Here is a 260,102-nt window from a genome sequence, read left to right on the forward strand (position 1 = left end):
ACAGCAGCCTGAGCAAACAAAGGTAAATATTACAAAGCATTTCATCCCAGGATGACATCTGCCGACCTGCTGGGCCCTCCCTGGAGGGAGCCCAGCCTTCGTTCTCTTCCCTTCCTTAGCCATGTGCTCCAGCCATAACCAGCAACCCAAGTTTCTGGAACTGGGGAAGCTGCCTCTGGCTCAGGGTCCACTCCTGCTGTTCCCTCTGCCTGGAACACCCTTCCCTTCCTTGGCCTCTGGGAACACCTCTTCATCTGTCAAGAATTAGCTTGGTTTGGGCTTCCCTGGTGGCACAGTGGTTGAGAGTCCGCCTGCCGATGCAGGGGACACGGGTTCGTGCCCCTGTCTGGGAGGATCCCGCATACCGTGGAGTGGCTGGGCCCGTGAGCCATGGCCGCTGGGCCTGCGCGTCCGGAGCCTGTGCTCCGCAACGGGAGAGGCCACAGCAGTGAGAGGCCCGCGTACCGCAAAAAAAAAAAAAGAATTAGCTTGGCAACACCTTCTCAGAAAGCCTGGCCCCCTGACCTCTGGGGTGTATATGGAGCCTCCTCTGGACCTTCTCCAAAGGGTCAGTCTTGTTGTCATTGCCTGTTTGCCAGTCTGTCTCCCCAGCCTGACTGGGGACAGGCATAAGCATCCCTCCCATCAGCACCTGGTGCCTAGCTGAGGGGCTCTAAAGCAAGCAGAGGGCCCCACCCTTAGGGGCTGCCACTGAGAGCACTGTCCCAGGGCATTCCTGATGCCAACCATGGGGCTGTCCCACCCGGCTCTGTGCACGCTTCCGGGGCGACCACTTTCGGCAGACGCTCTCCCCAAGGACTGTCAGCAGAAGGGGGTCCATGCCTAGAAATGACACGCCTTTATAAGAAGTGGCTTTTCACTTTCACAAGTTATAATACATCATCCTTTATTTTTCCAGGCTCCCCTAGTCCGACATGACGTTCACTAGTGAGAAACTGGGGGTTTCCAGTGGCCAGGGCTCAGATCGCAAAGTGGAGGGAAGCGTACTAGGTGCTGAGAACTCCCCTCCCTGGCCAAGCCGGGCTGGTGAGAAGCCGGGCGCGCAGAGGGACTGGCGTGTTACGGGGCCAAAAGGAAGCTGAGTGACATTGACTCACGGATGGGAACATCCAGGACACACAGAAAGATGCAGCTTCACAAAGACGGGGAGGGGGACAGACTCTGGGGACACCTCTGCAGTGTTTCACAGGCCTCTCAACGCACTGACAAACATTCCATGTCAGGCACCATGCTCTAGCCCACACCTAATCACAAGCAGGATGCCTTCCAGCAGGGGACCCGCCGGCCTCCTGCCATGGATGCCCTGCTGACTTTGTGATCTAGGCGGCACCTCCCATCCCGTCTCCCCGAGGGTCTGGCTGTCGGTCTCAGGACCAGGCACAAGCATCCCTCCCTGGGGGTGTCTGTGTTTTATGGGGGAGAAGCAGGGAAGGTGGAATGCCCCTGGCCATGTCACCAAGAGGGCATGGAAATCCTTCATTCTGGGGCACCGGCCGTCAGGGGAGGATGTCTTCTCTCCAAGACTTGGAAAATGACAGCGAGAAAAACAGTGGTGGCTGTACTTTACGTGTACCTACAAACAGCATTATGGGGGGTGCGGGGAGTGGGTCTGCCTTTCAGGGTACCTGTATGACAGGTCAAAAAGCAAAAAAGCACAAATAAAACAGACAAGGAGTCCTGTGTATTAAACCCGAAACCACACAGATGCGAACAGTGGAGAATCAGGCTGGAGGTGCTCCCCTTCAGTGGGACCATAGAATTAAACTCTTTATATATGTCGTCATTAAGTAGGCTCTACTTTTTAATAAAATAAAAACTTTTGTGTTACTCTAAAGATATCATTCATTTAGGCATCTAAGGGATGATGTGGAAGAAAAATGCAGAGCACGGGGGGCCCTGGCAGAAGGTGCCTGTTTAGACTGAAGTTCCTCCCTAAACACTGATTCATCACAAAGGCCGCAAAAACCGAGCCCCCGTGCTTCTTGCAGCCCTGGGTGGCACATCCCCTGCCTCGGGGGTGGGGGGCCCCTGTGCCAGGCCGTGCCTCCTGAGGCTGAGCGGGTGAGGGGGCCACACCGTGCGCCCACCCACCCATGACCCTGTCAGCGCCTGTCATTGACAGGCCTCCTCAAATCTCCAGTCCCATCGCCTCTGTCCCACCAGCGTGGGGTGGGCACTGCCCGGAGGCCTGGGGGGTGGGCTGCACTTGTCTGTTCCCCCATCTCCGGGGCAGTGACCTCGCAGCATCTCCCTGATGGCAAGCAACAGCGGGGAAGGAGCAGTGCAAAGCCAGGCATCTGGGCCCTAAACTACGGGCGGGAGTGGCGCTGGCAGAAACGGGGGGGGGGCTGCACCTGCTCTGGGACCTCCTCCCGCCCCCAGGCCCCAGCCCGGCCCTTCCAGGCGCCCACCGCCCACCGTGGAAACAGAGAAGCCAAAGCCAAGTGCAAGAGGAGGGGTCTGGTGGTTCCCGCAGGCGTGCCCGTGGTCAGGGGCCTCGGCAGCGTCAAAACAGCAGGGCTTTCTTCTTGAGGTCGTTCCTCTTCCAGAGGGCCAGGCGGTCAAACTCTTCCATGCTCATCCCAAACACTTCCTGGAACTCCTCGGGCGACAAGTGTCTCTTCAGATAAAAAGGAAAACCCAGAGGGGAACAGTCAGCAACTTCGGCCCCTGAGGCGGGATCTGCAGCAAGGATGGGGTGGTCCCCTCAGCGCACCCGGGGCCCTCGGGCTCCCCACCTTCCCTCTGTATCCCCATCACTCTGCTTTGCAGTGGACAGAACCAAGCCCAGAGGAAAGAGATCTGGTTAGGGCCCCAGGGTGACCAGCTGCAGAACCGGGGCCAGGGCCCTGACTCCTGACACCTACAGACATGTGTCCCACTGCAGACAAAGTTTGAAAGCACTGCCTGGAAATGGCTGAGATTTCAGGAGATATGCATATATGGGCACATTCATAATTTCATTTAATTTTCATGGCCGCCATTTGAGAGCCGGAAGTGAGTGGTTTATTTCGCCCCCATTTCACAGATGAGGACGCTGAGGTGTGGAAGGTGAGCAAAAGAGCCTCAGTTCAAATCCTCCCTCTTCCCCACCTCTGCTGTGTGACCATGAGTGAGTTTTTTGTCTCTCTGAGCCCGATCCCAGGGGGCACAATGGAGAGGCTGAACAGCTCGGTGTCAAGGGTACCTGAGCCAGCTAGCCTCTGGAGCCTCAGTCTACTCACCTGTAAATGGGGTCACCCTGGCAACGCCCGCCCCCCCAGAGCTGTGTGGGTGAGTGGGTCAGTGCAGGTCAGCTCTCAGGGCTGAGCCCGGCCACGGGCAGGGCCAGTGTGTGTTGGGCACGTTTGTTATGATCCGAGATAGAGCAACCTCTGTGGAGCTTCCCCTGACTGCCACCCGAATTCTAGACTGTTCCTTGCAGGTTTCTGCTCCCATCAACCCGACACCTGTCTTCCTCAGCAAGCTCTGAGTAACTCCTTCTTGTCCTTTGAGACCCGGCTCGGGTGGGCACGGCACCATCTCCCGGGCGGGCTTCCCAGGGGGAGTGAGGCTGTCCCCCTCCTGCCTGGGAGGGCTGAGGGGAAGACGGAAAGGAGGTGGGGGACAGTCTGCAACAGGAGGGTGGGTCAGATTCTGGCCCCAGAGGACCCGGTTCAAATCCCCCTCTGGCCCCCATTTGAGAAGTGTGGCTTCCGTATGGCTGTGTGGAAAGCAGTCTGGCTATTCTTCCAAGTACTTAGCAGGATCACCGTGCGACCCAGCAGATCCACTCCCAAGTAGATCCCAGACGCCCCAAACCAGGGACTCACGTGGACACCTGCACACCCACGTTCACAGCGGCATCATCCACAAGTGCTAAGAGCGGAAACAACCCAACTGCTCATCGAAGGACAAACGGATAAACAAAATGAGCTCGATTCAGACTCGGGAACATGGTTCATCCATGGAAAGTCATGAAGCTCTGACGTTCGCTAAAACACGGACACGACTGTTAGGCTGATCCCATTTATACGAAATATCCAGGATGGGCAGATCCACAGGGACCAAAACCAGAGTAGTCATTGCTGGGGTCTTGGGGAGGGAAAGGACCGGAGAACAGCTGGTCAATGGTACAGGGTTTCCTGCTGGGCTGATAAAAGTGTTCTGGAATTGGATAGAGGTAGTGGAGGTCGTACAACCTTGAGAATGTATTAAACGCCACTCAGTCATACACTTTAAAATGGTTAAAACTGTGACTTTTATAATTTAAAAAACCCAATTCTTGCCCCCCAAAGAGTGGTTTCCTTAAATTTAAAGCAAAACACCTCATACTAAAGGTTACTGTGATGATCAAGAGAGAAAACGGTGTGAAGACACATGGTGAACTATGGAAAGCAGAAACATCAGTCACTGCCACTTGTGTCCTTCATAAAAATCACCAAATATGTGTGGCATGCACTGGGTTTCAGAGCCCAGTTGCTGGCAGGATATGGGGGAGGGAACCCAAGGGACCCATTTTTGCTGAGTCACAAAAGGCCCTCCTAACTGAATCTGGGCCTGGGGTCCTCAGAGGGCACACACACTCTCACACACACACACAGACACAGACACAGACACAAACATATACAGACACAGACACGCATGGAGACACACACACAGACATACACAAACACATAGATACACACAGACATACTAGACACACACACAGAGACAGACATACACAGACACACATGCACACACAAGACATACACAGACACACACGCAGAGACATATACAGACATGCAGACACACACATACAAAGACACATAGATACACACAGACATACTAGACACACACTCACACAGAGACACACAGACATACACAGACACACATGCACGCACACACACCATCAAGCTAGTCTCTGCCAGGAAAGGGCCGTGAGCTGCCTGCTACCATCTCGGACCTGCAACCAGGAAGAGGGCTCTGGCATATGCCAGAAATGAGCCACCTGCATGGTGCTGACACTGGGGTTTCCTGCCGATCTGGGGAATCCACAACCCGGCCCACGGGGACTCAGAACCGTCATTTCAGACAGCAGCACCCAGGGACCATGTCACAACCTTCCCAAGTACTGTGGGTCAACCAAGAAGCCCAAAGGGAAGGAGAAAAGGAAAATCGCACCTCCTGTTATTGGCTGAGTGTTGAGCGGGAAGCCTGACACAGGCCAGGGTCCTGAGGCCCTGGGGGGTGTGGCTGTGGGCGGTTAAGGGGAGTGCGGCGGGGCAGAGAAAGATCAGAGGCCTGAGCGAGATGCTGGACTTCAGGGCCAGGCCCTGGGGAGGTGGAAGCAAGGGGAAGGGGCCCAGAGGTGACGGCCAACAGGGATCCCAGAGAGGCATGGGCTGGGCTCGCGGGGTGATGCCCAGCACCCCTGCAGCCTGTGATCTCCTGCTTTAGGGCCCCCGGGTGTCTCCGGGGTTGGGTCTCCCAGGCGGTGACATACAGAGGGGAGGAGATGGGAGAGTGGTGACACAGGTCACCACGCTCTAAGCTGGGAAGGGGAGAGCGGCGCGGTGAGGGTGACCCTGTGCTCACCGGCCAGGAGCCTCCCGCTAGCAGCAGGGGGACCACGGCAGGGCCTGCGGGGGGTGAGAAGGGGGCCCAAGGAGTCACTTAACCCTGGCACCCACCGCAGGTCCCATGCAGCCCGTCCTCCAGCCTCCAGACCAAGATGCCCTGAGAACTGAGTCCGAAAAGCTGCACAGAAACCCGGGTTCTACGGGCAAGGGGACACCCAACCTTGGGGACCTTTGAACTGGGGACATGTGGTGGGTTAGCGGGCAGGAGGAGACGCAAAGGAGAGGACCCTCTGGGGCTGGCGCTCCCAACCCTGCTCCCCCCGCCTGGCTCCCACCTGGCCACAGGAGCCCACCCCGTTGCCAGGAGGGCAGCCGGAGGCAGGAGGGAAGGAGGGGTGCTGCATGGTGTCCCAGCTGGGTTCCCAAGCCCGCAGGCCTGTCACAATGACCCGGGGTGCTTGTCACATCTGAGAGTGCCTGCCCCCTCCCCTATGCCCCCCCAAAACCTCCCAAGGCAGCCTTAGGGGCCCAGGAGCCCACGTGTGTCATATGCCTCCCAGAGCAGCTGATGGCAGCTGGGTTTGGGGACTCAGGCTAAGGGCAAGTCCTAGGGGCTGGCAGGGACCCCTGGACTCTGGTCCTGTTTCCTCATCTGTAGGCTGAGAACAAAACCTGGCTGCCTGAGGGCTCTGGAGGGCAGGAGAGGGTCACATGGGGAAGGCCTGGCAGAGGGATCTGTTCAGCCATCCCAGCTCCAGCTGTGTGGTCTATAGTATCTCACCACACCTGGCTGATCCTGCGGCCTCCCAGGGAAGAAGGGGCTAAGGGCCCCTGCTCCTGGCAGCTGGGAAATTGGTAATGTCCCTCAAGGCAGAGTCAGGGCCCCCCATCCAGGGCTCTTCTTGCCTGCCTGAGGGCCTGCCGTAGCAGGAGGAACGTGGCAGAGCACGGCAGACCCCAGAGGCCAGAGCCGGCCTTCTGACCCTGGCCCAACTCCCCCAGCCGCTGGCTCCTGAAGGCTTCCCTGGCCCGCCAGGCACGGCCGAATCCCCTCCTGAGCCGGCAGGAAGGCAGCCCAGGGCGTGGTGCCTGGGCCGAGGAACATTCCGGGATGGCCTCATTTCTGGGGTGCACTGGGGAGAGCCCCTGGGGAGGAGGCCATTTTTGCAGCATGGTAGGGGTCTCACAAGCTTTGCCAGGGGTCTGCCTATGTGTCACCCTCCAGGGCAGCATCGTGCAAAGACCTCGGGCTCAGGAGCCAGACACACAAGAATCCGGTCCTGGCTCCAGGCCCGTCCAGCTGCACTGAGTGACACGACCTCAGCTGTGATGTCTGTAAAGTCGGAATAATCCTGTCTGGCCTTCACCCATTCTCCCTCTGCCTGGAATGCTGGGCCCTCCTCCTCTGCCCACGTAACCCTTACTCACTCCCCTGGGAGTGACCTGGGCTTGGGTGTCAGCTCCTCCAGGAAGTCTCTCCTGACTGCACCCATCACCCCAGGCTCCCAGACCTGCAAGCCTCCTTTCCGTGGTGTAAATACGCCACGGCCAGTTTCAAGCTTCCAACGTGACGCCACTGAAGGCAGAGCTGGAAAGAGATGCCCGGGAGCACACTGTCACAGATGATTCCTCCCGCACACAGATGCAATAGCGGTTAAGTAACCTCGAGAGCACAGATGGTAGTAAAATGTAGCCGAGAGATTAGGGAGGAGGGAGTGTTGAGTATTTATCACCTTTGCTTTAAATGTAATTTTCATAATCATAAGTTTACATCATTTGATTTTCAGTAATGGCTGGTTTCACAACCAGCGTGGGAAATTCCTGAAAATATAACAACAGGAGCAGCTCTAGCAGCACCCGATCTCTGAGAGAGCCGCATGCACTAGGGGTCCCTCTGTAACGAGCACCCCGGGGCAGGGAGGGGGCCTGTGTGCCCGGGACCCTGCATGGGGCGCTCCTGGGTGGTAGCGTGAGCGGAGAGAAGGGAGGGGAAGGGCTGGTCCTATGCAGGCGCTCTGCTCTCTCCTCATTCAGGGGCCGGGACGCAGAAATAAACCAGACCAGGTGCGCCCACCCCACAGAGATCTCATACCTGCCGGGCAGGTGGGTCAGAGCACAATTAAGTCCATGCAAGGGCCTGGGACCTGGAGGCCTTGATGCCTTGTGAAGCACTGATGACATGTCACCAGCATCTTACAGCCAGAGGTAGTTTTCTGAGGGACATGATCTGACTTAACCCTGTAACCTGGCTCCATCGCCAAGGGCTCCCTGAATACAGGAATCAGTAACGACCACTAACCTCTGCTCGCAGCAAGGGCTCATCAAGGGACCGCAGCCGGGAACCCAGGGCACACACGGCTCTGTGCCAGATGCACACATGCACTCACACCCAGGGAGGCAACGAGTGTGGGAGCTGGTGGTGCCCAGAGGACGTGGACCGGGCCACAGACGGGGACGTCTCCCGCGTCACCCAGCCTGCAAGTGGCACATTAGAACTCGGACCTTCTGGACGGGGATCCAGGGCTCTTTCTGAGAAGCTGCCACCTGCTGTTCCTTGAGACCACCGTGCCGTTCAGACCAGCAGGTCCACGCAGTTGGGAGGCTACACCTCCCCTTGGCAGACGGGCCCACCGAGGCCTGTCTACCTGGAAGCCGGGCCATCCATGCTGTCCCTCTGTGGCAGAAAGCCCCACTTTTTCTGGGTCACGGACCCTCTGAAACGATGACGCAGTGGCCCATTTTGGTAGAATCACGCACACTCATACACACAGCGTCCGGGTCCAGGAGGCCTACTCAGGGATCCCAGTTCGGACCCCGAACCCCGCCATCCTCCTGAACTGATGGAGGACCACTGGCCAGGCTCGGGAAGGGACTTCATGACAGTTGCTGCCATCCTCACCTGCCCTGAGATTCTAGTTTTCATGCTACGACCTCAGGAAACCCAGGCTCAGAGAGGTCCCATGCCTTGCCTGAGGGCATGCAGCCTGGGCGCCAGGCCAGGTGGCTCAAGAGCCCGGGACCTTCCCTCAGTCCTGACTTCCTGCCCCTTGATGCAGCTTCTGGAAGCGTCCGGGGCTTTGTGGTGGAGGCCCTCGGCCTGTGCTCCCCCTGCTCTGCAGGGTACCCCAGGCTAGCTGCCACTCTGCTGGGATTGGCCTGCCTCGATTTCCCTGCAGGGCATTCCCAGTACCCCCTGCCCACCTCACCAAGTTCGGATGTCCCACCGGCCACTGCCAGGCCCCCTGCTCCAATGGGGGCTGATCGGGTGGGCTCAGGCCCCAGGCCCGCTCAGCCTGCGAATCCTGGACCGGCAAGGGCCCACGTTTCTTCGGAGGCCTGGGTCCCACGGTGCCTCCCTGCCCCATCACACTGTACAAGGAGGCCCTGTCTGCAGAGGGGAGTCCTGCTGAGCTGGGTCCATGCTCTGAAGCTTCTGCCATCTTAGCCAGAGGTCCCTGACATCATCACCATAACGACAGCATCACCATAATGACAACGATCCCTGCCATCTGCGGAGTGCTCCTCTGTGCCAGGTGAGGGCCGGGAGCCCTCCATCACAGGCTCGTGACCTCTTCATAGTGCATGGGGAAGGACGGAGATGGAGGCTCCGAGATGTGGAGTGACGTGGCTGCCAGGTGGCCCCGAGGCCCTGCCTCACCATGTCCTTGCCCACCTCTTCCACCATCGTTCTGCTCCACGGTGGGCACCTACGGGTTCGGGAACATGCCAGGCTCTTTACTACCCAGAGCCTGCAATGCTCTTCCTCCACTGCACACAGCAGCTCCTCCTCCTTCTACAGGTACTGGTTCAAATGTCCCCCTCCTCCAGAGGGCCCTCCCAGATTGCACTAGCCAAGCGAGCAGAGGCTCCAGGCCATGTGTGTCCCTCAGTACGGAGCCACTGCTGATCTCATCTGGTTCTCAGCTCCAGTAGGGCAGGATGGACCTGTCTCCCATCCTCATCCAGGGACAATCTGTGCTCTTTGCATCCCTGAATCTAAATCTGTGCTCTCACCTTGCTGGCCACGCTGCCTCCCAGCTTCCTCTCTCCTCCTTCAGAGCCCATTCCACTTGCCTGCCCTACTCTGCACTGTCTCCCTCCTCCCTCCCCACCCTCCACCCCTAAGTCCCTGCCACTTGGCCTGGCCTTGGAGGACTGTTCCTGTTTGTTCTCCAAGCCTCTCCTGGGAGGCCCCAGGGTCCCAGAGGCTGCAGCAGACCCATCTCCCAGACACACCCAGTGGCTGGGAACCCACACTCACCATCAGTCTCTCAGGTTCTTATCAGACCGGTCGGATGAGTCTAAACAAAGGACGTATTCTTTAACTGCGGGACCTTATTTTTCAGGCACATTCCTACAAATTGGGCTTTTCCTGCTTGAGCAAACTCAGGTGTGCATTTAGCCTCAGGGTCTGGCAGAGGTGGCCCCAGAGGAGCTGCTCAGCCTTGCCTCTGCTGAGCACTCAGAAAGGAGGACCCTGGGGACTCGTCTGGACACACCCTCCTTCCAAACCTGTTCAGCCGGCAGCCTTTGCTCTCTGCATGAGTCAGCCTGGCCAGGCCCTGGTGCCCGGCTGTTTGGACAAACACTAGTCTAGGGGTGGCTGGGAAGGTAGTCTGTCAATGTGGTCATGCCTACAATCAGCCTTTAAGTGAAGATGACCCTCCATAATGTGGTGGCCTCATCCACTCTGTTTGGGCAATCACTGAGGGCTTCCTGGAGAAGGAGAAATTCTGCTTCTACGTGTCAGCTCCTGCCCGAGTGTCCATCCAGCCTGCTGCTGGCCTGCCCTGCAGATACCACACTTTCCAGCCCCACGGGAAGCCAATTCCTTAAATTAAATTTCTTAATACATGTCTATGTCCATATCTGTCTGTCCGTCTGTCTACCTGTCTCCTGTTGGTTCTGATTCTCCGGAGGGCCCTGGCTGATACACTTTCCTACCTAAGGAGCCGAATGTGTGCTCTGGGAGGTTGGGGCAAGGAAGTGTGGTTAGAAATTCACTTTTAATACTGTAATTAATCCAGGAAGATGCACAGCGCAGTGGCCCTGTGTGACTACTTAGCTGGAACCCCAGGTCTGTCCCCCAGAAGCCGAGGGCCTGGGGCTGTCCTCCAGCTCCCCTACCCCCACCCCTTCCCACCAAGGCCTCCTCTGTAGCTGCTGCACCAACTTGTGAAAACCAAGTACAGGAACGTGTCAAGTGCTTGGAACAGCCTAGTGATCAAGTGCTTGTAGATAAGCCAAATCTGATAAATTCGCAAACATCCTGTTTTTTCCCCATATCGGGCATCAAGGAGGGACCTTTGTTCTCCTGGTGGCCAACGCTGTGGCTGATCCTACCTCCATTCACAGCCAGCCACCTTGCTCTTCCACTAAGTTCTTAGCAATCATTGTTTGGCCAGCCCATAGCACCCCATCCCTGTGGAAACCTTTTTCTAATCCATACTGGCCTACTCGGTTCCCAGGTTGGTAAACTGGGGGCAATATGGACAAAATAATTGAAACCATGGGCACATCACACCTGCCTGGGGCTCGCTCACGGCAGGTGCTCATGGCTACTTCTGAACAACTGAATCGATGCTCAAACCACCCAGCAGGACAGGCAACAGCGATGTCATCTGACAGGTAAGGGTCAGGCTCAGAGTGGTTAAGTAACTGGTCCGCAGTCACACAGCTAGGCATTATGGAGACTGGATTCACACCCAGGTCATCCCGACCCTAAGTGCTCTCTCCCTCCACCAGGATGCCACCTTTGGATGGCAAGAAGCTGATGCACGAGCAAAATGGCCAGTCTTTCGGCAAATGCTGGGCAGCCGGGCAGAGGTTTGCAGGAGGGGCCTCAGGTAAGAGGACACTTGAGTCTGCCCGGGGCAGGCAAGGCTCTTCCCCCTCAGAGTGGAAGCTCCTGGCACAGCCAAACGCAGGAAGGATCTGAGACCCTCCAAGGCATGAGTTCCTTGGGTGCCAGGGGTAGGCGTTGAGACCCAGACCCCCTAGGACAGAAAGTGCTGGATCTCAGGGATGGTGTAAAACTGGCCCCGGACGGGTCTCCCTGGGGAGCCTGATCCTTGCTCTGCACATTGGGACCACACAATTCATCTGACTGCCTTCCATGTGACAGCGCATCCAGAGCAGCAGAGGACAGCCACACTCCTTCCAAACACCTCTATGAGTCACCAGCCTTTACTGAGCACCTACTATGGGCTACCAGGGGCCTATATGGCACCTTTCTCTTTGTCAGGCTGAGCATCCTGAATTCCCTTGTCTGTGCCTCACAGGCCAGAGCGACAAACATCATCAGAACCGGGGTTCGTCCTGCTGCACCGAGTGACCACCACTTACCCAGCACCCCATCCCGACAGCCCGGAGTCACGCCAGGCGTGTCCCTGCCCCTCCCACTTTGATCTCCCAAATAGGGCCTGAATCTACCCGCTTCTCACCTCCGCCACCACCCTGTCCAAGATGCCATCATTCTTGCCCGGACAAGCCAACCGCCTCCAAAATGGTTTCCCTGCATCCACACAGCCAATTCAGGCTTCACAGTACAGCCTCGGGCACTGTTTTACTTACGTAATCAGGTCGTCCTGCAACTTAAAAGCCTTGCCTTTCCTAGAAACCAAACTGCTTATCGTGGCTCACAGCCCTACGAGGCCTGGCCCCTCCTGCCCATCACCCACTCAAGCACAGCTAGTTCCTTCTCAAACAGCCTATGCTGCCTCCTGCCCCAGGGCCTTTGCACCTGCTGCGTGCTCTTCCTGGAATTCTCTTCCTACCTGCCATGACTCACCTTACGTGCAAGTGCACACACACACACAGACACACACAGAGGCATACTTACTGCACCCAATTAACTTTTACCCCCTTTTAAATGCTCACAGGCCCACCCTCCTCTCCTTTAGAGCCCTTACCTTGGTGTATAACTCCACACACTCATTTGGGTCATCAGTTGATTGACGTCTACCTCCCATCAGGCTGAGTCTACGGGCAGAGCTCATGCTGGTTTCTGCTCATTATGTGTCCCCTAGGGCCCAGCTCAGTGCCTGGCATGTGTTCACCAAACCAGTGAGACTCAGCCAAGCACTCTGGCGGTAAAGGATGGATAACAAGCCTTGACCATTCGACAGACAGAGTGGTCCTCCTTCCAGGGACCGACCCTACAGAGGTGTGTGGGCACCACCAGCTGTCTGCCCACGTCCATCTTCTCCTCTTGCTGAGCACACAGCAGGCCTGCAGCTTTGCCATGTGACCGAGCCCCAGCCAACAGCCTGTCACTCCACAGCCTGGCCCCTGGGACCCTCCCCTGTGTGGAACTGAAGCCGAGCAGGACACTTGCAGTTCCTGGGCATGGAAGCCTTTCTGTGTCCCCCGTTTCTTGTTTGTAGGGAACAGACTCCAGCCTCCATGAACTTCCCTGAGTTCCAAAGGGCAGATTCGAACAGTTGCTAATCAGGGAAGGGACGGGATGCAGAAACAAGGGAAGAACAGCCAAGAAACAATAGTGTAGCCTTGGGGCAGGGTCCTGGTTCCACCTCAAGGAATACACATAACAATATATTTTGAGCTTTTTATAGAACTAGAACCCCAATAAATGGAAGATGTCAGTATTCTTCATTCCAGAAAAGACCACCTGAGGCCAGATTAAAGGAGTGCAGGCCCTGCACACACCCTAATCTTATCAGCAATCCCCGCCCTTGAACCATTGCTAGAAAACTCCTCATCAAATCCACCCAGGTTGGGACATACAGTTTTTCGGGGCAGGAGCCTGCTGTGGCTCCCTTTGCCTGGCAAAGCAATAAAGCTAATTTTTTCTACTTCACCCAAAACTCTGTTTCCGAGATTCAATTCAGCACCAGTGCACAGAGGCCAAGTTTTCGGCATCAGAACGGGATGCGGGACCACCACGCAGCCATCTAAAAGGACGGGCAGATCCCCATGAAATGGCATGGAAAAATGTTCACATAAAATTTAAGAGAGAAAAAGCAGATGTCAAACTGCATAAACAGTATGAGGCTACTTATCCAAAAGAGAATTCAGTTATCTCTGGGTATTTGTGCAAAAAAAGAGATTTCCGGAAGCATGTCCGCCCCGGAGCTAACAGGAGTTTTGAGTCGGTAGGGGAATTCCATGTAATGTTTACGTTCTTCTTTGTGTTTTTCTGGACTTTTACAAGAGTTATGAATTGTTTTTATATTAAAAATAAAGCTCTCTCCCCTGAAATAAAAACATCGGTGTCCCTTTTTCTCCTGCTGGGATGTAGCCCCTCGGGAGCACCCCCACACACACCCCAGCTCCAAACCCTCAAACCCTGAAGGCTGTGGGATGTGCCCGCTTGTGATAACGCTTCCAATTTGCCTCCTGGCTTGCCTGAGATCAGGAAGAGAATGATTACAGAAAGGCGCACCCTTGGGTGTGTTCTTGGAGATTTGGGTGATTAAACCCATTACCCCCGTCCTCCAAGGTTTTTTTTTTTTAAAGGGAAACATTTACATGTATTAACCACTTGATAGTTTGCACCTTCACTCTGTACTGTAGCAAAATAAGGGTTGGGGTATGGGAGTTGGTTAAAGTGAACCCCAGACCCAAGAGGGAGGCAGCAAGTCCCAAGGGGCGGGTGGCCCCAAGGCTGTTGTTGTGTCAGGAGCTGAGCGGCAGGCACCCCCCCCCCGCCCCCACGGTGGGAGCCAGGAGCCCTCAGGGCACCCACGCTTAAGGAACAAACATGCAGAACAGTGGGAGCCCTTCAGGCGGGTCCTGACTGAGTCACCCAGCAGCCACAGCCTCCTGTTTTACAGCAGTGGGACAAGACCACACCCTCAACAAGGGCTCAACTTCAGCAGGAGCCGAAGAGTGTGTCCCCTGCAGGGGCAGCGGGGATTGTCACGGGTGAGGCCCAGGAAGAGGCTGCCCAGGAAGGGGCTGCCTAGGACCTCGTCCTCCAGATCACAGGGCAGGCATCCCTTAAGCTTGATTCGGGGCCTGCTCTGTGCATTCCTGCTCTCTGAGCACCTCCACGTGCTCTCCCTGCCCCCCACTCACACCCCAGCTTCCTAGCCGGTCCGGCTGCCCCGCCCCCATCCCCGGGAATGACCCACACTCGTCCTAACAGGTCAGAACATTCCAGTCGTCCTTCCTCTTCTACGGGGTAAGGTCCAAATGTCCTGCTAAGTGGCCAGCCTCCTGAGCAAAGGCCCTGGGGTCATTCGGCTCTGTGGTCCTTTGCTGGCAAGATGCCACCCACACCCTGGGGACTCCAAGACTCAGCGGGTGGACTGCACTGCCTGGCCACGGCATCCATGGGCTTGCTGGCTCTGCTGCTTCTCCTCCCTGGCCTCAGCTCCCCACCTCCCTGCAGCTAAGCCCTTGCTGCTGCTGTGAGCCCAGCATCACCCTCCCTGTCTCTAGGTCCCAGGTCTCAGAGCCCCTCTAGGAGCACCCCCACCCCGAGTCTCTTCCTTGCAGACGTTGAGCCCGGGGGAGGGGAGGTGAACGTCTGTCTATCAGTCAGGCCAACACACAAACATTCAAGAGACGGAAGGAGGGAATCTGGGTCTGGAGACATGATTAAGCCCCACCTGAAGGGACCCGTCAGTCAGTTGTCAGTCGTAGGAGCTGGCAAATCCCTTTTAGCTTAAACCACTTCAGGTCAAGTTCCTACTATTGCAACAGAGAAGTCAAAATGAACACGCCTCCCCCAACTGCTGCAGCCACACCAGCGTCCCTGTCCCCTCCTTGCCACCACTACCCCGTACCCTGGGCGAGGGGCTTTATGTGACCTCTCGTGGGTACAGCCACCCACCCAGTGCATATCAACATCCTCATCTTAAACGGCAGAGATCAGGGCTCCAGAGCATCTGTCTGGACCACCTGAGACGGCATTTCTTTACAGATCTGCCTGCCTGGTCTCCACTCATCTTAAAGGGTGGAGATCAGGGCTCCAAAGCAACTGTCTGGACCACCTGAGACAGCGTTTCTTTACAGATCTGCCTGGTCTCCACTCAGATTGGCTCCCACCTGGCAGCCCTCCTGAGCCCCGGGGCACTTCTGGTGCCCCTCAGCCACATCCATGCCCCTACGGCTCCCTCCCAGCAGCCACCTGAGCCCCCGCCCACAGAGGCATCAGGGCAGGGGCTGGCGCTGGCCGGACACACACTCTGCCTAAGTGTTCCCAGCCCTGGGGCACAGGTGGGGCAGGTGGCCCTGGGCCTTCAGGAGCCTCCAGACCCCTCACCCCAGTGAAACCTTCCTGACATGGCTCGGGAGGTGAAGTCCATTGCTGGCCATTGATTTCCTTGTGGGAGGACAGTGAGGATGGATGAAGTATGCACTCCGGCCACTTGGGACCGTGGCTCATGGTGGGGCCCGGTCAACAGATGTCTGTGCCCTTGACCTGCGGGTCCTATAAACATACACTTGCTCCCAGAGCTCAGTATTATTCAAGATCGGGGTGAGTGTGGTCAAAAGAGAAGCCATGGGGGCTTCCCTGGTGGCGCAGTGGTTGAGAGTCCGCCTGCCGATGCAGGGGACACGGGTTCGTGCCCCAGTCTGGGGGGATCCCACATGCCGCGGAGCGGCTGGGCCCGTGAGCCATGGCCGTTGGGCCTGCGTGTCCGGGGCCTGTGCTCCGCAACGGGAGAGGCCGCAATAGTGAGAGGCCCACATAATGCAAAAAAAAAAAAAAAAAAAAAGAGAAGCCATGAATTGGGCCGATTTTCTGAATATTGGTGCTCAGGGAAGAGGCGAACGTTACCCAGTTAAGCACAGTGACGAAGGCTTTCCTGCCCCAAACCGCAAGCAGCTGTGCCCCGCTTTGCACAGCCATCCTTGTTGGGTACATGACCACGTTCTCTGGACTTTAAAACAACGAGGGACCTTGACTCTAAGCCCGTCGCCGGGCACTGCGCGGTTGCCACGGGGACCTTGGGGGCAATGAACGTCGACTTTGTGGACGCCAAGGCAGCTGCAGAGACTCGCTCGGCAGACATGACCCTCCACCCCTGGGGCCCCTCTCACCTCCAGTCTCGTCCGGTCCACATCTTTGGGTAGCTTCACACGGATTCGGTTTGTAACGATGAGGGCGTCATAAGGATAGATCTGCGGGGAGAAGAAAGTCCGGGTTCACCCAGGAAGCAAGCATGTGCGGGGACAAAAGAGCCGAGCCCAAGGCCAGCGGAGAGGTACATACTTGCGTCTGCATCTGACACACACATTTCACAGGGAAAGCACAACAAAAGGAACTTTTAACCTGGGCAGGTGCAGCTCGGCAGCTGGAGGTCAGCGCTGGAGCGGGCGGCCCCTCTTACCTTGTATTCTGTAAGAGAAAGCAGAGACCACAGGGGCTGGGTTAGGACACGCACGAGCTCGGCCCAAAGGTGGAAGCAAGCCCGTCCAGGACCCCCACCCTGCGGTGGGCCGGGCCTTGCGGTCTCCATCCCCGCCCACAGCATCCTCCGAGCTGCAGGGGGACGGGCTCTGGGATCTCCGGCGGGAAGCCAGAGCAGCAGGCGTGGTCGGGAGTCTGCAGGCCAGACTGGGAGCCAGACGCGGCCCCGTGCTCCCCCTCAGCTCTGCTGCTGTCTCCCGGGTGGTCCGGGCCTGCCTCGGTTTACCCCCGTGGAGACAGGCAGCCTTGCTGGGCTCGAACCCCCCTGCCTCTTACTGTTTTACCTTCTTTACCCTTTAGCTCTTCCTTTTCAGTACAGAGCTCCGCGTGCTAGCTTTTTAAAAGGTTTTTCTTCCAGACTAAAAGCGGCTTGTTAAAAGATAAAATCCTATGGATGGGAGGCCTCCGTGAGCACGCGGAACCCACAGGGCAGCATCTCTGGATCTCAGCCACAAGCAAGCCTGTCTCGGGAGGGAGACCCTGGCGAGGGGTTGGGCACCGGGGAGCTGGTCCTTGAATTTCCCCATGTGCCATGGGGTCTCGGCTGCCCCGGCTCTGAGCCCGGGGGCCTGGAGGCCACTTAGAGCTCCTTCCACTCCCACATCCAGCGTGAAGCAGCCCAAGAGAGCAGGCTCCGGGCACCCTCGGGTGACAATCATGAGTGAGCATCGCGGGCCTGGCGGCTCAGAGCTGGCAGAGCCCTTGGGCAGGCGCCTGCCACGTGACCAGGTCTCTCTAGTAACACCAACCTCCCTGCAGGCCACCCTGCTGGTGTGAAGCCCTGGGAGGCCACGTGGAGAGCAGGGCTGGGGCAGCATCTGACCCAACTTCAGACCCGCGGGCTTTTCACTGTGTCTCTGCCTCCTTTATTGCTATAGAATTGAACAGTACGTGTTAGGTTGGCCTCAGCCCTGGCGTGGGACGGTCATTCAAACACAGATCTCTCCCCAGGTGACCCGGAGTGCCAAGTAAGTCAGGGTGGGGTTGGCAGTGCTCAAGACCTGGGTCTTGAAATAGAGAAGCCTCTGAGTTAGGAGGTGGGGAGCGCCGGAGGGAGGGGGAAGGAGAGGAAGCATCGCAGGCAACATCAGGATGGAGGTAAACCAGTCCTTGACCGGAAGAGGCAGGGACATGACTGCCCCAGGCTCCCCGACTCCACGATGCTCAGAGCCTTCTGCCAGCAGCCCTGGTCGGGGGTGGTTTCAGAACGAAACTCGTGGAAACCTGTTAGCGACCCCTGCCCCAGCCAGAGACCCACGGGGTCCCCGCTTCCTGTACCTCGCATGCCCCAGCTGGCATCCAGGTCTGCTCCACAAGGGGCCAGATTGGCATTCTGGAAGAGAAAGAGAGAGGGCGGCAGGGGGCAGGTTGCAGGGCGCAGGCTGTCGCCGGGCTCCCGGCGGCCTGGCCAGCCCACGGTGCTCACTGAGGCTGGGCTCTGGAAGGGCCGTGTGGCCGCCCACACTCGTCAGGGCTGCCGGCTTCCCACGCGGTGGGTTTGCTCACATACCTCCCGCCGCCTTCAGGCCTGAGCTGCCCCTGCCTGTCCAGCCAGCTCCTTCCTGCTGTGATGACAGCTCCAGGGCGCCCGGCCCCTCGGCCCGCAGCTGGCCTGGACCCGGAGGGCGGCTCACTAGGGCTACGGCTCTGCTCCCTCCAGAAGCACTGTCCCCAGGGGCTCAGGGGGCCGGTGTCTGTAAAGTCCCCAGCACAGACCCCAAGTGTCGTGAGCACCCCGTACAGACTGCACCCCATACAATCACAGTGGCTGTGATTGCTGATGATGCCCAGGGATGGTACTCAAAGGGGGCACGGACCTGGCCACCTGTCTCAGGTGCCTCCCTCACCTGTCCATGGCACCAGCAGCCAACTCTGATGTCTGGAATTCTCTTTCCCTCTGCCCACCTGAAAAAGTCATCCTGCAAACCTCGACAGAGGGTTCCTGCCCCACAATGCAGGTGCTGAGGCCCCGCAGGGTCAGTCAGTCCCTCTCCTGTCCAACTCTGTCTTGGCCCTGCATCCGCTGCCCACAGTGGAGAAAAATGTTTTATTTGTGCCCGTATCCCTGGCACCTGGTACAGAGTCTGACACGGGGTCGGGGCTCTTGGCCCGCGCTTCTGGAACTGGGTACAGGGGTTAAATTTCCATGGAGAGAGCTCTGCAGTTAAAGAAGGGATTATATTCTTCACCCTTGGGTTGTATTACAGGGAAAGGGCTTTCAGCACTAATTTACTGCAAGAGGTGCTAAGCCAGGAGCTGGTCAGAGCCCTAGCGAGCACGGGGGCAGGACGAGGCCTCCGAAAGCACCGAGCCCAAAGTCCTTCATCCTGAACAGGGGAAACTGAGGCCCAGAGACGCCGGGACGAGGGCGGTGAGGCAGGTAAGCACCTAAGTGGAGGGTTGGAGCTGGTCTTTACATTTCTTTTTTTTTTTTTTTTTTTTTTTTTTTTTATTTATTTTTGGCTGTGTTGGGTCTTCGTTTCTGTTCAAGGGCTTTCTCTAGTTGTGGCAAGCGGGGGCCACTCTTCATCGCAGTGCGCGGGCCTCTCACTGTCGCGGCCTCTCTTGTTGCGGAGCACAGGCTCCAGACGCGCAGGCTCAGTAGTTGTGGCTCACGGGCCTAGTTGCTCCGTGGCATGTGGGATCTTCCCAGACCAGGGCTCGAACCCGTGTCCCCTGCATTAACAGGCAGATTCTCAACCACTGCGCCACCAGGGAAGCCCTTTACATTTCTTATACTTTGTCCATCATGGATTTTTTTCATTAATTTGGATTTTTCAGAACATTGTATTACCTTGTTTACCTTGATTACTGAGTCCTTTGGTAAGTGCCCTGAATGCCTCACCTTAATCCCAGCACTGGGACCCAGAGCCCAGCAGCCCCTCACCCGCTGGTGACTCTCCGTGACCCTGCACCTCCTCCACTTGACTGAATGATTCTCCTTGGGAGTTTTCAAGAGCAATATTTGCAGACATTTTCTCAGGCCACTGACAAGGACTCCCCGTGCACCTGCCTGGTTAGGGAAGCTCCTGCATAAAGCAAGGCAAACCTGCCTCCCACCTGGTCCGGCCGCGATACGAAAGAGAAATGCTGCCCCCTAGTGCCCGCTGCCCTGCATCACAGGCTGTACACTCCCCGGCCACCGCCACCACCTTGGGCAGTTGGAAACCCCCTTCCTGGCAGCAGAACCGGCTTCCTCTGGTCCGCCAGGCTCTGAGACTAGACAGAGGCTCTCAGGAGGGAGGGTGGGGCGTCCCCTGGGTGGAGGGGAGGTGTCACCGTGTCAGTCCAGAGCAGGGAAAGAGCTCTCTACTCCTGGCCTTCTAAATGCTAAGTGGTGATTATTATCACCATTTAATAGCTGAGGCTCAGAAACGTGAAGCAACTTGCCCAAGGTCACACAGCTAATATATGGAACTGTAAAAACTTTAACCCGTGCATTTTACTTTTCAAAAATTATACTGGGATTGATAACGGTGAGAAGGAAATCGTGGCCATTTCACCATTGTTCTTTTCTTGCTAAAGCTCACACTGGAGTGTGCCTTTTTACTCACTAGCCACTGAGGTGGAAGTAAGAAGGAGTAGAGACTTGCTTTTATAATAACTATTCGTTTGGGAACTACGCTATAGAACTTAGAAGATTTCACAACTATAATGTTATGTGTCCTGGCAATAACCTTTTTTTTTTTTTTTTTTCTTTTTGCGGTATGCGGGCCTCTCACTGTTGTGGCCTCTCCCGTTGCGGAGCACAGGCTCCGGACGCGCAGGCCCAGCGGCCATGGCTCACGGGCCCAGCCGCTCCGCAGCATATGGGATCCTCCCAGACCGGGGCACGAACCCGTATCCCCTGCATCGGCAGGCGGACTCTCAACCACTGCGCCACCAGGGAGGCCCTGGCAATAACCTTAAGAGGTAAGGATAATTTTTTTTTAAAGACTAGGAAATAGAGACTCATAGAATTTAAGTAACTTTTGCCCAAACACACACCCAGGCAGTGGCAGAGCTGGGATTTGAACTCGGGGCTGCCTGATGATAATGCATGTGTTCTTTCCAGCATATCCGACTTTTAAAATTTGTTAAGGTTTTCTTTGTAGTGACATACATGAACCTTTTTATTAATGTTTTATGGATATGTGAAAACCCGATTCAAAATATACGAATTTTTTTCATATGCCTATTAGATTAAGTTCTCTGTTTGCACTATTAAATTGATCTCCATACTTTTTTTCTCCTTCACTAGATCCATGTCTGATTTCAAAAGAGTCATGTTCAAATGGCCTACCATACTTGCGTTTTATCAAGGTCTCTGGCATTGCCATGTTGCTTGGCAAGCTTAAATTTATGAATGCTGTTAACTGCTTTATAACTTGTGTCATCATGAACTAGTGTTCTTTCTTTTTACCACAAATTCTACTAATTCATCTTAACCTTAACTTCTACCTTATCTGATATTAATACTGCCACTCATGCTTTCCTTCTACTTGTGATTTTGGTATCTCTTTCCCATCCTTTGACTTCTAATCCATTAAAAAATAAATAGTGTTTATCTCATGATGACACATTTTTCTTCTTTTATTTTTAAAAAAATCTAACCTGACAGTCTTTGTCATTTAGTAGGAGAATTCAGTCTGTTCTTAGTTAGCATCAGGGTTTTTCAAAATGGGACTCCTTCCAAGGGGCTACCGTGTGGATCTGTCGGTGACCAGCGGTCAGTCTCTTAATTGCTATTAAGCAATTAACCGGGTGGCACATGTTGGAACCAATGCTGTCTCATCCACAGGAAAGCCTTTAGTAGGTGGCTGTTTCCCTATTTATTCTACAGAGAGGTGTGAATATCTACCATGTGTCAGGCTCTGTGGCGGGCTAGTTATCAGGACATTTTAACAAGCTTTGGGACATATGGTGCTGGCCCCTCATGACAAATCCCTTCCAGAACAAGAACCAGGCACATCTCTGCCTCCCCTGATTTACTGACTTCCTTCCTTCCATTTGACAATAACAACTACACAACCGGTCATGCTCAGGAAGCTCACAGCTAAGCGTCGATGGTTTTTCCCATACAGTGTTCTTCTGTGTGTCTCTGATCTAATTTTCTCCTACTTCTTTCTTTTCCTCTCCTTTGGGATTTGGTGTTACTGGGTTTTTGGTCACTCTGCATCTGGGCTTTTACTTTAGGTCACCTGGAATCCTTTCAGAAAGTAAAAACAAACCAAGAAACAACTTAATCTGACATGGCTGAGCTGTAAAAGACTGGCCATCAAATTATCTGGCTTTTCAGCTGAGAAACAGGCATACGATTACATTAGAGTCTTAGAAAGAGTGAAGAAAAAAAAATAGGAGAGAACATTAGTAGGGAAAAAAGAATCCCCCCAAAAAGTCAACAATAATTTTTATCTATCTCCTGGATATTCTAATGTGAAAAGCTAAAAATCCTCATGTGGTGATGAATTCCATCTTTATCGACTCCCCAAGATGGACAGAAGGCCTCACTCACAGGCTTTCTAACACTCTGCTCCCCACCCTGAGGCCAGCAGGGGAAACATTCCCGGAGGGTTCAGCTCTCGACTCTGTAAAGCTTAAGAGTCTGCTCTCTGCTCTAGGAGAGGCCTGAAGATGGTGTCCCTGCCAGAGTGTCTGGATCAGCTGTTCCCAGACTCCTTGGGGGTGGAGCCTCCGGAGGCCACACCTTCCCCACAGGTGGTGGGAGCCATCGACCCACGTCCTTCCAGCCTGGCAACCAAGAAGGGACTCTCCCTAGAGGATGCATAACCCGGCCGCCAATGACGCAAGCTTGGAAGTGCTGACGTTCATGCTCTTTGTCTCCCATATTTTGAGAAACCCCAGGACTTGGATTTGGGAGTGGAACACCTCGGCGTGGATGTGGCCCAGTCCGTGACCTCGGCACTCACGGCCCCTGAGTCAGAGAACAGCTGTGCCAGGTGAACAGAGAACATTCTGACTGGTGCTCACTGCCCTCAGGACCCTCACGCTAAGCCTAAGGATCTACGTTCCCTGGCTCTGTGGGAGTTCTGTGGACTCCTGCTTTCTCATGTCCCCTGCATCCTTCCTTAGAAGGGAATTCAGAGATGCATGCTACGTGCCATTCCAGCTCGGCCCATTCTGAATAAACGGGGTGGGGGGGGAGTGGTTAGTGGGATGGGCGGGGTTCCCTCGAGCAAACCGTGCAGAGACACCTGGGCCCCGGACACACACAGCAGCAGGGCCCACAGAGCTCGAGAATGACTGAGAAAGGCCCGAGGACACCCGCAGCTTCCGTGGTGGCGTCCCTGTTCTTGGATGTGCCCCATGGCCTGGACCCTGGACTTGAGGTCTGCCTGAGGGATTGTCGTCCCCTGCGTTACACACTTGTTGCTGGGACCGCCCCAGGGCAACACACGGGGACTGAAGTCTGAGTGGCTTCTCTTGGGGGGTGAATGGCTTTGGTTTGTGGGCAAACTTCCTCTGACCAGGAAGAGGCTGCCTCAGTGGTAGCAAGTCTCCTGGGGCTGTGTGTGTGTGTGTGTGTGTGTGTGTGTCGGAGGGTTGGCGGGGGGTCTGGTGTCATCACGCCCGCTCCACCTGAGGGGTCCTTACTGGAGACCTAGCAAAGCTGTGGGGAGAGGGACAGACAAGAGGGCCCAGCTGTGGGGGACAAGTCAGGCACCACGCTGTCTGGGCTCACGTTCTCACGTCCCCGGATTCAGAGAGCTGGGAAGGGGGCAGTCAAAGCAGCCTTCGGCTGGGAGTGGGCACAGAAAGCCGGCCCCTCGGTGTGGCCCCAGTAACGGTCACAGCGCTAAGGGCATCATCAGTGGTAACCATGGTCATGGTACTAACACTGGGGCCCGGGGAGGAAGGGCGCTGCAGGGAAGGAATGGATTCTGGGCCCACATGGCTCACGGAACCCCTCCATCCTTTAAGATCCTTCTTAGGCTCTAGGTCACAGGAGAAGGACGGTCAGGAGGGCCTTAAAGAGGGTCTGATTCCTCTGGGTGGCCCCGCTGCCCCTGCCCCCCGACACTGAGGTCTCCCTGGGGGCTGGGGGCTGGGAGCAGAGGGGAGGAGGGGTGTTGCCGGGTGGTGGTCTGGCCTTGGGTAGAGCAGCAGGCAGATGTGGGTGGGTAAGCAGGGTCCCCAGGGCCCATCCTCCTGGCCGTGTGGTCACCAAGCTGTGGGAGCCGCCCTAGCTCATGGCAGCCGTTAGTACGCATGTGCTGGGGAGGGCGTGCGGGGCCGAGTACCTACCCGGTGGTCCAAGCCATTCTTGCCATGTCCTGGGACAGGGTCAGACTTGGAATAGGGGAACCCTGAAACAGACACAGCACAGCTGTCATGCACGCAGCCAGGTCGGCGGGCTGCGCAGGTGACATGGGATGGCCCTGAAGATCCCACCTGCCTCATTCAAGACCTCTATCCCCAGGGCACTGACTGAGGATGAAGCCAGGAAGTGGTGACGTCCCCGAGCCCACCCATGACACCAGAAACATCACGGAGCCTGACCCGGCCTGGCAGCCACCTGCATCCTCTGAAAGAGCCTCTATCACCAGGCCAAGCTCCTCACCTAGCTGACCAGGAGAGCAGGGGGCAGAGGGAGGAAGGGGCCCCCATGCAGGGTAGGGCTGTGCCATCCTGTGCCAGAGGCGGCCAGCGGAGGCCCAGCACCACCAGAGGTGGCCTGCAGACTATTTTTTCAAAACCCTTGAGCTGTTCGCAATTGGAGGATTTCACATTAAAATCCTAATTTCTAGCTTCTCAAAGGGCCAGTCTGGGACACTGGGCCCTGGATTCCCTGTGGGAATCCCACACCTGGTCTCCCTCACTGATCACATCCCTGGCTGCTCTGGGGGGCCCAGGACTTTGAGACCCCCCAATTAACCACTTCAATGCCACATCTGGAGAAAGCAGAGCGGAAACTCCTGGCTCAGAAGTCAGTGTGGGATGTGCCCCAGAAGGGAGGCCAAGGGGCACAGCCTGGGCCCCCTGGAGGGGCAGGGGACCTCCACCACCCTTAGAAGCACCCTTAGGAGGCCTTTCCCGGCTGCCTGAACTGTCTTTCCAGTAAAAGCAGGGGCCATGTCTGCTGCATCTGGGGGTCCCTGTCCCCCCCAGCTCAGGCAATAGCACTGGCTCTTGGGAGCCACCGGGCTGCCCGTGAGGGCTCAGCGGGGACGGCGGGTCCCACCCCTCTGTGTTCACGAGGCTGTAAACCGGAGGACTGAGTCTCCAAAGGTGAGACGGGCGCTGTGCACAGAACTGCCTGTCCGTCCACCCACCCACCCACTCCAGGAAGGCCTGCTTCTGAGCACAGGATGCTGGTCGATCCAGGCGCCTGTCTTGTGGGGTGGAGGGCTAGAGAAGACATTCTGTACAGGTCACACCCGTAGGAAAGGCCTCAGCTGGGGACCTGCCTCGGGGACTTGTTTGTCCCAGGGTAGTCTGTGGGAAGGTTCCAGATGTGGGTCAGGAAGGGCCTTTCACAACATGAAGGGCAGGGTTCTCAAACTGGTTTTAGCCAAGGAGCCCTCTTGTCACAGGAAATCTATGTGAAAACTCCGATACGTGAAACAGAGGAGAGCGGAGCTGGAGGGAGAGAAGCGGGGCCAGATGCTTGGGCCAGGCCTGCCGGGTATCCCTTGCCCTTCCTGGTTGCCCTGGGCTCTGCCAGGTAAGTGACCTAGCCAGCTCCTCCCATTTCACAGCAGGGGAACTGAGGCCCAGGGACACAGAGGGACCTGCCCAAGGTCACCCAGCCCTGGGACACAAGACAAGGGCCTCCTGACTTACACTCCTGAGGTCCCTCCAGGACACACCTGCTTCCCAATTTATACCCAGAGCCAGGCACACTTGGGCATGTGAGGCTGTCGGGTTGAGGATCTAAGGGACCCTCAGCTGAGACCCAGGAGCTCCTGATCAGTCAGGGATGCCAGAGTAGTCTTCTCAAAGTGGCGTCTCCAATAATTAGCACCAGCCATGCCTGGGAGCTTGCTACAGAGGCAAATTTTCAGGACCCACCCCAGACCTACAGACTCAGAATTCTGGGGCTGGGGTCCAGCGGTCTGTGTTTTACAAGCCCTCCAGGGCATTCTGATACACACTAAGGCTTGGAAACCCTTAGGGCCCCGAGAACGACTATGCCCTCACCTCCAGCCTTACCTGCTCTAAATCAGCGGTTCTCTACCCGGATGCACTGCAATCACCTAGCCAGCTTCTAAAATCCCCTGTGCTCAGGCTGCCGGCCTCTGGTCTCACAGTAGGTGTAGAGACCTTACTTCCACTCAGGCCACTTCATCTTCCTCACTCATCAACTATGACTGTCTTCGCTCTTTCTCCTACCTGCCTTGAACTTCCATATCGGATGATGTAATAATTTTTGCTTCGATCATCAAAGATTTAAGAAACTCATCACAAGAAGGATAGTCTGTTATACTGACCCCTATTTTAACCTGTTTTGATGTTCTTCCTTTCTGAATTTCCGAGCTCTCTTATCACTTCCTTTCTGTTTGGAGAACTGCCTTTAGCCAAGTACATCTGCGAGTGAAAACTTGTCTTAGTTTTCCTTTGTCTGAGAATGTCCCCATTTTCCATTCATTCCTGAAGGATTTTTCCATCCAAGATAGAATTCACATCCACAGCAAATGTCTTTCTGCACATTAAATACATGCCATCTTCCTCTGGCCTCCATGGTTTCTGGGGAGAAATTGGCTGTCGTTTGCATTGGTGTCCCCAGTAGGGAGTATATGTCTTTTCCCTCAGGCTGTTTTCCGTATTATTTTTTTCTGTCTTTAGTTTTTGTAAGTTTAATTATGGTGTGTTTTGGTGTGGATTACTTTGAGCTTATTCTACTTGGGGTTCACTCAGTTTCTTGAGCATGTTAAGTTTATGCCTTTTGCCAAATTTGTTAAGTTTTCAGGCATTATTTCTTTGAATATTTTTCAGACCCATTCTCTTCTTTCTGGGACTCCAGTGATACAAGTGCTGTCTGACAGGTCTCTGAGGCTCTGTTCATTCTTTTCTGCTATTTTCTCTCTGCTGTTCAAGTTGGATAATTTCTGTAGTCCTATCTTCAAGTTCACTGATTCTCTCCTCTGACAAATCCTGCTATTCTGTTATTAAACCCATCCAGTGAATTTTTGAATCTTGGTTATTTTATTTTTCTTTCCTGTAATTTCCATTGGATTCTTTTTTTATAACTTGTATTTCTTCTGTGAGATTTTTTTTCTTTTTCATTCATTTCAAGAGTATTTGCAATCATTTGTTGAAGCAGTTTTGTGATGACTGCCTTAAAAATCCTTCTCAGGATAATTCCAATATCTGATTCTTTTCAGTGTTAGGATGTGTTGATTGCCTCTTCACATTCAAATGGTTATCTTCATGGTTCTTGGTGTAATGAGTGATTTTCCACTGCATCCTGGACATTCAGATATTATGTTGGGAGACCTGGATCCTAGCTAAGTTTTCCATGTCAGCAGGCTGTCACTGTGCTTAGGTTTAACATGTGGGGCATATCTTATTATGGGCTGTGAGTCTGAAGTCAGTTTAGTTTTCAGAATGCTCGTTAAAGTGCTCTTCTGGCCTGCTGCATCCACCTGGTGTTTCTGGTAGCAACCTGGGGTGAAAGGTGCTTCCCTGGTTGCCCTGCACCCCGAGGTGGGGGTGGGAGACACCAGCCATGGATGGAGAGTGTTTCCCTGGGCCTATTCTCCAGGCTGCTGGGTGCCAGTGGGCCTTCTCCTGGGTACCAGGGAGGGCAGTCATCTACTTGGTCACCTTGTCCACTGCATGGGAGGTGAGAGACACTGGTCCTGCATGTTTCCTCAAGTCCTCAGGTCTCTGGCCAGTCCACCTTCCTCTCTCTACCCTCCAGAGTTCTGTGATTGTCTGCCCTATTGTTCTTGGGCTTTTCAGTTGTACTGAGTGGGAAACAGCAGGGAGAGAGGAGTCTCCAGTATCACATCCCTGGGATGCTATCAAGACCCATTAGAATTGGCCTCTCTTGGGATGGGACCAGCCATCAGTAGATTTCAGAGGTCCCAGGATCCCATGTGCAGCCAAGATTGAGAACCACCCGTTTAAAAGGTCCCTTCACATATTCAGAGATTTTCTTGACTGTCACAAGCCAAGGCATTACACATGAGCCCATTTTACATTTCAGGAAGCTGAGGCCTAGTGAAATTAAGTGACCTGTATAATATCAAATTGTTATTCATGAAGAGGATGAGACAATCTCCCAGGACCCTAGCATCGGGAACCAGTAACCCTATCTGCTCCAGCAGCCCTGCCCTGGTGAGGGTTTGCAGGTGTGGGAGTCTTCTAGGGACCTGCCTGGCATATGGCATTGGCTGGCCTTAAGAGTGTGTGCTGTGTGTATATTAGAGAGAGAGAGAAGGCACACAGGGGGAAGGCAGGTGTGCTGGACCTGGACAGGTGGTAGCTGGGTACTCATGACCCCGAGTTGTATCAGGCCCTGTAACCACTGGACACCTGCCCGCGCCCCATGTCCAAGCTCAGCCTAACTAGGCTCCCTGTCACCTCCTCCCAGAAGCCCACCTGTGGCAACCTTGCCCTCAGCATTCTGCTGGGATTGATCTTGGGTCTCCTTGGGTCTGTCGTCTTCTGGGCTGGCTTGTCAGAGGTTAGAGGAGCCACTGGACGGATGGGCAAGGAGAGGCCCCTTGCAGGTGGATGACTATTCCAGGTGCAGCTACAGGCACATGGCTCTTCATAGCATCCAGGATGCTTTGTGGACAACGGTCAGGAAGCCATTTCCCTGGGCAGATCTTCATCAGTTTCACCAGGATGGTGAACGGTTTTCAGTTCACTGATGTGTGAATATGTAAGTTTGCAGCTGCGTGGCCCTGTGCAGGTTCGGGTCCCCTCTCTGAGCCTTGGCATCCCCGTCTGAGGAAGGAGGGGCTGGGACCCCCTTCAGCCCCTAGGAACATGAACAGGAGGCCCCTTGGGCCGTCTGAGCTTCAGGCTTCAGAAGCAAGCGAGGGGCCCACTGAAGGCTCACCATGGCTGGCTCGTAGACCTGACCAGCTCTGTGTGACACCCTGGGGCTCAGCCCATAGGATGCCCAAGTTTGAGCCCCAAAGCCCAGGTGCCGCCTGCCAGGAGGACTGGATCATCCCCACTTTTACAGACGAGGCAATTCCAAACTCAGAGAAGTTTGCTCTCGTACCCAAGGTCACATAGCAAGTGAGAGGCTAGGATTCAACCCAGCGGGATCGCACCCGCATCTAGCCATCTCTGCTGACCCCTCACGTGATCTCATGCACTCTGTCGCTCCCCCCCTACCCCCCACCGTGCTGGGGCCCATGTAGGAGGGAAGGCTCTGCTCAGGGAAGACCTGGGCACCCACCGCCCCATGGGCACTCACTGGGGGGCTGCTGTGGGCACAGGGGGAGGCACGGGGGGCCCATCTGGACCCTGCTCCCCAGGAGCTAACAGTCCTCCGGGGAGAAAGGACACACAGGGTCATAGATAAGGTGCTCCCGGCGGGGGTCGGAGGAGGGGAGACAGAGCTCCCAGGTGGGTGAGAGCACCTCAAGACCCGGGCAGAGGAGGCCCTGAGAGCTGTGACCTGGGATGGGGGCTCCTTCCCCCGGACACCTGAGGGTCTCAGGCACTGCCTGTGCCCCTGCCCACAAATCTGAGGCCACACCCTGTCCAGTTCCCCAGCTGAGGGCAAGCCTGCCCATCAGTGGGGCACAGGGACCTTTGCTAAAAGCGAAGAGTCCCAGCCAGCCCCCCAGGGAACGGCAGAGGGCTCTGTCCTGGTGCCCCCCTCTCGCACATGGAGGTGGCTTCTCCTGGGCCGAGGTCCCCTCCCTGACGTCTGGAACACTCACTGCTCTTGCTGGGGCCGAATGTGAGCAGGGGGCAGAGGGCACTCTGTCCCTCCAGCTGGAGGCCGGGCGGGCCATGCCCTCCCCAGCAGTCTCAGCCCCAGGGGAGTCCCAGCCACCTGCTGGAAGCCGGGTGCCGGACGCAAGCCCTCCAGCTCCCTCAGGCCTCTCCCTCCCAGCCTTCCCCCACCCCCTCTGCTGGTCGGGCTCTCTCCATCCCTGGGCCTCCCCCTGCCCACACTTTCTTGATCCTCCCCGCCACGTCCGATGGAGATGGGAAACAGAGGCTGAGGACTGGGAGTGAGGTAGGCGCTGAGCAGGAGAGTCACAGTTTCTTTGGGCCTCAGAACCCTTTTGAGAAGTAACACAGCTCAGGAACACACCTTGGGGAGGGCCTGGGTCTCAGGTTACCCACCCCCATGCCCCCAGGCCCATCCGGGAGCCGAGGACCCCTGTGACTCTGCCTACAGCCCAGAATCCTTTCCTGCGTGCCCAGACCATCCGTCCACAGCCCGGCAGCTCTGTCTGGGCGTCTCAGCCTCCCAACTCAATATGAAGAACCCACCTTATTCCTGCCCAGCTGTGAACAGAGGTGCCTGCACCCACCTGAGCCAGGACGCCCCAGGTCATTCCTGATTCCGCCCTCCCCCCCGCCCCACCCCTCCTCGACTGCTTGCACCAGTCCTGCTGTTTAGACTGCTCAGGGGGGCCTCCCCATGGCTTATCTGGACACCCCAGTCCCTTGAGCCCCGGCCCAGCAGCCTCCTGTCTATCCTCTGCAAAGCTGCCCGTCCGTGTTTAAACACATAAAACACATCACCTCATCTGCTCACGGCCCTGCCGCACCGACCCTGGGCCCCAGCAGACAGAGAAGAAAATTCCCAGCATCACGCACAGACCAGCTGTTTCTGGCTGCCCTCTCCCGCCTCCCCACTGGCTTCCTGTTTCCCAAACTGCCACCTTGCTTCTTGCCTCGAAGCTCTGTGCATGCTGTTCGTGCTTCTCAGAACACCCCAGGACATCCCCAAAAGACTACCTCCCCCAGAACCCTCCCCTAGCCTGGATGATGGCAATTCCCATCCTGCCCCGACAGTCCAGCTGAAACCTCAGTCAGAGGCGACCAGGGCTCTGCTGAGAACCCCTAGGTCCGTCCTCCACTTGGAGGCCAGGCAGAGCCCTCCCAAGGCCCATAAAGCCCTTTGTGACCCTGTGCATCCCAGGTTCCAGCCCTCCCCCAGAGCCCAGCAGTCAGGCTTCACCTTTGTGAGGAGGGCTCACTCCCACACTTACCCCTTCAAGCCTGCAGCCCTCAAGCCTGCTCACTTAGCATCTCCCTTCCCCGAGCCATCGGCAGCGTCTGGCCCCCCGACCTGCCATAGGACTTAGTTTCTAACGTGGTTTTAGTCTATGTCCCTGCCTCCTCTGGACCGTCAGCTCCTGGGCTGGGGTGCTGTCCCTTTGGCCTCTGCTCTGGCCCCAGGACCTGTTCGGCGGTCACACCCTGTCTCTGGGCCTTCTCTTGCTTGTCCAAAAATGAGGGCCAGGACTGAGGTCCCATCAGTGTGATGCTTGTGGATTCTGCCCCTGGGGTCCTCAGGTCCCAATGCCCAGACTGAGGATTGCCAACCCCCCAAAATTCTCATGGGGTTGGCAGACAGCGAATCAGGTCTCTCTCTCTTTCAGCCGTGGACTAAGAAATGTGAGAATGACTTTTCTTGCCTGGAAACTCCAGAGGACTTAACAGGGGGTGAGGAAAGCCACTTCTGGCCAGGCCTCAAACCCGCTTTCCTCCTGCCAGCAGGGAAGGAAGAGTGGAACAGAGGTGCTGTCTCCCGAGCGTCACACTGGTGGGCACTGGGGGTGGGTGACCCAGGAAGCAATCTCGGATCCCAGCTCCAGACCAGGCCCGGACTGGGTGGGCAACAGGCGAAGACAAGGGGATGGGACTCCATGGGGACAGACACACAGAGGGTGATGTAAAACGGCAAAACCACAGGCAGGGTGAGTGTGCAGTGGTCCCCACGGGACCAACCATCTGCACTGCCTTGGTTTCTAATGTGGAGCTTTCCTCACCCCGACCTCCAAGCCCACCCTAATTCCCCTCACGTGCTGGGATTTGAGGAAGGGCCTTATTCCCTTTGGAAGGGTAGGGTCCTTTCCAGGAGTCACTGAGTCCTCAGGGAAGGGTCTCCAGCTGGCCTGGGGCTTTGTCTTACTTCAGCACACCTGTGACCACCTGGAGGTGGATGTGGGAAACCTCAAAAGGGAGGACAGGATGTGAAGTGTTAGGAAGGTGGGACCCAGAGCAGCAGCAGGCCGGTCCACAGGGTCTAGACCAGGGGAGGGGGGCCCACACCACCTCATGTTCTGCTGGGGCAGTGAATCTCATCCTGTAAGGCTCAAGACCCTCTTCTTGTAACAGAAAATCAATACCATCCCTTTCCTGTGCAGAAATCAGATTCATCAATAATATAACCTACTACATGCATAGTCCAGATAATGCCCTAAGTGTAGCATAAAGGAAAATGAGTAGTCTATCATACAACGTGTATTTCAATGACTCCTCCTTCGGAGGGGCTGACAGTGCTGGCTGAGAACCACTGCCATAGCGGAGAGGGATGTCACACTGGTTTGTCAGTTATCTGCTTCCCTGGGGAACAGGCACTGGGCCATATTCACCACCTCCTCTCCGCTGCCTAGCACTGTGTTCAGCACATAGTAGGTGCTCAGTTAATGTCTGGTGAAGGGGTGGATGAATGACTGAATGATGAATTCAGTCTCAGGTGAGATGTGCTGATGGTGTCATGAGTGGGATGAGGTTGTGCCTGGCCCCCGAGAGCTCACGGAGGACCCCAGGCAGGCGGCGGCAGGGTGCGTGTGCACTTACTCTCAATGGCGTCTTTGCCTGTCCCAGCTCCCTGCACTCGTCTCTGGGGCAGGGGCTGCTCTTGTCTTCTCGGTCTCCCCCTCGGTGCCCTACACAGCGTCTGGCACAGAGTGGGTGCTCAATAAATACCCGTTGAATTTAGTGCATCTCAATTCAACAAACATTTATTGAGCGCCCACTGTGTTGAGTGTCACAATCCTACCCTCCTTGGGTGCGCTACAGATGGATGTCCCAGGGATGCAGGCAGGCGTGCCTTGCCACATGCAAACACCTTGTTCAGTAACGTTTGTTTGCAAATGAAACTGGTGTCGATGGACTCATAATAGGGGGCTACTTGGTGAGATTGGAAGGAACCCGAGAAAAGAAGGCAGATACCCCTCTCTTCTCAGTTTAAGAGTGGGCTCATCCCGTCCAAATGTCTCAAGAGGCCGGCAGATAGCAAGGCACGCCTGACCTAGGCACGACCAGCAGCCTGGGTCCTCGCTGCTATTTCCATGCACATTGGGAAACAAGGCGATGTCACCAGGACAGAAATAAAGGCACAATTACAATTGTTAGACACAGCGGGTTTCCCATTCGGAGGAACTGACATCAGAACATGTGTAGAAAGCGAAGGGATGAGAGAACCATTGTCATGGTCATCGTGAGCCTGCATCCCTGAAGGAGGAGGACACACACACACACACACACACACACACACGCAGGTTGTTTGTACTTTGGAGGGTTTGCCCCAGTTAGAGCACGAATTCTAGCATAGGCTCTCCAATTCCTGCTGGCTGGGTGCACCTGGATGGGAGGCGGTCCATTCACATCCACGGCTACACCTGCAGCTTGTGATCAGGACACAGCAGCAAGGAACAGGGTTGACAAACAGACCTTGAAGGTGTATGACTGGCCAAAACACTCGCACAGCCTCCAGGTCTCACAGGGTCTACTGCCTGGGGGATGCCTGGGACGACCCCAGGGCGCCTCGTCCAGCACGTGCAGATGAGGAAGCAGCACACAGAGGTGAGGAAACACGAACGGGTCAGCACGGCACAGAGAAGTCCCCACGGGGCGGCCCGTCTCCTGCCCAGGCTTCTCCCCAGATGGTGTCCCCACCTCCCTAAGCCCCAAGCCACAGGCAGGCCAGAAGGTAAGTGGGACTCCCTGGGGACAGCAGCTGCCCCCCTGAGGAGAGACAGGGCGGGGAGCTGCAGATGCAGGCTCACCCACCTCCCAGCAAGGGAAGGACTGAAGCTAGAAAAGACCACCCTGAGGACCCCAGATAGTCCTTTCCTGGGTGCTCTCAAGTCCCGGGGCTAACGCTTTGGTGCCCTCAAGGCATGGGGGCTACTGGGGGCTGCTGGGGGGCTGGCAAAGCAGGAGCACTCCACCTTCCAAACTCAGTTGCATTAGGAAAAACAAAACGCAAAACAGAAAAGGCCATGGTCAAGGCCAGTGGCCGGGGGCCACATGCAAGTCCTGCATCACCAGGCAGAGCAGGGCTGGAGGACTGGCTGCTGCTGCCTGGTCCAGAGCCTGCCCACTGGTTCTCCCGTAACCAGCCCCGCACCCCTCACCCCTCACTCTGCTGCTGGTGGGACGGGCAGCCTGCCTCGGCCCTTCCAGACCCTCCCCAGGAGGAGCACGCCTCCATTTGGACGAGACCCTCTGGGGGACTCTCCGGTGTGACCTTCCAACGGGGATGTCAACCCTGTGCTCTGGCTCTGGATCCTATTTAGAGAGCAGAGGCCCAGGCGGACGGGGCCCGGGGCACACAGACATCTGCTTACAGAGATCACACACAAAACAACACACGCTTTCTCTGTTTAGACGTCTTCTTTAACAAGTGATTGTCTCCACACTTCTCACTATCTTCCCACGTCGGAACACATGCACTTTCATTTGTGAGATAGTTTACAGTCACGAGAATGGTGATGATGATGACGATGAGCATCTACTATGGGCCCGGCCGAGTGCTGGCTGCACACGTGGCACCTCCTTCGGGTCTCTAACGACCCCGCCAGGCACACAGGTGAAACTGAGGCCCAGCGAGTGGTGAGCCGACATTTGAACTCAGGTCTGTCTTAACGGCAAAGCCACTGTCCTTCCTCGGCTTTCTCACGTCCACAACCATCCCCTCCTGGCCTCTGCTTCCAAGCTAAGCCTCCAGCTTGTCCACAGAAACCCACCCACAGCTGCTGAGACCCAAAGACTCTGCCCACCGTCTACTGCGGGCATTAGACGGCAGCTTGCTGTTGTTTTTGCCTATAATTTACAGCCTCTGGACGTGAAGAACGTTATGGGGAGTTTCGCCCGACATCTGAAGGTCACGCCTACTGCAGCTTCACGACCCCCCGGATCAGGCAGATGTGGTCTTTGTCGCCTGCACTCCCTGAGGATCTGGAGTCCCAGCTCCCGGCCCCTTGCCCAAGATGAGCACAGGAGACACGATAATGCCGTTCTCGGCTCCGAGTCTGGACTCGCCCCCCTGGACCATGCTCCTGTCCGCTCCGGAGGGAGACGGGCCCTCAGCTTCCAGCCTGGCAGCCTGCAAGCCCTTTTCCCAAAGGAGCCCAGGAGCCTGAGTTGGCCTTCTGCCCTCTTGCCAGCTCTGGAGAGTTCCGGGAGACGCCAGCGTGGCCCTTGGGCAGCAGGCTGGCTGAATCAGGGTGTCACCAAGGGAAGCCAGCACACGGCTACTGGTCTGCTTCCTACCGGGCTTGCCATTCTGTCTGTGGGTTTGCTCTCATAGTTTTTAATGAGCAAGGCTTAGATCTGGGGGGAATTGGCTCAAGGTTGTGGGCCCCTTTTCTGTAAGGACTTTCATGCCACACTGACAGCTCCTTGCTCAAAAGAACCACTCACGTGAGTAAATGTTGTCCCCTGGCATCGTTTGGAGAGGGCCTCTATCAGTCCCGCTACTGTGGGACAAAGACTGGCTGTCTAGGTCTGGAGAGTTGGTCCTAGTGTCTCCGTCCCCCTTGAGAATCAGCCAGTTGGTCTTCTGCTGAGAAAAAAACAGAAGTGAATTTTGAGGTCACCTGCAGTGGCACTGCCCCACTTTACAGAGGAGGAAACTGAGGCTCAGGGAGGTCAGGGCCCACATGGCTTCACAAGGGGACAGCAGGGTAAGCCAGCCTTGGGCTCTTTCCACACACACCTACCTTCCTTAAAGACAAGCAAAGGGGGTCTTACCTCTTGAGCCAGGGTGGGCGGGCAAACTCAGCCCATGGGCCAAACCCTAAAATATGCATTTTGATTTGTTTTCCTTTCTTTTCAGGCATCTCCTTGGTTAGAGAACCATGACCAAGTTACACAGCATAGAATGAGGACTTCAGGAGTAGATGTGCAAGTCCTAACTGTAAGGGGGCTGGTGGCACCACCTCTTAAATTTGGTCCCCGTTCCATGTGGCCCTGCCTAATCCCTAAGGAGCACAACTTAAGGGGAGGAGCCTGAGGCTTCAAGCTGGAGAAGTCCCCACAAAGCCAGGTCTGCCCCTGCATTACCTTCCTGTTATCCGGGTCGAAACTTCCGTCCTCCCCATCTGATCGCCTCCCGGCTGGAAGGGAAAAATCCATCTGTCAAGTCAGCGCACCATAGATTCTGGGTTTCCATGTGTCAGTTCCCACTTCACAGTCATGCTCAAAAATGGAAAATAATCAAAGGAAAGTCGCCAGCACTCGTACTTTTAAGGGCTGAGGAACCAGACCAGCTGGCGAAGGTCCCCGCAGGAATGTGGCCTGGGGCCTTGCACAGGATGTGCTAAATCAAGAGCAGATGTGTGAAGTGATGCCTCATTTACATTCCAGCCAACCACCCTGCGGCCACTTGGCATTTCGAAGAACATACTTTCTATCTTCCGAGTTCAAAGGAACAGAAGGGCCCGGTGATCCAGCCCCTACTGGGTCAGACTCAGCTGGGTGTGCCAGGGACATTACTGCTCATCCCCACATGACCCATTTCACAGATCAGAGGACTGAGGCTCAGAGACATGACGTGCCTTTCTCAAGATCATGGATCAGCGGGTGGCAGAGGCTGGCATTTGAACCCAGGCAGTCTGACTCTAAGTCCTTCCTCTGTCTGCCCCGCCTCACTGCTCACAAAACACAAAAAGGTGAGTGAGCTATGCCACTGGGAGAATTCCACGAAGAGCAGTAAAGAGGGTACAACATACAACCAGAGGTGTGCTCTATGGAACAGAGCAAGCAAACGTCTGTTATTCAGCAGACTATCTAGTGCTGAGTCAAGAGGTGTCTGTATTCTCCATTTGCCTGTTTTGGGATGGGGGGTTGTCACCCAGTCAGGCTGACATTATCTCCAACCAAGCATGATGAGATAAATCACACGAGGGCAGGTTGACAGTTCTCAGCATCCAGTTCGGTAAAGACCCATCCTGTGCCTCCCAAGCTAAATCACTGACCCCATGCAAGGAACGATGAAAGGAAAGACCCCAGTGTCCTTCGCCACCTGCCACAGAGACCGAGGCCATAGTAAGGACATGCCAAGGGTGGGCTCCTTACCTGCAGCCTGCGGAGGGCTCGGACCTTCTAGCCTTTTGGAGCACCCTGCCTTGTGCACCACCAAGGACAAGACTGACATCAGGCCCGAGAGCTTGGAAATTGGGGATTGGGCTACAGGACCTTGACAAGATAAGGCCACAATTGAAGACCGTTCTGGATACACTGACATTTCATTACTCCCGACGGCTACCTGTTTCTCCGTCTCCCAGGAGAGACAGTGGTTTTCAAAGTGAAGATAAAAACCCTGCTGTGTCTACTTGCAGAGGCAAATTGATGACAAGCCTGCGTGCGGGGCACCGTGCAGGAGAGGCGGGGAGCAGGGGGCTCAGAGGGACGCATGCCCGTCAGTGTAGGCTCTCCTGTTTCCTGGACAATGGCTGTCGCCAGGCAGCGGAGCCTTGAGCGTCTGACCATACATCAGCCGGGACTCTTGGCAGCTGCGCGGTCGCCCCAGGGACATCGGGCTGGCGGCTACTTGGAGCTCTAAGAGCACTGCCCTTGTCCAGCCCAGAGAAGGCCTCCAGGGCCAGGTCTGCTGGTAAAAGTAAGTTAGCTGGATCCTTGAACAGCCCACAGAGGCCCCCGAATGGACCAAATGGACAGCCACACTTGGGGTAATTTGCAAATGCTAAAACAATTAAGTGGCTCCAACCAAAGGGCTTTTGGGAATGTGAGATCCCAGGAGTTCAGATCACAGCGGCCCTCCTGGGTCCGAGGACTTTCCATAGCCTCGGGGAGCACGTTGGGCCAGACAAACTCTGCCTGTAGAGCTACCTCAGGGCTTAAAGAAGGGCCCCACCTCCAAAAAGGGGGCTATCCCACCAAGATTTAGCCAGTTTTCTCTGCAAACGCCACCAGCTCCACGAGGTGTGCACAAACTAACCAGGATCAAACCAAGGGCTTTCCAGAGCCCCAGTCTGCCAGTCCACAAAACACCCAACAGATTCTCTCGAGAAATGGAGCATGGCTAGGAAAATAGAGGAAGCCGGAGCTTTGTGTTATTTTCGGGCTGCTTCCTTAACAGCTCTGAGCCTGTTTCCTGATCCGTAAAATGGGCAAATGACGCCCACCCCCTCCAATTTACGAGGATCGCATGAGATAACACGCAGGTGCTGTCACATGATGGGGAGCTCAGCTTACACGTTTGGAATAGTAGGAATAAAACGAGAGGCTAACCGGGCAGCTATTTGTAACATGCCGTTTCAGAGTCTCAGGAAAAGACAGATCAATTCAGGACAAGCAGAGAAATCGAGTTGCATGTATCTTTCCTATCACACAAGGCAGCTCCTTCCGAGCCCTGGAAAGTATTTGCCAGTGAGCACCCTTTTGGGAAAGGCTGACATCCAACTCCCTGCATCCCTTGGGACCTTTATAGGGAGCGTCCCAATGAGAGTGGGAGGTCTCTAATTTTCTTTCTGGATACAGGGCCATTCCCTTTCCTTCCATCCCCAAACCAAAATGAGACTCGACCCCACTACAAAGGAATCCCAGAGACACACGAGATGTGATTCATTCCCGTCTTAAACCAGGTGCAAAAGAAAGAGCTAAAAGTACAGGCTACATGGGTTGCCTCTACCATCTGGCGTGGGTGGGCAGCTCTGGGAGGTGGGAGCGAGCCCCCAACTGTCTGCAGGTGTGGGAGGTGGTGAGACGCCAGCCCTGCTCCTTGGGCCAGCGTCTCCACACACACTGCCATCTGACAGCTCACATGCGCTTACCAAGGAAACAAAACGTCTGTCCCTGCAGCTGGACAGTCAGCTTCCTGGGAAATTTGGGGGAAGCGTTACTTTTTCCTCTTGAATTCATTTAAAACAGTCTAAAAACTGCGCCAGCTTCACTCCATTGAGAGGAAAGTCCCTGCTCTGTGCCAGCATCACGGGGCCTCACGCAGAGCACCTCGAAGCCAGAACCCCGTTCTTCAGAGCGAGAGACAGAGCTGGCAGGGGAGCGGCTGCGGCTGGAGTCCTGTCTGCCTCACAAAGAATCCTGGGTTCAACACTGCAACTGATTCAGGACCGTTCGAAAGACACCAAAAAGGTCCCCACAGCAGCTGGACCTTTAGCGGGTGGTGGGAGGTCCCCCGCACCCCACCTCCCAGCCCGTCCAACGCCCTCTGCTGGTCCTGCAGCATCTCTGCCCGACGGGATGTTGTTCTTCCTTCCCTTCCTTCTTCTCCTTCCTTCTTATTTCCCATTCAGTGCTTTTGCTTCCTTTCTTCTCTTTCTCATTCTTTTTTTTTTTTTTTTCTTTTTGCGGTATGCGGGCCTCTCACTCTTGTGGCCTCTCCCGTTGCGGAGCACAGGCTCCGGACGCGCAGGCCCAGCGGCCATGGCTCACGGGCCCAGCCGCTCCGCGGCATATGGGATCCTCCCAGACCGGGGCACGAACCCGTATCCCCTGCATCGGCAGGCGGACTCTCAACCACTGCGCCACCAGGGAGGCCCTCTCATTCTTTTTTGAAGCCATTAAATTGGAACCGAGTAGAATTGGAACTAAGGTAGTCTAAGAAAATACTATTGGTCTCTAATGATGCAAAATGATATAAAATAAGAGTGGTGGGTTCAGGGGTCAGGCAGTCCTGGTGTGACTTGGCCATCGATGGGTCACTTTACGTCCCTGGCCTTAGTTTCCTTGTCTATAATAATACCTGCCTCAGGGCTGTGTTGAGATGAAACCCCAGCACACGCCATGCATTCAGTGGCAGCTATTTGACTGCTAATTCTAACCCTAACCCTCGTCCTCAATGCTGGGGTCCCACCCCCGCTGAGTCCCCAGGCCTGACCATCCTCACGCTGGAGGCTCATTTCCCAAAAACAGCAATGGGACTAGAGCACCAGAGAAGAGTGTTACTAATTTAAAAAAACAAAGCAAAAAACGACAACTTTTGATGAGTTGGAAATAAAACGTTGAAAAGTAAATACATTAATTAAAAAGCATAACATTTTAAAACTCACTGAAAATATTATCTTAAGCTAATTAAATGGTCCAGGAACTCAACATCATCACCCGGAGTTTGTTTCTGGAAAGTCCGGCTATTAAAAGGATGGGTTCTTGGGCTTCCCTGGTGGCGCAGTGGTTGAGAGTCCGCCTGCCGACGCAGGGGACACGGGTTCGTGCCCCGGTCCGAGAGGATCCCACATGCTGCAGAGTGGCTGGGCCCGTGAGCCATGGCCTCTGAGCCTGCGTGTCGGAGCCTGTGCTCCGCAACGGGAGAGGCCACAACAGTGAGAGGCCCGCGTACCGCAAAAAAAAAAAAAAAGGATGGGTTCTCCTGAGGTGATTCTGAGGTGTGTGCCTCACTCCCTTGACAGATGAGGGGACGGTCAGTTTGCTGAGATGGGGGGTTGGTGGCTGCACGTGGGCTTTAAACACACACATGCACACTCACAGTCACTCATGCTCTCACACACACATGCTCATACACATGTATGATGCACACATGCATGCCCCCCACCCCAATGCCCTTCTGCCCGGATATGGTCCAGCTCGATGGGGCAAATCTTGTAAAATTAAGACATCTCAAATCTATTGGAAATCAAATGCATCCCATCACATCCATTGTGTCCTTCGTTTATTTTTATTTTTTGGCCATGCCACGCGGCATGTGGGATCTTAGTTCTCCAACCAGGGATGGAACCCAAGACCCCTCCCGTGGAAGCACGGAGTTTTAACCACTGAACCGCCAGGGAATTCCCACATCAGTTATGTCCTGACAGTTGTCTAAGGAAAGCTGGTGGAGAGGACTACACAGCACCCATGAGCCCTCACTTCATTCATGGCCCATTTATAGTCAAGCAGGGACAGACTGTATTCATCTTCATCCCCACGACGTGGCTGAATGCGTGGCAGAGAGCAGGCGCTCTATAAAGTTTATTTCATAAAAGAATCAGTAAACCCACATTCTAGAATGTTAAGAGGGTTTGGGTCATTGTTCAGGGTTCAGTCAAAGAGGAATTCACTTGCCTTTGGATAGAAGAGGTGTTTCTATCCAGATTAAAAAAGAAACACAAAGATTGCCCCTGGTAACAGTAAACCAGGACTTCCCTGGCAGTCTAGTGGTTAAGATTCCACACTTCCCCTGAAGGGGGCGCGGGTGCGATTCCTGGTCGGGGAACTAATATCCCGCGTGCCGCGCGGCATGGCCAAAAAAGGGAAACCGAATCTCCACTGCACGATTTGGTTAAGGGCCTGACTGTCAGAAGTTCTTTGTCTTAGATTGGGCTCTGTCAGATGCTAGTGAGAAATTTCCTAATCTGATTTACTGCCTATTCCCCTCCCAGGGGCCGGCCCTCCGACCCTGTGTGTGTACGTGATGTGTTAGCTAGCAGCTGATAAAAGGCCAAGTCAGTCAGTCCTTCCCGTGGACACGGACAGCACGCACAGCCTCCTGGCTGCAGTATGGGCGCCATGATTGAAAGACACCGCTCTGTGCCTGCTCCTTCCTTCCTGTGCCTCAATTTCCCCACTGGTAACACAGGGAGCTAGTCTGGACCACCTCTGAGGGCCCTGGAGTCTACGCGTCCCTCCCTCTCTGATCCCTCGGGAAGATCTGTGCTCCCTGCTTCTCTGACTGAGAGGCAACGGTGAAAGGCATCGCCTTCTGGAAACCCAGGAGTTCCCATTAATCTTTTTCTTTCTTGGGAAGAGGAAGAAATACACAAAGCATAGGGCCTATTGCAGTCAAGGAGAAAATTATAAAGCACACAAAGCCTGCACAACTAGAGCACGGATTTGTCAGTAAGTCACAGAAAACACACTTTTATAGATTCCACCCAACAGCGTCCATCCAGTTGTCAACGGGGGACGTGGTTGTTTTTTGGGTGCATCTGGACAAGGACTTTAAGTATGGGGATTCCTCTTCCCATCTCTCTAGTGTCTTAATAACAATCCCCATCACGTGTACCGCATTCGACAGTTTAGAACCTGATTCCACGTTCATTATCCCATCCGGCCTTCACAACCAGCCTGTGAAAAGGGCCGAGTGGAGAGTCGGTCCTGTTTTGCAGATGAGGAAACAGAGGCTCAGGATGGTGAAGCAACAAGCCGCAAATCACCAGAAATTCTGGGACGAAACAGAGGTGAGACCTGGAGCCTTCTTCTCCCTGTGCACCTGTCCCCTGCAGGCTCAGGTGGAGCGGAGGTGGCTGGTCACCTCTGAGAGGGAAACTGGGGGGCGAGAGATGCCCTTGGAACCAAGCATCTCCAGCCCCTATTTGCTGATGCAAGAAATTCCTTTAACCAAAGGCTAAGTCATTTATTCTATCATCAGAAATTCTCAAAACACAGGACTTGGGCTTCCCTGGTGGCACAGTGGTTGAGAGTCCGCCTGCCAATGCAGGGGACACAGGTTCGTGCCCCGGTCCGGGAAGATCCCACATGCCGCGGAGGGGCTGGGCCCGTGAGCCATGGCCGCTGAGCCTGTGCGTCCGGAGCCTGTGCTCCGCAACGGGAGAGGCCACAACAGTGAGAGGCCCGCGTACCGCAAAAACAAAAACAAAAAAAACACAGGACTTAAATTCTCATGGAGGAATAAATGACTGATTCTGGTTTGTTCTGTTTTACAAAGACCGGGCTGCCTCAGACTGTGGTCCAAGAACCTCCATCCCTCATCATCTTGGCTAAAGTCAGTCTGGCTGCCTCTCTCAAAGTAGCATCCTGAAGCCACACTCTTCAAGCCACACTCTTTTAACCAAGAGACCAGCTCTTGGTTACAAATCCCTATCCCCAGCCCGGCCCACATGTGTTAGCCCCGGGTTTAGACACACAGAGGTGTCCTTAGTAGGACACACCCTTTGTTGTAATTTATGAATGGGCCTCTCGGGAGCCTACCGGCAAATTTGCACCTAATGTTTAGACTGCGGGGCCTCCGAGGTACCCTCCCCATCATGTATCAGAACACAACAACAGGAAGCATTCAGAAGCAAAGGCACTGACAGGCATGCAGGGCAAACACAGCAGCAGAGGAATCCGACTGTATGTACCATGCTGCTTGTAGATGGGGGGTTTCCTATAGATGTTATCTTTGACGCCAGTGTCTGGGAAAGAAGAAAGAAAAAAAAAACGGAGAGAACAGCAGGGTGAGCAAGCAAATTGTGAAGGTTTCCATTCTACCGCTTTTTTGTCAGCAGCAATCCGTCACCCAGATTTAGAGTCCCCAGCAAGGATCTGGCACCCGCCCTGGCGACTGGCACCCAGGCCTCACACTGCACGTCAGCCTTGCTCAGCCCCGAGGCCACCCGCCGTGTGAAGGGGGCAGAGGGACAGAGGCGGCTGGAGCGGGTGTCCAGAGACGACTGTGACCCGTTCAGTCCCTCTCTCCAGCCCATTCTCAGGAGGGCAGCCACGCCTCCCTGGTGTTTGTGGAGATTCGGGAGAAACTCAAACACGCGCCAGATTGGGGATGCGCACACCCATTTGTGGACTTTTAAAGCATCTCGGAATTTAGGGGTGAGGGAGATGGGGAGGCTCGGGGACCACGCCACCCCCGAGAGGCACGGCAGCCCGCTCCCACCCCCCTGCCCTGACAGCTCAGGGGCGGACAGACGGGCTGCCTGGCGAGCGGCCGTGTGTCCTGGGCGCCTACCTGGGACGTGGAAGTGGCGAGGAGCCTGCTGGTAGGTGGAGGGGGGAGGCTTGCTGTCTGAGAGCACGGAGAGGCTGGAGGTGCTCCGGCCACTTTCACTGCCTCCAGACGGGAAAGCAAAGCCGGCAGAGAGAAGGCGGGAAGGGAAAAGCAGAGGAGAGCATTTCAAGCATGAAAGTGAGCCCCTCTCTCCACTGCCTGGCAGGGCCACCCGAACCTGCTGCCCAGGGAGAGAGACCCTCACCGACACCTCCAGGTGGGCCCCACGGCTTGTTAATCCAACCTCGAGGGACCCCCTTCACTGGCCCCGTGGTGAGGGCACAGGTACGCCCAGGGCAGAGCCCGTGCTGGTTCCCAGTTCCTGCCAAGTCTGGCCTGGCCGTCAGCAGAGCTCCCTCTCCTTGGGGCGGGCACAGCCCACTGCTGCTCTGCCATGGCTGCCATTGGAATCCAGAAAATCACAAATTCACCAAAAGTAAGCATCCCCCCACGCCCACGTCCTAAGTATCCTTGGGTAAAAAGACGCTGATTTCTTGGAGAATTCACAAATTAGCCATTCAGAATCGGGATTCAAGGGCTAGAATTCATCTACATCTGTCCTGAAAAGCCACTGAGTAAAATTCGATCAGCCACAGGAGAATAAGAAACCACTGGTATTCATCAGCTGCCATGTTCCCAAATAAAGCAATTTTTTTGCCCAGGTAAATGGAAAGAGTCCTCTGATTCTGGCCCCGATTTTTATCCCGTCTGGATTGTCATTTCTGCTTTGCGAACAAGGTTGGATTATCAAGTCACAAATTTAGACAGCCGTGGTCACCCGCTGATCCTCCCTGCCCCCCACCACACCTACTGAGGAATGGGATGGTGCACAGGGGGTGACGGGCGTCGAACACGGCACGAAAGGCATACGGCTCCTTTTAGCGAGACACGCAAAGGCACAATGCATTTCCTCCCCTTTAGCCCCAGGAAACCCTCGCCGCGTATGTGACAGCTTGGCAAAAGGAAACGGACACCCCTGACTTGAAAATACCCCCGGTTGGGAGCCGCAGGACCCCGAGGTGAAGTGGTGATGAGGCAGAGTGAGCGCTGGGCCCAACCTGGCGGTGGGCTAATGGGGGGAGACGCAGTAGACGGGCTCGTGCGGGACGCTCTTGCCTGGCGGAGGGGTGCGCTGAGGGCAAAGGGGGGCCCGCGGGTCGGGGTGGGCTCAGCAGACCACAGCCAGTGGCCTGAACCAGGCTGAGGCCACATGGGGGCTGCTGACTACAGCTTGAGCATCTTCCTGGGCATCTTCCACCAATTTCACCTCTCAGCATGGATGGAGCTTCAGGTAGATGACTGCTCCCCTCGTCGGGGTGTGAACCCTGCTTTTCTCTTAGCTGCCACCTTCCAGCACAGCACAGAGCCTTCTGGAGCCTCACGCCAGGCCAGACTCCTGCACCCGGGGAGACCACACCCACGGGCATGTAAAGAAAACCTCAGATCTGTTCTGCCGACTGTGGCTCATCCATCTCCAGGGGCAGCGGAGCATGGTGGAAGCAGGGGCTTTACATTCATCTGCTCGGACTCCAGAGCAGCCGAGGACGCTCACTTAAGGCGGCACCGGGCACGTCTTGACACAGCTTCCAGTGGCCTGTTTCTCTCCACCCCTGCCCAGGTGGCTGGAGTCTCTAAGATGTCACGGGACTCCTGCCCGCCCCCCTGCCCCAGTCCCCAGACCCACCGTGCAGTGTCTGACCTCACAGGCAAGACTCTGTGTGTGTGTGTGTGTGCGCACGCACATACTCACACACGTATCTGAGGAGGACCACGGCTTTCATCAGGGTCAGGAGGCACCATATGGTGGCCACACTGGGCTTTCAGGTCCACCTTACACCTGCCATCCAGGGGCCTCTACACCAGTCAACGAACTCTTAAGACCTTGGACCTGACCCAGGATGCCTCTGCTTGCCTCCCCTTCTCCCCCATCCCCTTCTGGACTTCCTTTCCAATCCTTCCCACCTGTGCAGACTCTTCCTGGGTCGAGGCTCAAGTGCAAAGCCTTCCCAGAGAACATAGCCCAGCTGACTATTCCCTTCTCTGGACACACACCTGCCTGCCCATTCAATATGTTGCTAAATCAACATCAAATGCACCCTCACATAGACCCTACATGGGGCCTCTCGCAGCACTTTGCTCACGACAGCCCGGCGGCCACGCCACCACGACTGCCTTTTGCAGGGGCCCGTGTCCTGGTGAGGCCCGGCCCCAGGTGCTGCTCTGAGGGCCAGCTTCTCCCGTGGGCCTTGGGGGCAAAACCCCCAACCACTGATGTCACCGGGGATGGGGGAAAGCCAGAGGTCACCCAGCTGAGCGGCAACTTTGAAAAGGCACGGAGCCCCTCGGGCCGAGGTGCCTGGCTTCTCCTGGAGATGGGTCAGGACCGAGGTCGCTTCTGACCTCTGCCAGAGAGGGGCCCTCGGCATCCTCAGGGAGATGCGAGGATGCCGGGAAGGGGACCTCTCAGAGCCGGGGAACCCCTGGCCGGTGAGCGGCCACCTCGCTTGTTTGTCCAAATTGATGCCTTGTTGCAAAGCGGTTCCGGGCAGCACGGAGCCTTCCTGCAGACCCCAAGTCATTCCTTCCATTACTTTATGTGCCACCGGCGCATTGCCATGCAGGTGTTGTCTAAACGCCTTACTTTATTTGGGTTTCACCCGTTTTCCTCTTTTGTATCTGAGGATCCGTCCAGGACACCAGATGACACTGGTCCTCATGCGTCCTCAGGCTCCCCTGAGCTGTGACCGTTTCTCCGACTCTCCTTGCGTTTCACGGCCTTGGCAGTTTTGAGAAGTGCTGGTCGGTGTTTCGCAGACTGTCCCTCGGCTGGGGTTCATCGGATGCTTTTCTCATGATTGGACGGGGGTTACGGTTTGGGAGGAAGAGCACAGAGGGGACGCGCCCCCCTCCCATCACGTCAGGGGCACTGCCATCCACGTGGCCGACCACTGCAATTGACCTTGACCCCACGGCCGAGGTCGTGCTGGACAGGATTCTCCCCGTCCAGCTCCTGCCACACCCCAACTCTGTGCTCTTTGGGAGGGGGCCGCCATGCACAGCTCACACCTGACACGGGGCGGGGGGCCCCTCCTGGAGGGTGGAGGGTCCGCGTGAATTACTGGGGATTCTTCTGCCGGGAGTTTGTCTCTTCTCCCCCAGTTATTTATTTATCCAATCGTTCCTTTATATCGGTGTGGACGCGCAGACATTTGTACTTTGCTTTACGATCCAACACCACGTCCTTCATTCTGCTGCTCAGCTGTCCCAGCTCTGCCCTCGGGAGCTCCCTCACTTGCTCCTGTGGATCTTCTCAAGGTGACCAGAGGCGAGGCCAGACCCCAGCCCCTTGCAGGGACCCAATGTGTCACCAAGACTTGGGTGGGTTTCCACCTGCCCCCGCTCACTGCCACGTGCCACCTGAGCCAGCCACGGCCACCAGGTGGAGGGCCCCAGAATGGGGGCGAGATGAAGAGGTGGCTACAGGCACAGCTGGTGGGTGGGGGAGTGGCCTTGACCTGAGGTTCCACATCTGTAGCCCCTCCTCTCCCTCTCACACCCTGTGGGGGGGCAGGCTCAGCAGTCACTTCCCGTCACTGCCCAGCAAGACAGTTTTGGCAGCATCACTTGCACAACTTGTGCTCACCTGCGGTCTGCGGCCTCTGCTCCTTAACAGCTGAGAAGTCAGTCTTAAACCCGACATTGTCCTGGGAGATACACTGGGGACTGAAATTCACACTAAAGTGTAAATGGCTGTCACTGGCACCTACGTTGCACGCAGGTCCTGGCAGGAGGGTGGCCCCGGGCACCAGGACATGGTGGGAAGGTGTGTCTGGGATGGGGGTGGGTGGGAAGGAGGGGCATCTGGCCAGATCAGGGCAAGCACTGGCCTCTCCTTGGTGAGCCCTCCCACCACAGCGTCGTCCAGAGGGAAAATCTCCACCTAAGGAGCGAAAGAAGCTGAAGATGCTGCGAGGAGAGACCAGGGAAGGCTTTTCCGGAGAGCGTGGGTGGATGCAGGGTCCCGTGACCAGCTGAGAAGAAGGCAGGCAGCCCTTGGCACAGCTGGCTGCAGAGTGCCCAGAGGCTGGATGTGTCAGAGCCCATGGGCCTCAGTGAGAGGTGTTGGGGAGAAGTGGTGGCCCCACGGCTGGCAGGTGGACGCACCTGGTGAACGAGGGCCTGCCTCTGGGCTCTTCCCAGCGACCTGTCCCTGAGCCTTGGTCTCCCCAGGGGTGAGTCCTGGCAAAAGGCTGGGGCTCCTGAGGTCACAGACGGCCCTTGAAGTCAGCAGGGGGCAGAGCCGTGGGTGCCAGACTCCCCTGCATTCTGCACCAGAGAGGAGGGCAGGGGGCTTTGTCCAATTTCTGAACAAAGAGAACTGGGACCCCGAATAGCCAGAGCAACCTTGAGAAAGAAAAACAGAGCTGGAGGAATCAGGTTCCCCGACTTCAGACTATACTACAAAGCTACAGTAATCAAGACAGTATGGTACTGGCACAAAAACAGAAATACAGGTCAATGGAATAGGATAGAAAGCCCAGAGATAAACCCATGCACATATGGTCACCTTATTTTTGATAAAGGAGGCAAGAATATACAATGGAGAAAAGATAGCCTCTTCAATAAGTGGTGCTGGGAAAACTGGACAACTACATGTAAAAGAATGAAATTAGGGCTTCCCTGGTGGCGCAGTGGTTGAGAGTCCGCCTGCCGATGCAGGGGACACGGGTTCGTGCCCCGGTCTGGGAAGATCCCACATGCCGCGGAGCGGCTAGGCCCGTGAGCCATGGCCGCTGAGCCTGTGCGTCCGGAGCCTGTGCTCCGCAAGGGGAGAGGCCACAACAGTGAGAGGCCCGCCTACCGCAAAAAAAAAAAAAAAAAAAAAAAAAAAAAAGAATGAAATTAGAACATTCCCTAACACCATACATAAAAATAAACTCAAAATGGATTAAAGACCTAAATGTAAGGCCAGACACTATAAAACTCTTAGAGGAAAACACAGACAGAAGACTCTATGACATAAATCACAGCAAGATCCTTTTTGACCCACCTCCTAGAGAAATGGAAATAAAAACAAAAATAAACAAATGGGACCTAATGAAACTTAAAAGCTTTTGCACATTAAAGGAAACCATAAACAAGACCAAAAGACAACCCTCACGATGGGAGAAAATATTTGCAAATGAAGCAACTGACAAAGGATTAATCTCCAATATTTACAAGCAGCTCAATATCAAAAAAACAAACAACCGGGCCTCCCTGGTGGCGCAGTGGTTGAGAGTCCGCCTGCCGATGCAGGGGATACGGGTTCGTGCCCCGGTCTGGGAGGATCCCACATGCCGCGGAGCGGCTGGGCCCGTGAGCCATGGCCGCTGGGCCTGCGCGTCCGGAGCCTGTGCTCCGCAACGGGAGAGGCCACAGCAGTGAGAGGCCCACATACCGCAAAAAGAAAAAAAAAAAAAAAAACAAACAACCCAATCCAAAAATGGGCAGAAGACCTAAATAGACATTTCTCCAAAGAAGATATACAAATTGCCAACAAACACATGGAAGAATGCTCAACATCATTAATCATTAGAGAAATGCAAATCAAAACTACAATGAGATATCACCTCACACCAGTCAGAATGGCTATCATCAAAAAATCTACAAACAATAAATGTTGGAGAGGGTGTGGAGAAAAGGGAACCCTCTTGTACTGTTGGTGGGAATGTAAATTGATACAGCCACTATGGAGAACAGTATGGAGGTTCCTTAAAAAACTAAAAATAGAACTACCATATGACCCAGCAATCCCACTACTGGGCATATACCCTGAGAAAACCATAATTCAAAAAGAGTCATGTACCACAATGTTCACTGCCGCTCTATTTACAAGAGCCAGGACGTGGAAGCAACCTAAGTGTCCATCGACGATGAATGGATAAAGAAGATGTGGCACATGTATACAATGGAATATTACTCAGCCATAAAAAGAAACAAAATGAGTTATTTGTAGTGAGGTGGATGGACCTAGAGTCTGTCATACAGAGTGAAGTAAGTCAGAAAGAGAAAAACAAATACCATATGCTAACACATATATGGAATCTAAAAAAAAAATGGTTCTGAAGAACCTAGGGGCAGGACAGGAATAAAGACGCAGACATAGAGAATGGACTTGAGGATACGGGGAGGGGGAAGGGTAAGCTGGGACAAAGTGAGAGAGTGGCATGGACATATATACACTACCAAATGTAAAATAGATAGCTAGTGGGAAGCAGCTGCATAGCACAAGGAGATCAGCTCCGTGCTTTGTGTCCACCTAGAGGGGTGGGATAGGGAGGGTGGGAGGGAGGGAGATACAAGAGGGAAGAGATATGGGGATATATGTATACATATAGCTGATTCATTTTGTTATACAGCAGAAACTAACACACCATTGTAAAGCAATTATACTCCAATAAAGATGTTAAAAAAACCCAAAAAACTGGGGGCCGAAGCAGCCAGGAGGGAACCAGGACAGAGCCCTGCCCACCGCGGGGCCAGGGCCCACCCGGAGCAGACCGCAGGGCACTGTGCCCCCTGACCTCAGGGATACCATTAGAAGGGCTATGACATTTAGAAATGTGGTTTCTAAACCACATTTTGGTGGGCAGTGGGGTGGGGGCCTGCCTGCCCCGCCTGCCCCCAGCATAGGATGGAAGGAAGGGCCTCGTTGCTCCTACCTGAGGTGAGTGGGCTGCCCTTCCCTCGGCCTCCCTCCCTGGTCCTCTCTCATGTGGCTGAGGATGTGGTGTTGCAGGCTGGGGGCAGCGGCCCAGGGGGCCCGTCCTTGGCTGAGGTCCCATCCTGGCTTTTCCTCAGCCTGACGCAGTAAGAACTTGAGGTGGAGGCTCCGAAGGGACAGAGGAGGGGCCATCACCGGGTCTGCTCTGGCTCCTGCCCCAGCCTGGACGGATGTAGGCAAAGCCGCCCCCAGGCAGCCAGCCCAGCTCACAAGGGGCTGCCCGGGGCGCGAGGCCAGAGCAGCCAAGAGGGCAAGGGTCCTGCTGTCTGGCCTCGCCTCTGGGCTGCACCTCCCCCAGGGACCCCAAAGCAGGGCCACATCAGGCGGGAGGAAAGCCGTGTGCTCTTCTGACCTTCGAGCGAAGGAAGAAGAGGCATCTCTCCTTGGGTGACCTGCTGTGACTTGTCTAAATGTCAAATTCACTCCAGTTTGCAGTGAGTCTTCTGTCCACCTCTGGGTGAGGGCACACCCTGGCCACACGACACCCTTGTGCCACGTGGATGTGCAAGAGGCCCTGTGGGCTGCTCTCCCGCTCACAGGATTTTGGGCTTTGCTGCTTCTCAGAAGAGTCAGTACGTCCAGAAGAAGCCATGAGCTGTGGGGATAGGTCCACGAAGAGGAGAGGAAGGCACCCCGATGACCAGGGGTTCTCTTCTCAGTTAGGCTGATGGAGTCATGCAAACAGGTGATGATGACGCACATGAGAACCGGCCAAGTTCCAAGGAGCCCTGCCAGGTGACCATCCAATGATGGAATAATCCAGCTGAGCTGTCCTCCCTTGGTCCCTTGGGGACATTAGATTCTCTTGCAACTTTCACCACTCAGCAACTGTAAGGAACGGGGACCTTAACACACATCTGGGGGAATCAGCAAGAGATCATTGCTGCTCCTCTCGTGCCCTGGGAGTCTTTTCATGGTGTATTAATCAGCTGGGGCTGCGTAACAAAGGACCACAGCTGGTGGCTTACACAGCAGACATTCATTTCTCACAGCTGCGGAGGCTGGAAGTCCCAGATCAAGGTCTGGCAAGGCTTGGTTTTGGGTGAGGCCTCTCTTCTTGGCTGAAGACAACTGCTCTGTCCTCACGTGGCCTTTCCTCTGAGCACATGCAGAGAGATTGTCTGTTCCTCTTCGTAAATGCCACCCACGCTATCAGATTAGGGCCCCACCTGTATGACCTCATGTAACCCTAATAATCTCCTAAAGACCCCTTCTCCAAATGCAGTCACACTGGTGGTTGGGACTTCAACATATGAATTTGGGGGGACATAATTCAGTCCGTAATATATGGACTGAAAAGAAATTGGTCCTTTTCCTGGTGTGATTCACATACGCGTGCCCAGGCATGGGTGGGGAAGGCGGGTAGGTCTGCGCCCTGGGAGGAGTTGCAGCCGTGCGGGGTGTGCCTCCCGCCCAGCCACCAGGAGCTGAGGTCGTGGACATCTCCACCCTCTGTGCCTTAGCATTTGCTCCCGATAAGCACAGCTAGCGGTCCCCGCACCTGCCGAGCTGACGTGGGAAAGAAAAGGAGATGACTTAGGGAAAGGCTCTGGGCACCAGCCCAAGGGTGGGCACTGGGTAGGTCCTAGACCCCTCTTCGTGCCTCGCCGCTTGCTCCCTGACACAAGTTACTTCCTGGGAATGTGTACACACTGACAGAGCTGGACACACAAGACACAAAGCGGGGAGCACGGGCGTGAGACATGGGCTTGGGGAAGCCATGCGGCGGACACAGGACAGAGAGACACAGATGCATGGCCGGCTCTGCACCACAGCCCGCAGCCCTGCGCGCCTTACCTCGGAAGTAGGGGATGTAATGATGTCTGAACACGGATGTAGGGCTTGGGTGTTGGGACAGGGACAGGCAGCTACTGGTACCAACACTCACAGTACCAGCTGCGGGCAACAGAGAGCAAGTCAGAGTCGGCCCTGTGCTCATGGCCACAAAGCCACAAAATATTCCTAGGCCCCGCTCTCCTAGGAACATTTTTGCTTCCTCTCTCGAAGAATGCACATCTTTCTGAGGCACCTGAAGGGGGGCCTCTAAGTACACTTTGGGCCAGTCTGCTCTGGGTTCCGAGTGAGGAAGCCCTGCCCTCTGGGGTCAGGGTGGCAGCGCCCCCAGGCCTGCTGGGTGGGAGCTGCTGGCCCCTGAGCCCTGCCCACTGCCCCACTTAGGGGGCTCCTGGGGATCCAGGGCCCAGATGGAGGGCAGCTGGCCAGACCAGGGAGTGATCTGTCACCTGACAGGTACCCCGGCCTCGCCCAGGAGAGATTCGGGTCGTAGCTCTGGGGTGACAACCTGACCAGGCGCAATCAACAAAGCCAGAAGACCCAAATATGGTGGGCAGGGGTCAGCAGAGGCTGACAGCCCTTCTCCTGGACTCGCCTGCTCGCCTGGTCACTCACTCACTCATTCATTCATTCATTCACTCACTCACCCACTTTCCAAACATCTACTGAGCAGGATGTACCAGGCACATTGCAGGGAGTCCATGAAAATAACTTTGCAAATGAATGAGTTTTGATTTTTCCACAAGGGCTGCAAAAATCAGAGTTGAGTCCATGGAGGTGAGGATAGAGCCATGCAACAGTGGCCGAGGAGGAGATGCTTGGAAAAAATCCCTCAGGAAGCAGCCTCTGCGTGGAGTCCTTGTGGCTTGGACACACTTGAGGGCAACGCGGATTTTTAAAAGGGAAAGGAATGGAATACATAGCTGGGCGCCAGGCAGGGGATGAGGTGGGATGGGGTAGAGGACCCTCCTCGGGCTTCTCCCCATTGGGAGGGGGCTGTCAGTGGCCCCTTGCAAATTTTCCCATGGGGACAGCTGTCTTTGGGGCCACTAACCCAGCTACCGGTGAAGTGTCAATGCATATGCTGACTAGTTTTTGTTCGTTGATTTTGTCTTCATAGTGCAAACCTTCCCAGAACCACGCGAGCTTGGAGCTAAGTGACTTCTGGTCTCCTGCACTTTGTGCTGTTTTACCTTCCTGACATCTCTTGCTACTGACACGTTAGCTGGATTCTACGTGCTCAGTGCTGCCTTGTGTGTTTCACAGGCTGGCTCCTCTAACCAACGGGGTAACCAGCTGCCTCTGCACTTAACCTCCCTGCCCCAGCAGGAGAGGACCTTTTCATTCATTAAAAGGACGGGCTCTCCATCACCCACTGGCAATCCCACGCCCTGTCGGTCGTTTTTCCAGGTGCTAAAGTAAGAGACAGACTCATAAGAGGAAAAACCACAAGCATAGCTTCACAGGGGTAAAAGAGGCCGCGGGGAGCATGTACCTGGACGGCTGTAGTGCTGGGGCGACCGCAAGGTCGGGGTGTAACGGCCGAGGCTGACCGACCCGGTGGAGCTCGGGCTGGAGGTCCGGCAGTGCTTGTAGAAGCGGTCATCCTGATCCCCCTGGGAGAAGACAGCCTGGTGAGCCCTGGAGCCGAGAGCACTGCCCACCCCTATCCACCCACCCCTCCGCCCTCCATTCGGCGTTTGCTCTCCTGACCCAAGAGGCTGACTCAACACGGCCCCAGGACGCAGTCCCCCCACCTGCCAGGGCACATCTGAAGAGCCAGATGGGGGGCTGGCCTTGGTGCTGACACTCCCCTCGGCCTGAGCATCGTCCTCGTGCCTGCCAGGTACTGGAGGGCAGGGTCCTGCCCATGCCTTCAGCAGCCCCTCCTTGTAGCTGGGGCTCCCACAGAGGAGATAGAGGCACCTGCATCCACCTATGTCTTTCAGCTCCCCTCTTGCCCTGTCCTTCCCAGCACCCAAGGCCCCTTGGAACACAGTTTGAGAACCACTGAGATTCTGTATTCCCCCCGGCCTTGATGGGGGCTCCCCAGGTACGGGCAGTAAGAAGAAGGCCCCCGGCCCAGAAGCCCAGCTGAGTCAGACCCACAAGCACTGACAACGCAGACTCCATTCAAGCAGGATGGCCACTGTCTGGGGTGGTCAGGGCAAGTGACAGGTGGTGTGAGATGGCATGGCACTATGGCACGGGGGCAGAGCAGACCGCCTGCCTGCCACAGCTCGGCACGTTGGCCTAAGTCACGACACGGGCCAGTGTCCTGCTGTGGGGTGGATGCTGCCACTTTGCCCCTCCAGGCTGGCATGGGATGAGTAATGGAAGAGTCTGGGTCTGGCGCTCACGGCTCCCACGCCCTTCCAAGCTGACCTCCCGCCTCCTAGGGCTTGCTTCTTAGCAGAACCCACAGAGCCACTGTCCTTAAAGCTTGCCTGTGTGCCCACCTGCACACTCCGCTCAGGCAGCCCTCATGCTGGAAGCACACCTGCCAGGCCCCACCCATGCTTCACCCTGAGCCCCTTTGGCCTGGCCCATCCCAGCCATGGGCACACTCTCTCCCCTGGGATGGCTACAGCCCTGCAGTCTAGTCTCCATCCCCAGGCATCCTCTGCACAGCCCCGTTGGCCAGTTTACACCATACAGATGTCCTGTCTTCTCGCCTGCACTGTGCCCAGGGCTCATGGTCACACATGGGCGTGGCAGCTCGGCGCTAGTTGCCCACGTGCAGGCTTTGGCTGTCGCATTCCTGGACCTAAGGTCTGAGGCCCATGCAGACTGGAGTCTGATTGGTGGCTGTCTAGGTCGCGGATCAGTTTTGAGAAACAAGAAAAAAGAGCGGGCTGCTAATTCATGCTATTTGATAGAGAAATGCTTTCAACACATTTATCCTCGAGGACCCAAGATATTCCCATAAGTCCCACTTGGAGGCGCATGACATGGCCCAGGCTAACCCAGCCCCTGGACTTTTTCTCTAAAGAAAGCCGTGACCCAGACCTCAGGTCAGACACAGGTGTCCCAGGTGTCCGTATCGCAGGGCCGGCAGACACAAGGGAAGCATGCGGATGAGATATGATTATAAAAATAACCAACGCCGAGGAGGATGCCCCAGCCTCAGAGGGTCAAGGCCTGATGCCACACTCAGAGGCCACAGTCAAGGGCCTGGGACACCCTCCAGGGGAGCCTCGGTTGGTTATCTTTACCATCCGGGCGGCAGCGCCATGAGCAAACGGGGTGGGCCGGGGGCAGTTACCTCAGGCGGCGTCGGCGAGAGCAGCCGAGGGGACTGTGGACACAACACAGAGTTACCCGTTAGGCCCGGCGCCTGGTGGTCACTCGGGGAGGAGAGCACCCCGGCCCAGGCTCACCTGCACCACGGACCCTCCTCCACACGGGAGGGAACCCAGCACGAGACCCAACACACGTTCCAAAACCTCCTTTTTGGAGTCATACAGTCAACGGCACGCGAGGAAAGGGCCCCCAGGACACTGCTCTCTGCGGATGAGCCTGGACCTTGTCTCATCCTGGCCCGCCCCCGCCCTGCCTCTCCCCCACGAGGACCCATTTCCGAAGGGAAGACTGTTGGCTCCGGGCGTTGGGTGGCCACACCTTGCGAGCCCATCACCCTCGGCTTTCTTCAGAAGAGAGAAAAGGGGCCCAGAGAAAGGAAGTGCGATTCGGAGCCTCGGGGCTTGGGGTGAGGACCAGTGTGTGGGGTAGGGGGTCATCGGGGCCCTGGGGAGCAGTGACCGGCCTCCCCAGCCAGGCACCTCCCGCTGGAGCAGGTGAGCACCGCCTGCCACCTACAGATGTGTTACCAGGACTTAGGGAGGGACCGCCTGGCAGAAGGGGCTCTGGAAACGGGGCTTCCAGGCAGGGAAGCTCACCTGTCTCCCCCTCTCCTGGACAGGTAGGAAGATGCTGTGGAGAGTTTCCGAGGAGGAGCCCTGGCGACTGGGGACGTTTTCTCGTACCATTAGAACGGCAAGGGGAAAGTGTCTCCCAATCTTCCCATTTCATCGAAGGGGAGACTGAGGCTCAGAAAGGCTGGCAGATATCTGTGCTTCCAGCCCACTGCCCTTCCCTCTGCTAGCTTCCCACACTCGCATGAACTGCTGGAAGGCTGCAGTTCCAGAGAAGCAGGGGAAGCGGTCCGGTCCCGAAGCCAGTGTTCGTTCAGCTCAGCGCACTGACCCACGTTCTGTGGCCCACTCCACTATTTACCCACAGAAGGGCTCCCACAGAGAACACCTCTGAGCAGCCTCCCAGCCGGGGCATGGCAGGGCCTGTGGAGGGCAGAGGCCTCGAGGTCCTATGAGATGGAGGAGGGACAGAACCCTAATACCTCGCTCTGGGCAATGGCTACAGCCGGCACGGAGGCAGTAGTGACCAAGGTCAGCCACGAGGGCCCAAGCCCCAGCTCTGCCCCCGTAAGCAGCACGGTCCTGGGCCCAACCCGTTCTCCCTCACCCTTGTCTTCTCATCTACATCCTGGGATGGTCATTCCCAAAGTGCTGGGCCACAGGAAGTGGAGCGACGCCAAAGTCCAGTGTCAGCACAGAGTGAGAGCGGGCCTGAGGAACGGGTGATGGCTGTGATATCAGCGACAAGGACTAGTCACTGCAGCATGACCGGTGAGTGTGCTGTGAACCTCTGGACCCCTGGGCTGTCCCCGTCCTGCCCTCACGCCCTGCAGCTGCGCCAGCTGCTGGACCACAGCAGGTGTCTGCCAGGCTGGGCTTGCCTGCACGAGCCTGGCGCCCCGGAGCCTCAGCTACACCTTGGGAGACTCAGAGTGGGGCCCCCATGCCGGGCCACCACACGTGACCGGCACAGAGACACGGCCGACAGCTGGCAAAACACGCCTCCTCTCCATCCCAGGCACCCCCATGGCCCGGTCACACTGAAGTCTCAAAAAGGAAAAGCGACTTCATCAGCAAATTCCAGGTTAAATGGAGAGGAGCAGCCGTGATTAGGAAGGCCCAGCAAAGGACACTGCCCACGGGACAGGGCGGAAGAAGTCGTCTGGGGTTCAAACAGGGGTCAAGCCAGCTCGGGGAGCTCATGGGACGGAAGAGCGGGCCAGGGCTGGGAGAGCCGGAGCGTGGCCTGGAGTGCTCTGGACAAAGGAACAGGATACATTTCCCGATGAAGAACATCAGCCCAACTTAAGAAAATAAAGAGACTCTCGCTTTGCTCCTGTCACTTTCCTGATTGCCAGCGAGATTCCTGCTTTCTGCGCCCGCCGAGGGGGCCTGTCCAGACCCTCTCCGTCAGTGTGTCTGCGAGGGGCAGTTCGGGGCCAGAGCACATTGGGAATTCTTTAAAGAGGAGGCGCAGGTTATCTGAGGGGGTAAAGTAGGCTGAAGCTGCCGGGCGGCCGTGGGGACGGATGCCAAGGGGACTGGCTATGGGTGCCACGCCCCGCAGGCTGGCCCCGGGCCAGGCAGAGCCGTACCTCGCTGTAGCTCTGCCTGTCCCCCACCGAGTGGCTGATGAAGGGTGAGTAGGAGATCATGTCGGGGCGGTCGATGTTGTAGATGGCCTTGTTCTTAGGGAGAGCGGCCAGGTCTCTGTAGTCAAGGATCTCATCACCCAGCTTGGCCTGCGAGAGGAAGGAAAGAGCCGAGGGGGTGGTCAGACCCACAGCTGGAGGCGTGGTCGCTTGGCAGCCATGGGTACAGGTGGGTCTGGGTGAAACGAGGCCGAGGGGCAAAGGCATGAGGAGCCTCATGGCACACGGACCTGCGTCCCCGCAGATGGTGAGAACTCAGCCCGTGGTCTAAATACACACACAACCACACACACACACATCCATGCTTGCATACATACATACACACGTACGTGTAAACAAATATACGTGTGCGGGCACTGAAAACACACATATACACACATATATGCATGCATGCATACAAATACACACTTGGATGCATGCATACAAACACAAAGACCTGCACACACACAAATAACGTGCATGCGGGCACAGAAAACACACACATGTAGACATGCATACAAACGCACACATGGATGCATGCATACATACACATGCACGTAGTATACTTGTATGCATGTAATGCACACACACGTGTGCATGCATAAAATACATACATACGTAAAAGATGTACATACATGCATTTAAACACATGCATGATGTGTGCATGCATGTATACACACATGCAAACACCCAACACGTACATGCAGACCCGCACGCACAATATACGTATGCATGCGGATGTGTACATATGCACGCACACAGGGAACATGCCCGCCTACAACTGTGGAGGGGAGATACTGACACACCCACACCTCCACACACTCACTCGCACCCACACAACCTCACCCACCAAACTAGTACACACGTATACACCTCTCTACCCAGCCAATCACACACATACACTCAGGGCTTTGGAGCACTTTCAATACGCAGGCAACTGCCTGCGGTTTGCCGGCCAGCTGTGTGACCTCAGCAAGGTCACTGAAGAGGTGCTCACTTGTGGTGACGCACCTGGAGCCACCACATCTGCTTATGTGAGGTCCACCTGGGAGCTTGCTCCCGTGATTGGGCCTGGCCTCCCCTGCACCGCCCGCTGGCCCCTCCTCCTGGCTCCGGGGGCTGCCTGGGGGCATGTGACTGACTGGACAGGCCTTGGAGCTGGGTGGCCACCTCAGCTTGGCTCTCACAGCAGGGCCGAGGTTCCCCCCCGAAACACCGGTCTCAGTCCCCGTGTCCCTGCAGCACCCCTCCAGCGCCGGCGGAATGTTTACAGCCCACGAGCCCAGTGGAAGAGAGGATGTGAGTCCCCAGCCTGCTCCCAGCATGAGCCAGCTCCTGGTGCGGCGGATGCCCAGGCTCCCATCCCTCCTGGAGCTGACACACCAGTCACCTCCTTCCCCCGGTTCCCCTCTGAGGATTAATCTCAGCCTGGCATTGCCAGCCACAGGCAAAGCTGGCCACTCGGGCTGTCCCCGCTGGCTCGGCTCAACCCCCAAACCCAGCAGGAACGCTCATCTCAACCCCGGCTTCCCTCGGTGCCCCCGGCCAGGTCAGTACTGCCCCTGCCCTCCTCTCTGCCCCTTCCCAGACCCAGGCGGCTCTGGTCAAGGCCCTCACTGCCCGCGTCCCTATCCAGTCACAGCCTCTGGGGGGCTGTCCTGCCAGCATTTCTTCTAACAAACACCACCAACAGCAGCGTGACACTACACCTTCCACCCTGGAGAGCACTGGGCTGAGCCCATGAAGGGGGCACTCATAGGACCTCCTCTTCACAGAGGAAGAACCGGAGCCCAGAAAGGCTGGGTAACTTGCCCAGAGTCACACAGCCAGAGAGGAGACGCAGGCTGTCTGAGTCCAGAGTCATGCTCCCCGCCATGGCTCTCCTCTCCACCAGGGCCACATCGCTCAAACTCCAGCTGCACCCCGTCGTCCTCCAGCTCACATCCTCCGGCAGCCACTTCCGGGATGGGTGACACAGCCCTCACTGCAGTTTCCAAACTTGGCCCTGATGTTTCCAGCCCATTTATCATAAGGTATCTCCTCCTTGTTCCCCCAGTGTGCCAGACTCAGCCTCCACCCTCCAGCTTTCCTTTATCCTCTGAAGTCCAGCAGCCCACCTCCTCCAGGAAGACTTCCCTGACCACCAACTCCAAGGCTCCCGTGAGTCGTTTTGTATGCTAGGGGCAATCCCTGCCATCTGGGACGTAGGCTGAACACCTGATGTCTCAGATCTCTGGCGATTCCCTTGGGAACCCTGGGCAACGTTCAGAAGACCTGAGTTCAAACCCTGAGTCTGTCGTTTGTAACTGTGGTGCCGCCAGATCAGCATTTTTGAGCTGCTCCTCTCTGCCTTCCGGGGAAATCTGAACTCAGGCCCCTGGGGATCTGGCCCTTGTGTATCTGCTCATCCAAGCCTCTCACTCCCCCACCCATGCCCTTTGTCACGCTCAGCCCCTTACAGTTTCCAGAACATCCAGAGCCTGAGTGAAACGGAGCAGGACCCTATGGTGCTTCCACCCATGTCCTCTGTCTGCCTTTTGTCTGTAGAAAAACTTCAGCCAAAGAATAAGTTTAATCAGAGAAGGGAGAAGATGCAGAAACAAAGGAAAACACTCAAAGGAGACCAAATAATAATAGTTTAATCATTAAGCAAAGTCAAAGACCTTTAGTTCCTCCTTAAGGGCTACAGGTAATATTCTGAGCCGTATCCTGGGAGCTGCCTTATAGATACTGAAACCCCTACCAGGTGGAAGAAGTTAACTACATGATGACCAGACTGTAGCCATGACATAAATGGCCACAACTCCAAGAATTGGCCTCAAGGAAGTGGGAACAAACTGACCCTGGAACTGAAGACTAACTGTACTTAAAACAATCAAGATGATGCTGGTCAGACCACCGATGACCAATTTCAAGATGACTGTCAGAGCTGACTGAAGTTTCTGCATGTAGCCCCTTCCCTCCATCTATAAAAGCTCTTGCCCAGTGATTGTCAGCGGGGCCAGTCAGCCTTTAGACAGGAGTCCGCCCTCCTCTAACTCGCCCTGGTTGCCGGCATCCAAAATAAAGCAAAGTTTCCTTTCCACCAGCCTTGCCTCTTTATTGGCTTTTGAGCGGCGAGCAGCCGGACCGCACTTTCGGTTACATGAGGGCTTGGTACATGCTGTTCCCTCCCTCCGAAATGCCCTTCCAAGGCCTCTTTGCCTGGCTCATCCTCTGGTCCTTCCAGATTCAGCATGCTTCCCCTCCACCACCTGAGGTGGATGTTTTTCTCCTGTGAGTAAAGGTGCTGATTTTGTTGGCGCATCTGTCTCCTTTTCTCCTAAGGCTGGTGGCTCCTGGGGGTTCAGGACCCTGATTCACCATGGAGTCCCTCTCCCTAACTCCATGCTTGACATGGCACAGGGCCTCAGGGCAGGCATGCTGAATTGAGCTAAAATCGATTGCACATTTGCCAAAGCCAGCTGGGTTCTCTGGGTCTTTGTCTCCCCCTGAAAATGGGAATACCACCTGGGCCTTGTCCATCTGCTGGGTTTCGTGACCATCAACAGAGCTCAATATAAAGGGCGATGCTGCCGTGGGGCTGGGAGAGGCCGGCGTGCACAGGTCACTGTGGAGGCTGTGTCCGCCCACCCACCCCTGTCCTGCTATGATCACAGCACTCAGTGCCCGCTGGCTTTCTCAGCCCCAGGTGCACAGTCAGCAGCACCTGCCTTGCCCTGACAGCGGGGATCAGGGAGGCAGCCCGACGATGCCAACTGCCACCAAGGCGACCCTGCTCAGAAGGAAGCCTGCCCGCCCCCTGCTGGCCAGCGAGGTGGCTGTGCTCTTGGCTCCTCAGCATTTGTCCTGCCCAGCGGGGCCTCACAGATGCACTTCCTTGCATCCAAGTCCTGGGGCGGTTGCCATGACAATGGGCTATGTTGTCTAATTGGCGGAAGGCCACTGGAGCGTGTGTATGTACAAGTGTTTTCCCTTAGCTTTCTTCTCTCCTACACTGTATCCAGCATAACAAATAATAATAAGATATGACCATATATGTTATGGCTATAATATAATCCTACCGATGATATAATCTAAAGATGCTGCTTTTATGCTATGCCAACTCACTGCTTTATTGCCATGGTGAAGAAAGGTTACAAAACAATACAGCCAATGTGACCATGTGACCTCGTTTTGTTAAAAAAAAAATACATGCACACAGAGAAAAAGAGACCTAAAGGGCATACTTCAAAATATTAACAGTGGCTACTCTGGCTGGGAGGATCATAAATGGTATTCATTTTCACCTCTGCACCAATCACTATTTTGTTGCTAATAAATGTAGGTTACATTTGTAATAAAGAAAAAGGCAGTGAAAAGGTTACTTTAAAAAACTCACAATTTATTGAGCGCCTACTGTGTGCATGTTTTATCCTACATACTAAGGTGAGTGAGGCACGGCCCCTGCCCACCAGCAGCTCACAGCCCGTGTGGGAGACGGTAGCCACATCACATGATAAATTCCCTGCCATTCCTGCACACAGGGACATCGCGGGGAATTGATCTCTTCCTGATGGGCAGGAAGGGAGAGGGAGGGAGAGGAGGCTGCATTTGAGAACAACCATCCCACAGCAGGCGGGTCCCAGGCGGCTGGCATCCTTTTAAGCACGCTGAGCTAGTGCATGGATTGGGACCGCCGTCCTGAGGTCCTGAGTGTGCCCAGCGCTGAGCAGAGTTGGGTGCACAGTAGGGTGACAGGAGATACCAACAGGGAGACAGAAGGAAGAGCAGAGGGACTGAGCCTGAGATAAGAAGGGCATATGCTTGACCAGACTCTCGTCTCCTCAGTGAAGGAACTGCATGGATGTGCACTGCCAACTGGTGCTGAGACCAACCCTGACTTGGGAGGGATGGCCAGGGTGGGACGTTTCCTGGCTGGGCGCTGGCCATGGTGCTGGGAGTCCATGTGTTAGAAATGGATGCAGGTCCTTGGATGGTGGCTCCATGACTTAGAGGCTGTGACACAGACTAGCTTCTGCTCCTCTCTGAGCTGCATCTAACTGGGATGCTGAGAGGCAAAAGAGACAGCAGAGTACGCTTCTTGGTACCCAGGACTCAAGGCACCTCTGGAGCGTCAAACTAACAACTGGTGCTTCAGATTCAGGAGACAGGATTAAATTAATTCACCCGAGGTCTTCTATTTACTTATTTTTTTTAACTTTTAATTTTTAAAAAATATAGCAGTGTGAGGGCTTCCCTGGTGGTGCAGTGGTTGAGAGTCCGCCTGCTGATGCAGGGGACGCGGGTTCATGCCCCAGTCCGGGAAGATCCCACATGCCACGGAGCGGCTGGGCTCGTGAGCCATGGCTGCTGAGCCTGCGCATCCGGAGCCTGTGCTCCGCAATGGGAGAGGCCGCAACAGTGAGAGGCCTGCGTACCGCAAAAAATATATATATATAACAGTGTGTACACTTCAAGGCCTTCTGTTTAAAACTGGAATCCAGCACGCTTGTATTAGCTGAGCGAGAAGTCTATCTCTGCTGGGACGGTGCGACCAGCTGGAATCTACCTCGGCTGAAGGCACACCCAGCTGGTGGGTAACTTCTTTGCGCACTGTCATCCTTGGCAAGTTCGTGTTCCCCAAGGGCGGGGAGGCCATGTGACCTGATCAAGAGGCGTGGACTCGGCTGTGCTGAGAACTGCCAGGTGGAAGAAGGGACCCAGCAGGGCTGGTTTTCAGCACTGAGCAGCAGGGTTCCCTGGGAAGAACCCAAGCTCTGTGGTGGCAGAGACCTGGGTTCAAAGACAGCTCCACTGCTTACCGCTGCATGAACTTTAAAGTGACAGTGATCACAGAGCCCAGCGTCCCTGCTCACTGCACCGTTACATGGTCACTACCATACCTAAGCCTCTTACAAACACCAGTTTGTTCAAAAAATAATAGTTCATGTTTAATGAGCAGTTTACCAGCAGTAGCTGCAGTCTGGGGACACGACCATGCCTAGTCGCATGCCGAGTGCTTCACAAATACTATCTCATTTAAATAATAATAGTCATTATTATTATTATTCATGATGATGATGGTATTAGGGGCTAAATCGTGTCCCCCCAAATTTCTATGTTGAACCACTAGCCCCCAGCACCACAGAAGTGACTACATTTGGTGATATGGGCCTTTAAAGTGGTGATTAAGGTAAAAAGGGGTCATTAGGGTGGGATCTGATCCAGGACGCCCAGTGTCCTTCTGAGAAGAGGAGATTAGGACACAGATGTGCACAGAGGGATGACCACGTGAGGACACAGGGAGAAGACGGCCGTCTACACGTCCAGGAGAGAGGCCTCGGAGGGAACCAACCCTCCAGACACCTTGACTCAAGACTCCCAGCCTCCAGGACGGTGAGAAGATACATTTCTGTGGTTGAAGCCCCCTGGTCTACGGTACTTCACGGCGGCCCCGGCAAACGAGCACAGATGTCCTAACAGTAACCTCAGCGAGCGAGTGTTTCCTGTCCTCCCTCTGGGCTCAGGGCTGTGCCCGGGGCCTCCCACTCAGTACCTCAGTGGCCCTGGGCAGCAGGCACTGTGGGTCCCCAGGTACAGGTGAGCTCCCAGAGGCTCAGAGAGGCTAACATCTCGCCCAAGGGCACACAGCTGCCTGGTGACTTCATGCTGCCTTTCTGAGCCTCCGGGTTTGCATCTGCAAAGGGTCATCCTGCGATTTACCCTCCGGACTAGAACCCTTGTTATTATCACCCATCGGAATTAGGGTCAGGAATGGCCCTAGCCCAACTAGAATGAGAGTTTGGGGAGTGAAAAGTAGTGTTGAGAAGAGCGAATCCCATCTCCATCGTGTGAGAGAAAAATGAGGCCCTGGCCGGGTGGTGGTGGGGGGAAGAGAGAGGCGACTTGTCCCAAGTCACCAGCTATCCTTCGGGTGTGCAGCTGGGCCAAGACACACAGTCCAGGGCTTGCCCCCTTCCCCTCTCCCACCCTGCACAGGCTCTTTCCCAGACAATGAAGTTTGCCACTTAGACAAGTAAGCTAGCAAATAATTACAACCATCACCTTCCACTTCTAATCCCACGACCCAGAGGTAACCGTTATTAACTATTCGTTAAAATGTTCCCAATCATTTTTAGACTTGTATGTGCATGCACACACACACACACACAAATATCCATACCCATAATACACACGCATGTACACACACGTGCACATATACACATATGCGCACACACACACACCTGTACATACATATGCACACAAATACATACACACACAAACGAAAATGGGATCACATAACATATATTACCCTTCACATGCTTCTTCTAAAAACACATTAGGAACTTTCCACAGCAACGGGCACAGATCTGCACCGTTATTTGGGACACGTGCCCGAGTGTTATTTACGCAGGTGAGTCCTGGCTGTGGGGATGTGGATGTGACTCACTGACACCTCTGTAACCACAGCTGTGAGCACACCTCTCTGCTCACCTGTCACCACATCACGGGGCGGCCGTGGTCACACAACACATCCACACTGGAGGCTCCGACCTGGCCTCACGGTCTGCACCAATCTCTCCCGTAGTCTCCGGGGGAGGGGTGCTGGCCCCAGCCCCCCGCTCCGAGGGCACACTCAGCAACGACCCCAGGCCCCGGGGCCCCTCCCCACTCTCCACAGAGAGAATCCAACTTACATATATCACGCGGCTTGGAGACCCTGAGGTGCTGGAAGCAGGGACGGAAATGATGCTCTCTGAAGAGGTTCTGGTTTCCTAGGAGAGGAGACAGGAGGAGGCTGAAGCACTGTCCACGCGGAGAACCTCTCAGAGGCAATTACACTCCAACAGAAATGCCGGCTCACGAGATACTCTTTATTTGCAGGTTGAAAGAATTCTTAAAATAAACATGCAGGCTTGAATGCACGACAGCACAGCTGTAATCAGAAGACACAGCAGGTGACCCTGGCTGCAAGCAAAGCAGCCACGCTTTCAGCGCCGGCCGGAATCGCTCCCGTGATCACCAAGCTTTCACGGCGTCAAAATTATCTGTTTTCCGGAGGATGAGAGCAAGCGATGCAGTTTCCGTGTTTCTGCGCGCTCCAACGGCAAAGGCAGAATTGTGCTGCCCAGAGACCTTATTCTCCGTGTCGATTACGGGGGATGAACTGCAGCTCGTTCCGCCAGCCCCACCTCTGTTGTCTGACTCGGCGGCCGTCACGTCTGTGACCTGCTCCTCGCGTGCCCACTGAGGCTTTGGAACCATCCCCCCGCCCCTCCTCTCTCAGTTCCGACCGTGACTCCTGCATCCCCGAGGTGACATCCCTGAGATGACTGTCCATCTCCTCCACTCCCCCACGTCAGGCCCCCCATCACTGCGAGGACCCTGCCTTTCTCCAGCTCCCACGCCGCTCGCTGCATCTGTGTCCATCCCCACCTGTCAGGCGTGACCGGGTAGCTCCTGGACCCTCTCCTGGTCCAGCCCTCAACCCTGCTGGGACCACCCACGTACCCAACTCTCCACACCTCCCACTTGCCCCGTCTAAACGGGACACATCTTCACAAAGGGCCCCCCTCTCCCTACCCATGCACGGCTCCTCTCTTGTTTTCTAAGCAGGCCCCTTCCTCCCACCCCCTGGAATTCTGTCCAGCCCCTCTCAGTGGTCCACACCCGCTGCAGTGGTGTCAGCAGCCTGGGAGGGGCCGCATTATGAACTGAATTGCAACCCTCCAAAACACATATGTTGAAGTCAACACCCCAGTACCCCAGAATGTGGTTGTATTTGGAGGTATAGGGCATTTAAGGATGCAATTAGGTTTAAACGGAGTCTTTAGGACAGGCCTGGATCCAATCTGACTGGTGTCCTTATAAGAACAGGAGACTAGGACACAGACGTGCACAGAGGGATGACATGTGAGGACACAGGGAGAAGACGGCCCTCTACACGCCCAGGAGAGAGGCCTCAGGAGAAACCAACTTGCCCACAACTTGATCTTGGACGTCCAGCCTCCAGGACTGTGAGAAAATACATTTCTGCTGTTTAAGATTCCCAAGTCTGTGGCGTTTTGTATGGCAGCCCCAGGACACTAACACCCATCATGGACCCCCGCCAAGTGGATGACCCCCAGCTCTGGCTACACTCAGCACAACACCAGCGAGAACGGGACAACACCAGGACCAGGTGTGAGGTCGACACGGTAGTGGGAGGGACAAACCTGAAAGGCATAGGGGGTGGTGCCTGGGCAAACCTGATTGGGAGCCTGGTTCTGCATCTAGAAGGAAAAGAGAAGAGGGAGAGGGCGTGACGCTCTGTGGTCATCTCTGCTCTCGGTCACTCGTCCAGCTGGTCCATCCCCTCTCCTTGCCCCAGTTATCACCCTGGCATTCTCTTGAGGCCTGCCCTGCTTCCCCGGGCCCCTCGGAGGCAGGGGCTGGGGTCCCTTAAGGAGCTCAGCCAGACCCCTGAGGCTCAGCCACCCCCAGTAAAACACAACGTCAAGTGCTATTGCAAAGGAGATGCACCATCGGAGGCCAGTAACACTGGGTCTGTTTTATCACTGTCCCTGTGGCCAGGTTGCCTATTGTACTAGGCAAAAATGATGTACATACACATTTAATACATTTGAAAGAAAACTTTGACTCTCAGCTTCCTTCTCTATGAAATGGAAAAACCTGCTTGAAAGGTGCTTTCTGTTTCTGAGGACTTAGGCACAGCCTGTTAGGGGCTTGGCACTGGTGAATCATCCTTACTTTTATTTCAGTTCAGTTTATTCCAGCTCACGGCAGGAAGCCCCTTCTTTGCAAAGCCGACAAACATTGGTTGTTTTAAAAGAAAAGTGCCCCTAAGCTGAGAGCTGCAGCAGTGGCACAAGAACTGTCCCCCAGACCAAGAGGGACACTTCCTGGCACAGGTGGGGCGGCACCGGCTTACTGTCACCATGACCCCGATGGAAGGGGGCTTGGGCTCTTTGAGCGGCAGCGGGTGCCTGGGTTTGCTCCGGCATGTTTCAGGGTCGCGAGCAGGCAGGTGGGTGGCTGCACGGTGCTCCCCTCCCTGTGCCCGGTTCCCAGCCCCGGAGAGGGCCAGGGTGTCCCCGCGTCCCACAGGTCAGGGAGCCCAGACACGAGGGGGCCGAGTCCAAGTGATTCTCCCAGAATCAGGAGACCTGGGCTTTCTCTCACTTTCTCCCTACCCTGACTCCAATTCGTTCCAAGAGCCTCACAATCAAACCCAATACCCAGTTGTGTTCTCCAGGGCCTTGTTCACACCAGCAAAGGGCCAGGCAGCTCACCCAGCCCTGTCCCCACCGCTCAGCCTGGTCCCGGGAAGCGTCATCCTACAACAGTGACGGGGGCGCCTGGTTCTCATTAAGGTCGCACACAAGCTGCATGGACACTGCGTGAGGGGTCAGCACCCACTCATCTCCAACTTAAAGCCTAGGGGCTGAGGCTCAGAGAGGGCTAGTGATTTGCCCAAGGTCACACAGCTGGGCAGAGGCAGAGTCCAACACCAAGGCTTGCTCTCCTACACCGGCGGCCACTGCGAATTCCACTAAAACATTCTCACTCATGCTCAGTCATCCCGTCCTTGCGTTTGGGCCTCCGGGACCATCTCAACAAGCCTGTCTTCTCCCTGCTCAGCAGCCTCACAGTCAGTGCAGGGGCTCTTGCTTCCTCCCAGGTCCCCCTGCGGTAAGCAGCCCGGACCTCTGTGCACCGGGTTGGGGGTGGGGGTGGGGAAGGACATGGGCTCTTGAAACGGTAACCGTGGAGACCCGCAGCCTGGGGGACCAGCCCGGTCAGTCCAGGCTTCCTCTGCTGCCACCAGAGCAGGAGCCCGCCCGGCTGTCCCCGGCCACCTTCTCCATGCAAGGAGCTCCTCTCAGCTACTCAGCTGACACGGGGCCGCCCCTGCCATGGCTCTGAAACCCTCATGCAATCCCCAGCAGATCGTGGCTCCTCTGGCTTGGGACCCAGAGCCAGAACAGGGCTGGGCCCTGTGACCCACTCTCCCGCACACCTGCCAAGTCTCAGCTCCGGGAAGCTGGCCCCATCCCTCCCCCTGTCAGAGGCAAGCATCCTGCATCCTGGAGCCTGCCCATCTGTCTCCCCTGCCAGATGACGTGGGCCCTCCTGTAGGGCAGGGACCCGCTGGTCTTATTCACCTCTGTGTTCCCGGTACCCAGCCCAGAAGGGACACAGCAGGTGCTCAGTGGCTGTGTGTTGAATGGCCATGTGATCCACTGCCCAACGATGCACTGGGGACGAGCAGTTAGGACCACAGCCTTCCGACGGGTTTTCCCTGGGCACGCTCAGCAGACGCACGTCCTTGTCCGGGGGGGCACCCATCTCCCGGGGGAGCACGCAGTCAGGGAGGCCTTCCAGGCGGTGAGGAAGGACTGCCCTCCCCCTCCTGGCTCGGCCTGGCATGGACTCCGGTGCTGGCCCCTGTTGCTGGACGCAGAGATGGAGCTGGCTCCCGGGGGTCCTGGAGCCCACTGGGCCTGGCGTGAGGGGCACTAGTTAGATGACTGCTGAGCAGCCCTCCAGATGAGCGAGTTAGCTCTCACATAACAGTGGAGCTGTCTCCACCCACAGGCCAGACTCAGGGGAGTTAGTGACGCCACCTCTGCTGCACTTCTCAGGGGCTGACGGCCCCTGAGCAGACCCCGCTGGGCTGACCCGGAGCTGACCGGGTCTGGCTGGTTCATGCGTATTAGCTACCTTGCAGGCAGCGAACAATACAGAAAAGTACAGCTTTCTATCTGCCGCCTGGGCAGGGAGCAGTCAGCTGGCTGGGAGAACTATCTCCAAGGGGACATGAGTGCCCAGGGAAAATCATCTGTGCCTGTCCCATCCACCCACTGCCCTGTCCACCCACTGCCCAGCCCGCCCACTGCCCGGCCCACCCGCTGCCCTGTCCACTCACTACCCTGTCCACTCACTGTCACAACTCTCACTGCCCCACCCACCACTGCCCTGTCCACTCACTGCCCCACCCACCCACTGCCCTGTCCATCCGCTGCCACACCCCCTCACTGCCCTGCCCACCCACTGCCCAGCCCACCACTGCCCTGTCCACACACTGCCCCATCCACCTACTGCCCCATCCACTCACTGCCACACCCCTCACTACCCCACCCATCACTGCCCTGCCCACCCACTGCCCTGTCCACACACTGCCCTGCCCACACACTGCCCTGTCCACCCACTGCCCTGTCCACCTACTGTCCTGCTCACTGCCCCGCCCACCACTGCTCACTGCTCTGCCCACCCACTGCCCTGTCCACTCACTGTCCTGCCCACTCACTGCCCCGCCCACCACTGCCCTGTCCACTCACTGCCACACCCCCTCACTGCCCCGCCCACGACTGCCCTGTCCACTCACTGCCACACCCCCTCACTGCCTTGTCCACCCACTGACGTGCCCACTCACTGCCCGGCCCACCAGGCCCAGAGTTTATTCTCATTTCCCGGGCGAGACAGAAGAAGCTCTGAGGGGCAGAGGTGGGGCTGGGACCCGGGGAGGGTGAAACAAGGGACAAGCAGGGCATGACTGGGGCCTGGATCCTGTCCCAGGACACGAACGGCAGCTGTTGTCAGGCTGCTGGCCTCTGCCCCAAACGTTCCCAAAGCATCTGTGGAAACAAGCCCAAGAAGCCAGCTCCAGGGCAATGACCAGCCCCTGGGGCAACAAGCCTTCCCTTCCTCCCTGCCAGAATGCAGCATTCAGAGGGCCTCGCTTCTGCTGGGCCAGTGGCCTCCAGGCTGGGAGCAGAGGTGGCTGCTGCCACCAGGCCTGGGCTCCCTGCAGGCCCCGAGGCCAGCTCAACAGCGGGTCTAGAATCCAGGGGCTGGTGCTGGGCGCACTGACCTGGTCAGGGGAGGCTCTGGGGACACAGAGGACCCAGGGCACGCAGCTCTTCCGCGAAGCCCTCCCACCCCGGCTCAGGGCCACCTTTCCCCAGGTCACCATGACACACCAGGGGTAGCAGGATGGTCCCCACGGCCCTCGGACGTAACGTGCCCCTAAGTCCACCTGTTCCTGCCTCTATCAGGAACAGGAGGGCTTGAGATTTAGTCACCTCGGTGCCGCAAGCCGAGAGCCATGAATGAATCACGAAGGGGCAGATGCCCAAGAAGCAGCGGCTTCCAAACCCACTGAAATCAACTGCTGAAGAAACTGTGAGGGTGTCCCTCTGTTCAGTTCTTTCAGAACGGGCTTGGCAAGAGTGTGCTGAATTGGGCTGGGTCCCACCCAGCCCGAGGGCCCGATACGAGGAGGGTCCCCTCCACCAGCCCATGCCCCCATCAGGTCTTCTGGGCCAAAGTTCATGAGGTGGGTCTCCATCCAGCCCCACCAGGAACTCCCAAGCCCTGAGCCTCCGCGGTGTCTGCTAGGTCTGGGGACAGGTTTCTGCTCTGGCTCTGCTCACCCCCCACAGCCAAGGGTGGGGGGACCCCTCGCTCCCACAGTGCAAGGTATTATTGAAGGACTCAACGAACAGAACCAGCGTCAACAGTAAGAGCAAAGTACGCCCAGCAGCAGAGCTCTGCCCCTTTCCTCCTGGAGCAGAATTCCTCTGGGCAACGTCCCTCCTGCCAAACACAGCTGCCGGAGAGTCGCAGGGAGCCACCGAGACCCCCGGATCGGCCGACCTCCCACGCTCTTCCGGGGGGACCTGCCTGACTCTCCAGCCTCTGCTCCTCTCAGCCCCTCCCCGCCTCCACCCAGGGACCCCAGTCACCTCGGCTTCTTGACCCAGATCTGCCACCAGCAGAGCGAGCCCCTCACCCCCGAAAGGAATTCTGAGTATCCCACGGGCCTGGGTCCGAGAAGGCTGGGTCTGAACTCTGCAGTGATCCCAGCGTCACTCTGCACACCACACCCAGGCATGGTAGCAACCCCGTGGGTCCCCCCGCCCCCTGCAGCAGTTTCCCTGTCCATCTCCCAGACATGGATGCAGACACGTTGCCATGCGGCTTTTGAGTAGCCAGGGTCTTCAAGGGCTCACCGCCGTCCGGCTCATCCGTAGGCTGCTTGGTGGCTTTAAAAGGGTTGGCATGCCTGGGACACCACGCATGGGGGACAGAGTGGAAAGCCAGGGGTTGCTGGCGTCCTGAGGCCGGGCCAGGAGTCCTGTGGGTCACACACCCCACGCCGCCTGCGGACCACCTGCACTACCCTGGGGCCCTGCAGGGCGTGGCTCCTAGTGGGGGTCCTGCAGGTGTGGGGGGCTCCCTGGCACAGGGCCTGGTAGTGCTGACAGAGCGAAGCTGGCTGACACGCCTCCCCTCGAGGGCCTATGGTCCCCTGGGCTGCATGCAGTTCACCTGGATTCACTTCCTTCCTTCAACACGCAAACGCTTGAGTGTGTCACCCGCCAGGACTCGTGTGGGAGCTGGGAATTCAGGACGGAGAGACTGGAGCCTTTCCTCCAGGCTTTTAGGGAAGAGGGAGCTGCCTGCAGGGTGTGAGTTGAGGACGTGGGGCAGGAGCAGGACTTGGCAAGGTCTTCAGGGGCTGACATTCTGGGTGACTCTTAAAACCCAAAGGAGGAGTTTGCCAGGATGAGTGATGCAAGGGCACGAGAGGGCATCTCCGGCGGAAGGAACGCATTTGCAAAGGTGCAGGGGAGAAAGGGAGCAGTGAGGACGGAGGTGCGGCAGCCTGGGGGCAGCGGGACCCCTCCGCTGCTCACCCCACTGCCACCCAAGCCAAAGGGAGCTTGCCCTGTTCCTGCCCTAGGACCTTTGCACGAACCCCCACCCTGCCTGGAACCGCACTCCCTCTCCCTCTCTTCAGGGCTGGCACCGTCTCATCTTCTGGCTCAGCTTCTGCTCATTTCCTCTGGAGGACCGCCTCCACCCCCCCTCCCCATCCCAACCGTCCCAGGTGAAGTCGGTCCTTCCCCCACTCTCCTGCCCTGCCAACCACTGCTGCATTATCTGCTTGTTGAGACGTTGATTTCTGCCTCTCTCTGGGACGCCAGCCCCGGAAGGGTCAGGGGCATGCAGGCCTCCTTTCTCACACTGCACCTGCAGCCTGGCACCCAGCACAGGGCCTCTGAGGGGCAAGGAATTTGGCCTGGTCTAGAGGGTGGTCTAGCCTGGCCCAGAGGGAGGTCTTGCCCTCGTTTCTGGAAGGTGATCGTACCCGATAGGATGTCTCTGTTTAGGGAGGGGGCTAACTGCACCCAAAATTCTTAGAGTGGGGCTGGCCATGCCAGAAAGACCAACCCTATGATTCTGGTGGTCTTGGGTCATGTCACCTGGAGAGTGAAATCAACCACATGGCAACCAATCAGTCAACCAACCAACCAATCAATCAGTTAATGGAGCACCGATAAGGTCTCTGGCCCCGGAGCTTCCCTGGTTGGCGATACTCCGTGTGCGCTGTCACCTGTCACTGGCAGGGGCCGAGTCTGGACTCCATGGGGAGAAGATGATGGTACCGTGTGTCTGGACCCCTCCTGGACCCTGCCCCATGCTGGGCTGATTTCACTCTGTATCTCCCCCAGCCCCCTGCAGGGATAAACCGTAACCGGGGCTGTAACAGTTCTGTGAGTCTTTCAGATACATTAATGAAACTGCGGGTAGCTGTGAGGACCCCTTGAACTAGCCGTTGGCGTCAGAAGTATGGATGGTCTTGGGACTGTTTGGAGACCCGCTAACCTTGCCGTTGTCCCAAAACTTTTGCAGCCATCAGCATCCACTGAACAAAGGAAGAGGTTGGCAGGTCCAGTGCGGGAAGGCCCCTGGTCCCACCCAGCAGCTGATCTACCTGTTTACACCTCAACACCGCCAGGCCTCGGGCCACCTGCCCCATAGCTTGGTAGGACTGGCCGGCAAGCCTGCAGACGCAGCCAGCGTCCTCTTAACCGTGTGATGATAGCGCAGAAGCGGGGGAAAAGGCGTCGGAAGAGATTGAATTCCACCAACCTTGCTTTTGTCTTCAGTTCTGGCTGCCTGTCGACATGCCGGGTGCCAGATGGAGGAGCCTGTGGACAGATTCCCAAGAGGGAAGTGTTAGTGTTATTTCCGGAGATGCAGGGGCCGTGCGGAGGGTCAGGAAGAAGGAGCTGGCGTCCACACTCGGACCCTCACTCCCCTTCGTCTGTGCCGGGGTCACAGGTCAGGGCTGGGCCTGGGGCCCATCACGGGGGCTCACAGCCCCACTGGGAGGGGGAGGACATGAAACAGACAGGAAACACTCCACCATGAGCTGATGCTCCCATGGGGTCCCCCGGAACCCCGGGCACCCAGACGAGGCTTCTCCGAGGAGGGGGTCTGCGGGTGGCTTCTACTCAGAGGCAGGGGAGAGAAGAGGGGCTGCCATGCGACCTGCATCGGCCCCTCTCTGTGCGAGTGGGCAGTGGCCAGGCCCAGCCATCGGCGCAGTGGGGGGCCGGAGCCCAGTGGGACCTGCCTGGGGAACGAGGGCTTTGGGGCACGGCTCTCCTCGGGGACCCTCAAGTGGGAACCTTAGATGTGGGGTGAAGATCAGGGCTGCAGGCTGGGGGCACGACCCCGCACTCACTCACGGGGTGTCTGAGATGTCTCGCTCATGCCGGCCCTGCCCAGCTTCCACAGCTACAGGCGCCACCCTCAAGGTAACAGGTCACCAAGCGCCCCAAGGACCCCAAGGGTCCTGCTCTTTTCTAATTCAAATTCGACCTCCCCAAGGCTCAGAGTTTTCCCACCTGCACACAGGGCCGACAATAATCCTACCTGGTCAGGCCTTTGGCAGAATTTAATATAACTAAATAGGGGTAATAACTTCAGGGCCCATAGCGCTTGCTTCCCCCTTCGGGCCTCCCTGAACCTCAGCCAGCCTCCTTTCTCCCCTGGTCCATCCGTACTCCACTCATGCACCCTCTGCGGGGGCCACAGCTGCTGTGTCCGCGTTTACATCCACTGCTGCCAGGACAGCCCATGCCCTGCGTGGAGGTGGGAGCCTTGTCCATCCCATTCTCACATCCCCCGAACAAGCCACACAGAGTGGATGTAGTAGGGGCCTGGCACACAGCAAGGGCTTAAAAGTGTGGTGGCAGGAAGGAGCTACACCCCATTTCTGCCTGCAAAGCCTCCAGGTCACATGAGTTAACGCCGGGGAAGGGAACTTATTTCTGCTCCTTCCTGGAAAAATATCTGCACCAACTCGGAGCTCCCAGAGAGACCGGGCCTTGGTTGGTTTGTGCGTAAGCTTTTCTTTTTTTAAAACATTGTTTATGGTTACAAAGGTAATGGCTGGTTTTTTTAATTAAAATTTAAACAAGCCTAAAAAAGAATATATAGGAAAATTAAAATCATCTGTAACCTCCTATCCACTTTGGGTCAGGCTGTCTTCCAGTGTACACATACATATTAAATACAACGTAGGTACACAGTTTTGTATCCTGAGGTTTTTGCTTAAAAGTGTCTTAGTATTTCTCCACGTAATTAAATATCAAAACTGTAACTTTAAGGGCTGCATAATATTACATTGTATGGATTGATGAGAATGTCTCTATCTGTTCGCCTGTTAGTTCCAAAGTCTTATTTCTAAATAAAGTTGCAGGGAGGGACTTCCCTGGCGGTGCAGTGGTTAAGAATCCACCTGCCAATGCAGGGGACCCGGGTTCGAGGCCTGGTCCGGGAAGATCCCACACGCCGCAGAGCAACTAAGCCCGTGCGCCACAACTACTGAGCCTGTGTTCTAGAGCCCGCGGGCCACAGCTTCTGAGCCCACGTGCCACAATTTCTGAGCCCACGTGCCACAACTACTGAAGCCCGTGTGCCTAGAGCCTGTGCTCCACAACAAGAGAAGCCACTGCAATGAGAAGCCAGTGCACTGCAACCGCAACAAAGAGTAGACCCCACTCGCCGCAACTAGAGAAAGCCCACGTGTAGCAACGAAGACCCAACGCAGCCAAATAAATAAGTAAATTTATATTAAAAAAAAAAAGTTGGGGCTTCCCTGGTGGCGCAGTGGTTGAGAGTCCGCCTGCTGATGTAGGGGACACGGGTTCGTGCCCCGGTCCGGGAAGATCCCACATGCCGCGGAGCGGCTGGGCCTGTGAGCCAAGGCCGCTGAGCCTGCGCTCCGCAACGGGAGAGGCCACAACAGTGAGAGGCCCGCGTACCGCAAAAAAAAAAAAAAGGTCGCGGGGAGTCCATTGTACACGAGTTCCACCCCATCTCTCTGATTTACTTGAGGGCTTCCTAAAAGTGGGGTCTTGGCTCAGAGGGTGTGGGCATTTTTAAGGCTCTTGAGGCATCTTGGCAATTTCCCAGTTTTCACCCATGAGCCAGGTAAGACACCCGTTTCCTCCAATCCAATCGCCGTAGCATGGGGATGTGTCTTTCCTTTTAACCCTTGTCAACCCAGTGGGAAAAATAACATCAACGTGTTATTTTAATCTGGGTCTCCCTGATAATTAGTGAGAGTCAGACTCCCCCGCCTATGTTCACTGAGTCTGCAGACAGGAAGGTGAGTCCAGGGCTGGGTGGCAGTGCTGGTATTTGGCAGGGGGCACCCCGTCTCCCTCGGAGGCCAAAGGGCTCACCAGGACCTCTGCTCCTTGGAGCTTTTACTGCATGGGATTCACCCGTCAAATACGCCCTCCTGGAGCCCCAGCATCCAGGTGGACCAGGCAGAGGGTCTCGGGGTGTCCGTGCAGGGCAGGGCCAGAGCCCCAAAGGGGCCCCTCACTGTGGGACTCTGGTGCTCTGTGGAGTGGGGCGTGAAAATCACCGACTGGGTCTGAACCCTTCCGGCACAGACTGGGAAAGAGGCTGGGAGGGGACGGGATGGGCTGCGACATCCCACAGAAAGTCAGGGCAGGTCCCTCATTAGAAACAGGGAGCTCAGAGCCATGAAGAGCATCTTTGTTCTGAGACTGGGTCCCCTTGATGGCCAGCTCATGTCCCCAAGCTGCCGGCTCGATGCCACTGTGCTAGGCGTCAGTACGCCCTGAAGGTGCCACTTACAGTGGGCGTGGGCGCCTCGGGCAGGGTGACCCCTCCCCACCCAGACATATGTAAAGGACCCCTTTCATAAGCTCTCAAGACTGAAGAACAAGAGGGGACACTGGGGACCAGGCAGTCCTGGCTGACGTCACCCCACGAGGTTCGATCTCAGAAAGGGAGGCCTGTGTGACACACGGCCCCAGAAGGATGCCGGGTGAGGTCATCCAATGGCCCGTCTGGCCCTACTCAGCTTGCCTCCGGGGTCACGGAGACACAGACGTCCTTGAAAAGACAATGTGACCACAGAGACAGGGGGTCTCAGCATCTAACCCATCCCGCCCAGGCCCCTCGGGGAAGGTCTTCAACCTGCGAGCCCAGTTTCAGCGAGGATCCTGCTGAGCCTCAGCCCCACCTTTGACTTTGCGTCTAGGCCACTGGCCTGTCTTCAGCAGGAATCCTTCTCGGCCTTTCCTCTTGGTAATTTTCCATCCACCCGTCCCCCCCTAATCCCCACCCGCTCCTTGGCTATAAATCCCCCATCCTTGTGGAATTCGGAGTTGGCCTGATCCCCCTCCCCTCCTGCCATGTCCTGAATACCGTCTTCCTACCGTTTTGACAAGTGTCCATATAATCTTTCTTTATCGAGGCTTGGGAATGAATAAGCCACAGGGATGGGGTGGGTCTTCAAGGTGATAAAACTAAGTGTAGCTCGAAGGAGAACTGCTATAGCACCCCGGTTAATAAACATGTAAAGCAATAGCTGGGAGCTGGGTGCTCCGGTCGGAGTGTTGGTGCAATTTTTTGAACAAAAGCAGCAACGAGCTGAACAGGGTGACTGCAGAAGGAGGGAGGGGGCAACTGCTTCTCCAGGTCTGGTGGTCACAGAACGCCTCGCCTTTATTCTATTGTTATTATTAGTATTTTAATGGTGAATGGGTTGGGGATTTCCCATGAAATGCCACGAAATGGGTTAGAAGGTTGGCTATGTTTTTCTCCAGAACTCTCTTTACCGACACTTTGGTGACTCCCTTGACCAGGAAAAAAGCCTCAGGAGTGGCCGGTAGTCTCCACACTCCCTCATCAATCAAGGGAGGGTAGTGCGGGGGAAAGCCCTGAGACAGGGACCCTGGGCTGAGGGGCTTTCAGGACAGGCTTGAAGCGACCACAGACACCACAGACCACACCCATTTACGTTTGTTTACTGGGACCCAAATTTCCAACACTCCTGGATCCTGCTCTTGAATTTGGCCTTTCTCTTATCTCATCCATCTCAGGTTCACAGACATCACGTGGATGGACAATGCAAAACCAGGCAGGCTGTCACTCTGCCGACGCTGGCGGGTGCTTGGTGGGGAGAGCCTGCTGGGCCCTGGACCCCCATCCCTGCTGGGGGGCGGGGTTCCCTAACTAGCGGGAAAGCTCGCTGACACGCCAGGGCACACCCAGCACAGGGCGTGGGTCCGGGAGCCACCTGTTTGGTGCCCTCGGGTCCCAAGCAGCACGCTCTTCTTCTTACCTTGCAGATACATCTCCTCGCCTTCCGTGAACATCCGGCCGCACCCGACACATAGCGCACACAGAGGGTGGAAGTGCTTCTCCCCCGCCTGGAAAAAGCACAAAGCACAGGCGTTTCTGCTCAGGGCATGGTGTATCCTCACGCAGGTGCTCAGGTGAGGCAGGAAGGCGGGCTGTGGGGTGGAGAGCCCACACCCAGGGGGATGGGACGGGACCGGTGGTGCCCTGGGCCGTCCAGGGTGTGTGAATGTGGCCCCTGCCCGCTGGGGCCACGCCTGGGAGCAGAGACCGGCCTCCAGGAGGGCAGCTGTGTCGTCCGCTCCTCCCGGCTCAGGGGTGGATGGGTCTGCCCCACCCACAAGGCAGAGGGGGGCCAGGTCCCATGCACCTCTGTATCTTGGTGGGGCGGGGAGGGAGGACCTAATGTTATTTACCCAGATGGAGGGACAGGACAGGTGGGGTGCAAGTGATAGATCATTTTCTTTTTGTCTCTCTGTATCGCTCAATTTTCTCAATGAGCGTTTTGCTGTTTTTATCATTCTTGAAACCCATTCAATTCGATTAAAATATTAATACCGAAATAACCAAAACAAAGGACATTGGCAAGTTTGGCTTATTTCTACATGGTACCAAAAAAATCACCCCAAAATGCTGTCTTCAGCATGACTGTATGGTGACTATTCCTTCACCTGGGTTGGGTGCAGCTGCAGCCTGCTGCTAAATGTGGATGTAACCCCCCTCACTCTTTCCTGAGATGTGAAGGTTAATCACCATTCTCTGAAACTGAATTAGTAATACTCTCCTGAATCAGTAAGTAATGGGGTGCAAATTCATTACAAGCACCTCACTTTCCTTCCCCTTCCCCACCGGTGCCTTTGGTGCAAACCAGGCCCGAGGGGACCCCTGAGTATCAGGGAGGAAGAATCCAGAACAGACTCCCTTCCTGCGTGGGACCGGAAGTGCCAGTCTGCATGGCCCACCCATGTCTCCAGGCAAAGGGATGCTTCGGGGAAGCGTGAGAATGCTGAGTGCTCAGTCCTGCCAGCTCTGCAGCCTCCGGGCCTTTGCACCTGCAGCCCCTTCCACCGGGACTGCCCTCCCCACTCTCACACCCGGGACCACCTGGAATGTTCCCGATCTCATCTCCAATGCTACCTCCTCTTGGAAGCTTCCCCTGATTGCTTCCCTGCTCTGGGCTCCCACAGCCCCATTTTCACAGGGTTTGACAATTATTTCGGGTGATTCTTCCCCACTAGACAGTGAACCTCCGAGGGCAGGGCCTGGCACGGGGCCATTGCAGGAACCCCTAGTCTCAGGAATCTACCTGGGAAGCAGGTCACACTGCAGCACCGGGCCCAGGCAGAGTGAGGGTGAAGCTGCCATTTCAGCCTTAAAATGCCGAGCGGTCAGAGCAGCTCCATCCTTGAGGTACAGACAGGGGATTGGAACAGCGCTGTCGCTTTAATAGAAACCACCTGTTATCAGGTCCCAGGTGTCAACTGAGGACTCATGCACTTTAAACACTGTGACCTCTGACCTGTCCTCACACCTTCCTCAGGCAGGCACCCCCTTCACTCTGGGTCGGGGGGACAACCCACCCTCATGACATCAAACAGCAGGAGTTCTGTGACAGCCACCTGGGGGAGAAAGCACACACTGTTGTCTACACAGCACATCTACACGGCATGTCTACACGTGAGTCAGGTGGAGAGAGAAAGCCATGGGGACAGTCTGTAAGAGGACAGGCTTGAAACCCCAGCCCGACCAATGAGAATTAAGGCTGAGCAGAGAAACAGCCCTGCGGCCACCGCCAGGGGTCGGCCCAGCGTCCACACTCTTCCCTCTGGAAAGCACCCCCCAACCCAGCAGCTGGCAAACGCCCCCGGTCTCCAAAAATAGCAGCAACGGGGATACCGCTTAATTCTACAGGGAGAGGCAAGAAGCCCTTTCACACACTAACTGGTCTTCAGTCTGTGACAGCCTGTGAGGTTCATGACTATCTTTGTTTCCATCAGGGCACAGAGAGGTGGAGGAAGCTGAGCAAGGTCACACAGCAGGAGGGGGTGGAGCCAGGCTTGGTGCCCAGGAGTCTGGCCTTTGTGGCCTCTGTCCCCAGCTGGGGGGCTCCCTGACTCTGTGGTGTGCACCCCATGCCCACGCACCCCCAAACCCCACACCCTGAGCAATAAACTTGGAGGCCTAGAACAGACTCAAGGCTGAGGAAGGAAACCAGACACACTGCAGCATGGATTCCATTTTTACAAAGTTCAAAATGAGGCAAATGAATCTATATGGTCAGAGTCAGAGTGGTGGCTGCCTTGGGGGCCCCAGTGGGCTGTTTGGGGTGCTGGGCATGTGTTTTTTTGGTCTGGGTGCTGGTGGCTTGGGTGTGTCCACTGTGTGAGATTCATGGAATCCTCTGTGTGTTACATGCCAGTAAAAGAGTTTTCCCACAGAAGTATAAAACCACAGAAGAAAACACAGGGGTATATTTTGCTGACCCCAGATTTGGCAGTGGATTTTCGGATATGACATGGAAAGCGTGAGCGGCAACAACACAATAGATAAGTTGGACTTCATAAAAATTAACAACTTTTGTGCATCAAAGGACGTTATCAAGAAAGTGAAAAGACAAACTATAGAATGGGAGAAAATATTTGCAAATCATAGATCTGATAAGGGTTTAGGATCAGAATATATAAAAAGCTCTTACAGCTCAACAACAAAAAGACAAACAGTCCAGTTAAAAAATAGGCAAACGGCTTGAACTGACTTTTTTTTCCCAAAGAAGATACAGGAACGGCCAAGAAGCAAATCAAAGATGCTCAACATCACTGTCATTAAGGAAAGGCAAATCCAAACGACAATGAGACACCACCTCACACCACGAGGGCGACTATAATTAAAACAAAACCAAACGGAAAATAACAAGTGCCAGTGAGGATATGGAGAAATTGGAACCCTTGCACATCGGTGGTGGGGATGTAAAATGGTGCAGCCACTGCGGAAAACACTTTGTCAGTGCCTCCAAAAGTTAAACGCAGAACTACCATACAACCCAGCAATTCCACTCCTAGGTATTTAAGAAAAAGGAAGAGAACAAAAGAAATAAAAACATGGGTCCACACAAAAATGCGTACATAAATCTTCACAGCAGCATTATTCCCAATAGCCAGAAGGTGGAACCAGCCCAAATGTCCAAATGTGAGTGTGAGAAACACAATGGAACATTATTCAGCCATGAAAAGCCACATGGGGCCCCCATGATGTCTTATAAGGACACTAGTGTCCTTACAAGATGAGACAGCAGAGCTCTCTGCCATGGGAGGACACAGGGAGAGGGGGACAATCTCCAAGCCAGGAACCCAGTGGACTGGCACCTTGATCTTGGACTTCCAGCCTCTAGAGCCGTGAGAAATACCTGTCTGTTGTTGAAGCCTCGCAGTTCATAGCATGGCAGCCCAAGCCGACCAAGACAGGCTCATGAAGTCAAAAATAAAAGTGTCCTCACCCCTTGCATCAACCCCCACTGCTGCTCTGCTCTGTCTCGCAGTGGCCACGGTGGCCGGGGCGTTCCACGTGATCGGCACCCAGCAGCAGCCCCTGCTCCATCAGAGCCCTTTCCTCCCCACAACTGTCCTAGAAGGGCCTTAGTCATCTGTGCCATCACCCCAGCCCCCAGTCCGGGAGGCAGCGCAGCCCCTGACCCAGGTGGGACTCAAGATGGCGCAGATTTTAAAAGTGTATCAAAAGCCCATGAGATTTTGCAGTGCGTGGTTTGAAAACGATGTCTTGTGCCTTCTGACAAGTGGCTGTCATCTTTAATCAGACAGAACCAGGCTCATTAGGAACGCAGCCTCCGGGGGCACAGAGCAAGCGCTGTTCCTCAGCGGTACCCAGGCAGAGTGGAGGGTACTGAGCGCGGCCCTACCGTGGACATTAGGGACCGGGCTGGCACTGTGGAGATGTGGTAGTGTCTCTGGGCTCCAGAAACTCCCTCCCCTCCCTGCAGAGAGGAGCAGCCAACCCCTCCCCCCTCCCCCAGCTGTGGGAAGCACGGAGGGATGGACCTCCCCTACCCCATCGGAAGCAGGCACTCCCTTTTCTTCCCTAAAGCCATCCATGGCCTCTTCCATTTCCTGGAGAACCGGCTGTGCCTCCGCCTGCTTTTGAGCCCTCCCCTGGGTCCCCGCTGCAGGACGCACAGCCCCCAGCCCAGACCAGCCAGCTCCCAGTGGCTGCTCCTGGCGCATCCCCCAATTTGAAGCTTTAGTCTCCTTTGTGAATGACCAGAACTGGAACCAGATCTTAAAAGGCCTAATCTTCAGAGTGCACCGATCAAATGAAATTTACCGAGAAGCTAATCAAAATCTTTAGCAGGAAGGATGCAGTAGGTGGGGGGCGGGGGGGAGCATCTGGCAGCCCTCATAGAGGGGTCTGCAACCCCAGACCCTCCCAGCTCTGTGCCATGTCAGCAAAGACCCTCTCCAGAACCCCTGACTCAGCCCTGCCCCCTCCCCATTGCTGACGCCACAGGCCTTGGGACAGGCTTGCTCTGAGCTCGGGGTCTCATTCTGGACTCAGGGTCTCGGGGGACCACATGGAGGCTGGCGTGGCTCCCTGACTCTGTATGGGCTCTGTTCCTCTCTCTTCCCCAGCTCCAGGACTGGGGTGACCGCTCCAGGATTAAGCCTTGCCCCCTCATTCTCTGCTGTCCCAGGTCCTAGAGCAGAGCTGTACGCAGAGGGGCTGTCCTATAAAGATGTTCTGAACGAGAAAACAGTACCCTCCAGGCATACATAACGGGGTCCTAGAGGACGGGGGGTTCTGACCAGTGAGTGTGGGAGCAGAGAGGTAACATACTCCACCTCCAGGCACGTCAGCTATCAAGGCTCTGAGAAGTCCTGCAGTAAGGACGTCGGCCTGGCGCCCTTGCCGGGCTTCCTCAACCCAGATGCCTGGGAATGCGCTGACGGACCGATGGTCAAGGACAAGGACAGAAGACACTGATCCTTGCTGGGTGCTGAGCAGGGACGTGGCGTCATGCTGAAGGCAAGTCAGCGTGTGTGTGTGTGTGTGTGTGTGTGTGTGTGTGTGAGTCTGTGTATGTGCGTGTGTATTTTTGTGTCTCTGTGTCTGTGTATATATGCATGTGTATTTTTGTGTCCCTGTGTGTGTCTCTATGTGTGTGTATCTGTGTATCTGTGTGTCTGTGTGTCCGTGTGTATCTCTGTGTCTCTGTGTGTGTCTGTGTCTATGTGTGTAAGTCTGTGAGTATTTCTGTGTCTGTGTGTATGTCTATGTATATCTGTGTGTCTTTGTGTGTGTGTGTGTCCGTGTGTCTGTGTGTGGGCACACTATCTAAAAGGATGAAGTCTAAATGCTAACGGTAGTTTTTCTGGGTGATGACATTCATTATGGATGATTTTTCTTTTATGATAAACAGGTATTCCCTCTGAGAGTGTTTTTAAAATAAACACATTCATTAAGTTTTAAAAAGGGAGAGAGAAGCTGGGGTCTTGGGAAGTTGACTTAACCTCTGTCCTTAGGAAAGGCCTTTATTTGTTCGGAACTCAGCGTTTGTTTTCTCCCAGTGATAAAAGTCCTGCTGGCTTAGGAGGGTGAAAAGGAAGTGCCAAGGAGAAAAGAGGAAGAAATAAACACACCAGCGTCTGGAGTCGCAGGACAGGGTCGATTTGAAATGGAGAAACTTTCAGCTGGCCGCCCCCTCCCTCCAGGGCTTCTCCAGGTCAGGCAGGGGGACCCCTGCCACAGTCCTCACCGGGAACTCCGCCCCCAGGCCAGGCTGGGACACAGTGAGCCTTCAGGAAGGTGAGTGGTGGATGGAGAAGCGGAGGAAGGGAAGAAGGAGGGAGGGAGGGATGGAAGCACAGAGGAAGGAATAAAGGGAGGAAGGGATTAATTAGTGGTCCCAGGGGGACCCTGGGCTTCTCGTTACCAGGGAGACAGCCAGGCTGCAGGAGGCAGGTGGGGCTCAGACAGCGGCCCCGCCAGGGTTTTAAGGAGGATGGGGCTGAGCAAGACGCACCCCATTCCCCACCCCCGCCCACCTGTTCTGCTAATACTGTGAGAACCAGTACAGAGCAAGGTGATGGCAGGGACTCGGCCAGGGACTCCCTTTCACTCAACTCCCCCTCCGCTCATCCAGCTCTGGTCTGGTTGATCTGCTTAGACCACTGTCCCCTGGTAATTCACAGCCACCTTCCAGCTCTCTCTGTGGAGAGACTCCATCCCCAGGAGCCAGCACTGCAGCAGGGCTGCTCCCAGCCCCCTACCTCTGCTCCTCGTCCTGCACCCCCCCTCCCAGCCAGCCAACCCCGCGATGGGAAGGGGGCTTGTGTCAGCCCCTCCCAGGTCCCCACCGGACCCAGGACGCTCCCACACCCAGACCTGGCATGGAGCAGGCTCATCAGGACAGACACCCCAGACACGCAGGATGCAGGAAAACATGCAGCAGAGGATGCTAAATATTTAGAGTGATAGAGGGAGTGGGGGGAACTGCACTACCACCAAATGCACAGTTCATGGGCGGGCGCCCAGCATAAGATGGCACCGGGCCCAGTGCACACAGACGCGGCACAGATTGAGGGCTTCTGCAGGGGGCGGGGAAGGGGCCCGGGCTGCTCTCTTACTCAGTCTCCAGAGAGGAAAGCACCTTAGGAGGCAAATCGGGGTGGGGTGGCAGGTGCCTTGGGGGTCTTGCACCTGGCTGATCTGCCCCGCTCCCTGCAATCCCACCCACCTGCAGCCAGTGTGGCCTCCCTATCAGCCCAGGGAGCTTCCTACCTGCACGGGGTCCTGGCACCAGAGCCCAGTCCGAGCAGTCGGCCCCTCGGCCCCTGTCCAGCCCCGCACCCGGGACAGGCTGGCAGGAACAGGCAGTGTGACCGTGAGGACAGGAGCACAGAGTGGGGGCACAGAGATGCCCTCACCCTCCAGCCAGTGGTCTGGATCCTTCTCTTTCTTTTTTAGGTCCTGTCCCCTGCCACCTGCCGCCCCTCAAGAGCCCGCTGCACGCCCAGCTGGGTGCCAGCACGCTCTGGGCCGAGCCCAGGTGGTGCCAGCACGGTGGCTGCTCCCTTCTGTGGAGCCAGCTTGTCCCCGCCCGCCTGCCCGCAGCTGCCGCCTCTTCGAGGAGGATGCTCAGAGCTGTGCAGGTCCCGCTGACTCAACTGCTACACACCGCGGAGCTCGCCCGCCCACAGGGGCGAAAACAAAAGCATTCATCTTCCCTGGGAGGCTCTTTATCCTCCACCCCAGCCAGACCTGTTTTTCTCCTGGTCCTCACAATTAAGGGGTCCCTTCCTGAGGATAAACCCGAGTGCGCCAGAGGGGCCCCATCCACAGGTCCCAAACGCCCCGAGTCTGTATTTGGCCCATTAAGTACCAGGGACGCTAACACTGCAGACGGGGTGACCCCTGCCCTCCCCACCCAATCCATCAGGGGGAGGCCCGCTGATGGCCCAATGACAGTAGTGCAGTCTCCACCCCCCATCAGCTACCTCGTGGCCGGCGCGGAGCTGGGGGACACTCCACAGACACAACCCCTCAGATCCCCAAGGAGGTTCTGGTGACGTCTCTGGACAGGCCTCGGCAGGCACAGTGCTGGCTCAGGGTCAGGACCAGGGGAGGCAGGGCAGGCCGCCCGGGCTGGCATGTCCCGCCCACCCTAAAGGGTGCCGGAAGCAGGCCAGGCTACAGTCACACACCTGTAGCGACAACTGCCCAGCCCACAGAGCCTAAGATGCTCCCCGCTTAGGCCATCAGGTATCACAGCGTGGCGTGAAATGGAGCACAAACCAACATCTACACAGGGAGAGGCCAGGCGGTCAGGCGAAGAAGAGGCACCGCGAGCTGGGCCTCCTGGGTTCGAGTGGGCTCGGCCCTGCGAGTGGACGAGAGCCCAGCACACGCTCTCCCAGACACACAGACATGAGCCCACAGAGTGAGGGCACCAAGCAGGGGGGGAGGGGGCTGGCGCTCTGGGGCGCTGCTTGAAGAGGCAGTGCAGTGGCTGGCGGACCTGGACAGGTGAGAGTGACAGGTTTCTATCTCTTTAAATGGAGGCGACTTGAGCTGTTTCAGCAAGCCAACAGGAGGGTGGCTTGTGGCCCCCAGGGAGGAAAGGAGATGGCAGGGTAAGGCTCCAGAGGAGGTGGGCGGGGTTCGGACCGGAGCACAGGGTCGGGGGCTGTGGCTGGGAGGAGAGACAGAGCCTCCGTCAGGAAGAGCAGGAGTGGGTGGGGTAGAAGCTTCGCAGCCCTGAGTGACGTCTGACCCTCTCTCTGTTAAATCTTAGACAAGGTCATTGTGGCTGGCTGGCTGGCTGGGGTGGGAGGGGAGCAGCCCAGGAGAGCGAAGAAGGTCTGGAATAGTCTTTTGGGGGAACAGAGAGAAACAGGCTTGAACTGCCAGGCACTGTGGCAGGTGGGGCCCTGGCCGGGGGAATCCTCCAGAAGCCTCAGTGCTGCTGCCGGAGGTGGCGGGTGCCCAGACTCCCCCAGAGCAGGGTCTGCAGCAGGGTCTGGGTGAGGAGAGAGCCCTGGAGAGACAGGAGGGCCAGGTGAGACGTCACCGTGGGGTACCGGGGGAGGACGCATCCTTCGTGTACGTTCAGAGGATGGGGGTACAAACATGAGGCGTGATCACCACCCAAGAAAAACATACAAGATGTTCAGCAGATGAGAGGTCAACAGTCTCATCACGTGACCACCCGCCCAACTCCGTCAGAAAAACATGGAGCCCCCAGTGTATAAACAGGCAATGCTGATGGAAGATAACTGAAATGCAAGAACTCTGATTGGCTAAAAATGACAAAGAAGACCCGGCACCACTAGGGGTGGGAGGGAAGCAAACAACAGCGAAGCCCCACGTTCTCCCCTATCAACTTGACATAGGATTTCATAAAGATTACACCCAGGGTGGGAGATGGGAAAGATCGTGCTCTGTTGATAAGCATGTAAATCAGAATAAACTTTCTGGAAAGCAATTTATAAGTGTCAAGAACCCTTACAAAGTTCATGGTTGTTGGCTCAGTTTCTACACTTCTGTGAATTAATCTTAAGGAAAACTATAAATGCAATAAAAAAGATGTTCATCTCAGTGTTATTTATCGTAGTAAAAAAGTGGAAAAACGGTGCCATGTCCAACAATGAATGATCAGCCTAAAACATTCTGGTCTACTCCTACAATGAAATACGATGCAACACTGAAACACTCTTATGTGTGATGCACCTGGAAATGTTATCTTGTGAGACAGATGTCAATCACAGAGGAACACATAGTGGATGATTCCATTTATAGGACGTGTCCAGAACAGGGAACTCTACAGAGACCAAAGTAGATTGGTGGCTGCCACGGGCTCAGGCTGTAGGGGAGGAATAGCTCAGGGGTACAGGCTTCTTCTTGAGGTGATGAGAACATCCTCAAATGGACTGTGGGGATGGGTGCACAGCTCTGTGAAGATACTAAAAACCACCGAATCACACACTTTACACGGGTGAATTGTGTGGTATGTGAACTATATTCCAATAAAGCTGTTTACAAAAAGACCCCTAAAACACAAAACAAAAACATAGGAATCTATTAAATAGGACACGGGAGTTGAAAAAAATCAGGATATAATGTATAAATGGTTTGATGCCAACTCTGACATGTTGAGAGAGAAAAAACTGGAAGGAATCCAGCCAAAAAGTTCAGCTAAATATGATCGCATGTCAGTGACTTGCCCCCTTATTTGTGCTTTGCAAACTCTCTACAGTCAATGAGGGTGTAATCACAGCCCCCCGCAGGGGCCTCTGGGCGTAGAAGGGCACAGCTCTGCACAGAGCCTGGGACCATTCCCACTGTGGCATCTGGGAAATGGGGAGATGGTGGGGAGGGCCTCACTGCCCTCTGGGTGGGTGTGGCCACCCCCTTCTCCTCCCCGCTACCTGGAGCTGAGGCCCTGGGGCAACTCTCTCCCTGCAGCTCTGATGTCAAGTGTAATATCAAGAAAAGCAGCTCAGTGCTCAACGTGCAATTCACCAAGGCATTCTGAGCCATGCTACGGCTGGGCTGGAGCTGTGGGGCGGGCAGGGCAGGAGTCCTTGGGGATGCGGGAATGCCCAGCGCTTCCTGGCTGGCCTCCCGGCCTCTGGCCTCAAGTCCAGCCTCAGCGGCAGCCTGAGGAAGCTCTCTAGTATGCAAATCCGACCCAGGCTTTCCAGGGTTCAGAAGCACTTGTCTGGGAGGGTGGCCTGGGCACTGCAGCCTCAGACCCCAACCTCTCTTCCCACCCCCAGAGGCTGCTTCTGTGATCCCCCTTGGAAAAGGCTCCCACGCCCCTTGGCTGGGTCGGGGCCCTCCTCTCCCAGTGCGCTGCCCCCTCCCCCTCCCCCAGGTCCTCTGGTTACCTCTGCCCTCCCCAACAGACCATATGCTCGTCGAGGGACGGCCCATCCACCCGCCCCAGCGCAGAGCCCGGGAGGGGCAGGCTGGGCCAGAGCATCAGGGGCGTGGATTTGGTCCTGTTCACCCCATGGGATTGATCTTACTGAACAAATGTAGTAAAGTGCATAACACGTGTTATTTTCACAAAGGGACACACCCGTGTAACTACCACCCAGACCAAGAAACGCACCTGTCAGCACCCCAGAAATGCCCCAACCTGAAGTCGCTGGGTGACCTGGCCGCCTCTGTGGACCCAGCCTTGCCTCCCAGGCTCCCTTTTCAACCTGCCAAGCCTCAGATTTCCCATCTAGATGCCAAAGGGCTGAACCAGGATTGCAAGTTCTTCCCACCTCTCTGTCAATGTGTAAAGGGCACAGGTGAGAGAGTATTGCAGGGAAATATTCCTGGAGGAGGTGGCACTCACTGGGCAGACCCTGGAAGGTGTCCTCTGGCAGAGCTGGGAGGCAAAGGTTCAGGGGTGCAGGTTCCTGCACAAATATACGCCGCAGACGCCACGAGAGGCACCCTCTTATCCTCTCTGTTAACTCCTAGGGGGCGGGCAGGCCCCAGTGCCCAGAGAAGGACTTAGAGCGGGCGAGTGTCACGCTCACAGCCTCCAGCCTGGCCTCCTTACCTCCAGCACGTGCCCCGTGATGTACTTCTCACAGCCATCACAGCGGATCCCGAACTTGTTGTGATAGTCGGCCTCACAGTAGGGCAGCCCGTCCCTGCAACAGAGCCGGGAGTCAGGATGGCGGGGGCACCCCCAGGACCCCCAAGCCCTCAGAGTCCTCGCCAACGAGAGCGGCCACGTCCAAGGGGCAAACGCCCACTTCCTCCTACTCTGGATAACAGCACAGCCCTTGAACAGCGTGTATGGGGCACTTATGGGCACCAGCACGGCCCCTCGGTCATCAGGGCAGCCCCACGAGGAATACCACAAAGATCACCCCATTTCACAGGTGGACAAACTGAGGTGCAAGAGGTGGGGCCGCCTGCCCAGGGGGCGAGCGAGGGCTGGTGGAGGGCTCCAAAGGCTGAGCCCAAGGAATCAAAGCTGCATCTGGGAAATAAACGACGTTTCCGCAGACGTGGCTCTTCCTTCCAGTTCATTCTGTCCGATGTTTAACTCCGGGGTGGGAAATAGTCTATTTACCCATCGGGTGGCTTCCTGTTCATTCTGAAAGGGGTCTGGGGCCTGGAGAAAAACGTGAGCCGACAAGGGGCTGTGACAAAGCCGCCCACGTTGGAGACCAGGTCTGAGGGTGACAAGATGCCAAGTGGCAGGTGTGCCTTGGGACCGACCCTCACCCTCCTGGGCGTGGCTGGGAGCTTCCTGCTCTCGAAACCCGAGGGGCGAGGGGCATCAGGCTGCGCAGGAAGGAGCGATGCATCCGTGCTCCCCGCGCACAGCAATGGCGGGCGTAACTACGCGCCACACGCGTGGCTTGTGGCTTTGGGAAATTGGGACAAGTGGGACACCCTCGTGGGTGCTGCTCCTGAATATCTGGGCAGCCGTGGGTGGGCTGCTTTAATGCTGAGCCCCCTTCACTGAACTGTACGGAGACAGCTGGTTTGCAGGTGGTGGATGGAAGACAACGCAGGCACAAGGCCTGGACAGTATCTGGCCTGCAGTCGGAGCTCCTTAATTATCATTACGGGGTCAACACCATGGGACGGGTGGCAGTGACGATGTCGTAGGTGGTGCCAGTGCTCCCTGCTGGGCAGTGGTGAGTGAATAGGCTTGCGCTCAAATGCCCAGTCCCAGCTGTCACTTAACCTGTCTGGGCCTCAGCTTCCTGGCTGTAAAGTGGGATTGATAAGAGCAAGGTCTAAGGAAGACAAGGTATGGCTGGCGCCTGGCACTCGGTGGCTGAGGCCATTGTCATTGTCATAGCCAACTGGGGCTGTCCCCCTGGCCCCAGGTCCAGCCCAATGGGACTTGGATGTGGAGGCGACTGGCATGGCGGGTGCAGGGTCGGGGGCGTTACTCTGGTGCATCATCCCCCGCCCCCAACCCCACGCTGCTGAAGTTGCCGTGTTAGCCCCAGTTTGGTTTTGATTTTTGCTCAGCTGCTAAGAGAAGGTGAGATTTCTCAAGCTGTTGGGAGACTGCAGCTAGTGGCGCCCTCTTTTCCTCAAAGCTCGGGACCTTGTCTGGGTCACACAGATGCCGGCAGGAGGGGTGAGGTCTCGGTGTTTCTCTGCAGCCTCAGAAATGAAGCAGCCCTTCCTTCCACAGGGGAGGGGACATGTATATCGGGCCCTTAGGGTCCACCTTCAAATGCCCTGACCTCAGGGCCCTGACCTCTCCCCAAAAAAGGCTGTACATGCAGCAAATCCAGGAGGTTCAAAGATAACGTCTCCATGGCAACACCACCACGCCCTCATCATGAATTCCGGGCTGTTCCGGAGGCTGCTAAGTAACACACACGCTGTGTGGGTGAGAGGGGCTGCAGCGCTCTGGGGGCTGGGCGTCATTTTGTTTTATTTTAAGTGCTCTGTCCCCAAGGCTGCCTTGGCGTGTCACTCACCCCTTCCCTTTACTATGACAGAGGCAACAGGTCCTGGCCCAAGCGGCCAGAAACTCCCCCAGCCTGACCCAGCCTGGACAGAGGCTCATCTTGGTGTGGGGCCTCTCACTGGCAATGTTTGATTTTGAGATAATTGTGGATCCAAACACAGTTGTGAGAAACGGGACAGAGAAACCAGGACGGCCTTCCCCAGGTTTCCCCAAGGCTCACATCTTACAGAATTAGAGTACAAGGTCCACCAGGAAATTGACACTGGCACATGCAGCGACCCGATTCGGATTCCCCCAGTGTACACCCACTCTCGCGTGCACATGTGTGTGCATGCATGTATGTGTGTGTGTTTTATTCTCGGAAGTTTTATTGCATCAGTTTTTTACCCCAGTCAATTCCTGTGATGGTTCTATTCCCTCAGAGCATCAAGAACTAGCATAGTCTTTGATAGAAGTTGCCAAAAAAGCCCCTAACTGGCAGGAGGGAGCCGCTCTGCACTCAGAGAAGCTGCTCCTTTGAGCTCAGCCTGTAACCCTTTCCTTCCCTGTGCTGTCTGGGGGCTCACCTGACTCAAGTTTCCTGATCTCCAGGGATTAGAATGCACCTCCACTCCTGGCCGAGCAGCTGCCCCTGCTCAGAGCCCGATCCCCAGAAGCTCCCTTCCCACTGCCTCTGGATAACAGTGCTCCCCCCGCACCCCAAACCAGCCATCGCTGCATCCTGAGCACACATCGGGGACCCTGCGTCGGCCAGCGGGAGCTGCCGATGGACCCGCGGCAGAAGACAGGGCTGTGCTGTCACCCCCGTGACACCTGAGCCCGGTCAGCCCTCTCGTCCTCGCTCTGCTGCCGGCCTCAGCTGACGTCCACTTTGCATTCTGCGAGATGCAGGCACCAGCAAGGGGGGCGAATTCCAGGGGCGAGGGTGACACCAGGGGCGGTGCGGGGAGGTGTTTTACAAGGTCAAAGGTGGGAGCGCTGACGTCTCTGTCCCAGTGAACAGAAACAGCATGGGAGTCTCTGCAAACCACACTGAGGAAGCAAGGCTGGTAGGCAGAGGGGCCCGGCCAGGGCTCTTCCCCTGGCACAGATGATAGGACCTGGCAGGAGGTCAGGAGAAAGGCCGAGCATGCAGGAGGGTGGGCACAGGAAGAGCTCTGCCCCACCCCCAGGTGAAGGGTCAGCGAGCCCCGCCCACTCACTTGCTGATATACTCCGCGTTCAGTTGTTTCCCGCAAGTCTTGCACTTGAAACAGCCCAGATGCCAGTGTTTGTCCAGGGCCACCAGGGACTGGCCGTTTTTGATCTCCACTCCGCAGCCCTTGCAACCTGGAAGAAAGAACGGAGCACAGCCGTCATCCTCGTGGGCGTGGGTGAGAGGAGCATGGTGGCGGCCCTGCACCGCTGGGACTTCAGACACCACAGGGGCAGTGAGAGCGGGCCGGGGGACGGGACACACGGAACCGTACAGCTGCGGGCGTTACACGATGGCCGGTGTGAGCGCGCATTGAGCGCCGACTGCGTGCAGCCTGGGCCGCGCGCCCGGGATACCAGGATGAACCAGACAGAGGCCCCACCTTCCAGAGATGGGCCTGCGGAAGCAGATGTGGACTTGCACAGGGGCACCCTGCAGTGGGCACTGCCCCAAGCATGGCCCGGGCAGGAGGGTGCCATGATGGCAGGAGCTCTGGGTGGCCTTGCCTGTCCTGCTCTGTTGGCAGGTGGACTTTGAACCTAATTGTGCCCCCACCCCAGGAAAGGTGCCTCTTTAGAGAGGTTGGAGCCCCGATGCCTGTCCTCCGAGCGCTCGCCTGCCGGGGTGCCCCTCCGAGGAAGCCCTCTGGACCTGGCTTCTGAGCTCCTCCTGTGGCCATCTGTGCCACATCCCGGACAGAGGATGCTGACCACCCGCGCTCGTACTCCTGGCCTCAGCCCAGGTTGGAGCTGGGCCCCAGGAAGCGCCTTCATCCCCGGGTGATGGGTGCTCTCCCTCCCATGGCCCCCAGCCTGGTCTGGGCCCCTGACCGGTCTCCCCCCTGCCCCTCCAGCCACGCCCGTCCCTGATCAAGCCCCCCTGGGGTCACGGGTGCTCAGTACACGGCCCTGCTGCCTCCCGACCCCTCCAGCCACGGGCAGCCACACCGGGGGCTCCCACAGTCAATGCCACGTGTGCTGAAGGACCAGGGGGTGGAGCAGGCCAGGCGACGTCAGGGGCAGAGACAGGCACACTGCCTGGGGTGTGCGTGTGTGTGAACATGTCTGTATCGAGTACGTATACGTGTGTCTTATGTGCATGTGTTGTGTCTGATTATGTGCACTTGTATCTTTGTGTGACTACATGTCTGTGTGCAAACAAGTATATCTGTATGTGACTGTGTGCAGGGGTGTGTGTGCATGAGTGTATCTATGTATGCGTGCGTTAGTGCCTGTGTGTGTGATGTGTCGTGTGTATGCATGAGTGTATGTGTCTCTGTGTGAATGTGTGCCCCTGCGTGAGTCTATTTGTGTGTGTCTGTGTAAGTGTGTCTGTGTCTGTGCATAAATGTGTGTATGTAGGTCTATCCGTCTCTGCGTGTGTCTGTGTGTGGCTGCATGTGTGTGTCTCTATGTGTCTTGTCTGTGTGTGTGTGTGTGCCAAGTATGTCCGTGTGTATCTGTGTGTGTCAGGGACATGACAAGGGTGGGGCCTTGGGGATCCCAAAGGGCCCTGCTGAGCAGAGGCGAGCAGGGGGTGCCCTGAGGGACTAAGCAGCTCCCGGGCTCAGCCAGGCAGGGACCCCCCTACCCTAGATGAAAGAATGAGGCCCAAGGTCCAGTAGCCTGGCTCCAATCCTGGCCCTACTTCTTGGGGTCACACTGGACAAGCCTCTTTCCTCTCCATGTGGAGCCCTGTTTCCAGCCGGGGGGTGGGGTGGGGCAGTCACATTCAGCGACAGATCTCATATGAAGACAGCAGAGCCTGCACATCTAGGTGCTGATGCTGCCGGGACACGCCTGACGCACCGTGGGCTCTCCAGACTCTGCTCTGACAGGGATTTGCTCTCCTTCTGGGCAGAGCCCACCATCACGTTATCTTTAAGAATAAAAAATATTTAATATCTACAGAACTGTTGGTCAAACTCTAGATTTCTTAATTTACCACACTGTCAAATCCACTGGCAACTTTGGAAAAGACCTGAAGAACAGGCTCAAACCCCAAGGTCCAGGGCTGGGAGGGAAGAGGGGACCTCCCAGCCATCTCAGGATCCTGGAGCCCAGCCAGGCTGGCGGCGGAGAAAAGCTCAGTGAACGAACGCCTGAATGCATCAGAGCCAAGAGGAAGCTCCCTCCTCAAGTTCAGGAGGCATCAAGACCCCTCCCCTCCCGCCCCCTCAGTCCATCCCCAGCAGAGCAGGGCCGACACCACCTTCCAGTGCTGGATCCATGCAGCTTTGACTCTGGGCCCTCACCTAGCGGGTGACCGCGGGCACACATGGTACGCTCTGTGCCAGCACCTCTCGACCAGGGCCATTTTGCTCCCGGGGGCTTTTGGCCGAGTCTGGAGACAATTCTGGTCCTCCCAACTGGGCGTGGAAGGTGGGGGTCATGCCCCAGGGGCCCGGAGGCCAGGAATGCTGCTCAACACCCTCCAGGGCACAGGTTGGCCCCCACCACAAAGAATCGTCAGGCCCCAAATGTCAACAGCGCTGAAGTCGAGAAAGCCTGCTCGGAGCCTCGGTCCAGGTCTTCGTAGACGGGCAAAGCAAAGGAGCATCCCGGACCACGCTGGGCCTGGGGAGAGGCAGGGCACGGCAGTGGCTGGAAACATGGACCTTGGAGCCAGGCTGCCCCCGCCAGCTGTGTGACCATGACCGAGTCACTTCACGTCTCTGTGCCCACTAAGACAGGGACACATTTTATGGGGGTAGTAACGGTACCAGCCTCACGCAGCTGTCATGAGCTAACAGAGACAGGCCTGTGGTAGGAAGGACGCGTTTGAGGAATGAATAAGCGCACATGAGCCAAAGGCTCGAACTATCACCGCTGTTGTCTCGAGGGGGATACCTTGTGAGGGGCCGATTCCCTGTGGGAAGCCCCCCGCTCTGCCCCTTCCTGTATCAGCAGTGTGCCCTCCCCCAGGGCAGGGTCCAAGGCTCCAGGCAAACGTGCCACCAGCAGCCGAGGGGGGACGTGGCCCGCACCTCCACACCGCCTCCTTGTCCCCATCGACTCGGGGTAGAGTCTCACTAATAGTGAGCCGTGAACGTAGAGGCCAGAGCCAGGTGCGAGGACTGTTGTCATGGAAACGGCAATCATCATTTTCTAAACACATCTGGAGCTCAGCATAGCTTCGCAGGGCTTTGCAAATGACAGGTGAATCTTCTGTGATGAATCCGCTCGACAACAGCTGTCAATGCGCAGCCGTCCTTGTGGGAGTGTGCCCCCACTGCCCGGGGGCAGAAGGGAGACACACTTTGGCCTGGAAGGGTCAAAGCCTGCCATCCACTCGCCCTCGCGCCCTGGGCCTGGCTCTGCCATCACAGCAACAGGATGGACCTGGGCCCCTTCCCCAGCATGACCCTTCTAGAACCTTCCAAAAAGTCTCCTTCTTTCCCCTCAAGTGCCCCCTCCTCTAGCAGACGTGGTCATGGGTTCAAAGGCCCAGATCTGCCACTAACTCGCATGGGACCCAGGACGTGTCAGGTGCCTCTCTGAGCCCCAGCTGTGGACTCGGGGTGGGAGTGGGGTGCAGGATCAGACTCCCTCGCCCACTGTCCTCCTCAGACCTGACTGGGAGTGGAGGGGGGTCTGGGTCGAATCTGAGATTGACCTTTGATGACAAGGAACCGACTGGGTTCTAACTTCAAAATGCCTGAGACGTTACGGGCTTGGCTTGCGATTTCTCTAAGGAGCCCGGGCCAAGCAGGAGGGGCTGCGAGCATCTGCTGGGAGAGATAAAAAAGGTTCAAGTGCATCCCACCCACTGGGCTCTGCACTGAACTGGCGACTCGACCCCCTGACTGCAATGCGGTGGCTGGGGGGCGGGGAGTGGCGGCCAGGAGGGACATTGGTTCCTGGGGGCTACAGCACCCTACAAGGCAGATGCACCCCACAAGGCAGCCACTGCACCCCACAAGGCAGCCCGTGTGCCTGCTCCCCCCATGGGGCCCAGCCCCTCCTCATCTTTCCACGTCATCCCCTCATTTAACCTCAGCCTTGCCACAAGAAAGGCTCACCCCATTTCCAGAAGGGGGACTGGGGCTCTGATCCCGTCACCCACCCCTGAGCACATGGACAGTGCAACCCCACGTGGGCGGAAGACACAGAGGCTCTAAGGGCCACAGCCCAGGTAGTGGGGATGCACGTCGGAAGGCCTGAGGACCCGCCCCATCCACAGGACGGCCCCTCATCAGCACACAGCCAGCAGAGGCCTTGGATGTCAGGGCCCTGCCCCTTCCCTCCCGACTCTGGTGGGCCTCCTGATCCTGGCTCCGAGTGTGATCCCAGGTTCCGGGTGTGACTCCATCCTGGCTGGGCTGGGCCCCAGCAGGTGGAGCCGAGCCCAAGAACGGGCCACGGGGGCTCCTCAGCTTGGACAGGGCTGCCCCGGTCCAAGGCCCCACATTCCCAGCTCCTGGCTGCTGCCACACCAGGCTGCCCCTCCGGGCCACCGCCCACACCCACTGCTGGCCCCATATCCACTCCCAAGGCCTGGAGAGGGGACACAACGTGCCCAGGGCACCCAGGTGGCGAGTGGTAGGGTCTATTCCTCACAGCCGGGCTCAGAGCTGCACCCTGATTGGAGTGGCGCTGGGCCTCTCTGAGGGCTACCCTGTGACCAGCTCCAACCAGCAACCGGTTCAGAGCTGGAGAGTCCGGGAGGAGCCTGGAAAAGGGGAGCCTGGATGGGCGCCCAGCGGGCTCTCCAGGAGGAGACCCTCCCCCCAGGGCAGTCGGGGAGGCAGTCCAGGGCAGAAGCAGCACGGAAAGCTCAGGTGCAGCAGAGGAGCTGGCCACGCAGAAGGAGTAGTGCACCACCCCAACCCGGGGAAGGCGTGGGCTTCCAGCAAGAAGCACTGATCCTGTTACTAAGCAACAGACTCAGGCCAATGAGGGAAGCTCAGGTCCCTGGGACCAAGCCTGACTTCCACGGGAGCAGCCGGCCACTCTCCGCTTCCCCCAGGGAAGGTGGCCCCCAAAGGTGGCCATCTGCAGCTTTCCACCCTATGCAAGAAGGGCTGCGTCCCTCCCCCAGCTGCCACCACCTGCAGGGCAGACCACGCTGCTCAGGCTCACATTCCTAGCAGGCTCCCAAGCCACCTCGGCACTACCTCCCTCAACAGCCATCTATGGCTCCTTGTTGCCTCCAGGATGCAGCTGGAGCTCCCTGGCATGGCTTTGCCACCTGGTTTCTTCACTTTCATTCTCTGCTCCCACACAGCACCCCCCTTGTCCACTCACATGGGGGTGGCAGTTGGGCCCAGCTCATGCAGTGCCCTTCCCTCAATGCCTATTTAACGAAAACCTGTGTTTTAGGTTTCAGAACAAAGGCCATCTCTTCAGAAAGCCTCTGGTCACATTAGTCAGGCTCCCCTGCTTTGGACTTTAAAGGACTTGGCTCAAACCTCAGCCCCACTCCTCCCTAGCTGGACACTGGGCACCCAGCACTTCCCCTGCTCTCCACCAGGCTCAGGGCACTTATGCTCCTGCAGAAAGAGGGAGGGACTCCTGCCTGGCCAGGCTGCTCTGGGGACAAAAGGAGGTGGGAGCTGGGAAGACAATGCAGACATCCACACAGAAGCCAAGAGCTGGTGATGAATGTTTAATGCCTTCTAGGCACAGAAATGGTTCTAAGCCGGGGATTATCACCATGGACTGGGAGAAGGGATAGGTTATAGAAGGGGTAGGTTATAGACCCATCTGGGGGTGAGGGCAGCATTTGTTCTTTGAAAACACAAATTTGATATTTTAAAATAAATTTCCATTTGGAGAGGGCAGCCTTTCTGCCCATGACACTTTAAAAAATCTCAGACAATGAGTCTGTGATTGGGCATATTTCCCTTTTTACTTTGGCTGCCAGGAAGCTCTGGACAAACTCTTCAAACTAATCCCCGCCTTTTCAAATTCTGCTGTAGTTTTTGATTACTATTTCAGCCTTAATGATAATAGGGCTGTTTGTTGAAGCAAATTCTCAAAAATTTAATCAATCCAGACCTCAGCTGGAGAGAAAGTTTTGAGTGGAGAACTCTCCTAGCAGACCCCAAAGCAACAGCCTCACCAACTGCGACTGCTGTGAGCTTGCCTCCCCAAGGGATGAAGGCTTCGCCTCATTTCCCAGATAAAATTATTACCAGTCCCTGAAGCCAACACTCGGCTCCTGGGAGGACGTGCAGTCTCCTCTGTACAGACTTTCAGTGTCGCGGACAAGGAGGCGGGAGAGGACAGGAGAGTGAGGAGAGCCAGGGGCTGGCTCTGGAAGTCAATACAAACCCCTCCTATGTCCCAGGACACGTGGCTCTGGCACTGGGGACACCACAGCCACCTTGCACACAGGGTGGGCTCTGAACACCCCGTTTCTGCAGTGGGAGCCTGGTGGGAGCAGTCTTGGGTCGCTGGGCTCCCTCCCCGTCCCTGTGTCCCATCTCTGGTCCCGGAAGAGCCACCCACAGGGAAAGACCAGTGCCTTTCTGCTCCCGCCTCGCTCTCCGCCCCACATCCACAAGCTCCTGACATGCCCCTGATACTGGTTCTTTTTCACTAACAACCTCCTTCTTCATTCAAGAAGCATGTATTGAGCACCCACTGCATATGCACCCTGGCCCAGCTCCCAGGGGTCGGAGCAGATAATCCAAGAGCCCCAGACCACAGGAGCCCAGAGGTCACTGTTCTCCTAATGGCTCTCCCAAAGGGCTCCCAGATGCTCTGGAAATAACTGTGGGGGGCTGAGTGTGGGTGCTGGAGGGAGAGGGCCAGAAGGAGGCCAGAAGGCTTCCTGGAGGAGGTGGGCTAGAGCCGGGCTGAAAGATGGAGGAGAGGGCACAGGTTGAGCAAAGGCTTAGAGGCAGGAGTACCCCAGAGACGCCTGGCCTTGGTTCCCTTCGTTGTGTTCATCCACAGTTATTCACTTCCACTACTTCTGGTCCCAGTGTTGTCAGGCTTGCCACCCAGCACTGCCAAGCCCCCTCCACCACGCCGCTCTGCGTCCACTTACTCCAGAGGCCCTGGGACAGGGGCACGCTGCTGCCTGCTGATGTGGGCAGGGAGCACTTCTGGCACATGCATTCCTTGCCGTTGAAGGTCACTCGGTCCCCAGGCGGGAAGGGCAACCTGAAATAAGACAGCGCATTACCAGCCAGGACCACCTCCTGGCTCTTCTCCTGGGTGGGGGGAGCCCCATCCTAGACACCATGCCGTCACCTCCCCAGGGACCATAGGCCCAGGACACTGGGTGTCTGCATGCAGGCGCTGCCGTGGCCCCGCTGGGTGACCTCAGGCTGGTCACTGACATTTTAGCCTTAGTTTCCCCGTCGGCACCGGCAGGCAGAATCACGGTGCAGTGGGCCGGAGCAGTGGGGGCCGGCCAGTGCTTGCACATGGCGATCAACTGGGCAGTCTCAGCCATTGGCCTCCTCCATCCAACCTTGCCTCCTCTGACCGCCCAGGATGCTTTGTCAGTTCAATCCTCATGGCAACAGCACCGTTTACTGAGCACCTACTAGGTGCCAGGCCAGGTTCTATGACAGATTCCTTAATGCCTGTCTCATCTATCACCTTTAAGATGCTTGCCCAGGTTGGTCTTTGCTTCATTTTTCTCTATGGGTGAGAAAATTGAAGTTCAGAGAGGATAGTTGACTTTTCCAAGGCCACAGGGCTGCTGCCTGTCAGAACCAGACTCAAACCAAGACCTGTCTGGCTCCAAAGCGCCGTGATTTGCCTACCTGTGTCTCTCAGAAAGCAGTGCTGCTATGCAAGACTGTATGCTGGATTCCGTCTTTAAAGTCTGGCATTTTGTTCATGGATTTTTTTTTTGCATTAATTTCAATTTTTAAAATATGACATTAAAGTATCATTTACCTTGATCATTTTTTTGGCCTCCCCTTAAACTCTGCATCCAAAGCGAGTAACCCACTGGCCGCACCCTAGTCCCAGCCCTGGGGCAAGGTGAAGTTATGGCCCTGGGCTGCCCAAGCGAGGCCGGTGGGGGCAGCAGAGCCAGCCCACCTGCTTCAGCCCCGGAACTTCCCCTCTGGTGACAGAGGTGGATCGGGTGCCTGCCTCTGGTGAGCTAGGGTCTGGCCACCTACTGCCACTGGGCCACTTCCTCCCCCAGTTCAGTCGGGCAAGAGAACCTGAGCCCTGCGGGCAGCAGTCTCTGAATTATCTGGACCAGGGCATGCCCCGTCCTCTGGCTTAAGCCTTTGTCGTGCCCCCTGCCTCCTTCGGGACTGGAAATGCCAGGCAAAGCCAGGTGCTCGACATGTCACTGTCAGTGAATGAATGAGCAAGTAAGTGAACACGTCAATAACTGAAGGTCCCCCTGGAGGCCTAGCTTAGCCGCCTTCCCCTGCAGGGCCTCCTCTCGGAGCCTGCCTGGGTCACGCCGGCTCCAGTCCAGCCCCGACTCTGCGACCAGAAGAGCTTTCTGACCCATGAGGCTGCCAAGCTTTGCCGTGAAAAAGCCCCGCCATGGCCTCCCACTTTGTGGGGCTGGCGTTCAGGGCCCTAGGTGGATTCAGCAGGTGTGTTCTTGGGCCCCAGCCAGCCAGTCTCGGCTCTTAGGGACCAAGGACATATATAAGCTGAGCTGGCCCCCATCCCAAGACTTGCAAGATGGTCCTGCCGCTCTCCATCCTTCAGCTGCCCTGGCAGCTATCTGACGCCGTGCACTGCATCATGCGTAGTTAGTGCTGGGGTCTACCTCTCTCCCGCTTGCTGTCTTGCAGCCGCCTTGGTAATGGCGGGTCTTGGGCCACAGCGGGTGTCCCTTGCCATCCCTGGATGCACTCAGAGAGAATCTCTGGCTGTGTAACCCAGAGCAAGCTGCTTAACCTCTCCGAGTTCCTGTTTCTCACTTGTAAAGTGGGACTAAGAACATCTGTGTCTCAGGGCTGTTGTTCATCCATCCATGCATCTGACCTATAGCATGGAAAGCTCTAGCATTATGCCTGGGGCCCAGGAGGGGCTGAATGAATGGTAGCTATTATTTTATTAATTCAACTTCATTGAAGTATATTTTGACAAATGTACACACTCATGTAACCAGGACCACAGTCATGGTATGGGACATTTTTGTCCACTGTAAAAAGCCTGCTGTGACCGTCCACACTCATCCCCCACCCCGGCCCCAGGCGGCTATGACCGGCATTCTGTCCCATGGATCAGACTTGATTTTCTGGAACTGCATATAAATGGAAATCACACAGTATGCAGTCTTTGATGTCTTGTTCTGCTGCATGTTTTTGAGATTCACTCACACGGCTGCACACACCATTGGTTTGTTCTTTTTGATTGTCAAATGCTGCTCCTTTGCACAGATGAGCTGTTCATGTCCAAGGACATTTGAATTCTTTCCAGTTTGGGACTGTTACAAATAAAGGTGCTAAGAACGTTTGCTGACAAGTCTGTGTGGACGTGTGCTTTTATTTCTCCTGGGTAAATACCTAGGAGTGGAATTGCTGGGCCATGTGCTAACTGTGTATCTAACTTTACAAGAAACTGCCAAACTGCTTTCTGTAGAGGTTGTACCACTTTGCCTTCCCACCAGAGACGTGTGACAGTTCCTTTCACTCTGTATCCTCACCAACACTTGACACTATCCATCTTCTTACTGTGAGTCATTCTAGAGGACATTGGATGGTATTTCAACAAGTTTTAATTGGAATTCCCTGATGACTAGTGATGTTAATTGTTTCATTTGTTTATTGGTCATTTACATACATTTTTGTGGAGTATCTGCTAAACTCCTTTGCACATTTTTTTTCTTTTTTTGCGGTACATGGACCTCTCACTGTTGTGGCCTCTCCCGTTGCAGAGCACAGGCTCCGGATGTGCAGGCTCAGTGGCCATGGCTCACGGGCCCAGCCGCTCCGCGGCATGTGGGATCCTCCCGCACCGGGGCACGAACCCATGTCCCCTGCATCAGCAGTTGGACTCTCAACCACTGCGCCACCAGGGAAGCCCCTTTGCTCATTTTTAATAGTTTTTTTGGTCTTCTTATTATTGAGTTGTAGAAGTTCTTTATATATTGTAGATACCTGTGTTTCACCAGATATATATCCTCTATTAAGCTGATGCCTTGCTTTTTCATTTTCTTGAGATCTTTTGATATTATTTTTCTTCACTTTTCTATAGTGCGGGTCTGCTGGCAACAAATCCTCTTAGCTTTTGTGTGTCTGCAAAAGTGTTTTGCTTTCATTTTGTGTATGTGACAGCTTTACTGACATTATTTTATTCACATGCTCTATAACATTCACATACCATTCAATGTGTGCAATTCAATGGTTTTTAGTGTATTCAGAGTTGTGAATACACAATCAAATCCCCGCAATCAATTTGAGGACATTTTTCATCACCCCAAAAAGAAATGCAATACCATTTGGCAGTCATGCCTTCATTTCTGAAAGTTTTTTTGTGGGGGAGGCTTGGTATAGAATTGTTTGATAGATTTTTTTCTTTCAGCTCTTTAAAGATGATGTTCTATCATCTTCTGGTGCACATTGTTTCAGATGAGAAGTCTGTAGTCATTCTTCTGTTCCATTTTACATACTGGGTTGCTTTGTTCCCCACTTACTGCTTTTAAGATTTTCTTCTTATTACTGTCACTCAGAAGTTTGATTATGATGAAGTTGGTAGGTTTTTGCTGTGTTTATTCTGCTTGGGATTCACTGAGATGAGTTTATAGTTTTCACCAAATTTGGACATTTTCCAGCCATTATTTCTTCAAAAATTTTCAGTCTTCCCTGCTCCCAATCTAGACAGAAAAATTTATATCCACAGATCGCTGAGTCTCTTTTCATATTTTTCAGTCCTTTTTCCTGTCATTGCTTTAGTTTGAATAGTTTCTATTGTTATGTTTTCAGGTTCACCCATCTTTTCCTCTATAATATATAATCTACTGCTAATTCCTTTCAGGGAATTTTTTATTTCAGAAATTTCAATTTTCATTTCTATAATTTCCATTTGGTTTCTTTTCATGTCTTCTATAATGCTCCTACTTATGTTCATGTTTTCCTCTGAATATTTAAATATATTTACATCAGCTGTTTTAAAGTCATCGTCTGCTAGTTTCACCATTGATCTCTTTTCTGGGTCTGTTGCTATTGACTGATTTTTCTTCCGGCCCTGGGTCACGTTTTCCAGCTTCTTCTTATGACCAGTCACATTTGATGGGTGTTGGACATTGTCAATTTTATGTTGTTGAGGGCTGGGTTTTCTTCTCTTTCTACAAAGAGTGTTATACTTTACTTTGGCAGGCAGTTAGCTCACTTGCAGACCAGCGTGATCTCTTTGAGGCTTGTTCTTGAACTTTGAGCAGGTTTATGCCTTCACTCTAGGGCAATTTCAGTTCCACTAATAAGGCATGATGCTTTTGGTGTCCCCACTGCATGCCTGGGTATTCCACAAGGATCTCCACCTGGCCAGAACTTGAATGTCTCCCAGCCCTGGGAATGTTTAGCTTACGGCAACCTGGTCATTTTTTGCCCAACCTTGTGAAATTTCCTGTCTACATGGCTCCGTATTTAGTCCAAGAGTCAAAGGCACCTCTATGCAGCTCTCCTGAGGTCTCGTTGTGCATAGCTCTCTCCCCTCTGCTATGCTGTTCTGCCTCTCACATCACTGTCTCTTAACTTGGGGAGGATGCCATGCCCTACTTGGTTCCCTTCTTGTCCTCTGGTTCAAGAAACAGCTTCCAGGCAGAAAGCTGGGTGGTCACAGGGGTCCCTTCATTCGTCTTCCTTCTGTTAGTCCTGAGCTGCCTGTGCCCCAGTATCCCAAAACAGTTGTTTTGTATATTTTTTCCAGTTTTCTAGTTTTTTATAGTGGGTGGATAAGTCCAGGCCCAGTGACTCCAGCACGACAGAGCTGTCAGCTATTATTTTTAAAATATAGGATTACAGAGGTGATCTTTCAAACCCACTGTGTTTATGTCACCCCTTGTCTCTAAGCTACGTGCACAGAAATCAAACATGCAGATTATCCTTGGGGGAACCTTGACCCACGCACAGTGCAATGACACACAGTGACTCTTCCGTTAGAAATGTCCCTTGTCATTGCTCCTTCCTGGCCCAGCACCTCCTCCCACCCCCACCCCCAACAAAAGCTTCCCTTTCCGCCTAGAGCACGTGCCACAACTACAGAAAACAGCGGTAACAACACTCAACAAGTCCCCTTTCAACTGGGTGTGGTGAGACAGAGAGAACAGACAGAGAATAAACTCTAGGGGTTTCATTCTTTGTTTTCTAGACAGAACATTCCCCCTGGGAGCAATGTGTCTGGGGCTGTGGTGGGTGGGAGGGAGGGAGGGAGTGGGGAGGCAGGATGTCCACGTGGGAGGGCTGCCTGCTGCTGCCCCCAAGCCCCAGAGGTGCAGGGCAGAGAGGGGAGCGGGTGTAGCCTTGCTGCCGGGGCTGAGGACCTCACTCTGTCTCTAGCGGCCATTCACTGGACACCTGCTCCATGCCAGGCGGCAGGAGAAGAGCCAGATCCAGTCCCTGCCCACGTGGTGCTCCCGTCAAGCAGCTCCGGGACACAGTGCTAGAGAAGGGTTGTAGGGCCCAGGATGCAGGGGGGCCGCGAGGAGGGAGAGGGAGGGGGCTGCTTTCCCAAGGGAGGCTAGGGGGAGGCAGCTCTTGCTGCACTGCTGTGTCCCCAAATGCTGCACCCGTAGGGTCTGGGCTAATGCAGCTCCAAGTCACCAGAGCCAGCCTGGGGCCTGGCCCACGTAGGTGCTTAGAAAAGCCTGGACAAACGAATGAATGAATGAACAAAGGAATGAAGGGACTGGAACAGACTGTGAAGCTCCTCTCAGCCAGGCTGGGAGGCTCAGACTTTCTCGTGGAGGCCAGGGGGGTGGCGCGGAGGAGTGACAGGCAGAAGGAAAACAGGGACCCCAGTGTGGAGGCCTTGGCAGGACTCCAGGCAGGTGAGTTCTGGGTCTGAGTAAGGCAGTGGCTGGGCAGATTTTGGAAGTTCATGGGGGGGACCTGGGAAGACGCCCATGCTTGGGGCTCGTGTGCCTGGTGGGTTGGGCGCCAGTGCCACCTATAGATCAGGGACTTGGGTAGAGAGAGGCGGGGTGCGCAGGTGGGATGTGCCAGGACAGTGGAGGAGAGGGGAGCGGCAGTGGGTGGGCACGGAGAGGCCAAAGTGTGGACACTGCAGGCACCAGTGTGAGAGGAGACAAGGTGGAGGCTGCGGATGGGAGAGGGCTGGTGGGGGAGGGCCGAGAAGGCACAGGCGGGGGGAAAGCACCTCCCCAGAAGCCGTCAGAGGCCTCGTGCTGGCAGCCTCAGAACCCACGGGCCTCTGCATCCCAGAAAGAGGGCTTGGTCCTGTGCTGCGGGCAAGGGGTGGGGGCCTGCAAGGTGTGCCTCGGAGCAGGGCCAGGGTCCACCTGCCATCCCTTGGCTGGGTCCCACCTCCCTCCCGGCCATATGAGACAATAGGAGGGAGGGAAGGAGGGAGGGAGGGAGGACGGAGGAGGGAGGAGAGAGGAGGGAGGGAGGAGGGAGGGAGGCAGGGAGGATGGATGGAGGAGTGAAGAGGGAGGGAGGGAGGAGGGAGGGAGGAGGGAGGAGAGAGGTGGGAGGAGGGGGAAGGAGGGAGGAGGGCTGGGGAGGAGTGGTTGCAGGTCCCGCACTCACCGGCAGACGGCACACACGAAGCAGCCGGGGTGGTAGGTCTTGCCCAGCGCCGACACCACCTCGCCCTCGATGAACTGGTCGCAGCTGAAGCAGCGGGTTCCGTACAGTCTCTGGTAGTCCTGGGTGCAGATGTACTCGCCCTGCCGCACGAAGAAGCCGCCCTCGGCCAAGTCACAGCCGCATTCTGGGGACACACGGGAGGGGCCGAGGTAGCAGGTGACCACCAGCTCCCCAGTCCCGACGGGCCCCAGGTGTATCCCTCACTACACACAGGCCTCGGTGCGAACTCAGGGTGGCTCGCTGAACCCTCGGGGGACCAGCCCCCAAGCACAGACTCCAGCTCCGGCCCCTCAGCCTGGAGATGAGTGGCTTTTCTTGTGGAGGCTTCTAGAAAGGGGCACGGACCCAGGATGAGAAGCAGGCTGTGCTGAGGGGCCAGCCCAGTGCCTCCTCGCCTCCTGAGCCCACCAGGGATGCAGTGCTGATGCCCCATGAGCCCCCCAAAACCCCGCTCCTCCAGGTGGGCTGTTCCCAGCAGGAAAATAACAGATGGGGGAGGCGGTTCACACCTGAGCACCTACTGCGTGCTAGGCCCTGTTCTGGGTGGGAGGATCCCCTGACCACAGTGAGGCTTCCTGACCCCCCTCCACCCATCTCCCCCAACATGGATGAGGTCAGACCCCCTGCAAAAGGGAGAGAGGCCGGGCACACTCGCACTGACCCTTAATATACCTCCTGCCCCAGGGAGGACCTGGGGGACCGTGCCAGGCGGAGGATGGAGTGCCTGCCCTCAGGACAGGCCCCAGGGCACATGGGAACCGGGCTTGGTTCCAGAGGGAGCAGCCTACGCGCCCAGTTGGCCCCAGCCCCGCCCTGCGGAGGCCCAGCCTGCCAGCCCGTCAGGGCGGAGTTTTGGGGGTTGCAGCCCCCCTAGCCAGAGCCTTGAAGTACCATGTAGCCCATCTTTGAATCAACGCCTAAAAATTTTCATCAAAACTTTAACTGATTGCAGAGGATGTACTTTCTGGTGAACTCTAAGTATTGGCATCTTTAAATTTAATTAGCAGATCGTAGATGCCGAAGCAAGACCACCGACCTCTGTTTAAAAAACCCAAAGACAGGCTCTGAGTAAAAGCAGGCATTTCACCTTGTTCCTCTTTTGCTAGGAAAGCCTATTTCCATCTCTTTCCCCACAGAACTGCATGCACATGTGACGTGTTTTAGAGATGGAAAGCGCCTATGGTTCTCTGCAACAAAAATCCCTCAGTCTACGTGGAAATTGATTTATTAGGAATTTCTTATGGTCACAAGGCTCTAAATATTTTTTTTTTTTTTTTTTTTTTTTTGCGGTACGCGGGCCTCTCACTGTTGTGGCCTCTCCCGTTGCGGAGCACAGGCTCCAGACGCGCAGGCTCAGCGGCCATGACTCACGGGCCCAGATGCTCCGCGGCATGTGGGATCTTCCCGGACCGGGGCATGAACCCATGTCCCCTGCATCGGCAGGCGGACTCTCAACCACTGCGCCACCAGGGAAGCCCGGCTCTAAATATTTAATAGCTTATTCTGGATAGGGTTGTTATGACAGCTACTAGTATAAAGCTATCAAAACAACACATACATTGTAAATTTTGGTAAATTATTATTACGTGGATAGAGGACAAGCTTTTCACAGTGCAGCTCTTGATGACACGGATGGTGGTGGTCGAGGGGAGTTCCTGGTGTCTGGTCAAGGGAGCCCCGACTTTTAAACTCCACCTTGGTTGGTGCCCTGGAGGATCGGAAGGCGAGGGCAGCCGAGCAGCCTTCCTCCACTGCAGGTGGCTTCTCAGGCTGGTCAGTTTGGGAACAGCATCTGTGGGAGTCTGAATCTCCAAGGGTCTTGGGGTCCCCGGGGGTCAGGTCTGCTTGGTCTGGTCAGCAGTGCCCTTTCAGCTCATGCACTGGTCAGTGCACATGACCAGGGACCTGGGGGATCCGGATGGCTCTGCCAGGTGGGACCCACTCAGCTCAGCTCCCACCCCTACACAGGGCGAGGCGGTGGGCCTCTCCCGGGTGTCCCTGTCCCCTCGCCTGGGCCACAGGGCTGCACGTGCTGTTCCCCGGTTACAGCCACCAGAGTGGTTGGAAATCCTTCCTTCCACATCGCCAAGGAGCTGTTGGCTCTTCGGACATAAAGCTGAGCAGCTGAAAGCCCAGACTCCAGGGCTGCCTGGGGGATGCAGGCTCCACTCGTGCACTATGCTATGTGCCCCTGGGCAAGTCCCTGATCTCTCTGGGCCCCCAAGTCCTCATCTAGGCCTACTCAGAGGTGAGAAGGGCAGCACAGAGGCACATCCTATGCTAGTGTGACATAAGTCCCAAGTCGTGCGGGGCCACCATCCAGGCCATCGTTTCACTGACGTCACTCACCCAAGGAGGCCCGAGGCCGGTGCCCAGCTCTAAATCCTTCTCTCACCCAGCCCGAGAGTGAAAACCCTTTGTTCAATCTTGTACCACAGGGCTTCCCTGGTGGTGCAGTGGTTAAGAATCCGCCTGCCAATGCAGGGGACACGGGTTCGAGCCCTGGTCCGGGAAGATCCCACATGCCGTGGACAACTAAGCCCGTGCACCACAACTACTGAGCCTGCACTCTAGAGCCCATGAGCCACAACTACTGAAGCCCGTGCGCCTAGAGCCCGTGCTCCACAACAAGAGAAGCCACTGCAATGAGAAGCCCGCGCCCCACAAGGAAGAGTAGGCCCCGCTCAACGCAACTGAAGAAAGCCTGCGTGCAGCAACAAAGACCCAACGCAGCCAAAATAAATACATTTATTTAAAAAAAGAAAATCTTGCACCACAGCGTAGGCCAAGCAGATGTACCCCGACTCGGGAAGAATAGGCTCCCTGAGGCCTCTGTAGGAGAATTAGTGTCTTTTTCAGTAAACGCAGCCTATAACAATTCAGCCCTTGAGTGATGGGCTGGTTCACGGACACCCCTAGATCTGGTACTTGGCTCATTTTCTTTCTTTTCTTTTTTTAAAGATTATTTATTTATTTATTTATTTAATTTATTTATTTTTGGCTGCGTCGGGTCTTAGTTGCGGCACACAGGATCTTCATTGAGCTGCGCAGGCTTCTCTCTAGTGGCGTGCGAGCTCCAGGGCTCATTTTCTAATCTTCTTAAAGATATGACGGTATTGACTGTTCCTCGAAGGAGAAAAATGTGAAGAGGGATATAGTGCCCCACTATAACCTGCATCTACATCACGGAGGCACCAGGAGACTGAATTAAAGCAGCTTTCCTGCCCCGAGAGACGGGCCCGGCCAATGCCACGTCCTCCCTGCCCCGCCCCAGTCATCTCTGCTACTGACCGGATTGTAGCTGCCTGGGTCCACTAAGGTCAGGGCCAGACAGTAAACCCAGACCTCTGCCTGCTAAAAATAAAGAGTCCAAATTCGTTAATAATTTTTAACGTCTTAATCAAGACAATATATTCTCCTTAAATTCCATCCGTCTATCCAAGCAGCCGAGACCCAATGAACGGCACCGAGCAGCTGTGGGTGACCCGGAGCAGCCCGCCCCCATCTTTGGCGGTCACTGTGGTCATTTCTGAGAAACGGTCGGGAGGGGGCGGGCCATGGTGGGAAGACAATCTGTACCACTTTCTGGAATACCCTTTGGCATCGACTCAAAGGAATGTGAAAACCGCTCCTACCCTTTGACCCAGTTGTCTCTCTCTGGGACTCTATCCCAAGGAACTGACCATGAACGTCCACAGAAGCTTTCTTGCATGGTGTTGGCTGCAGCATCACTACAGTATAATGTAGTAAATAAACGCTGGGCTTTAGAGACAGGCAGCCTGGGCATGAATGCTTCCTCCTGCTGCTTCCTGGCTGTGTGACCTGGGGCAAGTTACTTAACCTCTCTGAATCTCAGAGTCCTCATCTGTACCAAAGGGTTAACCATACTGATCGCTCATGGTTGTCACAATAAATCAGTGAGATGAGGCGTAGGAAACTGATTAGCCCAGTGCTGGGCTGGAATTGATGTAAACGTTTAACAGCTGAGGAATGGCTAAGTTTGCTGCAGGCCAGGCATCTGAAGCAATCTGGGTATATACTGAAATTGATGTTGAAGGATGTATGATAGGGAGAGGGCTTACACAGTCCCTTAAAGAGAACAGATCGGGACACAAAAGTAAATATACAACAGGACTTCAAATTGAAAAGACTCTTAAAAAGGAAAAGATTGGAAGGCTCTCTACCCAAATACGGACGGCAATTCCCCTGGGGTGGTCACCTGAGGGATGCTCTTGTACTGGTGGATGGGAACAGGAGAGAGTGATTGATGTTAAAACACAAAGCAGACCGAGAACCCCAGGGCCTTCCTGTGAGTTGGAGGGAGCTGGCTCAGGGCAGCGTGGTCACTGCCAGCTCAGGTCCTAACCTAACCTCTGCCTCAGATGCTCCATCTGGAAATAACAGGCCCACATCACCGGAGATGCCTTCCTGCCGTGACTTTCCACAATTCTGCCATGTGATCCTGTTTCCATACATGTCCCTGGAACGCAATTGTTTTGCCCCATTCCCTTGTCACCCCCAGTTGCTAAGACCAGCTCTGGGTGTGGCTCTTCATGGTCCCCATGGGGTTATGTCCTGCTGTTACCAAGTTACAGGCAGAGCTGGTGGCCTCTTCCCCCAACACACACACACACACACACACACACACACACACAGGCTTCCGTCCCTCCTGTTTCCTTCGCTCTTTCTGCAATCATGAGCGTGCTCAGTCCTGCTGCCACACAGATCAGAAAATGCCTGCTTTCCTGAGGTCACACATGGTTGTGGCCTCATCTTTTCATCATTTCAGAGTCGGGGCCCTTGTTTTCAAGGCACCACGACCAGGGCTACAAAAGATCCTGGTTGAAAACAAATGTTCTAGGGACTTCCCTGGCAGTCGAGTGGTTAAGACTCTGCGCTTCCGCTGCAGGGGCCGCCGGTTCAATCCCTGCTTGGGGGAAGTAAGATCCTGTATGCTGCGTGGTGCGACCCGCCGCCACAAAAGTTCTAAAAGCGCAGAACTCCACTACACATAAAAGGTTAAGAGAACCAGATTTGTTTTTCTGTGCAAATTTCAGTTGTAGCAATGGTAACAGATCTCATTTTTTCTTGAGGATGTACTATGTGCTGGATGTTTGCTATGTTTTTGTCTTACACAGATTCCCATTTTGTATCGTGAAACTAGAGCTGGCTGGATTTCAAGACAATCCAGAAGCAGATGCCCCCTCACACTCTCGTCCAAGCTGCCATGGTCTCAGGCTGGGGCCCAGGCCCTTCTCCCCACCCTGCCCTGGCCTCCCCTCATCAGCACAGCACCCAGTGGTCCATGAAACGAAAATGGACAGGATCCTCCTGTGTTCTTTCTCCCGCGGTGTCGGAGCCCAGGTCCTCACGAGGACCCCCTTCCCCCCAGCCTTCCCCCACTCCCCCTCCTCACTCTACTCCAGACACACAGGCCTTGTGCTGTCTCGGAACCTGCCAGGCACACTTCCCTGCTTCAGTGTCACTGCACTGGCTGCTCTCTCTGGCTGCAATGCTCTTCCCTCACCTCCTTCAAGTCTTCAAGCAAAGGTCACCTCCTCCACGAAGCCTGCCCTGATTACCCAATTTAAAATAGTAACTCCCCAGCAATCCCAGCCCTGTCTTTATCTTGCTCTTTGTCTTCCCCTTCCTAGCACTTCACTTTCAGCATATGATGAAATTTGCTTGTTTATTCTATCTAGTGCTTATTGTCTGTCTCCCTGCCCTAGAATGTGATCTCCACTAGGACAAGGATGTCTGTTTTGTTCATGGATGCATCCCAAGCACCCAGAACACTGCCCAGCACGGAGTATGTGCCTAATCGGGTTGTTGAATGGAAACTGAGGCTAAGAAACATGTCTAAGATCCACATGAGCTGGGGGTAGAAGAGGTGGGAATTGAACCCAGACCTTCTGGCATCAAAACCCAAGCTTGAGGCAGCCAAGATGGTCTGGAGAATTATGTGATTTCTTTCACAGATTTTCAGGTTTACGTAAACCAAGGCACATCAAGCCAGTCCCTGGGTGGCGGGAACCCAACACATCGGGATCTCTTGGATCAGAATTAGACACAATTGTCTTCTGGGCTAACAGATCCTGCTTCAGTTGGCCTGGCAACACACCCACCCAGGGATGAACATGGCTAGAGTCAGTCAGTCCCCATCCTCCCATTACTCTTTGCCGGTGGAGTGGATGTGTGACCTAGTTCTAGCCAGCGAGTCATACAGGAAGCCTGTGTGGGCTTCCAGGGAAAAGGTTCTCCTCCCTGATCGAAGGGAGATTACCCTGATTACCCAATCAGAGTAATCATGCAGGGGGAGGGCCCCTTTGCCTGTGCACACCCCTGCCCAACTTCTTCCCCAGGGCTGGGTGTCAACCTGTGAGGATGTGATGTTTGGAGCTACAGCAGCCATCTCAAGACCATGAGGAGAGGCACTGCTGACATGTACAAGATGGGGGCGGGGAGTTGTGGGGGGGAGTGGAAAAAGAACTTAGTCTTTGATGACTTTTTTGAGCTGTTAAATTAACCAGCTCTGGGGGTGAGGAGGCTACCTCCAGAATTTCTCTTAAGATGATAAATATCCATGTAACTTAAGACACTATAAGTTGGGTCTTCTTTTTTATTCATCCAAGAGCACCCTCAATGATTCACAGACTTTGCATTTTCATGACAGCCTGGATAAAAGATCAACCTAAGACTATGCAATCCTCAAGCTTCAAAAAACACAACTTCTTAAAAGCTTGCAGGAAATCTCAGATACTCCCCGTCACCCTTCAGCAGGTGAAGCAGACATGCCACCTACTGAGGGCAGGGGCCCCGCTATGCCTGCAGGCTGACACGGCACCTGGCACAGAATGAATCTGTGGGTGAGTGGATGTGTGTCCACCCCCTCCTCACTGGGACGCAGACCCTGCTGGGGGCCCTGCACCCCGTCCCTCCACGCTGGGTCTGGGGCAGAGCTGAGGCTCATGGGAAGGGCTCCCCTGACTCTCACCAGCTGCTCCCACAGGTGACAACCAGGCGAGTCACACGTCACCCTTGCTTCCTCATCTTTAAGTGGAGACAACGCCTCAGCCCCCCCAATACTGGAGGACTTTGGAAGAAAACACATGGAAAGCACTGAGCTCACAGGAAGCGCTCAGCAGAGGTGAGAGAAGGGCGAGAGAAGGTGAGAGAAGGAAGCCTCCTCGGCAGGACCAGCAGGCTCCCTGGCAGCCCCTGAGGTCCAGTCCCCCTCCTTCGGCCCCGCTGAACCTTCCACACTGCACCCCACACCGCGGGCACAGGCCTGGCCGCCTCTGACGGCCCAGCTCTCCTCTTCTTTTTTTGGCTGAACTTAGAGCCGAAACGCCACCTCCTCTGTGAAGCCTTCTCTGGAAGTTCCCAGATCCCTCCAGGTGGGCCACCTTCCCAGCACTCGACTTCTACCACTAACACCCAACTATTCCCGGCGAGCTGGTAGATTTATCTCCTCACCAGACCTCACCTGTCAAAGCTAAATCTCACGCCTTCCTACTTAGCGCTTTCCAAAGCAGGGCCTGGTGCACAGTAGGGCCTCCTGAGACCATGATGGGCTGAGGGCACTCAGGCAGTTAACGGGCCCCGTGGTGCTGAAAAAAGCCACAGCGCTGGATTATCTTACACGTGGTGTATTTCCCATCTTTGCCCATAAAGCCCAGGGGCTCACTGCCCCCGTGGCCCGTCAAGGCCCACATGCGAATGTCTGTGCATCTCTGGACGTCGTTTCAAACCCACAGGAAAGCAGGCTGTGATGACACCGCTTGCTGTCCAGAGGTAAGGAGGGGTTTGCAGGGCCATTAAAAGAATTCTTTCTTTAAAACTGCAAGTTCTTTGGGTTTGGACACTGTGTCAAATTGGTTTGATCTGCCCATCCCTTCCCCAAAATGCTACTTTTCATTTATTCTCATGAAACTAAATGCAAATACACGAAACCCCACTGTACACGACAGAATATGCACTAACTTGAGCGTAGGGAGCAAGGGCAGGCTGGAAGGATGCTCCGAGCAAAGCCCGGCTCAGATGGAGGGATTTCATGTGATTTGTTTTACTTTCTTCTTATCTTTTTGGTATTATCTGAATTTAGTGATATTCATGTTATTTTTTATAATCATAGAAAAAGCCATGTTCATTTGGAGTGAACAGTAACATTCTCAGTCCCGCTCTGGAAGGGTGCAGGGGTGCCCGAGGTTCGTGGCCCAGCTTAGGTCCTGTGCACCCTGCGGTGCTGAGTTCACGCCACCAGTGACGGCCATTTACTGTGTGGCTATGGGGCCCAAGTGGCCACTTTGCTCTGGCCAGTGGATCACGGACATGGCTACAGCCATCCGAGGACACTGCCCGGGACCTGGACCTCATCCTCTGACCCTCACCCTTGGGCAGATGCCCCCGTCATCCCCATAAGGGACATGGGCCACGCTGACAAGATCACGTTGTCGTATGAAGGTTTGGGATCAGTTTTTCCAGCATCCCAGATCTAATGAGTTTCTGAGGCCCAGCGTGGCAGCTGGGAGGCGGGCTTGGCCACACGGCAGGGCCGTGCCTGGCCCCATCGCGGAGATGGGTCGGCGCTCACCTTTGCAGACGAAGCACTGGATGTGGAAGTACTTGCCCTGCACCCGCAGCACCTCCCCTCTGCACACGTTCCCGCAGGTGTTACACAGGATCGCCGTGCTGGCCGGCTTCTCCGGGGCACTGTGGGCAGCCTGGGGCTCCGACACTGTGGGGAAAAGGCACTGTGTTAGAAAGTGGGACATGCAGGGCACTGGTGAGCAAACCAGCGACCGTGCAAGGACTCGGGGCCCAATGCATCTCCCAGCACAACCCAGGGGGCTTCGGGCGACCAGCGGAGGTCGGGTAACGTGAGACCCCGACAGCGGTCCTGTCCCCCACCTCTGTGTGCCCACCTCCCAAAGGGCAGCCGAACCCCTGCGGCCTTGACCTGGCACGACCGTGGCCCTCAGGGGCCTGGTGAGCTGGCCAGTCCTTCTGCGGCCAGGGACCCAGGTCCTCTCTTCTGAGAGTGCAATAACCACATCCTCCTGTGAGCTCGCTTTGAATGCCCTCTGTGCCCTGGGGACAGTGACCTGAATATTGCCACTGTCCCCTTTAGAGCCAGCCATGACCTAGGACGGCTGAGGACGCACTGGAGACCCCCAGAGGGACAGGTCAGGGTGGACGGTCAAAGGGCCCGACTGTGGGGCTCCTGAGGTCTGGGCAGGGCCATCACCCACATCCTCCAAAAGTGCTCGCGGAGGCCGGTGTGAGGGATGCTGGGGCCCACGGCGGGTCTGTGCTCGGGGAGCTCCGGCCCAGCAGTGGCGGCAGCCAGGTGAGCACCAGCTGCAAGCCAAGCAGCAGAGCTGTGGTCGGGGGATGCCTAGGGGCTGGGGACCAGCTCTGTCCTAGCCCAAGGAGGCGGTAGAGCCACAGGCAAAAAGCACAGCCCACGACGGGGCCCCATCAGCCCGATCCACCCCCCACTCAGGACCAGCCCAAGAAGGCGCAGCCTGCCTCTAGCCAGTCACCTGGGACACCCCCTGTAGCAGCCCCCCAGCCCCCATCAGAGGCCCCTGAGCTCCCTTTCCTCCACTGGGAAGCTCGCCCACCCCTCTGCCTGCCTCTGAGTCTCTGCCAGGCACAGTGACAAAGGTTGACCCCCCGCCCAGCCAGCTCTGAGCAAGCAGCCTTTGCCTTTTGCAAGTGCGGGTCTCCGCTTAGATCCACATCTAGTCCTACGCTCCCGTCTTGGTCTGGGGTCACCGACCTGAGGCTGAGGCAAGGGCAGGGGGCAGGTGGTGTACCTAGGGGACCCCGGATGGCAGGAAGGAGTGGGGGCAATGATGGCATGCTGGACACTCCCTCGGAGCCCCTCCAGGGCGTCACTCAGAAGGAAGGGGGCCGGGGCACTGCTCCTGCTCCCGTGCCCCCGGTGAGGGTTGCCCCAAAGCTACAACTCCTGTCTCCCTTTCCTGGGCTGAATGAGTTCTGAGGTTTCAGCAGAGGCTGAAAGAGCCAGGGACCCGCAGGCACCTGAGGCAGGGAGTCCGCAGGCCCAGGTGCACCGCCCACCTGTACACTGCTGGAGCCATAGGGGGGCCCAGGGGAGGTGGTGCGGGCCCAGAGACACCCGCCACCTGGGATGCCCCAGATACACCACGCTTCATTGGAGAGTTAAGCGTATTCATACACACACACACACGATACACATGCAGAGACACAGATATACACGTACATACACACAGAGACACATACATACACACAGAGACACACATACATACATACACATACACAAAGAGACAGGCACACAGATACACATAGGCATACATACACATACACACACAGATACACATACATACACACGAGACACACACATACATGTATACACACAGATACACTTTCACAGACACACAGATACACATACATACACAGACACACAGATATACACACACACAGACACAAATACACATACATACACACACAGACACACAAATACATATACATACACAGAGACACAACTATACATATGCACCCACATAGACAGACATACACACAGACACAGACCTACAGATACATACACAGACACACAAATACACATAGACACACACAGAGACAGACATGCACACATACACACACACACATTTACAAAATCGCTAAACACCAGCACTGATTGAGTATCAGCCCCAGAAGGTCTCCTCATTCTTGTAAAAATGGAGGAGGTGGATGTCAGACAGAGGAGGACATTTCTCCATCCAGTTTCCAGCCTGCCCCCAAGGCCCACCAGACCCCGTCCCGTCCCGTCCCGGGAGCCCCGGTTCTTCAGCACAGGGCTCCCTCCTCTGGGTCCCGCCCACGGTGGGGAGTTTGACCGTGGAGGAGGGCCTGGGCCACGCTGGGGACATCAGTCCTTCCAGGACGAGGCTCTGAAGACCCCAAGGTAGCAGTTGCCAGCTGCCTGGGGACAAAAGCCACACAGCCTGGAGAAGCAGGTGCCAGAAAGGAGACGACGGGCACAAAAAAATCATTTGGTGTCGTCCTTAGTACCCCAGGCCCAGTGTCAAGGCCTGCCTGCGTTTCCAAGGGTGTCAGGAACAAACGGCAAACTGGACAGTGCAGAGCCCAGCGAGGGCCCCAGAGTTCTGTCTGCCGTCCTGGGAGCTGTGCTGACATTTCCACTTGGTTTAAGTGTCAACATACGATAATCACAGAAACTGCCTCATCCAGTACTTAATAAAATTGGTGTAAGGGGGCAGAGAGCAAGGATGTCCTGGGCTAGAATTTAAGACTCCCTGTGTGGAACGAGCCATTGAACTTGAAGTTTGAAACCTCAGGCAGAGCTGGCTCATGGCTGTGCAAGGCCCTGGGGCTGCCCAGGGCTCACATGGGGCTGATGGGGTCCTGAGTCACCCTGTCCACACTGAGGCTAAATCAAGATTTGAGGGCATGGCCACAAAGATCTTCAACACTATTATCTTTTCATCCATTAGGCATACAAAGGACAATGTGCCTCATGTCTCCATGAATAGCCAGGCAAGGCCTACCCACCACCCACGTGGTGGTGGGGGAATCGGTGTCAGAGTCCTGGGGGCAGACGGCCGGGTGCAGCCCAGCTTCACCTCCTACATGCAGTAACCTGGAACTCCCAGCCGTCTGTCCATCTGCCATCCGCCCTCTGCTCACAGCATCTATCCCAGGGGATGCTAGGACCATGGGCAGAAATGTTTGTCTAGCAAGCAGCCCAGGGTCCGGCAGACCATAAATGCTCAATACACAATAGCCATTGTCATTTTCAAGGATACAAAGCCTGACATCACCAGTTTCCTGGTTACTGGAAATACTGTTTGATTTGGGGTGAAAGCTGTTTTAAGAGGATCGTTTTTATGGGAGCACCAACTCTGCCCGCCTGGAGCATCCTCCAAAACCTCCTGGGGCCTCTGGTGGCAGGGTGAGAGAGCAGGGTGCTGCCCCCTGGTGGTGGGAAGTAGACACTGCATAGAAGGGGCCTGTCTGTGCAGGTACCACCCGCGCAGGTGTTCCCTCCAGCCCGCATCTGCCCCCTTGGCCCTGGGATCACAGCCTGAGAATCCTGTGGATTTGAGGTGTGGGCCTTCTTACCGCTCAGGATGGACTTATTCCTCAAACCTCCTGCAGCTGCCCGATTGGGGGCTCTGCAAAGGGGGACTGGTGCTCACAGCAGCCGGCAGAGCAAGTACTGTGGTCACTGCTGCTGCCGCCCAGCGAGTGGACTGGGGCCAGGAGCGGCGGCCCAGCTGGTACGTGACTGCAACAAGGAGGGATCGGGACCCTCACGTGGCAGGACAGGACAGGAGTGGGCCCCTAGACAGGGATGGGGCAGTTCTGGCCAGACCTCATTACATCAAGAACTATCAAGACATGAGCTATGAAGCCATGTGAAAGCACCTCAGATGCATGCTACTAAGTGACAGAAGCCAGTCTGAAAAGGCTGCACACTGCGTGACTCCAAGCCTATGACGTCATCAAAAAGGCAAAACCACAGAGACAGTAAAAGATCAGTGGTTGTGAGGGGTGGGGAGGGAGGAATGAATAGGTGGAACACAGGGGTGAATACACGTCATTATACATTGGTCCAAACCCAGAGAACACTCAACACCAAGGGCGACCCCTGATGTAAACTGTGCACTCTAGTTAATAATAATATATCAAAACTGGTTCAACAGTTGTAACAAATGGAGCACACACAAACATTACAACAATGTAACAGGCAGATGTGAACAGGGGAAACTGGGGATTTGGGGTGGGGTGTATATGGGAACTCCTTACTTTCTGTTCAATTTTTCTATAAACTGAAAACTGCTCTAAGAAATAAAGTCTGTTTAAAAAAAAGAAGGGCTTCCCTGGTGGCGCAGTGGTTGAGAGTCCGCCTGCCGATGCAGGGGACACGGGTTTGTGCCCCGGTCCAGGAAGATCCCACATGCTGCGGAGCGGCTGGACCCGTGAGCCATGGCCGCTGGGCCTGCGCGTCCGGAGCCTGTGCTCCACGACGGGAGAGGCCACAACAGTGAGAGGCCCGCGTACCGCAAAAAAAAAAAAAAAAAAAAAAAAAAAAAATTAAAAGAGAGAGAGAAACGGAGAGAGACGCGAACTACCACACTCCAGACCTAACCCTGAAGGCAGCAGGCTCATTTCTCTACAATTTCTGGATCGGCTGTAACATTTCATTTAACAGGTCTCTGACTGCGATGATAATAATAATGTAAAGCATAAAGTCAAGTGGTAAGGATCAATCACATGGCTCCGTGACTACTTAATCCCCCCGTGATAATGAAATCCCAGCCTGGGGAGCCTTGCTGGGAATAAAAGAACAATTACCGGTAACATCAACACAGAACTCAGGTTCACAGTGGAGGGGCGTGGCTTCCTCGGGTCTGCCCCGGCAGTCGCTGTGATCCCGCCTCTATAATCCCTCTGGGTACAGTCCTGGTCCGCCCCCAGCTACACGGGGTCTGGAGGAACCAGGACGGCAGCCGGCAGGGCCGGGTTTGGAACCCACCCACCGTCCAGGGGCAGCTGTGTGACCTTGAGAGCTGACTGAGCTCTGAGAAGCCTCTGTGCTCATGACTGTAATTTGGAGCCTGGTCTCAGGAGGCATCATTTAGAACCCAGTGAAGTGGAGAAAGCTTCTGGTACAATGCCTGACAGGTGTGGGGACCAACAGCTGCTGGCTTAGTCCTTCCGGGTCTCAGAGGCCAACCCGTGACTTGGGGGTGGGGAGGGGCAGAGGCTGTCGGGAGGGGGCCACACCTTTGCTCCCTCGGCAGCCTCATCAGCAGCTTGTCCTAGGTTTGTCTTTGGCCTCGGTCAGTGGCTGGGTGGGTGAGCAGGAAGTGGGGGCAGCCTGCACTGACCCCAGCTGACCCCCTCCCTGGCTGTCACCCTGGGCAGGCCAACGTGACCATACAGAGCCTCAGTTTTCCCTTCTATAAAATGGGGGTAAGTATTCCTAAATGTGGGACCCTTGTCTGGGTCAGATAAGAACACACATGAAGCCAGCAACCACCTGGGCGCCTGCTGGGTAAGGCAGGCACAGGAGGCAAGGACTGTGACGGGGTGCAGGTGACACAGGTGCTCCCTCCAGAGAGGGTCTGATGGCGACCTCCGGATCAGTGGGGGCTTCTCGACACTGACCTCTGCTCCCCAGCGCTTGGCCCAGCTGGGCCCAGTCCTGATGCTCCAAATAGGATCCACCCAAATCCAGCACTGGGCCTCGCTGGTGCTTGCCTTGGGAAGCAGGCATGGTGGCTGAGCCCCACAGGCATCACTGCCAAGGTCAATGTCAAGCTCTCAGCTCCATGTCCATCCTGGTGGGCAGACCCCCAGGACACTGGGCAAGAGCGTCAGGGGGCTTGTAGGTTTTTTTACTTCGATGGATGGGGCCTCAACACACTCTGCCCAGCGAGCTGGGGGAGCTCGCCTCTGGCCGGGTTACCCACCAAACACTCCATTCTCCCCTCCACTCCATTCGCACAGACCTACCTGGGTGCGGTTTCCCACTTTGTTCATAGAAATTCACCAAGCTGGCATCAGTCAAGACGCACAAGCAAATGTGCCATGTGTTCCTGTCATGGGACCTGGAAGCCAGCTGTGATGCCACCTGAACACGTGTCCACCATCTCTCCTCCACGGGATCCTCGCTTGTGCAGGGAGCATGGCGGGCCTTGCCTTCTCCTGCCAAGGAGCGTCTACCCTGACCCTTCACGGTGCCCTAACCACGGAAACCGCTGCAGGTCACCTCGACTTCATCCAGACGGCAAAACCGCAGGGTGCTCGGCCAAAGTGCGTTCAACTCCAAACACCAAACTATAAAGCTCTTCTTCCTGTTTGCTGTTCATTCATTCACTCACCCAACAAATGTCTGAGACCTACTATGTGCCCGGATTCCACTGGAACAAAACAGACCCAGTCCTGGACATCATTTGGTCCATACCACACCCCACAGGAATGGCCTATCACCCCCATTTCACAGATGAGGACATGGTGGCTCAGAGATGCACGGGGATTTTCCCAAAGCCACAGGGCTGCATTAGGGACTCAGCTGGGGTCCCCCCTCAGACGTCTGATGCCACCATCCCCTTTGCCACCTGCTGGTCTGCAAGTCCCAAATCATGGGCTCACTCGTTCACCAAACAGCAACAGAGGAGCTGGTGGGCATCGGGGGAGGCGGGTATGCAAACTGGCCAGGCACGGGTGTAGGCAGGCGGCAGGAGAGGGGACACACTGGGCCCAGGGAGTGGGCGTGGAGGGGGCAGGTGTCCCTCTTCTTCCAGAGATTCATCTCATGTCTCACCTCCCAGACAGCACAGCACACGTCGTTCTGTGGTCCTTGGGGACTTTTTCAACTGTTTATCTCCGCTCTCCCTCAAAGGCTCTGCATTTGGTCCTGTCCCTTCTCGAAGGGTCCAGTTAATGCTGGACCCCTGAGCAGGCATTGCTGGGTTGGCCAAAGGCCAACAGCCCACGTTCAGCTTGTTTTCCAGGGTTTGCTCTTGAGGTAAATCCACCTTGATATCCGGAGGTGGAGCTCCCTGCATCCTTGGGGATCTAACTGGAACCCATGCTCCATCAGCCGGGGCGGTTTTGTAGAGCTCTCCACCCTGCTCCCTGTATTATGCAAGCAGCTGGCTTGGGGTTTCCACATTGTATGACTCTGTTCTACTGTTGAAAGCTCTGTAAGACCATGCATCACACCCTATCCTGAGAGTCTCATCTGCCTAGAGCGGCTCCCAGGCTCACAGTTCTCGCCTCCCCTCAGGCCTTTCTTTCTAACCGTGACAATGAGCAGAGAACTATGGCGGGAGGCACAGGGCTGTGGGGAGGTGAACCTGTGTGTAGTCAGGGAGGGCTTCCAGGAGGAGGTGACGCAAGATGCACAGGTGCCTTCTGGGACAGCAGCAAGCACACATCACTGTGCTCGTCTCCATCACAATACTGACCATGTTGAGTGGCCCTTGCCTACTGGCCATCTGCCTCCCTAGCCTGAAGTCCCCCAGGGCCAGGGGCCAGGTCTGAGAAGTGCGGCTCCCTAGGACTGGGTACCAGTGCAGACAGAGCAAGATGCACTCAGCCAGGCCTGGCTGGGAGATGGCTCTCACATACCACGTGGCCATAAGCATCCTTGCAGCTAGCACGCCCTCCAGCACAGGGGTTTCTTTAGACTGGTTTTCTAAACATGGAGTTAATGGCACAAAGGCCTTAGGGGGTCTGTCTCCCCTGCCCTCAGGACGTCCTCTATAGGTTTCCTCTGGTTCAGGAATAGGCAGGGGCCTCACTTCCCGCCCTCCTAAGCGTTATGTGTTGGAAAATCAAGCCAAATCACACATCATTACTTCCATCTTAACCTCCTTAAGGGCTGACTACTAATTATAACCAGGAGCCAGTAAGCGGCTCTCTGTTCCCACCTGTTCTCACCAAGGCCATCAGCAGCCCGGACCCAGCCAGCCGGCTGTGAGGGTCTCAGGCTGTCCCTGCACTGCCAGACCTGTCTGACTCTTCAGGCACGTCATTCATCTGTCCTCCACCCAGCGAAGACAGCTCTGAGCTCTCTTTGCACTGGGACAAACAAGTTTATTACCTTCTGGGTCTGGTTCCAGAAACTGGTCCTGCCTACTCCAAATTCAATCAGAGCTGTCCTAGCCAGTTCCCATGAGGCTATCTCACTTAAATCCCCCAGGCGCCTGGAGCCCAGCTGCTTAGCCCGGGGAGATGCCAGGTTAGACTGCAGGTCAGCTGTCCTGGCCCCCAGTGACCAAGGCAGAGTTCAGGTGGAGTCACTGGGGGGAAAACCCCAGATTCCTGCTTCATGCAGGGACCCCCATAGCCAGACATGATAACCCCACAGTGACCAGGAAGAGGAGCCACCGTGGATTTCCCAAGAGGCTTTTAAGGTCCAACCAGTGAGGGCAATGGGAGGCCAGCTGTGTGCCAAGGGCTCTGGGTGGCCACTCACCCCTGGGCCTTGCCTATCATCTGTACAGGGCAGCCACAGCTCTGTGATGGAGTGGGGGTCAGAGAGTGCAGGCAGGGAGTGGACACCAAGCCAGGCACACAGCAGGAGCCCATCCCGCAGTCCCTAGGACCCAGGGAGTCCCTGGACACTGACCTGGTGGCTGGTGAGTCTCGGGAGACAAGGGCACACAGCTGCAGAAAAACACCCTGATGCTTATGTCCAGAGGCCCCCTGAGACCCTGATCAGGAGCTGGCCACTGGGAGACATGCCCTACAGTCCTAGCGAGGCCCGTCTTACCTAACAAGCTGAAGCAGACCCCTTGCCCTCCCGTCCCCCCTCCGCCCAGCATCTAATCTGAGTTGACGTCTAAAGGCTCAAGTATCTGAGAAGTTCTCCATTTTGACCCAGTGGGACAGTGTCCCCTTGAGTCCCACGGAGCTCACGGCAAGGGGACAGCCAGGACGATAGAGCCACCAGACAAGCTCTCCAAGCTGGCCAGGTGGCAGGATCAGGGAGGGTGGCGTTGAACACAAGCACATGTAGGTCCCTCCCCCTGCTCAGGAACCTTCCATGGCTCCCCAGAGCCCTCAGAACACAGCTCAGCCCCAGAGCCACCACCAAGCCTCCAAGCCCAGTGCCCACCTGGTCCCTGACTTATCTTCCACCGCCCCATGAGCCCAGACTCTCTCCCAAAGATGTCCTCAGAGGTCCCAGCACCAGCCTTGGCTCCCACCGTCCCCTCCTGGGGGTGCTGTGCCTGCCCATCGCTGCCTGTGAAAACCCAGTTCAATCTTCAAGGCCCCCGTCCAGGGCCTCTTCCATACTGACCTACTGTGTGCTGAGCGTCTCCCATAGCACAGTGATCCTGTAAGAACATGTACCCATTTTACAGGTGTGAAAACCGAGGCATAGCAGGTGAGGGGACTTGCCCATCGTCCCCCTGGGTCACGGACTGTGCGACCTTGGACAAGTCAGGTCACCTCTCCACAATGGTGAGTAAGCGTCTGACTCGCAGAAGGTAGTCTGGGCTCCCCAGGTGGAGACACCCCTGGAGGCTCCTGTCTGCTTGCCGGGTCTCCCTAAAGACCTATGCCGGGCCAGGGAACAAATGACCCAGTTCACCTGGACCATCCTGGGTGCTGCTCGCTGTCCCAGCACAATTATTCTATCCAACGTGTCTCAGTTTGCGAAATGAATCCAGGGTCCCCATGCCCACAGTGGTGGTACTGATGCTTGGGTCCTTTTCTGGCAGGTCAGGGTCCCAAGACCCCCCATGACTGAGAGGTGGGGGGACATTCATGAGGTTAAACTCCACTGACCCTGGGAGGCTGAAGAGTCAGAAGAGTCAGAAAGGATTTCTAGCTGAGCGAGAAGAGCTTGGCTTCTAGATTCCAGCCAACTCAGCTCAGACCCCCGGGGAGCCCCGTGAGGTGGGGTGGAGTCCCTGAAGCCCCAGGACTCTTCCTGTCCTGAAGCAGGGGAGCCTTCAAACAAAGTCACTCTCAGCCATACAGTGATGGCCATGGGGTCACAAGCAGCCCCACTGAGCCTGAAATGAGCCTCTTACTCAGGGCTGGGGCCGGGGGTCGGGCGGTAGAGGAGGGGTGGCAGGAAAAGGAAAACCAGCGAGCCGCCCTGTCTCCCTCACTCTTAGAGTGTGTTAGCTGGAAAACGTTGTGGGGAGCTCCTATGAGGCCACAGAAAAGAACTCGTTTGTGATGGATTGAACTATGTCCCCCAAACTCACGTGCTGGAGTCCTAGCCCTCAGCATCTCGGAACGTGACCTGATTTGGAAAGAGGTGACTGAGTTAAAGTGAGGCCATTTGGGTGGGTCTGGATGCAATATGACTGTGGCCTTATGAACGGGAAACTAGGGCACAGAGACGCACAGAGGGAAGATGGTGTGAAGCACAGGGGGCGGACAGCCATCTGCAAGCCAAGGAGAGATCTGTCCTCATAGTCCTCGGAAGGAAGCCACACTGGGAACACCTTGATCTCGGACTTTTGGCCCCCAGAACTGTCCACGAATAACGCCTGCAGCATTTGTTATGGTGGCCCCAGGAAACCAGCCCTGTGGGGAGAAAGAGCTGGAGCAGGGCCTGGGACGTACCGGCTCCCTGCTCCCGGTCTGAGCCTGTCTTCCTCTGTAGAGTGGGACAGTGACGCTGCCCCACGCTGGGCTTCTGGAGGCTGGAGCATGGCAGGGGCTTGGCAGGGGTGGTGTGTGCTGGGTTGGGGGGTTCCTTCCAGAGGCAGAAGCTGGGAGAACATGGCAGTGAACAGTCCCCTGGAAGCTCAGGCTGCCCACAGGGGCGCCCAGTTACCTTCAGCTTGAGTTTCTAGCAACTCACAGACTCTTGAAGCTTCTAGCAGCTGGTCCAGGTGTCCTGGCCACCCATGTCCCTGGAGGGTGTTATTTCATCGCCGGAAGAGCAGCCCTTCCTGACCGGAGAGGTGTCTGAGGATCTCATGGGCAGCATTCCGGAAGGTCAGGGCTTAGTGGGCACCTGGGTCCATCCCCTCTCCCCACACACAGGGGGAGCCACAGATGGCAAGTCTGAGGCCAGGCCAGGACCAGGGCTTGGGTCTCTGGGCTCCCAGGCCAGTGCGTGTCCCTGGTGTCACCTTGCCGTGAGCCAGGGCGGCCACCGCTGGACCAACCAGTGACCTCATCTGGGTCTTCAATGTATGCCTCGGGCCCAGCACACAGAAGATGCCCCATAAAGGTTCCTTAAATCTAATGGGAAACAGGGAATGCATTTGGTGACTCAGGGCACAGTACAGCACCCTGCGGGGGTGAAAATTAATAGTCTGACAATATCGTCTTTCAGCTCTTGTGCCCAGACTAAGGGCCAGGCACTGCGCTGGGCGATTTCCACCAATGACCCGGGTCACAGAGCTGGAAATGGGCACACAGCACAGCTGGGACTGGAACCCAGGCCTGCAGGATCCCAAGCCCCAGCTGTCAACTCCCACTGAGAGGGTCTGTGAGGGCTGAGCTAATCCCGCCAGGGACCCTTACTCTCCAGGCTGTGTGCCGTGAGACACCGCAGTGTGGAAGCCCGTATCATACAGATATATATATACATATAATGCTTCCAAGGTCCACCACCGTTGCAGCAGGTGTCAGTGCTTCATTCCTCTTCATGTCCAAATAACTCTCCACTGTATGAACATACCACATGGACCTGTTCGTCGTTGATTTTGGGGTTGTGTCCACTTTGGGGCTGTTACAGATAAGCTGCTCTGACCATTCATGCACGATCGCTTTTGTGTGGACACGTTTCCCTTTCTTGCTGGGTCATACGGTAACTGTTTAACCATGTGAGGAAGTGCCAGACTATTTTCCTGAGTGGCTGAACCATTTCACCTTCCCACCAGCAGCTTCTCCACATCTTTGCCAATATCGGTTACTGTTGGTCTTTTTCATCACAGTCACCCTGGTGGGTGTGAAGTCTGGCTCACTGTGGTTTGGATCTGCACTTCCCGGTAACTAATGATGTTGAACATATTTTCATGTGCTTGTTCACTATTTGAATATCTTCTTTGGAAAAATGTCTATTCAGATCCTTTGTCTGTCCATTGAATTTGGTTCTTTTTCTGACTCAGTTATAAGGGTTGTTTACATATTCTAGATACAAGCCCTCTATCCGATATATGATTGGCAAATATTGTCTCCTATTCTGTGAGTTGTGTTTTCATTTTCTTCACAATGTTCTTTGCAGCACAAGCGTGCTTAATTTTGACGAAATCCAATTTATCTATGTTTTCTTTTGTTGTTTGTGTACGTAGTGTCATTTCTAAGAAACCACTGCCTGATCCAAGATCACAAAGACTTATCCTTATATTTTCTTCTAAAAGTTTTAGTTTTTTGGGTTTTTTTTACTTTTAGCTCTTATTATAATCTTACATAAATAGAATCACATTTCCCTTACTGCTATTTTTATCACAAGATGCCATTTCTTCATCTGTGAATCGGGAACAACAGTGCTTATTTCACCGGGTTTGTGCAATTTTTAATATTACTATTGTTTTGCCCTTTGCCCATCATCTGGTGAAAGCACAGCAGGGAGTGAAGGGCATTTCATTCTCAGCTGAGCGGGGAGACCCGCCCAACCACCGCATGGAAATTCCATTTGAGAAATGAACATCGTCACATGTCTCAGCTCCTGGAATCTGCCGCTATTTTCAGAACAATCCAGTACACTGAGCAGGTCAGGGGATGTTACCTGACCCCAAGCCAACTGGTGCTCTAAGGCCTAGAGTGAGACCTCCACGGGGGGCTGAGCCTGGCCAGGCCAGGGGCCACCCACAGCTACATGCTCTGGGGGAACAAAGATGGAGGGTCTGTGATGCTGGTCCACAGCACCCTGGGAGGGAGGAATGTCATCACCCCCATTTTACAGAGGGGGTCCTTGAGCCCCCCCGGAGCGGGGAAGCGCCCTGATCAGGGCCACAGTGAGGTGAGGCCAGAGGCAGGGCTGGAAGCTTCACTGGTCTGGCTTCAAAGCCATCACTGCTGCCCCACCCCAGAGCTGCTTCCTTCAATAAAAATCTCCTGAGTCTCTCAGCATGTGGGATGCTGACCGGGACATATGGACGAGGGGTCCCGGATCCTGCCTCTGGACAGACTCCTCAGCCAGAAAGGAGGACGCCAGTGAGGGCAAGGCTCTGCTGTGGCTGCCCAGAGAGGAGGGGTCCACTGGGCACCAAGCCTCGTGCCCGGACGGAGGCTTGAGGACCAGGGGTGGGAGCATTTCAGGCTAGAGGCTGGACCCCGGCTGGAGCCCCTGCACACCTTGGGCTCACGGAGGCTCCACCCACCTCTCTGCTTCTGGGGGTCCAAGCTCCTTTCCCTGTCCCTCCCCCTCCCCTCCGCCATCTCACTCTCCCATCCCCCATCTCCTCCTCCCACCCCGACCCTGCCCCAGAGCTTTCTCCCCGTCATCCTCTCCACCAGCCATGTGTCAACAGGTGGGGTCTGAGTGGATTACAAGTTACTTATTGTTTCTGTCTAACTAGTTTGATGGGCCCTGTTCTTTGTGTCAACACCGGAAGGACTGAAGTCTTTTACAATATTCCTTAAGGCTGGTTTCTCAGCCTCGGCCCAACTAACATTTTGGGCTGGACCCCTCTTCTGTGGGACCGTCCTATGCACTGCCGGGTGGTGAGCGGCATCCGTGGCCTCCATACCCCAGGTGCCTGTGGCACCCCTACCCCCGCCAAGTTGTGACCATCAGAAGTGTCTCCAGACATTGCCAAAGTCCCCCCGGGGAGCAAAGCCACCCTTGGTCGAGAACCAAGGACCGCCTTAAATGAAAGAAGAAAGGGAGGGCGGGAAGGCGCAGAGGCCGAGGGCCCAGGGACTCGGCCAGACTATAGGATCCAGCAGCAACACTCACCACGGTGCAACACTGGACCAGACCCTCCCCTTCCCCGAGTCTCAGCTTGCTCATCTGTAAAACGGGTCACTGCACGGGGCTGTCATCAGGAGTTCACAAGAGAGTCCCCGAGGCCGGGCATGCAGTCGGCCTGTGTGAGCGCTGGTCCTCTGTGCCTTTATAAACAGAGGCAGCGCTCACACTGCCCCCCTCGGGTTGGACCCCGAGCTTATGTGGGGGACTCGAGACTTCCAGTTAGAAAAGAAGCCGTCCTCTTGGGCTGGTGGTCCCAGTGGACAGGGCAGTGTGGGCCTTACCTGTCCCTCCTCCGGGCATCCCCATGGACTGTGGCTTCCACCCGAAGGGTCAGCACCCTGGAGGCTGCCGGCAGCAACTGGAAGAGGGCTCGAACCTCTGAGGCCAACATGGCTCCAGAGGGACATGCCAGAGGGTCACGTGGCGGCTGCCCACCCTCATGCCCGAGGAGGGACGGGCCAAGCCCTTCCCAGCACACCGAAATAGACTCCCACCCGGCTCCAGAACGCACCTGTTCCCAGGCGTCCGGGAAAGGGACTTTGCAAAGGCAGTGGGGGAGGGACTGGGGGAGGGCCGGGACCATCTACTGTCCCATGTGCCAGGCGCAGCCCACAAGCCCTCCCAGCACCTCCCAGCCAGTACCCGTGTCCTGGGGCTACCTGACAAAGCGACAAAGCCCCACAAGCTGGGGGCTTCATCAGCAGACATTTATTCTCTCCCAGTCTGGAAGCCAGAAGCCCAGAAGCCCGAAATCAGGGCGTAGGCAGGGCCACGCTCTCTCAAAGGCTCTGGGGGAGGATGCTGCCCTATATCGGCCAGTTTCTGGGGGCTTGTGTCCACATCACTGCCATCTCTGCCTCTGTCCTCACATGGCTGTCTTTCCTCTGTACGTCTCTGTGTGTCTTTTTCTGTCTCTTATAAAGACACCAGTCACTGGATTTAGGGCCCACCCTCTTCCAGAATGACCTCATCTCCATTCTTATGTTAATTACATCTGCAAAGACTCTATTCCAAATAAGGTCACAGGTGGACCCTATTCTAGGTGGACATGAATTTAACCCACTCCACAGCCCCAGCGTGCCAGAGGGGAAACTGAGGCTTGGGATGCTCGGGAGACCAACGGGCACGAAAGGCAGTACTGGGGTCCTGCCCGGGTCTCGCTGACAGCCTGGTCCCTTAGGTGACCCCCATTCTCCTTGGTGCCTCTCTGCTAGACTCAGCTTTAAGATCTGGGACACAAATGCGATGTGACCTGTCAGCTGCGTAAGCAGGAAGCACCACCTTGGCCCCAGCACGCCGCCGCATAGAACCCGCAGGCATTATCCTGGCTAATCATGCACGTGATGGGTGCAAACCGAGCCTCGTGAACCCGGGCCAGGACCCCACAGCTGAGAGACTCTGGGGCCACGCCCTCAAGCCTGAGTCACATTTCCCACCGCTCTGCCTGCCGAGGCTCTGGGTGGGCTGCGTTACCTCTCCACCAGCATCCAGCAGAAAATACCTCATCCCATCGGCTCTGAAGAGTCGGAGCAGGTGCTGGCAGCCAGCGGGGACTTTCCTGGCCTGATCTGACTTTCATTACTCACACTGGTCTGCAGCTCTCCACCCAGCGGACAGGGGATGGTAACTACTATCCCTGCAGCAAACCCCAGGGCTGCAGAGCATCACCGCCAGGCCCACGGGTCCCGCGAGTGGCTACAGGCAGAGAATGGCAACCCCTCATGCTTGTAAGTGAGAAGAGTTTCTCCACTCGTTTATTCTGCAGCTATCTATGCCCTGCGGCCCGTGCCCAGCTCAGGGCAGAAACGACAACAGTGTCGGTGACAATGACAGCAGCCCCCTGCTGAGCACGCAGCAAGCCCCACACACTGCACCACACCTGAGACAGGAACTGTCGTGTCCCTACTTTCCCAACCTGAGAGTCAGATGGGGAACGAGGGGCGGCACGGTGGGTGACCAGTGCCCGATCGAGGGTAACACAGAGCGAGCTTCCGGAGGGTCGAGGGGATCCCTTGGAGGAGAGAACCCCGGGAGATTCAGAGGCCAAGGGGCGGCTAGTTGCTCAACAGCGGGAAGGGCGAGCCAGACAGAGGGAACAGCCTGTGCGAGGGTGGAAAGGGGGCGAGGCCAGTCCACATTCCCGGGAGGACGGGTGCCCTCGGCTACACGGGGCTGGGGTGGGAGGTGGGCAGGGGCCAGGGCAACAGACACTCCATTGAAAAGCATGGGTCTCACCCTGAGAACGAGGGAGGCTGAGGGTTTGCTCAGGTGTCTGAAAGAGAATCGTAGCGGGAGGAGCTGTGGGTACCATCCATGCACTGGGCAGGCGCTGCTCCGGCTCTGGAAACAGCACAGCACTGGACAGTCACAAGGACCCTTGGAAGGACCTCCTCCCCCTCCCACGAGCCCCGCCCGAGGACAGCATGGGCGAGAACCCCGAGCCCGCTGGCTCCCTGGGAGAGCGCCCGGCAGGGGGCCGGCCCTCTGCCTTCGGGCCACACTTCCCCAGGGCTGGCATCCTCCCCACCAGGGTCCCCCACGGGCCTGGTGCCTCCTGTCCACCTTGGCCGGAGGCCAGGACACCTGTGCATGGGACCATCTGCCACAACACTGCAAGAAGAGCCTCCCAGGAGATGGGCATGTTAGCGTAGGGGCTTCTTGGCCCCTGGGACCCTTGGGCAGAAATCAGCGCAGGGCCTGGCTCGTGCCTCTCCAGGTGTCTGCTCGGCCCTCAGCTGCCTGCTCTCCTCCCCTCACACCAATGCCCCCATGGAGCTCAGCTCCCACTGCACCTTGCTCCCCTATCTGTAGTGGCAGCTGGGCCCCTGGCTCGTGGGGACCCCTCCCCTACCCACAGAGGTCCAGGGGTCCAGAGACCCATGGCCTCCTCTCCCACGGCCTCAGGTGGTTCCCAGGGCCGAGGGGTGGAGGGGGCGCGCCTGAGCCCTGCCCCTTGCCCGTCGGTTCTGGGTGGAGGGGACAGGAGAGGCAGCATGGCCAGCACCCATGTGGAGGAACGGCCGTGGTGCCCAGCCTCGTGGGAGCTTCCCGCCTCATGACCTCTCCAAGGTCCCCGGTGTGGTCTGAAGGCAGAGGACCAGGACCCTGAGGAACTTACACTAATTTTGGATCTGCACGCCCCATCCTGGGACCGTGACTGCCTGGGCCTGGGGAAGCAGCCCTCTTCCCTCCTGGACCCTGCAGGACGAGCCCCTCTTCTCCTCTGAGGATGTGGTGGTGAGGGGGTGAGGCGAGCTGTTGTTCCTGCCCCACCTGGAACCTTCCGGACTGATTCTCAGGAAGAGTTGCAGAGAGGCAGAGCCAGGCCCTGAAAACCTGTGAACGCCAGGGTCAAGGGCACGGGGGATATGCACTTGGAGCCAGGTTCTCTGCCACCGGCCAGTGGCTTCCAAACTGTTCCAACATCAGCGCCCAGAGAGAGGGATACACCAGGCAGTGGGCTCACATGCACAGGTGTGCACACCTGCGGGATGAACTGAGTCTGGGCTCTCCCTGCATCCTCACTCTCGCCAGGGTCTCCTCTGGGGGAGAGGGTTCTTCCAGTCCCATAACTTTGTGCTGGCTCACGTGGCTGGCTGGGCCATTGCACGCGGGTGGAAGTGACAATGTGCCAGTTCTGAGCCCAGGCCTAAGGCGGCTCCCTCTGCCCTACTGTGCTTCTGCCTCCCTACATGGAGTGCATCCCCAGGCCAGCCTGCTGGGCCCAGGAGGAGATTGTGAGATGGGGCAGAGCCACCCCCATGGAGCCTAGCCTGGTCAGCTGAGCCCCGGCCAGCCCGCAGGCCCCCAGCCAGGATAACTGATTGCTGATTTCTGTCTCTGCGCTTTGGGGTTGTTTGTTCCAAAGTGTGTTAGTTTCATGTAGCTGCAGTAACAAACCAACACAAACTGGTACAACAATAGTTTTGGAAGCCAGAAGTCCAAAATTGGTACCACTGGGCTGAAATCCAGGTGTCTGCAGGGCAAGGCTCCCTCTGGGCTCTGGGGGAGGATCCTTCCCGCCCCTTCCAGATGCTGGTGGCAGCCGGCATCCTTGGTTCAAGGACGCATCACCGCATATCTGCCCCTCCCCCCTATCCCATCCCCTTCTCCACCATGTGTCAGTCTGTAACCTCCCTCTGCCTCTCTAAGAATCACTGTGATGGCATTTAGGGCTCACCCAGATAATCCAGGATAACCTCCCCAGCTCAGCATCCTTACCTTAATCCCATCTGCAAAAACCCTGTTTTTCCAATAAAGCAACACTCACAGGCCCCAGGATGAGAACATGATATATTTTGGGGGGCCCGTTTTTCAGCCTACCACACGCAGCAATAATTTATACGATATGTGAATACATAACAGATTTTTTTCACCAAACAATACCTAGCCTTATTACTCGGGATGTACTCTGCTATTTTTCTTTCTTTTCTTTTCTTTTTTTTCCTGGGATGGGTCTGCTATTTTGCATTCAATTCAACCTCTTATGTAACAAAGTCTTCTGTGACCCACTAAACTGATTTCATGCCCCAAAATGGGTTGCCACCTGCAGTGTAGAAAGTTCCATCCTAACTTCTACACCTGTACCCTTGCCAGGGTGGGGGACCCAGCAAAAATGATGATGATTTAAAGAAAGGAGAGAAACACACTTTCTGCACACAGAGGGTGGGTGGGACTGACTGGTGCCTGGAAGGACCCCTGAACTCGAGGACATGGTCCAGGCCACCCTGCCCCATGGACTGTTTTCCACCTGCAGCCCCCGCAGTGGCTTGCATCCTCCGAGCAGGCCAGCTCATCAGGTGACTTGGGAAGGGGCCCGGACCAGAAAGGCAAGGGGGAGCGTGGTCGCAGGTGGCTTCGGGGGCTCCACTTGCTTCCCCAAGCCCCTGACTCCCCCTCGTCCTGGCAGACCCCCTGCTCCACATTCCAGAATAATTTTCACCCCTGACAGCCCCACACCACATCCACTCATCACTGGGCCATCACTAGTTATGCCCATTCACATCTTCATTTCTGAATGCCTCTTAAAAGATGAGAAACAAATGAAATCAAGGACGTGAAAACTTTACAACAGATGGTGCAGATTTCCCAGGTGAGTTTAAGGCAAGGAAGACACTGGCGCTTTCTCAGGGGCATAGAAAATTAGGTCTGAAGGGATCTGAGACATCGTCCAGCCCCTGGGCAAGGATTCCTAAGAGTCCAGCCGGGCCTCTCCTGAGCACTCAAGCCCCAGAGCCAGCGGCGTGCTGGACGCCTCCACCTGGAAGCCCCCCAGGAACCTCAGAGTCAGAAAAGAGAATGTCTGGCTTGTTGCCATCCTCCCTCCTCCACCTCTCCCCACCCTCCAACAGGGCCACACATCACACACCAATACCCTCACCCAGCTGGCTCCCCTTCTGCAACTCAGGCAGACTTGTGTTTGCAACCGGCTCCATCTCTCACTAGCTGTGTGACCTTGGCCCAGCAGCTCTACCTCTCTGGGCCTCAATTTCTGATGTATATAATGGGGGTGCCTGCCTGCTGGCTGCAGAGAGACCAAACAAGATGATACGTGTGAAGGGGCCGGGCACCTCGCCTGGTACCTGATGGGCACTTGGTAAGTGGCATCTTTCTTTCCCAATTCCCAACTGTATGAGATTCCCGTGGCTGCTGGGACAAAGGACCAAAAACCGAGTGGCTTAAATAACAGAAATCTATTCTCTCACGGTCTGGAGGCCGTAAGTCCTAACCCAAGGTGTCAACAGGGCCGTGCTCTCTCTGGAACCCCTAAGGGAGAATCCTTTCTCGCTTCGTCCAGCTCCTGACGGTAGCCAGCAATGCTTGGCTTGGAGCTGCAGCCCCTCAGCCTCTGCCTCTGTGGTCACGTGGCCTCTCCTCTGTGTCTCTGTGTCTGTGTCTCTCTTCTTCTTCTTATCAGGACGCCCTACTCCATATGACCTCATCTTAACTAGTTACATCTGCAACAGCCCTATTTCCAAATAAGGTCACATTCACAGGGACTGGAGTCAGGACTTCAACATCTCTCTTTGGGGACACAATTCAACCCAGAACACGGACTTTCCCATTGTCACCGAAATCATCTGTCGTCTCGGAGCAGCCAGCACGAAACGTCGGCACTACCGGTAGTGCTTTCTCCCTGTACCTCACGGGGCCTCCCCTTCTCTCTGGCCCCTCCCACCCACCCCTTCTCACCTGGTTGAGACTCTGTCCTCCCCTCCCTGCCAGACTGACCTCCGGGTCCCCAGCGCTGAGCACCACCTCCGGGGACTCACGAGGCCTCCCAGATTGAGACCAAACTCCTTGTCGCAGACACCCAGCCTGGCTGGACCACATCCTTTCAGTCCACTCTTTTTGCCCCTGTCCACATGGGGGAGCTGTGCTCACGAAGGGCCACACCGTGGGTCCCCACAGCATCTGCAGGACCATCTGTGACGTGTATGCCCCTGAGACAGTAAGTCCAGGGTCCCCTAAGGCAAAGGACAGCAAGGCCCCCCAAGATATCAGCCAGGAGGTGGCTTCAGCCAGACTGACCCAGATGCCCAAGGGCTGGGCTACTTGGAGGCTGTCCCATCCACATAACAGAGGAATGAGTTGGGCAGGGTATTCTGCCCGGTGGCGGGGGGAACCTGTCAGTCCTAAGCCCCCCGCCGGGAGCTGGCAGACTAGCAGGGCAACAAACACAGCCAGGGAAACAAATGAACGTGCAGGTCCGACCTGCGATCAGTGTAACGAAGGAGAAAAGCAGGGCCAGCCCCAGCGGCTGCTGCAGGGAAGCGGGGCTCAACAGTCGCTGGGCTCGGGCGGTCAGAGGGCCTCTTGGAGGAAATGAAGCTGAAATGAACTTTGAAGGCTGAGAAAAAGCTTAAGAGCAGGCAGTTGAGACCATCAGAGGAGTCCGCTGAGAAAAAGCTTAAGAGCAGGCGGTTGAGACCATCAGAGGAGTCCGCAGGTGTGAGGCCCCCGAGGCCAGGAGGAGGCTGCTCAGAGCCGCAAAAGGTGGCCTTGCGTGCCAAGACGCATTCTGATTTCATGGGAGAAGGTCTCAGCAGCCCCCCCCCGAGCCTGGTGAGCAGGGAAATCACCCGTGAGGCTGATTGGAGGTGACCAAGTTTCTGTCTCCCTGTTTGAAGACCCCCTCCTCAGCCAATGCTGCCTTCCCCGCCCGACAACACACCTGGACGTGGCCCCGTGGTGCCCGTGTCATGCCCACTACTCCCAACACACACCCCCTCTCAGGCCCCACTGCCCGCACTCAGATGGAGAGCCATTCCATGTCCCTGCTGGGCAGAGCGCAGGGTACACACCAATCCGCCTTCTGAGTCAATACAGACAGACAAGCATCCCCACAGAAAATAAGCTGTGGAGGGAACAGCAAATTCACAGAAACACAAATGGCCCGGAAGGTAGAAAAATACCCTCGGGTGCCTGAGAAGGCAGATGAAAGCAGGGAGTTGTCCTTTTCCCATCAGCTGGCAAATATGAAAAGACTGACAGTGCCCCGTGTTGGGCAGGGAGCAGACAGGGACAAGGAACTCTGGCGCCCTTTTGGTAAAGGTGTGAACTGGGTCCGCCTCCAGGGAGAGCAGGTCGGCAGACGATATTCCCATTTAACTTTCTGCTTCCGGGAATATCTGTAACTTCCACTCACAGGTCTATTTGCACATGGGTGCAAAGCCGTATGTGCAAGAATTCTCATCCCCGCTGGATGCGCTCAGGCTGTGCTAAAAATCTGAAAGCACACGGGACCAACGGGACCAACGGGCCCTGTGCACCCCCTGAGAGGGAAGCAGGTCACACAGCAGCCTCTCACCAAAAATCCTCAGCCCGAATCCCATCACTAAGAAACAGACCCAACCAGATGGGGGACGACCCACAAGGCAACAGGTCTGGACTCTTTAAGTGTCAATGGCATGAAAGAAAACCAAAAGAAAACAGGCGGGAAGAATATTCAAGAATAAAGGAGACTAAAGACAGAGAGACATGCTAACCAATTGTGGCGTGTGACCCTCGACTGACTCCTGAAGAAGGAAAGGTAGACACACGTCTGTAAAGGAGCCCTGGGGGCAGGGAAATGGGACCGGGGACTTTCTGTGGGTGATATTTGGGTACAGGCATGTGCTAAAGCCTAGGTGTGATGATGCAACTCACTTTCAAATGGTTCAGAAAAGACAGAGAGAGATGGAGAGAGAAAGAGAGAGAAAGCAAAATGTAGCAAAATGTTCAATAACTGATGCATCTAGATGAAAGTATTACAAGGTGTTCATGGTACTGGCTTTTCCCCCCCAACTTTTCTCTATGCTTAAAACTTTTCAGAAGAAAGAGTTGGGGGAGAAACTGATGAAGAAGACAAAGAAATCCCCCAGAAACAGCACAGACCACGACCGGCTAACTTTACCCTCACGGATCCTGGAAAAAACCTGCAGCAACAGAGACAGACCCGGGGCTCGGAACACCTGGCTCTGTGGCTGAGGAAACTGTCTTCTCTCCTGGCCCTCAGTTTCCCCACCTGTAGCCAGAGTTGGCAAATGCATGGCTTGCACACACACCCCCACTGCCCGTATCCATGGCGGACATAGATAGTCAATCAACTATTCTTTGTGTCCGTGTGATTCGGTCCCCATCCTGTGAGCTCCTAAGGGTGGGATGGAGCTGATGCATCTCGCCTGGTCCATCCCAGGGCAAGGAGGAGAGTGGATCCAGTGTCTGATGAACGAGCAAATAGCCGAGAGAATGGATAACTGCACATAGGTGACGGGACACTCCATGGGAAAGGTGATGGCGTGGGTTCTGAAGGTGGAAAACCCTCCACCCAGTGCCCCGACACCTTGCCTAGAGGCTGGCATGGCAGGAAGTCCTTTCACCTTGCTGACCTCACTTTACCCGTCTACACCAGGGACACAAGGAGTACCCACTTCACTGGATGGTAGGGAAGAACCAGTGAAGTCCCACATGTTAAGGGCTCTGGCCTGGTCTGCTTGTGGTGTGACCACAGGACCACCTGCCACAGAGCTGCTGCTGGGACCATGAAAACCCAAACTGTGTATCTGCATACCCATTATTATTTCCAACAGCCGAAGGTGGGAGCAGCCCGAGTGTCAGTCCGATGGATGGACAAACAAAATTTGGCCTGTTCATACAACGGAATATTATTCAGCTTAAAGATTAAGGAAATTCTGACGCAGGCTACAACACAGATGGACCTTGAGGATGTTATGCTCATTGACACAGACCAGTCACAAAAGGACAAATATTATATGTTTCCACTTATATGAGGTCCCTAGAGCCATCAAACTCAGAGAGACAGAAAGCAGAAGTGTGGTTGCCAGGGGCTGGGGGAGGGGGTGGGGGATTGGTGTTTAATGGGGACAGAGTTTCAGTTTTGCAAGATGAAAAGAGTTCAGGAAATGATGGTGCTGATGGTGGCACAGAATGAATGTATTTAATGCCACAGAACTGTATACTTAACAATGCTTATTTAAGATGGTAAACTTTATGTTGTATTTATTTTACCACAATTTAGTTGGCCCAGCACCCAGGTCAGCAAAACTCCAAAGCAGTAAGGTGTTGGCGGTCAGGGGGTGGGGAAGCTCTGGCTGAGCCAAGGGAGGAGGGGGCTTCACCCACTGACCCCGTCAGGTCTGCTTTATGGGTCAGGGGACCATCACCCACCAGCATCTCTGCATCACCAGACAACGGGGTAGGTTAAGGGGAGTTACAACCATACCCCTGAGTCACGTCCACAGGCTAAGGGAAGTAGAGGAAGGAAGGTGCAGGACATTTTCTCATCAACGTGGCTAAATTTATCCCTCGCTGCCTGGGGCAGCGTCTTGCACTATGGCCTTGGGTCCAGCTGCAACTTTCCCCAGCATGGCCGTGTTCCCGCTCAGGCCTCAGGGAACCAAGGCTGCCCTGCTGGACAGAGACGCTTCCCGGGTCCTGGGAGCTGTGGCCCTGGGACCCTCACCCTGACACAGCTCAGGCATTTAGGCCCCCATGGGTCCTGGGCCCCTGCTCTGCACAGGCGCTCACGGGCTCAGAGGATTCTGAGCCGGGGGACACAGTGCCCCCTCTGGAGTCCCTATAGAGGGAGGCAGATGGAAAGGGTCCAGACTCACCTGGACAAGTGGACAAGCACGTGTGTCAGCGGGGATGAGAGCAGGAGTGGGACAGGGTCAGGGAGCCAGCAGGACATCCACCCTCAGGGCAGATGCTGGAGGACTGCGGGGAGGGGCAGGGAAGGAAGGCGCCCCAGAAGGGGAGCAGCCTGGGCAAAGATGAGGGGATGGAGAGGGGGTGGCCCACTTGGGGAACCTCCAAGAGCCCAGCCTGCCCACTGGGCACAGTGAGCACGCGGAATTGAGGGGATGCTCTTCAGCCACTCCGAGTCTGGCCAGGGCAAGGTGGGCTCAGAGGCCCACCAGATGAGGCCCCGTCCTCAAAGCACCCCTCGCTGATGGTAAAGTCCACCAGGAAAACGGCATCATGGCATCTCAAGAAATGAAGCAGATACCTCTTGATCCAGCAATCCCACCCTGGGACGTGCCCCAAGGAAATGAAAGCAGGGACTCGAATAGATATTGCTCACCTGTGTTCACAGTGGTATCATTCCCAACAGTCAAGAGGTGGAAGCAACCCGTGTGTCCACGGAAGGATGGATGGATCAACAAAATGTGGTCCATCCACACAATGGAATATTATTCAGCCTTGAAAAGGATGGAAATTCTGACACCTGCTGCAACGTGGATGAACCTTGAGGACACCAGGCGCAGTGAAATGAGCCAGTCACAAAAGGACAAGCACTGAATGATTGATTGCACTTCTATGAGGACCCTAGACTTGCCATGTCCACAGAGGCAGAAAGCAGAACAGTGGGCACCAGGGGTCGGGGTCAGGAAGGGGGATGAAGAGTTACTTAATGGGGACAGAGCTGGTTGGGGAAGATGGAAACATTTCTTGAGATGGATGGTGGTGAAGGTTTCACAACAACGTGAATGTACTTAATACCACTAACTGCACACTTAAAAACAGTTAAAGTGGCACAGCTTATATTACGTATATTTTACCACAATAGAAAAAGTTTTTTTAATGCAAAGAACACTCCGCACTTAGTGATGGAAAGAGACTGTGGCCAAACCACAGAAAAGCCACTCAGCGGAATCACACGCAGCTGCTAATAAGCGTGCTGTAGGACCGTATGTTCTGCGTGAGGGAAGCTTGCCGGGTGGGTCCTGAGGTGGGGTCCACGCAGACGGGAGAGCCGGCCACGGGCCTCTCCAGAGTCACGCACTGTTTCCTCTTCAATCGTCCGTTCTTGCAAAAACAAACACCTGTCTTGCTTATTGTACAATTAATGATAATAAAGCAGACTCTGAAAAACTCAAGTGAGAGTGACACCCCTAGAAGAGGTCAGGTCCCCCCTTTAAGGTCCCTGGTGGCAGAGGGTGGCACCCAGATATGTGTGGAAAGAAGGCAAGAGCCAGCTGTTTCAAAAGAGAGATGCCCATGGTCCAGCTTGCCAGTTTGGAGGGTCAGGGCAGCGCAGTGGCAGCTGAGAACTTTGGAGGACCAGTAGACTCTGAATCAATGCCGAGGAGGCCTGGGTGTGTGTGAGCAGGGTCTTTTTAAGCCTCTTTTCTCATTAAAACCAGTGGCAATGCCTGCTTCCCTGCGGACACGCTTTCTGCAAGGTCATGACACCTGACCTCCAGCTCTCACTGTCTGCACACCCCGTTCTCCTGTGATCCATCGCCGGGTGGTGGGTGGTGGGGAGAGCCTGGGACCGACGGACAGCCCTGGGCTCGAATCACAGCTTTGCCCCGTTCTGGCTTGCGACCTCAGCTGCCCCTTCCCCCCAACCCCTAGAACCCTAAGTATTTCTGAGGATTCTGGGGAAACTCTAATGAGGTCACAAACATTTGAGCGCTCAGAGAAGTAATGGCCCAAGCGAATGTGAGCTATAATCTTATGGATTATAAGACCTAGAAAGGAACTTCCCTGGTGGCGCAGTGGTTAAGAATCCGCCTGCCAATGCAGGGGTCACTGGTTTGAGCCCTGGTCCGGGAAGATCCCACATGCCGCAGAGCAACTAAGCCCATGCGCCACAACTACTGAGCTCACGTGCCACAGTTACTGAAGCCTGCACGCCTAGAGCCCGTGCTCCGCAACAAGAGAAGCCACCGCAATGAGAAGCCCGCGCACCGCAACAAAGGGTAGCCCCCGCTCGCTGCAACTAGAGAAAGCCCGCGTGCAGCAACAAAGACCCAACGCAGCCAAAAAAAAAAAAAAAAAAAAGACCTAGAAAGACCCACAAGTCTGGGCCCCAGACGGGGCTGGCAGTTAATTACCAGCCCCTCCCTCTTCTGGGCAGGACCGTGGCCACGCATGGCCTCATTCAGAGCCTGCTGTGCAATTCATCTTCCTAGAGCTCGCGGGCACCCAGGGAAATGGCCTTTGCCAAATATTAACAGGATTCAGGTCTATTTGCTCCAGCAGAGCCGAGGAATCGATATCTGAATATTTCTGCTTCCACAGATGAGGGCAGGGTGGATGAGACAGTGTTTAGTGTTCCGAGCAGACCTGTACACAGGTGTGAGCACAGCTGATCCACAAGTGAAGGCGATTCAGAGCCCTAAGTAAAAGGAGGATTGTGACAAGGCACTGGCTTGCCAGGTGGGGTCCAGGGATCCATTGTGAAATTTCTTCTGTCCGCATGCTTGGGGCCAAGCCTCTCAAACTTCCCAAGGGATAGGCTCCGTGTCGAGTGGGTCCGTCACACTGGACAGAGAATGGATGACTGTCTGGGCACAAGCTTCTGTTCCCCGGCTCCAAGCAGGAGGCGATAAAACACCCCGAGTGCTGGTGCAGGGGAGGCGCTGCTGGACAAGGCTGTCCTCATGCTGCCCAGGGGGCTGGTGACTGTCCCCCCTGACCTCGAGCCACAGATCCCAGCCACTAGCGCCGTTCCTCTCCAAACTGCTGTGGCCCCGAGCGTCAGGAGGTGCCGTGGGAAATAAAAGGTTCTATTCCTGGTGTAACCCCTTTCCCAGAACTGGGACAGTGGGTCCTGAGCCCCCTCTCTGCGTCTCTGGGTCTCACCAGTCTACACGGCACTGAAGCCCACCACTGTGACCCACCACTCCCAGGCCCGCCTCCCTGGCCAGACTGTATTTCCAGGGGGTGCTGCCTGGCATCACCCAGCAGGGACGGGGCAGGGACCCCAGCCTCCAGGGTAAGCACGTATCACGTGGCTCCCACCTCAGATGCGGTGGGCACACGTGCCCATCACACAGGGTCACAGGTTGCCCTCCTCATCCCAGACCTGAAGAGCTACCGGGTTTAATAAGATGTGCTAAAGCCTCAGAGGAGGCCACTTGTGCCCCAAGCCATCTGCTACTCTTGAATGAAATGAGGCACAGGGTTGTGTCTGGGCTGCAAGGGCTCGTGGGGTCAGCTGTCAAGCACTGGGTCACGGGCATCCCTGCTGCTGGGCAGGGAGGGGGCCCAGGCTTCCTAAACAGGAGCCGCGCCTCCACCTGGACCCCCAGTGCTGTCCCTGCATGGCTGGAGAAAGATGCCGCTTCCCTCTGCCCTCCCCCTGCCCCCAGAGAACAGGGCCACCATTCCTGATCAGGCTGCCAGGCCCCTAACCCTCTGAGAGGAAGTGGGCTGGGCATGGCCCTTGATGAGTCCCATGTCTGGGGGAGGACAAGCGGCCAAGGGAGACAGCTGAGTGGGGCACCCGTGTCCCCTCTGCTGGTCCCATCCCCCCTCCCATCCACAGTGACAAACAGGTGAGGCCTCCCTGCACCCTGGCCACACCTGCACTTAGGGCCTTTACTCCCTCCCTTCACAGCTAGACGTGTTGAGAGGGCTTGACACCCCCATCCCCGCCCTGGCTCTGCCCAGAATCATGGGGGGCGGGCAGGGGGGACGCGGTGCAGCTCTAGAAGACACCCAGGAGCCCAAATTCAGCAGAGACATGGTCCCAAGCTCCCTCCCTCTCCTCTCTGGATGCGGTGACTCCTCAGCCCCGGCGGCCACATCATCACTGAGCGCTTCCTGCAAGCGAGGTGCCATGCAAAGTACCTTGAGAGGTGACATAGCGCCTGAGAGGCAGATGGGCTGTGGGCCCCTGCCATGGGCCCAGCACCTTACCCAGGGCCTAGCCTGGAGCAGAGGCGTGAATGAAGATCCTCAAACACTCCCTCTACTCTCACCTCTGCATGTCCTACAGGATGCCCCTCTCCTACTGCTTTGTCTAGCTAACTCCTATTTAGTGGGATGCCACCTCCTTCAGGAAGCCTGCCAGGATTTCTCTCTCACAGCAGGTTCCTTACCTGCCTCCTCTCTGTCCCCACGGCCTCCCCAGAGAAGTGCTTTCTCATGGTGTGTTCTCCTCACGTGCTGTCTGCCTTTCTCATTAGCCTGGGAGCTCCTGGAGGGAAGAACTCCATCAAGGCTACCTCCAGCGCCTGGCCAAGGGATCCATACACTCAAGGGAAACCACCCTCTCTGCCCGCCCCCCAGCCCGGGGATGCTGGGTTGACTCGTTGCCTGTCCATGAGACCCAGGGATGTAGGGAGGGTCTCCTGTGAAAGGGGTGCCCTTCCCAGTGTCCGTCACCCTGAGGAGGGGCAGGCCCTCACAGAGGAAATAGGAACTTTGTTGGGGAGGATTCAGGGAGCCACCCCCTCCCTGCAGACTGCTTTCAGGGGGTTCCCAGGAGGTGCCACGGCTAGGAAGCAGTCTGAGGCCCAGCTCTCCCACCGTCAGCCCCAAAGCCAGAGCAAAGCCCTGTTGAGGTCTCCTGCGGGGCTGCAGGGGTGCCCTGGGAGTGAGGGGAAGGGGGGCAGCAAAGCTCAGAGCAGGGCATCAATGGGGAAGCAGGCCCCGTGCCCGGGGGATGGGGGGCAGGAATGTCCTGAAGGCCCAATTTCCAGCAAGATGTCCTGCCCAAGGTGCCAATCTTGGAGGCTGTGGGTCATACTTTAAGTGAAAAGAGGGAAAGTTTCTCTGTAAGTCCCTTTCAGAGGTTGCCCCCCCACCGCCCCCTCCCAGGTGACGACATCCCTGTGCCATCACGCCCCAACCCAGCTGGAGGAGCAGGAACCCACCCTCTCTGCAACGTGAGGCGTGAAGGCACCTAAAGCCCGGCTCATGCTGAGCCGAGAGCAAACTGACCTACATTTAACGCAGGTTACAAGGGAGGGAAGACACAGCTCAGCAGAAGCCCAGGGTCTGGAGGGGCCGCCTGGGTTCACAGGCCGGCTCTCCCACTGCCAGCTGGGCACTCGGGGCAGGTTTCTCGAGGTCACCTGGCCTCCATGTCCCCACCTGTAAAATGGGCAGTCACGGAAACCACCCCTGCAGCGCTGGGAGGACTCAATGAGTGATACTGTCCGGGGTCGTTACTATTATTGTTACTGCCATTCTCTTCCACCTGCGAGGCCTGAGCCCTTGGAAAAGCGTAACGATGCTTCTGGTCTCTCAGAAGACCCAGTGGGGAGACGCATGCACGCAGAGGAGGCTGCACTGGGGGTGCTCCCAGAGCGGGGCACCTCCTCCCTTGCCAGCCGTTGACCTTGGGTTGACCTTGGGGGGGGTCCTTGCCTCCTGTCTTTGTCTGCCTGCCCTCATCTATAAATTGGGAGCAAGAATCCTCGCCCCACAGGGATTTGTGGCATTCAAGACAGAGCCTGGACGACCGCTCTACCAGGCCTGGCGTTACTAGATGCTCCATCAACAGCAGACATTGAACTTTATTAGACAAATCAATTACTCCCTTGAGCTCTGCTCCGAGGCCGGGTGGGTGTTGGGGTGCCCGAGGTTGCCAGCACACACCCAGGATATATTTAGCTCTCTGCTGGAGCCCTGCCGGGGCTGGGCATTCCCACAGAGGACGCCAAATTTCAGACCAGCTCCCAGCTCCTCATCAGCCACCGAGAAATTCGCCCCAGAGCACAACTCCCCTTGTTTATAACAGTAGACTAAATTATCCCAAGAGTACACACACACACACACACACACACACAAAATTCCTGTATCATGTCAGTGCCACTCAAAGGCCTAGCTCCGCAGTGAAAGTCCACCTCCCAAAATAGAGAACGCCATCCTGTCCCTGGAGCAGGACTCAGCTGGTGCCAGCAGGTCAGACAGCTGCTCTCCAATCAAGCCTCTTGAGACCCATACTGAGCACAATCCTGTCCCCCTCACATCCTTAAAATGAAGAAGCAAGGAAATAAAAGAGCCAAGCATCAGGAAAAAAGGCAGAGTTGCCCGTAACTCTTGCATTTCGATGTATTTTCTTCTGGTGCATTTTGTCTGCATATGTTGCAGATGACACTGTGTGTAATGTAATCTATATGCTTCATTTATCACCAGCATGGACACATGCATTGTACTCCTTCACAATCATTTTAATGGCTACATAATACTCCATCTTTTATCACCAGTTCCAAGTTTGGTCTAGGGTATTGGATCCCCAGTACCCTAGCAGGGCACCTGCGGGGTCAAAGCCATGTACATAATAACACTGAGATGGGGAATTCCCTGGAGGCCCAGTGGTTAGGACTTGGCACTTTCACTGCCAGGGCCCAGGTTCAATCCCTGGTCAGGGAACTAAGATCCCACACGCCTCACAGTGCAGGCAAAAATAAAAAAGATTGAGATGTTATTTTCTTCCGTCGCTCCCACTCCCTCCTGAGTGTACAATGGAGTTTTCTGGAAGCCCCGTGACATGTGACATCACAACTGATAGAAAACAGGCCGGACAGGAGCTCCGGCAGACGTCTATTAAGCCAGACGTTAATGAGACTTGCAAAACTGTAAAGCAATGCCACTCTGTTCCCTGAAAATACTCCTACATTAACATACAAAGGGCTATTATTCTTATTCAATGGATTAAGCTTATTTTAAAATTCTCCATTTAAGGTCTAATACAGCAAATATCAATAAATACAATGCATTCAACCAAAAGCTCTTTGGGGTCCCCAATAATTTTGAGTGAAGGGGTCCTACGCCCTCAAAGTTGGAGAACAGCTGCTATGGATGGACAGACGATGATTAACTGGCCCAGCATCATGGCTGGACATTCATCCTTCAGAGTACGTGACCCCTTCAGCGAACGACTTTTTATGCACAAATCATATCAGCTGCCTTCTTCTACCAAAGGGCATGAACATATGTAAGACCCAATGCATCTCGCCTAACTGCCCCTTAGAGACTACGCACACTGATGGTCAGCTGTCCCTGACGGCATCTAGCTCAGGGGATCGGCGGATGTGTACAATTAGCTGACTTAACAGTAACAATTTTTTTTTTCTTTTTGCGGTACGTGAGCCTCTGTGGCCTCTCCTGTCGCGGAGCACAGGTTCTGGATGCGCAGGCTCAGCGGCCATGGCTCACGGACCCAGCCGCTCCGCGGCATGTGGAATCTTCCTGGACCGGGGCACGAACCCATGTCGCCTGCATCAGCAGGCGGACTCTCAACCACTGTGCCACCAGGGAAGCCCCAACAGTAACAATTTTTAACTAACGACGGGTCTTTCCTCTAACCCTCAGCTATTCTAGAGACCCGCACAGGAAGGAAAAAGGGTTTCAGTCCCAGAAACAGAACGTTTGAGAAGCTGCCTGGGGTATGCTGAATAATGCCTCCCCTGGATATATCCACATCCTAATCCCTAGGACATGTGGATGTGACCTTAATGGTTAAAAATCGTGTGGTTGGTCTTCGCAGATGTGATAGTTAAGTACCCTGAGATGGAAGATTATCCTGAATTATCTGGGTGGGCCCTAAATGCAGTCACAAGCATCCTTAGAGAGGCAGAGGGAGATCTGACCACACACACAGATGGGAGGGGAGAGATCTGAAGATGCCTGAATTGAGGTCGGGGCGATGTGGCTGCAAGCCAAGGAGCGCTGGCAGCTGGGAGAGATGGGGAGCGGATTATTCCCAGAACCTCTGGAGGAAGCGCAGCCCTGCCGACACCCTGACTTCAGCCCAGTGACATGGATTTTGGACCTTGGGCCTCCAGAACTGTGAGAGAATAAGCTTCTGTTGTTTTAAGCCCCGAGGTTTATGGTGCTCCATTCCAGCAGCCCCCCTCCTACTGGACGCCCCAGTGACAGAGGCTGACCCCTCCTTCGCCAGTCCCATTCCCTCACCAACAGCATGAGCTGTCAGAAAACCTCGCCGTGCACTGCAGAGTGCCTCCCAAAGGGGCTCACTTAGGGGCTCGGCGTGTGTGCTGTTGCCAGCTATTTTAATTCCTTGTAGCTCCTTCAAAGGCTGCTGGCTGGCTGCTCCGTTGTGCCCCAGTGAGCTGCTCTCAGAGAAGGAATTTGGGGTGTTAGGTCAGGAGATGGGTGCCAATGGAGGAAAGGAAGGGTCAGCCGTGGCAGGGGCAGGATAAAGCTCTCATGTGGCAGCTCCGGGCCTCGCAGGGCTGCAGAGGCCAGCCTGGCCAGAGGGGAGAGAATGAGTTGGCGGGATGAGAGGGCTGGAAGGGATGAGCAGTCAAAGCAACACTGAGGTCTGGCGGGGTCGGGGGGGCGGGGAGACCTGCCCAAGGATTCCAGAGGTGGCCCTGGGGAGCACTGGCAGGGCCACCCTTCATCCTCAGCACACAGACCTGCTCTGCACCCCACGCTCAATGCTGTGCCCCATGCCTGTGCTGCACCCCACGCCCGTCCCACACCCGTCACAGGCAGCCAGGGAGGCACCTGGCTGGACGCTGGGCTTCTGCACACATATCACGTTTCCTGATTTCCGCGGCACGTCGGAGGTGTGTTCAAGGGTACTGATGCTTGAAACCCTGCACTCCACAACTACTCTCCAAGCGCCTGGCAGACGAGGCCGGTCTCAGAGCTGGAGGAGAGCAACAGCATCAGGAACGCCAGCGAGAAGTGTGTCACAGAGGGCCCCGGGGGGGCCCGGGTCAAAGCGGGCGCGATCAGAGCAGCAGCAGGAATGCTCGGGGCTGCAGGCGTCGGCCGTGTCGAGGCCCTGGGCCCGCCATTGGGCTCACACCCGCTCACCCATCCGGACGTCCTCCCCTCACTGCCCAGCCCGGCACCTCCCGTGCGGCTGGCTCACTCCAGCCACACTGGACGGTCTGCTGACCCTTTGCCACCTCCCTGCCTACCTGGGTCTCACTCCCGTGTGAGCGCACAGGTCTCACACAGCTTCACCCGCCCTGGGTCCCCGCACGCCGGGGGTATCAGACTGCGCCCTCTCCGGGGGGGAGACTGGGCCACCTGAGCTGGCAGAGAGTGTGGCTGCAGAACCGGAAGGTGTGGACGATTCAAAGCTCCACAGGTCAGGTGTTCACTCAGGGAATGGGAGCGGGAAGCCGCCCGGAGGCCGGGAGGATCGTTTCAGCAGGAGACCATGCGGGTTTTGGACCAGGCAACTGGCCAGGCTAGAATCCTGGCTGTCAGGTTACTGGACACACCCCTGCTGTCCAGCCTCAGTTTCCTTACCAGTAAACTGCAAACAACCAGGAGTAACATTCAGAATATTTACAAGGGGGCTTCCCTGGTGGTGCAGTGGTTGAGAGTCTGCCTGCCGATGCAGGGGACACGGGTTCGTGCCCCGGTCCGGGAAGATCCCACATGCCGCGGAGCGGCTGGGCCCGTGAGCCATGGCCGCTGAGCCTGCGCGTCCGGAGCCTGTGCTCCGCAACGGGAGAGGCCACAGCAGTGAGAGGCCCGCGTACCGCAAAAAAAAAAAAAAGAAAAAAAATCAAAGGATATTTACAAGGGCTCCCCACGCCGCACTCAGCAGGGGTGCAGCCACGCGGCGTGTGCCCGGCACGTCCTGAGCCCGGCGGGGGATCCCACGGCCCGGGCATAAGGCCGCAGCCTGGATCGGCCAGTTCTCCGTGCTACTGTCTCCTCCTGGGCGCCCCCAGGTGCTCATTAAAGTCCTTGGAGGCGGAGGCAGCCTGCGTAGGAAGAGGCCCGGCTGCATGTGACACCACAGCCCATCACGTAGCTCCGGAACAACCTGCAGTTGGCAAAACGGGGCCCCCCGCCTTCCTCGGCTCGGGGCGCCTTCCCGCGTCTTCAAAGCCAGCAGGGCCGCGTCTTCTCTCCTCTCTGACCTCCGCTTCCACCACCACAGCCCCTCTTCTCTGACCCTCCTGCCCCCTCCTCCTCAATGGCATGGACCCCACCGCATCACCTCAGCCCCACTGCAAGCTCTCTAACTTAATCACATCCTTGAGGTCCCTTCTGCCATGTAGGTGACACTCCCCCCGGGTCTGGTGATGACAGGGACAGCTTTGGGGGCCGTTATTCAGTCTGAGATGAGGCAACTCAGAGAGGGGCAGCGTCCAGCCCCAGGTCACACAGCAGGCAGGACCAGGCACAAGTCCTTGGCACCTGCTGCCCACGGTCCTGATGCAGGAGGATCCTAAAGGAGTGGAGGAAAGGGTCCTGGACGTTTTGGGTTCCGGGGGAAGCGTGGGAGACGGAGGAGGAATTCCAGGACTGGGGGTGGGGGGATGGGAGAAGGTGGCAGCAGTGTTTGGGGATCTGTCGCGAGGACAGTGCACCGCGCACAGCAGGTGCTCAGTAAACTGAGTGAACGAGCATTCCAGAACGCTGTGAGCCCTCAAGAGGCAGCTGATGGCTGGGAACAGAGGTGGCCCCGACCAAACTGAGGCTGGACCATACCAGGGCCCGTGGGGGCCTCTGGGGGAGCTGTGGCTGCACAGTGCTGCCCGCCTTCATCCCGCCTCTAGGCTCCCCTGGGTGGCAGTAGACAGTTGTACAGTGCAGTGGGGGGGACTCACGGTTCCAGGACCAGCCCTCTGCCCAGGAGGACAAAGGCCCCAGTGTCCCCCTGGCTCTGAGGCACGTTCCGCACAGTCCCCTAGCAGGACTGAGCCCCCCGGACCCACGGTGACCGCCCACCCATCCAGATACCCCCCTGGCTCTGCCTCCCTCCCCGTCTACCCCTCTCACTCGTGCTTCCTGGGACCACCTCCCAGGTAAACCACCTGCACTCACAGCCTCGTCACTTGGAACGTGAATGGAGACAGCTGCAGGGCAGGGTGTGGGCCATCTGGGAGTGTTTGAAACTCGGCTGCCAAACTGATATGGGGTCCGTGGGGTAGTCCCCACAATCCTTCCTTCTTGGAACTTCATGCCCAACCGCAGCACCAACTGGGCCCTTGGAGATGTCATTTTCCAGCAAGATCCTGGGGCCACGGATGTCCGAGCAGAAGCAGAAGGTCAGAGCAGAAGGTTGGAGAGAGGCCTGACTGTGGGCCCTCGACCCGGGATGAGGGCAAACAGACGAGGAGGCTGAGCGCGAAGCGGGACCCGAGCTCCATACGTCACCCCTCCTCCACTGGGTGGGTGTTCATGGAGCACCTGTCACGAGGCAGCCTGTGTGGATATGGGGTGGGGGGGATCCACACAGCTCAACCCAGCCCAGCCCCGAGGACAGACGCCCAGCGGGGACAGCTCCACGCGTGTGCCCTGCAGTGACGCTGGGCATTGGCTCCTTGGCGTGCTGGCTGGAATCGGGTTGCCAGCTCGCCTCTCCAACCCCTTGTTCTGCACGTGAGGAAACTCAAGCCCCAGTACAGCCAGCATGCCGACTACGTGCAGGGGGCCGGGTGGAGTCGTTGCGCGTGCGGTGAGGACCACCCCGCAGAACGCGGCTGCGGTGAGGTTCCAAGCTGGGACTGGCAACCGAAACACCGCTAAGAACCTGGGAGCGGGCAGCTCTCCGGGGACTGGGCTTCTCCTGGCCCTCGGGGACGGGTTAGGGGGTGTGAACAGGACCGGCGGGCTAGGCAGGGGAGGGAGGAGAAGCAGCAATGGAGGAAGAGCTGTGAGCCGGCTGACGATGTCAGCTGATGCCACGGTGGACCTTGCAGGCTTTGCCCCGAGCCCTGGACAGTGTGTCCAGCTATGATAAAAACCACCCCAGGCCCTTGACACCACAGCCCATGAACAGTCCTGTAAAACAGGCGCTATTATCTCCACCTTACAGGTGGGGAAACCAAGGCAAAGAGCAGTTAGTTATGCAACCTGGTGGCTGGGAACAGAGGTGGCCCCAACCAGACTGAGGCTGGACCATATTGGGGCCCGTGGGGGTCTCTGTGGGCACTACAGCTGCACAGTGCTGCCCGCCTTCATCCTGCCTCTAGGCTCCCCTAGAGGTGACAATTGGGACCGGAGCCCAGGTGTTCTGATCCCAAAGCCACCTAGGCAACAAGACCACCTGCCTTGTTGCTTAGGAATCTTCAGCCAAGGCAACATGGTGCATGAAACCCCCCAGTACAACATTTTGCAACAGGACCTGTTTAACATGGGCCTGGCTCCCCACCAGACCAGCAGCCTCCCTGAGGGCAGGAGGCACCCGCAGGGCTTGCTGTTGGCTGAGTCAAAGGCAAAGCGAGCATCACAGAACTCAAAGCACACCTTCCACCCACCCCAGGCCTTCCTGCGGACATTGACTCAGATGTTCTCCTGGCTTGGGTATCAGTCAGACATCCACAGATGTCGTTTCCCTGACAGGCTGTGGATAAACCCCCGTAAACTGGGACCCTCGCATAAAGGGCAAAGTGCTTCCTGCCGTGAAACTGTCAGATGAGGCCTACGTGGCACAGAAGGGTGATCGGAGACCTCCTGGCTCACATGGCGTGTTTGCCTGAAACGATGGCTGAGCCTCAAACCCAGACGATCTCTCTGGGGCAGTGGCGGAACAGGGTTGTCAGAAGAAAGCCAGTCACACCCCGGAGGATGGCAGTGGTCCCTGTTTTTACAGACAGGTACACTGAGGCCCAGAGAGGGAAGCCGGCTCACCCAAGGTCACACAGAGGTCCGGCAGGTGGGGCTGAGAGTCCAAGGAACTCAGGCACTGATGGGGCTGGTTGATGCTGGAGGGCTGAGCTGGGGCTGGAGAGGCCTGGGACGGCCATGAATGCTGCCTTCCAGCTCCGGAAGGCCACAAGGACCCAGCAGAGGGAAGAACTGGGGCCAGGGGTCAAGGTTACAGGGGGGCATGTGGACTTGACCTGGTGAAACTCTCTCACGGTCCGAGCTGTCCATCCCCAGGTGGATCCCTGGGGCCACGCCATGGCCCCAGACAGGAGCCCCCGCTGGAGGCAAAGAGCACACACTTGGGGGCAGACAGAGCAGGGCTGGGTCTGGCTCTGCCTTCCTGGCTATGCAGGCAGGCGCCACACCTGGAAATGGGAATACACTTCTCGGCTCAGGGGAGGAGATGGGTTGTAACCACCACTCACACTAGAAAGCATCATTGTGATGCCCCCAGTGGGTCAAGCCTTACCCATCCTAACACTCGGCCACACGTTACAAAGTTACCATTGTAACCAGCTAATAATGCAGAGGGACAGACAGACAGACAGCGCCCACCCAGTCAGGCAGAAAAGGGTTCCAATGCAGCTCTGTCATTTGCAAATGTCATGAAGTGATGTTAGGCACCTGACAGGCGCGCCCAGGCATCTGTTTGCCCATCTGTAGGTGGGGACACTCCAGCGGCCCTGAGAAGGATCCCAGGAGCATCTGGTCCCGGCATGGGCCCCAGGGGAGCACCCCACAAGCCGAGGCTGTGTGACACTGAAGTAGGGTGCTGCCCGACACCCTAGAGACCTTGGCAATGGAAACATCCCTGAGTAAACAAAGACGCAGCACTCAGGTTGCTCTGCCTCGCGTCCTAGCGGCCCGAGGCCCGCTGCTCGGGCAGCCGGCGAGTTGGGCACACATCTGACCGGTCCCCACAGCAGCTCGCGAGACCACACGATCATCATCAAGAAATACAAGCTGCCATCTGAACACCACCCAAGTTTTCCTGTTGCGACTATTTTAACTGATTTCCAGGCTTCTCCGCGTGCCAGGCACTCGGCACCCTCGGTCCCCACGGAGACCCCAGAAGAGGCGGCCACAGAAGCTCAGAGAGGTTTGACGATCCTGTGCTGGCAGGTGGCAGAGCTGGGATCTGAGCCCAAGGAAGCGCCCGTGTCTGTGCAGAGCCGGGGCTCTGGGTTCAGGCATCCGGCGAGCAGCTCAGTGTCCCTGCAGCTGGCCTGGCCTTGAGGTCCAGCGGCAGGAGAGGCCCGTCCAGAGGCTGGACACCTCCCCGCCCGCTCCCTTCACCACCAGACTTGCTGATTCCCTCTCACCAGCTCACAGCTCTCCCACAATGCAGACGATGCTCTGGACGGTCCGGGTGTCTGACAGGCGACTTCTCCAGAGTGAGGGTCACATTCCCTTTTCTGGGACAGTCCAAAGACTGGACTGTCCAAGAGTTCACCACCAAAGTCAGGGCTTGGGTCTAGAGAATATGCCACCTACCCCCAAACTACCTCATGGACGGAAACCATAAAGAATCGAAGGGTCTCGGGTGGCGGGTTAGGAAGTGACCCTGGACGTGAGGGACCAACAGTTCGGAGATCAGAACGCCCAGGCTGAGTTAAAGAGCGTCCTGTTGGTTCTTGGGCAACGGCCATCCTTTTCAGATGCCATTTCGGATGAATTTCTGGGTCAAGGTGATTTGTCTTTGGCCACACCTAATTCAGATGGAGTCACACACAGAAAGCGGGCACCAGTGTCGTTACCTGTGCTAAGATCCATGTGCTGCCATCTGGGAGACCTCCACCCGAGCAAAGGACAGCGGTCCCTGCGGATGGAATCGTCCGACCTCTCACCAAGTCACAGACTCCGGAAGCAGCACGCGCCCGCCTTAGACCTGGAAGCAACGTCCTCTTGTCTCAGTTGATTTCTCATTGCAAAAGAAAGGCGCACACGACGAAGAAAACTGGGGAAAGTGATGGGCAGTATAAAGATGCAGAGGGGGGAGCACTGGCTCTTTTGCCACCTCCTACAGAGGAGGATGCCGTGGACGTCTTGACCTACTTCCTTCTAGTCTGCTCTCCTCCACTGTCTTGTAAAGTTGAAGTCATATAAGATATACAATCTTGTCCTCAGCTGTTTTCTAAATTAAGCTTTTCTTAAGCACGTTCTCCTAACATGAAAAACCCCTGTCATACAGTTAACTAGAATGTTGCCGCCACCCCCAGAGGACAGGTTTTAGGAGGATATAGATGCTGTTTGTTCTCATCCACGGCTGAGCCCCGGGCCCGGAGCAGTGCTGGGCACATAGCAGGCGTTTAGTAAACCTCTGTTGACTGGATGAACAATTGCATGGCTAGTATCCCATCGCTCCCCTCCACATGTAGCTGGTTTCTAACTTTCTGCTGCTGTTAGGAATGCCGTGGTGAATGTCTGTGGTGCCAGCAGAGCCCACCCTTGGATTAGAAGTGTATCTCTCTGCTCCAAATGCCGGGGCTGAGCCAACCAGAGCAGGGGACCGGGTCTCAGGCTGTCTGCCACACACCCTCCTGGCCCCCGGATGGCTGCCTTTCCTTCCCCAGCCCTCGGTTTCCCCTCTGTGTGGGTAGGTGGGTTTGGACTGGAGCATCCCCCAGGCCCCTTCCAGCTCTGTGATCCTAACACAGCAGCCACAGGAACAGAAGAGGGCTGAGCCGGCCACCCAGCTCTCCACCTGGCCCTGCACTCCTGTTTTGGGCCTGCAGCCCGCCCCCCCCAAATCCATAATCCAAGATGACTGATGTCCTTATTAAAAAAAAATAAGGACACAGATACACACCGAGGGAAGATCATGTGAGGACACAGCGAAGGAACGGCCATTTGCAAGACAAGGAAAGAGACCTCAGAAGAAACCAATCCTGCCCACACCTTGATGTCAGACTTCCAGCCTCCAGAAGTGTGAGAAGATAAATTTCTGCTGTTTAAGCTGCACGGTCTGTGGTTACTTTGTTATGGCGGTCCTGGAAGACTAACACAATCCCCCACCAACCTCTGACCACCTGGGGAAATCCTACCCGCCAGGCCTGCAGCTGCCCGGGGAGGACATGCAGGCTCCAAGAGAGCATGGACCCGACGGTGGCAGAGCTGGCACCGGAGCCCCTCCTTGCCCTGCCGTGACCACCTGGGCTGTGATGTTAGGAAGCCACCATGAGACTCACCATCTCATGGTGAGTCACCATCATCTCCTGGGTCCCACCAAGTGTGGGCCAGCATTGCACACAGAGCCAAAGGTGTTTCCTGCACACAGTGGGGAAACCGAGGCGGGTAACAGTAAATGAAGCACGGCTAGTGTACTCCACTTGGATGCAGGCTTATCTGATGCAGAATGCCAGCTCCTTCTACCTCACCATGGTGCTACTTAAACAATTTCCCTGACCACTCGAAATGATTGGGCAACAAAACATGTAGGCAACTGCATGCACCCTTGATGCCAACACCAGAGCCATCTCAAAGGTGCCCTGGGTTATCGGACTAAAGGAAGATATACCTGCAGCCCCGATGGCATAAAGGAAAGGGGAGCCTCCCACCCCGGGTGCTTGTACAGGTCGCCTCAGAGTCTGACCATCAGCTTGCCTGGGCAGCTGGAGACTGGACCACGTGATCCCAGCCACACCTACTGGTGCCAAGCTCTGGGGGTGATGCCAGCCTTCCCTGGGGAGGGCCGTCAGGGGACCTGACCTTGTTGATGATGGAAGCCCCTGACCTGCCAGATGTGCACAGTGGCCAGACGTTAGAGCCCAAGAGCCCTGCACAAGGGACCACCATCTGCTCTCCCCCACCACGGCTGTGGGTGAAAACTACTGCCGTGCAAATCATCAGCGGGGCCGTGAGCAACAGGTCGAGGGGAGAGCATGCCCACTGCCAGTTCCGGAGGGCTCGATTAACTCAGCAAGGCTGAGGTTTACTGACCCTTACAAGCTACCGAGGGAGGACCTACTGCATGGGGGGTCTCCCACTCGTACCTTATCCCCTCCAGGGAAGCAGCAATACTGCTTTTACACATCAGGAAGCCAAGCTCCAGAAGGGGCCACGATCTGTCCAAGACTAGCAGGTGGGCGCTATGATTCAAACCCCAGTCTCCTTGTTCTTTCTGCCCATGATCCCCCAGGGCCCTGGTGCCCACATACCCCTTCTCCCGGGACAACCACACATGAGGAGGGGGAAAGGCCAGTGCTCCTTCCGGGGCTCCCCCTGATTACAGGAGAGACCGGAGGTATCAATTATGGTCATGGAAAGCCTAAAATTCCCCTGTGTGCACCCTGCCATTACCCCCACCTGCCATTAGATAAATGCGTCTGGAGGTTCTGAGAAGTCTTGGGGTGCCCTGCTCCCCAGCCACCTCCAGAGAACAGGTTGGCCATTTCAGAAATCCTCTTCTAGAGAATTCTGCCTCCTAGGGCCTGCCACTTGCTCCCCGCCACTTTCCCAATTCCCACCGCCCATGTGGTCCCTCCTTCCTCACCTAGGAGGGGGAGGGAACTGTTTCCCCCTGGGAGGGGGTGGTCCCTGGAAGCACACCCCCCAAGCAGAGAGCACACAGTAAGTGCTCACTAAAGGCACACTCCCTCCCCAGTCCTCCCCAGCCCCCCTGGGAAAACAGCTGTCCCCACTGTTTTCTGCACCATGGCCAGAGGCCATACTGCAGTCTGTGGCCAGACAGGCTCAGGGGAGAGCACAGGAGTCCAGGAGCACCAGGTTCGAAACCTGGCCCAGCTGCATGCGCTGAGCAAGTGACTCAAGTCTGGTGAGTCTTGGTCGCACCCTGAAAAATGGGGTGATGGCCCCTCCCTGCCAGGGAATGTAGGGAGAAGCCCTCAGCCCAGTGGCGAGCCCCAGAAGGCTCTCGAAAAGGGGCTCTGGTCACTCCAGACTCTCTCCAGGAGCCAAGGCCCCCGGCTCTAGGCCTCAGTTTCCCCAAGCGCACTAGGCGCGGCTGGCTTGTGGCGACGTGGGATTTTTCAGCGCCACACAGAGGCTGTCAGACCCAGTGAGTGCGGCGTCAGCGCCAGCTGTGGGGATACGCAGGGGTGAGAGGCCGGAGAGAGGACGCGCGCACGTCCGGGCGGGTCGCACACACCTGCGGGCTCCGCGCCCCCAAGTTTGCCCCGGGCCAGCCCAGGGCGTCGGGCGTCGGCCTGACACCCCCACACCCAGGCGCTGCTGGAGCCGCACAAGGGCGGCGGCCCCTGCCGCAAAGGCCCCATGTCACCACACCTCTCTGTGGCAGGGTCTACATTGGCCCCGCGCCCCTCGCCGGACCGTGGCCGCCTCCTGCAGCCTGTGACGACCCCGGACGCCAGGAAGAAGCAAAGGAGTGGCGCCTTCCAGACAGCCCAGCGCAGTCACCCCGGCGCCGCGCGGGGAAAGGGTCCCCAGTCCGCGCTGCCAAGCTCACCGCCTGGGGCGCAGGGACAGGGGGCTGCGCGCTGGACCCTCGGGACTGCAAGACCCTGGAGCAGAAGTTGGCTGGAGCAGACCCCCAGTCTGCAGGTGCAGCCACCCCAGCCCCCGCGGCGCCGCGACCCAGCTCGGGGACGCGCGGGTCCCTCGGTCCCCACACTCACCTGCGCTCATCTCAGCGGCAGCTCGGAGTCGGGTCGTCTGGGCTCTGCACAGCCGATGCTTCTGCCCGCAGGTGCCGCGCCTACCGGCGCGAAGGGCCGCCCGCCCGCCTGTCCGCGCCCGCCTGCCCGCAGCGCCGCCGCAGCCCCTCGGCGCGTCCGCCCCTCCCCGCCCCGCCCCGCAGGCCACGCCCCTTTCTGCGGCCCCGCCCTTCCCCCGCCCCCCGCCTCTATGAGTGTGGGACGCACCCTGGGAAGTGTAGGCGCCGCGCCCCCGCCGCTCCACCTTCGCGCCCCGACCGCCGCAGGGGCGGACTACAGTCCCGGCAGGCTGCGCGGCCCGCGCATGCGCAGGCGGGCGACGCCGCTGAGGCCTCCCGCAGTCACTCGTGGGTCTCTGCGGAGTTGTCACCCGGGCCAGGCGGCCGGCGACGGCTCTCAGGATCCCGCGAGTGGCGAGGCGGGCGGCCGAGTGAGAAGCAAGCTTGGTGCAGCTCTTGTTGAGTCGTGCAGCTGCAAAGGGTCAACTTCCTCCTTCCCCAGGCCGCAGAGGGAGACTGAGGCGGGGGGCGCGGGCGGCAGGACTCGCCCACCCGCCCCGGCGAGGCTTGCGCTCCCGACTCTAGGTCTAGGGCTCGGCGGCGGCCCGGTGGCCTGCCCCAGGCTCCCGGAGCTCCGCACCGCCTGGCGCCTTGGTCTGGCTCGGGTGGCGCAGTCTGCAGTCCCGACCCCCCACCTCCAGCCCCCGAGTGGTCGACTGCCCTCTGTGATGCCAGGTGCCCAGCCCTGGGCGTGGGTCTGGGTACAGAAGAGGGAAGGCTCCGTGGTGGGAGCAGGTGGACCCCACTGAGTGTCTGGTACTGATGGAAGGGGTCTGCGGGGGTGCGGAGGGCCTGGACCCGAGGAGCGTTCAGGAGGCTGACTCCCCGGACCTGGCACCGAGGGGGGAGGGGCTGGCCACAGAAGAGGTGGTCTCTGAACGCAACTCTAAGGTAGAAGCAGATACACTTCCCTGGCCCCCAGCAGAATCCATATACCCCGAAGAGGGGCCAGGAGCAGAGAGGCCAGAGGACAGTGGCTCCAGGGAAGACCCGAAGTCCTGCAGAACCAGCCATGGGCAAGGCCGGTCGCACAAATCCCCACGTACCCTAGAAACCCAGAAGGCCTGGCTGGGTGGCTGTCCTGCAGCTTTCCAGCTCCAATGCCTGTTCCCTGGAGCCTTTTGCCCAGAACACAAGTGGATGTGATGATGGAAGGAGACTTGGAGGGGCAGGTGCCCTGTTCTCTACCCAGCTCTGCTCTCAGCAGTGCAGCCCTGAGCGAGTCCCTTCCCCTCTGTGGGCATCAGGGCCCCATCCATGAAGTGGCTGAGTGAAGGATCCACCACGGCTGAGAGCATTAAATTCAGGTGCTTAGTGCTGGCTAGAGCAGAGGCAGGCCACTAGGGGTGGGGGGCCCGGACATCTGACCGCCTGGTGGGGAGGCTGGCTTCTCCTCCGTGTGCATCGCTAAACTCTTAGCAGTCCCTGCCTCTCAGGATACTTCTGAGGATCCCACGAGCTAATGCATGCTGTGCCCCAGCAGGAGTTGAGATCAGTAAGTGTCTTTGATGTTACCAGGCTGTTGTTTTTCTTCTTCTCAGTGCCTTTCATAGGGCCTGGCACGGAGTGGGCACTCCACGGGTACCTGTTGTCTAAAGGAAGAGAAGGATGGAGGGAAGGAGAGAGGGTGCTGACCCCCAGCACCTGGCACCTCTGGGCCATCACCCTGGGCAGCAGCCCATCCAACATGGGAGCACCCCTGCCTCCACTCGCCCTCTTCAGGAAGCTCTCCATCAAGTTCCCCACAGAAAGGTGTGGTCGGGCACTTGCTCCCAAGTCCCCGTCAGTCAGAGGGTGGGTCTGGGTGGCCTGGCTCTCAGCTGGTCCCAGAGCTCAGCCTGCCAGGCGGCCACCCAGACCTCCCCATGGAGCCGGCCCCACCTCTCTGCGCAGGTACCTCCAAATGGGGCAGGGACTGGGGAGTCACAGCAGTTCTCAACTCCTTGAGGAAGGACCTCGGGGTCACATGGTTCCATTCTACACAAGGGCAGAAACTGAAGCCCAAGGAAGTCCTGCCAGAGTCGCCCAGCAAATTGGCAAGCAGGGACTTGACCTAGGTCTCCTGTAGCCAAGCCTCTGCCCTGGCCCAGCTGGTTCTCCCACAAGGGAACTCCCAGTGGGCCAGGCCTGCTGCACGGGGCCCGCAGAGACTGGTTGGTTTGTGGAGACGGAACCAGGTTTCGGTTGTCATCCGTGGTGCTGTGAAGCAGCTGTGACCTCGGGCAACTTACTTGCCCTCTCTGTGCCTCAGCTTCCTTAGCCTTCAAACCGCAGTGCCTGCCTGATAGGGTTGTTGGGAGGATCACATGAGTAATGTGACTAAAACACTTCAAAGCTCAAGAAGTCAGGGCTCAATGAATGATAGTTATTATTATATTTATTGTCATTGAAGCAGACCAGGGAGCAGTATGTGCCATCACCAGCCCTTAAAGACTGCTGTCTTTTCTCACCAGTCTTCCATGCATCCATCCACCCACCATGTATTCAACATCTTTAGTGAACTGGGCACCGTTCTAATGAAGAAAACAGACAAGAATTTATATCACGACTCACATGATTCATTGGAGAAAGTGCCACTACCTGATTATTATTTTTTTGTGTGTGACTGCATTGGGTCTTTGTCGCTGCACGCGGGTTTCCTCTCTAGTTGTGGCGAGCGGGGGCTACTCTTCATTGCAGTGCACGGGCTTCTCATTGCGGTGGCTTCTCTTGTTGCGGAGCACGGGCTCTAGGGCCCGAGGGCTTCAGTAGTTGTGGCACACGGGCTTAGTTGGTCTGCGGCATGTGGGATCTTCCCAGACCAGGGATCGAACCCGTGTCCCCTGCATTGGCAGGTGGATTCTTAACTACTGCACCACCAGGGAAGTCCCACCACCTGCTTTTCAAGCAGGTCCTGAGGGAAGGGGTGTCAGAGGGGCTCCTTGACACAGGGAGGTCCTAGACAGGCTATCGGTCAAACCAAGACCCTTTCAACGTTTGTCTAGTGCGTTCAGATATTAGAGGAACAGCTGGGCCTTGCTGAGGACAGATGCGGAGGGAGGAGCCATGGGGCAGCGGGAGCTTCCCTGGACTGCCCGCCCCCCCGCCGCCCCTGCTGGGCTCACACCTCCTGCAGACAGAAGGGACACAGAGTAGGGGCTATGCCTGCTTCTTGGGGCCATTCCCCCTTCAAGCGCTTATCAAACGTTCCCTCTGGGGGAGTTCCCAGCTCATGTCACGGGGCCCCTTCCAGCCCCTCGAAGGTGGGGGCCCCAGGCGGTGGCCCCCTGGCCCTCTACCTGCTCCTGCCGCCTTTTCCCCATCATTCCTGTCTAAGGACTCACAGGTTTCATTTGCTTTCATCCTCCCCACGACCTTTGAAGGAGGGCCATGGTCTTCTACCCTACAGGCTTGGAGAGCGGATGCGACCAGGCCAGGCTTCACTCAGGGGAAGCACAGAAGGAGCTGAGCTTTCCAAGACATCTGTGGACTAGGTCCCCTGGCCAGAGCCTCCAGCGGTAGCACTGGCTCACGTTCCTCCTGGGATGGATCTCAGGGCACTCGGCCTGCCGCCTCTGGGGCTCTCATGGTCACCTTTGGAATGAGGATGCCCTTAGAAGCGGGCACTTCCACTTCTCCCCTGCTCTGTGGCCTGGTGCCCTCCTTGTCTGAACCTGGGGGACAGTGATATAATTGGAGCTGGGATGTGGGAGCCCTGGGTCATAAGGGGGGGGGGTGCATGCCCAGTGCCAGCAGGCAGGTGCCAGGCAGCACAGGGGGCCAGGAGCAGATGGGAAGAGCCCAGGTAGGACCCTGGAGAAAACACGGGGAGCTCTACCCAACCACCACCTCCTCTAAGTTTCCTACCACTTCTTATGGGATGTGGACTGTTCTGGTGATGGAGGCTGTGGAATATGGTGGGGGCAGCCTCAGACCCCTGGCCCCAGCTGGTTCCAGGGTCAAGCCTCCTACACAAAACGCTGCTCTCTTGTGGGCACCAGGCTATAATTTGGAGGTTCCATTCCTGGTAACCCAGAGGTGATCATAAAACACAAAAATAATAAATGCAAATGTGTTCCTTTCCAAGCATCTGTTAACTACATAAAACACCCTGCTCAGCTAAAAAAAAAACACAGCCATTCCTGGTGTACCTTTGGGGAATATTTTTCCTGCATGGGCTGTGCCGGGTGATGGTTTTCAAGAAATGAGTCCAGTGACCTGTGGGTAAAGACCTTTTCTTTCTGTGACAAATGCCCACCCCCTACCCTACCACTGCTTTGAGGGCCTGCAAATCATTTCAGAATTAGGGTATTTGCCTGCAAATGTTTATTGCTCTTTTGTGGAGCCTGGAGGTCTTGGGAAGTGAAGGATGCTGAATGGTGGGATGGGACCAGGGCAGGCTGGGGCAGACCCCATTGCTGACCAGCACAGTCTGGGGGGAGTGAGGATTTATGTTGGGTTTCTTGAGGCCGGCCCAGGAGGGGCTGGGAGGGAGAGGGGCCAGAGGGCTGCTTAAATGGGGCAGAAGAGCCTGGGTGGAGGGGTTTTGTCTAACTCCAGTGGAGTCAGCCTCATGCTCAGGTAGAGGGAACCAAGGAAAAGTATAAAACTGCAGCTGAGGGAGTTCCCTGGAGGTCCAGTGGTTAGGATTCCAGGCCTTCACTGCTGAGGGCCCGGGTTTGATCTCTGGTTAGGGAACTAAGATCCTACAAGCTGTGCAGTGCGGCCCAAAGAGAAAGAAAGAAGGAAAAAAAAAAAACTGCCGCTGAGGAGGATGCCCAGGGCCAAGCCAGGTGAGGCAAGAAGTCAGGACTAGGGCTGCGATGCCCTGGGACCACTCTGTGTCAGAGAACCCTCCATTCTCATCCTTGTCCTCACACCCATTTAACAGATGGAGAAATCGAGGCTTTAGCTCGCCCAAATGCAAACTATTCCCCAGTGGAAGAGCTGGGACGCACGCCCAGGCCCTTCTGAAGAGCGAGCCTGTGGGCTTCGGCACACGCCCCACCTGGATCTGTCGAGCCTCCAAGGGGTGTTGTGGAGGCCAACTGACAAGGCTGAGGGGCCTGAGCTGAGGATGAGATGCTTAGCCCATAGGGACCTGCCCCACTGGATCTAAACCATGACAGGCCCTCTGCCCCCTGCGCTGGGGGATGCCCCACCCTCACCTGAGAGCTCAGCCTCACCCACTGGACTCTACTGGAGATTCCCTCCTTGGAGAGACCCCCTAGACCCCCAGCTAAACCAGGGCCCACCTCTGCTCCCCGAGGCCTTGACTGTCCCTGCCAGGTCACTCTATGCTCTTGCCATTTATTTCCTGACTCCCTCACCAGACATCAGACCACCCAAGCAGGGCCATTTCGGGCTTATCAAGGGGTCTTCAGAGCATCTCAGGGTCTCCAGTGCATCCCAGGGTCTCCAGCATGCAGGAGAGTAGCCACTGAATTCCAGGGTCAGTGTGCACCCTGCTGACATTCCCTTTTCTGCCTCTCACTCAGCACAGCAAAAGGAAAGATGTAAGACTCCCTGAGCCCCTTGCCAACATTCCTGACCTGGCCCTGGGTCTGCTGAGGCTTCCCACAAATTGCTTCTCCACAGAGAGAGTACAGTGTGGCTGGGTTCACCTGGGGCCTGGTCTAGAAAGGTGTCACCCTGGAAACCCAGCTGTGCAGACATCCTGCAAGTGGGAGGCCCTCGGCCCATGGAAGAGCCACAGTTAGAGGCTCTGAATAACCCAGGGCACCTCCAGGCCTTTTCTCGCCCAAGCTGTGGGTTACTCTGTACTTTCTTCACCTCCAAATACAGCCCAGAAATTGATTCACTTAACAGCCAAGTGGAGAAACAAATGAAATATGATTTCATTGTGGGATCTTTCCAGCCACTCAATAATTTAAAACCAGGCCATATGAAACCAGGAGTAAAAATAACATGTGACTCACATCTTGGAGCCTCACTCCCTCAAACACAGGTCCACACACCTGGATTATTCAGCAAATTCAGGTCCAAGCTCAGCATCACACACCTACAGTTCACCTGAATTCTCCAGGGGGTATGGAAGGAGAAAGGTGCGTTGATTCTCCATAACGGCTGAGTCTATTGAAGTGAGGGCTGAGGTCTGGCTCCCAATCCTGCCGTGGGTGGGAACACTGCCCCAGAAGAGAGGGGACCCGGTCAGCCCCATGTGCTCTGTGTCCACAGCACTAAAAACAATTGCTGAGAACTGTGCTGTTCTTAACCCCGACACTCTAGGAGCCTGCTGCCTGTCCCTGGGGTGAGGTGAGCCTGGCTTCACCCATGAACCAGAGCTCATGCAGCGTCCATCCTGAGGGCCACTTCCCTGAACCACCCCTTTGTGTCTGTCCCTTGTGTGGCTGGACACAGAGGCCTGGGCACTGACTGTGGGTCCAGGGCACAGAAAGCCTGGCACTTTGCAGGTGAGGAGCAAAAGTTTCCTAAAAGGGACTCAGTCGTATTCATGAAGAGGCATATTTTTAACAGAAAGGTAACACGACTTCATGGAGAAAGACATGCTATCATCCACACTTCTCAGGATACTGTTGTCACAGGAAGATGTATTGTTTCAACAAAGCCAATCAATCTCTTTGCTTCACTGCCCCCAAGTGGTGGAGCACTCTAATTGCAGGCATGCTACCGCAGAGTGCTAATTCTCCTGCATTGCCAGCCTTTAGATCCAGCCTAGGATAGGTGTGCAGACATTGCTCTTGGTAAAGAGCACCCACGCACCTGCCTTCAGCCAACACAAGGGGAGAGAAAGGAAGGTGCAATTTCATGCAAGGTCTTCAGCCATCCTCTCACCCTTTCCTGATATTTGAGGTGTTGGCTGCAGAGGCTGTATGTAGTTTGTAATCATGACCTAATGAAGCATATGAGTGTGGAGAGGTGGGGCAGCTCTCGGGAATTCCTTACTCTGTCTCCTGACTGGTGTTTACCTGATACCCATTTCTCTTGCTCCTTGCTTTCTCACAGCACACAAATTTCCATTCTTTCTCACCATGCAACCACAGTAAGAAGTCCCCATGGGCTTCCCAGTAAGCTGGCCCAGTTCAGAAGGTTCTGACAGGTCTAAGGGCAACTACATTCCTCTGGAGACAAGGATCAGCTACACCAATTAGCACCCAGCATTCCCTGGACACAGGACTTTCTCCAGGAATGGCATCTGACCCAGTTCAGGCCAATGGGATGCGAGTGGGGAGAAATGCTGGAAAAGATATTTGTCTTCCTTAGGAGAGAGCTCCAGAACACCCTCCTCTCTCCTGGTCTGGATGTTGTGATGGGGGATGTATTGCAATTTTGTCCCCATATGGACAGCCTGAGAATGAAGCCGACATCAGGAGGTAATCATGGAGAAGTGGGGCCAGAGCCCCTGGATCACGCCAGTACTGAGACCCACCTATCTCTGGACTTCCAAGTCCATGAGCCCAGAAAGACATTTGAGCCACATGGACTTGAGTCTTTTGTTATTTATTACAACACCCTCAAGTCCTCTAAGGCATCACTGTTTGTGAAGTCATTGAAACGACATCACATTGAAGTGTCCTGGGCAGGATCTCCCTCCAGATGGAATGATGCTTGGATCGCACTTGATTTAAGTGGCAGGACAGTCCAGGAAGCCCTCCCCTTCACCTGCTGCCTGGTCTGGTAGGAGTGATGGGGGAATTCCTGAGAGCTTCTGGCTTGCCTGACCCTCATCAGAGATGGAAAGAAAGGTGACACCTCCCAACTCTGTTCCAGGCAAGACTCAACAAGAAAAGAATATCTGCTGTGTGTCAGGGAAATTCTTAGAGGTCAACCTGCCAAGAGCTGGAAGGAGAAGTACACTCACCATGGAATACTCCATGGGTTTCCAATTCTTCACCCAGTGGGGGCTGATAGGAAATCAGTGTTCAACTTGTGAATAATAATCAGCAATATTGTCTATGTAGGCTCCTTAGGAAGAGGCCTCAGACCAAGAGTACCAGTTTGCAGCAAAGATGACATGACATTGAGTCCCAGACCAAGGGATCTTCTACTTGTCCTGCCCCGAAAGACATCTCTGGAAGCTGCCAGATGATAGAATGCCCCCTCCAAGGCTCAGCACAGGGACCATCCCCTGCAGATGGAGCCCTGTCTTCCAGGATGCAGTACGTGCCCGGAACCAGCAGGCGGTGCACAGGACCGAACCAAGAGCAGAAGCGCGCCTGGCCCCGTCAGCATCATCCGCAGTGACCCACTAGTAGGATGTGTGCTACTCATCTCTGCGATCTTGGGCTCTCCTGGATTAGTGGTCCTGGTTCAGCGTGGGCGGAGGGGATGGGGATGCTTCCACCAGGGAACGGAGTAAAGATTCCATTGAACTTGAAACTGCCTGCGAGTGGGGACCTCAGACCAACGGACCAGAAGGCAGAGTTACTCTCCCAGGGGTGGGAGTGGAGGGGGATGGTGACTGCTCCCGATCATCATGAGGAACTAGGGGTGCCCCTACAGTGAGGGCGGGGGCGGGTAAGCCTGGAACCCAGAGGACCACGGCGGCATCCCTGGGCTCTTCCACCCAAGGTGGCAGTAAACAGGCAGGGCAAGGACCGCTGTGTGAAAGGGGCCGGCAGTAAGGGCTGCTGAGGGTCTGGGCCTCCCGCCCCTCAAGCGACCCTGATGGAGGTGCCGGTCAAGAGCAGGGAGGAGAGAGAGGACAAGCGTCCATGGGAGCCTCTCCTGAAGCCGCAGGGCCAAACCTTGTTTTGCTAAACCTCCTGAGTGAGTCTCTGTAGAGGCTGCATGGTGGCCGGGCCTTGATGGGGATGTGAACAGAGCTGAGCCACGGGAGGGCGGGACTTCAGCGGGTACGTCGGGCGCTGCCCTGCAAGGCTCTTCGATTCTGCCCTGGGCTTCGCTAACGCGTGGTGTGGATGCCTGCATGACTGGCCAGTCTGCCAGCCCAGTGGTACAAGGCCACCGTCAGCCAAGGCCACCCTTGACCAAGGGGGGTGGAGTGTGAGCACCCACAGCCCCTCTTCAAGGCTCGAGTGGACAATTCCCAGGCACATTCCTCTCGGCTCTTTAGAAGATATCAGAGGGATCAAGGCCCAGGGTGACTAGCTTGACAACGTCCATTCATCACTGGCCCCCACCCCGCCTTGTGGCCCTCTCCTTGGGCCTCACTCCTGTCCCTGGGGATCACTTTCACAGTCAACTTCCTCTTCAAAGCCCTGTCTCCCTTTCTGGAGTGGGGTTAGGGAAGGAAGACCAGGCTTAGACGGCGAGGGGTCGGAGCCAGCAGGAGAGGAGGCTGCCAAGGCTGGGGGGTGGGAGGGAGTGATGACCGAAGGAGCCTTGGATACCAGGCGCAGATCCCAGGCGGCAGGGCTCCTGGGAGACTTAGAATCAAAGCGGCCGAGTCTCATGTCTGAGCTATCTGAGTGGCTGTGAGATGGTAGAGACTAGAGTCATCAAGCACGTGGGGAGGAGGGGTGGGCAGAGAGGGAGAGAGACACAGAGACAGAGAAAAAACGGAGGAGGAGTTGAGGGTAGGGGAAGGGAAACGGGAGCTGGGAGTGATGGGAAAGGGAAACCGAGTCGCCTTTCTCCGGCCAAGTTCTGAACCCAGGACTCAGTGATTCGCGGGCCTGTTTTCTCTCAGGGATGCTTAGCTGAGGATGTTCTAGCTGCATGGGGGTGGCAGGGGGTTAATTCGTTAGAACGATGGATGCCTGAGGGTATTAGAGCTCCATTTTCTCAAGGAATCCTTGATGAGAACGGTTGAAAGGAAGAAAAAGGCAAGAGATGTTTCACTGGCGTTAGAATCCTGCACCCTGGATGCTGTTCTCGTTTCTCTAAGCACGTTCCAGGCCGCTGGGAGGGAGAAGGGGGAGGAGTTAGGAGGATTCTTGCTGATAACAGGTAATCTGACCTATTCTCTGAACAGCAAACTGTCTTCTTACACTCAGCTAGAGGGAGAGAGAGAGAGACCGAGGCCGAGAGAAGACAGTAGCGGCCCTGCAGCCGCCAACTTCTAACGAAGGAAAAGCCCGCATGTGGGCTTTCTGAGCAACTATGCCCACAACCCAAACCGCCAGCCACAGAGGAAGGACTTGCGGTTGTCATGCTGTCATCCCTCTCCGGACCTCACTCTTCTCATCTTTGAAATGGGAACAATCCTAGGGCCCTTGCAGGCTGGCAGGGACGGAATAATGAGGTGATGTGAGCCGGTGCTCAGCGACCCATCCCCCCTGCCACAGGCGAACAGGGGGCGTGAGAGACCCTCAGTGCCCCTGGATCTAGCAGCTTCAGTCCTTCTGGCTTCCGTTGGCCTCCCTCCACCCGCCACAGAAGTCCCGACTGTGAGCCGAACACCCACCACCGCTCGGTGAAGCGCCCTCCCTGGGCCTGGGGGGGTGGGGGGGTCAAGGAGGCAGCCCACCCCCAAGCTGCATGAACTTTAGGTTCGGACCATAAAAAGAATCCTGGGGGGTGCATGTCGGAGAAAACCCACAGCTGGATGGCAGTTACAACAGTGAAAAAGGATTTTATTCTGGACTATCGCAATAGGTAGAACGGGGCTCAGTCCTGAATACAGAGTGGACAGGTGGGGTTTATGGCCCAGGAGCAGGTGGGGTCGCTGGATGGAAGATTACTAAGAGGGAACATCGGGGTGAAAGAGGTTCTGGCTAAACCCCCAGACAGCATGCTTGCTGAAGGCTGGGAATCGGACATCCACTAGGGGGAGCTGGGGTTGAGGCGTTGGACCGGCTTAGCTGGGTTCTGGCTCTTTAGGACAAAGCTAGAATGAACACTGGGCACATTATATGCGGAATCTAAAAAAAGGTACAAATGAACTTATCTACAAAACAGAAATAGAGTCACAGATGTAGAAAACAAACTTATGTTACCAGGGCATGGGGCGGGGCGATAAATTGGGAGATTGGGATTGACATATCCACACTACTATATATAAAATAGGTCACTAATAAGGACCTGCTGTCTAGCACAGGGAACTCTACTCAGTACTCTGTAATGGCCTATATGGGAAAAGAATCTAAACAAGAGGAATATATGTATATGTATAACAGATTCACTTTGCTATACAACAAAAACTAACACAACATTGTGAATCAACTATACTCCAATAAAAATTTTTTTAAAAAGAAAAAAGCAAAAGGGCTCAGGGGGGGCCCAACTAAGTTTGGGTCAGGGTCTTAGTCATGCACACGAGAGTCAGATCCACATAGCCTTGCAAAGGTTTCAAAAGCTGAACTGACCTTGGAACTGCCGTCCACACAGACAGGACAGGGACGCGGGGCCCAGCCCACCAGCTTGACTGCCTCCAGGTAAGAGCATTGCATTCGTAGTTCAGAGCGTGTTTGGAGAGGGGACAGAATCATTTTGTATTGTCATGGGGTGATTATATGTGTTAAAACTCAACACTGGACACCAGAGCAAAATTAATTTTACTGTATGTATAATTTGTAAAAATAATGAAAACAGCAAGAAATAAGTGCCCTCCGTGTGCTGGGCACACAGCATTCCTATACTTTACCTACAGTCCTTCACCAACTCTGTGTCATGACCACCTCACACAGGTGAGGAAACAGGCTGACGAAGGGAGGGGTCTCCCCAGGTCATGTCACTGGGGGCCAGGGCACCGGGACCGGAGACCCAGGTCCACCCTGTGTTCTGTAGGGTCTGGTGCACAGTAGACGTACAGGGCTGGGCTGAGGTCTGGAATGGCAGCTGAAGCCCGTCCAGCCATCCAGCCCGTCCACTGTGTGAGCAGGACACGCCTGCTGGCTTGGGCTCATTCCTTCCCTTTGGCTGGCTAACCAGGATCCCCTACAGCAGCGCTTACCTGACCGTAACTGGAGCTGCCCACGGCTGCCCAGTGCCAAGGTGACCATGCCTGCCCCCTCGGAGCTGGAGGGTGAGAGCAGAGGCACCAGCCAGCCTGGCAAAGGTGGCCCCAAGGAGGCCAGGCCAGAACGAGGGAGACCAGCCACCACCGCGGGAGGGTCCTCTCTCCCCACCTCTCTCGGGTCTCCTGGCCCCAACCTCACCTGTGGCCTTGCTCCTGCTGGGTTTCCCGGGTCCCTAGAAGAGGTGGCTCCCGGGAGAGCCAGAGACCCAGGCTCCAGCCCCTCTGGGCCGCTGCTGAGCCGTGTGACCCGGGCAAGTTTCCTGATCTCGCAGAGCCTCAGTTTCCTCATCCATAAATGTGGATGATAAAGTTGGCCTCGCAGGGAGATCGAGGGGTGGATACGGTTGAAGAAGGACAATCTGCAGGCGGTTGTACAATAAGACAGGGTCTGCCCGTAAGAGCAGGACCTGGAGATTTTAGATTGATTGATTCAATAAAATCTGGACTCAGATGAGAAGGCAGACTAGGGGACCCAGGGACTCCCAGACAGACGCCTGGGGCAGGTGGGGTTGGGGGAGAACAGGCAGAGCCACAATATGTCCGTGTGTCATCTGGTCCACGCGTGACCCACCTCACAGCTGGGTGCACCGAGGCTCAGAGAGGGTGAGCACCCTGCCTGCAGTCACACAGCCAGCCATCAGCAGAACCAGGAACACCCTCAAGATCAAGTGCTTTCTAATCCCAGGTGCTTTTTTGTGAACTGTGGTGACCAAGGGGGTCTGCCAGAGCATTTTGTCAAATCACTCTCATCCTCGTCCTTCCAGAAAATCAGGTCCTGTTTGTCATTTGCTCTCCCAAGATGCAGTCAAAACAGACCTGCGGCCTTCCTGTGTTTCCTTCTCCAAACAAGGAGACGACATTCCAGGGCGATGGGGGAAGGGAGTAGACACTAATGAAGCAATGACCACCTGCCAAAGACTCGGCCCCAAAGCAATGGGCACTCCTGTTAGCGAAGGCATTGCTTTTGCTTTACCTGAGTTACCCTATCTGTCCTCCTGGCAGTCCCTGATATTGCTGGCTCCATTTCACAGATGAGGAAACTGAGGTCTTCCCGAAGCCAGCAAATGGCAGAGCGGAGAAGTGCACAGACCCCAAGTATGATTGATGCCACTGTCCACGTTCCTGTCCTGTGGGTGAGCCCTGTGATTTTTAGTGGCTCACAGCCATTGACGTTTCTTATCACACAGTTTCTGTGGCTCAAGGGCTCTTGGGAGGCTGCAGCCAGGCCATCGGCCGGGCTGTGGTCTCATCCGAAGCTTTGCTGGGTGGGGAGGATCGCTTCTGAGCTCATTTTGAAGATGAATAACCTGAAGCTTGGAGACGTTAAGTGTCTGACTCAAGGAAATACGGCCGGAAGTGTCAGAACCAGGTGAGTTTCTCTCTTTCCACCCCACCCTGCCTCCTCTGAAAGGTGGGTGCCACGAGGGGCAGCCAGGAGGGAACGGCGCTTGCAGTTTCCAAGGGAAGGGCACCTGCTCTGTCCTTGTTGGCAGTTCCCACCACTGGGGGCTCACACATGCTCTATGGATATTGCTGCACTGAGGGTCATGCCTGTCCCTACCGGGCATGCAGGTCTCAGCCTTGTCTTTGCCCCTGTTTGTATGCCACTCTGGCTGCAGGGAGCTCTGCTTATCCCAGAAAGGATCAGACCAAGTACCGTCCATTTAATTCACAGCTTTTGCTTCCCGGCTGTGGGCATCTCGCCCTGTCAACACACGTCCTAGGGTCTTCTAGCTTCTCGTGGAGTGGTCACGCCTGCCCCTCAGGCCACCTTCTGCCCTTCACTGCATGGCTCACCCCGGCCCCTCCACGCTGGGGAGACTCACCTGGAAGGCAGCCCCAGTCCACCATGCTCCCTCTTGGGGCTAAGATCGCGGCTGGTGCACTTGGCTTTCATTATTTTAAAGCAAGATTTCCAAAATGGTCTTTAAAAGGTTAAGACAAGAAATTTAGGACGTAGGTGATTTGTTTGTTTATAAGTGAATTCTGGGCTCCACAGTGCCCATCCCCGAGGCAAGATGGTTTGTACATCTCATGCACATCAGGGAAGCCCCCGTGTTCCCTGTACTAATCCTGAGCCCATCAAAATTGGGTTCAAGGAGGCGGACGTGAGGCTGCTGTGTGGTTGAGGAGAGGCATCAGGGCATCCCACGCAGGCTCACAATGGCCTCGGGCCCCTCAGCCAGCACTGCTGAGAGGAGCAGTGATGCCTGCGGTCTGGTAATTGGGAAGGTGTCTGCTCCAGAGCCGTGGTCCCCAGAAGGTCCCCTTGCAAATGGGGAAACTGAGGCCCAGAGAGAGCTGTGTATTGTCCGAAGTGGCCCCGGGATTGAAAATACAGGGCTCCCTGGGAATTCCCTGGTGGTCCATTGGTTAGGACTCCGTGCTTCCACTGCAGGGGGCACAGGTTTGATCCCTGATTGGGGAGATAAGATCCCAGAAGCCATGCAGCGCAGTGCAAAAAAAAATTTAAAGGAAAAGAAAATACAGGGCTCCTGACACAGCTCAGCCCTGTGAGAGGACCCACAGGGCTAGAGAAGGGCAGAGGATGGGTCTCTAGCACAAAAGGGCTTCCAGACTCGACACCTGAGCAGCGGGAAATCCCGCAGTGAGACCCTGGCTAGGGGACTTCCAGGGGGAGAGTCTGTCCAAGCTGCCGGGCCCCTCGGGGCCTTGGTCTCCATCCCTGGAAATGGGCAGTGGCTGGGGGATGGGAGCCCTTGGGATCTAAGCCTGAGCCAAGTGCCTGGCACCCTGCCAACCCTCGACCTGGGGGAGGGCTCCCTGAGGAGGGTGGCCAGGACCTAACTACCTCTAAGCCCCCGGCCTGGCCTCCCCTGGGCTAGGGACCAGCACCCTCCCCTGGCCCCTGGGTGGGGTCCTGCAGGTCAGCCTAGGTCTGAAGCATTAGAGAGCTTGGTGGGGATGACTAGGAATTTCAGGGCACCGGGCAGGTTCTTGGGAACCAAGCTGACAGGGTTTGGCCCAGGGAAGTGGGGTCATAGCTCAGTGCCCACAGGGCGCCAACTCAGGAGCCAGGGGAGCCCCTGCTGGCCGTGGCCACGGGAGAGCTCACCCTCCATGCAGGGGCAGCAGGCCCTTGGTGAGCAGCGGGGGAAGGCTGCCCCGTGTGTCCAGGCTTCCCGACTTTCCAGAACAGCCAGATATCTGTCTTAGTGTGAAATCTCTACTTTCCATGGTTGAAAACGAATCAGCGGTCTTTACGCCCTTCGCCTGTGGCTTGATGGTTGGTGACACCCGCAGGAATGTGAGCCCTGAGGCCAGAGCCTCGGTCCTGGGACAGGCCAGACAGGGTGAGCCTAGGTGAGCCCGAGGGGTCACAGGAAGCGAGCCCAGGTTTCTGGACTGAAGGGAGAGTGTCAGGGACCACGGTGACCAGTATTATCAGATGTCAGCCAGCGGGGCGCTGTGGGAACCAACTCCGTGCTCTTGTAAGTAAAAGCAAAGAATATGTCAGGCACTTTGTACCTCATTCATTCACTCATTCATTCATCCATCCACATGGGTGACGGGCACTGAGCGGCCAGCTCTTGTCCAGCCCCAAGGCCAGCGCAGGCCCAGCACCTCCTGCCTCCTGCCCAAGCCAGCTCTTCCCCCAAGACAGCACAAATCATCTCGTGTGGCTGAGTCAGAGCCAGCAGGATGCCTGATAAAAATGCACCTCTGGGGTGTGCGTGTGTGTATGTGTGTGTGTGTGCACGTGTATGTAGGGCATTGTTTTGAGCCCTTAACACTTACTAACTCTTTTATTTCTCACGAACACTGATGGGCGGAGGGGGGTGCCGAGTATCTAGCATTCTTCCATTTCAAAGACAGGGAGAGGGAGACACAGGACGTCCCTGGCGGCCCAGTGGTTAGGGCTCCACATTTCCACTGCAGGGGGCCCGGGTTCGATCCCCAGATCCCTGCTTGGGGAACTAAGATCCTGCATGCCTCATGGCTTGGCCAAAAGAAAAAAAAAAGGGAGGCACAGAGAGGTTAAGAAACTTGCTTCAAGTCACATGGCCAGTCCTGGAAGCAGGGATCCCGCCCCTCAGGGGTCTTGTGGAGGGGCACAGGAGGCATGCCTGTCACAGGTGACTCTGCCCACCTATTTGAATGTCTGAGGATAGACGTGTCATTGGGACGGGGTGCTCAGACTTGACTGATGACAGGGGCCCTTTGGGAACTTGTTAAAAATCTAGATTTCTGGGCCCTGCCCTGGAAGGTGCTGATGCACTGGGTCTGGAGTCGAGGATCTGTAACTTTAAGGACACCGCCGGTGACTCATGAGGAGCTACTTTGGGAAATGGTCTCTCTGGACACCCTGAGATCTGCTGTTGCCTCGCACAGGGCCCAGCACACAGCAGTTGCTCAATGGATGTTTGCTGAGCTCCCAGCTACCGAAACCAGCCCCAGCAAGAGGGGCGAACTCTTCTTGGACAGCCTAGCAGTGTCCAAGGGCCCATCCTCCTGCCTCTCTGAGGTACAGGGACCAGGGAGGTGGCACCTGTCACCTGGCATCCCCGCATCCCCTGGCACACAGGCCGGTCTGGGAGTTAGGCTGCTGCTCTCCTGCAGCCAGCGGGCCTCACCTGCCCGCCCAGCTCAGGAATGCTGACCAGGATTACTGACTTCCATGGGCCGTAAGGAGGAGGAAGGTCGTGGAGGAGACTCAGCCCCTTCCCGGCGGGGCGGGCTGACCGCGGGCACAGCCAATGACCCAGGCTGACAGCTCAGGCCGCCTGATCGGAGCCTGGAGGGCGGGCTTGCTGCAAATGTGCGCCTTCCTGCCCGGGACAGGCATCGCAAGGCCGGGGACCATCCTGAGGGGCCCCGGGAGCCTCCCTCCCTCCCTTCTTGGCAGGGTGAGTTCCAGGCCACCGGGCAGGACTGCTCTAGGAGGAGCCGCCCCTACACTGCAGCTCCCAGCCCCACGTTGAGGGTCACCTGCCGGGGCAGGTGAGGCCAGGGGAGGGTGTGCGTGTGTCCCCCAAACAGTCCTGGCCGGGGAGCGGCAGGGCAGGGCTCAGCTGGCCCTGCGCCTGAGAAAGGGGCCAAGGGCTGGTGGTGAAGCTGGACGTTGTCAGGGTGGCAGTTGTGAGGCAGGGAGGTGCCTCCCCAGGGGTGGGGCTCGTAGGGGGGAGTTGGGAGGGCTCTTGAGGGCCCAGGAGGCAGCAGCCCCGGGGATTCTGATCTTGGCTGAGCCCCTGGCCTGCGAGTAAGTGACTCCCCCTCTGAGCCTCAGTTTGCCATCTGCGAGATGCGAGCATCCGTGCTGGGGCTCAGGACGGTGTGCCCAGGGGACACGGCGCCCACGGCCCTGGAGAGGAACAGGAGCCCTGGGCTGGGGGCCAGGTCCTGGCTTCCCCTTGCCTCTAAGGCTGCCCCGCCCGCCCTGGGCATCAGCACTGGGGGTCTCTGCTCTTCCTCTTTCCCCCAGCCTCCACACCACCCCCCAGGGGCCAAAGTCCCTGCGACACTGGGCAGTGGGCCCGAGAGTGGGGATGGGGCGGAGGTGGAAGGGGTGGGGAACGGCCTTGCCCCGCGGCCCTGGGGTGCACTGCAGACCTCAAATAGACTGATGGAGGGGACAGGGTGGGGTGAGGGGCAGCCCTGTGGCCCAGGCGAGAATGTGCCTGGTGACCCTCCCTCTCCCTCCCCCACTCAGGGCTGCGTGTCAGGCCCCAGGCTGAGTTTTGTTTACACAAAACAGAGCCTACAATTCTCAGGTGACCTGTGGAGGGGCCTGGCCTCACGCTGGATTTACAGAGGGGGCCCGAGGCTCAAGGGGGCATAACTTGTCCGAGATCACCAGCAGGTCATGGCTGGAGCCGGGGCCTCCGCTGAAGGCCTGCCTCGGCTCTCCCAGTGCCTTGGGACCACAAGGAGAGCGCAAGGAGAGCCAGGCTCGGCCCCTCTCGCCCTCCTTGTGCAGCCTGGGCTGCTCCAAGGCTGGTCCAAGGCCACATGGCAAGTAGGCCTGGGACATGCCCTCCGGTGTCTTTGGGCTTTCATCGTTCTCTCTCCACACTTGCAGATTGTTCCACCTTACTGGGCCTCTTTAAAAAAAGATTTTTTTTTTTTTTTAAATACATGGACTCCCGTATTTTTTTATTTTTTATTTATTTATTTTTGGCTGTGTTGGGTCTTCGTTTCTGTGCGAGGGCTTTCTCTAGTTGTGGCAAGCGTGGGCCACTCTTCATTGCGGTGCGCAGGCCTCTCACTATCGCGGCCTCTCTTGTTGTGGAGCACAGGCTCCAGACGTGCCGGCTCAGTAGTTGTGGCTCACGGGCCTAGTTGCTCTGCGGCATGTGGGATCTTCCCAGACCAGGGCTCGAACCCGTGTCCCCTGCATTGGCAGGTGGATTCTCAACCACTGCACCACCAGGGAAGCCCCAAAAGATGTGATTTTTTTTTTTTTTTTTTTTTTTTGCGGTACGCGGGCCTCTCACTGCTGTGGCCTCTCCCGTTGCGGAGCACAGGCTCCGGACGCGCAGGCTCAGCGGCCATGGCTCACGGGCCCAGCCGCTCTGCGGCTTTCTCCTTCTGACTTACTTCACTTAGAATGATAATCTCTAGCTGCATCCATGTTGCTGCAAATGGCATTATTTCATTCTTTTTTATGGCTGAGTAATATTCCATTGTATATATGTACCACATCTTCTTTACCCATTCATCTGTCGATGGACATTTAGGTTGTTTCCATGTCCTGGCTATTGTGAATAGTGCTTCTATGAACATAGGGGTGCATGTATCTTTTCGAATTATAGTTTTGCCTGGATATATGCCCAGTAGTGGGATTGCTGGATCATATGGCAACTCTATTTTTAGTTTTTTGAGGAACCTCCATACTGTTTTCCATAGTGGCTGCACCAGTTTACATTCCCAACCGACAGTGTAGAGGGTTCCCTTGTCTCCATACCCTCTCCAGCATTTACTGTTTGTAGACATTTTGATGATGTCTGACTGGTGTGAGGTGATACCTCATTGTGGTTTTGATTTGCATTTCTCTAATAATTAGTGATGTTGAGCATCTTTTCATTTGCCTGTTGGCCATCTGTATAGCCTTTCTTATTTTAATTCTTTTGTTTTTGAGGAGTTTTGGTTTGGTGCTTTGTAAAATGCCCCTCAATTAGGAATTTTCTGATTAGACAGGGATTATGGGTTATAATCTAATGCTAATTAGTTTTTTTTACTCAAGTTTTTCCAGCTTTGGCCACTGGGGGCTCGGGGCTCTTTCAGCTGGCCCTGCGTCCCTCTGACACATCTCATCATGGTGGGATTTCATTCATTTGTTGCTTCATTCATGTCCTTCCTTACTTTTCTGCCACTACAAGCCAGGCTCATCGTGTCTCTATCCTGGCCCAGTCCTAGAATCAGCCATTTCTCCAAGAGTCCTGATTCCTTTTGTGGGAGAAAAGTCTTAGGAACCAAGATTTACCTGCACTCTGCGTGTGCTTGTTGCTACCTGGGTGTCTTTTAGGACCTCTCAGCAGATGTGTATGTGTATACGAACCCATGTATAAACACATATGTATATGTACACTTATGTGTACACATATCCATGTAAATATACATATCTATAAGTTAGCCTGTATATATGCGTACACTAGCCCGTGCATACTCACGTATCTATAAGTTAGTGTGTATGTATGTGTATACTAACCCATCTATATACACAGATCTGTAAGTTAGCATGTATATATACATGTATACTAACTCACATATACACACATACCTAATAAGTGTATCTATATGTAACCTGTGTATATCTATCAAGGGACACGAATTCACAGCGATGTCTCCACCTCTAAGCCGTCACTCATGGATCACTCCAGCCTCCTCTCGTTGGTTTTCTGTAGCTCCCACTCCAACAGTGAGAAACCCGGCTGTCACCACCCACCACCCATTTACTTAATTATTCACATTCTGACTACTGGACACATATAGAAGCATAAGATTTTGTAACCCAGGCCCCCATGGGGAACAACGCGACCAGCTAGATTCCAGGGCACATGTGTGAGGTCTTTTGCCTTCAATCTTCAGCCGCCACTTGTTGCCAAACTGACGTGCAGGCACCTCTCCCCTCTCTTCAGTGACGCTGTTTCGTACATTTGTAATACTGTTCACTGCTTTGTCGTACTCTGCATCCAACCTGGGATTCCCCTGTCCTCCTCAATTTGTTTTATTTGCATGCATTAAGGTTCACCTTGTGCTCTAAAGTTTAAAGTCTTTTGACAAATGCACAGTGTCAGGTATCCACTGTCACAGGATCACACAGAGTTTCGCAACCTGAAAAAGTCTCCCAGGCTTCCCTACTCAGCCCTCTGAGGCCGCTGATTTATTGATACTTCCAGTTTCTTTTCACAAATGCAAAGTAATATGAAGATATTTTAAACTCCCATTTAGAACACAAAATAGCATACAAATCACTCTGCATCTTGCTTTTTTCCCACTTAATGTGGCTCAGAGATCCTCCCTTGCTGGCACATTGAGACCGGCCTCATGTTACTCTTCGGTGCGAGTCTGCAAAATGATTTATTTGACACCTGGGTCATTTCCGAGAAGTCACTGTTATAAAGAGTCCCCGCCTCCTCGGAGCCCTGCCATCTCAGAAGCAGGCAGTCATCTGCAGAGTGATGCCAGAGGCTGCCAGGCAAAGGGTGAACACTGCGGTTTTATAGGAGTTGGCTGGTAACCCAGCCTCAGATTGGCCTAGCCCTGGGCTCGCCGCAGCCCTGCTGAGGGTGTCCTGACAGATGCCGGTGGCTGTGGAGCTGGGAGGTGACAAAGGGTCTCTTGGGACCATTTTGCACTTCCAAGCATCATTTCATGCATTTCATGCATTTCAAGGACACGGACAGTTAGGAACTGTCGGTGTTCAGTCCCCATGGTTTTCTGTAGAGTCATTGATCTCTTCCTCCAGCATTGAATATGGGGGTCAGCATCTCGGGTGCGGTTTAATTAAAAACACCTGCTGGGAGAGGGCCGGGTCCAGCCTGACTCGGAACCAAAACCCGCAGCAGATTTTTTTTTTTTTTTTAAAGAAGATGTTGGGCGTAGGAGTTTTTATTAATTAATTAATTTATTTTTGCTGTGTTGCGTCTTCATTTCTGTGTGAGGGCTTTCTCTAGTTGTGGCAAGCGGGGGCCACTCTTCATCGCGGTGCGCGGGCCTCTCACTATCGCGGCCTCTTGTTGCGGAGCACAGGCTCCAGACGCGCAGGCTCAGTAGTCGTGGCTCACGGGCCTAGTTGCTCCGCGGCATGTGGGATCCTCCCAGACCAGGGCTCGAACCCGTGTCCCCTGCATTAGCAGGCAGATTCTCAACCACTGCGCCACCAGGGAAGCCCCACAGCAGATTTTTTTTGTTAAAAATGAACAGTAAAGGGACTGAGAAAAACAGCAGACAAATCCCAGCTGAAGTCCAATCTGCAAAAGTATCTGGCCAGTCCTCAAAACTGTCAAAAGTCATGAAAAACATGGAAAATCTGAGAAACCATCACAGCTCAGAGGAGCCTAAAGAGACATGATACTTAAGTGTGAGGTGGTGTCCCCAGTGGGCTCTGGGGACAGAAAAGGACACTAGGGAAAAGCCAAGGAAACCGAATGAAGTATGAACTTCAGTTAATAGTGATGTATCAATCAATATTGGTTCATCAGTTGTGACAAACATACCATAACAACATGAGATGATGTTGCGGAAACGGGGCGTGAGCACGTGGGGATCTCTGCACTGTCATTGCAACTTTTCTGTAAATCTAAAACTATTTTAAATTAAAAAGTTTAGTTAAAAAAAGAAGAGCCACTGAAACAAAACAAAATGAGACCAAAAAAGAGCCACTTAAACAAGTGAAGGGACTAGAGGCTGTACTCTACAGCTGCCTGGGCTCAGACCCCGACCCACCGAGTCTGAGGGTCTGCTTGCTTGGTCCATGTGCCGCCCCAGAAACTCTCTTTAACGAGTCATGTCCACCCTCAACCGCATCTGGAACCTTGGCACCATCCCATAGGACAGGACTGTGGTCCCATTTCATGGATAGAGTGATGGAGGCTGAGAGAGGTAAAATACCTTACCCAAGCCACCCTGTTAGCAAGAGGCCAATCTGGATTTAGGGTAAGTGAATGAGAGCCAGGTTAGAGCCTGCAAGTGGCTGGCTCTGATGAAGGGACCAGAAAGAAGGGGAGACTTGTAGCAGGCGCAGAGGGAGGGGTGTGCAGTGAGATGGTCAGTGCCCCCGTGAGGCAGGGGCAAAGGAAGAGCAGTTTGTTCCCCTCTTCTGCTAACTCCTCCCAGAGCTGGGAGCAATCTGGGAGGCCTCCCAGAGGAGGTGATGATTGAGCAGGGTTTGGTAGGATGTGTAAGGGTTTGCCAGGCAGCCAAGGGAGAAAAGAAGGTGTTCTGGGCACTGGAGCAGCCTGAGCCGAGTCCTCCCCACGAGAAATGGCCAAGTGTGGGGATGTGTGGACTTCTCCCTTCTTCCTGCTGCCTGACAGGGTGTTTGGGGTGGGTGATGATGAGAGACCCAGAGGCAGAGAGCTCTCGGGCCTCTCCTGGCCACCCTGTGCCCCTGTCTTTCCCAGAGGAATGTGTGTTTCTTGTGTCTAGAAAATCCTGGCCTTGTCTGCCTGTCCCTTGGGTTCATGACTAGAGTCAAAAACCCAGACAGGAACTGGGGTGGGGGGTCCACTTTGACAGGAACCCAATCAGTCTCCTGTGAGCCTACCACCCATGGTCCTGGTCCCTGAGCTTCAGTCACCAAGGCCCCCAGCCTGGACAGCCTTTGTCCTCTTTCGGTCACTGTTGCCTAGATGCAGATGCCGTGATGAGGTCTGTCATCTCATCCTGTCGCTTGGCCCCCATGTGGGCCACTTTCCTTCCCGTTCCTGGTAAGGGGCTGCAGGGGCTGGCTGTGCGGGCCCCTCTCACTGTGGCTGCCACCCACCCTCCCTGCTCACTACCCATCCAGCCCTGCCCTCTGGCCGTGCTGGGACTTCTACCTGAACCTCCCTTGCCTGCTCTGACCTATCTTCCAAGGCCCTGCCCAAATGTCACCACCTCCAGGAAGACTTCCCTGACTACTAATCTGAGTTAATCTCATCACTCCTCACTCCTGCCACCCTACCCCACCCCTGTACATGCTAAATTTGGGTTTGTCTGATGTTTTTCTCATGGTGACACTGGGGTTATGGGTTTGGGAGAGGAAGGTCACAGAGGTAAAGTGCCCTTCTCATCCCATCCCAGCAAGGGTACCTGCTGTTGACATGACCTATAACTGCCGAGGTCGGCATGTGTGCCCAGGCCAAGGTGGTGATTGTCAGGTTTCCTCCCATGAAATTACCCTTCCCCTCTATTTCCATGAAGTGCTCCTGAGAAGGAAGTCACCTGCCCAGCCACGCCTGAGGGCTGGGGAGGGTGGAGCAGCTACATAAGTCACTTGGAATTCTGCAGCATGGGAGATTTGCTTCTTTCTCCTCCATTTACTACTTAGTTATGCAATCTTTTGTTTATATCAGTATGGATTTAGGAATATTCATTTTATACCTGGGGTTATAATCCAATACAACTTTATTTTGTTCCTTAAATTGTCCCAGCTTCCGCCATCGAGACCTCTTCTGTCATCCCCTGCGTCTCTTGGACATAGTCCCATCATTGTGGGGATCCATGGATCTATCAGCTATCCATTGATCTGTTGTCTGTCTATCTGTCTGTCTGTCTGTCTATCCTCTCTATCCCATTTCCTACTCCCTACAACATGTCCCAGGCTCGCTGTGTACATTTCCTGCCAGGGAATGTGTTTCATGTGCCAAGGTCAGGCTCGGAGCCCCCTCCTCCAGGCAGCCCCCCCCCGGCTATCTCCAGTTGACATGGGGGCTGTTTGGTGGCCCCGGCATCTCTGCTCGCCCTCTGTCACAGTCACTCCGACTGTTTCCTTGGCTGTCTTTACCACTAGGCCGAGAGCCCTGGAGGGCAGGGTCGCCTAATTCATCCATTCACTCAGGTCTCCAGTGTCCACACTGAGCTAGGCACAGGGTGGGGCTGGGCAATGCTGTCAGCAGCCGGACCCTGCCCCCGCTGGCCTTAATGATAATAATCGCTCTCCTTTGTGGGCTCCCCTTCCCCACGCCGGTGGGGGCTGGGCCTGGGCAGATGACGCAGGGCAAGAGTGAAGTACTCACCAGGGTTCACACCTGGGCAGAATCGGTGCTCTTCGCCACCTTAGCGTGTACTGTGCGGGGTCAGCATGGCATTAATAGGACTGGCATGTGAGGTGCTGGGACGGAAAATCTGACCTTTGTGAAGCCAGGAGGGCTCTGTGGGGGAAGAGAGGTGGAGGCCGTGCCCTCCTGCATGGTGAGGGGAGAACCCGGGCTCACACCTGGATTGGCACCAGATCGGTGGGTGCTCCAGCCAGGCCCCCCACGCCGTGGCCTGTGAAACCTGCCGCTGGGTGGCTGGGCGTGTGAAGGGTGCAGGTGTGGATGTCCACCTGCAGCGAGGCTGCTGCTCGGAGCCTGTGGTGGCCTGTGGATGAGACCTGAGTCCCTCCCACCCAGCTGCCATCCTGGAGAGCCAGGAAGAAAGGGGGGAACTGGAAATCAGGCAAGAAGAGACAAGTGAGCGTCCTGTATGGCTTTGCCCTATCCGAGGCAGTAACTCGGGGGCTACCCTTTCTGAGAGTCTGGGGCAGGCAGGTCCTGCGCACAGAGGCTGCTGTTCAGGTGCCTGTTTGTTAGTCATTCAACAAACGCTCGCAGACTTCCTTGGCAGTGCCCTGGAGGGTCCTCGAGTGTTAGCCTAGCGGCAGCCTAGAGAAAAACCCCAGTTACAGCACAGATGTGCCCAGGGCCCTCAGGGCTGGGGAAGGGGTGTCTTGTCCACATCAGCGAGGCCTCAGAAGGAGGAGATGCAGGAAGGAGACAGACAGGAGTTGAGGTCACAGCCTGGAGGAGAAGGTGACCAGGAAGAGGATGTACAAATGCAGGGGAAGTGGGGAGGCACAGGGGATCACGGAGCCCAAGGACCCCAACCATCGAGGGAACGGGGTAGCCTGAGTGTGACAGGTTAGTGGAAAGTGAGGGACCAGGTGCTGAGTGGCCGGTGGTGCTGTTTTCTGAGATTCGGGGGAGGGAGGGGTGGGTGGTGGGCAATGGGGGCAGTGGTCCAGTCCCACCGAGAGGAAGGCCTGGCATCGCCCCCAGGTGTGAGGTGGCACCTGGACTGTCAGTGTGGGCAGAGGGCTCTGAAGTGTCCGACCTTCACGCTCACACCTAAGAGCGGGTGTAGACAGAGCAGTGTGGCAGGTAGGCAGAGGGTGACCACCGAGGGGCCAGTGAGATGAGGACAGGGGCGAATTGGATTTAGCAACACGGAAGGTGCTGGTGGCCTGGGCAAGGGCAGTTTCGGGGAGTGGGTGAGGTGAGACTCAGGAGAGGTACAGAGCTGTCTGGGGTAGAAGGCTCTGGAGGTGTCGCCGGAAGGGAGCAGAGATGAGAAGTAGCCAAATGGATGAAATGGATGAAACAGGGGCTGAAACGGAGGCTACCCCCCCAGCCAGCATCACCCACGTGTAGTTCTGGCACAGCAGGGAGCGACATCGGTGGGGGGGGCCTTCAGAAATTCCCCCCAGCCCTCCTGCCCTGTCCCACCTGCTGTGGTGGGTCTTGGCTGGGAGGCCTCTGGGAAGTGTGTGCTGGGGCCTGGGTTAATGTTTGCACAGCCAAGTTCAAGATCCATCCCCTGGTGCCTGGTCTTGGATAATATCCAGAATTCCAGTGGTTGCCACACCCCGCTTCAGGAATGCTGGTGCTCTGGGGAGTGAGGGCCCATGGGATCGGGGTGTCCCTGGGGTCTCAGTTATGAGCTGGTGACTTCCTCAGGCTCCCAGGGAAAACAGCAGCCGTGAAGGCCACGCCGTGCATCCCAGTCCAGAGCCCCCTACTCCCATCTCCTCCAGGCAGCCGCCTCCTGGTCACCCACGACTCAGGGGATGGATGGTCCAGGGCAGTGGGACGAGCCTGTCCTATGATGGGAGGAACCTCTAAGACATGGCCACTGCCAGCTGTGTGGCCGCTTAAAACCCCGTCCCTTAATTTTATATATATATATTTATTTATTTGGTTGTGTCAGGTCTTAGTTGCAGCTCGAGGGCTCCTTAGTTGTGGCTCACTGGCTCCTTAGTTGTGGCATGCAAACTCTTAGTTGTAGCATGTGGGATCTAGTTCCCCGACCAGGGATTGAACCTGGGCCCTCTGCATCGGGAGCGTGGAGTCTTAACCACTGTACCACCAGGGGAGTTCCCACCCCATCCCTTATTTTTTTAAGGAGGGGGCTGCTTTGAACTGGTGGGTACCCCAGGGCCCCCCTAAGGATGTGACAAGGAGGACATGCCAGTCCGGGCCTTGCTCCCTTATAGGCTGTGAAAACAGCCTTTGTCCTTTCTTACCAACTTCCTCCGAGTGCCCTGTCACATTATTTGGGGTGTTGACGGGGGAGCACCCCTCTTCTGAATGCGGAGGAGTCCCAGGCACAAATACACCCAGGCACCTGGCCAGCTCGTGGGCCGAGGAGGGGAGACAGGGGAGCAGAGTCAGCGATTCCTGGGCCGAGGGCGACGCCTGCCCGGACACAGCCGGATGGGCGGGGGCCACGGCCACTGCGGGTGGCGTCTCTGGTCCACAGGAACAGCTGACCGCTTCCTGCAGGCCTTCGACCCGGCCCGGGTGGCCATCAGTCATCTGGAAAGGCTGTTTGGTCCCGATATCCTTGTTTTGCAAAGAGCAGTTCCTGAAATCACGGGGCCTAGAGCTCTGTTCATCTTTGATTGGGCCTGGTTTCAGCTGCTAAGGCCAGAAACAACAAACACAGACCGAGCTCTGCTGAGCACACACATGGTTCTAGCCCTTTCAGCAGGTCCAGCGGCAGCCAGGTGCCAGGCTCCAGACTAGCAGCTTCTCTCTCTGTCCCGGGCTCTGACAGACTTGGATGTGCAAAGGAAGGACATCTCAGGCAGATTGCTCCTTAGACCCGGGTGGGACTCAGGAATGCACTGGCCTTGGAAGGAGTGTCTTTCTGGGAGATGGCTTTAGTCGGGTCACATCTGCATCTGACAGATGTGGAGCCAGAGACCAGGAAAGGTGACGGGGCGTTGCTTGGCGTGGACCAGTGGGAGCACTGGGTCCACCCCCTCCTGTGACCTTGGGTGAGGGGCTTCCTCTTCCCAAGTCTCAGTCCCCCCGAAACCTGAAGGACGAACTTTGCTACCTCGCAGCCCAATCACCTGTCTTTATTGGGAACATTCTTAAGTGCTGGTTCTCGGTAACCCTCGATAATTTAGCAGTTACAGTCCTAACCAGCGGGAGGAGGGAGGAAGGGTGCAGCTTCCTGTATCGTGTCCTGAGCCAGTGTCAAGCACAGGACGGTCTTCAGCTCTCTGGTCATTACTGGTCTTCCAGGCTGCCTGGTGCTGGTGCCGGCTCCACCATTCTCTACTGAGTTGCTCTCCTAATGTTACCGAATCCAAGCTCGGTCTGCTCGCTGCACTACAGGCCAATAAATCGGGACGAGGTGTTGAGGCAAGGAATAGTGTCTTTATTTGGAAAGCCGGGCGTCTGAGAAGATGGCGGACTAATGTTCTAGAGTACCATCTTTTTAAAAAAATAAATTTATTTATTTGTTTATTTAATTTTTGGCTGCGTTGGGTCTTCGTTGCTGTGCACAGACTTTCTCTAGTTGCAGCGAGCGGGGGCTGCTCTTTGTTGCAGTGTGTGGGCTTCTCATTGCGGTGGCTTCTCTTGTTGCGGAGCACGGGCTCTAGGTGTGCAGGCTTCAGTAGTTGTGGCACACAGGCTCAGTAGTTGTGACTCGCAGGGTCTAGAGCGCAGCCTCAGTAATTGGGGCGCACAGGATTAGTTGCTCCGCGGCATGTGGGAACTTCCTGGAGGGCTTGAACCCACGTCCCCTGCATTGGCAGGTGGATTCTTAACCACTGCACCACCAGGGAAGTCCCCTAGAGTACCAGGGAAGTCCCCTAGAGTACCATCTTATCCGAGTCTGGATGCCAGTTTCTTTTATAGAACAGAGACAGGGAGGAAGTAAAGCAAAAAGGCTTTTTTTTTTTTTTTTGCCTGTCTTGCAAAATACCTCCTGGCTTGGCCAGCCTCCGGGAGGGGATGCATTAATTTCTTTTCTGCAGCCATTCACAGGTGGGCAGGGTCAGAATGTCTTCCTGTGAGGTGAACAAAGGCACTTTAGTTTAACATTCAGGCAGAGAGGCAGGGTTCCCCAAGGCAGGCCATTAAGTATGCTTGCAGTTATAGGCAGCATCCTTTTAGTTACTATAGTAACAAAAGCAACAAAAAGCAAAGATTAAAGTAAAAGAAACAGATCCAACATGGAGTCAGATTCTGTTCTTCCCTGTTTCACTAATGGTGAACCTTTCCACATCCCAATTCCAGGGTGGCAGGGGATGTTTTGTGGTGACTCCTTCCTGCATCCGTGGCAGGGTGATCCTGAGGGGCTTTTCCATGAATTCCCCATCCCGCCCCATTCTCTAGAGCAGGGCCCATACCCAGGGCCAAATCCCACCCCTGTTTTGCAAATAGTTTTTCTTGGCACCAGGCCAGGCCCACTCATTTCCTGTCACCTAAGCCTGCTTTCAGGCTGTAACTGCAGGGTTGTGGTGGAGCCCACATTATGACCTGAAAAGCCAAACCTATTTATTCTCTGTTGCTTTATGGAAAGCATCTGCTGCCCCTGTTCTAGAATCACCTGTACGTCTTGGTTCCACTGTCTGGGCTGTTGCAGAGACCCAGCAGGGAGTAGTCCTGTCCCCCAACCCTACACCCACCCCCTCTCCAGGGCCTCTGCATTCCTGGGATTCACCATTTATGTTTATGGCCTGTGGTAGCTTAACCCTCAGGGCGAGAGAGTGACCTGCCCCCAGAATCTGCAGCCACCAGAAGTGGCTGTGGGATGCTTCAGCAAGCTGCATACCTGGAGCAGGCCAGGCTCACGTGCTCTTCTGGCTGGCCCTGTCCCCAGGCAGACCTTTACACCTTCTCTCTGCCTAGTCCCTCTTCCTCCAAGAGTCAGCTGAGGAGCCTCCACCTCCAGGAAACCGTCCTAGATTTCACCTCCCTCTTCTTCCCCTTCCTTTGGCACTGCACAGATCGTGCTACATCATCCCAGTCTGTTTCCAAGTCTGTAACCCCAACTTGTCTGAGCCCTCTTGTGGGGGGGGACTTGAATTCAGAACTGGGGTGATGGAGCCAAGATAGGTGGTGGCAGGGGTAGCTCTGAACCCCAAAGTGCAGAGCAGTCACAAGGTGGAGTGGGGGACCCACCAAGAGGCTGGACCACGTGCCAGGGAGGCTGTCCAGAGGATCCCAGCTGGGCCTGGGGGTTGGACTAGGTCACCTTTCCTGGCCCAAGACTGTGCTGATACAGCCCCTCACAGCCCCAGAGGACTGAAAATGCTCTAAGATGACATGACAAAATTACAAATTGCTTTTTGTCTTTGTAGGATCACAGTTGTTGCTATTTGCTCCATGAGTTAAAAAATAAGCAGAGGATGGAAGGCAGGGCACCCCACAGCTCCTGTCCCCCGGCTCTGGATGGCAGCCCAGGGCCAGCGTCTATGGTCTAGGAATCAGACGGGAGCTGTCCTGGGAGCTCATTGGGAACCTCCATCCACAATGGCAGAGCAGAGTCTAGGCGGGCTGAAGGTGGGAGGGGGCCACCTCAGACCCACAGGGATGGTTAAAGAGAAGCTGCAGCTGGGTTGCTGGTGGGTGGCCACAGGTTTTCCCACAGGAAGTTCCTGAGAGCTCTTCCTCTGGCTGTGTGTCTCATGCCTTAGACTGTCGGGGGTCTGCTTTGGGCCTGGGCAGCCCTGGTGTCTGCCTGGGGGCTGTGTGACCCAACCCGGGGCAGGTCCTGCCTCTCCTAAGCCCGTTTGCTACTCAGTCCAGTGGGATGGTGGTAATACACTGGAATGGCTACAATCCATGGATCTAGCATCTTTTTGGCAAGTGATAATTGGAATTTATTACAACCCTGCAGGGATCAGAGCTGCTGACCTGGGAGGGCACTTAGAGATCTCTAAGCCCAAGTTGATTATTTAAAAGGGAGGAAGCGAGGCCCAGGGGGTGACAGGCTCTCTCAGGGGCACCCGAAGCCTGGGCTGGGCTGGGGTTGAAACCAGCCTCTTGCATGCAGGGCTATATAGGGCTGCCCTGTGGTGCAAGTTCCAGGAGGGACCCCTTATTTGGAAAGCCCCTCCCCACCTGAAAGGCTTGCATTCTTCCTCTGGAAGGCTACTAGGGTGCACTTGTAGGGTTGGGGTGTACTCTGTGAAGTTGGGGTACAATATGCAGAGTTGGGGTGCTCTGTGCAGAGCTGAAGGATGCTGGGCCCAGTGGGGGAGGCTCTTGGAAACCCCCCGGCCTTGGGCCAAGAACGCAGCTACAGAGACAAACAGGATACGGGGTCTCGGGCCGCAGCGGGGCACAATGGCCAGGAGAGGAAACGCGTCCAGACCCTTTTATGGATGTGGAGCCGGTCTGGGGCCTCTTTCAACACAGTTTCCAGAAAAACAAAGGGAGCAGAAGCGAGCAGCTCATGTTCTGCCCAATGTGGGGTTCTGGAGAGCCGGCTGGAGAACTGGGGGTGCCCAGTCCACAGACAGAGGCCAGGCTTGGGGAGGCCACACCTCCCTGGTGGGCAGGGAGAGCTGCTGGTGGGAGCGGCTGCCTGGCCCCCTGGGACCCAGGGGGTGGCGTGCAATCCTCCCCCGTTACTTGGCCTGTGGTCTTGGGGGACTGTGAAAATGGCCACCTGGAACCTCTGGCTCCTGCCTTGTGGTCCCCGGGCATGTTGGTGGCGTGTGGGGTGCGGCCCGGGTGTGGGCAGCCCGAATTCTGGGCCTGGCCTTTCTGGGGCCCCCAGAGGGAGTGGCTTGCCTGCCCTGGACCTCAGTGGCCAGAGCTGCTCTGTGCGGGGCTTGAGCCTCATGCTGGCCCTCAGTGGGGACCTTGCCGGTGTGAGCTGGCCACGTGCCCACCACGTCTCCAGCTGCCCCCTCACGCCTGGGCTCTGGCCCACTGGGGAGGGGAGGGAGTTTGTGACATTGGGGTGACTGCATTAATGCTGGGAGTTGATCTGAGAAAGGACGGACAGGGTGGGAGGGGGTCATCCAGAAATATCTCGGCCCTGAGTGGTTCTCACTCTGGGTGACATTGCCCCCGGGAGACAAGTGTCTAGAGATGTGAATGGTTGTCACAGCTGGGGTCGGCTTCAGTTGGTAGAGGCCAGGGATGCTGCTAAAATCCCACAGTGTACATGGCAACCCCCTCCCTGGGACAAAGAGCAATCGCCCCAGATGTCAGCAGTGCCGCAGTTAGAAACCGAGCCCAGGGGCTTCAGTGTCTGTCAGACCTGGTTCTGGGCTCACCTTCTAGTTGTCACCGGCCTTGGGCATGCCCCATCATGTCCAAGGCCTCAGTTTCCCTGTCTGTAAAATGGGCACATTACCACTGAACTCAGAGATGTTCCTGGTCATGAAGCCAGGCCATGAGTGAAAGTCCAGCCTTTCTTAAGCACAGGACGAAGAAGGTGGCCCTCTGTTCTTGATTCCTGGGTCTGGGCTGGGGCCAGCAACCAGAGCCACACCCCTGCCTCCGTGAGGGCCTGAGAGCAGATGGGAGGCTAGGGCCAGTGGCCGACCTGTGTTCAGTTCCTGCTTCTTGTCTGAGACCCAGGAGACCCAGTTCTGGCTTCCCAGGCAGGGCTGAGATACCCTGTTGTCAAACCCAGGTCGGGCCTGGAGCCCAGCGGAAAGGCAAAGAGGGGAGGGGAGCAGACGCCCAGCTGTCCCCTGTGCGCGTTCCCATTGACTGGGCCAACGGGCCGGGGCAGTACCGGGGCAGAGGGAAGGAGCTGCACGTATGTGCATGCACGTGTGTGCGCGCATGTGTGTATGTTTGCACACACGTGCGCGCATGCATGTCTTGTATGTGCACACGTGTGTGCATGCATGTGTGTGCGGTAAGTGGAAGAGGAAGAGAGCAGAGCTGAGGTTGGGGGGGCAGCTGTCAGACTTCCCCAATCCTGGCAGCTGAGGCGGGGTGGCCTCCATGTCTGAGCCTGGGTGCCAGGCCGTGGGCAGGCGGGGCAGGGCCTGGAGCTGGTCCAGGACAGAGCTAATGATCAACCAGCCCTCGGGGGCGGTGCAGCAGCGTGGGGCCTGCCTCTCTCTGGAGGCACCGGTGCAGGGAGGAAGTGGGGCAGGAAGAAGGGGCGGTGGCGGCCACTGTGCAGTCAGCTGGGCTGCGGGCGGCGGAGACGACCTGCGGGGTGAGCCAGCGAGGAGCTGGGAGCGGCCGCCTGGTGCTGCAGTCCTGCAGAGCAGGGTGCAGGTACGGGGCGCTGGACGGGCGGGCGAGGACGGCTGAGCAGGCGTCGTCCACAGAGCTGGGTCTTGCCACGGTCGGATCTGAGCCGTCTTGCCTTTCACTTTCTTGGAGACTTTTCTGACCTTTTGGGATTGGGAGGGAGCAGGACTGGAGTCTGGGGAGGCCGGAGGGCTGTGGGCACTGGTTAGCGGACTCCCGGGCAGAGCTCTGGGAGCACCCCGTGCCAGCCGGCAGCCATGGCCCCAGTGATGATGTCAGGTTTGACAAAGCACCGTCACTCCCGTGATCTCGCTTGACCCCCACTTCACGCAGGCAACCAGCCAGCGCGTCCCGAAGGTCTGGCCAGGACGCAGTAACATCACCAGCAAGCAGGGTTCCGGGTCTAGGGGGCCTCAAGTGGGCCTCCACCCTGGGTTGACGCCACCTCTGGCAGACACCACATGTGTCCCGGCTTGGGTGGCGCTGTAGCTGTGACCCGGCCACTCTGAGGTCACCACCCTTGGGCCTCCTCTCCATCAACAAACGGGACGAGTGACTTGACCAGGGGCTCCAACCGGAAGGTTCTAGGGGAGACCCAGACCCAAGGCTTCAGAGCACCAGGTCCTGCCCTGGGCGTGTGGTCCCAGCACATCACTGAGACCCTCCCCCGGCCTGCAGTGGCGCCCCCCCCAACCCGGCCGGGAGCCCCAAGCCCTGTCTGTGGGAGTTTCTTAGAGATGACAGATGGCAAAGCCACACTGGCGGGAATTAGTGTTGCGGGTCCCTTGGGGTGTAGCCTCCCACGGGGCGGGGGGCTGGGTACGGGGGGCGGTGCTGTGGCTGAACTTGTGGATAGAGGCATAACCATAGAGGGTATGCTCAGGTTCAGGGTGGGTGTCGAGGGCTGGACTCAGACCCACCTGGGTTTAAATCCCACCAGAGTCCCCCCGGCCGGGCTGAGTCGGCACAGCTGCTCTCGGAGCCTTCAGGGCTCCTCTGTGAAATGGGCGCAGTGGTGCTCCTCCAGGCCGTCATGAGAACTAAGCGAGGACACTTAGCGCTGCAGGGTGGTAGCTCCTGAGAATAACAAGGCTTCCTGTATCCGGTGCTGAGCTAGCGTCTGATGCCTGAGGTCACTTAATCCTCCTCCCAAAACGCCAACTTTACAGCAGAGAAATTCAAGGCACGGGGGACCCAGGGCGACTACTCTCCTGGGGCTGCCGTAACAAAGGGCCACAAACTGGGGGCTTCTAACAAAAGAGGTTAATTCTCCACCAGTTCTGGAGGCTGGAAGTCTGAAGCCCAGGTGTGGGAAGGGTGCCCCCCTCCCGGGGGGGGGCTCTAAGGGAGGGTCCTTCAGCTCTTGGCTGCTGCAGGCGTCCCTGGGCTTGTGGGGCACATTGCCCTGGCCTCCGGCTCCATCTTCACACAGCATCCCAGGTGTGTCTGTGTCCCTCCTCTTCTTATAAGGACCCCAGGCATGCAGGGACACCTCGGTCCTGTGTGACCTCATCCTAACCTCACCTGCAAAGACCCTGTTTCCAAATAAGGTCACCTGGGCTTGCCTGGTGGCGCAGTGGTTGAGAGTCCGCCTGCCAATGCAGGCGACACGGTTCGTTCCCCGGTCCGGGAAGATCCCACATGCCACGGAGCGGCTGGGCCTGTGAGCCATGGCTGCTGGGCCTGTGCGTCCGGAGTCTGTGCTCCGCAACAGGAGAGGCCACGGCAGTGAGAGGCCTGCATACCGTAAATAAGGTCACCTTCTGAGGTTAGTGGTGGACATGACTTTGGGGGTGCACTGGTCACCCCAGTACAATGGGTGACCAGACAACCCTCAAGAGGTGCTTCTTGGTGAGGTGGACGAGGTCTGCATGGCCCTCGAGGCATTTGTTCAGTACGGGTCCAGAGAAAGCTCTGGCCAGACCTCCCCAAACCATCTCCTCCCTTTGTCCAGCCCACATTTATTAAACGCAGCTGTAACCCAGGAGCACCGTCCTTTAATCCATTGACCTCCTTGTAGGAGGTGTTTTCATTCTCATTCTCTGGTGGGTAAACTGAGGCATGGGGCGGCCTCCCAGCCCACTGACCCCAGGTCTAGGTGTTCTGGTGCCAAACTCCTGTCCCCTGGGTTTGGGTGCTGGCTGGGACCTGGGGCCTGTTGTTGACGCATCAGGTGGCCCAACAGTGAGCAGAGCAAAGAGGTCAGACGCCACAGGGAAGGAGAGTCCCTGAGTCTCCGCAGGGCCCCCCGTGGGAGCTCTGGACACCCGCCAGGCTGCGGGCTGGGCAGCCCCTCCTGCAGTCGGGAGCCGGCAGCCTATGGGGCTGAGCAAGGCTATTTTAGGACCCAGCAGGGAGGGACCCTCCCAGGGAGACAGAGCCCACTTCCTCATGCGGGCCGTGACTAGGAAGCCCACACTTACGACTGTCACTGGCAGCCCTGCCTGATGGGCAGGCCCCTCACCAAGCAAGTGGGAAGTCCCCTGAGCCCCGAAGCCTTCTGTTTTCTCAGAAAACCGGCCCTGAGCTGCTGGGGGCAGGCCCGTGGGGCAGGGACGCAGGCGCTGTTGGGCTGGTCCTGACTCCTGGGCGGAGGCGGGGAAAAGAGTCAGATGCCCTGGGTGTGTGTTGTGCAAGATGCCTGGCTGTAGAGAGGGGGGACGAGGGCCCTGGCTGGGGGTTATAGAGACCCCACAAACAGGACCTGGGCAAGACAACGGGTCCAAGTACCCTACTGAGATGCTTCAGAAGAGCAGAACAGCGGGCACAGCAGCCTGGCCTCCAAGCCGCATGCCTCCCGGTCCCGGCACCCACCTGTGACCAGGCCACGGTGCCCTCGATGACAGGTGTGGGGCTCGCTGTTTTCAGAGTAAAGAGAGGAAGGAAACAGATGATGGCTTGGCTTGGGGCTGAGGAGGGTCAGACAGATGGAGCGGCACCCTGAAAGATGCCAGGAGGTCTTCGTGCGTGACAAGGGTGGGGACGGCCCCCGGGGACCAGGGCATGGGGAGTGCAAGGCACCAGGGCTTGAAATGACACTGGCCATTTAAAAAAGGTTGCTGGAGAATTCTGCAGCAATGCTGCGTTCCTGGAACCTGCTGGTCCATGCTGCTTCTTCCTCTGGCAAGGGAGCACCCTCTGGCCTACTCCCTCCTCCCTGGGGGGGAGGGGTTGCCTAGAAGGTTACCACGGTGGGCATGGACAGGGGTGTGTGTGGGGGGACGTGAGTGTGTGAGAGAGTGTTAATGTGAGAGTATATATATATATGTGTGTGTGTGCAAGTGTGTGTGTGTAGGGGGTTGAGTTGCCCACCCCTCGGAGCCCAGCCCAGTTTCTCCATCTGTAGAACGGGGTGATGTGCTTTCCCCACTGGCTGCAGTGAACCTGGCTGAGGCACTTGGTGCATGCAGGTGTTGACAAATACTTGTGTCTGAGGCCCTCTGGGAGCCTGTGGAGACTCGCCACCACCCTGGGACAGCCTCGGGGCCGTAGTTCTGAAAATACTCCTTGCTGGGTCTGAGGGAGGTCCAGCTCCCCCGATCCTGGTGAAAATTCGAGGCAGGGAAGTGAACCCCAGGCCCCCCCGCAGGTCCCACCTCCGCTCTCTCCTCCTCTGTCCTTTCTGCACAAATACAGGAACGAAACTTACACGGGATCGAACGCAGCCCTTCTCAGGGTTTAAGATGCTCTGGTGGCTCCTCTGTGCGTTCACGGGGCGCTCAGTGCTGTGCCCCCCACAACCCTGAGCCTCATCTGAAACAGCCCGTGTCCCGTGTCCTGTGCCTCAGCCCCCAGCCCCCAGCCCCGAGGTGACGTCACAGCTGCTGCCATCCGCCTCCGCATCTCCTGCCTTCCTGCCTGGGAATTCTCTGCTGTAGGAAGCGGGTGGAGCTAGGAGACCGGCCAGGGGGTCACGGGGTTGTCCAGGCCCAGTGGGTTCTGAGCCCCATGTTCCTCACCAGCGTCCTCTGGTCTCTGCTGGGCCCCCTGTTCCCCAGCACCCACCGCAAGAGGGGGTGTGGGTCTGGAGGAGGCCAGACCTGCTTTCCAGTTTGCAGTTTTGTCCCCAGGAAAGGGGCTCAGAGGTGTGCTCTCCTGTCTCCCTGTGCGTTCTGCTCTGTGCAAAGGGAATTCTTGCCAGCCTGGCCGGGGTTTGGGGTTGAACTCTCCCAGCTCTTCATCAGAGAACAGAGAGACCTGACAAGAGGGGCTTCCCTTGCACTTGCTTCCCGGCCTTGCTCTTGCTCACCCTCCATGTGAGTGAGCAGGGCCATTCCTGTCCCCTCTGTCCCTGAGGTGGACACTGAGGGCGGCGTGGTTGACTCCCGTCCCTGTGGATGGGGGCAGGGGGTCTGCCCCTGTGCCTCAGCCCTGGCCCAGGCTGCACACCCGCCCTCCCTGTCGCCTGTGCCTGGAAGGGGCTCCGTGTCCTGCTGTCTCCTCTAATTGGTGACCAAACCCCAGACCCTGGGAGCACCGTCTGTCGGGGTCGTAAAGGCCCTCACTCCTCTCTGGCCCCAGGAAAGAGTGGTGCGTAATGACCGGCTCTCAGTGGGGAGGCCCAAGGGCACCCCGGGAGCGGGGAGTGGTCTCTGGTTCCTCCCCGGCCACTTCCTCCTTTCCCGCCCTCTACCACCTGCTTCCTCCCCTCACGGGGCAGCCTGGGACCTGGCCCATTTCCTGCAAAACTGGACGGGGTTCTTCCCGGGGACTCTGCTGGGGTGCAGGCCTCTTCCAGTTAGAGAGACGGGGCCCACTGAGCCCCCCAGGACGCGGGCTTAGTTACAAGGAGCAGCAAGACCCCCTGGGAATCCGAGGCTGGAGTCACAGCCCAGCTGAGCCCCGTATGAAATGGAGCTGCATATTCTTCTCTCTGGAGATGCGCTGTCTTTGGGGGAGTCTGTCCCTCCCAGCCCTCACTGGGTGGGAGGTGCAGTGGGCTTATCTCTAAACCACGGTCCCGGGGTGTCCCAAGAGGACACCAGCTCTGTTCCCTGTTCCCACACGGCCTTTATTGCTTCCATGTCGCGCTCGTTGTGGTGCACGGGCTTCTCGTTGCTGTGGCTTCTCTTGCTGCGGAGCACGGGCTCTAGGCGTGCAGGATTCAGTAGTTGTGGCACACGGGCTTCAGCAGTTGTGGCACGTGGGCTCAGTAGCTGTGGCTCACAGGCTCTAGAGTGCGGGCTCAGTAGTTGTGGCGCATGGGCTTAGTTGCTCCGTGGCACGTGGGATCTTCCCGGACCAGGGCTCGAACCCGTGTCCCCTGCATTAACAGGCGGCTTCTTAACCACTGTGCCACTAGGGGAGCCCCGGTGGGAACATTTTGAGCAGCCTCCAGGTGCCAGGATCTGAGCTACTTCCTCAGGGTCTGTTGATGAGCAAGAATGGGCCCCTACCTGCCCACAAGGACTTCCAACTGGGAGCAAACGTAGGCACGTGTCTCCAACAGAGTCTGTTCCAGGCGGACTTGTGCTGTTTGGAGGGGAAATGGCCGGTGAGCAGAGCTCTGGAAGGATGCTCAAGGATCCACCAGGCAAAGAGGAGGCATTCTCTCCTCTTGACCCCAACTCTGGCGGCAGCATCCGTGCTGGTGCCGGCCGCCTGTCTTCCTAGAGAGGTTGCCACTGCTGACCCCTGCACTCTCTTCTCTCCACAGAGGCCAGCCCGGCATGCCGGGCCCTTGGCTCGGAGGCCACTGCGTCATGGAGGGCCCGGTGGAGAGGGGGCCCGTGGGGCCCTCGGGAGGCAGCGGTGGCCGCAAGGTCCAGAGAGCGGGAGCGAGTGCGTCCGCCGTCTGGGGGCGAGCAGGGCCTGAGGAGGCTGCCGTGGGAAGCGGTGAGTGCGGCGTGTGCATCCACCCTGCTGTCCACCGCACCCAGGATGCAGCTGGATGCCTGCACTGTCAGTGCTTGTACTGAAGGAGGATACGCCCAGTGAGCATTTACGATAGATGGGGACCCACCTCGTGCTTCTCCAGGGCGCGGCAAGAGGGGCAGGGGTTGGAAATTCTAGAAATGCAGCCCTGGGTGAGTTTATAGCTCTTGTACTGCTTTGGGTGCCCACAGTTCTGCTTTGTCCTTGGAGGTGAGTCCCGGGGATTACTCAGGACGGGGCATCCCTCATTCTTCCAGGAGGGCAAACCAAGGCCCAGGGAGGGGAAGGAAGCAGGGCCTGGGCCAGGCCCCGGGCAGGATTACTTCCTGAACAGCGGAGGATGAGGGGTGTGACAAGGGCCGAGGCATCTCCCACCCAACCTGCCCAGGTGTGCGTGAGAGGGGCTGTGCCGGGAGCAGGGCTGGACTGCTTGCCGGGGGACCTGGTTCCCATCCTGATTGTCGCTGGACCTCTTGACGTGGAAACCTGAGGGGTGGCCTAGGTGATCTCCAGGACCCCTCTCCCTAACTCCTTGGGTCCTGGAGGCGAGGAGGGAAGGGCAGGGGGAAACCTGAGGTGGGCCCAGGCCCCTCCCCGAGCCCAGGACAGCCTGTCCCCCTGTCCTTCCCCGGGCTTCCCTTCGTCACATCGTCACCTTCAGCCTGGTCACCTGCTTAGTTGCCTCTAGGGCTCAGCACATAGCAGGTGCCCAATAAATATTGGAATGACGAATGATCGTTGCTTTGGGAGAATGGAAACAAAACCTCATACTAGGTGCCTGGCCCAGAGCCTGACGCCATGCATGCTCGGTGATTAGAAGTATTTTTACACCTATTTTCTTGGTCCTTCCGGGCGTAAGCGGAGATGGGAAAGGTCAGGGTGGCCTCATGGGTGCTGACTCCTGTAGTCAGACACCCGCCTGGCCTGGGGATCCCACTGGGTCGGGCGCCCTCCAGAGCTCGCCAGCACGCCACAGAGGAGCTGGATTCCGCCGGATGCATGGGGGCCAGACCAGCCTCCCGCCTGGCAGCCCAGCCCCAGAGTGGCCGTGAGTCCTAGAGCACAGGGATTCCTGCCGTCGGTGCTGTGGCCAAACCAGAAGCATTCTGACCGTGTTGCCAAGTGTTTCCTGCCCTACCTGCTCCACAGCACAGCTGGCATTGGCTGGCATTGGGGTGGACCTGTGAGCCCAGGCAGTGGGGTCTGGGAGCCCCTCCTGTCTTCCTGGGCTCCCTGGCCCTGAGTAGCCAAGTGACCAGTGGACTCTCACCCCATCCACCCAGAGCCCCTTCCCCTTTCAGCTTCTTTTGCAAATTGACAACAAAAGTCACAAGAAATAATATAAATAATTCCCATTTACCCCACCCAGGTTCCTCAAATGTTGACATTTTACTACACTTGCTTTCTCTCTTTCTGCATTTACAGATATATTTATATTTCAGGACAGTTTAAGAGTAAACTGCAGACATGATGCCCCTTTATCCCCCAGCGCTTTGGCGTGTGTGTTTCCTAAAACCAGGACCTGCTCGTACAGAACCATTGTGCAATTTTTTCAAACTTCAAACTCTCCTGGTTTAAACAACACCATTATCTAATCTACAGACGGACCTCACTCCCATCCTGCCATCTGTCCCCGTAATGTCCTTTCCACCAAAGAAAACCGTGGTCAGGCTTTGCATTCTGTGGCCATGTGCCTGTGGAGCTTTCTAACCTGGAGGTTGATACTTTGAAGATTCCGGGCCAGGTATTCTGTAGAATGTTTGGGTACAGCTCAGTTCAAGTGTGGCTGTTTTTTCAGGATTGCAGGCAGGCACTTTGGGCAGAAATACCGCAGAAGTGTTCGGTTCCTCTCCGTGCAGCCGACTGGGAGAACTCCATGTCCATTTGTTTGGTCCCTGGTGACGTTCACGGCTCCCGTCCATCACTTGATTAAGGAGATGTTTGACAGCGTAAATGTCACTGTCAAAGTCACCCTTCTTCCCTTTGTCATGAGTCAGGAGCCCGTGGGAAGATACTTGGGGACTTTGTGACTAGCCGGTTCCTCTGGTCCTAATCAAGCACTAGTTTTATCATCCGTGCAAGGTTCTTGACTGAAATCAGAACATTACGATGGTTGCTAAATGGTGACTTTCTAATACTGTGTTCTTTTGACGTTTGTTAATGGACCTTCCACTGAAAAGAAGAGCTGTCCCCTCTCCCAGGTATTCATTTATTTATTTTAGCATGGGTGGGCTCAGAGGTCTTTATTGCATTCTCTGGACGCTATCAGTCACTGTCATTATTTATTTCATTGTTCATATTGCCCCCGATTTGGTCTTGTGATGCATCTCCAGCATCCTGTGAGCACGTCCTACTTTCTGGGACAACAAGAGGCTCACATCTCATCTCGGCTCTCCCTGTCGCAGGCCTGGAATCGGCCGTTCCTCAAGGAGCCCTGGCTTCTCAGGGGGAGGACGGTGCTTAAAGCCAAGATCTGGGTGCCGTGCCCTTGTTTGGATTTGACAGGCATTTCTGAGCCCCCGCTCTGGGGATGCAGAGCCAGCAAGGGCTGGAAATGGACTCTGACCACACAGGCTTAGGGCTGGTATAATGTAGGTGGGGAGAGAGCAGAAATGAGCCTGTCGTTTTGCACGGTCCCAGGCCAACATGGCAGCATCGTGCCCACGGCTGAGCGGTACTTCCCCGGGGTGAAGAGGCTGCAGTGAGGTTCTGTCGGAACCCCAGGTGTTTCCAGATCAGATCCCCTTTGATCTGAAGGCCCTGATTGCTCATCCCATTGTACAGATGAGAACCGAGCAGGGCAGAGACGAGTGTGTGCGTGGAGGGGCCTGGCCAAGAGGCAGACCGGGAGCTGGCTTCCCGGCGGGGGACTGGGGGCAGGACAACCTGCAGAGGACTGGCCTCACAGGCCCGTCAAAATCAGGATGCAGCCCCATCTGCCGCAGACCCCGAGTTCCCCCTGGGCTGTGACCTCCCCTCTGTGGTCAACAGAGTAAAGGCCGCCAAAGCAGTCCACATCCCAGTCCCCAGAACCTGTGCACACACACACACGTTACCTCCGCGGCCAAAGAGACTTTGCAAAGTGGATTAAGGATCTTGAGACGGGAAGATTATGCTGGCTGGGGTCAGAATCACAGAGAGGTTGAAGATGCTGTGCCTTGGGGATGGAGGAGGGGCCCCGAGCCAAGGAATGCGGACCCCTCTGGAAGCTGGAGAAGCAAGGACACAGATTCACTCCTGGAGCCTCCAGAAGAAAGGAACCAGCCCTGCCCACACCTTGTTTTGTCCCAGCAAGACCCTTCTCAAACCCCAGAACAGCAGAATAACACTGTGTTGTTTCCAGAAGCCTCTAGGGTAGGGTAATTAGTAACAGCACAGTAGGAGACTCATAGCCTCCCGACCTTGTTGCGCTTTGTGACCCTGGAGGAAGGGTGTGAACGGTGGTTTATAGGGGTGTGGACATACCTTTCTTCTGGAAATACCTGGGGGTTGGCGCCTGTAGCTGAGAGTTGCCTGTTCTCACCTTAATCACAGGAACCTGCTCTGATACAGATGCTGCTGCCCCTGGCGTTTCTCCACCGGCTGCTAGGCCCTCTCCCGGCCAGATGGGCTCCTACCCCACAGGTAGATGTCCTGGGCGCTACATCGTGCGTCGGGGTTAAGTCTGGGCTGGGGATGTGAATGTGGGATCCCTGGGCGTCCCCCCTTCCCTCCGGCCTCACCCATCCAGTGGGCTTCTGGTTCAGGAGCGTCTAACCCAGGCTTCTCTAATGTGGACGCCCTGCTTTAAGGTCACCCTGAATGTGGAGGAGAGGCTTGTTAAACACAGATGCCTGGGTCCTGCCGGGTTCTGATGCAGGGAGTCTGGGGTAGGGCCCAGGACTCTGCATTTTTCACTCGGGGACAGAACGCTGGGGTTCGCCTGCACGTGCAAAGGCCTTCCCTGGACTCTGTGTTTGCATCTGCCCACACAAGAGGGGGGCGTGGCCCTGGAGGCCGCACGCAGGGGAAGTGAAACCCCAGGAGGGACTCCCTGGGGAGGCAAGGGGATGGCAAGGGCCTTCGGGAGAGGCATCGGGGAACTGCTTCCGGGGAGGGGCTCCGAGGACGGGACGGCGGAACTTCCGCAGGGCGCTGATGGGCGGAGGGGGGCAGCACGAAGCCCCTAACGCTGGAGACCCGACCCCCAAGACCCAGCTGTGGGGGGCATGTAGCCTCCAGCGTTGTTGGCCGTCCACCTTTGCAGTGATAGCCGCCCGTCCTCCAGCTTTTCCTTCGGGTAGGCAGCGCTGCCTGTGGTCACTCGGGATGACCAGGACTGTTGAGCAATGAGGCAGATTATTATGGGATTGACAATTCAACCCCACCCTCTTACAGGAGCAGGAGGGGTCACTTCTTAGAACTGGTTGGGAAATGCTGGCCTGGCTTCCTGCTGGGGGAGGGGCCTGATTCCAGATCCCAGATGTGCCCCTCTGCCCCGGCCCTGCCCCCCAGGAGGGGATGGGGATGTTTGCTCGAGGGTCCCCTAGCTGGAAAATTCCAAGGCAGGTGCAAGGCTTATTCAGAGGGTGTGAGGAACCTCTCTCCCTCGCCCTCTCCACGTTCTGTCCCTCTTCCTCTCTCCCTCTCTCTTCTCCCCTCCCCCTTCCCATCCTCTCCCCTTCATCTCCCCTCTCCAGTTTTGGAACAGTCCAAGATCTGAGGATCCCTGTGGCCAGGAGGCCTCTCAGGGGGACGGGGTGTGGGTGGGCAGGGGACATTTGAGCTGGGATCCAATCATAGGGCACCAGCCAGGCCAGAAATTGGTCTGGGAGAGGGTGCTTCAGGTGGAGGACACGGTGAGTGCAAAGGCCCTGGGGTGGGTTGGGAAGGGGATGCCTCGATGTCTCAGGGGAGCAGAGAGGCGGCCACAGGCTGGAAGGGAGGGGGAGAAGAGGTGGGGCTGTGCGGGGTGAGGTGAAGCGCAAGATGCTCCAGGCTGTGCCTGGAAAGGTGGAAAGGACCCGCATTTTATTCTTCCTGAGATGGAAAACTACCGGGACTGTGCTGTCTAATACAGTAGCTACATGTGGCTGTTTATGTTTAAATTTAACTTAAATAAAATTAAAAATCCAGTTCCTCAATTACACTGTCCACATTTCAAGAGCTCAGGGCCCTATGTGGCTGGTGGCCACTGTGCAGGACAGTGCAGAGAGCAAACATGTCCATTGCTGCAAAAATTTCTGGGGGACAGCAATGCCCAGAGGGCTGAGAGCCAAGGCGTTCCATAAGCCAGAGCTGGTTGTGAGGGGACCCTCTGGCCCTCTGTGGAGGGACCATCTGGAGGGAGGGCCAGGGCTCAGACACTGCTCAGGAGGACCTATGGGGCGGGGCCATGGTGAGGGGTGAGCATGGTGGGTTTGGCCTGGTTTTACAGGTGGGTCAGTGGGGTTCACTTGTGGACCAGCCAGTGGTGTGTGAGGGAAGGAGGTGTCGTTGGTCTGAGCGGGACTGGGGATGCGGTCCTTCTGGAGATGGTAAAGAAAGGAGGACCAGCCAGGTTCGGGTGCGGGGGGCGATGAAGGGTTCTAGGATGCCCGTGGGGAGTCTGCTGGAGTTTGGATGCCCCATTGGAGCCCAGGCGTGGAAGAAGTCGGGGCTGGAGGTCACTGACTTGGGACCATTTGCTGAATGCCTGCCCTGTGCTGGCCTGTCCTGGGGCTGTGACACAGTCCACTTCCTCCCATCTCTGTAAGATGTGGGTAGCACGTAATTCATTTACCACCAAAGAAACTGGGCCTCAGGGGAGAAAAGCACCTGTGCAGAGTTCTCACAGGCGGTGCATGTGGGGTGTGAATCCGGGTCCCCATGTTTGTGGGCGGGGGCCCTCAGGAGAGGGAGAGCACCCCACAGAACTGGCCTGGGCCAGGGAAACTGCCCACCTTGAACTTTCCCCTTGCAGACCTGACTTTGCAGCTGTTGGCTGTGCAGAGGAAAAGCGGATTGCCCGACCCCAGTCTGCAGCAGGTCCTGCGGGGCCGGCTCCGTCTTCTGGAGAATGACAGCTGGGAGGTGGCCCGTGCTCTTGGGGTGAGTCTGGCTCCTCGGGGGGCCTGGGTGGGCAAAGGTGCAGGGGATCCACACTTGTGAATGGGGTGGAGGAAGACTGCTCGGAGGAGAGGGCAGTGGACCTAGGAGGAGGTCTGTCCACGATGTCCAGACCTTACCTGATGGTGCCACCACCAGGGTGACTTGTCCCCCGTCTGCTCTCCTGGCTGTCTGGCTCCAGGGACAATGATCACACAGCCCCAGACACACGTGGGCCACCACTTTCTGAATGCCCCAGTCCCTTTCTCCATGGACACCCCACCTTTCTAGGATTTTTAGTCTCTTCATAGGGGGCAAAAAGGACTGCTGTGAGTTGATCTTATTCTTTCCTTGATTTGTTGGTGACTGGCCTCGTGCAGATGGACGGTCTGTCAGGAGGTTGGTGGGGAAGGAGGCTGAGCTGGGTGACCTCCCCATGGCAGAGGTCCTGGGGCTTAGGGTTGGGAGGCCACAACCTGACCTTGCACTCAGCCTGGCCTGACCTTGGCTGAGGTCCCTTAGCCTCTGTGAACGCAGCTTCCTCAGCCACATACGGGGGATGCTTAGCTTTATTACCCCACGGAGGTGCTGTGAGGACCTGCGAACAGCAGGCATGGTGCACCCAGCACGGTGTTCTGCAGTGGGGCTGCCCCTGTGATGTCAGTCCAGGGTGCGTGCTGGCTCTGGGCTGAATCCCGGCTGTCCCAGGGTCAGACCTCGGAAAGGAACCGGGACCTTATTTCTTAATCCAGATGGAGATGAAAATAGTACCCTCTCCCCCTTGGTCAGCGTCAGCTGGTGTCACTTTTAATGCCCCAGCACCATCAGGAGTGTTCATGGGATGGGTGTCAGGAGAGGGGATGCTGGACCTGCCACAGAGGGTGCAGGTCCAGGGCATGGAGGCTGTGAGCTCTGGGAAGGAGTGGGGCTGGGTACAGCCCTGGGGAGCCACAGCTGGCTTGAGAGCAGGAGAGGAGCAGCTTGGTTGTAAAGGAATCAGCTCTGTGCTTGCTGTGTCCCTATCAGGGTCACTTAAAAAATTAATTAATCAATTAATCTGTGCCAGGTCTTAGTTGCGGCACGCGAGATCTTCGTTGCAGCTTGCGGGATCTTTAGTTGCAGCATGCAGACTCTTAGCTGCGGTATGCATGTGGGATCTAGTTCCCTGACCAGGGATCGAACCCATGCCCCCTGCATTGGGAACGTGGAGTCTTACCCACTGGCCCACCAGGGAAGTCCCGCCAGGGTCACTTCTGCAAAATGTTTCTACTGCGTGGCTCCGTCCTCCTGATGGGCAGACGCCCCAAAGCCACTGGGACTGTTTCTCATTTCTGTTTCTTCCCCATAAGGAGCTATCGGCCAGGCTGCTGTCCATCCACAGTGACCAGGATCGGATTGTGGTGACGTTTAAGACTTTTGAAGAAATCTGGAAATTTTCCACCTACCACGCTCTCGGTAAGGCGGTGACCCTCGCAGACCCAGTTATGGGGATGCTTGTCACACACCAAGCATTTTATGTTATCAGTCGGGGCTTTAGACTAAGTTAGTTCATGATGGCCTCTCGGGACGTCACCTGTTCTCAGTGAGGTTGTGATGGGCGGAGTCGCAGATGCACACGGGTCTGAGCGCGACTCACCCCCAGGGCAGCTGAGCTCTCACTGGCCGAGCACAGACCAGGAAACCCTGTTTCAACCTCAACCCAAGTGCTTTCTTTCTGAAACATTCCTTGTTCTAAGGGAGACTTGGACCGTCTAAGTGTCTCTCCTGGGGAAACTTGCTGCCCCACTCCCAGTCTGAGGGCTGAGGAAGTGAGAAATTAGACTCAGAATGACAGTTTCTTCTGCCCCTAGAGCAGGGCTGTGCCCACGCCTGCAGCGTACGTGATCTCCTTGATCTCCCATCCCATCTCATAGAAGAGGAGACCGAGGGTTCTAGAAGAAGTAACTAGACCCCGCCCGACCTTCCCAGGGCACAGGGAGGCAGATGAGTTGTCCACCATCATGGCTGGTCCTCTCGCAGCCCAGATGGTCAGACCTATGGCCTGACCAGGTAGTGGACAGTACCATGAGTCCCCAAGGGCCGGGTGGTCCGTCTCCCTGGGCTTGGTCGGCGCAGGGCTCGGCCAACACCCAGCCAATGAGGGCTTCCCTGCCCCCGGCCTGGATCCCACTGGTAACCAGGGCTGTCTGCTTCCCCAGGCTTCACTCATCACTGCCTGGAAAACCTGCTTGTGGACCAGACCTTCTGGCTGCTCGAGCCTGATGAGGACCAGGAGACGACCATCCAAGTCCACGTGGACGAGGAGGCCTTGAAGCTGACTCACGAGAGCCTCCTTTTCCAGGAAGGTGAGCGCTGTGCAGGCGATGGTAACCTTGGTCAGCTCCTCGCCGGGCTGGGGACGCCCCGGGGCTGCAGGCAGCAGAAGGGCTCTGGAGGTGCCGGAGACTGAGGGCACTTGGGGCAAGGAAAAGCCCTCTCCAAGAAATAACAGAAAAGGGGTTTGGCCAGCGCCCCCCTAAGCCCTAGTTCCTGACCAAGCTATTGCTCTAAGTACCTCAGTGGCCTCACAGTTGGGCTCTGAGGCCACAGCAAACAGGGCATTAGCTGCCTGTCCTTCCCCAGCCACAGAGCGGACAAGAGGAAGCCACTGCGGCCGGACTCGTCGGTGGTGGTCCAAGCAGGAAGGGCCCTTGGAATCACATGTCAAGCCCCTCATAGCCCAGATAGGGAAACTGAGGCCCAGAGAGCCTGAGGCTGAGCCACGCTCCGGGCAAGTCCCGGCGGAGGGGGGACTCCAGCCCAGGTCCGGCCTCCAGTGTCTTTCTGTGGATGCAGAAACTGGGGTGGGGGAACCCCTGCAGGTATTCCTGGTGGAGAACAGGTAGTCCCGCCTGCAAACTACAGCTGTCCCTGTGCCCAGCCGCCTGAATGACCACCCTCTGCCGCTTTGAAGGGCCTTTCTTTGTCCTGTGTCCTGACCACCATGTGAGAGTGATGACTGGCCTCCAGCCCCTCAGGCAGGCTTCGGGGTTTCCACAGGCAGAGGCGGCCCTGGCAGTGGACTCTTCGGCCCCCAGCCACAACACGTCGTCAGAGGAGGGGACAGCAGTGGAGCCTTTGATTGCATTCCATCAGTAGGTACCGACCTTTGTTTCTCTGCTTCCTGTGGGTCCAGCGTGCTCTCCGGCCTCCCGGAGACTCCCCCAGGCCCGGGTCCAACCGTAGGCCAAGGCGGGTAGACGGGGACCGGTGTGAGCCTGAGGCAGACCTGGCCACGACCCCTTCTGCTATTTTCAGTGTGTGGCTTCAGCAAGCCAGTCCAACTCTCTGGTCCTCAGGGCTGCCACCTGCATAACAGGACAGTGATACCTCCCGGCAGGGCTGTCCTGGGACGAGATGGCCTAGGAGTGTACAACATGGGGCTCTGGCTTCCTGTTCTAGCTTGTTCTGGAAAGCTTTTGCGGGAGCTACATAGCCTGTGCTCGTAGTAAGGGAGCACGCAGGGATCTGTGCAAATAAGAACCAACGCAGGGACAGCCTGGGGAAGGCAGGGACAGGTAACATGCAAGCTCATGCTCATGTGCTGAACGTGGGGCATAAACTTGGCTTGAGCTGGCAGCCAAAGCAAAGAGAGAAACTACATCTCCTCATGTTCAGTGTCTATGAAATGACAGTCCGTGGCTGAGGTTCTCTCCCTGGGTGATGGAGGGAGGTCCCCGATGATGCCAGCGTGAGGGAGGGCAGGAGGCACCTGGACTGGGGGGCGTGGGGCATGGCTGGAGCTGAAGGCTGCACACGTGGGTGTATGTGTGTGTGTGTGCACACACGTGCAGTGGGGGCAGGTGGTGGATTTCGCTCGGGTCCCTGGGGGCTGTTTATCTGTCCAGCCTACACACAGTTTCAATCCACCCTAAACCTAAAATCCTCTCTCATCCCGCTCCAGGTGGGCTCTTAGGGTCCCCTGGGACCCCATCAATGACTCCATGGGTGGACCTGTGACGCCGGACATCCAGCCGATGGGTAAATATTTCCACTGGCCCTCCTCCCCTGGCGAAGAGGTGGGTGAGGAGGGGCAGGGACCAGCATTCCCGAAGCTTCTGCGCCCACCCTGAATCCTCCCCAAGGCAGATAAGGCAGCTAGACTCCCCTCCAGTTCCTGAGGCAATAACAGAGGCTCAGAGAGGTCCACTGGCTGGTCCAAACTCACACAGCACGCGGGGAGGCCAGGCCGGTGTCCCTGGTCACTCCGCCTCTAGAGAGTAACTTCCACACCCTATTTGACCAGCACTTCTGCAACTTCTGCTCTCTTTCTGGCACTGGGTCAGACACCTCGGAGGACCCTCAGACGGTGGAGGTGGGGTGGGTGGGCAGGACCCCAGCTGAATTCACCACGTGTGCAGATGGAGGAATGAGAGGCAGGGGTCTTGTTTAGAAAAGATGGCCTGGGTCCCTGGTTCAGTGCATTGGCTCTGCCCCAGGTTGCTTGATGTCTGGATGGCCTGTGGACCTGTTAAGTGGACATAAGGCCCCATGGGAGGACATTTACAGCTGGATTTACCCTGGGTGGGCCCTGGCCTTGGAGGCCGACAGCCCTGGGCCAAGTTAATCAACATCCCCAGGCCTCAGTTTCTTATCCTCAGCGTGGAGATAAAGAGGCCCCCCGCTTCAGGTACCGCATGGATGTCCAGCCCCTCGTGTGCGGTAGCCCTGCACCCTGGCTAGGTGCTAAATCAGTTCCTCAGCAGGATGGCGTGTTCCCTGGCCGGGGACACCACCCATGTGGCCGAGGGCCGCCCGTCTGACTGCCCACCCACCCCCCGGCCCTATCCCCCCCAGCACTGACCATGTGGCCTCCTTCCTGCAGCTGTGGGCCTGGCCTCGGCCGTAGCGGACTGCCAGGGCTCAGGGCCCGAAGAAATGACCTTCCGAGGCGGTGACCACATCGAGATCCTGGGTGCCCAGGTGCCTGGCCTGCCCTGGTGCCTGGGCCGGCATGCAGCCTCCGGCCAGGTCGCCTTTGTGCAGACGAGCCTCATCAGTGTGCAGGGCCAAGCGTCTGAGTGAGTGGCTGAGGCCTCACCCCCCTCTGACTCCACCCCCTGCCCCTGTGGGAACCCTACCCCGTCCACCTGCTTCCCAGGTGACAGATCCGCAGTGTCCTGGACGGCACCTCCTGCCCCTCCCTAGGCCCTCTTCCTGGTCGTCACTCCCACCTCTGTCCCCAGGGCCGGGCCTAGCCCAGGGCCATCCCACTGTCCCCAGGGCATGACTTCAGCTTCCTGTCTGGACCCCTCCTGCCCTTCCTCTAAGTGCTGCCAGGGTTGGTCCTTGAAATGCAAAGGTGTCCACGTGCATGGGTGTCTTGGGGCTGCGGGGACAGCACCACAAACTGGGGGCTTAAAACAACAGACTGGAGGCCAGACGTCCAAATCACGGTGTAGCCAGGGCCGAGCTCCCTCTGGGGGCTCCACGGGAGGGGACTTCCCGCCTCTTTCAGCTCCTGTGGCTTCAGGCGGTCCTTGTGGCCGCATCACCCCAACCTCTGCCTCTGTGTTCACGTGTTTTCCTCCCTGTCTGTGTCCTCTCGTCTGTCTCTTGTAAGGACACCAGTCATTGGATTTAGGGACCATCCGGATAACCCAGGATCATCTCCTCATACCAGGATCCTTGACTTGATCACATTTGAAAAGATCCTATTATTTCCAAATAAGGTTACCTTCTGAGGGCCCAGGGGGGACATGGATTTGGGGGGGACGTTATTCAAGCCAGTACACCCTGCCATTCCCCTTCATAAAACCCTTCGAAGCTCTGGGCCTGTCTTTCAAGGCCTCTTGCAACCCAGGCCCTGGTCACCCCCAGTTTCAAAGGCCACCACTCACCATTGTGTCACCCTGAGGTCAGCGTGCTGGTTGGCTCACCCCTTCTAGAACGACTCTGGGTTATGCGCCTCCCTCTACGTGAGATGTCCCCTCCATCCCGACCATCCCGTTTTCCTGGGGGCTCTCGATGGACCCCAGTCTCATCTCCAGTGGCTCATCCCTGGGCGCACCCTTCCTGGCTGTGCTCTTCTCCCCGTGTGACCTCCCCACCCCCATCCAGGGAATTCTGAGCCAGGACTGTCTGGTCACCTCCAAGTCCCCACTGCCTGGCCCTGGGCAGCAGCAGGGGGGGTCTTGAGAGAGTGGTCAGCCGGCACAGCTGTGTTCTTGACCTTTTGTTGTTAAGACCTCAGCCCAGGAGTCAGTGTAGAGAAAGGACCCTTCACTGGGTGAGCATCTGCCCCTCGGATGCATTGTGAGATGCTCGTCCTCAGGGCCCCGCTAGCCCTGACATCCCGTCTCATTCTTGTCTGGCACCTCAGACAGACCAACGCCTCCCAAACCAAGTCTCAGAGGCCACTTTGGCTTCATGACATGTCCCACCAGTCACTCTGTTTCCTAATTCAAGTGTCTGTCTGCTCCATGGCCTCCTGTTCATCAGAAGCTGTTTGAAGCTGGGCTGGGCTCGGATGCCCAGAGCAGCAGCTAGACCCAAGTTTCCCAAAGTGTGTTCCCCCCAGGGCTCCATCTCAAACTTCATCAGTGAGGATGTGCTTTCCACATGCCCTGGCTGGTGGTCCACAGGGATTCCCAGCGCAAGGAAGGTACCCAGAGTCTGAAACTTTTCTTTCTCCTGTTGAAATGCATTTTTCACACTTGACCTCCAGACAACACTATCAGCTGTTGTTCTGTGGGACACGCTTTGGGCACCCTTGGTCATCATCTCTGGGGAGACCACAACTGCTCAACAGATGTCTGGGCTCCATGTGACTTAAACATGTCCTGAGCTTGCTAACGGGCTGAGCTGCAATTGCTGTGGGAATGAGCAAGTCTGTTTTGCCCTCCCTTAACCAGAAGGGTGACAGGGCCCAGTGCCATTGGTCCTGTTTACAACTGGAGAAGCCCTAACAACTTCCCTCATTCACTCAACAAATGTTTACTGAACATCTTTCCTATTCCAGATCTGAGTCTTTTATCTTTTGTTTAATGAGCATTCTGGTAGCTATTCATTTCTTTTAACTTTATTTTGACATAATTTCAGACTTAGGGAAAAGATGCAAAAAGGGCATAAAATTCCTTAATGTCCTTCACCCAGTTTGCCCAAATGTTGACGTTATGACATTTACTTTCTCCTCTTTTATTTTTTACTTTTTTTTTTTCTGAATTCTTTGGGAGTCAGTTGCAAACACAATGTCCCTTTACCCCTAAATAATGCAATATGTGTTTCCTGAAATCAGGACATCATTTGCATGACCACAGCACAACTGTCAAAATCAGGAAATTAACATTGATAGAATCCTATTTCTGCAGACCTTAGATTTTACCAATTTTTCCGGTAATTCCCTCTATAGCCAAGGAAAATTCCAGACCCCATGTTAGTACCTGTCTGTCTCTTTAGTCTCACTTCCTTGATCTGAGACAGTTCCTTGTTCTCTTTGTCCTTTAGGACACCGACACTTTTGAGGAATACAGGTCTATTTTATCGAATGTCCTACAATCTACCCTAAGGTTTTCTTTAACTTCTCGAAAGAGCTCCCTCTAAGTTCTGAAGTACGTTTGAAAGTTTTATATTTTGCTGGTAATTTAGCCCTGTAAGCAGAAGTTGCCTCCCCCTCCCTGTCTCCTTCCCTTCCTCTGTTCCTTCCTGTTTTCCTCTCCCTGACTTTTCGGAGCACACACGTGCCCTGAGCTCGTGTTGCGTGAGGCTCTGTGTGGGGCTTACAGTGTGGAGCGATGAAGTCTGCCTGCAGCTGTCACGGCCGGCCTTGCAGGGGAAGGAGCATTTAAGGTGGTGCTTTGAAGGCTGCCCAGGAGCTCACCTTCCCAGGATGCTGTGACCAGCTGCATCTGTCGCAGCATCTCCTGCTTCTGGGCGTCTGCCTCTGGCCAGACAAAGCAACCTTAAGGGCAGGGTCTATTTTGTTTTTATCTTGGTGTCTTCACTGCTCGGCACAGGATAGGTATGCAGGGACCATCTGTCAAGTGAGGGAGTGGAAAAGGGTCTTTGTGAAATCTTGGAAATGAGCAATCTAAATGCACTTTATTTTTTCCAGCTTGGAAAATGTGATTTTTCTCAGTGAAGAGGAAAGGTCTTTCTTCAGCAGCGAAGGACGCTTTTCTGAGGAGGATGCCAGGCAGCTACTGAGGAGGACGTCCAGCACAGACGTCTGCACTGTGTACAGCTTGGGTAGGTGTGCGGGGTGCTCCTCCCGCCCCCCTCGGGATGACTGCGGGCCCCTCTCAGGACCCGCTGCTCATTGCACCCTACAGCCCATGATTTAGGACATTTTTCTCAGGGCAGACTTCTGGAAAGACCACGAAGGGTGCAGAGCTTTCCCGTGGCTGAGACCCCATCAGCCCTATTCGGTCAGCACCGGGCTCTGTGAGTTTAGACTGTCCATTCAGCAGAGCTTTGGATGGATCTGGCTTCACCCACTGTTCACAGCGGCAACCCCTCCTCCCCCGCACCCACCCCGCTTCCCTTCGGGAATGTTCTGCTTCCTCCGTCATGCCACAGTAATGAATGCCAGCCCCTGGGCTCTTAAAGGTGATCAGCCAGATGCTGTCACTGCCTGCCTGGTAGGTGGGGACATGCCGGGCCAGACACAGAGGAGCCAGGGTAAGGGGCCGGGAGATGCAGGAAAGTGGGCCTGAGCCTCCCAGCTGCCCGAGGGTGGGCCTCAGCGAAGCCTTTTCTCCGCTAACTCCAGGTGCCAGCCTAAGGCCCCCTGCTGCACTGGGGCAGGGCCAGCGTGCGGGCCCCGGGCTGCAGTGCAAATCGTAGATGATGGAAGCGTGTCAGCAGCCACAGTGAAGGGAAATGCAGCAGAGGGGACGGTGCTGGAGCAAACTTACCCCCAACTCCCACGGGTCATGGGGATGTAACATTACAGCTCATTCCTTCATTCCTCTGGATGGAGATAAATGCTCGCATGTGTACACACCCACACAGATATATGTACACACATGCACACACACTCACATGAATACATACAGACACATCCAAAGCCATACACGTACACATATACCCACATATCCACACATCCACAATGTACACATACATACGCACACACTCGTGTGAATACATACATACACATCCACACACATAGGTACACATGCGTGTACCTATGTACACACATCCACACATATGTGCATATGTACACACACATCTTTTCTGCCTGCTGGCTGACACGTGTTATAAGGCTTTTCCTGCCAATATTAGATTTAAACTTTCAAGATCCCACAAATCAGTTTTTCTTCCTAAACAGGCATACTTAAATTTGACCTTGGCATATCAGGCTTAAGCCAGCCCTGGCACACGATTTCTTCTCTTTCTGGGGAGGCCGCATTGGGACCCTCGTTAGCGGGGTGTTGTGGGATCCTCTCTGCCAGATGCTGTGTAGCTGACAGCACTTCACACTTCCCAGGTGTTTTTACGGCTCTTTTTCTCCTTTGGTCTCCATGGCAACGCAGTGGGCAATTAGTGCCAGCCCATTTTCAGGAGGCGGGAACTGAGGCGCAGGGGAGCACTGGCAGTGGGAGAGGAGGGGGTTCAATCCCAGATCTGCCGCCCTGCCCCTGGGAGAGCTGACGGGATCAGGGGGGAGTGCGTCCCCTGTTCCCAGAGCGGGAGCAGCAGAAGTCAGCAGCCTCTCAGGGAGGATGGAGTCCTGCAGGGGTGGACACATCCCTATAGGGCGGGCACACATCCTGGAAGATGTGGCTTCTCGGCCAGTGCCCCACCCCACCCCCGGCCCAGCCCGTTTCCCCTCAGGGAGCTGGTGTCACAGATGTTACGATTCTGGTGCGCCCCCCACATCCCGACTTGGCCCTGGGCACAGAGGGTGCTGGCCGGAGCGTGATGCTTTCTTTCTCTCCCTTTTCAGACACAGAAGAAGCTGAGATGGAGCAGCAGAAAGAACATGGTATGTTCTTCCCACACGGCCTGGGGTCCCTCCGGGCATGGGGCTGGGCCTTGGGGTGATGCTGGACAGAGGGCGCGGAGCTGGGCGTGGATGGGTGCTGGCCACGGACCTTACTCCTCCGTGGGGGAGGGCTGGAGGGGGGACGTTGGATGAGGTGGAGGTGAGGCTCCCCTCCACTGCTGCAGCAAGTCCCCAACAAATGTGCCAGCCCCCCCGCCCTGTGCCCATGTAGGGAGGGTGACCTCTCCATTGCCAAGCCCATGCCTGGTCCCCCTGCACTGTCCCCAGCAAAGATGGACCATCCCCGCCATTGTCTGGGCTCATGCCTGGTTCTGGGTTCCTTTCAGGTAACCTAGAACAGCTGAAATTTGCCCCATGCCTTGCTTGGAGGGGGGAAGGGGGTGTGGAGGTTGCTGAATTTGGAGCCTTATGTTGGAAAAGTCCCTTGAGGATCTGCTCTTTCCTGTGGGGGGCTGGTTCAGGGAGACCCCCTCCTTCTCCCTCCACACTTCCTCTCCCCACAGTATGGGGTCGGAGTCAGGGAGAGCCTGGGGACACAGGTGCCAAGGACCCTTTGAGATTCCCTGGGGATGGGATCCATCTAAGCACAAACACAGAAGGACCACTTTGGGAGGTGGTTGAAGAGGCCCGGAAGCCAGCCCCCCGGGGTCCCAGGACTATTCCAGGGCCCTCCCTCCTCCCCAGACCCTCTGCAGGCTTGTCTTTGAGGAGGATCTCAGCTGTCGGGGACAGGATAACCAGGATAACGTGGGAAGGTGCCCTGCGGAGCCCACTCGCCTCCGCTGGATGCAGGCGTTTCTAAGCTAATCAAGTACATGGTCAAGTCGCACATTTGCCACTCAACCATATTTAATTTTTTAAATTCCTAGGCTTTACAGACTAATAGACAGGTTTTTGTTTGTTTGTTTTCTTTTGGTGGTACGCGGGCCTCTCACTGTCGCGGCCTCTCCCGTTGTGGAGCACAGGCTCCGGATGCGCAGGCTCAGCGGCCATGGGTCACGGGCCCAGCCGCTCCGCGGCATGGGGGATCTTCCCGGACCGGGGCACGAACCCGTGTCCCCTGCGTCGGCAGGCGGACTCTCAACCACTGCGCCACCAGGGAAGCCCTAATAGACAGTTTTGAACATATTTTTCTACCAAGTGAACTCGAAACAGAAGAGTCTTTATATCCTGGTTCTTTCCTTCCAGACAAATTCCCCTTCAAAGCCCATGTTTTTGCAACAGGAAATGTAGCTTGTTTGCTCCTCGAGGCTGGACATGCCTCCGGGTGCTGAGTCCATCCAAGGCCAACAGTCCCTTGGCGGGCAGCTGTGGGCACCTCCTTGTCCCCAGGCTCTCCGGCACTCCTCTTTAACCCTTTAGTGACCATGAGCCTCAGATTCCCAAACCAGCCAAGATGAAGGGGGAGCCCCGGGCTCTGGAAGCCACTCCCAGTGTTTCCTGTCATAATGACCCCCATGCTAGAGCCGGGCAGATGGACACACAGGCCACTGTCAGTTCTGTGGGTGCTTTTGAGCTCATGCTGGTCAGCAGATCTGATTGGCTACTGATTGATTTCACGGGGGTTCCTCACCTGGCTGAGAGGGAAGGACAAAGGCAAGGAGCGTTTCTCGATAAAAGCTTGGCCAACCTGCTCCGTGTCCTCCCAGCAGTCACTCCTACTGCGGCCCCGCACCGCGCCCAGCTCTGCGCTCCACAATCCACAGAAATCTCAGACGCTCAGGGCAGCCCCGTGGGAGAGGTGACAGGGACCCTGCGGCTCGGGGAGGGACGCTCCTGGCCCAGCCTGGACTCAGGTCACACTCTAACCCATGTGGGCATTCTGGTCACTTACAGAGATGCCCCCGCCTTGCCTGCACCCAGAGCCATGTGAGACCCTGAAGAAGGTGAAGAATGTCCTAGAACGATGCAAGTCCTGCCAGGGCTGCCCCAAGGAGCCAACGTCCCTGGGTGTCCACGGGGCGTCCAGTGGTGTGAACTCACCAGACACCAAGTCCTGCCGGGGCTGCCCCAGGGAGCCAGGGTCCCCGGGCGTCCACGGGGCATCCAGTGGCACGAGCTCGCCGGACACCAAGGAGCCCTCCTTCCGCCTGGACGCCGGGGATGCCCGGGCTGACCCGGAGGCGCTGGGCTCCCTGCTGCTGTTCCTGGACAAGCCCGGCTTCGAGGCCGGCTTCCAGGGCCTGTATGACCTCTCCCCGCCCGAGCTGAGCAGCGTGTTTGGCAGCTTCACCGATGAAGAGGACCTGGCCCGGCTTCTGGCTGAGGCCCGGGGGGTGGCCAAGAAGGCTGGGCTGCCCATGGCCCTGGCCAGGCTCTGCTTCCTGCTAGGGCGGCTGTGCGTCCGGCGGCTAAAGCTGTCCCAGGCCCGCGTGTACTTCGAGGAAGCCCTGGGGGCGCTGGCGGGCCGCTTCGGAGACCTCGTCCTGGTGGCGGCCGTGTACACCGGCCTGGCCGCCATCCACCTGCGGCAAAAGAACAGGGAGAAGTGTGCGCAGGTGGTGCCCAAGGCCTTGGCCCTGCTCCTGGGGACGCCCGGCCACGTCGGCGGCTCCGAGGCCGAGTTGGGGCTCCTGAAGCTGGGCCTGCGGAGGGTTATCGGCGCCTGTAGCCCGCAGGCCGAGGCCCGGGCCTGCTTCCTGCTGGCCAAGCACCACGCCCGCCGCAAGCAGCCCGAGGAGGCCCTGCCCTTCCTAGAGAGGCTGCTGCAGCTGCATGGGGCCTCGGGGGCCCCGGGCGCCTCATGGCCCGTAGACTGCTACCTGCTGCTGGCGGAGGTCTACAGTCGCAAGTGCCTCCCGCACCTGGCACTGAGCTGCGTTAAGGTGGCCTCGCGGCGGGCACGGGGCTCGCTGGACAGCGCGCTCCGGAGTGCGGCCCTGGTCCTGCGGGGCAGCCCCCAGCTCCCCCGCCTCCCTGCCCAGCTCGCCCCCTACCTCCTGCAGGCCCTGGCCTCCCCAGCCTCGGGCACGGGGCGGGCGCTGCGCGGCCCCATATACGCCAGCCTGGCCCGGCTGCACAGCCAGCACGGGCGACAGGGCAGGGCCATCGCCTTCATGACGCAGGCCGCAGAGACGGACGCCCAGATTGGTGGCCGCATGGTCGTGGACCGCCTGGTGGCCCTCGCCTGGTTGCACATGCTTCACAGGCAGATCCCGGCAGCCCTGGACATCTTGGAGTCCGTCCTGGAGGTGGGGGTGGCCGCCCTGGACCAGGAGGGCGTGATCGCCAACATGGTAGCTATTGCCCTGAAGAGGATGGGCAGGACTCGGCAGGCAGCCGAGGGCTACTACCGCGCCCTGCGGGTTGCCAGGCGCCTGGGTTGCCAGCGGAACAAGGCGGTGGTCCTGGCCAACTTCGGGACCCTTTGCCTGCAGACCGGCGCCGGCAGCCTGGCCCAGCACTACTTCCTGGAGGCCGTGAAGGTCTTCTCACGGCTGCCCAGCGAAGAGTGTGGCCCAGACTTCACCCAGGTGCTCCTGCGGCTGGGTCACCTGTGCACCCGCAGGGCCCTCACCCGGCAGGGCAAGTGCTACTACGAGTGGGCCTTTCTGGTCGCCGTGGAGACGGACCATTTGGAGAGTAAGTGTGGGGCACACTGGCTTCCTGGAAAGAAAGAAAACACGTTTTCTTTCCATCTCTGTTCAGAACACACCTGGGGTTTGCGATTCAGAGGCGAGCGGTTGTTTTTGCACTGACAATGCCGAGTACTGGAAACCAGCAGATGTTTGCAGACGCTTTGAGGGTGTCCCACTCTGGGCCAGATGTCACCAGGGCAAACGACTCATCCCGGTTTGCCTGGGACAGTCCTGCTTTGTGCATTGAAAGTCCCGAGGCCGGGAATCCTGGCAGTCTCTGACAAATAGGCGGTGGTGACCCTGGACGTAGCCCAGGCCAGGCGGGGGCAGCCGTGCCGAGGAGCCACCTGGGCCTTGAATGCTGGGTGCTTTAGCTGGTGCTGACATCTCCCAACAGCCCTGCACACCTGGCATCTCCCCTGCACAGAGGGTGCAGGGCAGTTGCTTCATCCAACAGCTACTTGTGTGAATACACCAGGCTCTGTGTGGGGCTCCACCTACAAATGGACCCGAGTGGTCCTCACTGGGGGCTGGTGGCCAAGCATGGGAAACAGATGCCTGGGTCACAAGAGCCACAAAAGCAGGAGCTCAGCTTAAATATGGGCAGCATCAGGCCTCAACTCGTGGGTTGGGGCAGTCTGATTAGTCTGGGACTTGAGGGATGAGGAGGGTTTAGCCAAGCACGGGATGGGGGTCTGGCAGAAGGACAGCCAGTGCAAAGGCCCTGGGGTGAGTGAGCTGGGCCACACAGGGAGATGCAAGGTTTGGAGTGGGAGGGTCAGGTGGAGGGGTGGTGAGAACCTCAGGTGGGAAGCTAGGCAGGGGCCCAGGAGCCCATACTGTGGTTTGGTGTTTTTCCTGAGAGTGCTGGGGAGCTACTGAGGGATGTAGACCACTCACTGAGGCTGGAAGGGGTCCCTCTGGACCTCCAGAAGGAACCAAGAGCTGGGTCCCTGACCCTCCCTGTGCCCTCAGGCAGGTCCTGGTGGTGCTCGTCAGTGGAACGTGCCCCCCCACCCCATGTGCCTATCGGAAACCTCCTTTGGCCCACCTCCCCAAACCTGGGCACTGGGGGATTCAGACTTGGGAATGCAGAGCTGGGGGACCCAGAGGGTCATGTTGTTTGCTCCTCCCCCTTATTGAACAGTGAGGAGACTAAGGACTAGGGTGACACCCCAGGGTCACTCAGTGCTTGGTCTGGCTCCTTTTTTAGCCCCTTTCAGTGGTTTGTGTCTTTCTAGGATTTGTCCATTTCATCTTGGTTACCTAATTTGTTGGCATACAATTGTTCATAGCATGCCCTTTATTTCTGTGAGATCAGTAGTAATGTCCCCCTTTTTCACTCCTGGTTTTAGTCATTTTCATCTTCTTTCTTTTTTTTCTCGGTCAGTCCAGCTAAAGATTTGTCAATTTTGTTAATCTTTTCAAAGAACCATCACTGGGTTTCATTGATTTTCTCTATCTTTCTATTCTCTATTATTTTATCATTTCCGCTTGAACTTTTATTTTTCCTTCCTTTTGCTTGCTTTGGGTCTAATTAACTTTTCTTTTTCTAGTTTCTCAAGGAGGAAGTTTAGGGTTTTGATTTGAAATTTTTATTCTTTTTTTGACACAGGCATTTACAGTAATAAAGTCCCTCTAAGCACTGCTTTCTCTGCATCCCCTAAATTATGGTATGTGTGTTTTTATGCTCACTCATCTCAACTATCTTCTAGTTTCCTTCCTTGACCCACTGGTGATTGAGGAATATGCTGTTCATGTCTACAGATCTGTGAATTTCCCAAACTTCCTTCTGTTACTGATTTCATTCCATTGCACCTGGAGAACATGCTTTGCATGATTTCAATCCTTTTATGTTTACAGAGAATAGTTTTGTGATCCAGCCTCTGGTCCGTCCTGGAGAATGTTTGTGGGCACATGAAGAACACGTGTTCTGCTGTTGCTGGGGACATGTTCTGTGGTCTGTTAGGTCTGGTTGGTTCGCCGTGTCGTTCAAGTCTTCTCTTGGCTTGTCCATCCCTGGCTCATTTTTAATAGTGGAAGTTCCCAACGGTTCCCAACCCTCTGGTTTTAGGAGAGGCAAGTATGGCTGAGGGCTTGGAGCCCGGCTTCATGAAGGAGCATCGGCTCTGGAATACCGGAGCTGGATTTGAATCCCTTCTCCACCGCATGCCGTGTGCTCCAGCTTTGAACTCAGCTTGCCCCTCTGCCACAGAGGGGTGTCGGTGATCCCTGCCTTGTCCGCTCAGTGTGAGGGCAGCCCCTGTTTGGCTGGGAGGAGCTTTGTGAAGCAGAAATAGCACCCTGGTGCGGTGGGAGAGCCTGACCAGGATGGCCCAGGCTGAGGGTTATAAAAGTGGTCGGTGCTGGCCCTCGAGCCGCTGTGACGTGCCTGGCCTGGCCCTGTCTCGAGATGCTCGCCAGCTGTGTGACCTTGAGCAGGACACTCAGCCTGTCTGCATGTGCAATGACCCAGCTCACAGAGGCGGGCACCCAGCAGGAGACTTTGACCCTGCAAATGTTGCTGTGATGCATGATGGGGACCTTTTCCTTTTGTCTCCTGCCCAGGCCAGCTACACGCCGTCCAGCGACTGTGTCACTTCTATAGCACAGTCATGCCCAGTGAGGCCCAGTGCGTCGTCTACCACGAGTTCCAGCTTTCGCTGGCCCGCAGGGTGGCAGACAAGGTGCTGGAGGGGCAGCTCCTGGAGGCCATCAGCCAGCTCTACCTGTCCCTGGGCACCGAGAGGTGAGGGCTGGCCCTGGGGGTGAGAAGGGTGGTGAGGATGCTGGACCACCGTCCTAGGACAGCCCCTCTTCAAGGGCCATTTCATCCCTTAGTGTCAGGTGGGCTCTGAGCCAGCAGGCCTGGTCTCATCCCCAAGGGAGGCAGAGCTTGTGTTTCTGGACCCTTCTTCCTGCCGTGGTGGCTTCTGGAAGCTGACCCCTGTCTGTCCTGAGTCTTTTCTCACTGGCCCAGCTCTGGGCGAGGTAGTATGGTCCTCGTCTGTCCCCTCAGATATGAGGACAGCAGCCACGTGTGCCCAGAGGATTCTCATCCACTGGAGACAGCTGACTGTCCCACCTGCTTCCCTGGGACAGGATTTCAGAAACACATGTGAAGAAGCTCACCCAGAGCATCCTGACCGGGGGTGGGTGACAAATGACTGGACCACACAGCCTGCAGGCTGGCAGAGTCTCACAACACCCCCTCCAGTGTGGGCGCTCCCCGAGGGCAGGGAAGGAGCCAGGTTCCCCAGGACTCAGGAGATGTGCCGGTCTTGGCCTCCGCCCCTCATCCTCGGGCCTCGGTTTCACAGCAGGACCAATGGGCCAGAGGCCTAGATTGATGCTCCACAAAGTGGGGACCCCGGATCAGCAGCCTCCACCTCGCCGGGGCTCTGGTTGGAAATGCACATTCCTAGGCCTCACTCCAGACATCCTGAGTCAGCAGCTCTGGGAGCAGAGCCCTGCGATTTTTGTCTGAACAGCCCCCTGGGTGGTTCCAGTGCTCCCTTGGTGTGAGAACCAGTAGCCTGGACGATCTCTAAATTTCTGCCCAGTGGCCACAATCCCTGCTGCGACTGGAAGTGACATGGGCCTGTGTTTGGGGAAGTGAGGCAGACAAACAGCACACTCCTCCTGCCCTGTGGCTGCCTGTTTCCATCCCAAGGACCTCCTTCATCTTTGCTGGACAAGTTGCTGTATGTTCATCCCGGATCTCCCAACAGCCTGGGAAGGGCAGGTTCTTTTCCTGCTCCTGACATTTCAGGTCCACGGTCACCAGACGGCCCTGGGGAGAGCCCCGTCCACTCCACGCGGGCGGCCGGCCTTGGAGACCTGTTCTGACCACCCACATCTAATTCCAGGGCCTACAAATCCGCGCTGGACTACACCAAGCGCAGTCTGGGGATATTCATCGACCTGCAAAAGAAGGATAAGGAGGCATACGCCTGGCTCCAGGCGGGGAAGATCTACTACATCCTCCAGCAGAACGAGCTGGTGGACCTCTACATCCAGGTGCGAGGGCTCCGGGCGTGCATGTGTGGTCACTCACCCACCCGCCCACTCATCCCTAAGCCACTGCATGCCAGGTGCCCGCGCCATCTCCCGCCACCCCAGACCTCCAGCATCTTCCATAACCAACTGAGCTCTGGGGACAGAGGCTCCGGGGACAGTGCCCCCGACTGTGTTGGTACACAGCAAGTGCTCAATAAATGTGCAAATGTTGTGCCCACTCAGCTGGCACACAGAACTTGCTTCAGCAGCGCACGGCATTTCTCCTTAAAAAACACATTTATCGGGCTTCCCTGGTGGCACAGTGGTTGCGAGTCCGCCTGCCGATACAGGGGACACGGGTTTGTGCCCCAGTCCAGGAAGATCCCACACACCGCGGAGCGGCTAGGCCCGTGAGCCATGGCCACTGAGCCTGTGCGTCCAGAGCCTGTGCTCCGCAACGGGAGAGGCCACAGCAGTGAGAGGCCCGCGTAGCGCAAAAAAAAAAGGGGGCTTCCCTGGTGGCGCAGTGGTTGAGAGTCCGCCTGCCGATGCAGGGGACACGAGTTCGTGCCCCGGTCCGGGAAGATCCCACATGCCACGGAGCGGCTGGGCCCGTGAGCCACGGCCACTGAGCCTGCGCGTCCGGAGCCTGTGCTCCACAATGGGAGAAGCCACAACAGTGAGAGGCCCGCTTACCACAAAAAACAAAAAACAAAAAACACATTTATCACAGAAGCTCCGTTTTGTGACAGTTTCTCAAACATGACGTGATTTGACACAAATTGAGGGACCCAAGAGCCTTGTGGTTTTTTTCCTTTTTGGGCACCTGCTGTGTACCTCCCCTGGGCCAGGCAGGGGTTAACGAACCAGATCAGGAGCTGGCAGCTGGTGGAGGGTGCAGCCTCCTCTATAAGCAATGCCGCCTGGGGCCAGGGCTGCGACACAGAAAGGAGCCGGGGGTGCACTCGGTCAGCCTGGGGTCACGGAGGCTGTTTGAATTGTAGGGCGGTGGTAGACATATGGGGTATTCCTGCACCAGGACTCATAGGTGCAAAGGCCCAGTGGTGCCCGGGGGTGCAGCAAGGTCTGGGCTGCGAGCCGCTGGGTGTGGCTGGACTGTGGACCAGGGCTGGTCCCCTCAGTCACTCGGCGTTTTTTTCTGAGCACCTACTATGCACCAGGCACGTGCGAAGCCCTGGACGCAGCAGAGGAGCTACAGCCTCAGTCCTCTGGCGGGAGAGACAAGTGGACATGCGGTCGGGTGTCTCTAAGTGCTCGGGAGGGAAAATAGGGGGGCCCAAGGAGACAGGATTTGGGAGCCCCAGGTGAAGCCGAGCAGAGGATGCTGTGGTCTGGGCATGGTCGGCGGGATTTGGAGGCTGGCTCTGAGCTCTGTCCCAAGAGACTCCCCAGCCCACACGTGCCGACTCCTGGGGCCTCAGCTGGAAAGGCCTCCTCCTGGGACACAGGGCTTAGATGATTGTCCTCATGCCAGCAGGTGACGAGGGCCCCGCATGCACAGTGTATGAGAGGAAAGAGCCCTCACTCCATGTCGGTGTGATAGAGGGTCCCGGGCGGCTGGCAGGTGGCTGTGAGCTTCCCCCAGTGGGCCCGGCCACCTCGCCCTGCTGGGTCACTGGGGGTCCCATGAGAGTTTGCATCCTCACAGGTGGCACAGAACGCGGCCCTGTACACAGGGGACCCCAAGCTGGGGCTGCAGCTCTTTGAGGCGGCTGGAGACATCTTCTTCAATGGGACCTGGGAGCGGGAGAAAGCCGTGTCCTTCTACCGGGTGAGCGGCTGCCGTGGGTCCAGGCGGGTGGGCCTCAGGGGGCATCCCTTCTGGAGGCAGGGTCCCCCACGTACATGTTTAGTTTCCCAGTGGTTTGGTCAGAGATGGCCTTGGCCCCCATCCCCAACCTGGGAGGGACAGAGCAAAGAAGGACCGTCGTAGGACGTGCATCCCAGTGATCCAAACAACCCTGGGATGCGGGGACTGTCCCCATTTTACAGATGAAGAAACAGGCTCAGAGAGGCACAGGGGTGTGCCTAAGGACACACAGCACATCAGGGGGAGGACCCGGACCAGGGCCCAGGTCTGCACGTGCCTGCCAGGGAGGGCAGCTTCTCCCCGTCCATCTACCCAGCTCGTGCGTGTGGCTCAGCCCCAGGGGACAGATAAAAGCAGCGTATTTAGAGCCTAGAGGGGTGTTGGACCTTCCTGGTCAGGCGCCCATCACCCAGGAGGGTCAGGGCTGGTCTGAGTGTGTGTGGTGTAGCTCGATGGGCAAGGCTCACACCCAGCTTGCTCATGGCCCAGTGACGCTGGGGGTGTCACACCACTCTGAGCTGGCCTTTCCCGGGGTGGGGGCAGAGCTGTGTAAAGCTCCAGTGGGTTAGTGGGGGCTCTGAGGAGGGTACCGGGCCTGGCTGGCTGCTGCGGGCGGAGGCCTGACCCGCCCGCCTGTGCTCGCAGGACCGGGCGCTGCCCCTGGCCGTGACCACGGGGAGCCAGGAGGCCGAGCTGCGGCTCTGCAACAAGCTGGCAGCACTGCTGGCTGAGACGGAGGCGCCGCAGGAGGGCCTGGAGTTCGCCCACACAGCCCTGGCACTCAGCATCACCCTGGGTAAGCCGCACCCTGGGCCCAGGGCCTCCACCTCTGAGGTCTGACTGTGGCCGCAGGTCTCCCGGGCTGCAGGTGCCTCTCCTGCGGGCCAGGCTGCTGAGACGGGCAGCAGCGCACCCGCCCCGCCCACCTGCCCGGGGTCTCAGGAAGCGCCTCAGGCTGGACGAGCAACACCAGCTCTGCGGCTCCCTCACCGCCCCCCACCTTGCTGACCACGAGGCTGGCCAAGGCGCCCTACGCTCGTGACACTCTCGAACCTGCCAGGCGGGCCCACCCTGTGCCTTTCTACCTGCTGTCCCCTCCCACTGTCCCTTCCCCACTTGCCGCCAGCAGCACCTGCTGGCTGGCCAAAGCCCAGTCCCCTTTCCAGAGGCCGGTCCCTCAATGCCCGGCATCCCTCTGTCTGTCATGTGCTGTTCCAGGCCATCTGTCTTGCCCGAGACAGGGAGCCCAAGAGGGCTGGGCACACAGTAGGTGCTCAGAAGGGGAGCCCTGGAAGGGGGAGGATCTTGGAGACAGCCTCATGTGGCGACTCCCCGAGGACGGGGTAGGGGCTGCTGACTGTACAGCGGGAGGCCAAAGGTCGTGCTTGCAGGTTGACAGGAGCCCTGGCACCTGCAGGTGCACAGACCGCAGGACTTTGGGTTCTCCAGTCAAAACAGTAACCAAAGCCCCCTGTCCAGGAGGGTCCGTGCAGGCCCAGAGCCAGGGCATCGTGATCCATGACTTTGCCGCATCCCCGAGGAGGAAGGGGAGTGGGCCTTATCAGGTCCCCTTTACAGATGGGAAAGTGAGTCTGGGGCCAGGAAGGGGCTGGCTGGAGCTTTGAGACGGTGACGGCCCGGGTGCTCCTGGCTGGCCTGTGCCCTGCCACCCTGAGCAACCGTGTCCTCACTCGTGGCCCCTCCCTGTGTCCCCAGGGGACCGGCTGAACGAGCGGGTGGCCTACCATCGGCTGGCCGCCCTGCACCAGCAGCTGGGCCACGGGGAGCTGGCCGAGCACTTCTACCTCAAGGCACTGTCGCTCTGCACCTCGCCACTGGAATTTGACGAGGAGACCCTGTACTACGTGAAGGTGTATCTGGTGCTCGGCGACATCATCTTCTACGACCTCAAGGTGGGCAGGTGCAGGCAGGGCTGGGACGCTGGGGTGAGGCGGCCATCGTGCACCCACACCGGGGAGGCCTGGGTCCAGGTCCTCCACCAGTCCCAGTGGTCTCCCCGGAGCTCTGGGCTTCCTGTGAGGAGCAGGTGAGGCCAGCGGACACTCTCTGAGTGCCCCTGTGGGTCAGGCCCTGCCCTCTAGAGCTCAGGGTCAGTGCCGGAGGCTGATGTGTGAACAGATGCTGTGGCCATTGGGTAAAGGACAAAATGGAGCGTAAGGCTTCCCTCGTGGCGCAATGGTTGAGAGTCCGCCTGCCAATGCAGGGGACACGGGTTTGTGCCCCGGTCCGGGAGGATCCCACATGCCGCGGAGCGGCTGGGCCCGTGAGCCATGGCCGCTGAGCCTGCACGTCGGGAGCCTGTGCTCCACAACGGGAGAGGCCACAGCAGTGAGAGGCCCGCGTACGGCAAAAAAAAAAAAAAAATGGAGCGTAGTGGCGGCAGGGGGCTCCTGGAGGAGGTGACTGCAAAGCTGAGTCTCGACAGTCAAGCAGGAAGTAGCCACAAAATAATGGGGGAGGAGGATAAAGACATTCCTGGGGCAGGGTAAGGGTCACCATTATTCCCAGAGACCCACGTTGCAAGGTGCAACGCAAACCCTGGCATCTCCTCCAGGAAGCTTGCCAGTCTGTGCAGAGCTCTTCCTTCCTGGAATTCTCACATCACCTGGATGGAGGTAGGGGTGCTATTATCACCTCACTTCACAGATAGGGAAACTGGGGCTCAAGGTGGGGTGCCACAGGTTTTATGGCAAGGATACCACTCAAGCACCCTGGCTGAGCCGCTGCCCTGTCAGAGCCGCAGGGCTGGGAGAAGGGGACTGCTTTCCATTTGTCTCTGAGCACCGCAGTGGATGCAGACAAGGGCCTGGAAACGTCTCCTCTATTGTTCCCCGCCACTCCCCGCATGGGCAGACACCCCCCCTCACCCCCACTCTGGGTCTAGCACAGCACCTGCATAGAGTCCCTGCTCTGTGTTGGTTGAGGGGTGAGGGTGCCCCAGCCCAGGGGCTGAGCTCTTCCCTTTCCCCCCACAACTAAAGGCATCTAGGAGCTGGGGTGGCCCTGGAAGATCCCCCACTCCCTGCAGGCAACCCCCAGTCCCCTGCCTAGGGCAGACCAGCCTGTGCACTGGTGACACATGGTGGTCAGAAGTGGTCACTGCAGCCTCTGCTATGTCAGAGCCTGGTAGTGCTGGGGGACCCCAAGGGCAGTGATGACACCTGCAGCTGAGCCCCATCGGGGTCCAGGCTCCGTGCTGTCTGGGCTCTGTGTAGTCCAGGCTCCATGCTGTCCGGGCTCCATGCTGTCCGGGCTTCGTGCTGTCCGGGCTCCGTTCTGTCCGGACTCCATGCTGTTTAGGCTCCGTGCTGTCCAGGCTACATGCTGTCCGGGCTCCGTGCTGTCCAGGCTACATTCTGTCCAGACTCCGTGCTGTCCGGGCTCCGTGCTGTCCAGACTCCATGCTGTCCAGACTCCGTGCTGTCCGGGCTTCGTGCTGTCCGGGCTCCGTTCTGTCTGGACTCCGTGCTGTCCGGGCTCCGTGCCGTCCAGACTCCGTGCTGTCCAGGCTACATTCTGTCCAGACTCCGTGCTGTCCGGGCTCCATGCTGTCCGGACTCCGTCCTGTCCGGGCTCCGTGCTGTCCAGGCTCCATGCTGTCCAGACCCCGTGCTGTCCGGGCTCCGTGCTGTCCAAACTCCATACTGTCCAGACTCCATGCTGTCCAGACTCCGTGCTGTCCAGACTCCATGCTGTCCGGGCTCCATGCTGTCTGGGCTCCATGCCGTCCGGGCTCCGTGCTGTCCAGACTCCGTGCTGTTCGGGCTCTGTGCTGTCCGGGCTCCGTGCTGTCCGGGCTCCGTGCTGTCCGGGCTCCGTGCTGTCCAGGATTTGTGTGGTTGACTCTTCAGATGCTTTGCTGCAGGAGGAGCTGGTGAGCCCACAGGACAGGGCAGAGACTGAGGCTAGGAGTGGGCAGCTAATTACGGTAGGATGAGGAATAGCACGCTGGGCCTTCAGCGCCTGGGACTCTGCAGCCCTGTAGCCCTGCGGGCATGGGACTCTGAGGCTCACACCCTGGCACCCTGGGGCCCTGCAACCCTGCTCATTGTCTCCATATCAGGGCCCCCTTCCCGGGCGGGGGGCATGGTGGTGGAGCAGGACTGGGGCCAGCCTCTCCCAAGCCAACCTCTCCATTCACCCAGAGCCCTGTGCCCCTGGACGGTCTGAGGATAGGGCCACATCGAGCACGTACCACCCCAGGTTCTGCATGATCAGTTCGGTACCTCAGCAGGGAGCCATGTGAGGTTCCTCAGCTCAAAGCAAGAAGGGGAAACTGAGGCTGGGGAGGTGAACAGATTTGCCCAAGATGGGGAAGGGGGGGGTGAGCCAGGCCAGGGTCAGCTCCAGACACCAGGTGTCTGATCTAAGCCCAGGCGGAATGCTCGCTGGCCCCTGACACTGGGAGGGAACCCTGGGGATGGGGGCTAATCTCTCCACGGTCACTCCGGGCAAGAAGGAAAGGGCAGGGCTGAAGCTGAGGCCAGGTTCCCTTGGCCGGGCAACTGGGGTCAAGGGGCAGAGAACTCCTTCTCTTCCCTCCAAATAGGCTTCCCAGGCCACGCTACTGTCCACAGACTCACCGTGATCGCCCTGCCAAGGCCACGCCTGCCTTTACCACGCTGAAGCCTTGGAATTCCCTCACCTCCCATCCTTCTCCACGTGCCCAGGAGGGAAAGCAGCCCCCTCGTGCCCTGCGTGTGACCCAGGGGCTCTCCTGCGTGGGGCAGGGATGGGAAGTAGAAAGAGGGCCTGGACAGAGGCAGGACCATCTTTAGCCTGTGTGTGGTGGGTCATAGCTGAAAGAGCGAGGCTTGGACTAGGAAAGATTCGGGTGTGAATTCTGGGTCTGCCACCCGCTAGCTTCTACACACACATGTGCACACATGCACAGGAATGCACACCACCACCCCCAACCGCCCACTCTGGCCAATTCCTTCCATTATTTGGGATGTCTCCTCCTCCAGGAAGCCCTCCCATCCCACCCCAGGCTGAGTCAGGTGCTTCCCAGGCTCGCACAGCTTCCCTCTGTTTCAGTGCTGGTCGACCCTTGTGGTCCTGTAGTCCCAGAATCAGCCGTGTTGGCCTCCCCATCCCTGCCATCCACACAGGGTCCTCTGCCTGGCCAGGGCCGGGGCTGGGACAGTGTCGCTGAACTGCTACACACACCTGCTTTAATTGTCTTCTGGGTCCTTGCTCTGGGGTGGGGGGCAGTGAGGGGCCAGGGCTGGTGACTTTGGACTTTGTCCTCTGTCCTGGGCAGCCACTGTGAGCAGGGGGTGGCCGGGCTGGGTTTGGGTTTAGAGAAGTCCCTTGGGTGACCTCGGGTGGAGGACCTGGGGAGGCTGGGGTGGGAGACAGGAGTTGGCGGGGGTGGGGGAACATCCCAGCCTGGGGACGTTGGGTTTGAGGCAAAGATGTGTCTGAAACGGGATCCCATGTCCTGGGGGGAGGCACGCCCCCTTGGAGTTGCAGGGGATTCTGAGATGACACCCGTGAGTGGCTTTGCACTGGGCCTGGCCCGGGGAAGGCCGTTCGTGCTGGCATCAGTATGGACATGGGCTGGAGGGAGTCAAGCCATGGCCACCCTGGGCTGGGGTAGCCCTGCTGGGGGCTCTCAGAGCAGCCGGTCAGACCCCAGCTCAGCTCAAGGGGAAGCCACAAATGTCCCCCCAGGTCCCAGGGGTGAGCAGGTAAGAGGCTTCCAGGACGAGGGGACGCTGGGTGCTACGAGGTTCGAGACCCTGGCTCCAGGAAGGGGAAGGACCAGTGAGTCTAGAGCACAGGAGGGACCAGGGCCACCGAGACACCAGTCCAGGCCCCCGCAGACCTCCAGTCGCTCTCAGGCAGCCCTGGGAGCAGGTGGGCGCCTCCTTGGGGGAAGCATGCAGGGCCAGCCCAGAGGCACTGAAGCTGTGGCCCATCTGAGGCAATGAAGCATCCTGTCCCCCTGGAGCCCTGTTGTGGGCCCAGCCCTGGGCTTGGAGAGGCAGGCAGGGCACAGCCTTGGGGGAGACAGCTCCCCCAAAGCACCCGGTGCGGAGCTGTCCCATCGATTACATGCCGTCTCCCCTGCAGGACCCGCTCGACGCGGCCGGGTACTACCAGCTGGCACTGGCAGCAGCTGTGGACCTGGGCAACAAGAAGGCGCAGATGAAGATTTACACGCGCCTGGCTGCCATCTACCACAACTTCCTCCTGGACCGTGAGAAGTCCCTGTTCTTCTACCAGAAGGCTCGGACTTTTGCCACCGAGCTCAACATCCGCCGGGGACATCTGGCCCCTGGGCGGTGCTGCGGGCGGGCGGCCTGGCTGGTCCCCGGGCCCCCGTCCTGAGCCGTGGCCTCCGTCTGTCCCAGTGTCTCAGGGGGCTCGCTTCCTGGGAAATGGGGGCACGAGGGCAGTGGTCAAATAGCAATAAATGTTTTTTGCTGAAACCTGGAGTCCTCAGGCTCCCCTCCCTGGGCTGCCTCCTGGGGAGTGTCCGGGGACTGGGCCCTGTCCCCGGGGGCCACTCTGCTGCTGCAGCCCGTCCTCGGGTATGAGCGGGCAGGACTGTGAGTCTAGCCGACCCAGGCCAGGTCCCCCCAGCTGGTCACTCACGGCGTGGCCTTGGGCAAGTCCTTCCCTCAAACCCCAGTTTCAGGTCGTGGGATTCCCTGGGCCTCTTCCCTTCCCTGGACCCTCACTGAATGTCCAGCACTGTGCTGTCTGCCTTTAATCCTCAAACCACCCTGTGAGGTCGGGACTGTTATATCTGTTTATAGTTGAAGAAACAGAGGTGCAGAGAGGTTAGGTCTGTTGCCTGAAGTCACACAGCAGGTAGGTAGGGGCAGAGCTCCAGAGCCCAGCATAGTAACCACTGCACCACTCTGCCAGCCTGCCCCATGTGATGTGTCCCATTAGGACCCAAGGGCAGGTACATGGTTCCATACCTCTCTACCCCAATTCTGTGTCCTGAAAGTGATGGAGACAGGAGAAGGGGGTCCAAGTGCCCCCCACCTGGGTGTCCTCCTGCCCAGCCTGGCCAGTCCCACCTCCAGCCCCCAGTCGGCCCTCAGGACACGTGGTGTCACGGCCTCCAGCCCGACGTGAAGTCCACTGCTGAGTGTATTTAAAGGCTTACCTGGGCCGTTTACCCCAGCCCTCCCCACCCTCTCTCTCCCCTTCCGTCCCAGCAACCCACTAAGGACCAGGAATCTAGGCAGGGTTGAAATCAGCTCCCCGACTTCCAGACGGGGTGCCAGGTTCAGAGGCCATGGGCATCCCCAGTGACTCTCACCCACCCCACAGCACTATTCCAAGCTTCTCTCTCTCTCTCTCTCTCTTTTTTTTGGCTGTGTGGCATATGGGGTCTTTCTTACCCGACCAGGGATTGAACCCATGCCCCTGCAGTGGAAGCTTGGATTCTTAACCATTGGACCACCAGGGAAGTCCCGAAGCTTCTCTTTTTGACGAGATGAAATGCACATAACATAAAATTAACCATTTAAAGTGAACAATTCAGTGGCACTTAGTGCATTCGCAATGTTGTCCAACCACCACTCTGTCTAGTTCCAGAACATTTTCGTGTCCCCAAAGAAATCTCCTGGACAGTGAAGCAGTCATTGTACTTCCCATCATCCCCATTAACAGAAGAAAACGGAGCCTGGAGAGGGACTCCCGAGTCAGGAGAGCCCTGGTTTGGTTTTGCGCCCAGGATGCAGAGCCTGGAAAGCCCGGGGGAGGAGGGCAGGGGGGCTCCATCATCCTTCCTCTGGTCCTGGGGTCGGGGAGCCCCAGAGCGGCCCTGCCACGCTGCAGGCCCCTCCCAGGCCTCCCCCACCAGGGGGCAGCAGAGAGCTTTCCAAAACTGGCACCTTCTGGGGGAAGGAGCAGGTCCCAGCAGAACTGCCAACAAACCTTCTATCTAACCTTGACCCCAGGCTGCCTTCTCTGTGGGCTGCGCGGGTTTGGAAGGTAGGAGGAAGCCAGCTGTAATTGGAAACATGGAAACACGGAGGCGTGATGACCTGCGCTGGATGCAGCAGGAAGCCCTGTCACAATAGCCCCGAGGACACAGCTCTCTGAGGTCATGGGCCTGCAGCTTCACCGCAGGGGGTGGGGACGGTGGCCGGGTCACTCCTGGCCCACCACGTGCCTCAGAACCCATGCCTTCCCTGACCTTCCACAAGCTGTCCTGCCCCTGCCCCTCCCGCCTGGGGTCCCGGCCCCCCACCCCAGGCCCCCCTGGGGGCTCTGTCCTCCTGGGACCCCTTGCTCTCGGGTGGCAGACCTGGAGGTCCAGGAGAGGCTCGGTTGTCCAATGTCTGGGTTCAAATCCCAGCTCCCCACTTAGAGGCTGTGGGGTTTGGGGTGAGAAGGTTTATTTCTCGGAGCCCCAGTTTGGTCGCAGCTAAAGCGAGGCTGATAATCCCTGCATCTGGGTTGAAGTGAGGATTTGAGAAGCAGAGGGCTCAGCACGGTTCCAGGTCCAGGGCCAGTAGTGGCCTGTTTCCTATTAACGGGGCTTATTGCTACGGGAAGAGCTCCAGCAACCGCAGGCTACAGAACCCTGAACCAAAGTTTGAGTCACTCTGATCAAGTCGCTTAACCTCTCAGACCCTCAGTCTCTTCTGCATCTGTAACCAAAAACAAACCCTACCTCAAGGTTCTGAGCATGAAGAGAAACTGTGTGCCAGCACACAGTAGGCACGCAGAACAGGGTGGCCAGCCCCCCGTTTGTGGCCAAGGGTGAGGAGCAGGTGGCTGGAGGCCAGTGCTTGTCTGGCTTGGGCCCCAGGCCAACTGGGCTCCAGTCCAACTGGGCTCCAGTCCTTCTCTGTTCCTTTGGTGGCTGGGGCCCCGGGCAGCAAGGCCCCAATCTCCTCTTTCAGCAGAGTAGGCGAGAGATGGGCATGCGTCTGGCACACAGTAGGCACACAGCCCAGAAGCCCTGCTGCCCCAGTTTTAGAAACAGTGTCTCCACTGGGTCCATCCAGTCACCTTCTCACTCAGGTTCACTGCACACTTACTGTGCACATGCTCAGTAACGACCGCGGGCCAGACGCAGGGCTGAGCCATGTGCGGAAGTGGGGCCAAGTGGCCCCTCCTGGAGGAGTCCCTGGGGCTGGGGATAAAAATCGCTCCTTGTGGGGGGTGGTCCCTGAAGACTCTCCCACCCACTTTCCCAAACAGAGAAGGAAAGCAACCTGCCCAGGGTCACACAGCACCCTTCCTGACTACGAGGCCCTGAAGCTCCCTGCCAGCACGCTGTCTCTACCCTTGGAGAACCAAGTCCAGGTTGGCCCCTAGCTTTGCATGAGGAAACTGAAGCTCAGAGAGGGAGAGTGACCATCTCAAGATGCACAGCATCTGTCATCTTCATCATCATGGTGGAGCCACAGCAACTCATCGCCTCCAAACAACGGGCGGGTGGGAGCTGCAAGGAGGTGGGTGTGTCTCGGCATGAAGCTGAATTCTCGGGCTGAGTTCTCAAGAGAAGGGGAAGCTTACCTCAGGGAGAAGGGAGCTCTCCATCAGCAGAAGGGTTCAAACAGGCCACGGAAGGTCTTCCTCCTGAGCGGAGGAGAGGTGGGTCTAGGCAGCTCTGAGAGTCTTCAGGGGATGTAAGATGCCCCTCGGACTAGAGTCTGCACCATCCGTGATCCCACTGCATTTTGGGGGAGCTTGAGAGCAATCAGCTTGTGCTTCCTTGGATGTCCAGCACCTGGCTGGGGAGGGGCTATCAGTCACAGGCTGTGTAGGTGGTGGGACCTGTCGGCAGTTGGGTGGGGGTCTGTTTGTGCAAGGTTAAGTCCAGGCTTTACCTCCCTCCAACCTGGTGTGACCTGGAGCACCCAGAAGGCACCCTTCATGTGCCCTTCATATGCCAATGTGCTTTGAGCCTCATTTTTCTCATCTGTAAAGGGGGTATGTTCCTCATCAGACTGTTAATAAGATTAACAACAGCATAAACACCTAGCATTTTCTCCCAGGTTTAAGGTCACCAAGGTTGATGTGAAAATGTGAATGAAGACGATGATGTGCTTTCACCCAGAGGGAAGGCAGAATTCCATCTTTTTTTTTTTTTTTTTGCTGTGCCGCATGGCGTATGGGATCTTAGTTCCCTGACCAGGGGTGAAACCCGAGCCCCCCTGCATTGGGAGCACAGAGTCTTAACCACTGGACCGCCAGGGAAGTCCCAACGCAGAATTCTAAAAGGGCCAGTATAATCTGAGTGAAACCGGGAATGTGATGGGATTTCACTCCCATAATTAGGTAATGTATGTGCAAAGGTGAAGACTTTGCAGATGTAATTAAGGTCTCTAATCAGTTGACTTTGAGTCACTCAAACAGGAATTACCCTGGGTGAGCCTGACCTAATCAGGTGAGCTCTTTAGAAGAGGGTCCAGCCTTCCCTGCGGGGAGAGATTTGAAGCTGCAGAAATTCTCCTACAAGCTTGAAGAAGCAAACAGCCATGGACTGAAATTCCTATAGAGGGGGCCACATGGCAAGGAGCTGAGTGGTCCCCGGCTGGCAGCCCTCAAGGGTATGGGGGCCTCTGCCCTGCGACCACAGGGAACCGAATTTTGCCAACAACCACGTGGCTTTGAAGGGGCCCCTGATTCTCAGATGGGGTCACAGCCCAGCTGACACCTTGAATACAGTCTGCTGAGACCCTGAGCAGAGATCTCTGCCAACTCCTGACCACAGAAAGTGTGAGATAATAAATGGATGTGTTTTTAGCCACTACGTTTGTGATTATTTATTATAAAGCACAGATAACAAATACCAAGGCCACGCCCCAGGTGTCCCTGAAGCCTGGAGCCCCACCTTGAAGGACCCATGTTCTGGCCTCCCCTCAGACCTCCATCCTCACCCTCCCACAACCCACCTGCCCATGCTCTCCAGCCTCTACAAGTCCATGTGTGAGGGCTTGAAGTTCAGCTTCTGCACCAGGAGTAAAGGAGGAGGCGGGGGGCCCGGGTGTCAGGACCCCAGGCTCTCAGCCACCCTCCAGCACAGCTGCAGCCCCCGGGGCAGCCTGGGCTTCAGGGCCTCCCTCATGGAGCACAGAGCAATCTTCTGGGGTGGGCCTGGATCCATGGGCATGAGGGGCTCTGAGGGGCATCCCTTTCCCCCAGGCGCAGTCGCTTCTGGCGCAAGCATGGCCCTTGCTTGCCCAGGACTGTACTCAACAGGCCAGCCCTCTCCCCCAGCCAAAACCAAAATTTCACAATCTCTGTGGCTTCGGGCTGAGTTTGCCCTGTGTCCCAGGAAGGGGGAATGCAGGGTAGGGGCGTCTCCAGGAAACGGGGGCTGTCCCTCCGGGAACACACAGACAGGGTGGGCTCCACGTCTCTGATGGATCCGGGTGCCCCATCTGCAGGGTGAGGAAACCTCTCCAGGGACCTATCAATCTGGGGAGGCCGTGAGGCTAGGGGAGGGCGGGGCTGGGATTCCAGAGGAGTCAGAGGGAGGGAGAAACAGCTCTTACAACACTAGTATCTCAGGTTCCGGCAGGCTCGCCCCTCGGGGAGGGCAGTGGGAGAGGCAGATCCCCTCACCAGGACTGGGACAGGCCCAGGATCAGGACCCCTTCTCCCCTCCACCCCATGGGGCAGCCCCCGCCTGCATCGTGCATCCCGCCGTGAGCCGGCTGCTACCCAGGCGGCCGGGCAGCCTCCTTGAGGCCAGCAGGGAGGACCCCACAGAGCGCGGTCACGGCGCACACCGCAGGCTTCGCTGCCCAGCACGAGCAGACACACCTGTTCCCGACATGGCCTGGATCCGGGAGCCGAGAGCCGAGTGGGAGGATGGGCGGGCCTGGACGTCTGCTTTCCTGGACACAGCCAGAGGGCCCCACCTGGGACAGGGTGGCTGAGATGGAGAGGCCCCTGGGGACAGCCCTCTGTGTGCGGATGGGTCCTGGCTAGAAGGAGACCAGGGCCTCCATGAGCTCAGCTGCTCACCTTGTGGCCTTTCACAGGCCTTGATGTCTCACCCCAGTCCCCAGCCGACAGAGCAAAGGAAGACCCCCAGAGCCACCGCAGCGGGTGCAGGAAACGCATTGCGTGTTCTTTCACCCAACCCGCGATAAATCCTCTCAGCAAATAAGAAGCAGACCCCCTCGACCTGAGAACGGTTTTCTACCATATTTAGTGGAGCCTAACACGTGCTTCCCGTAAGTTCAAGGATGAGGCCAGGCGGCCTCCGCCACCACTTCTAGTCAATATCACTTTGAAGGTCCCAGAAAACGCAGCAAAGCAAGGAAAGAGAAATAGGTTCAAAGGTTGTTAAAGAAGAAACAAATGGCCATTATTCACCAGTGATAATTGTTTACACAGAAAACCCCAGGCGAGTCTCAGACAGCTTTTAGGATTATTACAAAGCCAAGTTTCCTCGGAAAAGAGTGAACAAAAGTCAATTTCGTTCTTACAGACTAGCAACCATGAGTTAGGAAATGCCATTTGGAAAATCATACAGTTCAGAATCCTTGCCCTATAAGATCCAATGGTTTATTACAAAGTTACTTCATGGATACAGGGTAGTATTGGGACAGGGAGAAAGAAATAACTATGGAATAAACCAAAAGCCCTAGAATTGAACTACCCAGCATGTGGACACGGTATAAAGTGTGCAGATCTTCAGGGTGAAGTTAGATATTTTAGTTACCACCTAGGGACACTGAGTTGCCTACCTATGAAATGTTATCCCTACCTCACAGTCTCCTCAAATACCCATTCCTGACAGATTAAAAACCAAAATATGGAAAGAAGAAATGATGTGAACTTCTTAAAAACAAAACAAAACAAAAGATTATTTTCATGAGCCAGGCTAAGGAAGAATGTCTCCAGCAAGACACAAATAGCACAAGAGGAAAAGATTGATGTTTGTTTACCATTAAAATTGTAAACCACCGTGCATGAAAAGACATCTCAGAAAAAAAAAAAAAAAAAAGCCACAAGCTTGGAGAAGATGTTTGCAATGCATGTATCCAGAGCAGTGGTAACAACCTGTGTGTGTGTGTGTGCGCGTGCGCTATATGTAATGCACATATATGTATATGCACATGTATATAATACATAATAATATATAACTATATACACATATAACTGTATATAAAGATAGATAATCTCAAAACATCATATATAACCAAACACACACACACACAGAGTCATTTTACATAAAGGGACAAAAATAGAAGCAGACAAACTATGGAAGCAGAAAGCAAATTGGCCAATAGCATTTGCAAAGCCTCAACCAGCAGTCCTGTCAATGAGCTCCAACCAGTGAGATAACCGCTCATCCCCGAGCACAGGAAGCACTGGCGAGGTCACGGACAGGGTAGTGTCTATACACTGCTGCTGAGATTAGGACAGGCACAGCCATTTCCAAGAGCAATATGGCACCTTCGTATACAGCAAACCTCACACAGGGCCCAGGGACGCGTAGGATTGCACAGAAGCGCCTTCATGATGGTAAACGTGGCAGAAGGTAACGGACACAGTTCTTCCCTCCCCTCAAGAGATGGAGTCTCCTTCCCGCACACTGAATCCTGATTGGTCAGGGGAGTGGCTTTGGCCAGTGGGCATTAGCACATGGGATGCAAGCAGAGGCTTGAAAAGCGCTGTGCACGGGGGCTTGGCTGCAGTGACTCTTTCACGCGAGAAAGCTGAACTTCCTGCAGAGCAAAAGGCCACAAGGAGGAGGACCCAGGTACCCTCACCGATCGCTATCCCCGTGAGCAGGGCCATCCTAGATCATGCGATCATGCAGCTGCCAGCTGGCCACCGGGGCATGAGAGAGCTCAGCTGCCATCAGCCAGGCCAGCCCAGTCAGAGCTGCTCAGTGGCTCAGGGACACCTGAGCTACATAAAACGGTCATTGTATAGACCCACTAAGTGTTGAGATGGCTTGTTACATTGCATCTGTCAGCAAAAGTTGACAGATACAATGAAAAACTGAAGACTTCATCAACATCCAATGGGAGAATTAAGTGCATCCTGATCTGTGCAGTGAGATGCCATCCAGCAGTGAAAGTGAAGGAATTAGGGCCATTATTAGATGAATCTCATAAATATTGATTAAATGAGAAGAACAAATTACACACGCTGTACACAATCTGACACCACTGATATGAGGTTTGTTATCTTGAAACACTGGTTCAGGTGGTGCAAATCCTCCCATCCCGGCCAGTCTCTGGGGTTATGTCCTGCAGTCCAGAGCCTGTCCCTGCCCCGACGGCACCCCTCTCGCCCCCGCCCCCCGCCCCATCTTGACTCGGCGGCATTGACATGGAGCGGGCTTTGTTTTTAATCCCAGAAGGGCTTGGCTTGGATGGTTCAGAGCAAAGGCTAAAGGGATGAAAACAGTTTTACAATTATGAGCCTAGATTAACAGATGGGAAAAGGTGCCACAAAAAGCAGTTTCCTACGAAATTTGGATTAGGGCACCACAGACCTATCAGAATGACCAAAATCCAGACCACTGACAGCAGCAAATGCTGGTGAGGATGTGGAACAACAGTAACTCTCACTCACTGCTGATGGGAATGCAAAATGGTGCAGCCACGTTGGAAGGCAGTTTGGCAGTTTCTTACAAAACTAAACATACTCTTAAAAACAGGCATAATCAATTCATAGTGATTATCCTTAGCATGTGGGGGACAGTTAGTGACTGAAAGGGGCTCAAGGAAACTTCTGGGGTGCTAGTATTAAGTGTTTTGATCAGGTTGCTGATTATACGAATGTGTTTGTGAAAATTCATCAAACCGCCTTGCTTACAATGTGTACACTTTTATGTATGAATGTTACAATTCATAATAACTAAAATGTAAAGAAAAAAAAGCAAACGTTAGACTTGATTGGACTATTCACAAGCCCAGTGTTTAAAAAAAAAACACGAAACATATTCTTACTATTTGCTCCAGCAATCAAATGGTATTTACTCAAAGGACCTGAAATCTTATATCCCCACAAAAACTTGCAGACACATGTTTATAGTAGCTTTATTCATAATTGGCAACACTTGGAAGCCACCAAAATGTCCTTCAGTAGGTGATGGATAGATAGATAGCTACCATTCACGGCTAAAAATAGATGAGATATCAAGCCACTAAAAAACATGGTGGTGGGGGGGGACCTTAAATGCATATGACTAAGTGACAGAAGCCAATCTGAAAAGGCTATGGACTGTATGATTCCAACTATAGGACATCTGGAAAAGGCAAAAACTGTAGAAACAGTAAAAAGTCCAGTGGTTGCCCAGGGTGGTGGGTGGAGGGATGAAGAGGTGGCACATAGGAAGTTTTTAGGGCAATAAAACTACTCTGTGTGGAGCTTCCCTGGTGGCGCAGTGGTTGAAAGTCCGCCTGCCGATGCAGGGGACACGAGTTCGTGCCCCGGTCCGGGAAGATCCCACGTGCCACGGAGCGGCTGGGCCCGTGAGCCATGGCCGCTGAGCCTGCGCGTCCGGAGCCTGTGTTCCGCAACGGGAGAGGCCACAACAGTGAGAGGCCCGTGTACCGCAAAAAAAAAAAACCCAAAAAAACAAAAAAGAAACTACTCTGTGTGATTCTGTAAGGATGGACACAAGTCATTATACATTTGTCCAAACCTATAGCGAGCCCAAGAGTGAACTCCGACGTAAACTGTGGCCTTTGGATGATGACGATGTATCAGTGTAGCTCATTGACTGTGACAAAGGTACCACCCTGGCGGGTATGCTGAAGCTGGGGAAGCTGAGCATTCTGGGGGGAGGAGGTATATGGGAACTCTCTGTGCCTTCCCCTCAGTTTTTCCGTCTTTTTTAAAGTCTTTTTAAAAAAAATCGATAAAGGGTCCACTGAAGGCAGGCGGTGTGGTGGAGGTGCTGTGAATCAGAAGAGGGTGACAGTTCCGAGGAACGCCCCACGTCCTGCCCTCTGCAAACTGATACCCATCAAAGTCTCTTAGGGGAACTGGAGCAGGGGGGAGAGAGGAAGGTGGTCCAATGTGGCTCCCCGCGGTGCAGCGGCCATGGCTGGGATGATAGCCAGTCAGAGGGCCCTGGACCCCAGTTTGGGGGTCAGGAAGTGCTAAGAGGCCCCCTGAGGGGTGTAAATGGAGTGGGGGTCTCATGTCGGGTGATCTGGGCAGGAGAGTGGCCGCCAGCCGTGTGACATCCAGGACTGGGGTGTGGGTCTCCTCAGCAGCTGAGGTCCTCCCTGACAGTAGAGTCATCTAATAGCCCCCGAGAACTGAGGGGAAGGGGGACATGCCTCTCCAGGTGGCCAAGTTCAGATCCTAAGGCTGCCACGTTTAAAGCCGAGAGTAACACAGTCACGGGAATGGAGCATGGTCACTGCCCTGAGTTTCTCATTCATTGGTTCCAAGTGGGGACCTGGCAACAGAAGTGGTTAAAGCTGGGACTTCCCTGGTGATCCTGGTTCAGACTCTGCGCTTCCACTGCAGGGGGCCCAGGTTCGATCCCTGGTTGGGGAACTAAGATCCCGCATGCCATGCGCTGTGCAGCCAAAAAAAAAAAAAAAAAAAAATTGGTTAAAGCTCCCTGATGACTCTGAGAGCAGCCTGAGTGAGAACCTGGATCTTTTCAGCGCTCAGGGCCATGACTCCCACGTGGTGGGCTCAGAAGCATGAGGTCTGCCCTCCCCATACCTATACCTGCCAGCTTTGCCAGGGCCCATAGGTGACTTGGGAGTGCTCCAAGCGTTGGTTCAAAGCAAGCCCTTCTCCTCTGCAGGCTTCCAGTGCAGGGTGGGCCCTTCTGGAAAAATGCAGGGGGCGGGGCAGGGGCACAAGGGAAACACACCAGGTGTGCACAGGAATCTGGACTGGTAGCCAGTCCTTCCTTGTAACTTTTCACTCATTTATTCAGGTATAAGAACCTATTAGTTTCCTGTGGCAGCTGTAACAAATGCCCACAAACTGGATGGGTTAGAACAACAGAATTGTATGCTCTCAGTTCTGGAGGCCAGAAGTTTGAAATCCAGGGTCAGCAGGGCCCCCCTCCAAAGGCTCCAGGGCAGAAGGGCTCCTTGCCTGTTCCAGCACTGCTGGCTGCTGGCCTTCCTTGGCTGTGGCCACGTCACACCAGCCTTCAAGGGCAGCACCTTCAAGTGACCCTGTTCCATCTTCACATCACCATCGGTCTACCTCCCTCCCATAAGGACACTTGTGAATGCATGCAGGGTCACCCAGATAAGCCAAGAGAATCCCCCATCTCAGGGTCCTTAATGTAACCACATTTGCCATGTAAGGTCACAGAGTCCAAGGTTAGGGAGTGAGCATTTTAGAGGCACCATCCTGCTGCCCACAGCCATCTGAGGCAACTCAAACCCTATCGGTGGACATACAGAGCCAGGTGAAGGAGATGGGGATGCGAGTGCAGTTTTCAACAGACCCTTGTCTGTGTGCACCCCCCTGCCAAGCGCCAGAGGGAAGTGGGCAGGGGCGGTGGTCCCCTCCACACCAGCAGCCTGGGACAGGCAGTCTGAGTGCCCCAGAGGGAGGGAAGGGGGTGGCCTGGAGCCTGGGAACGCAGATCCTGTGTGGGCACCACTGGCTCTGCCGGAACACAGGCAGGGGCTGGCAGGTTCCTCTAGGAAAGTGTAAGCCCTCTGGCTGCTGTGTGTGAGTCCCTTCTACCCTTGAGGGCTGCTTTGTGCTGGGTCTGGGGTCTGGATTCTGAGATCTGGGTTTCTTTTCCTTTGAGAGATGTGTGTGTGTGTGTGTGTGTGTGTGAGAGAGAGAGAGAGAGAGAGAGAGAGAGAGAGAGAGAGTGGTGGGGGGAAGGAGGAAGGAGAGGAATTAGGGGGAGGGAGAGAATGCAGCCCAACAGTGTTCCCACCCAGGTCTGCCCGGCTCCATTGCCTTCCTTGAGGGCACTGACCTTGTCTCTAAGTCAGGAAGCGGCAACCCCCAGAAATGCCTGCCCACGTGGACAGACCTCAGAACAGAGCTGTCAGGGGCGTCTGGCACTTTTGACAATCGCACCAGGCATATGAGAGACCATGTGGGACCTGTCCAAGGCATAGCCCAGAGCTCAGAGCTACCTACACCTGTGATCAACTTAACCCCCTTGGAGTCTTGGTTTTCTCATCTGTAAAATGGGGGTAATGATGTCGATTTCAGGGGTTACTGCACGGATCATGTGAGGGTGTGTTTGTAAAGTACAAACCCTCAATAAATGGCACTGTTCTTATCTTTTTCTGGGAAAAGCATGTGAGGGATGACCCACATGCACTGGGCCATAATCCACCCATCACACCTTCTTTGCACATGAGTGCTCCCTCCTCCACCTGGTGGGCTCCTACTCACCCTTCAGGACCCACTATGAATGGCCCCTTCCGTAAAGCCTTTCCCGGCTACAGGGCTTCCTCGCCAGGACACCACTTCGCTCTCTACACCTCACTGTGCAGCAGTCTTCACACTAGACTGTCACCGCCTGCTTGCCCGCCGGGGTCCTGCTCACTATGGGGCCTGGGGTGGGTCCATCCACCGTCTTTGTCATGCCCAGCACGGGGCTGGTTCCCAGGAGGCTTAGCACAGGAAGGCACAGGCATGAGACCTCCTGACTGAAGGCGGGTCCGGGAGGAGTAAGCCTCCTGTGAAGATGGTCAGGAAGCGGGCAGAAGTGTCACCAGGGGTTGGGGTTTGAGGGAGCCTCTCAGTCTCCCTGGGACATGGCAGCAGGTTTGCCTTGCGTGGCTGAGAAAGGGCTTTGAACCCAAGTGGAGGGAGATTCGGAGAATTCCTGCACAGAACAGAATGTTCTTTTCTCTTCTCAGAAATCCCTTAAGCGTCTCTTTCCCAGGCCATATTTTTCACCATGAGTTATTGTCATATATATTTTCCCACCGAAGGACGGGCCAGGCAGATCGTTGCTGGATTTCCTGCTGCAGAGACTTTGCCAGGCTACTTCTGTGAATTGTGTGTTTGACAAATGCACGTGTGGGAATTTCTGTTCTGAACTACGGCACATGTCCTGGCTGGATGGTTGGAGCCGTGGCTTTTTCAGGATGAAGCACCTGCAGGGACCGTATGACCCCAGCCCCTTCTGGAAGCTGAGGCCCAAGGAGGCTACGTGGGTTGGGAAGGACAGAACCCAGACCCAGCCTGTGGTTCCCAGCTACCCCCGGCCTGCACCCTGGGTGGCGTGTCCTGGTAACCCTGGGGTGGTCAGCACATGGGGGTGGGCTTACCCTTATGGGAAGTGGGCTGGAGCTGGAGCCTGGATGGTGTCCAGTAGGGGCTGTGAATGTCACAGATCTCCCCTCATCACCTGTGTCAGTTTCAATGCTTTGTTTGTCCCCTTAATGGTTTATTTATTTAACTGTTGCATGAGGGCCCTTGGCCTACAGCTTGGGGAATAAAATGGCACTGCGATTCAGGGTAAAAAATTCATGGCAAGTATTATTTGCCTATTGGTCAGGCTTAAAATGTAGCTATAATCTCAAGGAGGCTGGGAAGGCCCTGAGGACAGGTAGTGGGTTGAATAGCACCCCCCAAACTCAGGTCCACATGGAACCTCAGAAAGTGACCTTGTTTGGAACTCGGGTTTTTGCAGGTGTAATTAGTTAAGGACCTGGAGATGAGATCATCCTGCATGATGCAGATGGGCCCTATATCCAAAGACCAGTCCTTATAAGAGATAGAAGAGGTGGTGACAGATGTGGAGGTTGGGGTGACGTGGCCACAGCCCAGGAACTTCTGGAGCCTCCAGGAGCTGGAAGAGGCAGGAAGGATCCTCCCCTGGAGCCTTAGGAGGGAGCGGCCCTGCCAGGATCTTGATTTAGACTTCTGGCCTCCAGAACTGCGAAAGCAAACAAGTTCTAAGCCCCCAGTTCATGATAGTTTGTCTTGGCAAACAGTAAGGGCGATAGCTGTGTCCATTCTACCTGGTCTCTCGGGGCCGTTAAGCCCCGCCCTGGCTTCAGTAGCGGAGAACTAGGGCTGGTTGCCACCTGCTTCTTGCCCTGGTGGGGGGATACGTGAGGGTTGTCTGTGAAAATCCATCCAGCTGTCCCCCTAGGCCCCGTGCCCTTGGCCGCAGCGCGATGCTGCACTTCAGTGAGAAGACGTAAAACTGCTTCTCACTTCCTTGCAACTCACATGCTCCTCCTTGTCAAACATGGGCCCTTCCCTCTTCTGAGCCTCGGTTTAAACACCAGCCACACGGGAAGAGAAACAATGGCCCCCCGCCCCAGGGTGTGGGAGACCAGAAGTCTGAACTCCAAGTTCAGCGAGTGGTGATTGGAACTTGGGGGGATGTTTGTCGACTGCCTCTCGTGGGCGCCCCCAAGCTCCGACAGCCTCTGACTCAAAGCCCAGCCTCCCCTACTCCCATGGGGGCTCTTTCAGTCCAGGGACATCCAGCCCAGTGTCCCCTGCACAGAATCACAACCTCCTGCAGATAGCAGGACCGGGGGAGGGCACTCTGGCCTAACCTCAGGTTGGAGAGACACCTGCCAGCTGTGGGCCGGGGGACCAGCCGCTCCCCTCTTGGACCCCGGGTTCTCATCTATAAAATGGTGATGGGAGAAGGGGTGAACACGTTTCAGAGCAACAGGAAGCGGGCAGGCTCCAAACAGTGTACCTGAGAGAACTGGGTCCCATCAGTGAGGTGAGGGGTTCATGGAGCCCCTGCCGGGTGGGTGCTGGGTCTGGGGTCCCCTTGGGGCTGCTGGGAGGAACGATGCAGCACACGCTGGGGGTAAAGGCAGATGCTTCTTCCTCGAGCCATCAGATGAGGCAGACAGAAAGCAGGAAGTGGGCGCAGAAAAGGGGCTGGACATCCCGCCTGGGGACTGGGGAGGGTTCCACAAAGGGGAAGCATTCAGGGGCCTGACTCTGTGTGACAGCCAATGTCTCCAGATCTGAATGTTGTCTATGCGTCCCCAGGATGCCGTGTGTGGATGGGTGAGTGCACATGAGGCAGCCGCAGGTAGAGGGACGTCCAGGGCAATTCCAGGAAGAGCCACGCCGGGGCCAGGGCCAGGCCCTGGGACCAGGGCTGCAGGGAGGGCCCAGCAAGCAGCCGCCAGGTGGGAGGGTTTTGAGGTGAGCAGCTGCCAGCCAGACCCCAGGCGTCACCCCCGAGCACAGGCGGCTCTCCGGCCTTCCGTGCTGGACACCCTCCCCGTCACCTTCCGAGGATACTCCTCAGGCAGCAGGAGCTGGGCTGCAGGGGTACCGTGCACAGCAAATATTCTTTTAGAGATAAGACTCCAGGATGGCCAAGGTGCACCATGACGGGCCCTCCTGCTGGAGGAGGGATGAACCAGTAGAACCTTTCTAGAAAGCAAGTTGGCTTTCAGTGTCAAGTCTTAAAGGAGTTTATATCTGTGACCCCGTGACTACTCCTACAGGACTTCCCTCCAAAGACACCATCACGATGCCTGCAAACATTCACGCCCGGGACATTCACGTGCAAGGAGGCAGGGTTGACTGAATAGATGACAGCACCCACCCGGCTGGGTGACACGTGGCCACCTAAAGCATGCTTTTGAGAAGGTTTAACGAAGGGGGAAGTGGCCGCTCTGTGATGTGAGCCGATAAACGTGACGCACAGCCACGATGGGAGCATCCACTACGCACACCCTGCACTTCACTGACCTGGGCTTCCCCAGCGCCCCTTTGTCTTCCCTATATCCACCCTACGTCTGGGGGAGAAGACCCCTTCAGGGCTGCCAGCTGGCTTCTGGCTGGGCTCAGCTCCCGGGAGAGTGGGGGAGGGACAGGGATCCCCAGATCTCCCCCAGCTCCAGCCAGGGGACCCCAGAGCTTGGGAACCCCCTTCCTTCCTCTGCCCCCAGGGGTGGAGGTGGCTTCGTGCACTGTTGCAGCTTTTCTGTGCCTCCATTGCTGTCCCGTGACTAGTGCCTGTTATTCATCACCTGTTTGAAATGCCAAGACTGGTGTCTGTTCTCCCAGGAGGATTTTTTTAACATTTTATTTTGAAATAATTATTGATTTGCAAGAAGTTGCAAACATAGTACAGAGAGGTCCCATGTACCCTTCACCCAGCTGATTGCATCTTATGTAACAACGGCACAGAAACTGGCGTTAGAAGGTGTGTGTATGTGTGTGTCTGTGCCACTTTATCATGCAACCACCTTGCAGTCAAGACACAGAGCTAGTCCTCGCCCACGGCCATTTCCCTACGTCACACCCTCCTCACCATCCCTAAACCCCTGCACCCACGAATCTGCTCTTCGTCTCTGTGATTTTGTCCTTCCAAGAAGTTTACATAAATGGATCACACAGTATGTGAAGCTGTGACACAGACTTTTTCCCTCCACCTGATGTCTTGGAGGCCACCCAAGTTGTTGTGTTTGTCAGTGGGTTCCTCCTTTGTGTTGGGAGTGGCGTCCACGGTGTGGATGGGATGGACGGACACACACAGTTGACTTAGCCATTCATGTAAGTCGTCACTTTGGGCCACTACCCAGAAAGCGGCTCTGAAGGATTATGTGCAGGTTTTGTGTGAACACGAGTCTTCATTTCTCTGGGATGAACACCCAGGAATGCGATAGCTGAGTCCTACGTCTAGGTTTAGTTTAGGTTTCTTTTTTTTTTTTTAAGAAACTGCCAGATTATTTTCCAGAGTGGCTGCACCACTTTACACGTCCTGACAAGATTTTGAGCGAGGTGCACGCCTCGGAGAAAAACACAAACATGATTGTTATCTCTGGTTGCCATCATCAAGTATAATGTTTACTCCTTATGTGTATATTTCTGTATCTTCCAAATTGTATGAAATACACACGTATTTTGTAATATACATTTGGTCGTCAGAAAAAAGTACATTCTGTGAAAATTACTGGATAAAATGAGAAATTTTTCATGAAACCCTGTTTTTTAAAATGAAGATACTACAAAGTCTGTCCGTAAGATCTAAATTACATAACAAACTCACACACACATACATGCCTCAAGACTCAAGGCCAGAGCACAACACCCCACCTGTCAACCAGGGTCCACCCTGACTGCTGGGGTTGGAGTCAGTATTCATTTCCTGGACCTGCCATAACAAAGTACCATAAATGTGGTGACTTAAAAAGATAGAAATTGATTCTCTTACTGCTCCAGAGGCCAGAAGTCCAAATAAAGGAGTCTACAGGGCCGGGCTCTGTCAAGAGGCTCTCGGAAGTGGCCCGCCCCCTCCATCTTCTGGGGGCTCCAGGTGTTCCTGGGTTGTGGCCCCATCACTCCAATCTCTGCCTCCCTCTGTGTGGACATCTCCTCCTCCTCCTCTGTGTGTGTGTTTCTTACAAAGACGCTCGTCACTGGATTTAGGGCCGTCCCAGATAACCCAGGGTGAGCTCATCTCAAGACCCTTAGCTCAATTACATCTGTGAAGACACTATTTCCTCTTTTTTCTTTTTTTTTTTTTGACTTAGTTTTTGGCCCCATCAAATGGCATGTGGGATCTTAGTTCCCCGACCAGGGATCAAACCCGTGCCCCCTGCATTGGAAGTGCAGAGTCTTAACCACTGGACCACCAGGGAAGTCCTGACCCTATCTCCAAATAAGGAAGTTCACTGTCACAGGGTCTGTTGTTTTTTTCTTTTTAATTTTTATTTTATATTGGAGTATAGTTGAATAACAACGTTGTGTTAGTTTCAGGTGTACAGCAAAGTGATTCAGTTATACACACACATGTATCTATTCTTTTTCAAATTCTTTTCCCAGTTAGGTTATTACAGAATATTGAGCAGAGTTCCCTGTGCTATACAGTAGGTCCTCGTCCGTTATCTACTTTATATATAGTAGTGTGTGTATGTCAATCCCAAACTCAATTTATTCCTACCAGTCTGGGGGTTCAGACTTGGCTATACCTTTTTCAGGGCCACCATCCAACCTACTATGATGGGGTAGCTTTAAAAACTGTCTGCCCTGGTGGCACAGTGGTTAAGAATCCGCCTGCCAATGCAGGGGACACGGGTTCCATCCCTGGTCCAGCGGGATCCCACGTGACTTGGAGCAACTAAGCGCATGTGTCACAACTACTGAGCCCGTGTACCACAACTGCTGAGCCTGCACTCTAGAGCCCACAAGCCACAACTACTGAAGCCCTTGTGCCTAGAGCCCCTGCTCGGCAACAAGAGAAGCCACCGCAATGAGAAGCCCACGCAACGCAACCAAGAGTAGCCCCCGCTCGCCTCAACTAGAGAAAGCCCACACGCAGCAACGAAGACTCAACACAGCCAAACATATATATGTACATATATCAATAAATAAATTTTAAAAAACACTTAAAAAAACCAGTCTGCCTATTCTTTGCTACTTTCTAAATGATCCACAATAATATTTTATTATTAGAAGCACCAGTAGGAATCACAATACTATAAGAAATGAGTTGCACAATAATAACAGTTACTTTTCCCAACTTGAGAGAGAGACAGAAACAGAGAGACAGTTGAGAAGGATGGATAACAGAGGGCCAGACCCTCCTGGGTGTGCAGACATGCCCGTCCCCCCCTACCCCCGGCCCTCCCCGCCCATGGCAGAGGGCTGGACACTGCCTGAGTGAGTGGCTGTGTCGGCGTGCCCAGGTGACATCATCACACAGGCATTTCCCCAGTGTGCAGGAACAGAGCGGGGGCCCCATGGCCCGAGAGGATGGGGACATGGCGGGGTGATGCAGGTTGTCGGGGAGCAGCAGATGGAAGGCCGTGAGCGTGTTTACTGAGCACTGTCCGGGCAGCACTCTGGGGAGGTCACCCTTGACCCCACTGGGGAAGTTCAGCATAGTCACCCCCGCTTTACAGGTGAGGACACAGCATCTCAGACAGTTGGATCGTTGTTCACAGCTGAGAGCTGGGGAGTGACAGAGCTGCGACTTGCACAGAGTACGTGGTCTCAAGGACAATTTCCAATGCAGACTCTGGCCAAATGCAGACTGGAAACTTGTCCCTTGGCCTGTCCCAGCGGTGTATGCAGCGGTGCTCAATAAATGTTCCTGGACCTACCTCCTCGAGGGCAGGGCTCATGTCTATTTTGTTCCTGTGCAGCCAGCGGCCGGCCTGAGGGGGAAGGACCCCTTGGGGGTGGTGGCTGAAGGGGCAGGAGCTGTAAGGCTCTGAGCCGTGAGTCCACGTCCCCATTGTGCAGCTCACTCATGCTCTGATTTGGGCGCAGTTCATGCCGTCCCTGGGCCTCAGTTTCCCCACTTGTACAGTCCGGGTGGGTGCTTTCTGAGACCCTGCCAAGCTCTGCTCTTCTGGTCTGTGGTAGCAAAGGGAAAAGCAAGTTTTTGTCCCAGGGAAACTGACCAGCACTGCTCTCTCAGCATCCTGGCCCCTGCCCAGACCCTGCTGGAGGCCATGGGCCTCCCCCCTTCTCCTCCTCCCCTCCGGAATGAGTCCCAGGACAAGAAGTTTGGGAAGAACTCTCTTCCTGGTCCTGGGAATGCACCTTGGGGACCAGGACTGTCTGCTGGGCGGGACAGTGACTAGAGTGTAGACGCCAACACACACCCAGGCAGAGCATGCCCACACACACTGCACCCAGCATACACACCCTGCACACGCACACACACGTACACACATATGCATGCATCAGCACACATAGGTGGGCACCTGCACACCCAAAGCAATACACACACCACATCAACACATACACACACGTGCACGCACACACATTGCACATACCTATACATGTGCACACATGTGCGCATACACACATCTCCATGAAACAACTATTAAAAGTTATACCCTCCATAGGCGTCAATGGAGAGAAAGGCAGTAAGTCAGAAAGAGAAAAATAAATATCATATATTCACGCATATATGTGGAATCTAGAAAAATGGTACAGATGAACCGGTTTGCAGGGCAGAAATAGAGACACATATGTAGAAAACAAACCTATGGACACCAAGGAGGGAAAGCGGGGGTGTGGGGTATGGGGGGGTGAATTGGGGGATTTGGATTGACATGGATACACTAACTAATATGCATAAAGTAGGTAACTAATGAGAACCCGCTGTATAGTACAGGGAACTCACTTCACTTCGCTGTACAGTAGAAACTAACACAACCTTGTAAAACAACTATACCCCAATTAAAAAAAAAATCATCAGGGTCCCTCCACCATGGTGCACATGTTAGATAACTTCCTTCCAGATTTTGATAGAAAGATGTATAGGCATACATCCTAAGTTTTACCAAAATGGCATCATAGGGCCCCTCTGGGGTGTGACCTCTTTTGTCACCCTAGGAGGTAAAGTAACACTTTCCACTTGCTCTGAGTGGAAGTCTGCATACCAGTGCCGTGCCCCATGGCACACCATCCCTCAGACCCCCTGCCACGTGGCGTTAAGTCACGCCTGGTTTTCAGTGTCATAAATAGCGCCGTGGGAAGTATCACAGCTCAGAATTTGTGCAAGCCTTAACTGTTCATGTCCTCGGGATACATTCCTAGGAGCCTGCTGTGAGCAGCATTTCGCCTGTACAAGAATCCGTCCCTGTCCATCTGTCTGTCCAGGTGTCCCCGTCCCCCAAAGACACCCTGCACAGGTTCAGAACACAGAGGGCACTCCCAGATGAAGCGGGCGCTCCACTTGGAGGGAAAGCAGTGTGGGCAGATGCCTGAGGGTGAGCACTGCCAGCCAAAATCTCCCTAGGTGGCGCAGAGGTGACAGACATGGATGGGATGGCGGGCGCTGACTCCATCATAGCATGAGGCCCTTTATTACCAGTAAATGAGGGTTGGGTCTTTTCAATTTTGGTAAAATAGATATAATATAAAACTCACCTTTTAGATCATTTTTAGGTATACAGTTCAGTAGCATTAAGTAATGTATAATGTTGTGCAAACATCACCACCATCCATCTCCAGACAGATATGTCACTGCAGGGAGCCTGGCCAAGCTGGGAGGCAGAGAATTGGGGGCTGCAGGGCCCCAGGAGAGGGAGAGGAGGGGCCTGAGCTACACCCTGAGGAGGCCCTGGAGCCCAGTCCACGCACTGGAGAGCCAGGCCTGGAGCGGGAGAGGGGGAAGGGGTGCGGGCAGGGGGCATGCCTCGGAGGTGAGGTCACCCAGGACGGCTGGGCCAGAGCAGGAGCCCAAGTGCTGTGTCTGCACAAAGTCAGGGAGGGCTGGGGGGTGATCGGAGCTGGCCTAGCGCTGGGGCCTAGCGCTGGGGCCTCACAGGGGACAGGGAACCTCGGGCCCTGAGGCTGAAGCTCCCGGCCCATCCTGCAGGGAAATTATAGGGGCCCCTGGCCGCACGCAGGATGGGAACAGCCTGGCAGGCTTTGCACGGACCGTATCCCCACAGGGTGCTAAGGTTGAAGGGGCATCGTGTCTGCAGCTCTAAGTGCCACAAAAGTGCCGAGCCCAATGCTGGACACCACTGGGACGCAGCCTGGATGGGCACGATCCTCGCTCAGCCCTGCCTCGCCCCTCCTGGCCACACAACGGCCAGTGCCACCCTTCAAGGACACACCTCAGTTAACCCTCCAGCCCCTGTCCCCCAGGAGCCCTGCTTGGAATCTTCGGCCAGAGCCCACCTCTCCATCCCTGCCCACACTCTGGCCACAGAGAGCCTCCTTCAGGCTTCTCCAGGGGGTGGGACATTCCGGCTATGCTGGTGGGGACGTCCACGCCACCATCAGTGCCCTCTGGCTGGGCCTGGGAGGCAGGAGCTGCGTCCAGTCCCAGGCAGCACGGCCCTGGCCATGGGCACTCTGACCAGAGTCTGGATCCTGGGAAGCACCTGGCGCCCCCGTGCTATGAGCAGCACCTCCGTCTCTCTGCACCTAGACTCCCTCGCTGGACACACTTACTACTAACAGCCACCTGGCAGCTCACAGGCAGAGTGTCGCCAGGTGGGAAGGCGGGTGTGTACGGTGGGGCGGGGCAGTGTCCCTGCCTATCTGCCCAGCTGGTGGTGAGACACGCTGCACACAGTGACATGAGCCTGCCACGGGGAGGGCGAAGAGGCTGGCTGGGTCCCAGTGCCGGGTTCAGCACCTCTGTCCCACCCCTGTAAGCTGCAAACCTCGAGGGCAGCGTTGCTAATGAACCAGTGTCCCCAGGGCGCTGCAGAAATGCTGTGGATTCTTCCTGGTTTCAGATGTCAACTCTGCCCCTTCCTGGGCTGGGTTCCCAGCCTCACCTCAGGCTGGACACTCAGACAGTCTGACCTCTCACCTCAGCCTGCCTTTGGTCGGGTTCCCCAGAAGCAGACCTGAGCCTTTGCTCACTGTGTTGTGGATATGCAGGGGGTGCCCCTGTGCTTAGGACACGCACGCCGAGGAATTGAAGGTAAAGAGATGTCATGTCTGCAACTCGCCCTCAAATATTCCAGGAGAAAATCTGTGCGAGAGACAGAGACAGAGAGATAGAGAGAGACAGAGGTAGAGAGACAAAGAGAGACAGAGACAGAGAGCAAAGAGGAGAGAAAAGGCCTTGCGAGGACTTCTTGAGGAATGGACACTAAGATCAGAGCCGCCCAAGGAAGGGAGAGGAAAATCCCCAGGACGATGACTGACTCCAGAAAACGGGAAAGGTTAGGCCTGGTCTTCTCCAGGGGGTCTGGGACTCAGAACTGTTGCAGAGGGGCACGTGAGCAGGACACGCGATGGGCAAAGTGCTGTATAACAGAGTGGGGAAGGGGAGGGGGTGTCAAGACCACTCAGTGGGGAGAGTATAGTCTTTTAAACAAATGGTGCTGGGACCACGGCATCCCACATGTGAATGAATGAAGCTGGGTCCCTACTTCACACCATATACGGAAATTAACTTAAAATGGATCGTAGTCCTAAATGGGAGAGCCAAAGCTATAAAACTCTTAGAAGAAAATGCAGGAATAAATCTTTGTGACCTTGGGTTACAAAGGCTTCTTAGATATGTGAGGGTTAGGCAGAGGCTTCTTAGATATGTCACCAAAAGCACAAGCAACAAAAGAGAAAATAGACAAATTGGACTCCATGTTAAAATTAAACTCTGGTGCTTCAAAGGATACCAGTGAAAAGACAACTCACAGGATGGGAGAAAATATTTGCAAATTATATATTTCATAAAGGGATTTTATCCAGAATATATAAAGAACTCTTATAACTCAATAATAAAAAGGTATGTAACCCAGTTTAAAGATGGGCAAATAATCTGAATAGACACTTCTCCAAAGAAAATATTCAAATGGCCAATAAGCACACGAAAAGATGCTCAACATTAGGGAAATGCAAATCCAAACCACAAGGGGATACCACCTCATCTATAGTAGGATAGCTATGTTAATTTTTTAAAAGACAGAAAATAAAAGGTATTGGCAAGGATGTGGAGAAATCAGAGCCTCACTGCCGATGGGAACGTGAAATGGTGCAGTCACTTTGGAAAACAGTTCCTCAAATGGTTAAACACAGAATTACCATATGACTCAGCAACCCCACTCCTAGGTATGTACCCAAGAGAACTGCAAACTTATGGCCACACAAATTTACATATGAAAGTTCACAGTGTTTTCCATAATGGAAACAACCCAAACATCCATTAATGGATAACAATGGGTTACAAATGGACATTCAATATGTGGTATAGTCACACAATGGAACATTACTTAGCCATAAAAAGGAATGAAGTACTGATACATGCAACAACATGGTTGAACCTTGAAAATGTGATGCTCAGTGAAAGAAGCCAGTCACAACAGGACCACGTGCTGTATGATTCCATTTATATGAAATGTCCAGAACAGGCAAATCCATAGAGACAGAAAATAGATGAGCAGTTACCAGGGGCTGGGTGAAGGGGAAATGGAGAGTGACAGCTGATGGGTACAGGGTTTCTTTTTAGGGTGATGGAAATGTTCTAAAATTAATTGTTGTGATGGTTGTGCATACTTGTGAATATATTGCAAAACCACTGAATCATACTCTAAAAGGGTGAATTGTACGGCATGTGAATTATATCCCGATGAAGTTGTTATATTTGTTTTAAAACCAAGGGTGGGGGGGATATTCTATGGCAGTCCAGTGGTTAGGACTCAGTGGTTTCACTGCCATGGCCCAGGTTCAATCCCTGGTCGGGGAACTAAGATCCCACAAGCCACATGGCACAGCCAGAATAAATAGATAAATAAAATCAAACCAAGGGGGATTGTTAGAAACTGAGAATTCGGAGGTGGAGAAGTTTCTGGTGATATAAGAGCCGGGAGCAAGGAGGGCTGGAGGAGGAATTCCCTGAGGTGAGGAGCCCTGGGAGCAGGTCACCGGATGTGCTGTCACACAGTCACTCGGTGGGGATGGGGACTGACGTCCGGGGTTTGGGAGAGAGGGGAGGGGTGGGCTCGAGCCAGGGGAGTGGATGAGAGTCAAAGAGATGATGGGTGGGTGAGGGGCGTGTGTTTAGGCTGGAAACCGTCATCCACAGGGCTGGGAGTTGTGGGGTACATTTAGTCCTGAGGTACTTAGAGGAGGCGGTACCCAGGCTGAGAGGTGGGGACAAGGGCCCTGGTTCTTTGCTGCCTGTTCAGCTGGTTACCTGGTGGCAGCTGAGAGCGATATAGTGCACAGGAGGGTGAGAGCCAAGTGTGCCCGTTTTTAAAAAAAATAAATCTACTTATTTTTATTTTTGTTTATTTTTGGCTGCGTTGGGTCTTCGTTGCTGTGCGCAGGCTTTCTCTAGTTGCGGCGAGTGGGGGCTACTCTTTGTTGTGGTGCACGGGCTTCTTATTGCGGTGGCTTCTCTTATTGTGGAGCACGGGCTGTAGACACGTGGGCTTCAGTAGTTGTGGCGCGTGGGCTCAGTAGTCGTGGCTCACGGGCTCTAGAGCGCAGGCTCAGTAGTTGTGGTGCACGGGCTTCGTTGCTCCATGGCATGTGGGATCTTCCCGGACCAGAGTTTGAACCCATGTCCCCTGCATTGGCAGGCGGATTCTTAACCACTGCGCCACCAGGGAAGCTCAGCGTGCCCATTTTAAGGAGGAGGAAACTGAGGGTCAGAGAGGTGAAAGAGCACTGACACAGTCACACAGCAGGACGTGGAAGAGCCTAGAACTTGAGCTTGGAGCCCCCTGCATCCTGGAGCTGGCTCATGGCTATACCATGCGCTGCCTCCCAAAGTGCCAGGCGTAGGCCATGCCCATGCCCCCTGCAGGGATACTCAGAGCCAGCTAGTGATGCTCCCCTGACATGTGCGGTCCAGAGAGTGCCAGTGGACTTGGCAGGCTGGCTACGCGTGGTGGGGTCCACAGGGTGGGGAGCCTCATGGCCTCCCAGGTTCTGGATGTCCAGTGTGGCCAGGCTCTGGGCTCCAGCACACATGCAGTGCCTGGGGACTGCCTAGGGGCAGAGAAGGGCATGGGCTCTGGAGTCAGACAGACCCAAGTTCAAATCCTAGCCTTCGGTGAGACTCGGTGATCTCTTGGTCTCAGGTCCTCACCTGCACAAAGGGAACCTTGTCATGGGGGCATAAAAGAGACAGTGCCCAGCAATGGCAGATACTCTGTAAGTGGCAGGTGCATAACCCCCACCACTTGGCTGAGCTCTCTTCTTGAATCTATGTTTATTGTCAGGGTCTGGCTGGGCACAGTCCCTGTACAACAATCTAAGTTGAAGGTAACTGCAGGAAACTCAAATCAAGCTGACTTCAACATTACAGAGTATTTACTGGATCAATCGACTGATAGCTTAGAAACAACAGCTTCAGGCATGGCATGATCCAGGCTCAAGACCAGCTTGCTTTCTCTCCTTTTCTCAGTTCCACTCCTCAGTTAGTTCCATTTCAAGGCAGACTGTCCCCTCAAGGTCATCAGATGGCTGCCAGTCCCACTTTTCCTGGTTCCCACGCTGAGGGAAAGTGTGTAGAAGGAAACGTTTCTTCCTAACAGTGTCAGCGAATGGATTATGTGGATTGGTTCTCGTTGGGTAAAGGACCGACCCCTGAACCAATCACCATGGAAGGGGGTTGGGATATGCTGACAAGCTCAGCCGATCAGGGCTCACCCTTGAATGGCACTGGGTTCAGACCCACCTGAGTTTCATGATGGAGGACAGAAAACCAGGCTCCAGTTGATTGGGAAAATGGGAAGTGGTTCTCAAAAAGCACCAGGATCTGCCTCCAGAGCTTATACTGTCACAGGGTGGGTGCTGGGAGGTCTGCCCTGGGTCCAGGCTGAGAGGCTGAGGTAGCCACGGGGAGCCCGGCCTGGCAGGAGAAACATGGGTGTGAGGTTCTGCCAGGTCAAGGAACAAAGGGGAGTGGGCTGCCCTGGAGGGTGTGTGGGAGGGGCTCCCATCCCTGAGGGGGTGCAAGCCCATCAGAAGGACGCTCAGTGGGGACTCTAGACTCTTGTGGGACTCCCTCTGGCCCAGAGCAGCTCATCTTTCTGATTGTGTGACCTCAGCCTCCAACTGGACACCCACAAACCAGGGCCTAGCTGTGTGGCCCGCTGGTCAGCACCCAGGTCTGCCGTGCCTGGCTGTGTGGCCCTGGGTGAGTCACTTCACTTCCCTAGGCCTGAAACATGGGGATGGTTAAGAGTTTCTGCACAGGGACCCCCCGGGGGTTAAACCACACATGGGCACAGAGCGTGGTGGGAACGGGTTTCACGTTAGGACCATTGACGGGGCGGGGAGGGGGGAGTGCCTAAGGAGCACCTGTGTCCCATTAGCAGCATGAAAGCTTAGAGCAGAGCCCCAGAGGGCCAGCAGGCGGCCTCCTTGCCCTCAGTTCTGAAATGCTTCCTCTTTGGCTCACCTTCAGTCTAGCAGCCCGCTGGGACCATGTGGACACAGCTCAGGGGTCCCGGAGAGCAGTGTGGCCCAGGGGAGAGGGGAAAGGGGCGCCAGATCCCTGCCCATCACTCCCAACAAGTCTGCCCATCCTGACACCCTGGATGGCCAGAATGACTGTTTCTGGGCATCAACTTGCCCCCCAGCTCCAGCGAAGATGGAGAAGGGCCTCAGGGGCTGAAAGAAAGGCTGGCGGCTCCTCAGAGGGTGGACAGAGGCCCAGCAGCCTCCAGGACAGCTGCTCCGTTGGCTGGGGGTTGAGCCGGCTGTCCAGGGAGGGTTGTCTTGCTGGACAGGACGGACAGGATGTATCCTCCCAGGAGTGGGGTGAGCCGCTCTGGTCCAGGGGGAGGTTCACGTCCAACCCCTGTCAATGTTGAGGTGGGGCAGGGTGATTTCCAAGAAGGGCTTGGGCTGCAGACAGTCAAACCTGAGAATTGTTGTCTTAAAAGAAGGGAAAAGGACCAAGCCCTGCTGGCCGGGTGGCTCTGATTTCATCATTTCAATCAGCCAGGACCCCTTTAAGACATCTGTCCACTCCTTCCTATCAGCTTTCCTTGCCTGGCCCTCATGCAGCTCTGCTGGTTCCAAACCAGCTTTTGTAGGAGAGGCACGTTGCCTGGGTTCCAATCCCGATTCTGTAGCTCCCTAGCTCGCTGTGTGACCTTGGGCAAGTTATTGAACCTCTGTGCCCTGCTCTTTTCATCTGTGAAACGGGCATGTCAATGGGAGGATGTGGTGAGGACCAGACACAGATGCTTTGTGCTGTTACGTAGTAGAGGCTCAATCATGTGACCTTTTGTTAACAATTAGCCTGGCATCTCTGCAACCCACCTCCCCTTCTTGGGCCTCAGTTTTCCCTTCTATAAAATGGGCATGGAACAGAAGTGTGGTGCTGGGGTAAGAGCATGAACTTTGGGGTCAGACCCAACTATTTTCTAACTCTGGGTCCATTGCCTAATGGCTTTGGGGTCTTGGGAAAGCCACTGAACCTCTCCTAGCTTGGTTTTCTGCTCCCATGAGGTGGGTGTAACTAGCGCCCGCCTTGTGGTACTTAAAGAAACTCCCCGAGACGGGGCAGAGCTGGGTCAGTAGGTGGGGCCCAGGAGTGGCTGTCTCCAGGGCTGGGATTTGGCCCCAAGGACTGCCTCCCCTCCTCCAGGCTGTTGTCCCCTCCAGCGGCTTCCCTTGACTTGCTCTCTCTGTCCCCTCAGAGTTAACAACACACTTACTCAGCCTTCACCTCCTGTATTCATTTTCTGTGCCGCAAAACAAATCACCACAAACCTAGTGGCTGGAAACAACGCACATGTATTGTCTCATGGTATCTGTGGGGCAAGACTCTGGCACGACTTGGCTGGTCCTCGCTCAGGGTCTCACACAGTGTTGGCTGCCTGCAACCCCGACTAGAGGCCCAGCAGGAAAGACATCTTCAGGCCCTTCAGGCTGTTGGCAGAATTCATTTCCTTGCGGTTGTAGGACTGAGGTCCCCACTGTCTTGTGGGCTGTCAGCTGGGGACCACTCAGCTCCTAGAGGTCACCCCATGTCCTTGCCTTGTGGCCCCCTCCATGGGTCCCTCACACTTCCAATCTCTCTACACTTTGAGCCTCTGCCTTCAGGAAGGGCCCAGGCCCTTTTAAGGTCTCACCTGATTAGGTCAGGCCCACCCATACTCAAGGGGCATATGAAGGGTGTGTACACCGGGGTCAGGAACCTTGGGGGCCATCTTACAGCCCTACCTACTGCCTCTGTTGGTCCTTAGGAACCCCAGGAGGAAGTTTCCTTCTTTTCATTCTCTAGATAGATAGAAAACTGAGGCCCAAGGTCACAAGGGAACTAATAGAGAAGCAACGTGATGACCAGCCTTTGATGTTTGCAGCTTTATTTTTTTTCTTTATTATTATTATTATTTAAATTTTTCTTTACTCTTATTTTTGTTTTTTGGCTGCGTTGGGTCTTCAATCTTCAATCTTCATTGAAGCGCGCGAGCTCAGTAGTTGTGGTGAATGGGCTTAGCTACCCCATGGCGTGTGGGATCTCAGTTCCCCCACCAGGGATCGAACCCACAACCCCTGCATTGGAAGGCGGACTCTTTACCCCTGGACCACCAGGGAAGTCCCTGCAGTCTTCTTTTGTAGATAAGGGAATTGATGTTTTCTCCACAGTCTCCTGGGGTCCAGCAAAGTCCAGAGGTGGGAATTACAGGAGCAGCATTTAGCTCAATCAAAGGAAGAACATTCTAACAACGGGAAGGATTGCTTTGATGGATAGTGAGCTCCCCGTCACTAGAGGTGTGCAAGCAGAGTGTCCACCTCTGTGAAGGGAATGCCCAGATCTGCTGGTCTCGGTCACTGTGCAGCTTCTTTCAGCTCAGTCTCTGAGACTTACCTTCCTGCCTCCTGGGACTGTCATCTGGCTGGACAATGCTGAGCCCGGCAGGGGGTGATCATAGCTGGACTGCAGGCAGCACCTGCCTCTGCTGCCTTCGTGACTGGGTCAGGGATGGATGTGAGAACCATCATAAGACACGCTGAGACTTTTGCTGGGACTGCAGGGGAAGAGGCCCCTTAGAGGATGTGAGTCTGGTTCTGCTGGCAGCCATCCCGCAACCCCTAGAGCCTGAGAATGAAACCAGCGCCACGGGGAGCACATCCCAGATGGGCCGGAGGACACTGTGAGTTCCTGAATCAGGCCATACCTGACGTTAGGTCACCTTGCACCTACCAGGAAGGTGCACCAATAAGCCCTCTTTTGCTGAAGCCAGTTGGAGTGGGGCTTTCTGTCGCTTACCCGCAAACAACTTGGGGCCAAGGCATCACCTTGCACCTGGATCTCAGCAGAATCCCCCGCCAGGTCCCTTACTTTTTGCACACCCCCTTCTGGCCAATCCAGGCCCTCATGTAGCCAGAGCAAGCTGTCTCAGAACAGCTGACCATGTTATGCTGCTACTTTTCCTCCTCCAGGGGTCCCCACTGCCCTAGGGAGAAGGCCTGCCTTCCCTAACCCTGCTGGCCCCCTTTGCACCCCTGAACCCTCTCCTGGGGTTCCCTGTCTTCCTGCTCTGTCCAGCAGACCCCTCCCCAGCATTCAGAGCCCACTCAGGGAAGGCCCTCCTTTCACCTGGGCCCCAGAGTGGCCCCCGTCCAGCCCCCAGGCTTCCCTCTGCCCCAGCATCCTCCGTGCGTGCTGTCACGGTGTGGTTGCCCTGAGACAGTGCAGCGAACTGGCTGTGGGCATGCGCGCTGGAGCCATACACCCTGGGTCCATATCTTGCTCTGTTTCGGGCAGGTTCTGTGCCTTTGGCCACTTTACCCCACCTCTCTGTGCCTTGGCTGCCCCACCTGCAAAATGGGGATTATAGTAGCACCTATTCCCCAGGGTCCCCAGAGCAGTCCTGAGTGCTAGCTGGTGTCTGCCCCTCCCCCTCTGCCCCTGGAGGCCAGGGGCCAGGGAGGACTCAGGAGTGAGGAGGGAACTCTCTCTCTCAGAGAAACTCACCTCCTCCAAGTGTGGTAAGGGCCAAGGGGCTGGGGGCTGAAGACAGAGTGGGTCCCACCCACCCTGATCCCCTCCCCACCCTAACCCTGTGCAGGGGGCCCACCCTCTGAGTCACCCACTAACACGGGCTGACGAGACTTACTGCAGGCCGAGGTGTGGTCGGGATGCGAAGTCCTCAAAGTGACCTAAGTCATGACCTCATCCAATGTGAAGCCTTAGACAAAGTTCAGGTCGAAGGGTAGAGGCTTCCCAGAGCTTGGAGAGCTCGACCCGCGGACCAAGGCCCGGCCGGCTATCCAACTCTGTGCAGAGAGGGAGGCCTGGGGTGGAGGTCCCCCAGGGCTCCCGCCTGGATGGACTCAATTCCATTCCGATCAGTGTAAGTAACCTTGGCCAACGCCCAGCCTGGCCAGCACTGGGGAGATGAGACACTGTCCATCTCTGCGAGGGGCTGACATCTGGAGCGGAGTCAGGCACGACCCAGATGGTGACCATACCCAGATGGTGACCATGAGGCAGAGTCTGCAGGGAGCACGACTGCCCTCCACCCACCGCTCGCTGCTCTGCCGGTGCTCAGGGATGTGCCAGGCAACCCCACCGGTCTCCCCGCCTGGGTCCTTGGGTGCCAGGCTATGGGGAGAATGCCTCGGTCCCCTGGGCTATGTTTTGTTAGAGGGTCCCAGAGCAGAGTGTCTGGGGCCCTCGTTGACATGGTTCTGACGGCCTTCAGTCCTCATGGCCCGCTCCCCTCTTCTGGAACCTTCTCGCCCTGCTGTGTTGTGTGCCAAGGGTCACATGGGCTGACCCAGCCCGTGCACTGAAAGGTTCGTGGAGCTCTTTCCCTGCGGTATAGTGTGTTACGTGGGGAAGGCGTTCTCATGAGCGAGTAAGGCAAGTTCTCATCAAGTTCAGTATCACATGCTCCTGTTCCTGAATGAGGTTCTAGGATGTTCCACCAAGCTTGGGCACTTACTGCAGAGCTCCCCTGCTCCGCCTGGGCCAGTCTGAATCCCACCTGCTGAGGAATGGAGCTTCTTGCAGGATCCCTAGTCTGGCTTGACCCTCATTCCCAATGAGAGCTATTTTCTGGGGAGCCACACGGGACCGGCGGTGGAAGGTGTCAGGCCATCCTGCAGAATCCTTTCTGAGGCTCCCTGGGGACACCTCTTTCCCCTTAGTAGTGAGAAGTCAAGCTGCTTTGGAGTAATGGCTTCTTTCTGCAACACGGACATCACGTTTCCATCTTTGCCTTGGCTACCAGGAAGCTGGGAGCCAAATTTATGGGCATGCGCTAAAAAATAGCATCTGTGACAAGAATTTGTATATTAGCTCCGCCTCTGGCTTCCCATTATTTTTCTATCACTCTTTTTTGCTTTACTTGATTTCTCTTCCTTCCTTTTTACCTTGTTCTTGTTTGTAAAAGGCCTTAAGTACCAACGGTTGGGGGTAAGGGGGAGTAAATATAAATGAATGAATAATAAATAAGAAGAGCCTCCACCTTCCTTGAAGCACCACCTGGGAGCATCCTAGGCCTCTGAAGACATTCACCCACAGGCGGGGAGACTCAGATCCAGCGGGAGGGGCTCCTGCAGCAGGCGCGGAAGCCACTGAAGGTGCCCTGGTTTGCACCCAGAGGCAGGATGGAGTGGGAGCAGCAGGGGGCGCTGCTCCCTCCGTCTCCCCGGCAGCTGCACTAACATCTGGAAACAGATTCCCTTTTTACCGACAGAACATTCTGGGCCTGGGGCCAGCCATGCTCACTGCAGCCTCTGTGAGAGGGGCCTGCCTATTTCAGGCAAAAACAAAGGCAACCCCAGGGACTGCACCCCAGTTTCAGAGGGGAGAAGGGAAGCGACGGATGGGTCCTTTCACTTTGGGCCTCAGTTTCCCCATCTGTACAAGGGGAATAAATATCCCCTTTGCAAGACAGTTGTAAAGGTCAAACCAGGTGACCGTTGGGGGCAGTGTGGTCTTGAGGGAAGAGCGTGGACTGAGTCCCAGGCTGTCACACACTGTGACCCGTGCATCCCAGAGCCTCCTTCAAGGATCGTGATACCCACCTCCCAGGGCAGCCGTGAATATGGCATCAAATCATGTAAGCAGAGCACCTGAAGAGCTGTAGGGCCCAAGAACAGCAGGCGTTGTCCCGTGTAAACTGTAGAGGGCTGTGAGAGCTCTGGTCTGCAGCTGTGGCCAGCCCAGGACCTCTCTGAGACTCAGTTTCCCCACCTGTAGACAAAAGGTTTAGAAGAAATGAGCTCTCGGTCCTACCCAGGTCTCTGTTTTTGTGTGCACTGGAGCACCCCGGCAGGGTTGGATGTCTGGCATGCCGAGGCCCCCCAAGGAGCCTACTCTGGGTCATGGTGCCTCCAGGACATTCTGGGCCCATGGGCCACTCCCTCTGCCCCTCAGGCCTGCACCCTCCCTAGAGGAGAGACAAACCAGGATCCCTGGCCAGGGTTGGGGGAGGCCCAGACCAGCCCTGTGGTCCCCCACCCCTGGCATTCTGGGTTATTCCAAGGAAGGCCTGAAATTCTCCACATCTTCAAAGCAAAATGCATTTCCAGTTTTTCGAGGCAGAAGTGCATATCCCATTGCCCTTTGTCAAAGGGCCTTTTAGAAAGGGAAGACCCAGGCTCCTGCGGCCCGTTCTCCTGCTGACCTTCAACCCTACGCTCACGGCCACCGCCTCTCAGGGCCCCCAGCTCCCCTTCTGTACCCCAGCCTGAGCCACTTCCTCCAGCGTACCTGTCTGATGGGCCACATCCCGTCTGACCTCTCAGCAGTGCCCAGTCCTTCAAGGACGCCAAGGCCCTCAGGGACCAGACACAGTCCCTCCCCCTGCCCCCAGCTCCCTCTCCCTCCTCTGAGCCAGAGGTTCCTAACCTGGATGTCTGAAAACTTGGATGAAAAAAAAAAATCTTTATTTTCACCATCCCCTCCCCTGAAGCCCAGCATATCCTTCCATGGTGAAGCAGGCCCAAGCCACAGGGCCCCTGTGACCCTGTCACCGAGAGGAACACAGGTATTTCCCCCCCATGCTTCAGCGGCTGCAGGCACCTCTAGACCCCCTTGTGCTCTGAAATCTGGC

At 56.2% G+C, this 260,102-nt stretch overlaps 2 protein-coding genes across 5 annotated transcripts; one reads left to right on the top strand and one right to left on the bottom strand.

Annotated features, from left to right (window-relative positions):
- Positions 1–911: 911 nt before the first annotated feature.
- On the bottom strand, positions 912–157,082 carry ABLIM2 (actin binding LIM protein family member 2). The gene is made up of 22 exons (XM_081229099.1): positions 157,054–157,082; positions 114,794–114,937; positions 106,141–106,324; positions 99,489–99,604; positions 92,500–92,626; positions 89,408–89,501; positions 78,323–78,410; positions 73,798–73,856; positions 65,553–65,630; positions 57,838–57,984; positions 53,863–53,983; positions 52,371–52,469; positions 43,769–43,870; positions 43,167–43,220; positions 37,186–37,305; positions 36,172–36,224; positions 35,530–35,671; positions 24,190–24,251; positions 18,223–18,277; positions 16,865–16,872; positions 16,575–16,655; positions 912–2,641 (listed from the first exon to the last, which is right to left on the bottom strand). The coding sequence occupies exons 1-22, from the start codon at positions 157,061–157,063 to the stop codon at positions 2,528–2,530; spliced, it is 2,058 nt and encodes a 685-aa protein (XP_081085225.1). The 5' UTR covers positions 157,064–157,082; the 3' UTR covers positions 912–2,527.
- A 16,827-nt stretch (positions 157,083–173,909) lies between these two features.
- SH3TC1 (SH3 domain and tetratricopeptide repeats 1) lies at positions 173,910–227,222 on the top strand. Of its 4 annotated transcripts, none has more exons than XM_081226783.1 (18): positions 173,910–173,997; positions 195,088–195,266; positions 198,840–198,929; positions 201,247–201,374; positions 202,721–202,826; positions 203,570–203,716; positions 204,325–204,505; positions 205,315–205,391; positions 206,236–206,431; positions 209,464–209,597; positions 211,297–211,335; positions 213,193–214,938; positions 217,503–217,683; positions 218,804–218,954; positions 220,603–220,725; positions 221,410–221,560; positions 222,481–222,677; positions 226,864–227,222. In XM_081226783.1, exons 2-18 carry the CDS (start codon positions 195,101–195,103, stop codon positions 227,119–227,121), a joined length of 4,071 nt encoding a protein of 1,356 aa, XP_081082909.1. In that variant the 5' UTR covers positions 173,910–173,997; positions 195,088–195,100; the 3' UTR covers positions 227,122–227,222. The 4 variants fall into 4 exon arrangements, with proteins under 4 accessions (XP_081082909.1, XP_081082910.1, XP_081082908.1 ...); XM_081226784.1 differs by lacking the exon at positions 173,910–173,997 and adding an exon at positions 174,235–174,256; XM_081226782.1 differs by lacking the exon at positions 173,910–173,997 and adding an exon at positions 189,375–189,455.
- Positions 227,223–260,102: the final 32,880 nt, after the last annotated feature.

Source organism: Mesoplodon bidens, assembly GCF_964165515.1.
Source record: "Mesoplodon bidens genome assembly, chromosome: 1".
NCBI lineage: Eukaryota > Metazoa > Chordata > Mammalia > Artiodactyla > Ziphiidae > Mesoplodon > Mesoplodon bidens.

Bases quoted from the DNA above. Each gene is read 5' to 3' on its own strand.
- ABLIM2 (XM_081229099.1), bottom strand. The intron at 99,605-106,140 runs GTGAGTGCGGGA...GTCTTATTTCAG, and splicing joins TTCGTGTGTGCCGTCTGCCG to GTTGCCCTTCCCGCCTGGGG. The intron at 36,225-37,185 runs GTAAGGAGCCCA...TTTCCCTTCCAG, and splicing joins GAGCCCTCCGCAGGCTGCAG to CCGGGAGGCGATCAGATGGG.
- SH3TC1 (XM_081226783.1), top strand. From the start codon at position 195,101: ATGCCGGGCCCTTGGCTCGGAGGCCACTGCGTCATGGAGGGCCCGGTG. The intron at 198,930-201,246 runs GTAGATGTCCTG...TTCCCCTTGCAG, and splicing joins GATGGGCTCCTACCCCACAG to ACCTGACTTTGCAGCTGTTG. The intron at 203,717-204,324 runs GTGAGCGCTGTG...GCCGCTTTGAAG, and splicing joins GAGCCTCCTTTTCCAGGAAG to GGCCTTTCTTTGTCCTGTGT.